The 281,124-nt window shown below is 41.3% G+C and overlaps 6 protein-coding genes and 172 non-coding genes across 185 annotated transcripts in view; 4 read left to right on the top strand and 174 right to left on the bottom strand.

Moving 5' to 3' along the window:
* The first annotated feature begins 9,401 nt into the window (after positions 1-9,401).
* LOC124123405 (placenta-specific protein 4-like) lies at positions 9,402-10,223 on the top strand. The gene is made up of 2 exons (XM_046486629.2): positions 9,402-9,414; positions 9,745-10,223. Exons 1-2 carry the CDS (start codon positions 9,402-9,404, stop codon positions 10,221-10,223), a joined length of 492 nt encoding a protein of 163 aa, XP_046342585.2.
* Positions 10,224-24,770: 14,547 nt separating this feature from the next.
* Positions 24,771-51,852, bottom strand: LOC124123411 (DNA-directed RNA polymerase III subunit RPC5-like). The gene is made up of 18 exons (XM_046486644.2): positions 51,704-51,852; positions 43,206-43,256; positions 41,635-41,712; positions 40,231-40,352; positions 36,615-36,697; positions 36,075-36,188; positions 35,240-35,406; positions 34,061-34,185; positions 33,534-33,625; positions 32,388-32,508; positions 31,338-31,419; positions 30,761-30,820; positions 30,201-30,304; positions 29,515-29,618; positions 28,748-29,280; positions 28,494-28,559; positions 27,561-27,686; positions 24,771-27,149 (listed from the first exon to the last, which is right to left on the bottom strand). The coding sequence occupies exons 1-18, from the start codon at positions 51,734-51,736 to the stop codon at positions 27,090-27,092; spliced, it is 2,121 nt and encodes a 706-aa protein (XP_046342600.1). The 5' UTR covers positions 51,737-51,852; the 3' UTR covers positions 24,771-27,089.
* A 447-nt stretch (positions 51,853-52,299) lies between these two features.
* On the top strand, positions 52,300-92,037 carry LOC124123410 (H(+)/Cl(-) exchange transporter 7-like). Of its 3 annotated transcripts, XM_048400769.1 has the most exons (25): positions 52,300-52,435; positions 55,137-55,181; positions 57,936-57,959; positions 62,037-62,171; positions 63,241-63,306; positions 64,017-64,149; positions 67,768-67,877; positions 68,457-68,600; positions 71,317-71,400; positions 71,947-72,105; positions 72,863-72,973; positions 73,610-73,664; positions 74,557-74,617; positions 76,082-76,220; positions 76,343-76,436; positions 80,094-80,263; positions 81,256-81,307; positions 82,097-82,224; positions 83,332-83,417; positions 83,861-83,990; positions 86,254-86,337; positions 86,767-86,859; positions 87,621-87,704; positions 87,875-87,955; positions 89,546-92,037. In XM_048400769.1, the coding sequence occupies exons 1-25, from the start codon at positions 52,346-52,348 to the stop codon at positions 89,642-89,644; spliced, it is 2,457 nt and encodes an 818-aa protein (XP_048256726.1). In that variant the 5' UTR covers positions 52,300-52,345; the 3' UTR covers positions 89,645-92,037. The 3 variants fall into 3 exon arrangements, with proteins under 3 accessions (XP_048256726.1, XP_048256727.1, XP_048256728.1); XM_048400770.1 differs by lacking the exon at positions 57,936-57,959; XM_048400771.1 differs by lacking the exons at positions 55,137-55,181; positions 57,936-57,959 and having other exon boundaries at positions 52,318-52,435.
* Positions 92,038-94,877: 2,840 nt separating this feature from the next.
* Trnas-uga lies at positions 94,878-94,959 on the bottom strand. Its single transcript has one exon. It is a non-coding gene; the product is annotated as a tRNA-Ser (tRNA).
* A 613-nt stretch (positions 94,960-95,572) lies between these two features.
* Trnas-uga lies at positions 95,573-95,654 on the bottom strand. The gene has a single exon. It is a non-coding gene; the product is annotated as a tRNA-Ser (tRNA).
* Positions 95,655-96,397: 743 nt separating this feature from the next.
* On the bottom strand, positions 96,398-96,479 carry Trnas-uga. Its single transcript has one exon. It is a non-coding gene; the product is annotated as a tRNA-Ser (tRNA).
* Positions 96,480-96,558: 79 nt separating this feature from the next.
* Positions 96,559-96,640, bottom strand: Trnas-cga. Its single transcript has one exon. It is a non-coding gene; the product is annotated as a tRNA-Ser (tRNA).
* Positions 96,641-97,383: 743 nt separating this feature from the next.
* Positions 97,384-97,465, bottom strand: Trnas-uga. Its single transcript has one exon. It is a non-coding gene; the product is annotated as a tRNA-Ser (tRNA).
* Positions 97,466-97,544: 79 nt separating this feature from the next.
* Trnas-cga lies at positions 97,545-97,626 on the bottom strand. Its single transcript has one exon. It is a non-coding gene; the product is annotated as a tRNA-Ser (tRNA).
* A 743-nt stretch (positions 97,627-98,369) lies between these two features.
* On the bottom strand, positions 98,370-98,451 carry Trnas-uga. Its single transcript has one exon. It is a non-coding gene; the product is annotated as a tRNA-Ser (tRNA).
* A 79-nt stretch (positions 98,452-98,530) lies between these two features.
* Trnas-cga lies at positions 98,531-98,612 on the bottom strand. Its single transcript has one exon. It is a non-coding gene; the product is annotated as a tRNA-Ser (tRNA).
* A 743-nt stretch (positions 98,613-99,355) lies between these two features.
* Positions 99,356-99,437, bottom strand: Trnas-uga. Its single transcript has one exon. It is a non-coding gene; the product is annotated as a tRNA-Ser (tRNA).
* Positions 99,438-99,516: 79 nt separating this feature from the next.
* Positions 99,517-99,598, bottom strand: Trnas-cga. Its single transcript has one exon. It is a non-coding gene; the product is annotated as a tRNA-Ser (tRNA).
* Positions 99,599-100,341: 743 nt separating this feature from the next.
* On the bottom strand, positions 100,342-100,423 carry Trnas-uga. Its single transcript has one exon. It is a non-coding gene; the product is annotated as a tRNA-Ser (tRNA).
* Positions 100,424-100,502: 79 nt separating this feature from the next.
* Trnas-cga lies at positions 100,503-100,584 on the bottom strand. The gene has a single exon. It is a non-coding gene; the product is annotated as a tRNA-Ser (tRNA).
* A 743-nt stretch (positions 100,585-101,327) lies between these two features.
* On the bottom strand, positions 101,328-101,409 carry Trnas-uga. Its single transcript has one exon. It is a non-coding gene; the product is annotated as a tRNA-Ser (tRNA).
* Positions 101,410-101,488: 79 nt separating this feature from the next.
* Trnas-cga lies at positions 101,489-101,570 on the bottom strand. The gene has a single exon. It is a non-coding gene; the product is annotated as a tRNA-Ser (tRNA).
* Positions 101,571-102,313: 743 nt separating this feature from the next.
* Trnas-uga lies at positions 102,314-102,395 on the bottom strand. Its single transcript has one exon. It is a non-coding gene; the product is annotated as a tRNA-Ser (tRNA).
* A 79-nt stretch (positions 102,396-102,474) lies between these two features.
* On the bottom strand, positions 102,475-102,556 carry Trnas-cga. The gene has a single exon. It is a non-coding gene; the product is annotated as a tRNA-Ser (tRNA).
* A 78-nt stretch (positions 102,557-102,634) lies between these two features.
* Positions 102,635-102,716, bottom strand: Trnas-cga. Its single transcript has one exon. It is a non-coding gene; the product is annotated as a tRNA-Ser (tRNA).
* Positions 102,717-103,125: 409 nt separating this feature from the next.
* On the bottom strand, positions 103,126-103,207 carry Trnas-uga. Its single transcript has one exon. It is a non-coding gene; the product is annotated as a tRNA-Ser (tRNA).
* A 613-nt stretch (positions 103,208-103,820) lies between these two features.
* On the bottom strand, positions 103,821-103,902 carry Trnas-uga. The gene has a single exon. It is a non-coding gene; the product is annotated as a tRNA-Ser (tRNA).
* A 79-nt stretch (positions 103,903-103,981) lies between these two features.
* Trnas-cga lies at positions 103,982-104,063 on the bottom strand. Its single transcript has one exon. It is a non-coding gene; the product is annotated as a tRNA-Ser (tRNA).
* Positions 104,064-104,806: 743 nt separating this feature from the next.
* On the bottom strand, positions 104,807-104,888 carry Trnas-uga. Its single transcript has one exon. It is a non-coding gene; the product is annotated as a tRNA-Ser (tRNA).
* A 79-nt stretch (positions 104,889-104,967) lies between these two features.
* Positions 104,968-105,049, bottom strand: Trnas-cga. The gene has a single exon. It is a non-coding gene; the product is annotated as a tRNA-Ser (tRNA).
* Positions 105,050-105,792: 743 nt separating this feature from the next.
* On the bottom strand, positions 105,793-105,874 carry Trnas-uga. The gene has a single exon. It is a non-coding gene; the product is annotated as a tRNA-Ser (tRNA).
* A 79-nt stretch (positions 105,875-105,953) lies between these two features.
* Trnas-cga lies at positions 105,954-106,035 on the bottom strand. Its single transcript has one exon. It is a non-coding gene; the product is annotated as a tRNA-Ser (tRNA).
* A 79-nt stretch (positions 106,036-106,114) lies between these two features.
* On the bottom strand, positions 106,115-106,196 carry Trnas-cga. The gene has a single exon. It is a non-coding gene; the product is annotated as a tRNA-Ser (tRNA).
* A 743-nt stretch (positions 106,197-106,939) lies between these two features.
* Trnas-uga lies at positions 106,940-107,021 on the bottom strand. The gene has a single exon. It is a non-coding gene; the product is annotated as a tRNA-Ser (tRNA).
* Positions 107,022-107,100: 79 nt separating this feature from the next.
* Trnas-cga lies at positions 107,101-107,182 on the bottom strand. Its single transcript has one exon. It is a non-coding gene; the product is annotated as a tRNA-Ser (tRNA).
* A 743-nt stretch (positions 107,183-107,925) lies between these two features.
* Trnas-uga lies at positions 107,926-108,007 on the bottom strand. Its single transcript has one exon. It is a non-coding gene; the product is annotated as a tRNA-Ser (tRNA).
* Positions 108,008-108,086: 79 nt separating this feature from the next.
* On the bottom strand, positions 108,087-108,168 carry Trnas-cga. Its single transcript has one exon. It is a non-coding gene; the product is annotated as a tRNA-Ser (tRNA).
* Positions 108,169-108,247: 79 nt separating this feature from the next.
* On the bottom strand, positions 108,248-108,329 carry Trnas-cga. Its single transcript has one exon. It is a non-coding gene; the product is annotated as a tRNA-Ser (tRNA).
* A 743-nt stretch (positions 108,330-109,072) lies between these two features.
* Trnas-uga lies at positions 109,073-109,154 on the bottom strand. The gene has a single exon. It is a non-coding gene; the product is annotated as a tRNA-Ser (tRNA).
* Positions 109,155-109,233: 79 nt separating this feature from the next.
* Positions 109,234-109,315, bottom strand: Trnas-cga. Its single transcript has one exon. It is a non-coding gene; the product is annotated as a tRNA-Ser (tRNA).
* Positions 109,316-109,394: 79 nt separating this feature from the next.
* Positions 109,395-109,476, bottom strand: Trnas-cga. The gene has a single exon. It is a non-coding gene; the product is annotated as a tRNA-Ser (tRNA).
* A 743-nt stretch (positions 109,477-110,219) lies between these two features.
* On the bottom strand, positions 110,220-110,301 carry Trnas-uga. Its single transcript has one exon. It is a non-coding gene; the product is annotated as a tRNA-Ser (tRNA).
* A 79-nt stretch (positions 110,302-110,380) lies between these two features.
* On the bottom strand, positions 110,381-110,462 carry Trnas-cga. Its single transcript has one exon. It is a non-coding gene; the product is annotated as a tRNA-Ser (tRNA).
* A 743-nt stretch (positions 110,463-111,205) lies between these two features.
* Positions 111,206-111,287, bottom strand: Trnas-uga. Its single transcript has one exon. It is a non-coding gene; the product is annotated as a tRNA-Ser (tRNA).
* Positions 111,288-112,029: 742 nt separating this feature from the next.
* Trnas-uga lies at positions 112,030-112,111 on the bottom strand. The gene has a single exon. It is a non-coding gene; the product is annotated as a tRNA-Ser (tRNA).
* Positions 112,112-112,190: 79 nt separating this feature from the next.
* Positions 112,191-112,272, bottom strand: Trnas-cga. The gene has a single exon. It is a non-coding gene; the product is annotated as a tRNA-Ser (tRNA).
* Positions 112,273-113,015: 743 nt separating this feature from the next.
* Trnas-uga lies at positions 113,016-113,097 on the bottom strand. The gene has a single exon. It is a non-coding gene; the product is annotated as a tRNA-Ser (tRNA).
* Positions 113,098-113,710: 613 nt separating this feature from the next.
* Positions 113,711-113,792, bottom strand: Trnas-uga. The gene has a single exon. It is a non-coding gene; the product is annotated as a tRNA-Ser (tRNA).
* A 79-nt stretch (positions 113,793-113,871) lies between these two features.
* Trnas-cga lies at positions 113,872-113,953 on the bottom strand. Its single transcript has one exon. It is a non-coding gene; the product is annotated as a tRNA-Ser (tRNA).
* Positions 113,954-114,032: 79 nt separating this feature from the next.
* Trnas-cga lies at positions 114,033-114,114 on the bottom strand. The gene has a single exon. It is a non-coding gene; the product is annotated as a tRNA-Ser (tRNA).
* A 79-nt stretch (positions 114,115-114,193) lies between these two features.
* On the bottom strand, positions 114,194-114,275 carry Trnas-cga. Its single transcript has one exon. It is a non-coding gene; the product is annotated as a tRNA-Ser (tRNA).
* Positions 114,276-115,018: 743 nt separating this feature from the next.
* On the bottom strand, positions 115,019-115,100 carry Trnas-uga. Its single transcript has one exon. It is a non-coding gene; the product is annotated as a tRNA-Ser (tRNA).
* A 79-nt stretch (positions 115,101-115,179) lies between these two features.
* Positions 115,180-115,261, bottom strand: Trnas-cga. Its single transcript has one exon. It is a non-coding gene; the product is annotated as a tRNA-Ser (tRNA).
* A 743-nt stretch (positions 115,262-116,004) lies between these two features.
* Positions 116,005-116,086, bottom strand: Trnas-uga. The gene has a single exon. It is a non-coding gene; the product is annotated as a tRNA-Ser (tRNA).
* A 79-nt stretch (positions 116,087-116,165) lies between these two features.
* On the bottom strand, positions 116,166-116,247 carry Trnas-cga. Its single transcript has one exon. It is a non-coding gene; the product is annotated as a tRNA-Ser (tRNA).
* Positions 116,248-116,326: 79 nt separating this feature from the next.
* On the bottom strand, positions 116,327-116,408 carry Trnas-cga. The gene has a single exon. It is a non-coding gene; the product is annotated as a tRNA-Ser (tRNA).
* Positions 116,409-117,151: 743 nt separating this feature from the next.
* Positions 117,152-117,233, bottom strand: Trnas-uga. Its single transcript has one exon. It is a non-coding gene; the product is annotated as a tRNA-Ser (tRNA).
* Positions 117,234-117,312: 79 nt separating this feature from the next.
* Trnas-cga lies at positions 117,313-117,394 on the bottom strand. Its single transcript has one exon. It is a non-coding gene; the product is annotated as a tRNA-Ser (tRNA).
* A 743-nt stretch (positions 117,395-118,137) lies between these two features.
* Trnas-uga lies at positions 118,138-118,219 on the bottom strand. Its single transcript has one exon. It is a non-coding gene; the product is annotated as a tRNA-Ser (tRNA).
* Positions 118,220-118,298: 79 nt separating this feature from the next.
* Positions 118,299-118,380, bottom strand: Trnas-cga. The gene has a single exon. It is a non-coding gene; the product is annotated as a tRNA-Ser (tRNA).
* A 79-nt stretch (positions 118,381-118,459) lies between these two features.
* Positions 118,460-118,541, bottom strand: Trnas-cga. Its single transcript has one exon. It is a non-coding gene; the product is annotated as a tRNA-Ser (tRNA).
* A 743-nt stretch (positions 118,542-119,284) lies between these two features.
* Trnas-uga lies at positions 119,285-119,366 on the bottom strand. The gene has a single exon. It is a non-coding gene; the product is annotated as a tRNA-Ser (tRNA).
* Positions 119,367-119,445: 79 nt separating this feature from the next.
* Trnas-cga lies at positions 119,446-119,527 on the bottom strand. Its single transcript has one exon. It is a non-coding gene; the product is annotated as a tRNA-Ser (tRNA).
* A 743-nt stretch (positions 119,528-120,270) lies between these two features.
* On the bottom strand, positions 120,271-120,352 carry Trnas-uga. The gene has a single exon. It is a non-coding gene; the product is annotated as a tRNA-Ser (tRNA).
* Positions 120,353-120,431: 79 nt separating this feature from the next.
* Positions 120,432-120,513, bottom strand: Trnas-cga. Its single transcript has one exon. It is a non-coding gene; the product is annotated as a tRNA-Ser (tRNA).
* A 743-nt stretch (positions 120,514-121,256) lies between these two features.
* Positions 121,257-121,338, bottom strand: Trnas-uga. Its single transcript has one exon. It is a non-coding gene; the product is annotated as a tRNA-Ser (tRNA).
* Positions 121,339-122,080: 742 nt separating this feature from the next.
* Trnas-uga lies at positions 122,081-122,162 on the bottom strand. Its single transcript has one exon. It is a non-coding gene; the product is annotated as a tRNA-Ser (tRNA).
* A 79-nt stretch (positions 122,163-122,241) lies between these two features.
* On the bottom strand, positions 122,242-122,323 carry Trnas-cga. The gene has a single exon. It is a non-coding gene; the product is annotated as a tRNA-Ser (tRNA).
* Positions 122,324-122,402: 79 nt separating this feature from the next.
* On the bottom strand, positions 122,403-122,484 carry Trnas-cga. The gene has a single exon. It is a non-coding gene; the product is annotated as a tRNA-Ser (tRNA).
* A 79-nt stretch (positions 122,485-122,563) lies between these two features.
* Positions 122,564-122,645, bottom strand: Trnas-cga. The gene has a single exon. It is a non-coding gene; the product is annotated as a tRNA-Ser (tRNA).
* Positions 122,646-122,724: 79 nt separating this feature from the next.
* On the bottom strand, positions 122,725-122,806 carry Trnas-cga. The gene has a single exon. It is a non-coding gene; the product is annotated as a tRNA-Ser (tRNA).
* Positions 122,807-122,885: 79 nt separating this feature from the next.
* On the bottom strand, positions 122,886-122,967 carry Trnas-cga. Its single transcript has one exon. It is a non-coding gene; the product is annotated as a tRNA-Ser (tRNA).
* Positions 122,968-123,580: 613 nt separating this feature from the next.
* Positions 123,581-123,662, bottom strand: Trnas-uga. Its single transcript has one exon. It is a non-coding gene; the product is annotated as a tRNA-Ser (tRNA).
* A 79-nt stretch (positions 123,663-123,741) lies between these two features.
* Positions 123,742-123,823, bottom strand: Trnas-cga. Its single transcript has one exon. It is a non-coding gene; the product is annotated as a tRNA-Ser (tRNA).
* A 743-nt stretch (positions 123,824-124,566) lies between these two features.
* Trnas-uga lies at positions 124,567-124,648 on the bottom strand. Its single transcript has one exon. It is a non-coding gene; the product is annotated as a tRNA-Ser (tRNA).
* A 79-nt stretch (positions 124,649-124,727) lies between these two features.
* Trnas-cga lies at positions 124,728-124,809 on the bottom strand. The gene has a single exon. It is a non-coding gene; the product is annotated as a tRNA-Ser (tRNA).
* Positions 124,810-125,552: 743 nt separating this feature from the next.
* Trnas-uga lies at positions 125,553-125,634 on the bottom strand. The gene has a single exon. It is a non-coding gene; the product is annotated as a tRNA-Ser (tRNA).
* A 742-nt stretch (positions 125,635-126,376) lies between these two features.
* Positions 126,377-126,458, bottom strand: Trnas-uga. The gene has a single exon. It is a non-coding gene; the product is annotated as a tRNA-Ser (tRNA).
* A 79-nt stretch (positions 126,459-126,537) lies between these two features.
* On the bottom strand, positions 126,538-126,619 carry Trnas-cga. Its single transcript has one exon. It is a non-coding gene; the product is annotated as a tRNA-Ser (tRNA).
* Positions 126,620-126,698: 79 nt separating this feature from the next.
* On the bottom strand, positions 126,699-126,780 carry Trnas-cga. Its single transcript has one exon. It is a non-coding gene; the product is annotated as a tRNA-Ser (tRNA).
* Positions 126,781-126,859: 79 nt separating this feature from the next.
* Positions 126,860-126,941, bottom strand: Trnas-cga. The gene has a single exon. It is a non-coding gene; the product is annotated as a tRNA-Ser (tRNA).
* A 613-nt stretch (positions 126,942-127,554) lies between these two features.
* Trnas-uga lies at positions 127,555-127,636 on the bottom strand. The gene has a single exon. It is a non-coding gene; the product is annotated as a tRNA-Ser (tRNA).
* Positions 127,637-127,715: 79 nt separating this feature from the next.
* Trnas-cga lies at positions 127,716-127,797 on the bottom strand. The gene has a single exon. It is a non-coding gene; the product is annotated as a tRNA-Ser (tRNA).
* Positions 127,798-128,410: 613 nt separating this feature from the next.
* Trnas-uga lies at positions 128,411-128,492 on the bottom strand. The gene has a single exon. It is a non-coding gene; the product is annotated as a tRNA-Ser (tRNA).
* A 79-nt stretch (positions 128,493-128,571) lies between these two features.
* Trnas-cga lies at positions 128,572-128,653 on the bottom strand. The gene has a single exon. It is a non-coding gene; the product is annotated as a tRNA-Ser (tRNA).
* An 872-nt stretch (positions 128,654-129,525) lies between these two features.
* Trnas-uga lies at positions 129,526-129,607 on the bottom strand. Its single transcript has one exon. It is a non-coding gene; the product is annotated as a tRNA-Ser (tRNA).
* A 79-nt stretch (positions 129,608-129,686) lies between these two features.
* Trnas-cga lies at positions 129,687-129,768 on the bottom strand. The gene has a single exon. It is a non-coding gene; the product is annotated as a tRNA-Ser (tRNA).
* A 743-nt stretch (positions 129,769-130,511) lies between these two features.
* On the bottom strand, positions 130,512-130,593 carry Trnas-uga. The gene has a single exon. It is a non-coding gene; the product is annotated as a tRNA-Ser (tRNA).
* Positions 130,594-130,672: 79 nt separating this feature from the next.
* Trnas-cga lies at positions 130,673-130,754 on the bottom strand. Its single transcript has one exon. It is a non-coding gene; the product is annotated as a tRNA-Ser (tRNA).
* A 79-nt stretch (positions 130,755-130,833) lies between these two features.
* Trnas-cga lies at positions 130,834-130,915 on the bottom strand. Its single transcript has one exon. It is a non-coding gene; the product is annotated as a tRNA-Ser (tRNA).
* Positions 130,916-130,994: 79 nt separating this feature from the next.
* Trnas-cga lies at positions 130,995-131,076 on the bottom strand. The gene has a single exon. It is a non-coding gene; the product is annotated as a tRNA-Ser (tRNA).
* Positions 131,077-131,689: 613 nt separating this feature from the next.
* Trnas-uga lies at positions 131,690-131,771 on the bottom strand. The gene has a single exon. It is a non-coding gene; the product is annotated as a tRNA-Ser (tRNA).
* Positions 131,772-131,850: 79 nt separating this feature from the next.
* On the bottom strand, positions 131,851-131,932 carry Trnas-cga. Its single transcript has one exon. It is a non-coding gene; the product is annotated as a tRNA-Ser (tRNA).
* Positions 131,933-132,675: 743 nt separating this feature from the next.
* On the bottom strand, positions 132,676-132,757 carry Trnas-uga. Its single transcript has one exon. It is a non-coding gene; the product is annotated as a tRNA-Ser (tRNA).
* Positions 132,758-132,836: 79 nt separating this feature from the next.
* On the bottom strand, positions 132,837-132,918 carry Trnas-cga. The gene has a single exon. It is a non-coding gene; the product is annotated as a tRNA-Ser (tRNA).
* An 872-nt stretch (positions 132,919-133,790) lies between these two features.
* Positions 133,791-133,872, bottom strand: Trnas-uga. The gene has a single exon. It is a non-coding gene; the product is annotated as a tRNA-Ser (tRNA).
* Positions 133,873-133,951: 79 nt separating this feature from the next.
* Trnas-cga lies at positions 133,952-134,033 on the bottom strand. The gene has a single exon. It is a non-coding gene; the product is annotated as a tRNA-Ser (tRNA).
* Positions 134,034-134,776: 743 nt separating this feature from the next.
* Trnas-uga lies at positions 134,777-134,858 on the bottom strand. The gene has a single exon. It is a non-coding gene; the product is annotated as a tRNA-Ser (tRNA).
* Positions 134,859-134,937: 79 nt separating this feature from the next.
* Positions 134,938-135,019, bottom strand: Trnas-cga. The gene has a single exon. It is a non-coding gene; the product is annotated as a tRNA-Ser (tRNA).
* A 742-nt stretch (positions 135,020-135,761) lies between these two features.
* On the bottom strand, positions 135,762-135,843 carry Trnas-uga. Its single transcript has one exon. It is a non-coding gene; the product is annotated as a tRNA-Ser (tRNA).
* A 79-nt stretch (positions 135,844-135,922) lies between these two features.
* On the bottom strand, positions 135,923-136,004 carry Trnas-cga. Its single transcript has one exon. It is a non-coding gene; the product is annotated as a tRNA-Ser (tRNA).
* Positions 136,005-136,083: 79 nt separating this feature from the next.
* Positions 136,084-136,165, bottom strand: Trnas-cga. The gene has a single exon. It is a non-coding gene; the product is annotated as a tRNA-Ser (tRNA).
* Positions 136,166-136,908: 743 nt separating this feature from the next.
* Positions 136,909-136,990, bottom strand: Trnas-uga. Its single transcript has one exon. It is a non-coding gene; the product is annotated as a tRNA-Ser (tRNA).
* Positions 136,991-137,069: 79 nt separating this feature from the next.
* Positions 137,070-137,151, bottom strand: Trnas-cga. The gene has a single exon. It is a non-coding gene; the product is annotated as a tRNA-Ser (tRNA).
* Positions 137,152-138,023: 872 nt separating this feature from the next.
* On the bottom strand, positions 138,024-138,105 carry Trnas-uga. The gene has a single exon. It is a non-coding gene; the product is annotated as a tRNA-Ser (tRNA).
* Positions 138,106-138,184: 79 nt separating this feature from the next.
* On the bottom strand, positions 138,185-138,266 carry Trnas-cga. The gene has a single exon. It is a non-coding gene; the product is annotated as a tRNA-Ser (tRNA).
* A 743-nt stretch (positions 138,267-139,009) lies between these two features.
* On the bottom strand, positions 139,010-139,091 carry Trnas-uga. Its single transcript has one exon. It is a non-coding gene; the product is annotated as a tRNA-Ser (tRNA).
* A 79-nt stretch (positions 139,092-139,170) lies between these two features.
* Trnas-cga lies at positions 139,171-139,252 on the bottom strand. The gene has a single exon. It is a non-coding gene; the product is annotated as a tRNA-Ser (tRNA).
* A 742-nt stretch (positions 139,253-139,994) lies between these two features.
* Positions 139,995-140,076, bottom strand: Trnas-uga. Its single transcript has one exon. It is a non-coding gene; the product is annotated as a tRNA-Ser (tRNA).
* A 79-nt stretch (positions 140,077-140,155) lies between these two features.
* On the bottom strand, positions 140,156-140,237 carry Trnas-cga. The gene has a single exon. It is a non-coding gene; the product is annotated as a tRNA-Ser (tRNA).
* A 79-nt stretch (positions 140,238-140,316) lies between these two features.
* On the bottom strand, positions 140,317-140,398 carry Trnas-cga. Its single transcript has one exon. It is a non-coding gene; the product is annotated as a tRNA-Ser (tRNA).
* Positions 140,399-141,141: 743 nt separating this feature from the next.
* On the bottom strand, positions 141,142-141,223 carry Trnas-uga. The gene has a single exon. It is a non-coding gene; the product is annotated as a tRNA-Ser (tRNA).
* Positions 141,224-141,302: 79 nt separating this feature from the next.
* On the bottom strand, positions 141,303-141,384 carry Trnas-cga. The gene has a single exon. It is a non-coding gene; the product is annotated as a tRNA-Ser (tRNA).
* Positions 141,385-142,256: 872 nt separating this feature from the next.
* Positions 142,257-142,338, bottom strand: Trnas-uga. The gene has a single exon. It is a non-coding gene; the product is annotated as a tRNA-Ser (tRNA).
* Positions 142,339-142,417: 79 nt separating this feature from the next.
* Positions 142,418-142,499, bottom strand: Trnas-cga. Its single transcript has one exon. It is a non-coding gene; the product is annotated as a tRNA-Ser (tRNA).
* Positions 142,500-143,242: 743 nt separating this feature from the next.
* Positions 143,243-143,324, bottom strand: Trnas-uga. The gene has a single exon. It is a non-coding gene; the product is annotated as a tRNA-Ser (tRNA).
* Positions 143,325-143,403: 79 nt separating this feature from the next.
* Trnas-cga lies at positions 143,404-143,485 on the bottom strand. The gene has a single exon. It is a non-coding gene; the product is annotated as a tRNA-Ser (tRNA).
* A 743-nt stretch (positions 143,486-144,228) lies between these two features.
* Positions 144,229-144,310, bottom strand: Trnas-uga. Its single transcript has one exon. It is a non-coding gene; the product is annotated as a tRNA-Ser (tRNA).
* A 79-nt stretch (positions 144,311-144,389) lies between these two features.
* Positions 144,390-144,471, bottom strand: Trnas-cga. Its single transcript has one exon. It is a non-coding gene; the product is annotated as a tRNA-Ser (tRNA).
* A 742-nt stretch (positions 144,472-145,213) lies between these two features.
* On the bottom strand, positions 145,214-145,295 carry Trnas-uga. The gene has a single exon. It is a non-coding gene; the product is annotated as a tRNA-Ser (tRNA).
* Positions 145,296-145,374: 79 nt separating this feature from the next.
* Trnas-cga lies at positions 145,375-145,456 on the bottom strand. Its single transcript has one exon. It is a non-coding gene; the product is annotated as a tRNA-Ser (tRNA).
* Positions 145,457-145,535: 79 nt separating this feature from the next.
* Trnas-cga lies at positions 145,536-145,617 on the bottom strand. The gene has a single exon. It is a non-coding gene; the product is annotated as a tRNA-Ser (tRNA).
* Positions 145,618-146,360: 743 nt separating this feature from the next.
* On the bottom strand, positions 146,361-146,442 carry Trnas-uga. Its single transcript has one exon. It is a non-coding gene; the product is annotated as a tRNA-Ser (tRNA).
* A 79-nt stretch (positions 146,443-146,521) lies between these two features.
* Trnas-cga lies at positions 146,522-146,603 on the bottom strand. The gene has a single exon. It is a non-coding gene; the product is annotated as a tRNA-Ser (tRNA).
* Positions 146,604-147,475: 872 nt separating this feature from the next.
* On the bottom strand, positions 147,476-147,557 carry Trnas-uga. Its single transcript has one exon. It is a non-coding gene; the product is annotated as a tRNA-Ser (tRNA).
* Positions 147,558-147,636: 79 nt separating this feature from the next.
* Positions 147,637-147,718, bottom strand: Trnas-cga. The gene has a single exon. It is a non-coding gene; the product is annotated as a tRNA-Ser (tRNA).
* Positions 147,719-148,461: 743 nt separating this feature from the next.
* Trnas-uga lies at positions 148,462-148,543 on the bottom strand. The gene has a single exon. It is a non-coding gene; the product is annotated as a tRNA-Ser (tRNA).
* A 79-nt stretch (positions 148,544-148,622) lies between these two features.
* Positions 148,623-148,704, bottom strand: Trnas-cga. Its single transcript has one exon. It is a non-coding gene; the product is annotated as a tRNA-Ser (tRNA).
* Positions 148,705-149,446: 742 nt separating this feature from the next.
* On the bottom strand, positions 149,447-149,528 carry Trnas-uga. Its single transcript has one exon. It is a non-coding gene; the product is annotated as a tRNA-Ser (tRNA).
* A 79-nt stretch (positions 149,529-149,607) lies between these two features.
* On the bottom strand, positions 149,608-149,689 carry Trnas-cga. The gene has a single exon. It is a non-coding gene; the product is annotated as a tRNA-Ser (tRNA).
* Positions 149,690-149,768: 79 nt separating this feature from the next.
* Positions 149,769-149,850, bottom strand: Trnas-cga. The gene has a single exon. It is a non-coding gene; the product is annotated as a tRNA-Ser (tRNA).
* A 743-nt stretch (positions 149,851-150,593) lies between these two features.
* Trnas-uga lies at positions 150,594-150,675 on the bottom strand. The gene has a single exon. It is a non-coding gene; the product is annotated as a tRNA-Ser (tRNA).
* Positions 150,676-150,754: 79 nt separating this feature from the next.
* Positions 150,755-150,836, bottom strand: Trnas-cga. Its single transcript has one exon. It is a non-coding gene; the product is annotated as a tRNA-Ser (tRNA).
* An 872-nt stretch (positions 150,837-151,708) lies between these two features.
* On the bottom strand, positions 151,709-151,790 carry Trnas-uga. Its single transcript has one exon. It is a non-coding gene; the product is annotated as a tRNA-Ser (tRNA).
* Positions 151,791-151,869: 79 nt separating this feature from the next.
* Positions 151,870-151,951, bottom strand: Trnas-cga. Its single transcript has one exon. It is a non-coding gene; the product is annotated as a tRNA-Ser (tRNA).
* Positions 151,952-152,824: 873 nt separating this feature from the next.
* Positions 152,825-152,906, bottom strand: Trnas-uga. Its single transcript has one exon. It is a non-coding gene; the product is annotated as a tRNA-Ser (tRNA).
* Positions 152,907-152,985: 79 nt separating this feature from the next.
* On the bottom strand, positions 152,986-153,067 carry Trnas-cga. The gene has a single exon. It is a non-coding gene; the product is annotated as a tRNA-Ser (tRNA).
* A 742-nt stretch (positions 153,068-153,809) lies between these two features.
* Trnas-uga lies at positions 153,810-153,891 on the bottom strand. Its single transcript has one exon. It is a non-coding gene; the product is annotated as a tRNA-Ser (tRNA).
* Positions 153,892-153,970: 79 nt separating this feature from the next.
* On the bottom strand, positions 153,971-154,052 carry Trnas-cga. The gene has a single exon. It is a non-coding gene; the product is annotated as a tRNA-Ser (tRNA).
* A 79-nt stretch (positions 154,053-154,131) lies between these two features.
* Trnas-cga lies at positions 154,132-154,213 on the bottom strand. The gene has a single exon. It is a non-coding gene; the product is annotated as a tRNA-Ser (tRNA).
* Positions 154,214-154,956: 743 nt separating this feature from the next.
* Positions 154,957-155,038, bottom strand: Trnas-uga. The gene has a single exon. It is a non-coding gene; the product is annotated as a tRNA-Ser (tRNA).
* A 79-nt stretch (positions 155,039-155,117) lies between these two features.
* Trnas-cga lies at positions 155,118-155,199 on the bottom strand. The gene has a single exon. It is a non-coding gene; the product is annotated as a tRNA-Ser (tRNA).
* Positions 155,200-155,941: 742 nt separating this feature from the next.
* Positions 155,942-156,023, bottom strand: Trnas-uga. The gene has a single exon. It is a non-coding gene; the product is annotated as a tRNA-Ser (tRNA).
* Positions 156,024-156,102: 79 nt separating this feature from the next.
* Trnas-cga lies at positions 156,103-156,184 on the bottom strand. Its single transcript has one exon. It is a non-coding gene; the product is annotated as a tRNA-Ser (tRNA).
* Positions 156,185-156,263: 79 nt separating this feature from the next.
* Trnas-cga lies at positions 156,264-156,345 on the bottom strand. Its single transcript has one exon. It is a non-coding gene; the product is annotated as a tRNA-Ser (tRNA).
* Positions 156,346-157,088: 743 nt separating this feature from the next.
* Trnas-uga lies at positions 157,089-157,170 on the bottom strand. The gene has a single exon. It is a non-coding gene; the product is annotated as a tRNA-Ser (tRNA).
* A 79-nt stretch (positions 157,171-157,249) lies between these two features.
* On the bottom strand, positions 157,250-157,331 carry Trnas-cga. Its single transcript has one exon. It is a non-coding gene; the product is annotated as a tRNA-Ser (tRNA).
* Positions 157,332-158,073: 742 nt separating this feature from the next.
* On the bottom strand, positions 158,074-158,155 carry Trnas-uga. Its single transcript has one exon. It is a non-coding gene; the product is annotated as a tRNA-Ser (tRNA).
* A 79-nt stretch (positions 158,156-158,234) lies between these two features.
* Trnas-cga lies at positions 158,235-158,316 on the bottom strand. Its single transcript has one exon. It is a non-coding gene; the product is annotated as a tRNA-Ser (tRNA).
* A 79-nt stretch (positions 158,317-158,395) lies between these two features.
* Trnas-cga lies at positions 158,396-158,477 on the bottom strand. Its single transcript has one exon. It is a non-coding gene; the product is annotated as a tRNA-Ser (tRNA).
* A 743-nt stretch (positions 158,478-159,220) lies between these two features.
* Positions 159,221-159,302, bottom strand: Trnas-uga. Its single transcript has one exon. It is a non-coding gene; the product is annotated as a tRNA-Ser (tRNA).
* Positions 159,303-159,381: 79 nt separating this feature from the next.
* On the bottom strand, positions 159,382-159,463 carry Trnas-cga. Its single transcript has one exon. It is a non-coding gene; the product is annotated as a tRNA-Ser (tRNA).
* A 743-nt stretch (positions 159,464-160,206) lies between these two features.
* Positions 160,207-160,288, bottom strand: Trnas-uga. Its single transcript has one exon. It is a non-coding gene; the product is annotated as a tRNA-Ser (tRNA).
* Positions 160,289-160,367: 79 nt separating this feature from the next.
* Trnas-cga lies at positions 160,368-160,449 on the bottom strand. The gene has a single exon. It is a non-coding gene; the product is annotated as a tRNA-Ser (tRNA).
* Positions 160,450-160,528: 79 nt separating this feature from the next.
* On the bottom strand, positions 160,529-160,610 carry Trnas-cga. Its single transcript has one exon. It is a non-coding gene; the product is annotated as a tRNA-Ser (tRNA).
* Positions 160,611-161,353: 743 nt separating this feature from the next.
* Trnas-uga lies at positions 161,354-161,435 on the bottom strand. Its single transcript has one exon. It is a non-coding gene; the product is annotated as a tRNA-Ser (tRNA).
* A 79-nt stretch (positions 161,436-161,514) lies between these two features.
* On the bottom strand, positions 161,515-161,596 carry Trnas-cga. The gene has a single exon. It is a non-coding gene; the product is annotated as a tRNA-Ser (tRNA).
* Positions 161,597-161,675: 79 nt separating this feature from the next.
* On the bottom strand, positions 161,676-161,757 carry Trnas-cga. The gene has a single exon. It is a non-coding gene; the product is annotated as a tRNA-Ser (tRNA).
* Positions 161,758-162,500: 743 nt separating this feature from the next.
* On the bottom strand, positions 162,501-162,582 carry Trnas-uga. Its single transcript has one exon. It is a non-coding gene; the product is annotated as a tRNA-Ser (tRNA).
* Positions 162,583-162,661: 79 nt separating this feature from the next.
* On the bottom strand, positions 162,662-162,743 carry Trnas-cga. Its single transcript has one exon. It is a non-coding gene; the product is annotated as a tRNA-Ser (tRNA).
* A 743-nt stretch (positions 162,744-163,486) lies between these two features.
* Trnas-uga lies at positions 163,487-163,568 on the bottom strand. Its single transcript has one exon. It is a non-coding gene; the product is annotated as a tRNA-Ser (tRNA).
* Positions 163,569-163,647: 79 nt separating this feature from the next.
* Trnas-cga lies at positions 163,648-163,729 on the bottom strand. The gene has a single exon. It is a non-coding gene; the product is annotated as a tRNA-Ser (tRNA).
* Positions 163,730-163,808: 79 nt separating this feature from the next.
* Positions 163,809-163,890, bottom strand: Trnas-cga. The gene has a single exon. It is a non-coding gene; the product is annotated as a tRNA-Ser (tRNA).
* Positions 163,891-164,633: 743 nt separating this feature from the next.
* Positions 164,634-164,715, bottom strand: Trnas-uga. Its single transcript has one exon. It is a non-coding gene; the product is annotated as a tRNA-Ser (tRNA).
* A 79-nt stretch (positions 164,716-164,794) lies between these two features.
* Trnas-cga lies at positions 164,795-164,876 on the bottom strand. The gene has a single exon. It is a non-coding gene; the product is annotated as a tRNA-Ser (tRNA).
* A 743-nt stretch (positions 164,877-165,619) lies between these two features.
* Positions 165,620-165,701, bottom strand: Trnas-uga. Its single transcript has one exon. It is a non-coding gene; the product is annotated as a tRNA-Ser (tRNA).
* Positions 165,702-166,444: 743 nt separating this feature from the next.
* Positions 166,445-166,526, bottom strand: Trnas-uga. The gene has a single exon. It is a non-coding gene; the product is annotated as a tRNA-Ser (tRNA).
* A 79-nt stretch (positions 166,527-166,605) lies between these two features.
* On the bottom strand, positions 166,606-166,687 carry Trnas-cga. Its single transcript has one exon. It is a non-coding gene; the product is annotated as a tRNA-Ser (tRNA).
* Positions 166,688-166,766: 79 nt separating this feature from the next.
* Positions 166,767-166,848, bottom strand: Trnas-cga. The gene has a single exon. It is a non-coding gene; the product is annotated as a tRNA-Ser (tRNA).
* Positions 166,849-167,591: 743 nt separating this feature from the next.
* Trnas-uga lies at positions 167,592-167,673 on the bottom strand. Its single transcript has one exon. It is a non-coding gene; the product is annotated as a tRNA-Ser (tRNA).
* A 738-nt stretch (positions 167,674-168,411) lies between these two features.
* Trnas-uga lies at positions 168,412-168,493 on the bottom strand. The gene has a single exon. It is a non-coding gene; the product is annotated as a tRNA-Ser (tRNA).
* A 738-nt stretch (positions 168,494-169,231) lies between these two features.
* Trnas-uga lies at positions 169,232-169,313 on the bottom strand. Its single transcript has one exon. It is a non-coding gene; the product is annotated as a tRNA-Ser (tRNA).
* A 74-nt stretch (positions 169,314-169,387) lies between these two features.
* On the bottom strand, positions 169,388-169,469 carry Trnas-cga. The gene has a single exon. It is a non-coding gene; the product is annotated as a tRNA-Ser (tRNA).
* Positions 169,470-169,548: 79 nt separating this feature from the next.
* On the bottom strand, positions 169,549-169,630 carry Trnas-cga. Its single transcript has one exon. It is a non-coding gene; the product is annotated as a tRNA-Ser (tRNA).
* A 79-nt stretch (positions 169,631-169,709) lies between these two features.
* Trnas-uga lies at positions 169,710-169,791 on the bottom strand. Its single transcript has one exon. It is a non-coding gene; the product is annotated as a tRNA-Ser (tRNA).
* Positions 169,792-170,534: 743 nt separating this feature from the next.
* Trnas-uga lies at positions 170,535-170,616 on the bottom strand. Its single transcript has one exon. It is a non-coding gene; the product is annotated as a tRNA-Ser (tRNA).
* Positions 170,617-170,695: 79 nt separating this feature from the next.
* Positions 170,696-170,777, bottom strand: Trnas-cga. Its single transcript has one exon. It is a non-coding gene; the product is annotated as a tRNA-Ser (tRNA).
* A 614-nt stretch (positions 170,778-171,391) lies between these two features.
* Positions 171,392-171,473, bottom strand: Trnas-uga. The gene has a single exon. It is a non-coding gene; the product is annotated as a tRNA-Ser (tRNA).
* Positions 171,474-171,553: 80 nt separating this feature from the next.
* Trnas-cga lies at positions 171,554-171,635 on the bottom strand. The gene has a single exon. It is a non-coding gene; the product is annotated as a tRNA-Ser (tRNA).
* Positions 171,636-185,994: 14,359 nt separating this feature from the next.
* Trnas-cga lies at positions 185,995-186,076 on the bottom strand. Its single transcript has one exon. It is a non-coding gene; the product is annotated as a tRNA-Ser (tRNA).
* Positions 186,077-192,542: 6,466 nt separating this feature from the next.
* LOC124150399 (cerebellar degeneration-related protein 2-like) lies at positions 192,543-213,027 on the top strand. Its single transcript, XM_046522396.2, has 4 exons — positions 192,543-192,735; positions 208,167-208,279; positions 209,054-209,202; positions 210,037-213,027. The coding sequence occupies exons 1-4, from the start codon at positions 192,675-192,677 to the stop codon at positions 211,058-211,060; spliced, it is 1,347 nt and encodes a 448-aa protein (XP_046378352.2). The 5' UTR covers positions 192,543-192,674; the 3' UTR covers positions 211,061-213,027.
* A 2,056-nt stretch (positions 213,028-215,083) lies between these two features.
* LOC124150378 lies at positions 215,084-272,460 on the bottom strand. 4 transcript variants are annotated; one of them, XM_048400772.1, is made up of 10 exons: positions 272,197-272,460; positions 248,331-248,484; positions 233,624-233,724; positions 232,848-232,976; positions 231,236-231,394; positions 230,032-230,147; positions 229,286-229,403; positions 225,644-225,790; positions 219,395-219,411; positions 215,084-217,800 (listed from the first exon to the last, which is right to left on the bottom strand). In XM_048400772.1, exons 1-10 carry the CDS (start codon positions 272,237-272,239, stop codon positions 217,726-217,728), a joined length of 1,059 nt encoding a protein of 352 aa, XP_048256729.1. In that variant the 5' UTR covers positions 272,240-272,460; the 3' UTR covers positions 215,084-217,725. The 4 variants fall into 4 exon arrangements, with proteins under 4 accessions (XP_048256729.1, XP_048256731.1, XP_048256730.1 ...); XM_048400774.1 differs by having other exon boundaries at positions 219,395-219,416; positions 225,742-225,790; positions 272,197-272,458; XM_048400773.1 differs by having other exon boundaries at positions 225,737-225,790; positions 272,197-272,456.
* A 3,841-nt stretch (positions 272,461-276,301) lies between these two features.
* LOC124150400 (clusterin-associated protein 1-like) overlaps positions 276,302-281,124 on the top strand; it is a 13,226-nt gene continuing 8,403 nt past the window's right edge. For 2 of the 3 annotated variants that reach the window (XR_007222515.1, XR_006863248.2), the window contains exons 1-4: positions 276,324-276,438; positions 279,320-279,431; positions 280,259-280,343; positions 280,656-280,835. Coding sequence is in view for 1 of the 3 variants with exons in the window: in XM_046522397.2 (XP_046378353.1) it covers positions 276,417-276,438; positions 279,320-279,431; positions 280,259-280,343; positions 280,656-280,835 (399 nt within the window). In the remaining 2 variants the exon portion in view is untranslated. Of the gene's footprint in view, positions 276,439-279,319; positions 279,432-280,258; positions 280,344-280,655; positions 280,836-281,124 lie in introns of all 3 variants that reach the window. The other variant, XM_046522397.2, reaches the window with a different exon arrangement.

Below are 281,124 nucleotides of genomic sequence, written 5' to 3' on the forward strand. Positions count from 1 at the left end.
CCTGCCCTACCACACACATACCCCGCACCGCCACACATATATACCACGCCCCACCATGTACCCCGCCCACCACACACATACCCCCCGCCCCATCTCACAGCCTGACCCACCCTACCACACACATACGCCGCCTCACCACACACATACCCCGCCCTACCAGAAACATACCCCGCCCTACCAGCCACACTTACCCAGATCATCTCACTACACCCCCACCCACCATCATTAAAGTGTCAAGGTCGACCTGCAAACTGTTTTGTGCTTATATTAATTTTCGAGAGACGTAAAAAATCATCTCTCATCTGAAATGGGTATAAAATTATAATGATTTATGTGCATATATAGCCTTCCTTTGAATGTCACAGGGTGACATGAACACTCACATATGGTTTTGAGTGTGATAAATAGCAGCATGCAGTGAATAAGCAGAAGGGTTGGATAACTGTATACCACATGCCAATACACATAATAATCACACTTGAAACAGTGGTATATGAACACATATAACCTATGATTTATGTCCCTCGTTATCGTTTCAGGTGCTGACGAGGCTATTCTGTGATCAGGTAGGTACACGTAAGCCCGTATCAGGATAGCTCCGGGCTTATGCCAAGTTGCAATGAAAGTGCCACACGCCGGTGAATATATAAATACAGTGTAGCGGTGCAAGTTCCAACAGTGTGGCGAGCTCAGCGTTGAATACAGTTTTCGGAGATTCGTGTTTACTTCCGATTAGAAGGAAAACAAAGGAAATGTAAACATGAGGATTGTTTCAATTTACAGTAAAAAAGTAAACAACGCATGTGGGAGTCCCCAGGCAAACGAACTGGATAGAGTTAACCACGCGGGCAGATGATTGACACTGGTCAATATATTTTTTTCGGCGGTGTTCGGATGTTCGACGAGTACTGTTCTCGGTATTTCCAAGGCAACCGGAAGCATCACGACAATTTGACCTTCAGAGTGAGTGAGTTGGGTTTAACGCCACTCTTAACAGTATTCTTGTTATATCGCGGCGTGTCAGCTTATGTGGGAGGAAAGCCCGAAGTGATGCATGACCTTCAGAAAGAAAGGGTAGTTGATGCAATATGAAGACGTTATGACTTCGCCACACTTGAAACCCATCAACACATCCTGGTGGTGACAAATTAAATATCCCACATGATTTAGGATTCGAACCCCATACCGATTTGTTCTGGCGGACAAGGGACTCTGCACAGCAGACAGTTGCAGCTCACTAAAGTTCCTAAATGTATCGGGGGGGCACGGGTGGCCAAGTCGTCTAAGGCGCCGCGATTCGCTGTGCAGAGTTGCGTCCCCTGGACACGCCAGAAACCTATGATTGTGGGTTCGAATCCCGGTTCACCCCGATTATGTTTCTAGGTTTGTCAGCACCATACCCGTGCTCGTGGGTTTCACCGAAGTGGTAAACGTCTAAGACCTGCATCACTTCGGGCTTTCCTCCCACATTAAGCTGACACGCCGTGATATAACTGGAATAATGTTAAAAGCGGCGTTAAACCCAACTCACTCACTCACTCCTAAATGCATCAAGAGGGCATTGCAATTCGCTGTACAAGGTCGTGTCATTTAGTTAAGCCAGGATCTGCTAAATGCGGGTTCGAATGCCAGATTTAACTGATCATGATCTGTGGTTTGTCAGTATTATACCCGTACCCGTGGGTTTCGCTACAATGGTATGAACGTCCTTGACCTTTTCTCACATTTAAAGCTGACATGGCATGACCTTACTGCAATACATCGGCATCAAACCAACTCACTCAGTCTATAAATTCGAGATTGTGTCACAACAGACTCCAGTGCAGTTTACGTTTTTAACGACGCTTATACATAGTGTATAAAAAATACAAAAAACAATGGAGTGTGTGCAGTGTATCCATTAGTTGTCATTATGTGCAGGCGTGCGTTTAGCTTGGTCACTGTATACCTGTAACGTTATCTCGCCTCGCTTGGTGTTCTTCAGTAAGGATGATAGCGCTGACCCAGCCGATTATCGCAGACTTATCATAGCCTTCTCTATATGTTTGACGCTACAGGGCACTGGACAATACGCATAAGCTTTTACAAACACTACACCGCCGTTGACCAAAGAGATTATGTTTTGTTTGTTTGTTCGTTTGTTTGTTGTTTAACGCCGCATGCACGCAGCAATATTCCGGCTATATGACGGCGGTCTGTAAATAATCGAGTCTGGACAAGACAATCCAGTGATTGACAATATGAGCATCGATCCACGCAATTGGTATCGATGACACGCATCAACCAAGTCAGCGAGCCTGACCACCCGATCCCGTTAGTCGCTTCTTACGACAAGCATAGTCGCCTTTTACGGCAAGAATGGGTTGCTGAAGACCCATTCAAACCCAATTGCGTGGATCGATGCTCATGATGTTACATTGATGGTTTAATATTTCAGTAGTGTGTTCATTAATTGTTTTGTCACGAAGACTTGACACATCATCAGTGTATTTTGTTTGTTTGTTTGTTGTTTTACGCCGCATGCACGCAGCAATATTCCGGCTATATGACGGCGGTCTGTAAATAATCGAGTCTGGACAAGACAATCCAGTGATTGACATTATGAGCATCGATCCACGCAATTGGTATCGATGACACGCATCAACCAAGTCAGCGAGCCTGACCACCCGATACTGTTAGTCGCTTCTTACGACAAGCATAGTCGCCTTTTACGGCAAACCGAATTGCGTGGATCGATGCTCATGATGTTAATCACTGAATTGTCTGGCCCAGATTCGATTATTTTCAGACCGCCGGAATATTGCTGAGTGCGGCGTTAAATAACAAACAAAGATGTCATGAATCCAGTTGGTCCATGTTGCACGTGTTTTCTCTCTTTAATCGAATTCCTTTTATACCGCGACACACTGTATTGTTTCGGTATAACGTATCTCGATGTTTTCATATCATTTATGTGATGAGTCGCTTTATTAATTGGACAAACAACTTCTCGGGATTACTTGAGATTGTTAACCCTGACATTCGGGAACATACCCTGTTCAATCGTGTCAAGGTTTACAATCTCAAGTAATCCCTAGAAGTGGCTTCTCCTTTACCTATATAAAATCGGCATTAATCCGGACTAGTACACGCACACTCACACACACACACACACACACACACACACACACACACACACACACACGTGTGGACCATCACCCATGATGTAAATCACTGGATTGTTTAGTTCAGACTCGATTATTTACAGAGCGCCGTCATATATATAGCTGGAATATTGCCGAGTGAGGCGTTTAACAACAAACAAACAGACAAACCAACAAACCAATCTTGGAACCTGCAGGAATGAAACTACACCATCAAGAACTACTCTATGTTATCCCGTCTTATGTTTGATAAGGTAACTGGTTGTTAAAGATATGAAAAAAGTGTGGCAGATAGAGCCATGCGTCTACTATGCTGCCGAACACGAGACCTATGAGGGAATGCTTGGCTGGGGGCAACCACGGCTGATTTAACATGTCGGTCAGGTTAACCCGAGATTGCCCTGGTCGTGACGTACACACCTCACATTGCCTACTTGGATACTCGGCCAGGTATACAGCCACGTGTACTATTTACCTTGATTAAATATGTCTGGGAAGGACTTGAGAAGCCAGCTGTAGGTTCCCGTGCATATCGTCACGCTGGGTACGTGTTGGCAATGGGTTTTTACGGGACTTTTACCTGCACTCGACAACGCGGTTGTGTGTCATTATGCTGTAAATCAGGCTGCATTTTGTTATGAATATAAATATGATTACGTGTGTATATATAATTATATATAATGAAAGCAAACGCGTTTTAGCTTGTAAAACATGATTTCAGCGACGATGTGTGATCTCGAATGGAGGAAGAAGCCTGGCTGTCTGTTGTTTGACATATAGACATTGCGTTAAAGGCAAAAATAAACCGCCAGATTAGCTGTTTAAAGCATGACAAAATGTTTCGTTTCTTTTTTGGAGTGGCGGTGGGGTAGCCTTGGGTTAAAGCAATAGCTCGATCGTCTTGACGAAAAGGCCGGGGTCGATTCCACACATGGGTACGATGTGTGAAGCCCATTTCTGGTGTGCCCCGCCGTGATATTGCTGGAATGTTGCTAAAAGGTCTCAGACGTTTACCACTTCGGTGAAACCCATAAGCACGGTATGACAAACCTAGAAACATAATCGGGGCGAACCGGGATTCGAACCCACAATCATAGGTTTCTGGCGTGCGCAAGGGACGCAACTCTGCACAGCGAATCGCGGCGCCTTAGACGACTGGGCCACCCGTGCCCCTCACTCTATTTGGAAGGTTGTGTGTTCTACTGTAGTAGGGTATTATTATCTCATCCCACGTTTGTGACATAAACACGCGAGGAAGTCCATTATGAATGGCTGGTTACTGGTAGCAGGGTGATTTGTACATATAATAGAACGGAATCTGATGTAATTGTCCATGACAAGCACCTCAGCATTCTGTACACTGACAGAGAATCCATAACTCATGCTTATAAAAAATATATTTCTTTATGCCATGATATTTGCATGTATTTGCGAACAATGGCAAACAGAAAATCCATATTTTATAACCTTAATGTCGTTATTGCCAGTTGAGAATAGCGCCATCGTTGATCAAAACCAAGTACAAGAACGTTATTGAGGGTGTGCGCGCACAGCAAACTCCCTACACCGCGCTTGTGCACCTCTGTGAGCGCACCCTCCAGGGGTAATCGGTAGATATCGCGTGTGGGGAGTTTATAGATCCGGTATTGACTTGTCCCTAGCTTCTGTGTACCGGCTTGGAAGACACACTGAAGGAAAATGTGAAGCAAATATTTGCCCACCTTATTAAACATGTACATTTAGTCTAACACAGATTTTGCTGAAGTCTAAGCGAGACGAATAACTGTTAAATTGTTTCAATATTCGTACAAAATTATCAAAATAAATATAAATAAAAAAAAACTTTCAATACCTTAACATTAATTAGTGATGTGGTTTTGGAAAAAGAAATTGTTTTTGTAAATCTTAAGATCTTACTAATTTAAGGGCGGATCCAGCATTTTTAAAAGGGAGGGGTCCAAAATATCAAAATACAGTAAACTACGGTTATAACGAACACGCTTATAACGAACTGTCGGATATAACGAACTTGCTTTTTAGTCCCGACTATTTGCTGTAGTTATGCTGTATATATGCTTATAACGAACTACGGTTATAACGAACTAAAATTAGTGGTCCCTTTGAGTTCGTTATAACCGTAGTTTACTGTACTCTCTCAGTAATATTTACTGCATACAACATATTAATACATTATATTCGAAAGGGGGGTGGGGATGAGGTGGGTATGGTGGGAAGGGGGTTGTGGGGGTCCGGACAACATGTGGACAAGAGCATAGACAGTAAAACCTTTCAGTGATTCCCATTAAGACAACCACGCCTGTGCCTCGGTCAACAGAGCATACATTGTGTAAAAACCCCAGGTGTAATTACTGTACGTGTCAAGTGTAGACGGGTTCTTCAAATTGAGCTGTTTGATGTCACGTATGTCAACTCGCAAATAACGCGGTCGCCATGGTTACTCTAAAGAGGTACAGCCAAGTCACAGCTGGCCACGCCCGACTGAACAAGCCCGCAACAACATGCCACGTCATCCACGTGGACAGGCGACATTGACAACCTCCACTTCCTCAATGCCCTACTTCTGACGCCCCGTGCTTGGTGACACGTCTCCGCGCACGTATCCGCCATTGCTGGCAAGGCGTAGTTTAGATTCGAAAACTTAAAGATAAGTACATGCACTTTTCTAAACTTGATACCTTACGCTATATGGTATTCATTATATCACACATCTTTAATCATGCGGTGTATCCTCTCTCCTTTCTCGTACTGATAATAAATAATGGATGAAAACTACCCTCGATAATCGGGGCCGATAAGAACGTCTTTATTTCAATTCACAACCCACTTGAAATCAATGAGTTGAAATTAACTGTCTGAAACTACACTACAACTTCAAAAACACAAGTGCACTTATCCGACAAATACACTATGACACATTTCGTTTGTTGAATATGCATGGATCATGTTCATATTGAATAACATTTAAAACGTTTTGGACGGTCGATATTCCGCACGTTTGTTCCTCACCCCCATAAAACGTCTCGTGTGGATTGACTATATGCGGTACGTGGATGTGCTGCCTGCTGAAGGGCGACAGATGTCGCCTCTCCTGCACAAGTGGTCCACGCTTGTATTGGTTCTACATTGTCACAAATAAGTGATCTATTGATATCCTGTGTTAGACAGGATTACAATAATGTACCATGCGTCTGCTTTCCAGCACGCCTATGCCTTTAATTGTAATGTATAGCCCACGGTAACCGATACATATGTCATATCGGCGGAACGTATTAATCTGAACATAGACCAACGTATATATGCATACGACTCTTAAAGGTCGTATGATGTAATTTATAGAAGATAGAAGATGTTCTGTTCGATATTGCTGAGAGGAGCCCTCGCGACTCTGTGACCTAACCATATACCACACACTAGGCAGCTGTGCAACCACAGTTAAAGGGAGTTAACGCACAGAAACAAACACTGAGCCTTGGAAGATATAATACAGATGGGGGAGCGAACTAGTGGACACAGATAGGCGATGGAATTAAGATGAGGAGCGAACTATAGGACACAGATGGAAGATCGAATTATGACGAGGAGCGAACTATAATACACAGATGGAAGGTGGAATTAAGATGGAGGAGCGAACTATAAGACACAGATGGAAGATGGAATTATGACGAGGAGCGAACTATAATACACAGATGGAAGATGGAATTATGACGAGGAGCGAACTATAAGACACAGATGGAAGATGGAATTAAGACGAGGAGCGAACTATAGGACACAGATGTAAGATCGAATTATGACGAGGAGCGAACTATATTACACAGATGGAAGATGGAATTATGACGAGGAGCGAACTATAATACACAGATGGAAGATGGAATTAAGATGGAGGAGCGAACTATAAGACACAGATGGAAGATGGAATTATGACGAGGAGCGAACTATAATACACAGATGGAAGATGGAATTATGACGAGGAGCGAACTATAATACACAGATGGAAGATGGAATTAAGATGGAGGAGCGAACTATAAGACACAGATGGAAGATGGAATTATGACGAGGAGCGAACTATAATACACAGATGGAAGATGGAATTAAGATGAGGAGCGAACTATAATACACAGATGGAAGATAAAATGAAGATGGAGGAGCGAACTATAAGACACAGATGGAAGATGGAATTATGACGAGGAGCGAACTATAATACACAGATGGAAGATGGAATTAAGATGAGGAGCGAACTATAATACACAGATGGAAGATAAAATGAAGATGGAGGAGCGAACTATAAGACACAGATGGAAGATGGAATTATGACGAGGAGCGAACTATAATACACAGATGGAAGATGGAATTAAGATGAGGAGCGAACTATAATACACAGATGGAAGATAAAATGAAGATGGAGGAGCGAACTATAAGACACAGATGGAAGATGGAATTATGACGAGGAGCGAACTATAATACACAGATGGAAGATGGAATTATGACGAGGAGCGAACTATAATACACAGATGGAAGATGGAATTAAGACGAGGAGCGAACTATAGGACACAGATGTAAGATCGAATTAGGACGAGGAGCGAACTATAATACACAGATGGAAGATGGAATTAAGATGGAGGAGCGAACTATAAGACACAGATGGAAGATGGAATTAAGATGGAGGAGCGAACTATAAGACACAGATGGAAGATGGAATTATGACGAGGAGCGAACTGTGGGACACAGATGGAAGATGGAATTAAGATGGAGGAGTGAGCTGTGGGACACAGATGGCAGATTGAGGAGCGTCCTTTAGAACACAAATGATGGAGCAGCGTCCTGTAGAACACAAATGAAGATAGAGGGGCGTCCTGTTCAACAAAGATGGACGAATATGTTTAACCCAGACATTAAATAAAACGATATAAACAGTAGAGGTTGAATATTTTAGATTCTTTATACGTATTACGCCCCTGTCTGTTCAGGTCGAGTGAAGCCCTTGTAGACTTGTAACCCATAGCACAACACCGTCAATACTCGGCTCACAGATGGAGCACACGTGGTCCGAACGGCCACAGACAGCCTCCTGTTCCTCGCATAGAGGCACAGCCACGCTGGGAGACATCGCCGACATGGAAGGGAGATAACCCGTACTCTCAATTCCGGTATTGATGTAATTCTTGCCCTCAGACAAATGCTGGCTTATCAACAGTCGCTTATGCCCTGTTTCACACAAAAAACGTCTTCAATGTGGGCAGCTGTTGTTCATTTACCAGAATTATTCCGCCTCTAAATTTAGGGTTCCCTGTCCCTTTAACAATGCATCTCACACTGTCCCCTGTCATCGTCAGCTGCCATGCACAGAGGCATACTGTCTATATACAATGAACCACCTGTTACTCTCTTTATTTACAATGAACAGAAAAAGGTTTTGATATTTTTTTAGGATATTGTTTGTAGTGAAGACCAAACCACAAAAACATAAAGTATCCCCCAAAATATACTTTTGTGTTTAATATACCGTATGAAGAATAGGAGTCCCATATTATATTTTTTATTGATATTTGGCCAGTAGACACCGAGATGCTACTAAAATTAAGAGAGCTAAACACGACAGCCATAGATGGGTTACATTGCGATAGCTTTCTATGACGTGTACAGGCTGTTTGCAGGGGGCACGGGTGGCCCAGCTGCCTAAGGCGCTGCGATTCGTTGTGCAGAGTTGCGTCCCTTGGGCACGCCAGAAACCTATGACTATGAGTTCGAATCCCGGTTCGCCCTGGTTATGTTTCTAGGTTTGTCAGCACCATACCCGTGCTCGTGGGTTTCACCGAAGTGGTAAACGTCTGAGACCTGCATCACTTCGGGGTTTCCTCCCACATTAAGCTGACACGCCGTGAAATAACTGGAATAATGTTTAAGGCGGCGTTAATCCCAACTCACTTACTCACAGGCAGTTTGCAATTGTCCTACCGTGTCCTGACAGTGTCACGTGACCGATACCATGATTGTCCGGCATCTCCAGCACTGTTTACTGATATACTAACTTTCAGCGTCGACAGTTTCAAAATACGGCCTTGAAAACAACGCGAAAGGGTCCCATATGAAGCATGATATGTGATATGACGTCATAACATGCGAGGGTCGAGTTGTGTGCATCAGCTACCCTGGACAACCTTGGTTCAGATTGCGATATGGCTGTATCGTGTATCTAGGCAGACATTAATCAATGACAAAATAACAATACGACTATTAATCATGATCGTCACTCGTACGTCCCAGCTATGAAGTCCATAAATTCTCCATACTTGAAGCATCCGTACTTGAAGAGAGAGAGGGAGAGAGAGAGAGAGAGGGGAGGAGGAGGGGGGGGGGGGGGGGGGGGGGGGGGGGGGGGGGGGGAGAGAGGTAGAGAGAGAGGTCCTTGATCACATTCTTTTCACTGATAAAATTCACTGAGTGTGAAAGTAATTTATAAAGATCCGTATCTAATATTGTCGCTGGTATTTTTCAATACAATATTTCGTTAATTCAAACAATCTGTTGTAATATTTCATAACGCATATAATTAACTTCTGTTTATTAATAATACCTATCCCAGGATGTGACACGGCACACAGAAACTCCCTCGCATCCCCACATCTCACCTGGCAACACCCTCGCATCCCCACATCTCACCTGTCAACACCCTCGCATCCCCACATCTCACCTGTCAACACCCTCGCATCCCCACATCTCATCCGTCAACACCCTCGCATCCCCACATCTCACCTGGCAACACCCTCGCATCCCCACATCTCACCTGGCAACACCCTCGCATCCCCACATCTCACCTGGCAACACCCTCGCATCCCCACATCTCACCTGTCAACACCCTCGCATCCCCACATCTCACCTGTCAACACCCTCGCATCCCCACATCTCACCTGGCAACACCCTCGCATCCCCACATCTCACCTGTCAACACCCTCGCATCCCCACATCTCACCTGGCAACACCCTCGCATCCCCACATCTCATCTGTCAACACACTCGCATCCCCACATCTCACCATTCGATCCTGTTCTGTCTGCATCCATAAAATAGGCATTAATATTTCTACTTTTGTTGAGTTTACAAGGGAGAAGGAAACTATGCTTGATAGGCGATGCACTTCAAGGAGGTCAATGGTGATTTTATTAGTTTGAAGCAGTTGGCTTTGCTGGAGGATTTTAAGTAGTATGTCAACGGACATTCGGACATATCTTGCTTGATGAGCAGAAAGTGGATCAGTTGCACAAGGCTCTTCTTTGACTGACGGGGTTAGTTTTAAGCAGTCAGGGTTTACAGACAGGAGCTCGCAGCGTTACAAATCAGGAAAGTTCATCCTCTCCTAGATCTAGTTGTAACAAGTCTGGTTTTGAGTTTGTTGACAAAAAGTTCTACTCCAGTTGTTTCGAAAGATACTTCTTGATTTCCGTCAGCCTACTTGTAGATATCGCCGCACGCCAGGGCATATCATGTCTGAGTGTAGAAAGCTATCTTTCAAGAACAGTCATTCTTCCGCCAATGCTAATGAGGAGTTAGCTGTCACCAGTCATCAAAGTCTGTTGTTGTGAGAGAGGAATACTTACCTTTTATTAGTGAAGTTCCAATGTTACGCCCATTACCGTTTTGAGAGGTACTGGTGCTCTTCAAACTCTAATTTTGGATCGTATTTTGCCACTTTCTGATGAGTCATCCGCGATCCCTGGGGCTTTGTTATAGGGTTTATGTGATTTTACCAGTGCACCTCTCCATTTTGTGAATTCGAAGACAGATTTTGTAGAAACTCTACCTGTTCAAGGTGCAGACTTGCCTTTTAGGAATGATTTGGCAGGGGGATGTTTGGCTGATCCTGTTCTTTGTCCAGAGCCTAGCACGAGCAATCTTGAAAAAGAAATTCCAGGTATTTTTCCTTGGTGTGTTGTTACTCGTGCTATGGCTGAACAAAAAAATTCTGAGAATAAGTCCAGCTGTGACTGGCACTGTTTTGGATCAGGCTCTTGACCTGTCTAAATTTTCGAGTGAGAGTACTCACAAGTCTGACAATTTGCCTGGTAAGAGACCAGTTCTGTGTAGGGAGACGTTAGTGAAGTTACATGGGGAAGTCCCAGTTCTTACCAAGAGGGCACTCTCGTTTGAAGAAGCTGTCAAGGTTCCAGTATGTTAGTATGTCAAGGATAGTGTGTTGATGAGGAAATGGAGGCCGCCGGATGTACCTGCTGATAATGAATGGAAGATTTTCCATCAAATTGTTCTTCAAAATTCATATAGAAATCATGTTTTGAGTTTGGCACATGAAACTGCTTCGACAGGCCATTTGGGTGTAAACAAAACTTGTGACAATATTCTGGCCCATTTTTGGGGGCCTAATTTGAGGCGCGATGTTCCTGAGTTTTGCAAAACATGCCATGTGTGTCAAATGGTTGGCAAAAATAATCAGAAAATCCCAGCCGAACCTTTGAAACCCATTCCAGCTTTCACAAGGTTTCCAGAGGCTATTCATTTAACGGAATATTACAGCTCAGGTTCTCAAGATAAAGTTCTTCACCATGGTTGGTTTGCCTAAGACTATTCAGTCAGAATGGTTGGTTGGTTTTTCTGTTTAACGCCGAACTCAGCAACATTCCAGCTATATGACGGCGGTGTGTAAATAATCGAGTCTGGACCAGACAATCCAGTGATTGATATCATGAGCATCGATCAAAGCAATTGGGATCGATGACATGCATCAACCAAGTCAGCGAGCCTGACCCACCGTTCCCATTAGTCGCCTTTTACGACAAGCATAGTCACCGTTTACGGCAAGCATGGGTTGCTGAAGACCTATTCTTCCTCGGATCTTCTTAATCAGATCAGGGCTCTACTTTCATGTCATGTTAGGCATACCTCAGATTAAGTCTAATGCATATCATTCTGAATCTCAAGGAGCTTTAGAGGGATTCCGTCAGACTCTTAAGAATATGATAAGGACTTACTGTTTTGAGACTGAGAAGGGTTGAGATGAAGGCATTCATTTGTTGTTGTTTGCTGTGATGGTGTCAGCTAAGGAGTCAAAAGATTTTAGTCATTCGGATCTCGTCTTTTGCCATAATGTTCGTGGACCTTTGAGGCACTTGAAGGAGCATTGGCTTAATGATAAGTCTGAAAAGAGTTTGTTGGAGAATGTCTCATCATTCTGGGCTCTGCTGAAGTTGTGAAGCCTGTGAAGTTGCTAAGGATAACTTGAAGGAATCCCAGAGCAAAATGAAAGTACATTAGGACAATATATCTCAGAGAGAAATTGCAATCCTGGCGATAAAGTCTTAGTGTATTTGCCAATCACTGTTCAGCCATTGCGTGCTACCACTGTCCGTATGTTATTGACAGACACGTCCGTGATACAGGCAATCTTGTACAAGCACCAGGCTGTCGTAAAACGACAGCTTTGTCATGGCAATATGATTAGAAAATAGCACGAAGGAAATGACAATGTACCTACTCAGTGTGTTGCCACTGTTTCTCCTGTGGACGTTGTGTCAGATTGTGATACTGATGAGAATTGTGACTTTGTCAAGTTTGATGGCGTGTCGTACTGCCATAGAATATGGTAGTACCACACTATTGCATATTATCGTCGCAATTGCTGAGTAGTGAATTGTATTGATTTGTAAACCTAGTTAATGTTGCAATACAACTGTTGATTGTATACCATTTGTTGGTTTCACACTAAATTGTTTCACTTTGGGAATCGACACGTAACAATTGCAAACATTCTGCTTCTGTCTACAATTCTAAAGAACTGTTAATGGACGGACAGACAGGTGTTGCTGATGCTGCAGAGACAACTACAATCGTCATCCATGAAGTCAAAGTCGTTACAGATGTTTCCGAATCGATGTGAATCTGTATTGAATAAAAGAATCAGTATCACAACTAATTCATTCATTATCGATGTGAAATGGCACGGTCTGTATAGAGTGATCCAGCCCAGCTGACGCAGCGCCGTATAGCTACAATGTGTCAATACACATATCGTGTTGCACTGTATAGCGTAGATATATATACTCGTAGGCTCACGGCGAGTTATGTTCATAAAGGTTGTTAATCATGTACAGTGTCTTAATTTATCTGTGTGATGAGATGTAGGGTAAACGAAATACAGTAAACTACGGTTATAACGAACCCAATGGGATCGCTAATATCAGTTCGTTATAACCGTAGTTCGTTATAAGCATATATACAACAAATGCCCGGAGCCAAAAAAATAAATTCGTTATATCCGTCTGTTCGTTTTAAATGTAGTTTACTGTACAACAATCTAATACCCCGGTCACATGCGCCTCTATACATATATGTCCATATGTGCATACGAGTGTAGAAATATATACGTGAGTATACTTGTCATGTGAACGCGTTTACTCATGTGTGTATATTTACACCAGGAGCAAATTTGCATCATGCTTGGAGCAGGTGCAAATGTAAATGTAAATTTGCAATGTGTGTATATGTTGCAATGTGAACGTTTATGTTAACGTAAGATGATGATCTGATTAATATCTGTTCTTTTGCCAACACCAAACAAATTGTCCACAGTTGCCAACTTTTATGGGTATATACAGAGTTGAGCGGACGGTGTTTTCTTTTGGTTTCAAGGAGTCAAAACAAATTAAATCAAACACGTTGCTTCATACGAAAATATTCGGTGAAGTAACTCTCCTCTCATTCAAATTTGATTGGAAAACAACCTGTTTTGTGTTGAAAGTCGTGAACAGACTGACGAGTATGTGTGCCTTAAACTGTTTACATACTTTATTTACATACCTAAGTTGGGTTTCATGTGAACGCATAGTAAATTTACATATACACACGTATGTATAGCTACACATGTGCAAAATTACTTACGTTAGTAAATGCTGTTCATGTGAACGGGGCATTACTTACTAAATGTTTAAGATTTAACGAACGCTTCCAGCAAATGCTGATTTCGCACTGAAATTGATGTTTTATCATAGTTGTATCTGATTAAAATGATAGTAAGTCAGAACGTGATTATAAGCACACACTTGCTTCTTGCATTCATGATTCCGGTTTTATTAAATGTATTTTCTTGCCACCAGTGTCGCCAGGCTCGAGGTAGCGATATTCCCGTGTGTCACCGTCGACGAAGTTGCCAGACACAATGATGCTGTGATGCAAACATGACATAAAGAAAGTCAAGTTAATTATAATCGAAATGCGCCTTTTGTTAATCTATCGGTTCCCCTATGAAGTATATTGTGTTTATGGGCTGTTTTACTGCCAGGTGTACTGCGTCAGTGTTAGAGGCGGTGACAAACTGGCGGCAGTGACAGTGACAACACATGTCAAGTTGGTAGCGATTGCAACGTGCGTGGCGAGTGAAAATATGCTCGAAAGCGACATCAACATTTCAGAGATACCTCATCACAGGTACAACGTTAGGTTTTAACAGTGCGTCAGTTGTCAGGTCAAAGTCAAAAGACTTTGATCAATGAACGAGTCAACATCTTTACATTCAAATCGACATGACGTCTACAGGCATATATAGTACAAAGTTGCTTGAAATGAACTTTGTGGTGCATTATTGCACTAGCGATGGGACACGTGCCGACACCAACGCACCGACACCGACATCGACGTCACAATCATGCAGACTCACAAACGACAAACAAAGTATTGTGTGGGTTGCCTTTTCGTCACTTGCAACCCGAGACTAGGGTCTATCTACCATTAGTGACAGGTCGGACGGATAGTCAGTCCAACATTTAGTCCCAGAAATACAGTTATCTTATTAAAAAATATATATCTACAAAATAAATTTTTTTAATCCAAATGGAGCACAGAACAATGCTTAATTTCAAGAACTGAGGCTTGCCAAATCATTGTAGACTTGAGTTGGATCCATGTTTTAAATTATTCCATTGGGTTTGATTTTAAACAGTTCGCTGGTTGCAACGAATATCCGGGCTCGATTCCCAACATGGTTACATAAGTCTGTCCTCGATGTCCCCAGATGTGATATAGCTGGAATAATGTTCATTCACTCACTCACTCACTCACTCACTCACTCACTCTGTAAGTCACTCACTCACTCTGTAAGTCACTCACTCACTCACTCTGTAAGTCACCCACTCACTCGGTAAGTCACTCACTCAGTAAGTCACTCACTCAATCACTCTGTAAGTCACTCACTCACTCTGTAAGTCACCCACTCACTCAGTAACTCATTCACTCACTCAGCAACTCACCCGCTCAGTAAGTCACTCACTCACTCTGTAAGTCACCCACTCACTCACTCACTCAGTACCTCACTCACTCAGTAAGTCATTCACTCACTCACTCTGTAAGTCACCCACTCACTCAGTAACTCATTCACTCACTCAGTAACTCACCCACTCAGTAAGTCACTCACTCACTCTGTAAGTCACCCACTCACTCACTCACTCAGTACCTCACTCACTCAGTAAGTCATTCACTCACTCACTCTGTAAGTCACCCACTCACTCAGTAACTCATTCACTAACTCAGTAACTCACCCACTCAGTAAGTCACTCACTCACTCTGTAAGTCACCCACTCACTCACTCACTCAGTACCTCACTCACTCAGTAAGTCATTCACTCACTCACTCTTTAAGTCACCCACTCACTCAGTAACTCATTCACTCACTCACTCTGTAAGTCACCAACTCACTCAGTAACTCATTCACTCACTCAGTAACTCACTAACTCACTCACTCTGTAAGTCACCAATTCACTCAGTAACTCACTCACTCTGTAAGTCACCCACTCACTCAGTAACTCACTCACTCTGTAAGTCACCCACTCACTCACTCACTCACTCTGTAAGTCACCCACTCACTCAGTAACTCACTCACTCTGTAAGTCACCCACTCACTCACTCACTCACTCTGTAAGTCACCCACTCACTCAGTAACTCACTCTGTAAGTCACCCACTCACTCAGTAACTCGTTCACTCACTCAGTAACTCACTCACTCAGTAAGTCACTCACTCACTCACTCACTCACTCACTCACTCACTCACTCTGTAAGTCACCCACTCATTCAGTAACTCACTCACTCACTCTGTAAGTCACCCACTCATTCAGTAACTCACTCACTCATCAGTGACCGGTTTTTCAAATATCTTGCAGTCATGTTAAGTATGGCTGTAGGGCCAGTCATATTCTTGATGTGTTTTCCATAATGACGACCATGTGCCCAAACACGTCGCATGTTGTTCCTGTGAACCAGTTCAAGGTTTCGTCGATTCCTCACATCAATAGAACACACGTGGAGCCTCGGAGACCATTTAGGTACGTCATTTCTCGCAGCTGACTGACGGCAATCTTGATGTCCGTGTTGGTTAACGCCTACATGTAGTTACATAAAAGAATATATAAAATAAAAATGCGTTGGGTTTTCTTCGCTTGTGCAACTACCGCATCACATCTATAACTCCATCTCCCGACACTCAGGGAAAACAGTAGCACCGACAAGGTGGTAACAACATGGACGGACAATTAACCCATGCTGTGTCAACTTAGTTAACGCGGGCCCCCTGGCGGGGCTTCGATCAGACAGCAACAGATCAGCAGAAGTCAGGGGAGATAATTAGTCATTGTGACAGAGAACGCCGATAAATACATCCTGTGACATTCAGCCACGTGCATACATTGTTTGCTAGACAGGGAGGGGTTAGTTTGAATGGGCGCGCCTGCCTGTTGTAGACTGGAGTCTGTATATAGTTCTTACAGTGGACGGAATCTGCAGACACTCCTTACAGTGGACTCAGCATGTAGACAGTCCTTACAGTGGACGGAGAATACAGACAGTCCTAATAGTGGACGCAGCATTTATATAGTCCTCACAGTGGACGGAGAATACAGACAGTCCTTACAGTGGACGGAGAATACAGACATTCCTTACAGTGGACGGAGAATACAGACAGTCCTTACAGTGGACGGAGAATACAGACATTCCTTACAGTGGACGGAGAATACAGACATTCCTTACAGTGGACGGAGAATACAGACAGTCCTTACAGTGGACGGAGAATACAGACAGTCCTTACAGTGGACGGAGAATACAGACAGTCCTTACAGTGGACGGAGAATACAGACAGTCCTTACAGTGGACGGAGAATACAGACATTCCTTACAGTGGACGAAGAATACAGACATTCCTTACAGTGGACGGAGAATACAGACATTCCTTACAGTGGACGGAGAATACAGACATTCCTTACAGTGGACGGAGAATACAGACATTCCTTACAGTGGACGGGGAATACAGACAGTCCTTACAGTGGACGGAGAATACAGACATTCCTTACAGTGGACGGAGAATACAGACAGTCCTTACAGTGGACGGAGAATACAGACAGTCCTTACAGTGGACGGAGAATACAGACATTCCTTACAGTGGACGGAGAATACAGACAGTCCTTACAGTGGACGGAGAATACAGACAGTCCTTACAGTGGACGGAGAATACAGACATTCCTTACAGTGGACGGAGAATACAGACAGTCCTTACAGTGGACGGAGAATACAGACATTCCTTACAGTGGACGGAGAATACAGACAGTCCTTACAGTGGACGGAGAATACAGACAGTCCTAACAGTGGACGGAGAATACAGACATTCCTTACAATGGACGGAGAATACAGACAGTCCTTACAGTGGACGGAGAATACAGACATTCCTTACAGTGGACGGAGAATACAGACAGTCCTTACAGTGGACGGAGAATACAGACAGTCCTTACAGTGGACGGAGAATACAGACATTCCTTACAGTGGACGGAGAATACAGACAGTCCTTACAGTGGACGGAGAATACAGACATTCCTTACAGTGGACGGAGAATACAGACATTCCTTAGAGTGGACGGAGAATACAGACATTCCTTACAGTGGACGGGGAATACAGACAGTTCTTACAGTGGACGGGGAATACAGACATTCCTTACAGTGGACGCAGCATTAAGACAGGCCTTACAATGGACGGAGTATGTAGACAGTCCTTACAGTGACGGAGTCTTCAGACAGACGCCACAGTAGACGAAGTTTTAAGATATACTCTAATTTTGCATGGTCGGTTTCACCAGCTACTTTTCAACTCATTCATCCACAACCACATCATATCCTATGCACGTCCAAACCGGGTTCAAACGTAATAACCGACAATAATGCATTAGGGGCTGGTCACGTGACACCTTTTGGAAACCATACCGAGTGAGTGAGCGAGTTAATGCTTTACGTCACATCGGCAATATTTCAGCCATATCGTGACGAGAAATGATACATTTTTCATACATATATTTTAACTAAGTAAAACCATACCATGTGTTATACATATGGAAAGCTCTTGGAAATGTGTAAATCAATCAACATCACCAAGATAATGACTTTATGTCCATTTGCCCCCTCGCATACATTTAAGCTGGCCAAAGTGCGCGCAGAACGTTTCCCCAAGTTCCATATACAGTTTTGAGATCCTTAGGGCATTATCTCTGTGACTGCATACCAGAAACTAGTTATTTGACCTTTTTCAAGCGATTGAACTAATACTCAAATTCCAAAGATATTTGTAGTAACCTTCGGCTGTCCAAAGGATATGAAAACTAACTTTTTTAAAGCGTCGTTTAATTCACACTGGACCCTCTGAATATGTAAATTATTATGAATTGTTTATCAAAGAATGGATATATTATCCCCACACACCTGTTACCACAAAATCACACGAGGACGTTTAACAACAACCTGTTGTACTGAAACAAGTAAAGATCTAAGCCCGATAAAATGCTGTCATGTGATAACGCGCACCTGCATACAGTTTTACCACGTCAGTATATTCACGCATCTACCATCCTATCTAAGGACAGTATCGGTGACAACACCTTCGCTTCGTCGACTGACACACTGACGGAGCGTCAGAACTTGACTCGCATATCAGACCAAACAAAGGCAACATCAGTATTAGATTTTCATATTTAATAATAATAATAATAATAATAATAATAATAATAATAATAATAATTGAAGTGGTAATAAAAATAATTCACGTCTTGTACGTTTTCAGTAGATTTTCTTATTTGATCGTATGGTAATGGTCCCTTGTTGTTGGATTTGTTCATAAAAACCATTCAGGTTATGATATTCTCATAACAGCTTGCGTCTGCGTCAGAAAAAAGCACGCTGTTATTATAAGAGTAATAATTGTGAAATACTATACCTACAGATACTTGTAACGATCAGGGGATATTACATGTCTGAAGAAAAATCAGTCGAGTTTACCAAAGCCTCGCCATGGCCTGGGAAAACATGATCATGTTCCCTGAAGAATTGAAGGTTTACCTTAGGTATTTTGTGGATACTCATGAATATACAATTGGAACTCTGAAAAGTGAAAACCTGAATGTTATTGTGGAATATTCCCGTGATGAATAGCTAGTTCAATCTGGTCGATGAAAGTCGCCTACAGCGATCAATACACTGAACAGAAGACGCGTGGGAAATAGATATAGTCTAAAATATCAGACCAGTTCAAAATGTAATTATCTGTCGTTGTCGCTTATGATATCGATGTGGTTTTAAAACATTGATAAATTGCATACCTTTTACGGGAAACATACTTCCTTTCGGAGAGTAAGGAATGCGTCACTATACTACTAGACTATAGCCCACACAGGTTGTTATATTACATGCTTGACAAAGGGGCAGAACCGCAGACCTTGACTATAATGCATAGTTCCTGCAGACCGATCTGCCGGGGCAATATACAGTGTAAGTCATGTTGTCCATATACAGACCAGGCTAAACTCCCTTTATGGTTACAATGTGTGAAGCCCATTTATGGTGTCTACTGTCGTCATATGGCGTGAATATTGCTTAAAAGCCACGTAACACCATACTCACCCATTCACGCGTTGTTTTTAACGCCGCTTTTAACACTATTCCAGTTATATCACGGCGTGTCAGCTTAATGTGGGAGGAAAGCCCGAAGTGATGCAGGTCTTAGACGTTTACCACTTCTGTGAAACCCACGAGCACGGGTATGGTGCTGACATACCTAGAAACATAATCGGGGCGAACAGGGATTCGAACCCACAATCATAGGTTTCTGGCGGGACCAAGGGACGCAACTCTGCACAGGGAATAGCGGCGCCTTAGACGACGACCCTTGCCCCCACTCGCAATGTACACGAGTAGCCACATAACGTGTAGAAGAGAATTCCCATTTTTTATGTACACACGTACCGAACAAAAAAAATCGGGATAATAGGAATATTGGGGATATTTTTTTATGAAAGTTGGTGCTTAGTCTTCACTACACAAAAATATCCCCCAAAATGTTTATGATCCCCAAGTTATTGTGTTCAGTAATATTATGAATGTTAGCGAAACATGACTCCTCATAACTAGAGCAATACCGTGACAGTATGAGAAGAGTCACTATTGGGAAACGTCGACAATCTTGATGTATTAGCAGACGTGCAATATTAAACCCTACAAGCTTCAAAGTCATGACCATATTTGCGCGACAGAAGGAAATCTTCACAAGACGTATTCCACCTGATATTCCCGACGGCTGGGAACCTGAAATAAAGCCTCCCTGTGGTGTCATCTCGTACATGAATATCCCCGTTAACGCCAGCACCGCCCAATCAGGACGGGTGGATGTCGTCAGTCATCTCGTACACGTATATCTCGACACTAGACCCGTTAACGCCAGCACCGTCCAATCAGGACGGGTGGATGTCGTTAGTCATCTCGTACACGTCTACCTCGACACTAGACCCGTTAACGCCAGCACAGCCCAATCAGGACGGGTGGATGTCGTTAGTCATCTCGTACAAGTCTATCTCGGCACTAGACCCGTGGATGTCGTCAGTCATCTCGTACACGTATGTCTCGACACTAGACCCGTTAACGCCAGCACCGCCCACCAGGACGGGTGGATGTCGTCAGCGATCTCGTGCACGTATATCTCTACACCAGACCCGTTAACGCCAGCACCGCCCACCAGGACGGGTGGATGTCGTCAGCCATCTCGTGCACGTATATCTCTACACCAGACCCGTTAACGCCAGCACCGCCCAACCAGGACGGGTAGATGTCGTTAGTCATCTCGTACACGTCTACCTCGACACTAGACCCGTTAACGCCAGCACAGCCCAATCAGGACGGGTGGATGTCGTTAGTCATCTCGTACAAGTCTATCTCGGCACTAGACCCGTTAACGCCAGCACCGCCCAATCAGGACGGGTGGATGTCGTTAGTCATCTCGTACACGTCTATCTCGACACTAGACCCGTGGATGTCGTCAGTCATCTCGTACACGTATATCTCGACACAAGACCCGTTAACGCCAGCACCGCCCAATCAGGACGGGTGGATGTCGTTAGTCATCTCGTACACGTCTATCTCGACACTAGACCCGTGGATGTCGTCAGTCATCTCGTACACGTATGTCTCGACACTAGACCCGTTAACGCCAGCACCGCCCACCAGGACGGGTGGATGTCGTCAGCCATCTCGTGCACGTATATCTCTACACCAGACCCGTTAACGCCAGCACCGCCCAACCAGGACGGGTAGATGTCGTCAGCCATCTCGTGCACGTATATCTCTACACCAGACCCGTTAACGCCAGCACCGCCCAACCAGGACGGGTAGATGTCGTCAGTCATCTCGTACACGTATATCTCGACACAAGACCCGTTAACGCCAGCACCGCCCAACCAGGACGGGTGGATGTCGTCAGCCATCTCGTACACGTATGTCTCGACACTAGACCCGTTAACGCCAGCACCGCCCAACCAGGACGGGTGGATGTCGTCAGTCATCTCGTTCACGTATATCTCTACACCAGACCCGTTAACGCCAGCACCGCCCAACCAGGACGGGTGGATGTCGTCAGCCATCTTGTACACGTATGTCTCGACACTAGACCCGTTAACGCCAGCACCGCCCAACCAGGACTGGTGGATGTCGTCAGTCATCTTGGAACACCTCCGTGGGCTAGTGGTACAGCGTCCGCCCGAAAGGTCCGGGGTTCGATCCCGGGCCGGGTCATACCAAAAAGCCCTTAAAAGATGGTATTTGTTGTTATCCTGTCTAGCGTCTCGACATTAAGGGGCTAAAAGGACTGGTGTCGTGTCTGAAAGCATGGGGCATGCATGTTAAACTGCGGCATGGTATCTCAGTGGCTAGCATTATTAATCGCCATCAGTCCGGACTAGTATAAGCAGACGCGACGTTAAACCCCATTTCACCTCACCTCAGTCATCTTGATACGGACTGGACCACTGGAAGCTGTATTTTATGGTGTAGTTGGATGTCGGTGTTTTCACTGCGTGCATGCACATTGACATACAATGTCGTAAACTCGTGGATGTCGTTTACTTGCTTGTTTTGTTTGTTTGTCTAACGCCACACTCAACTACATGACAGCGGTCTGTTAACAATCGAGTCTGGACCATACAATCCAGTGATTGACATCTTGAGCATCGATCAAGGCAATTGGGATACGATGATATGCATCAACCAAGTCAGCGAGCCTGACCACCCGATCCCGTTAGTCGCCTCTTACGACAAGCAAAGTCACCCTTTACGACAAGCATGGGTTGCTGAAGACCTATTCTTCCCCGGATCTTGCACCCTGTGGGTTACCGGATTAAGGATAGGTTCCCGTGACCTATGCTGGTCCAAATTTATTAGAAAATAAGAAATCATACTTTATAGATAACAACTTATGGTTAATTGCATTTAACGACGTTTCGATGTAGATTCCTACTCTGAAGGGGTCGTTGTCGGCTCAGGTATTACAGATATGCACCCTTTACTTTTCAGTACACACAAATGTACCCTGACCAAGAACGGAATACAGAACGATACCCTGGGACGAGTCCATTCCGCAGTGCGCTGAACTGGTTCCTGGTACGCTTGCGTGGAAAGACATCTTGCGTGCTTAGCCGCGGTAAAATCCAGCTCCACAGTACGCGTTCGTCTAAATGTCACTGAACATGGCGGGTTTTCTGTATCGGAAATGTCATACTGTTTGTTGTATGGGATGTTTTCCAGGGTGAGATATAAAAACGAGCATACTCAGTGCTGTATGTTCTGTAATTCCGCGATGCACATGGACTCGATATCAGCAATGCAACCGAAGTACAACACAAACCGGTTTCAGCTTGTGAAATATGGACTCGTCCGCCGTTTTGGTACCGTTCTGTATTCTGATATTGGTTAGGGTACACCGAAAAGTACCCTGGGAACATATCTATAGTAGCCGTGCCGACAACCCCCTGCCTAATTAACAAGAACCTGTACAAAGTCATGTTGAGACAAACCTGTGCCAGATAGCATGAGCACAATCCCATTGGCTGGACACGAGGACACAATCAGATCAGGCGCTCCACCCAAAACCTCACTGTAGAGGACAATCATGGTCCACCCCGTTTTCTGTAGGGAAGACTCCACGTTTGTATATACACTGAGGGACATATCTCCATAACCAATGTTTCGTCAATGCAGATTTTATTTACTTCCGACTATTTTTCACATGAAATGTTCTTCAGGGTTTGACCGAGTCTCACTTTTGACGACTGGCGATGAACGTTGTGCAAACACTGCATTGACTTGATTAGGAAACATGCCGGGGATGACAAGCGTAATTCAAACCTATGTTCCCTTTGTTTCAGCAGAACAAATGGGGAACAATCGACTTCATAAGGACATGTGTTGCCCATTAAGAGGTGTTGCTATGGCGATGTATTACTGGTCAAGAGGTGAGCGTCTATCAGTTTGGTGACGGCCAGACAGCAGCCACGAGTCCAGCATGCTTGGGCTAGCACTGCCGCTGACATTTATCAACTGCATTCAGTTGATCATAATCTCCATAAATTATTGGCCTTAACGTAATTGTCAGTCATTTAAGTAATGACACAATCATGCCATGGAATAGATAGCTATAATGAATAGCTTTACTAACGTTGGAATACTTTCATAATTCAGACAACCATTTAGCAAGTAGTTGGAGGTTTCTAATGTAACTTAAGCCACAACAAATACAAATATGTATTCCTCTAACGCTTCCTATTCATCACTGTTTATTACAGTAACTTTAAAGTTATAGTTCGCGAGAAGTGTGACGCAGTGACTTGCAATCAACCAAGTCACTGCGCATGACCACCCGATCCCCGTAGGGGTTGATGACAGGCTTGAAGCACGAGGTACTGGGGACCTGTTCTGACCTGGGATCTCCACAGGGAGACAAGCATGGGGTACTGGGGACCTGTTCTACGCTGAAATCTCCACAGGGAGACAAGCATTGGGTACTGGGGACCTGTTCTGACCCGGGATCTCCACAGGGAGACAAGCATGGGGTACTGGGGACCTGTTCTGACCTGGGATCTCCACAGGGAAGTGACCGAAAGAGCAAAAAAGAACCGAAACACTCCTAATGTTGTTTATTGCTTCTGCTTTACGATAATCTGGAACAAGAAAGATCAGACGCACACAAGTTTGTGTCTGCTGAGAAAGTTGTACCCAAAAGGCATTGCATCAATATCACCTACAATGATAAACACATGGACATACCAATACTTTCATTGTTTTATTTCTTTGAGTACAAAGGGTGTACAAAATATCTGTACATATAAGGTTGCTTGGGACATCCTTGCAGCCAACAGGAAACCAATAGGAATAACCAATACTCCCGAGACAATCTACCTATCTGACTGACAAGTCAAGTTTTTGTAAAATCCATACAAGCTGGCTGTCCAGCCTTTGTAATTATTATGACCTCATTATGTTTGATGTGACATGCTGGTCACGTCACAAATGACCATGGTCGTCCTTTGAGTTACCATGGAGAGTCTGATGGAAGTCACATCAAAAATTAAGTCTTGTAAGAACAAATCTGTAATGTGTCATGTTTGTTCTCATGGCGTATCAGCCTAGTCAGTTTGTAAAATCCTGCACACCTCACTTGTGACACATGTAAGGCTCATCCCGTTTCCATGGAAACAACATCTCATTGTTACACAACATATGTCACGACTCTCGTTCAAGGTTTGACAGATGCTGTGAATGTATTGTACATTGATTACAGCTTATCCGTACATCGACGTGCATGATGGGTTATTATGTCCTGCACCAGCAGTGAGAGAGAGGGACTTAACAATGATTGGACATTATTTCAGGTATGTCATGCAGTAGCCTAACGTGAGAGTACAGTGAGAAGTCATAAATATTGCAAACATGGTCATAACCACAAATACTAGCTCTCACTAACAAAGAATTCAGAGCCAATCACAACACAATATGGTTGTCAGATGCATTGAGTGAGTGAGTGAGTGAGTGAGTGAGTGAGTGAGTTGGGCTTTACGCCCCTTTTAGTAAAAGTCCAGCTATATCACGACGGGACAGCAGAAATGCACTTCACCCATTGTACCCATGATGGAAAACAAACCCAGGTATTTAGTGTCACGAGTCAACGTTTTAACCACAAGGCTCACTGACCGCCCTTGTCAGATAGTAAGTTTGGTTTAATGACTGGTATTTCAATCATATCCCGGCATGTCAGTTTCATGCGGAGGAAAGCCTCCCATGATGCAGGTATTCTTTGGTGAAAGCAGGAGTGTGGTGCTGACTTGAAACATAGGCAGGGGGTGTAGGTTTTAGGCACATCTAGAATACTCAACTCTGCACAGCGAATAGCAGCACCTTAAGACATCTGGCCTGATTGTAAAATAATGCAGCTGAGCGACTATGGTTTTATGCCGCTTTAAGCAATATTCCAGCAATGTCAAGGCGAGGGGACACCAGAAATTGGCTTCACACATCGTACCCATGTGGGGAATTGAACCCGAGCCTTCAATGTGACAGGCGAACACTTTAACCACTAGGCTACCCAACTGCCCCTAACGGAACTGAGGTGTCTATACTGAGGACAAGGCTGCTGGCAGAGCAGTGGATAGCAAATGGCTTGTGGATTTCAGCACTCCACTAGTCCTGCGTGCGGGTTCCCAATCTGTGACTAGTCTCGTTAGTCCTCAAATTAATATTGATTCACCAATCTGTGCTGTGTTGTATTTAGAGAGTACTTGTCACACGATCAGACAACTCTCAGTACCTGCTTCCACACAGCAACACCTTAAGCACGATTCTACGGCCATACGGGAAGCAGATACTGACTGCAGGCCTCATAATGAAGACTGAGGTTACAAACCTTCCATGTGATGGACAGATTGACCAGCACATTTGACACAAAATAACCTTGTCCCTTCAATACTGACTACCATCAGAGCTATGTATTGGGTGTGCATACCAAATTCACCTTGTATCGAGGAATGATGTACCAATGATACAACAAGACATTTCAGTGGGGAAAAAGATGATTTACAGATTTCAGTATTGGAGTATTTGTCCCTCATGCTAGCTTTACTGTCGTATGCATGTGAGGGCCCAGGTTTTGTTGTCATAAAAATTACTTGTTTATTCTTATACAATTCCGAGGGAGATACAGAACATAACATTTAATGCATGTAACAGACATCTATAGGGCTGAGTGTTAACTCAAGGCTTGTGTTGGAGATAAAGGCAGGTGGCTCCACGTGCTGAGAGTGGTGGCTCCACATGTTGAGAGTGGTGGCTCCACATGTTGAGAGTGGTGGCTCCACATTTTGAGAGTTGTGGCTCCACATTTTGAGAGTGGTGGCTCCACATGTTGAGAGTTGTGGCTCCACATGTTGAGAGTAGTGGCTCCACATGTTGAGAGCTGTGGCTCCACATGTTGAGAGTGGTGGCTCAACACGTTGAAGATGGTGACAGGTGGCTCCACAGTTGGCTGCAGGAATGTTTATGCTGACATCACAGGATTAGCTGACAATGCTCCCAGCAAAGGAGCTGCCCTTCATCATGAGTCTGGACACGCCCCCTTTAAGTACCACAGTGCTCCACGTGTCTCACAGTATTCCTGAAACCAGCATAGACACATCGTCACACACTTCACTCCGAGGAGGGGAGAGACTGAACAAAGTACATTGCCTTTAACCTAAAAACTGAAATATGCAAAATGTGTAACTACCCAAAAAAGAGTTCCCTAAGTGCTTCATGTCTCATTATGACAACTATCGAAGTATCAAGACTCTTTAGCAGATCACTTACGTTGTGCCACAGCTTACCCAGAGCAGTGTTTCATATCCCAGCTTACCCAGAGCAGTGTTCCATATCCCAGCTTACCCTTAGCAGTGTTTCATATCCCAGCCTACCCTGAGCAGTGTTTCATGTCCCAGCTTACCCTGAGCAGTGTTTCATATCCCAGCTTACCCTGAGCAGTGTTTCATGTCCCAGCTTACCCTGAGCAGTGTTTCATATCCCAGCTTACCCTGAGCAGTGTTCTACAGTTAATGTCAGACTGTTCACTCCCAGTGAATTCCAAAATCTTTTTCTTGAAAGCACTTGTCTTCACTCGGCAGCTTCCACGGAACATATCAAACAGGACCTTCCTTACCTGCAAGGAATACATCATCTTTGAGCAGAACATGGCGGCACACCATCAACAACAGAAGTTCTGTATGCATATACCAAATATACCAAGTATTCATAGGGCACTTGCAGGGACAGTTACACTAGAAGTCCTTGGTTACACACTTAGACAAAGTAAGGCTAGAAGTCCTTGGATACACAAAGAAAGGCTAGAGTGACGGAGTGAGTGAGTATGGTTTTACGCCGCTTTTAGCAATATTCCAGCAATAGCACGGCGGGGGACACCAGAAATGGGCTTCACACATTGTACCCATGTCGGGAATCGAACCCGGGTCTTCGGCGTGACGAGCGAACGCTTTAACCACTGAGCTACCCGACCGCCCCAAGTAAGGCTAGAAGTCCTTGGTTACACACTTAGACAAAGTAAGGCTAGAAGTCCTTGGTTACACACTTAGACAAAGTAAGGCTAGAAGTCCTTGGTTACACACTTAGACAAAGTAAGGAGTTAAAGGTCTTAGGCTGCATTGAAGTCATTGTAGGAAGCCACTGTTTGGATACTAGGACTCTTAGTAAGAGTGCATGAGTCAGGTTCTATGCTTTTAGCAATATTACTGCAACACAACGGTGGAGGACGCCAGAACAGGGCTAAACACATTGTACCAATGAGTGGAATTGAACTTGGGACTTGTGAATGACAAGCAAATGCTTTCACCAATAAGCCACCCCATCACCCTGTCTCAAATCACACAAGGTCTCCAACAAGGGGCAGTGTTTGAATCCCATGGCACCAACCATACAACAAGGCATTCCACCGAGTCACCGATGTACTTACCCCATCGCTTTCATCCCCCACTTTGACAAGAGCATAGATTGGCTCCGGCTTCGTGTTAGGAGGCCACTGGAACACAAGGTGAGGTGAAATTAGGTTTTAACGCTGCGTCCAAGGTTATTGCATTTATAAAGCGACGTGCATCCACGTGTTTGTGGGTGTGTGGCTGCTTGTACTAGTCTGGACTGATGTCGATTTTATATTGCTTGCCCCCTGGGATACCGTGCGGCAGTTTAACATGAAGGCCCCATTCTCACCTGGTTATCTATTGACATGCCTCCAGCCTCCACAACAACATCCTCCAGCAACTTCTCTGACACCCCCGACCCCAACACGTGCCCTGGTGGACACATCTGAAGTTTCAGGGCGAAGAGTCGTTTCATTTCACTATGTGTAAACACTTTTCTAGTCCGTAATAAATTAGCCATGAATGACAACAGTTCTTCTCGTAGTTCAGTACTAATACCATTGGTTAAATTATTAGTATCACTGGTATTTGTGTCATCACTGATTGGACCATTTTGTGTCACATGGTCGGATTCAGAGACTTCCATTTGTTCTGCAATGTTTGAAGCAGAGTCGTGGATCTCCTCGTGGATCACCAGTGGTTCTGTCATTACAGGAGTTACCTCCCTTGTAAGACTGCCAGGTTTGGATGCAGGTTCCATTTCAATATCACTCTGATCCGAGACAGACCGCCCACTTAGTGTCCGTTGGCGTGGAGATGATTTGGATGATGTTCTCCGGCGCCGTGGTTTTTCAATCTTGGTAGGCGATTCCATTTCCGTTCCTGTAGGAAACAATCAAACTCACTGTCAATAAGATGCACGGTGAAGTATAAGTAATTCATTTGTAATCCAAATGTCTTTTGCATATCAAAAGATCTCCATCATTAAATAATCTATCAAGATGGGCGAGTCAGTGAGAGTGATTGGTTTAACTCCACTTTGAATATTGATACATCTTTGCAATAAAAGAAGATGGTAGATTCTATGATAATAATATAAAGTTTTCCTTAGCACACCTTTGACTTTTTTGTCTTGATCTTTGGGAATCTTGAACTGCTTGGCGAGGGCCTGGTACTTAGCATCCCACAGCATCTTCTGCCGCTGCACAATGTCCGTGTACCTGCACAACACACACTCCACCATCAAGTGTAGTCCTCACATAGCTTACCCACAATGATTAACAAGCATGTCTGCATCAATAGTTAGGACTGAAAGCAAAGATGAAAAATGGTGCGTGTGGTGGCATCTGAGTGACATTATGTCCTGATATTCTCAAGCAAGTCTGTTTTTCATTGTTGTTTTAAGCTGCAGTCTGCACTATTCCTGTCATATCACAGTGGCCTGTAACTAACAGAGTATAGGTTGATGGCATGATCAATGACCACTGGAGTCTGTGTATGTTAACACACAATCACCCGAGTTACAAAGCCTGATTGTTCAATCTCCATTTCAGTCAACAATGAAGTACTGGGGACTGAATCTGACCATGAATCCCTGCCTTTGTTAATGTTTACTGGCCAGCTCCAATAATGAAAAAAGTTTTGTTGAGCGTGGTGTGCACACTGATAAGCTTGGTTGAGACCTTCAGTATTCCTTACTCACTAATCAGTGAGTATCAGTGACCAAGACTTCTGACAAAGGCGTCCCTGGCAGAACATTTTGCTTATCACATGAACCAGGTTGTAACACCATGACTTCTCACCTGTCTGTGAACTCCTTGTCAAACTCACACACAAACTCCCAGCCCTTATTGGCCTTGACCTTTGACATCTGCTCCAGAATGTCTTTGACATCCTCGGCTGGTAGCTGGAAAGAAATAGACACCCCATCACAAACAATGTGTCGCCTTCATTACCATGTGTGTTGGGAATAAAGCCCCCATGACAGATGACTTGCTTCTTGTAGATACTGCAGTCAAGTCCAAATATCAAACTGGATTCACATAAGCTTTGTGTAAAACAAGAAACTTCAGTCTTGATGCCAAGAAACATCTTTTGCAAAGATTTTTTTAATCAAGATGTACTTGAAACGACCTACCTTTATCACAGAGGACACATCTTTGACCAGTTGAGCTAACATGTTAACAGATCCATGACACAAGACATGACCTACCTTTATCACAGAGGACACATCTTTGACCAGTTGAGCTAACAGGTTAACAGATCCATGACACAATAAATGACCTACCTTTATCACAGAGGACACATCTTTGACCAGTTGAGCTAACAGGTTAACAGATCCATGACACAATAAATGACCTACCTTTATCACAGAGGACACATCTTTGCGGACAACATGCCTGGACTGGGTGAACTTCCACATCTGAAACAGGACGTCACACGCTAGTTACTTGGTTTGCTCTACGCCACACTCAACAATACTCCAGCTGCATGATGGCCAGGAAATAACTGAGGGTTCACATGCTAGTACTTCACAAAATTTTACCTCAGTGTGGATAAAGAAGTCGTCATCCATATTATTGTTTGTGATTGTTGATATTTTGTTTGTTTGCTTGTTATTTAACAACACAGTCAACAATATTCCAGCTATGTGATGGCAGTCTGTAAATGATCGAGTCTGGACCAGACAATCCTGTGATTGACATCATGAGCATCGATCCACGCAGTTGGGATATGATGACATGCATCAACCAAGTCAGCGAGCCTAAACACTCGTTCCCATTAGTCGCCTCTTACGACAAGCATAGTCGCCTTTTACGGCAAGCAAGCATGGGTTGCTGATGACCTATTCTACCCCGAATCTTCACGTGTCTGTTGATATTTATTTCCACAATGCAAATCAGAGACTTTACCACACAGTTGGCAACATGACTGCTCACCACGTAGTCCCTGCCGCGACACAGGATCTCGGAGGAGATGCCGCTGTGCGGACTGCAGGCTTCCTTCGGGTACAGCACCTCACTGCAACACATGGTCAAAGCATGGGATGACATGATCCACTTCACATCTAAATGTCTCAACACTAACTTTGGGTCATTCTGCCATGATAAAAGCCACAAACACTCTATATGTAGTGAAATGAAGATGTCGTCAAATTGATGTCATCAGAAGATTATTTCTTACAGGTTGAATGTTCAAAACCAAAATCAATGGTGGACAGCTTATACAAACACTCACATGATGAGTTTTATCACAATACTTCAGTCACTTCCATGTGAGGTAATAAGTTAAACACGGAGTCAACAGAACATGCCAGAGTGAGTGAATATGGTTTTACGCCGCTTTTAGCAATATTCCAGCAATATCACGGCGGGGGACACCAGAAATGGGCTTCACACATTGTACCCATGTCGGGAATCGAACCCGGGTCTTCGGCGTGACGAGCGAACGCTTTAACCACTAGGCTACCTGACCGCCCCAGAACATGCCAGAAACAAGGAAGTGACTTTCAAGGTGCTGTGCCACGGTCGCCATGGATAAAGATACAGAACTTTGAATGAGTATTTGATATTACCTTTCAGTCCACAATGAAGCAGATTTGTTTTCAGTTTCTATTGTTGTGAAGAGACATGATGCCATATTGAACTAACATCAGGATCTAACTCTAAAATTTGATAATGCTGATAATCAGATTTGGTGGTCCAATCAAAATGCAGATCTCAGAGATGTGAGATGTGAGATGTGAAACCAAGACTGTTATCTTGGCACAGATAAGGGACACAACTCTGCACCGCATATGATGCTACACATGACAATGGTCGATTCAGAATCTATGTATTGCTAGCTGTATTGTCGTATGCACGGCGTGTCTGAGATGTGTTTCAGGAGACTTGTGTATCGGTGTGATGAGATCTACCCCGGTATTTTGTATTTAATTAATTAACCGCAGCTCGTAAGTTAACAGAAGCTTCCTTAATCATAAAGCTTACCTCTTGACGACCCAGCACCCCTGGACCAGCACCGCCACCTGCTGGAGGGAGCGGAGCACGGCTGCAGGGTCCGTCCCCTGGGGGAGCAGTGCAAGCAGCTGGGCGAGGCGGAGGACTTTCACTGAAACCACACAAATCTAACTGCAGACAAAACACTGTAGGGGTGCAACAACTGACCAAACTACTGATGACTCACAACTGTCTCGGGTCCAATGGGATGCGTGACATGGTAAAGTAGCAGTGGTTCACATTGAGGCCATGCTTAAACATTGATAGTATAAAATGAAAATATCGGGTTGATCTTTTATAATCACAAAATGTTCATGAATCTTATGATACCTCCCTTATTGCCAAACAACTTCCCAAGCACTCTGCCGAACTAAAGACTTGGGATATATAAAGTAGGGGTGAAACGATACAGCAAGGTTACGATATGATACATATCATGATACATAGGTCACGATATGATACATATCACGATACATAGGTCACGATATGATACATATCACGATACATAGGTCACGATATGATACATATCACGATACATAGGTCACGATATGATACATATCACGATACATAGGTCACGATATGATACATATCACGATACATAGGTCACGATATGATACATATCACGATACAAAGGTCACGATATGATACATATCATGATACAAAGGTCACGATATGATACATATCACGACACACATATTTACGTCAGATCACTTCTTGCCTAGGAACATTTCACAATTTCAGATCAGGTTCAACACGTAAAGCTACCTGTAGATACATAAGCGGCTAATTACAACCCATTTTGTGACATTTGACTGACAAATCTGCTCGGTGTCATTTTATGAGTATCAAGTAATTTTCTTTTAGCAAGTGTATCATGTATCGTATCATGGCCTGAACAATCACGCTGCACCAATGTATCACTTCACCCCTAATATAAAGGTACTTACTGGTACCCGGCACTATACCACTGCCATATTGTTGTCATACTATTGCAATAGAAACTTTGTTTTGATGGTCATCCCTGTCATTTGTATAACCTTGTCAAAGCCTCAATCTAACATGTCATGGGTGTTTAAGACAAAAGCAATTGCAATTTATTTATAGCAATTTGCGTGGTATAACGATGTATAAACATACCATTTGTGAGGAGTGTGCGCACTTGGTCTGGGAGTGGTAGAGTCCTCAGCTGGGAAAGAGACAGCACATTGTTGGGCATGGCCGGCTGGTCCCTGGAACAGACAGGACGTATTGGACATCAAGGAACTACTGTAGTTATGTGTGGTATATTATACTGTCTGTGGTATGCTATACTGTCTGTGGTATGTAATGTCTGTGGTATATCATACTGTCTGTGGTATATCATACTGACTGTGGTATATTATACTGTCTGTGGTATATAATACTGTCTGTGGTATATTATACTCACTAGCTGTGGTATATTATACTCACTGTCTGTGATATATTATACTCAATAAATCAATGATATGTATTTGATCATCATTTGTTATTGCTATTTATTTCAGACACCTCCGTTACGGGTGGTGTAACCATATCATACTCACTGTCTGTGGTATATTATACTCAATAAATCAATGGGATGGATTTGATCATCATTAGTTATTGCTATACCTCCGTTACGGGTGGTGTAACCATATCCTACTCACTCTGTCTGCTCTGTGGCTGGGGGCATCAGACAATGCATGTAGTCTTTTCCTGCCATCTGGAACTCTGACATGTCATCGCCCTGCGTTGCTAAGAGCAACAACCGCTCCGACTCTGCCATATTATCCTGCAACAAGATCTTACAGTTATAGCCTGTTCCTCAAAACAGAGTAAGGGAGATAACAATGGAAGGGAGACGTCCATTCACTGCCAACTTATCTAATTAGTTTTGAGGTAAACCCTATCCTCAGACCTAAGGCAACTACGCATGCACAAGGCGGGAAAATGTCACTTCTTCCCAGTGTGTACAGGAGTAAACAAAGAGATGTTTCATCACTACTCAATTTGGACAGGTTTTACTGCTGTAAAGTTAAGATCAACTTACAAAGAAAATACAGACATCAGACACTAGCAGTAATGGAGGGTATTGAAGAACGCAGTCTAAAGTAAGTTAGTTCTTTATATTGTGGGAGATGGACTCTCTCTCATCCGGCATCTGCTCTGGGTGCGGATGCGACCAAGTTGTCTGTGTGCAAGAAAAATATGTGCACTCCGAAATCAAGGTGCACCTACTGCAGTCACCTCTCAAGGAAGAACTTTGAAAAATTGTGCTATGCCTGGGGTGAGGTGAGGTGAAATGGGGGTTAACGTCGCGTTCAAGATTATTGCACTTATATAGCGACGTGCATGCACGTGTGTGTGTGTGTGTGTGTGTGTGTGTGTGTGTGTGTGTGTGTGTGTGTGTGTGTGTGTGTGTGTGTGTGTCTGTGTGTGTCTGTGTGTGTGTCTGCTTGTACTAGTCTGGACTGATGCCGATTTATAGTGCTAGCTCACTGAGATACCATGCCGCAGTGAATACCCCACTCAGACACAATATACTGACTCTGAGCCGACCAGTCCTTGTTTTAGCCCCTTAATGCCGAGCGCCAGACAGGGTAACAACAAGTACCATCTTTTAACGTCTTTTGGTATGACACGGTCGGGGATCGAACCCCGGACCTTCCGCTCTCCAGGCGGACGCTCTACCACTAGACCACGGAGGCGGTCCCGCTATGCCTGGGGCTGCCCCAAAGCTAGGGTGGCGAGAAAGACAGGATCCTTTATTCATGGCAATGATGTACCAGAGGTAAGGTATTCAAAGGATTTGGCAGCTTTACACTTCCAGCACAAGGTTGTCTTACCTCAATCCCATGGCACTCTACTTGTACCCATGGCTCTTCATTCATCCGCTGTTTCAGATATTCATAGGACGCCATTCTCCTGGCCTTTGCCTCCTCGCTCTCATGGCGGGCAAACTTGACGGTCACCGGCTTAGCCTCTTCCTCCATCTCGTCCTGGGACGAATCTCCTGGAAACACAAGGTCATGATAGCGAATCCAAACATCCTCTACTTCTACTTTTAAACAACAGGGTCACGTCAAAACATGTGATTAAAATTTGCTTGAAATCATCTTGTATTAGTGTCAAAGACAATTTGTCATTTGATGCTAAAATGTATGAGGAATTCTGGGATATATTTATCTCAGTTATTTAAAGTGTGAAATATATGTGATGTAATAGGCATAACCAGCATATGTGAAACAGAATTTTCACTTTCAGAATGATCATTGTTGATTGGATAAATCACAAACACCTGTGGTCACTACTGTGCTATTTCTCCGAATATGTATCTGATATTTAGATTTCGAAACATACATGAAATAATGCTGTGAGTGGTGCTGCAGAAATATGTCAAAAATAGCTAGACTTTTTATAGATACCTAATATCAGAGGTTGTTTTCAGTAATTTTGCTTTGCCTGAAATGACTGCTCTTGTGTGATGTATCTTGGGTTTTATTCACCACAAAGTGAGGTTTGAAGAGGAGGGACAAATATGTCCCTGTGGCTAACGGGGTTAAGGCATCACATGACTAACTGTTTGATTGGTTTTCTAGAAGTTGGTGAGTAAGTAAGAAAACGTTCGATAATCCATAAAGTTGTACGTTTTCTTAATCAAATGACTAGCTCTGTACGTACCCACATCGCCAGCAGCTGTCAGGTCGGGTTTGGGCCTGGTGTCTGCATGGTCCAGGTAGGAGAAACCAGGTCGCAGTTGCACCAGCCCGTGCAGCGGCGTCAGGTGCAGCTCACCTGCAACGACGCAGACAACATCATCACCAACAATGTCAACTAATGTGCAGACAATCAACCAAATGGTTACATAAGCTACTCTAAAGAACTTTGAAAAAAAGAGAAATGTCAGTCCTCAATGGAAATAAATAGGGCTGACATGTTTGTCAGAGATGTACCTGTGTTCTAAGTCACACATGTATTCAAGAGTAATGGCAACGGTGTAGAAAAAAGAAGAAGCTGGCTTATTGCTCATTGCCGTGAATATGGACAGTGCTCCCCAGTGATTGGTCACTGTCAGTGCTTTGGTAGCTCTAGTGGTTTATCAACTAGGACGGCTAATTTGTCCTGGGTAATATTATACAAATTCTTGAGATGCCTGAAAAATGTATGATTTCTTGAACGTGAAACTTGAGTATCCTCAAGTACAGCAGGATGGGGACTCACCATCCTTGAGGACTCCTGCTGCGTAGCGGTTTGTGGACATGCTGCATGTGGAGGAGGTGAGGACCTGCTTGTCCATCAGGTCACTGCGGAACACAAGCAACAACATAGTACTGTAGCTCACCTGGCAGGAATGAGTGAGTATGGCTTTACCTCACTCTTAGCAATACTCCAGCAACAGCATGGCAGGGGACACCAGAAATGGGCTTTTTATATTGTACCCATGTGGGGATTTGAACCCAGGCCTTTGGCATGCTGAGCGAACACATAAACCACTAGGCTAACCCCACACCCCTCACAACCCCCTAAAAACAGAGAAGCAAAAGAAACTACACTTCTCAGTTGATTTTATCATGTTTGATTTTCAATAAAATATCTTAAGTTAGCAACATGAGTTCCATAAAATGAACTGTGTCCTGAGCTTAGTCATGGCATTAATGTTTTGAAATATAATTTGTTCTTAAACTGTAAAAAAAAAAAAAAATTTGTGTGCATAATACACTTCAACTGATGTTTAGAAATCTTATCTTTGACAAACAATAAATTTGGTTTTGGGGCACAAATTTACATATGGAAAATGTTAGGGTCATGTAGGTTGCAAGTTCATTTCTTACCCCAGTCTTCATTGAACCAATTTATTTTGACATAAAATTACCCAGCCACAGATCACTTTTTACAAACTGTCACAGGAACGAGTGATGGTGAAACAGACATAATCAAATTTAACAACAGTTCTTTCAATTTTCAATTACATAGAGGATTAGAGTTCTAATTGTGACAGATTAATCACGAGTGTGTAGATTTTTCGGTAACAACCGAACACAGTGGTTAATCCTTTTTCTCCCATTACAATACGCCATAAAAAGTCGAGCTCGTAGTTGAAGATTTCCCGTGTTTAGTAACCACTCGGGATTCCCCCCAGCCTCGTTTTCGAATATGCTCAGTAAGACAACTGTAACATAAACAGGTAAAAAGGTTCTAGCGAAGACAACTTACACAAAGTTTCCGTGACAGGCAAGCCACTTGTTAGCATTCGTGTTATGTTTTTTGTTAACTATTAAAAGCTGATGGGGGTAACGTTTTGAGAATTAGTAATGTGATTTGATATTTGTTAATGGTTTTGGATTTCTCGGCCCATAACTTTATTTGCATTCGTCTCGCCGTGACTATCATTTTCAATGCGCAACACTAAATAGGCCCACCTTTTTAGTGTATGTAAATACGTTATTCGTTTATTTGTTCGCTAGAAACAAATGTTATAAACCCAATTAAGAGGAAATTAAATATTGTCTTATATATTGTGAACTATTGTTAACGAAAAACAAGTGCCCAAAGGAACTGTCAGCAGGATTGATCAGGCAAGATTTTATAATATTACCAACTCAGGCAACTGATCAGCTGATTACATCTCAAATCCTTCAATGGATTGTAAATTTTTTGGACGAATTTACCTCTTTAAAACTAGTTTTACAGTGAATAATTTAATGTGTAAAATGATGAATACTGCATGTCATCTTTTTTACAATTTTTTTTGTTCCTGAACATTGTGAGCCCATGTGTTTTTATGATATAAAAAAACCCCTTTCAGTTGACAGTTTTTCTTTTGAACATAATATTTAACATCATGACACCAAATGTTACTAAATGAGTCATCTAATTTCCCCATATTTGTGAATGACAAGAAACAATGTGAATTTGACAAGCACAATAATTTTTTTTGTGTGAAACATAAATACATAGGATAGTATGTAAACAATAAATTATCAGTTCAGTAGTTCTACAAATATTTGCAATTTAATACCCTTGTAATTTTACATTGTAATCTTACTGCAACAGTTACCTCCAAACTTTATTCTTTTGTTATTTTATCAGATTAGAATTAAGACTTACTGATAAGGTAGTTTAAAATTAACATGATCTTAAACATTCTTTTTATCTTCATGAAAACAAGACATAATAATAAATATGTATTTGAGTGACCTGTTCATATGTGATTTTTTTTTGGCAAAAAGTATTTAAATTAAAATTAGACATTCCTAATGCATTTCTAAATAAGTGGGTTTTTTCAGTAATCATGGTAAATAATAAATCTTTGGTTTAAAGAATATACTTGAGACAAACCTAATTCTACATGTCTTAATACTCTGTATTGTCTGTAAATTCTGAAAATAATTGACTGTGATATTGAGTTTCTACCTAAAACTTATAATAAGAAATTAATTTTGAGATTATTTCATCCTATCTAAAATACACAATATATTTTAAGATGCATAAATGTACATCATTGTTGAAAAAAAAAGAATATTGCTTTTGAAAAAAATACCTAAAAAAGGTTGATTGGTGCCCACCATCTTTATCTTTATCATTTTGTCTGCTCCCTATAATAAATCAAAATAGTCAAGAAAAAATATAAATACATATATTACTTTCTGGAGTTTATTTGGATTTAGGTATGACTTAATATATTCAAGTTTTAACGGGGTAATGTTGGTTTTTCATAATGAGTTTCTTAATTGTCCTGAGATAGTATGTTTAAATAATTGAAGTCTTAATGTTTAAAAAATACCAAATAATTATAGGCCAAAATACATTAATTATATTGATCTTGGTAAACTCCACCTGTTGAAAGGGGAAACAACTGCTGTGATTGCAAAACATCTTGGTCGTGAGATGTACGGTCCGTCCAGCAAAGATTGATCGTTTCCTGCATTAAAATTGAGTATTGCTCTAGATCCAAATTATCTGAGTGTTTATTTTCTTAAAATATGAAATTTAAGTCTCGATTAATTTAATAGATCTATGAAATATGTTTTTGATCGATCGGCTCTAGATCAAAACTTTGTTGGAACGTGACATTTCTTAGGTGGTTGACAGTTGTTGTTTTTTAAAAATACCAAACAATATGGTTTGTTTCACTATTTCATCGGTATTTTTACATGAATTAATTAACTGTTTCATGAGCTTTGTTATTAGCCTTGAAAACGCCCAGTAAAGAATGTACCGGAGTTGCTCCCCTGGTCCCGTAATATTGATGCGGTATCTCGCTTCGGTTACCGTCTTCTCATTCTGCAACTGAATCTGGTACATTGGGAAGCCGAAATTCTCTGATATATCTCCATATATCATACCCCTTCTTCCCCCACGAACTTTCCTTCGGTCATCAACTTTCGGCAATGGAAACATTGTCACAACGGTAATGTTTTGCCTGCTGGGGATTTCCTGTACTAGACGACCTGGGGTATCCCCGATCCGAAAATAGTGCCGTCAATTATTTTTAGCCAGCCAATCAAAACACGATGACACAACCCTCCACTCTCAGGCAGCCAATCAGATTAGGTGAAAAAAAATAAACCACTGCGAATAAACCACTGCTGGCGATTGAAGATCAAGCCCTGCTATGGGAGAAACAGAAAATAAACTCAGTATACTTTCTTTTGCCCCTCAGTTTATACAGCTGATTAAAGTGATGCTTAATTTATTTTGCAAAAGGATGTTTTATGTATGTACAACCAAGCCGAACATGTCAGTGGTAATTGTAAACACACAACCCCAATCGGTGTCAGCTCTTGTGGCTTGCATAGAGTGTTGTGTTCCGAGCACTCTCCTGATTCTCACTCACCTGCCATAGAAGCGCTCGCCCTTCCTTGTTGCAGAGGTTCCGTCCACGTTGAGGGCGATCTGTTCCCCTTTACTCCGGGCGTAGTTGGGGCTCCGCGTGTTGATGTTCAGCTCAAGCTCAACCTGTTGTCATGGCGACAGTGTGACTATGATCATGATACACAGTTGTTGTGAACCTTCAGTTTAGTTTGTGGTGAATGGGTAGTGACTGATGAACAATTGCTGGTACCACCCTGTCTTCACTTGACCATGTTTACAAAATTTATTTCACCTTAAGAACAAACATAATTAATAGAACGGAGTAATTATTGTTGCTGACGTCAGCAATATTACAACAATACTAAACTTAAGCAGTTTCCAGTTTGTTATAATATTCCAGAATGGTTTTGTACTGAAATGAGTTATTTGCCCTTGTCATTGATATGAACAAGGCAGACTTGACTGTTTAAGATGATTCTGGAGGGGACAGTCTCTAATAGGCTGGCAACATCTATACAAGGGCGACAAGAGGACGATTCGAGGCCTTTTTTGGCTTGACTTGTTTCTAATCTACTTACATGTGCTGTTTGGAAACACAAGAATCCAAGACATCCTCAATCTCATTAAAAGATCTGAGGACATCCCATTACGGGTCATGTCAGAACGACCTTTCTTACCTGATCAGGGAAGTGACATTCGGAACAACATGGTTTCTAATCATGCAACCTCGGAAAGGTAAACGCGGTGTAATTCCAAACATCAGTTATGGCCTGTACGACTGATTCCATCATAATCATCGTCTATCTCTCGCTTCCATAGATGAACATTTGAACGGAGGAGGCGTTGCACCGTACATGGGAAGCACTGCCATACAATCGTTCATTTATTGGTTAGTAAAAGTTCATGAAAGGTCATTCTGGCGTGAACTACAATGGGATGTCCTCAGATCTTTGTTTAGCGGTAACGAGAACTAAGATCTGATTTTAATGAGATTGGGCCAGCTTCCAACACTATTCTGCATTTAAGCACTGAGACAGGCATTTCAAGACCTTCGAAAGTGTGTGACAAAACTCTCCATATTTGTGAGTTGCTTACATTAATTCTCGAGCCTGTTACTTATTGCAATCTGACCCATTGTATTGATGTTTTTATTGTAAACCTGAAACTGTGTCAGATACTGATTTGACACTTGAGTTCTGTGCATAATGATTTCTAAGTTAGACTGTGCGTTTCAGTTTGGAAATGACAATGTGCTAAAATGTGGAATAACTACTTTGGAAACTGTTGTTGATCTGTGTAATTCATGAAACTGCCTGTTTATAGATGTAATCAATTGCTTGCCACAAACACTTTGTTAAACATTCTAGATATATGCCGAACTATGCTAAATATATGTGTACCCTACTGACGTGATGATGTCTCTTACCTTCTTCTGAGTCGGCTTGACCCGAGCAGACAGGTGTGCGACTGAATCGTACGTCATGTGAGCTGGCCGCACCGGGTACTGCAACATGCCACATGCAACAACATCAGCCCATGTACACCTCTCCTGCAACACTTACACCTTCCTATACTCCCAACTACCACTGGGATAACACCATGCACAACCAGGGACTTATCCAGGACTTTGATAACTGCCCCTTGCAGGCAAATTTGGGCAAGAAATTGTTATAATGCTCAATATTGGAATCTAAAAAGTTCTTATTCTTTTACATTCAGAGATATTTCAACATTGTATTTTAACATTGTATTTTGAGACTGCATTCAATGAAATTATATAAAACTTAGCATTAAAACCTCTAGCTCTTTATTGGTCCTGTTATAAGTGAAATACATGTTACCTCTACAAAGCTATAAATTTAGTTATAAGTTTTTTACATAAATTAGAAAAAAATTTAATACCAGTTTTGGAATTGTTAATAACATTTGCTGCAGACTTGGAGCCCTGACAACCCTCAAATGCTAATCGTTTTGAATAATCTTAGAGGTGGTAAAAACTGTGGTAAATATATCTGTAGTAATTTAGTAAATGTCTATGGCAGCAACTTAACTGCTAGTAAACAAAATATCAAGTGCTGTCATGACCAGATTTGAACAGCAGTCAACAGCATTGAGCGAATCTTTCCAGAATAGTTTCATACGAGAATGACAGTTATCTACCCTTGTTGTGTACATGACAAGAGGGTGATAGAGGCCCTTTTTGGACCTGACTTGTTTCAAAATTTACTTGCCAAGTGCAGTTTTAATAACTCTTTGGAAACACTGAAATCCTGCCAGCTTCCACCAATATTCTGGAATCAGGAACCAAGACAGGCTTCCTTTAAGTCGATCAACAGTGACAATATTCTAAACATTTTGGCGTGTGCTAACTTTAATTCTAGGGCCTGTTACTTATTGCTGCTACTTATTAGACCCATTGTGTTGCCATTTTGCAAACTTCAGTTGCTAAACTACAGAGACCCTTACCAAGCTAACTTGTCATAAGAAACAACGAGGCAGTGAGAGCTCATATGTTAAAATAAGAAAAGTATTTTCTTCATACATATTTTTTATGTAGACTAGTGCTTGAACATGTTGAGGTTACTCACAGACAAAATAACCTGTTGTGTCTTAAAACTCCAAACCAAAGGCCAACTGTTTGAATCTAGTTATGAAATTTCTTTGCTTTATTGACAAGGGATCTTACCTACAATGTAAGACCTGTGAAGATCCAGGTTAGACTAGCTCTTCAGCAACAAAAGTTTGTCATAAGAAGTGACTAACAGGTTCGGGTAGTCAGGCTCTCTGACTTAGTTGATGCATGTCATCCAATCCTAATTACGTAGATCGATGCTCATGACATCAATCACTGAATTGTCTGGTCCAGAATCGATTATTTACAGACTGCCGTCATATAGCTGCAATTTTGCTAAGTGCAGCGTTAAACAAACAAACCTACAATGTTAGCATTTTGAACTAATCCAGAACACTGATCCAGTTCTTGTTCAATTTTCTTACCTGAAATAGGCATAAATTTTGTGCCAAGCTCTTTGAGAGGTACACGTTAATCTGGAAAAAAACAACAAAACAATTACTCAGTTGTAATCAATCATTTCAAATGGAATCATCAATGTGTCTACCATGTCTGAAAGGAAATTACAACTATGGTGCCAATCACATAAAATTCAGATCTCAGTTCTCGCTACTGCCAAACAAACATCTGACGACATCCCATTATGGGTCACATCAGAATGACCTTTCATCCAACCAATCAGAGCATCGCTTACCAAATCAGGAAAGTGACAGTTGGAGTGTGTTTTCTAATCATGCAACCTCGAAAAGCGTAACACAGGGTATTCTGAACGACAGTTCGACAGCATATAATGGTTCGGTGATGTATGACTGATTCCTTCAAAAGCATCATCTATCACTCACTTCAATGGCAAAAACATTTGAAATGAAAGTGACTTTCCAAAGCCTATAGGACGTCCTGCCATACAATCTTGGCCATCTATTAGACACTCTAGTCTCACAGCGAATATTCACCTGATGAAGGAGTAAGTATATACTCCCAAACGTTGTGTTCCTCATAATAAAGAAGTTGACATTCATAAATTCTCTTCCTTATTCGAATCTTTTGTTCAGTTTTCAATTTTTAAAAGCAGAGTCTGCAATAGAAGTTGCCAGTTTGAAACTAGTGCCATAATGCTCGAGAAAGCTGCTTTCTGATTGGCTAGAGTCCAGTTCTTGTAACCAGGTAGTCATATCACTGGTCAGTCAAAGTTCGCAAAAAATCGTTCTGATGTGACCTGTAAAAATGATGTCCTCATATCTTTCTTTAGCGGTAGAGGGCAATTGAACATGACGTTGCGAATCACAATAGTGAAATCAAGAAACTACGTGAGGAGCTATCAACCGAAAGAAGCCGTCTTTTTCAGCTAGAGAAACAGGTTACCCTTAAGGAAATCCATGACAGAAAACCAAACTTGCTCATCTATCGAATTCTGGAATCCCCGGAAAAAAATACAGAACGGATTGTTCGGGCATTCCTCGTCGATAAACTAAAATTCTCACAAGCCCGAGTAGATGACTATGGAGCAGGAAACTACTACGAGAAACCTGGATAAGTATCCAAACTGACTTGCCAGCCATTTTAAAGAAGAGACGAGCGATTCTGAGTAGGGAAGCTGCATCAATTCATGACACTGATAACAAGATCTGGACAAGGATAAGAGTTGTCGCAGCCAAAGTCATCCTGGAGACCAGGAGTCTTTTTTTTACGGCATATAGAAACTGTAGAATTTGTATTATTTTTGGGAGTAATTTATTTTCCATAGTCAACATTTTGACAGATTGTTACATGTCCAGTTTGGGTCGTAAGATAGGTTTCTACACACAGACAAAATGTTGGACACTCAATGTGTAGAGTTGTACTCGTCGACCTCCTGGCTATTTATAACATGCACCCGCAAGTCGAGAGAAGTAGGGAAAACGAGTGCAAACATGTGTTGCCCCGATGGATTCTCGCAGTTTTGTGGCAAGGACAAGACATTATTTTGTGGCGATTCTAATTTGTCAGTGTATATTCGTGAGGACATTTGGAACTGCTTATTCACAAGCACAATATGTAAGTAACAGCGTGAAACAATTTAACTATAGCCTGTTTGCTTTAACCCGTCTCTTCATATTGCTACTATATGCATGTGCTATATGTGCTGGCAGCCGTGTTTACGCATGTATAATGTATATATGTGTTTATTTACGGGTATATGTATATGTGTGTGTATGTCCATGTAGGTGTATATGGATAAATGTATGATTATGACTATCCTACTAATCCATGGGAAGGTAGTTGCCTTCTCCATCTCAAAAGCCAGAGCTCATGGCAACAAAGGATATTTCTTTGTTTTTATTCTCTTTATCATCTTCTATCGTTATGCAAAACAAAAACTCATTCCAGTTGGTACATGCCGATATTTCAAGAGAAAGATGAATTAGTAATACATGGGAGTAAATGATAAAATACATATAGTCTCAGTTAATTGTAGAGGCCTAGCTGCAAAGACCAAAAGAAAAGAAGTCATGAATTTATATAGAAAAAAGAAATTCTCTATCATTTGTTTGCAAGATGTTCATATTTCCAAAGATAATGAAAATCTTATGAAAAATGAATGGGGACTTGATAGTGTTATTGCACCGTACAAGTCAAATGCATGAGGTGTAGCAATCCTCTTCAACAACAATTTTGAATATAAAATACACAAGACTTGTGTTGACGATAATGGCAATTATATTATTTTAGACATTACGGTAGATGGTATAAAGTTTACGCTCACCACAGTGTATGGGCCAAACTCCAATCACCCTTCATTTTGAAAAACATTATTTGAAAAAATTTATGATATGGGTAATGACTCCTTAGTAATACCGTATTCAACGTAATAAGCGCCCAGGGCGCTCTCAAAATTATGAATAGGGGGCTCTTATTAGAATATAATTTTGATGGAAAAAACAGAGTTGAAAGATAAATTTCGTGGTTCATGCTGACAGCCTGAAATGTTTATATACGACAGATATATATATCCAGAATTTAATTGCCCATAATTAAGGGTGCATATAACATACAAGTGCGTATTATACGCGAATAAATAAGTCTTGTGTACATTGATCAATCGGAAGGGGTGCTAACTGGGATTGTTCACTAGCCAATATGTTAGCAATTATCGCCGTGGGCGCTAATTAGAGCGGGGTGCTTATTACGTCGAATACGGTATGTGGAGATTGGAACTTTGTCCTTGATCCTTCAATAGACTTACAAAACTATAAAAATATCAACAATCCTAATGCAAGGAAATTAGTCTTAGATCAAATTGAATCATTAAACCTAATAGATGCATGGAGAGAACTACATCCAAACAACAATACATTAACTGGGTGGAAAAACAACCCTCGTCAACAAGCTAGCCTAGACTTTTTTCTGGTGTCTGAAGATCTTTTTAATGTCACAGTTCATTCTTCAATCTCACCCGGCTACAAAACTGATCACTCCGCCATTACATTGTCGCTATCCAATCACCAAAATAAAGAAAGGGGGAGAGGATATTGGAAGTTTAATACATCATTACTACGAAAAGATGAATATGCAGCAATGGTAATACATATTTTAAACAAAACTAAATGTGAATACGCAGATCCTAAATATGATAATGAAGATATTAAAAATATCCCTGAAGAACCTTTGGATCTTACAATTAAAGAAGAAGAAATGAGAGGAATTCAGTGGTGAAGGGGAGAAACCAACTAATTACTTTTGCCAATTAGGAAACAGGAACTATACAAATAAACTTATCAATACTATTATTACTGATAAAGGTGAGGAAATAACAGATGGTTCTTTAATAATAACCGAACAGAAAAACTTTTACAAAAAAATCGATAGACAATATTGACGCTGAAAGTTTCGATTGTTTAAAAGACATAATCACTCCAACTTTAAATAAAAATCTTTCAGAAGAACTAGATGAAGAAATAAAAATTTAACGAGATAGCTGCTGCTATAAAGTCAATGAAAAATAATAAGAGCCCGGGACTGGATGGTTTTCCTATCAAATTTTTCAAATATTTTTGGAAAGACATCAACATTTGGATCTATCGCTATATCAAGGACACTTTCAAAAACAACTCTTTAAGTTTAACAATGAATAAAGGAGTTATAACATGCATTCCAAAACCAAATAAAGATAGACGTTTACTAAAAAATTGGAGGCCCATTTCTCTTTTAAATGCTTTATATAAGATTATTAGCACTTGTGTAACAAATAGGATAAAAAAGACACTGGATCTCCTTATCAACGATAACCAGACAGGATTTATCCCGGGTAGGTGTGTTAGCGAAAACATTAGACTCTTATATGACATCATCTCCGAAACAAAAATATTAAAGAAGAAGGCCTATTAATATTAATTGATTTTGAAAAAGCCTTTGACACAGTTTCTAAAAGATTCATTATGAAGGTTTTAAATAAATTTGGTTTTGGAACTTATATGCAAACATGGGTAAATATCCTGATCTCAAACTCTACTCCTTGTGTCATACAAAACGGTCACTTGTCATCATTTTTCGGCAACGAGAGAGGATGTAGACAAGGAGATCCGATTTCCCAATACTTGTTTCTTTTCGTCGCAGAAATACTAGGGATAATGATAAGTAAAAATACAAATATGAAAGGTACAGTCCTTGGAGAAAGAGAGCACGTAATAGGTAAATATGCCGATGACACCGAACTATTTTTAGATGGCTCAGCAACGTCTCTAAATGAAGCAGTAAATACACTGAGTAAGTTCTATAGAATGTCTGGCTTACAAATAAACACAGACAAAACTAAAGCTGTATGGATAGGCTCAATGGCAGGGAGTTCACTCACACTATGTCCTGATTTGACATTGGACTGGCACAACGCAGACTAGGATGTACTTGGAATTAAACTAAATGCTGATTTGATAAACCTTTGGGTTATCAACACTAGAAAAAGACTGGAAACAATTAAAAGAATTCTTTCAAACTGGCGGAAACGCAACTTGACATTAATAGGCAAAATAATCGTAATAAAAACCTTGGCTTTGTCAACTATAGTTCATATATTAACCACTTTTCCAAATCCCCCAAAAGAATTTATAAAAGAATTAAACAGCATTTTTTTCAATTCCATATGGAATGGAAAGAAAGACAAAATAAAAAGAGTAAACCTAGTTCGAAAATATGAAGATGGTGGCCTTAGAATGGTTGATATTACAATGTTTATTTACTCACTTAAGGTATCGTGTATCAAACGATATATTTCCAAACAAACAGCTACCCTCTTTTAGGCTTTCCCTTACAAGACATCTTTCGTTTGGGTGCTAATATTCATAACACTTCAATATCACAAAAACATTTTGGAAAGACACATTAGACGCTTGGACCAAATATATAAAAACTCACAAAATAAACAAAAAAATTGTTAATATAATTTTAATACAACCATTGTGGTACAATAATAAATGTAAATTTCCGGATTTCATTATCAGAAATTGGTATACAAGGGGTATTTGCCATGTACAGGATTTATGTGACTCGAACGGCTTTATTCCATTCCCTGAGCTGAAAGTAATGTATGGAATAAAAGGTACCTTATTAGACTATAACCGTTTGCTCTTAAACATCCCTAAGCCATGGAAAAATCTTGTTTATGATTCAAATAATCTAAACACGTGCAACTAAACATTTCTTCTCCATGGCTTGATTTACTTGAGACAAGCAAAGGTTCTAGGATATTTTATGACAACTTCGTTTCATCATCTAACTTTCCAGAAATTTGTGAGAAGTGGGAACAAGAATTTAACAATCAAATTAATTGGAAATATGTATTTTTACAATATAGAAAATCTACAATAGATACAAAACTATTAGAATTCAAATTCAAATTCCTACACAAAATTATATACCCCGGGTACACTAAAAAGGAATTGTTAATGATGAACTTGGTTGACAACAACCTATGTTCATTTTGAAATTCAGACAGTGAAAGGGCTCTCGGTTTTTTACCTCGTTTTGGGCTTTGCAAGCCAATCATTCTGTAAACTATCATTATATGGCTTGTGGCCCCCAAAGTATTTTCATTTTCACTCATACCCGCAAGGTATCACCCTTTCTACATATTTTCATTTTATCTTTTTAGATCTACCCGCAGGGTTCTAAATCATTTTCATATATATTTCAATTTACTTATGCAACCCGCAGGGCTATCTTTTTAGACTTCTTACCCGCAGCGTAAGTTACCTTTCCAACACCGAGTCAGCCCACGAATCTTATGCCAAGTATTGTATATAATAAACATTTGATTGTACTCAATTGTTTTGTTGTCACTGCACAAAATGTTAATTATATATTTTTGTTTGTGCAGTGATCAACATATCCTTTCACCTATTATTAACATTCATGTCTACAAAACAGATGTATATATTTGTCACCTACGTAAGGTTTTTCATTTTATTTCCAGTTGTCATTTATCATTCAGAATCGTCTGTGAACGATTACATTTCTTCTCTGTATCAAGTTACTATTTTCTAGCCCAGAATGCAAAATATTTTTCCCTGGGCATGCGCAGTACTACGGATGTGCAACATTTTGTTTTTCTATATTAACAACAAGAGCCTCAATGTCGTTCAGCTTGTTTCCATTGTTCTCTCAGCTGTCATTACGACCCTCCATCCATCCCCATCTCCACCAAGGGGCTGGCTCGGAAGGGGCTTTGCAAGCCAATCATTCTGTACACTATCATTATATGGCTTGTGGCCCCCAAAGTATTTTCATTTTCACTCATACCCGCAGGGTATCACCCTTTCTACATATTTTCATTTTATCTTTTTAGATCTACCCGCAGGGTTCTAAATCATTTTCATATATATTTCAATTTACTTATGCAACCCGCAGGGCTGCCTTTTTAGACTACTTACCCGCTGCGTAAGTTACCTTTCCAAAACCGAGTCAGCCCCCGAATCTTATGCCAAGTATTGTATATAATAAACATTTGATTGTACTCAATTGTTTTGTTGTCACTGCACAAAACCCCGGGTACACTAAAAAGGAATTGTTAACGATGAACTTGGTTGACAACAACCTATGTTCATTTTGCAATTCAGACAGTGAAAACATCGCTCATGTATATTTAGAATGTTCTTGTGTTAATGAATGCGGGGGTGAATTTTAATGCCTTCATTAATGTTACTTTCGGACATGTTTTCATTACAAAACAAGACATCTATTTTGGAGATACAAACATCTTATTAAATCACTTATTGATATTAGCAAAAAGACACATTTCGGTAACACATATTAAAGGAGTAAAACCATATTTTAAGTCATATAGAAATATACTGAAAGATATTAATCATGTTGAATTGTTCCTTGCAAAAAAGCACTAAAAAATGGAGTTTAATGGAGAAAACCATAATGCAGACGGACTAGCTTCCTTAATCTGTATCTCCTGCAATTATTACAATGTATCAACTTTATCATGTATCATGTATCACTTCCTGTACATTTTTCTCATTATAATTAACATGTAATTTGATGCCTCCTATGATATGATAACTATGTACCCTCTGGAATGAATAAAAACAATTTTAAAAAATAAAATAAAATGTTTGGAAATCGTTATCATAAAGAAATAAATGGAAAGATCTTGAATCAATTTGTAAAATAACTTAATATTTAGGCATTAATAAACTGTCTAAGTAAAAATGTTAGTTATTTTACACATTGAATAAAACATATACACACGATAAAATGAGCAATGCTCAGGTGAAATATTTAATTTGTGTTTTCAAGTCCAAATAGTGTAAACGAATATTACACAATACAAACAAGTGATTTCCTTATTATTTCAAAGACAAAACTGTACTTCATCTTGTTGATAAATGTGATGATACCCCCTCATACTATCAATAAAAGTGACAAATGCGCTTAGGGATGATGCAGCACAGGTTGATAACTATTCAAGATTTCTGGCATATCATCCAAGTATCCATGGGGGGAAAAATATCAAAGGCAACAACCAGTCATGGTGATTTGTGAGTGATCAGTGCCACTTTAAGGCATATTTGACTCCTTGTTTCCGAAACATTCATCTTTCAGGACATCAAATATTTTCATTGAAAATATAATTTGTCAAGAGCTATATATATATAGACACTATGACCCTGTAGACCTGTGAAGATTCCGGGGTAGAAAAGGTCTTCAGCAACCCATGCTTGCTGTAAAAGGTGACTATGCTTGTCGTAGGAGGCGACTGATGGGATCGAGAGGTCAGGCTCGCTGACTTGGTTGATGCATGTCATCGATCCCAATCGCATGGATCGATGCTCATGATATTAATCACTGGATCGTCTGGTCCAGACTCGATTATTTACATACCGCCGCCATATAGCTGTGTGCGGCGTTAAACCACAAACCAACCAACCATGACCCTGTAAACATGTATAACATAGTGACTAAAGCAGGATACTTATCCGGGTATTCCAGTTTCAGGTGACAAAATAAATAGTATACACAGTGTCGCTTATAACATTGTCAGATATAATCAAAAGCGTGTGTCTGCAAATGCAACATTCTCAACAAGTTGTGCAATTCTGATTGAACAAAATTACACAGCAACTGACAGATGAAAATGGAAAATACATTCTTACGGGATGTGCAGATGTCTTTCAGTGGCTTGAACCTTTTAAAAATGTATATAACTAGAATTATGGATTTACATACTGAGAGCTCGACCCCTCGATCGTGAAATATCTAAACTGAAGAACGGTCTAACGTTGTTGACTTGTAGGCCTACATCGAAAATTTGTGTCATGTCATGCATTACCCGGCATCAGCTGGACTCTTCAGATAACTTAGATAAAAGACAAGCTTCTTCTCTATTGGTCATTAATGTTTCTATGCCCTAGTTTCAAGAGCATGTTCATAACCTGTTACAAACCTCATGTTCGACGGGATCATCATCGTCCGCCATAGTGGTCGCGCACGCTTACTCAATCGGAATAGCCCAGTGTAAGTTTCAATGTCATTCGAATTTTCAAGCAAACGTAGCCGATCGTAATTCTCCGATATGATCCGAATGGTTTCAGCAGCCTTGACCTTGAGCGGTCTGGGTTCTGAAAGAGTTTGAAATGGAACTCTCTTACGAAAAGAAATCCATGTGCTTCCCTAATCCTCTATATCATACTCATTATGACTCCAGATGAAAAACCCGTACAGCCAAGGATTCTACATAACCGATAAACTATACTTTTAAACGACAATTAGAAGAGGTACTAATGAAGTGATGCAGGCTAAAAAGGCACCTCAGCCAAACGTCACAGTGAAAACAGAGTTGACTTTTTTTGCCAGTTAATATAGTCTTGAAGTTCCAAATCGCCACGTCCCTTCTATAGATCAAGGTGTGATGCCCATTATATAGTAGCTTAGATAAAATATAGTATATAATAATATCAAAGGATGCACTTTGCTTCGGAAACCTATAGGCTCATCGTTGAACTTTTTGTGTTGAATACTTTTTCGTTATATTTCCGAACCACATTTTATAACGTTGAGGAAAGCACGTGATCGATGTAAACATAGAATGGCGGAAGCGGAGGACAGAGAGTCTCTGCTGGGCTCTAACAGAGATCGCTCATCGTCAACAGACAGTAGGCGGCGACACAACCCTTTTGTAGGTGTCTATTGTAAATCAAAGGGGTGACAGATAACATCTTATTTATGAATCTCTTCATGTTCACCCGAATTTTCCTGTCAACTTTCACTTAAGGAAAATTATGACAGTGTTAGTCATCCTAGCATCAGCTGACAGGCCCGTTGTGGAAGCGGATATGTGGACAATGTTCAGTCAATATCTTGTATACATATATACGCCTGTATACGTCTGTAACGAAGATTATTGTTGTTGTTATTATTATATTTATTATCATTGTTATTTTCGGATCATAGGTTTTCAGACATACATTTTCGGACTGCAATGTTTATGGCGATTACTCTGGCTGTAACATGTATAAAGAGGGGTGTTGCGTCACACAGACATTGTAAATACTCAGATGATGACTTTGTTAAGATAAAGTCGTCATTTATAAGTGTGTGAGATGTTTTACAGTTATTCTTGTGATAAGTGAGGAAAATATGAATGTTTCGTAATCATCGGAAAACCCATAACACAGGGAGATTATTATTAAAGAATGTCTGTATTAATACTATAATGATCACCAACTTCTAAATCTCGTTCAGACATAATTTGAACATGGTTCTGAAAAATGTGAACTTTGTATGTCATCAAGTACCCAATTTGTTTCAAATGACACCCATTTTCGAACAGCCATATTGATAGTGATTTGACGCGTTATAACGAGAGGTTACGTCATCAAAGCTGCCGTCTTAATAGTGTAGACAGAATTTTGGTGGCTGTGTCATGATGAAAAGGAAGAGTAAACTAATATGAGCCCTATAATTTGACAAATATTCATCTTTTGTCAACAGGTTTCAAACTTTCAATTACAGTCAAGTCTCGTAATCCGACACTCGTTTATCAGACAATCGGCTTTATCCGACACAATTGATGGGAACCGATTTAATCAGTGCTTTTTAGACCCGTTAATCCGACAGTTTCGCACTCCTAATCCGACACACCTAATTTGCAATGAAATGCTGAAATCACTCATACACTCGCTCACTCATTAATCCGACACAGTGATCACCGTGTACACAGACCCGTGTTTTGATGCAAGACGAGTTGGCGAGTAGCTGCATATTTCAACGGCTGCAGAGATAAACTTGCTTAACAATAAACAATTAATGCTTTAAATAAACAAAACAGGATTAATCACATGCCTAGATTACCTCAATCTCATTAAAAACAGATACAAGTTCTCGCTACCGCTTAAGACATTCCATTACAGGTCACGTCAGAACGACCTTTCGCAAACTTTGACCAACCAATGAAATTACTGACAGGTGTCGACATTAGCCACTGAAAAAGCAGCTTTCTTAAGCATTGCGGCACTAGTTTCAAATTAGCGACTTCCATTCCAGACTATGCTTTAAAAAGTATTTTGAAAGTTGTCCAATTTTCGATCACGAATGTTGATACTACCTAATTTTGTTTATCCGACATACTTGTTAATTCGACATAATCATATGCAACCAACAATGTCGGATTAACGGGACTTGACTGTACTTTTTGAGTTTTAATGCTGATCTGTAAGAGTTATGTTAAGAGCTGTGCATAAAAAAAACCATGTCTGTTCATTCATGGAAATGCCGCTAAAGTACCAAACCAATCAGGTGTTCGAAAGTAGGTGACATCACAACAGTGCAGCGGAAGTTTACAGATGAGGCAATGGATGTCACACCTTTTATTGATGATTTTCTTTCGGAGTGTAGCTGAATTGTATTGCTGGAAACATCACCTTCTGGTATAAAGCAGAATTTGAATTTTGATTCACTGATCCATCGAAATATCAGCAATGCCATCTTAACTGATCGAAAATAGGGTAATTTATGAAACTCCATTAATGAAGGTCTTTGTGACTTCTGTTTGATGTAAAAGTGAGAGTATAACTGATGATTGATTGTTATACATGCCAAGATATAACAGTAAAGTTGATGTGTCTCATGGGCGGATACAGAGGGGGGGTGCGCACCCCTCCTTTTTATTACGAAAAAAATCTTTATTTCTGTATAAATTACCACCAAAGACAATAAATAGATCTTAATTGTGCACCCCCCTTTTCAAAAAAGCTGTATCCGCCCTTGTGTCTGTTTTGCAACTTACACAATTTATATAATGATCAGTGTCAAAAATATGTTCATAATATATACCGTATTCCATGTAATAAGCGCCCCGCTCTAATAGGCACCCACGGCGATATTTGTTAATATATTGGCTTGTGAACAATCCCAATTAGCACCCCTTACGATTGATCAATGTACACAAGACTTATTTATTGGTGTATAATACGCACTTGTGTTTTATATGCATTCTTAATTATTGGCAATTAAATTCAGAAAAAATATATCTTTTGTATATAAACATTTCGGGCTGTCAGCATAAACCACAAAATTTATCTTTCAACTGTTTTTTCTCTCACCAAAATACCATTCTAATAAGAGCCTCCTATTTCTAATTTTGAGAGTGCTCTGGGCTCTTATTCAACGAATACGGTAATAACAATTTTGACAAAACTCTCAGTAAGTATACTACTACTTATACTGAAGGTGATTATTCAATGATCAGTGGGAAAGTATTATCAGAGTAAAGTAACACGATATGTGACAAAAATAACAATTGAAATATGACAGCAGTGGTAGGCCAAAATGTTTGTTGCAAAAAGTAACATTGACATAACAAGCATGGTTGTCTTCAGATGTCATTCCGGAACAGAGAAAGATGGTCAAACTATCCTCCAACTGTGAGTTGTTCAGATTGCATGGGTCATGGACCACTGGTTGTGGGAACAGTCACTAACCACTGTCTTTCTTTTCTCTCTACTTGCATGCCTGTTTCATCCATACTGATCATTAATGACTGGAGTTTCAAGGTGTTGTGTAACAATTATGGCTGAAATGATTCATTGATGCTCTGGTCCCCAATAATGTCAATCTCAGCAATACACTAAAGGATACACTTCATACTGAATCAATATGTGGATCATTTCATAAAGTGTTTCATGTGGACATCAGATATTGTATAACCAGGGTATTTTGGGAAAAGGCTTTAATGTTAACTTAACATGTCGTTTATGAAATTCTATAAAGTTCTAGGTTGAAATATGAAATAGAAATGAGAAGGGGGATTGTACTGGGAGGAGGCGGCGACCTACAAGGTCAAAGATTATTGGTTCCGTTTTTTCTGGGTGATAACTTCTTATGAGTTTAAGGGAATATAGCAGGAACTGCCTTCACATTTTCGATTTGTCTAAGTCCGTGTTTCATAGTAATCATTATTTGGTGTTGTAAAATAACTGGAAACGAGTGTGACATCAAGAAGTGTCTTTGGAAATTGTTGGGTTTTGTTTTCCTCTATTATATCAAAAATGGAAAATACTCACATACATTTATTCTGAAACAGTGTATAACAGTACAAATGTTTTGCAGAGTGTTGGGACAAATGTTGTATAGTTACTTCATTGCATCCTTTCAGCCCTAGTAGCAATGTTATTAGAAATGCAGTGTTTGATGTGTGGAAATGTGCAGCATTTGTTTATTTACAAGGTCTAGACTATGTTTCACTTTGAAATACTATTTACAGCTTCTATACCATATCTCAGAATAGCATGCCGTTTATCACTTCAAGACTATATCACTGTTTTTTACATACTATGTGTCAGTTTAACACAGTTCGATTAACAATGTCTAGACCACACGACGGAAAAATAATGTATATTTTGAGATGAAAAAACAAGCAGTTCCTGTTTTGTGGCCTTGATGTTTAAGGCCATGGTGAGGCATTGTTTTTGTTACATGGCTTGTAGCTGCTTATCTACAATGAAGTATATTATATTTAATCTTTTAAGGAGTCATGCTTTACCTTCCTGTGGACAGATTTAAATAATTAGCTGTCTAGCATGTCCACAGTAGATAAATAATGGAAAGAAATTAAATCTTTGTTGTACAGTGTTATATTTCATCTTTTCATCCTTGCAACTGGGATTTATCTAGACATTGTCTGGGTATGGTGCAACATATATTAGTGAATTGGTCCTCAATAACATAAGCCACTGTATGCAATATGTTTCAATGTAAGCTCTGGGTTACAAGTTAGAATTGATCCTCAATAACATAAGCCACTGTATGCAATATGTTTCAATGTAAGCTCTGGGTTACACGTTAGAATTGATCCTCAATAACATAAGCCACTGTATGCAATATGTTTCATTGTAAGCTCTGGATTCTGTGTAAGAATTGGTCCTCAATAACATAAGCCACTGTATGCAATATGTTTCAATGTAAGCTCTGGGTTACACGTTAGAATTGATCCTCAATAACATAAGCCACTGTATGCAATATGTTTCAATGTAAGCTCTGGGTTACACGTTAGAATTGGTCCTCAATAACATAAGCCACTGTATGCATTATGTTTCAATGTAAGCTCTGGGTTACAAGTTAGAATTGATCCTCAATAACATAAGCCACTGTATGCAATATGTTTCAATGTAAGCTCTGGGTTACAAGTTTGAATTGGTCCTCAGCAACAGGTGCTTGTTGTGTGAGGTGAAATAATAGGTTGGGTGGTCAGGGTTGTTGACATTGTTGATAACGTGGAGAGTTGCTCATAATCCCTATCATTGTCTGGTCAAGACACTGTATGCAATATGTTTCAATGTAAGCTCTGGGTTACAAGTTAGAATTGGTCCTCAATAACATAAGCCACTGTATGCAATATGTTTCAATGTAAGCTCTGGGTTACACGTTAGAATTGATCCTCAATAACATAAGCCACTGTATGCAATATGTTTCAATGTAAGCTCTGGGTTACACGTTAGAATTGGTCCTCAATAACATAAGCCACTGTATGCATTATGTTTCAATGTAAGCTCTGGGTTACAAGTTTGAATTGGTCCTCAATAACATAAGCCACTGTATGCAATATGTTTCAATGTAAGCTCTGGGTTACAAGTTTGAATTGGTCCTAAGCAACAGGTGCTTGTTGTGTGAGGTGAAATAATAGGTTTGGTGGTCAGGGTTGTTGACATTGTTGATAACGTGGAGAGTTGCTCATAATCCCTATCATTGTCTGGTCAAGACTTGATAACATACAGGTCACAGTCGTATAGCTGGACATTGTCTGAGTAACAAGCAAAGAAACATGGTATCTTGTTAAAGATGTATACAAAGATGTACAGTTACGTGTTGGAAGGTCATACATTACAGCATCTAGGTCACGACGTCTTTATTTAGGCCGCAATGGATGGGAGAAATATAAGTACATTTGTGTAGCTGAATACTTTTTTATTTGGCAGAAAGTTGTTTTCGTAGCCAGTTAGGGAAAGAAATGTTCATTCTGTTTATAGGATAAATATCTTTACACAAACAAATCTACTTCTAGGATAGTTTTGTTCTAGGGGTTTTCACTGACACAAGAGACAACATACAATGCATATGATCAATTACTGCAATTACTTACAGTTACTTTAGTTTCGTAGTCGCATCATTTTATTTTTCAGATGTATCCCAGAACGAGAACTGAGGCAAATAAAAATAGTTCACACATTATATTTTATTTTATTTTGTTTCCGGCTTTTGGCTTCCTTCTTCAAATCTTTAAACCGAAGGAAAAAATTGTCGCCATGTCATGCATGAGAGACTAGTATCTATTTATGTAACAGGATTTTAAGAACAATACACCATGCCTTGGTCTTGTGATATCCTGACATCAGTCATCCAGATCTAGTTCCTTGTCATTTGACCTGTGTGTGCATCTGGCTGATAATGGGCACGCTGCTATCCCAGGCATGTATTATTGTGTGTGTCAGTGGAAGACACCACTGGTCATATCCAACTAGTCCGCAGCTTATTTCTGGCTTGTGTTTTTTTTGTAAACTAACTTGATGTTGGGATAAAACAACTTGTCTGTGAAGGTTTTCACCTGTCTCAGGTTCACAGTCTTGTGTCTGTCTCTGCTTCTATTATGTTGCCTATTACTGTCACTCACTGTCTATCCTTTCTTTCTTGTCAACATCTATTTTATTATTATTTGTTTTTTGTAACCTTTAACCAACAATTACTTGATAATGTAATAAGGTCAATTGAAATACACTTGTGTTGTTGAATATAGGGAAGTAGTATAGTGAAGTACATATAGCATTTAAATATAGGGAAGTAGTATAGTGAAGTACATATAGCATTTAAATATAGGGAAGTAGTATAGTGAAGTACATATAGCATTTAAATATAGGGAAGTAGTATAGTGAAGTACATATAGCATTTAAATATAGGGAAGTAGTATAGTGAAGTACATATAGCATTTAAATATAGGGAAGTAGTATAGTGAAGTACATATGGTATTTAACTATAGGGAAGTAGTATAGTGAAGTACGTGTAGTATTTAACTATAGGGAAGTAGTATAGTGAAGTACTTGTAGCGTTTAAGGATATTGCTACTTGATATTTTGTTGTTTGTTTTAAAGTGAAGGACACTGACAGAGAATGTTTCAAATGTGATAAAAACCTATTCTCATTTATCATGTTTATAATTGATCGTCATACAATCAACATTGTTTACAATACAATAATAAAAGTTGAATTTTAACCTCTTCCCATCACTAGATAGTAGCATATACATGATCCAGACCTCAATGTATGTATGGAAATATATTGATGTTTGTTTTGTTTTTAAAGGGGCACTTATCTAACGCAATTCCCCGGGACTGGTTGTTGGCTTTGTTATTGTTTTTTCCCAGTGAGTACCCGGATGTATAGCAGAAATCTAGACTAGTTCACGACCTCTGCTGCGCTATTCGTAAGCGCATTAGTCACTTTTATGGATACCGGTAGTAATAAGGGCGTATGGTCACACTGATCAACAAAATGATATACAGTTTTCGAGATAATAAGGAAATGTAGGTATCTTTGTGGGTAGCATTGGTAATGGTGACGAAGTTTTGATAAGTCACTTGCTTGGTAATTTTGCGATTTTCATTTACACTATTTTTACTTGCCACATAAAGTAAATATTTCACCTGAGCATTGCTTTTTTTATAGTGTGTATATTATTTTACTGTCAAAATGTGTAACATATTTATTAAACGTCTAAATATTCAGTTATTTTACAAATTGACATGAAAAACATTTCCATCTCTATTATTATGATAACGAATTCCAAACATTTTGATGTTTAATGTCATCACCAAGAGACTGAAAATGTTACGTTGAAAAGTACATTTCTATGTTGTTTGGCTTCTAATCCTACATGATAATCTGTTGTGATGTTTGTAGGCCCTTTTGATAGTCTTAATCAATCTGGACAGATTTTTTAGTCAAAATGACTGACTGACTGACTGATATAGAAGATTTAACGTGTCCTTTCTGACTGTAGCGTATTTCGCACACGGCCCTGGCCGGACCATTTAGTGTATTCCGAAAAGGGTGAAAGTGGTGTGTGCAACCCAAGAGGGGGCTTTTAGGGGTTGCTTGTATTGAATTTTTGGAATTTTTAAATTTGGAATAAAGGACTGAAATATTTACACATTTTATATATTGCCTGAGAGAATCACATTTTACAAATTGACGGTAATATATACACGCTTACAAAGGAAAAGACCTGTGAAAACAACGTCTATCGTGCATTGAAGAATTTCCCAACCAAGACGTAGAGAAACAAGAACAAATTATCGGTTCAAATGAAGGAAAACAAAATGCAAATACCATAATTACAACCTACCAAATTTATGTGTATAAATTTTAGGCAGCTTCCTTGTTCGAGGAATGTATCCGTGAATATCCACACAAAGGAACAATATCCCACTCGTCTGCAGCTGTACAAAGAAACTTATTCGATGTCACGTGCCTCTGTAACAATCAAATATTTTAAAAGATATATATCGTTTCGGGATATTACAACCCATGTTCGTTTCTCAACTGATCACTTGGATTGTTTCAGGTGTTTCACATAGGTGTCAAGTCTCAAGGGTCGGCTGAGAAAGCCCACGTGACAACTATTTTCATAACGTCCACGGTTCCTAAAACATCCATTGAGTGATAGATAACAATGATCAATCAATCAACGTATTATCAGTTAACCCCTTTGAACAAAGTATGTTGTTTTTACATGGGCACTTCATGCCATGATATGAGTGTATTCCCTTTGTTTTAGTAAACCTAGACATGTAAACACTCACTTTTGACATATCCACTGTGCAAGATAACAGTGATTAATCAATCAACGTATTTTCTGTTAATCCTTTGATGACTAGGAACAATCCGTTGATATACAAAAAAAAAGTAAATCAACTGATCATTCATCTCTTGCTGGGCTGCCACGTGCATATTACATAACACACATTTCACCTCACTTCAAACCTGGATTTAGATTGAATAATTACCCCAGACACAATAAATGCCAAATGGGAACCTTTGTCAGGTAATCTAAGTGATGCTACCACTAATTGTACCTGTAATAAATTCATTAACTGAGCATCAAGTGAATGACGACAAATACACAAGTGTAGGGGTTATACGAGAAAATGTGGATGACAAGGGAGTAGTAATCGTATTATCGACGCAATCCGAAATCCGAAAATGCTTTCACTGCATGGATACTTTTTTAGTATTAAACTATATCCATCTGGGGTATTTCCAAATGATGACATCCGATGAGCTCTGCCGTTCTTTTTGTCTGTTTGTTTGGGCTGAAGAAATTAATTAACATGCGCCCTTTGTCGAAATCTTTATAGATCACAGTTAACCAATCAGTGTTTATGCAAAAATGCGTAAAACAAATTTTGCCTCCAGCCTCCAAGTTTATTTAACTGTCCTTGCAGACGGTAGCCCAGTCTCTGGTCACGCTCAGTTGCGTTGCGTATCATCCGGGTACTCACGGGGGAAAAAACAATAACAAAGGCAACAACCAGTCCGGGGAATTGCGTTAGATCAGTGCCCCTTTAAGGTGTCTCCTGTTGCCTGAGAGCAAAATAATGTCTTGTTTAGCTTTGTAGCAGCATGTGAACTTTGTTTTCTCTACATTTCATGTACCATATGTTTTTGTGCACACATTGTTTTACCGAACGCCAAATATTGCATCCTGTATTTAGGAAAGATTAAGGGACACAAATGGTTTCAACTGCGAGTCCATTGGATGCAACATAGTATGGATGTTGGAATGATTTAACTAATTAAAACATGTACGGAAGATCTATGTTATGTTTATGTTCTAATTAGAAATACAACAATGTTTGGACAGTCACTACTTTGGACAAGGAAATCCCAATGTATAATAAGCTTTAGGCACCACACCTTGTTGTTCATGTCTGTTGGTGAACTGGTCCCGGGACTCCCATACTGACGCCTGGGATACCCACAATGCATCACTGAGAGTCCCAGTGACTCAGACATATATAGACAATGGTAAATCTCTGTGTGCATCCCATTAGAGATAAACCTACTGTGTTTTGAAATTTGATGTACCCCCACTGTAGAGTAGATGCTGCTTATTTTAATTTGGACACAAGCACTTTGGATGTTGAAATATAAGTTTGACATTGACATTCATTACCCTGAATTGATTTTAATTGAGGGCTTGTTGAATAATACTGTTACGCATCATGTAGGCTGTGAAGCGAGCCCACGGGGACGAGGGAAGCCTCACGCGTGATGTGGAGAATAGCAGGGACAACGATGAGAACGAGATCACCATTGACAACGAGCAGTCCATTCCAGAGAAACTGCTGTCTGCCAGGTTTGAGGTAAGCACGCCCTAGGTGTTAGGGCTGTAACCATGGTAACGACATCCATATTATTTGTGAGTGGGTTTGATTTTACGCCGCTTTTAGCAATATTCCAGCAATATCACGGCGGGGGGACACCAGAAATGGGCCTCACACATTGTACCCATGTCAGGAATCGAACCCGGGTCTTCTGTGTGATGAGCGAACACTTTAACCACTGGGCTACCCAGCCACCCCTCATATTATTTGTGTGTTTTTCAACTTCATACTCAGATTCAGATGGTGTGAGAAAATATAAGTGAAAAAGATTCCTTTTTTGAGAATACAACTGATCAGTATGCTAAATTGACAGTTGATTAAATATGTCGTTTTGCTCTCCATTTTTCCTCAACTCAGTACGATAATTTCTGGTGAAAACAATTGGAGGTTTTAAAGGTATAGGCTTTTCCATGCTTTTGCTCTTCAATCGCATGCCTGGTAGAAATACAATATGTGAGATAGTGACGTGATGCACTGCAGCTCTACAGCACATGACTAATAGGTCACAGCATGATATAGTTACTGAAAGGTGATATATGTCTTGATAGTCAAACGTGACTATAAAAAAAACCCAGATAACACAGATCATTTTGATGTCACAATGGATCCTTGTCATCATTGAGTGCTTGCACCCATGACAAAAGCAGCCTGGATTTCACAGAAGCATTGGCAGCAGTTGCTATTGTCTCAGATTTAAAATGTCTACTGAAATGTTTTATCTTGTACCAGTACACAACTAGTCAATCTTCAAAGGGGCAAAGTTACGCAAGTTACTGATGTCATAATCATGGATGGAGTATCAGCTTATTCGTTTAAAACTCTCGCAGGGTAAATGCATCCCTTCTCTAATCTATTTTTGTATCAGTCAGATGTCTCTAATCATGGAAACACCAGAGTTTGATTCCTGGCGTCTGCCAGGCTAATATCTGTGAAGATGTATTGCATACTCACTCACTCACTCACTCACTCACTCACTCACTCACTCACTCACTCACTCACTCACTCACTCACTCACTCACTCACTCACTCACTCCGTTGTTTGCTGCAGAGTCTTGACTACGACATCTGTGAGAATGTGCTGTACCAACGTGAGGAGAAGCAGAAAACTACCAAGGTGAAGGTCACAAACAGGAGAAAAGATTTAAGATTTAAACTTGATAGAGGTGATTTGGCGACCAGGTTTAAAATTAGGCGACCAATGAAGATGTAAGCTTGATAGAGGTGATTTGGTGACCAGGTTTAAAAATTAGGCGACCAATGAAGATCTGAGCTTGATAGAGGTGATTTGGCGACCAGGTTTAAAAATTAGGCGACCAATGAAGATGTAAGCTTGATAGAGGTGATTTGGCGACCAGGTTTAAAAATTAGGCGACCAATGAAGATGTAAGCTTGATAGAGGTGATTTGGTGACCAGGTTTAAGAATTAAGCGACCAATGAAGATGTAAGCTTGATAGAGGTGATTTGGCGACCAGGTTTAAAAATTAGGCGACCAATGAAGATGTAAGCTTGATAGAGGTGATTTGGTGACAATTACGCAACCAATGAAGATGAAAGCTTAATAGGGGTGATTTGGCAACCATGTTTAAAAATTAGGCGACCAATGAAGATGTAAGCTTGATAGAGGTGATTTGGTGACCAGGTTTAAAAATTAGGCGACCAATAAAGATGTAATCTTGATAGAGGTGATTTGGTGACAATTAGGCGACCAATGAAGATGTAAGCTTGATAGAGGTGATTTGGTGACAATTAGGCGACCAATGAAGATGTAAGCTTGATAGAGGTGATTTGGTGACAATATGGAGTCTCTGTCTGTGTGTGTGTAGGGCATCATCCGGATGGAGGTGGCGCGCTGGTTCGTGTCGCTGGTCATCGGGGTGTTGACGGGGCTGGTGGCCGCCTTCATTGATGTCATGGTGGAGAAGTGCTCCTCCCTCAAGTACAGCTATGTCAAAAACTGTATCCTTGCCTTTAGAGATGGTGAACTAGAATGAAAATATTTATATGCCAATCAAATCCAAATTCCACAGTAATTAATCATTGATTCTTATCCAACAGCGTTCTGTGCTTGATCCATAAAATAACTTTGTTTTTTATATGTTTGCTTTAAAGATATGTTAAACTGTTACTTCCCTCAAGTATTATACCAGGATATTACCACATTGTTTCCCTTAAGAATTACTGTTAGACCAGGATAGGACCACATCGTTTCGCTTAAATATTACTGTCAGCCCAGATAGGACCATATTGTTTTCCTCAAGTGTTACTATTAGACCAGGATAGGACCCTAAGTGTTACTGTTAGACCAGGATAGTGTTAGATCTGGATAGGACCTTAAGTGTTACTGTTAGACCAGGATAGGACCTTAAGTGTTACTGTTAGATATGGATAGGACCTTAAGTGTTACTGTTAGATAAGGGTGAAACGATACACAGATATTCCGATGCATCGCGATACTTGACCCACGATACCATATACGATAAACGTGGGCCAATTTATCGATACGCCACGATACGGAATGCAAATCTCAAGTAATGCGTTTCCTCGCTATTGTGCCTTTCAATAAACCGCAAACTTGGTTATACCGCTAGGTAACGCATGGCTCCAAAAACGTACTTACATTTTTAATAAGCTCAGGTTTTACACAGACAGATGTTATTCCCCATCTCAAAAAACATTATCAGCTGATCCCCGCAAGCACATAACCATGGAAATACCTGTCAGCAAATCCGAACTGAAGTACGCAATTCAATACCATTATTATAGTTACTATCTTGTTATTAAAACTCGTTCATTATATATCTGGACTTGTGTTTGTAATATATTTTATTAATTTTATTCAAAATTTCATTTAATATTGTTTTCATTAAGCTATGTGAAATCGTGTGTGAAGAGATACAGCAACCACAGTCAGATTACCGCTTTTGACACATTGAAACAAACTTTAGTTGCTAGAGAATGGATACATATATTACAAATGCCATACTTTGACTCATTAAAGGTCATATTTGTGGCAATTTCGCGAATATATGTCAACATAACGTTTTCGCAATCGAAATACATGTAGCACGGGAAGTCCCTAGGGTGACTGATCAAATTGTTCCATACGTAAAAATATCCTGCAACAGCAATCACCAGTACCAAAATGCTACACTTGTGGTTCTTATAATTTGAAATATATATATAGTAAAAGCTGCAACTAAGGTAACACGATATTGGAATATATTATTCCAGATAAAACAATAATTTCAGATAAAATTTCTTCGACCATTGCATCAAAATTCTTTGAAGTTGTATCACTGGTGGAGTACATTAATTATTTTCTGGTGTTTGAACTTTGAATTAGAGAAACTTCCAACTTCAGTAGTCTTGTTATTATAAAATAATTTTGACTTCCAAAATCATGAAAGGTTCAATCTTGACATGCTTTAAGTCTTGTTTTATTTATCATTGCGTATATTGAATACCAGAATACCAGAATATTGAGATGCGTATCGTATCGTGACCTTCCTGTATCGTTGCGGCCCTACTGTAAGACCAGGATAGGACCTTAAGTGTTACTGTTAGACCAGGATAGGACCTTAAGTATTACTGTTAGATCTTGATAGGACCTTAAGTGTTACTGTTAGACCAGGATAGGACCTTAAGTGTTACTGTTAGACCAGGATAGGACCTTAAGTATTACTGTTAGATCTTGATAGGACCTTAAGTATTACTGTTAGACCAGTATAGGACCTTAAGTGTTACTGTTAGACCATTATTGGACCTTGAGTGTTACTGTTAGACCATTATAGGACCTTAAGTGTTACTGTTAGACCAGGATAGGACCTTAAGTATTACTGTTAGATCTTGATAGGACCTTAAGTGTTACTGTTAGATCTGGATAGGACCTTAAGTGTTACTGTTACACCAGGATAGGACCTTAAGTGTTACTGTTACACCAGGATAGGACCTTAAGTGTTACTGTTACACCAGGATAGGACCTTAAGTGTTACTGTTAGACCAGGATAGGACCTTAAGTGTTACTGTTAGACCAGGATAGGACCTTAAGTGTTACTGTTAGATCTTGATAGGACCTTAAGTATTACTGTTAGACCAGTATAGGACCTTAAGTGTTACGGTTAGACCATTATAGGACCTTGAGTGTTACTGTTACACCAGGATAGGACCTTAAGTGTTACTGTTAGACCAGGATAGGACCTTAAGTATTACTGTTAGATCTTGATAGGACCTTAAGTGTTACTGTTAGATCTGGATAGGACCTTAAGTGTTACTGTTACACCAGGATAGGACCTTAAGTGTTACTGTTACACCAGGATAGGACCTTAAGTGTTACTGTTACACCAGGATAGGACCTTAAGTGTTACTGTTACACCAGGATAGGACCTTAAGTGTTACTGTTACACCAGGATAGCTCTTAAGTGTTACTGTTACACCAGGATAGGACCTTAAGTGTTACTGTTACACCAGGATAGGACCTTAAGTGTTACTGTTACACCAGGATAGGACCTTAAGTGTTACTGTTACACCAGGATAGGACCTTAAGCGTTACTGTTACACCAGGATAGGACCTTAAGTGTTACTGTTACACCAGGATAGGACCTTAAGTGTTACTGTTACACCAGGATAGGACCTTAAGTGTTACTGTTACACCAGGATAGGACCTTAAGCGTTACTGTTACACCAGGATAGGACCTTAAGCGTTACTGTTACACCAGGATAGGACCTTAAGTGTTACTGTTACACCAGGATAGGACCTTAAGTGTTACTGTTACACCAGGATAGGACCTTAAGTGTTACTGTTACACCAGGATAGGACCTTAAGCGTTACTGTTACACCAGGATAGGACCTTAAGCGTTACTGTTACACCAGGATAGGACCTTAAGCGTTACTGTTACACCAGGATAGGACCTTAAGTGTTACTGTTACACCAGGATAGGACCTTAAGTGTTACTGTTACACCAGGATAGGACCTTAAGCGTTACTGTTACACCAGGATAGGACCTTAAGCGTTACTGTTACACCAGGATAGGACCTTAAGTGTTACTGTTACACCAGGATAGGACCTTAAGTGTTACTGTTACACCAGGATAGGACCTTAAGTGTTACTGTTACACCAGGATAGGACCTTAAGTGTTACTGTTACACCAGGATAGGACCTTAAGTGTTACTGTTACACCAGGATAGGACCTTAAGTATTACTGTTACACCAGGATAGGACCTTAAGTATTACTGTTACACCAGGATAGGACCTTAAGTATTACTGTTACACCAGGATAGGACCTTAAGTATTACTGTTACACCAGGATAGGACCTTAAGTGTTACTGTTACACCAGGATAGGACCTTAAGTGTTACTGTTACACCAGGATAGGACCTTAAGTGTTACTGTTACACCAGGATAGGACCTTAAGCGTTACTGTTAGACCAGGATAGGACCTTAAGTGTTACTGTTAGACCAGGATAGGACCTTAAGTGTTACTGTTACACCAGGATAGGACCACACACTAGCCTTGTATGATGATATGCAGGTGTAAGGGAGGTGCTGCTTGTTGTGTTTTCCTGAGCTGTGTCTAGATGTGGACAGCTGCGTGGACAACCACTGTCTGTACGTGCCCTTCCTCATGTGGATCGGCTTCAATGCCGGCATCTGCATGGTCGGCGCCATCATCACTGCCTATGGCGAGGTACGTAGGTAAATAGAGGAAGTTTGTGTTCATCAATAATGTCACTTGGTGTGTTTAATTTACCGGAAAAAAAACTACATTACGAAACATGTTGGAGATATGCACATTTGTTATGTTGTCCAAGTGTGATCGTTGAATTGCCCTTGTGAGGGATTGTTGTATTGTCCAGGAGAGATTTGTGTATTGTCCTGGTGAGATTCCTCTATTGTTCTGGTGAGATTGTTGTATTGTCCTGGTGAGATTGCTGTATTGTCCTGGTGAGATTGTTGTATTGTCCAAGTGAGATTGTTGTATTGACCTGGTGAGATTGTTGTATTGTCCAAGTGAGATTGTTGTATTGTCCAAGTGAGATTGCTGTATTGTCCAAAGATTCCTCTATTGTTCTGGTGAGATTGTTGTATTGTCCTGTTGAGATTGTTGTATTGTCCTGGTGAGATTGTTGTATTGTCCTGGTGAGATTGTTGTATTGTCCAAGTGAGATTGTTGTATTGTCCAAGTGAGATTGCTCTATTGTCCAAGTGAAATTGCTGTATTGATATTTTGTCCTTGAGGTGTGAAACTCTTACATTGTGTTGGCAGCCGGTGGCAGCAGGGAGTGGAATTCCCCAGATCAAGTGCTACCTCAATGGCATTAAGATACCTCATGTCGTCCGCTTCAAAACCCTGGTCTGCAAGGTGGTTGGGGTCGTCTGTGCTGTAGCAGGAGGTCTGGCTGTAGGGAAGGTGGGTTCAGTTCTCATCTACAAGGTGGTGGGGTTGTCAGTGCTGTAGCAGGAGGTCTGGCTGTAGGGAAGGTGGGTTTATATGTATTGGAGAAAACACGCTCACGAGGTTTTGGTAGACAGAGCATGCCCTGGGGGTCGGGAAAAACCGCGGGGGCTTCGCCCCCTTGGTTTTTCCCTCTGAGGCAAACTGAGGGAAAGTGTTTTTCCATGCTTATAAACCGAAAAAAGAAACTTAAAACAACATTTATCAACATTTTTATGTTTCGAACATACTTTCCATGAACCTTAGGAAACGCGCGTAAAATATCTGTTGCTGGCGTACGGATCTTGAAAAGGACATTCTAAAAACCAGTGAGGCTTATCAACACGTCTGTAGTCTCGTGGTACACTCACTGGGCTACAGATATGAAGGTTGCGAGTTCGATCCTTGGGAATTTATAGAAAACATTTGTCATTTGATTTTACATTTCATTACATGTTACAATCTGAACGGAAGTTATATTAATAAAATACCCAGGACATTATATAAAATCCTTGGGATATTATATAATATCCCTGGGATATTATATAAAATCCCAGGGACATTACAACGTCCCTGTTTATGAGATTTAACCCGACTGGAACTTAAAACCTCACAATAGGATTTAATGCCTATAGAAAGAAGTCTCTTACTTAATAGCGATCCCAATGAATAGGTTTATAAAACATCTGCAAGGTGGTGGGGTCGTCTGTGCTGTAGCAGGAGGTCTGGCTGTAGGGAAGGTGGGTTCAGCTCTCATCTACAAGGTGGTGGGGTTGTCAGTGCTGTAGCAGGAGGTCTGGCTGTAGGGAAGGTGGGTTCAGCTCTCATCTACCAGGTGGTGGGGTCGTCTGTGCTGTAGCAGGAGGTCTGGCTGTAGGGAAGGTGGGTTTATCTAACATCTGCAAGGTGATGGGGTCGTCTGTGCTGTAGCAGGAGGTCTGGCTGTAGGGAAGGTGGGTTCAGCTCTCATCTACCAGGTGGTGGGGTTGTCTGTGCTGTAGCAGGAGGTCTGGCTGTAGGGAAGGTGGGTTCAGCTCTCATCTACCAGGTGGTGGGGTTGTCTGTGCTGTAGCAGGAGGTCTGGCTGTAGGGAAGGTGGGTTCAGCTCTCATCTACAAGGTGGTGGGGTTGTCTGTGCTGTAGCAGGAGGTCTGGCTGTAGGGAAGGTGGGTTCAGCTCTCATCTACCAGGTGGTGGGGTTGTCTGTGCTGTAGCAGGAGGTCTGGCTGTAGGGAAGGTGGGTTCAGCTCTCATCTACAAGGTGGTGGGGTTGTCTGTGCTGTAGCAGGAGGTCTGGCTGTAGGGAAGGTGGGTTTATCTAACATCTGCAAGGTGATGGGGTCGTCTGTGCTGTAGCAGGAGGTCTGGCTGTAGGGAAGGTGGGTTCAGCTCTCATCTACAAGGTGGTTGGGGTCGTCTGTGCTGTAGCAGGAGGTCTGGCTGTAGGGAAGGTGGGTTTATCTAACATCTGCAAGGTGGTGGGGTTGTCTGTGCTGTAGCAGGAGGTCTGGCTGTAGGGAAGGTGGGTTCAGCTCTCATCTACAAGGTGGTTGGGGTCGTCTGTGCTGTAGCAGGAGGTCTGACTGTAGGGAAGGTGGGTTTATCTAACATCTGCAAGGTGGTGGGGTCGTCTGTGCTGTAGCAGGAGGTCTGGCTGTAGGGAAGGTGGGTTTATCTAACATCTGCAAGGTGATGGGGTCGTCTGTGCTGTGGCAGGAGGTCTGGCTGTAGGAAGGTGGGTTCAGCTCTCATCTACAAGGTGGTGGGGTCGTCTGTGCTGTAGCAGGAGGTCTGACTGTAGGGAAGGTGGGTTCAGCTCTCATCTGCCAGGTGATGGGGTCGTCTGTGCTGTAGCAGGAGGTCTGACTGTAGGGAAGGTGGGTTCAGCTCTCATCTACAAGGTGGTTGGGGTCGTCTGTGCTGTAGCAGGAGGTCTGACTGTAGGGAAGGTGGGTTTATCTAACATCTGCAAGGTGGCGGGGTCGTCTGTGCTGTAGCAGGAGGTCTGGCTGTAGGGAAGGTGGGTTTATCTAACATCTGCAAGGTGATGGGGTCGTCTGTGCTGTAGCAGGAGGTCTGGCTGTAGGGAAGGTGGGTTCAGCTCTCATCTACAAGATGGTGGGGTCGTCTGTGCTGTAGCAGGAGGTCTGACTGTAGGGAAGGTGGGTTCAGCTCTCATCTGCCAGGTGATGGGGTCGTCTGTGCTGTAGCAGGAGGTCTGACTGTAGGGAAGGTGGGTTCAGCTCTCATTTGCCAGGTGATGGGGTCGTCTGTGCTGTAGCAGGAGGTCTGACTGTAGGGAAGGTGGGTTCAGCTCTCATCTACAAGGTGGTGGGGTTGTCAGTGCTGTAGCAGGAGGTCTGGCTGTAGGGAAGGTGGGTTCAGCTCTCATCTGCCAGGTGGTTGGGATTTCTTGAATAAATTTGCCCATTAGATATATGCGCCTATAATAGTAAGAATCTCAAGTTGAAATTTTGATTATGTAGTGAACATCTAACGTTCAGCTTTCTCCTACATTGTATGATATTCTGTGATACAATGGAATTAATTTCCAAGGTTGAGTGAGACCCAACTCACGTCAGGCTATGTTGAACATGGTCTGTTAGAGCTTCCATGTGTTAGTGCAGTAGACTGAACTGCGATACAGATGGTGTATTTGTTGATGAAGACTGACAGTGTGTTATGACTGCAGGAAGGCCCGATGATCCACTCTGGTGCCGTGATCGCAGCCGGGGTGTCTCAGGGGCGCTCAACATCATTCAACCTGGACTTCAAGGTAGGTCACTGAGTCTTGGTTCGTCCTTGTCAATAATGTCATACATCTTTAGTGCAGAGTTGTGTCCCTTACCTGTCCCAGAAACCGAGGATTGTGGGTTCAAATGCCAGAGTCACCCTGATTATGTTTCTAGGTTTGTCAGCACCATACCTGTGCCAGTGGGTTTTCACCAAGATGGTTAACATCTAAGATATGCATCATTTTCGGCTTTCCACCCACATCAATCTGACATGCTGTGATACTCTTCTGAGTGGCATGGAACTCCCCTGCTCGTATACATCGTTTACTGTTGGCTCAAGATTCATATTTTGATTGTTGCTTCCGGCTGACAAGAGACTTCTTGTCACAGAAACTGTGTGCAGGTGTTGATGCTACTGGACTTATCCGTCCATATCGGTATTTACCTCTTCACTAACTTAAACATGGAGAGAAAACATTCCTTACATCCTGAATACATTGCTACCGGGCTGTAGTGAGTCAAGTTTAACAAAGTAACATCAGGCTTTTCTGGAATGTTTATATATACATTTTTACTTGGTGTATCAGATATTTGAATACTTCCGCACGGACACGGAGAAGAGAGACTTTGTGTCGGGAGGGGCGGCAGCAGGCGTGGCAGCGGCCTTTGGAGCACCTGTGGGAGGGGTGTTGTTCGCCCTGGAGGAGGGGGCCAGCTTCTGGAACCAGGGTCTCACTTGGAGGATTGTAAGTTACCTCCCCCTGCCTTGACATAAGCCCCTAGCTGGGCTATAAGCCCATATCGGGTATATGCCCATATATGCAGTGTGAGACAATATCTAGTCAACAGCTTGTGTAGAGTGTAAGTCTGTATCTGGCGTATTAGTCTATATCTTGAGTGTAAGTTCATACCTTGCATATAAGCCATTATCATACCTCCATGTCATAATGATGAGATCTGATTGGTTCACATGATCTTGATAAAATACTATGTATCCCGACTTGGAGTGAAACAAATTTCTCAACGGGAAAATAAATCCCTAATACCCTGCCACGAACAAGACAGGCTGCACATAAATTTCTGAGAGGGAGAATAAATCCTTTATACCCTACTTCGAAGCAAAAAACTGCTTGCTTTTTCCGAGTCAGTGAAAGTCACGTGACATAGCACAAGTTAATCTGCACTCAATCGAACATCTGTTTTCTATCAATTTTGAATTTGTTTTCCTTCTTTTACAATGTCATATTAAAAGATGTCAGTAAGATAAATTTGTTGTAGCAGGATTACTCGAAGTGCCTGTGATTTTATGCGTCCTACAGAAGGGATTCATGCCACTCGGGACACATAAAACCCCAAGTACCCCTCGCGATTCTGCTACAACTTACAGTATTTTGTGTATAAAATCAACAGATATCAAACCCATGTCCATTAATGGGCAGCGATGTATGGTAGTCACATTTATCAACTGAGATCCTGTGTTATTTTCTTGAATGCCTGTTTCAGTTTTTTGCATCCATGACCTCCACCTTCACCTTGAATATTGTACAGAGCTATGTCAAAGGTCATGCGTGGGATCTTTCATCACCTGGTCTTATCAACTTTGGAAAATTTGATGTAAGCATATTTCATTGTTTGCCACATATCACATCCATCACAGAATAAATATCGTGATTCGTACAGGTATTATGTTTTTTATGCCATAAACACCTGTTTGAGTCATTAACTACCCATGTTTCAGTCATTAACACCAGTGTTTCAGTCATTAACGTCTGTGTTTCAGTCATTAACACCTGTGTTTTAGTCATTAACACCTGTGTTTCAGTCATTAACACCAGTGTTTCAGTCATTAACACCTGTGTTTCAGTCCTTAACACCTGTGTTTCAGTCCTTAACACCTGTGTTTCAGTCATTAACACCTGTGTTTCAGTCATTAACACCTGTGTCACAGTCATAAACACCTGTGGTTTAGTCATTAACACCTGAGTTTTAGTCATTAACACCTGTGTTTCAGTCATTAACAGCTGTTTTTTAGTCATTAACACCTGTGCATGCTCGTTGGTTTCACCAAAGCTGTAAAACGTCTAAAACTGCATCACTTAGGGTTTTCCTCCCACATCAAGCTGACATGCCATGATCTGACTGAAATACTGTTCAAAGCTGCGTTTAACCCACACCCTGTATATAAGTCATTTCTCCTCCCAGAATTCAAAATGAATGATATAAATGAACATATGTTTTCTCTGTTTTCAGAACACACAGTATTCTGGCTTTGAGATCCCTATATTCTTGATTATGGGAGTGATTGGTAAGTGGCGGTCTCAGGGCCGTAAGCAGTTAACAATGAATACGTCCTTACCTGATTAAACAAATATTTAGTCAATGTTCAATCTGGATGTTATAGGAATTCTACACTATGTTTTTGATAGTGTGAGCATGAAGATGGTTGATGTGATACAGGACCTGGTAATGATATTTCTTCCAATTTATGTGTTACATTGTATATAAAGACAATGGACTGTGAATTTTTGTTGTTGGAGACAGTGGTCCCTTCAAAATGCTTTCCGAGAATATTGGTTTAGCGTTTGGCAGACCGCCTATTTCCTGTCTTGGATTTTGTTCTTACAATCTTGGCCTATGCCTCGGACAGTATGGTACTGACTGACAGCACAGACTTGCCATGACACGTCCTACATGAGTTATTTTCTGTGTTGTTTAACAGCTAGAGCAAGAGGACAACAGTTTATTAAGATATATAATCCTGGTTCACTCCGATTATATTTCTGGGTTTGTCAGCACCATACCCCTGCTTGTGGGTTACGCGTGACCTGCATTTTTTCCTCCAATATCAAGCTTACACTGAGATGTAACTGGAATACTGTTCACAGCGGCGTTAGACCCAACTCACTCACTACTGAGATATACTACTCAAAAGAAGTTAAAGAACACTCAATGTTTCCATAGGAGTATAGTGAATGTGTCATGTCAAAACAGATTGACCTTAGTCGTATGAAAAAATATCGGGTGTTCCCTAACTTCTTTTGAGTAATATATCAGGGTATGTTTGCAAAACCAAAGCATGGGGGAAAGCAACAGTTTGTTTTTATGTGTGTTGGAGCACACACAGCACACTTGTGTATCTAGTGAACAGTTTATGCAAATGTCACTTTCACTTTCACTGACCAACTGGTTTCCTTCAGGTGGCTTGTTAGGAGCTCTGTTCAATCAGATCAACTACAAGCTGACTGTCTACAGGATGAGGTGAGGCTTTTTCTTAAATAATATAACTAGACAATGAAATGTTGTCATGCCTTGTCATGTTGTTACCATGGTTACAGTAACATACAAATCTAGCAATCTAAGCTGGTTGTAAGAGCTGACTAATGGATGTCAGTGACTTGGTTAATTTCGTGTCACCATATCCAGATGTGGTGGATCCTTGCTCATAATATCAATCACTGGTTTGTCCGGTCCAGATCCAGGCTAAAGTCATATTCAAGGATGTAAAATCTCCGCGGAAAAGCGGAAAATCACGTTTTTTCAAACAGTAGTCCTCGGAAAAAATCATCTTCCACATAAAAATATAATCAAAGATTTTTTTTAAAAATCGCCAAAATTATTATCGTGTTTCTGGACAACGGTTGCGGATTGTCCTGTTTTCGATCAGAGCTTTCAACATCATATATGCTTGTACTATTATTCATGACACATATGTTTTCTATCACGAATACTTGCACTATAGCATGGGATGTGGTGTCACACAGATAATTGTAAATACTCAGAAGATGGCTTGTTTTTAAGATAAAGTTGACTTTTAGCCTATAAGAGAAAAAAATGAGATGTTTTACAGTAGTTCATGTGATTAGCGAGAAAACTATTAATGTATTAATGTCTTATGGTTTGCAATGTTGTTTTGTGTTTTTTTCGAGGTAGGTACAAGGTAATTTTTTTTTTTCAATATGGCTTAACATGGGGGAAAGGGTTAAACATTGCACGCTTGTGACACTTGTCCTGGGGGATTGGGGGTGAAGTTTATGGCAATATTGCCCCCCAACCCAGCGGGTTGCCAGGTGCGCAGAAGCTATGCCCAATTTTTAAAAAGTACTGATTTAACTCTGACATTTTACTGCATCCGCCATCTTTGTTTATTTGACTAGACATTTGCCATTGGCTTATAACATTTCTTGGTTTGAATGTTGTCCAAACTGCACGAAATTGCTTAAAATGCAACCAAATGTTTAAAACATTTCTGGGGGGCAGGCCTCAGACCCCCCCTAGAGTTTTCCTCTCTTTTCGGCAAAACCTGCTCACATCCCAGCATATTGCTGAAGCATTGCTGAGTGTGATGTTAAACAATAAACTGGTGTTTCTTAGATTTGCACATTTTGTACATCATGCATCTGTTACGTTATCATCCTTTCATCATATCCAGTACATATTCGACTTTGTAAACAGAACCCAACAATTTGTTAATGCCCTTCCAGTGTTAGACATTTGCACCAGTCCTGTAGCCCTTTCCAGACAGCCCAGTAGTTCAGGTATCCTAAGGAGAGTAGAAATTGGCCACTTTTAAGGGTTTTCCTATGTTATCATTATGAGGACTAGTGGGCTAAAACTGTTAGTCTCTATCGCTGCCTTCCCATTGGAAAATGATGCTGAGGCTGATGTTGTTCTCAATGTCAACAGTGTATCATAGTGATGAACATCCTGTATATCCATCTGTAGGTTCATCCAGAAGAAGTGGAAGCAGGTGCTGGAAGCCATGATTGTGGCGGCCATGACAGGTCTGTTGGGCTACATTTCCATCTACTTCAACAACGACTGCGAGCCCATGAAGGGCAGCGGAGACGGAGAACCTGTACAGGTCGGTCAGCCCACTCACTCACTCACTCACTCACTCACTCACTCACTCTCCACATATCAATCACTCACTCCACATATCACTCACTCACTCACTCACTCACTCACTCCACATATCGGTTTCAGTTCTTCTGCCAAGACGGCTACTACAGCTCGACAGCCAGCATCTTCTTCCAGACTCCTGAGGCCAGTGTCAAGAACCTCTTCCATGAGGACATCGGTGAGTGATTGTCCCCTTCCTTGAGGACATCGGTGAGTGATTGTCCCCTTCAATAAGGGCATCGATGAGTGATTGTCACCTTCCTTGAGGACATTGGTGTTTAATTGTCCTCTCCTTGAGGACATCGTTGAGTGATTGTCCTCTTCCTTGAGAACATCGGTGAGTGATTGTCCCCTTCCTTGAGAACATCGGTGAGTTATTGTCCCCTCCCGTGAGGGTGTCAGTGAGTGATTGTCCCCTTCCTTGAGGACATCGGTGAGTGATTGTCCCCTTCCTTGAGGACATCGGTGAGTGATTGTCCCCTCCCGTGAGGGTGTCAGTGAGTGATTGTCCCCTGCCGTGAGGGTGTCAGTGAGTGATTGTCCCCTTCCTTGAGGACATCGGTGAGTGATTGTCCCCTTCCTTGAGGACATCGGTGAGTGATTGTCCCCTTCCTTGAGGACATCGGTGAGTGATTGTCCCCTTCCTTGAGGACATCGGTGAGTGATTGTCCCCTTCCTTGAGGACATCGGTGAGTGATTGTCCCCTTCCTTGAGGACATCGGTGAGTGATTGTCCCCTCCCGTGAGGACATCGGTGAGTGATTGTCCCCTCCCGTGAGGGTGTCAGTGAGTGATTGTCCCCTTCCTTGAGAACATCGGTGAGTTATTGTCCCCTCCCGTGAGGGTGTCAGTGAGTGATTGTCCCCTTCCTTGAGGACATCGGTGAGTGATTGTCCTCTTCCATGAGAACATCGGTGAGTTATTGTCCCCTCCCATGAGGGTGTCAGTGAGTGATTGTCCCCTTCCTTGAGGACATCGGTGAGTGATTGTTCCCTTCCTTGAGGACATCGTTGAGTGATTGTCCCCTTCCTTGAGAACATCGGTGAGTGATTGTCCCCTCCCGTGAGGGTGTCAGTGAGTGATTGTCCCCTTCCTTGAGAACATCGGTGAGTGATTGTCCCATCCCATGAGGGTGTCAGTGAGTGATTGTCCCCTTCCTTGAGGACATCGGTGAGTGATTGTCCCCTTCCTTGAGAACATCGGTGAGTTATTGTCCCCTCCCGTGAGGGTGTCAGTGAGTGATTGTCCCCTTCCTTGAGGACATCAGTGAGTGATTGTCCCCTCCCGTGAGGGTGTCAGTGAGTGATTGTCCCCTCCCGTGAGGGTGTCAGTGAGTGATTGTCCCCTTCCTTGAGGACATCGGTGAGTGATTGTCCCCTTCCTTGAGGACATCGGTGAGTGATTGTCCCCTCCCGTGAGGACATCGGTGAGTGATTGTCCCCTCCCGTGAGGGTGTCAGTGAGTGATTGTCCCCTTCCTTGAGGACATCGGTGAGTGATTGTCCCCTCCCGTGAGGGTGTCAGTGAGTGATTGTCCCCTTCCTTGAGGGTGTCAGTGAGTGATTGTCCCCTTCCTTGAGAACATCGGTGAGTGATTGTCCCATCCCATGAGGGTGTCAGTGAGTGATTGTCCCCTCCCGTGAGGGTGTCAGTGAGTGATTGTCCCCTCCCGTGAGGGTGTCAGTGAGTGATTGTCCCCTTCCTTGAGAACATCGGTGAGTGATTGTCCCATCCCATGAGGGTGTCAGTGAGTGATTGTCCCCTTCCTTGAGGACATCGGTGAGTGATTGTTCCCTTCCTTGAGGACATCGGTGAGTGATTGTCCCCTTCCTTGAGAACATCGGTGAGTGATTGTCCCCTCCCGTGAGGGTGTCAGTGAGTGATTGTCCCCTTCCTTGAGAACATCGGTGAGTGATTGTCCCATCCCATGAGGGTGTCAGTGAGTGATTGTCCCCTTCCTTGAGGACATCGGTGAGTGATTGTCCCCTTCCTTGAGAACATCGGTGAGTGATTGTTCCCTTCCTTGAGAACATCGGTGAGTGATTGTCCCCTTCCTTGAGAACATCGGTGAGTGATTGTCCCATCCCATGAGGGTGTCAGTGAGTGATTGTCCCCTTCCTTGAGGACATCGGTGAGTTATTGTCCCCTTCCTTGAGAACATCGGTGAGTGATTGTCCCCTTCCTTGAGAACATCGGTGAGTGATTGTTCCCTTCCTTGAGAACATCGGTGAGTTATTGTCCCCTCCCGTGAGGGTGTCAGTGAGTGATTGTCCCCTCCCGTGAGGGTGTCAGTGAGTAATTGTCCCCTCCCGTGAGGGTGTCAGTGAGTGATTGTCCCCTCCCATGAGGGTGTCAGTGAGTTATTGTCCCCTTCCTTGAGAACATCGGTGAGTTATTGTCCCCTCCCGTGAGGGTGTCAGTGAGTGATTGTCCCCTTCCTTGAGAACATCGGTGAGTGATTGTCCCCTCCCGTGAGGGTGTCAGTGAGTAATTGTCCCCTCCCGTGAGGGTGTCAGTGAGTGATTGTCCCCTCCCATGAGGGTGTCAGTGAGTGATTGTCCCATCCCATGAGGGTGTCAGTGAGTGATTGTCCCCTTCCTTGAGAACATCGGTGAGTGATTGTCCCATCCCATGAGGGTGTCAGTGAGTGATTGTCCCCTTCCTTGAGGACATCGGTGAGTGATTGTCCCCTTCCTTGAGAACATCGGTGAGTGATTGTTCCCTTCCTTGAGAACATCGGTGAGTTATTGTCCCCTCCCGTGAGGGTGTCAGTGAGTGATTGTCCCATCCCATGAGGGTGTCAGTGAGTGATTGTCCCCTTCCTTGAGGACATCGTTGAGTGATTGTCCCCTTCCTTGAGAACATCGGTGAGTTATTGTCCCCTTCCTTGAGAACATCGGTGAGTGATTGTCCCCTCCCGTGAGGGTGTCAGTGAGTGATTGTCCCCTCCCGTGAGGGTGTCAGTGAGTGATTGTCCCATCCCATGAGGGTGTCAGTGAGTGATTGTCCCATCCCATGAGGGTGTCAGTGAGTGATTGTCCCCTTCCTTGAGGACATCGTTGAGTGATTGTCCCCTTCCTTGAGAACATCGGTGAGTTATTGTCCCCTTCCTTGAGAACATCGGTGAGTGATTGTCCCCTCCCGTGAGGGTGTCAGTGAGTGATTGTCCCCTCCCGTGAGGGTGTCAGTGAGTGATTGTCCCATCCCATGAGGGTGTCAGTGAGTGATTGTCCCCTTCCTTGAGAACATCGGTGAGTGATTGTTCCCTTCCTTGAGAACATCGGTGAGTTATTGTCCCCTCCCGTGAGGGTGTCAGTGAGTGATTGTCTCCTTCCTTGAGGACATCGGTGAGTGATTGTCCCCTTCCTTGAGAACACCAGATTGTCCCCTCCTGTGAAGGTGTCGGTGAGTTATTGTCCCCTCCTGTGAGGGTGTTAATGAGAGATTTTCCCCTCCCGTGTGGATCTTGGTGAGTGATTGTACCTTTCCTTGAGGACATCGGTGAGTGATTGTCCCCTTCCTTGAGGACATCAGTGAGTGATTGTACCCTTCCTTGAGGACATCGGTGAGTGATTGTCCCCTTCCTTGAGGACATCGGTGAGTGATTGTCCCCTTCCTTGAGGACATTGGTGAGAGATTGTCCCCTTCCATGAGGACATCGGTGAGTGATTGTCCCCTTCCGTGAGGGCATCGATGAGTGTGTGATCATGTATCAGTTTATCACATGTATACACTATGTGGCAATTCCCTGCTGTTATTCGGCTGTATGATGATGGCAGTATACATCAGAAGAAAGGTTTACATTAGTCTTTACTTATATGTGTTTTTGTTCCCCAGGATCCTACAACATTGAGACGCTGGGATTCTACACCCTTGGCTACTTCTTGCTGGCATGCTGGACGTATGGTCTGAGCGTGCCCAGTGGGTTATTTATTCCAAGCCTTCTGATTGGTGCAGCCTGGGGCCGGATGTTCGGTATCCTGCTTCAGTTCCTGTTACCCCATGCGGTCAGTGCAAACGTTGATGTGTAGTAGCTGGATGTTGAGCAGGATGAGACTGATGCAAACGTTGATGTGTAGTAGCTGGATGTTGAGCAGGATGAGACTGATGCAAACCTTGATGTGTAGTAGCTGGATGTTGAGCAGGATGAGACTGATGCAAACATTGATGTGTAGTAGCTGGATGTTGAGCAGGATGAGACTGATGCAAACGTTGATGTGTAGTAGCTGGATGTTGAGCAGGATGAGACTGATGCAAACGTTGATGTGTAGTAGCTGGATGTTGAGCAGGATGAGACTGATGCAAACGTTGATGTGTAGTAGCTGGATGTTGAGCAGGATGAGACTGATGCAAAATTAGGTTTTTGTTGCCACCACAGTGTAATCCGCTTGGTGTTTATTTCACTGCAGAGCTCATGGATTGTTAGTCAGTTATTTAATCATTACATCACAACAACATATTCACAGTGTCACCACTGCTGTCATTGTCGGCAGATTTCGGAAATAACGGAAAGATATATTTCCTGGCCCCTTGAAATTTTACTTAAGCAGATTTCACTATTGGTTCTACATAAATGCTTCTACTTTGGAAGAGAGTAGGAAATCATCATTAAAGCCAGTGGCACCACTATTTTCTGTGCAGAGCTGTGTGCCTTGGCTACCAGAATCCGGGAGATATGTACTTGTGCCAGTCCCTTGGTAGGAGGTGATGAGGGGTAGGACACAGTACATGCCCTACCTGACTCTTGTAGATCCCTGTCATTAGACAAATGAAATGTAACAGATTGTCATGAATACATAGGGACTGACCAGTACATTCCACCCAAGGATCCGCTGGTCGCAGGGTCCAGATTCAAGAACAGTATTTCAGTTATGTTACAGAGTCTTCAGCAATGATGCAGGTCGAGACGGTTACTAGTTTGGTGAAACTTTGCATTTCAAAATAAGTTACTTTGATTGGTGTTGAAGTATGGCTTGATGTATCTTGTGTTGTTTTCCAGGACTGGGCAGACCCTGGCAAGTATGCTCTGATCGGAGCTGCTGCTCAACTGGGTGAGTCTTGAGGCAGATGGGTGGGGTATAACTGTCATAGTCCACATGTTGGGAGTATCAGATGGTGTTGGGGTGTTATTAGATGTTAATGCTGGGAATAAAGGTTGATTATTCTGTAGATTCCATCACAGTGCAATCTCATTAAAATCAGATCTTAGTTCTCGCTGCCGCTAAACAAAGATCAGACCGACCTTTCGCAAACTCTGACCAACCAATAGAATTACTGACAAGAAGTCGACATTAGCCAATCAGAAGGCAGCTTTCTCGTGCTTTACGGCACTCATTTCAAATTGGCGACTACGCTTCAAAACATATTTTGACAAATTCTCGCTTAAAAATTTGAAACCTGAACAAAAGAACATTCTAGAATGGCTAATATATGGTCTAGATTGTATAGATTCAGTCGTTAAGCCCGTAAGTATCGTTCGGAATACCCCGTTTTAACGTTTTCGAAGCTACATGATTAGAAATCACATTCCGACTGTCACTTTCATGATCTGGTAAGCAACGCTCTGATTGGTCAGATGAAAGGTCGTTCTGTTTAGCGGTAGCGAGAACTAAGATCTGATTTTAATGAGATTGATCACGGTGCTCCGGTCTCTCACTTGTGTGTCTTCATCACATGACGAAAGAGAACTAGGATGTAACTTGCTTCATATTTTATGTACCGGTAACACCTCATGATGGTATTGCGTTAAAGTTAAACTGATTTCCGTTCGTTGCTGCCCGTAGATGTTTCTAACGGTGTCACAGTCTATCTCTGATAATTACAAGCATGTGTTTTGACAGGTGGTATTGTCCGGATGACAATCAGTCTGACTGTCATTGTGGTGGAGGCAACCGGTAATGTGACGTTCGGTCTCCCCATCATGATCGTGTTGATGGTGGCCAAATGGGTCGGTGACTTCTTTAATGAGGTAGGACTTCACGGACTAAATATTGACTGCACAATTCAGAAAGTACAAAATTGATTTGAAAGGTTGTTTTAAAGCAAAAAAACCACCTCCATCGTTATACAATCAAACAAACACTACACAAGGCTTCAAGTCTTTAGTTATGATATTGACTGACTCGATGAAGTGAGATGTTGTAAATATGACCTTTGTCTTTGTTCAGCCAACTTTTATGCACTAAACATACTACAGGACAGGTGTTGTGACACTAAACATACTACAGCACAGGTGTTGTGACACTAAACATACTACAGAACAGGTGTTGTGACACTAAACATACTACAGCACAGGTATTGTGATGCTAAACATACTACAGGAGAGGTGTTGTGACACTAAACATACTACAGGACAGGTGTTGTGACACTAAAAATACTACAGAACAGCGTGTTGTGACACTAAACATACTACAGGACAGGTGTTGTGACACTAAACATACTACAGGACAGGTGTTGTGACACTAAACATACTACAGAACAGGTGTTGTGACACTAAACATACTACAGCACAGGTATTGTGACGCTAAACATACTACAGGACAGGTGTTGTGACACTAAACATACTACAGGACAGCGTGTTGTGACACTAAAAATACTACAGCACAGGTGTTGTGACACTAAAAATACTACAGAACAGCGTGTTGTGACACTAAACATACTACAGGGCAGGTGTTGTGACACTAAACATACTACAGGACAGGTGTTGTGACACTAAACATACTACAGCACAGGTATTGTGACGCTAAACATACTACAGGACAGGTGTTGTGATGCTAAACATACTACAGGACAGGTGTTGTGACACTAAACATACTACAGCACAGGTATTGTGACGCTAAACATACTACAGGACAGGTGTTGTGACACTAAGCATACTACAGGACAGGTGTTGTGACGCTAAACATACTACAGGACAGGTGTTGTGACACTAAACATACTACAGGACAGGTGTTGTGACACTAAACATACTACAGAACAGGTGTTGTGACACTAAACATACTACAGAAAAGGTGTTGTGACACTAAATGTACTACAGAACAGATGGCAGTATTTCATGTGTGACCGTCTGCTCCAGGGGATCTACGATATGCACGTGCACCTGCAGGGGGTCCCGATCCTGGGCTGGGAGCCGCCAGACATGAGCGCCAACATCAGCGCCACGTAAGACAATATTCACATAACCCAGGCTAAAGGTGTTTATTGAAAATGTTAGTCAAGAAGATTCTTCTTTGGCCAAAAAATCCTCGACCCCATTGGCCATTCTGTTTGTTAAATTTGTATCACATTTTTAACTCGTCATCGTATCACACCTGTAACTAGTCGTATCACATCTGTAACTAGACATAAACTATTAGTTCTTATGGTCTGTGCTCCCAATCAATTTTTGTTACCTCTTACACAAGTATTTGGTAGGAGTCTTGTGAAAAACAGTTTTATTCAAATTTCCATGGACGGATGTGCCGTTTGTCAGCTAATGATGTACCACTGTGTGATGTGTGTTAGTGAGGTGATGAATCGACCGGTCAGAGCTCTGATTTAAGGTGTCTGTGTACCAATGTGTTGTGTTTGAAGGTGTCTATGTACCAATGTGTTCTCTGTGGTAGTGAGGTGATGAGTCACCCTGTGACCGTGTTCCGGTCGGTGGAGTCGGTGGGGCGTATCATGGACCTGCTGAAGAAGGAGACTCACAATGGCTACCCCGTGGTGGACGACTACAGTCCGGACAGATGTATAGTACGTCCCTAAACACTCTTCTTCTTTTAAAATATTTTTTATTCCATTCAGTATATGATGTTACATATTTTCACATAAAGTAACATGACACGTAATATTATACTTATTAAGTGTAGGTTACATGCCAATACAGCAAGCAGCAAATTATAGCTGGCTAGTCAGGCTACAGGTGTACATCATGTTACCAAGTGGTGAAACTAGCAGGCTACGTTTGCCATGCTTATTGGATTAATCATTAACTTAGTGTGAAGCTATATCTTTACAGCATATTAGTGGAAATTGTTCATGTTAAAAAGAGAGACATATTTACTAAACAAGTAAACAATCAGCTCTTCTCACATTTTGGGGCAGCAGTCTCTACACCACACTGATTGTCACTCTTACACTATCTCTTACCTAAAAATTCTGTATCACCTGACAAAAATAATAGGGGCGCGTTGCAAGCCACGAATCGCTTTGAGAAAGCAAATTCATCGCTCAATCCGGGGTCTGCAACAGTTCGTAGCGCTTGCGCACTCTTCCAAAATGGCGGCACAACTACCGCTTGGTTGCCTTTACGTTTGTTTGATGTTTAAGGCCGCACTCAGCAATCTTCCAGCTATATGGCGGCGGTTTGTAAATAATCGAGTATGGACCAGACAATCCAGTGATTGACATCATGAGCATCTATCCACGTAATTGGGATACGATGACATGCATCAACCATGTCAGCGAGTCTGACCATCCGCGTAATGAAGAACGTAATATATGAGGCTCGATGACGAGCTGATGAAATTCCTTGTTCCGCTGTCAAAGTAAGCCGCCATTTTGGTTTGAGAACGAAGCGACCTCAGTCAGCGATTGTTTCGCTTGCCAGCGGCTGACAGTTAGCGCACTGTTGTAAGGCGAATCGCTGTACATCGCTTACAAGCGATTGGCGCTTTGCAACGCACCCTAGGTTTTCCCTATCCTCCTTGGGATTTGACCTGAAATGTGTGTACCTGTTGTAGATTGCCATTAGTTGATTTGACCTGAAATGTGTGTACCTGTTGTAGATTGCCATTAGTTGATTTGACCTGAAATGTGTGTACCTGTTGTAGATTGCCATTAGTTGATTTGACCTGAAATGTGTGTACCTGTTGTAGATTGCCATTAGTTGATTTGACCTGAAATGTGTGTACCTGTTGAGGATTGCCATTAGTTGATTTGACCTGAAATGTGTGTACCTGTTGTAGATTGCCATTAGTTGATTGGATTTCTGTCACAACTTGACAAACATTGGTGTTGATGCCATGTATGAGAGAGTGACAGGGGACAGTTTCCTCTAGACATGTTTCTGTCCAGTCGAATGGTGTGAAGTTGAGGTGAGGTGAGGTAAAATGGGGTTTAACGTCGCGTCCAAGATAATTGCACTTATACAGCGACGTGCATGCACGTGTGTGTGTGTGGCTGCTTGTGCTAGTCCGGACTGATGCCGATTTACAGTGCTAGCTCACTGAGATACCATGCCGCAGTTTAACATGAATACCCCACTCAGACACAGTATACTGACTCCGAGCCGACCAGTCCTTGTTTTAGCCCCTTAATGCCAAGCGCCAGACAGGGTAACAACAAGTACCATCTTTTAACGTCTTTTGGTATGACGCAGCTGGGGATCGAACCCTGGACCTTCCGCTCTCCAGGCGGAGGTGTGAAGTTGAAACCAGATCACAAGAAACAACTGAGAAGTAGATACTGTTGTTGGGCCCTGACTGTGTTTAACATTTGAAACTTAGAACTAAATCGTGTCAGCAACAAAATGAAATGAGTAGATTTAGGCGTGTAAACACTCTGTGGTGCATGTCAGGGCAAACATTTGTGACACATCACATGTGCCTCACTGACACAGATTGGAAGTTGCCATCTTTACTTGTCATGGCTGACAGGGAAACCAACGCAATCATTAGACAGCGAATGGGGAAATATGTTTGATAACTAGAAAGACAATGTCAAAGATGGCGGCCACCATTGATCACATGCGTAATGATATTTCACTAAGCAAGAAAAGGAATGTTTTGTGATTGCATGGAGTGTTTATGTTAAAAAGAAATTCCTCAACTGTGTTTAAAGATGTACAATTACTATGCCTCTGTTCACTTCATGACTATTGATGTCATATCAGAAATGTAGTAAGCAATAATAAAGTTAGAAAGAAACAGTTGTAAAAGTGACAAACAAGATTATAAAATACTGTTTGTTTCGTACCTTGATTTGCCATTTAACAAGAGCTCATTTTCTGTTACAGCGCAGGGGCTTGATGTATGAATCATTTGGGACCTTCGAGGGGATGATTCTTCGGTCTCAACTTATCATGCTTATCAAGTTCAAGGTCAGTTGCTAGATTCGTTCTGACGTAGTTAGGCAGAGCCTTCTCCACATCATGTAGTGGGGACACATGGGCTTCACACTTAGTACCCATGTAGGCAGTGGACCCTTGGGCTACGGCATGACGACCGAGGGCCTAAACCCCCTCGGCTGGCCCACTGCAGCTGACTTGATGTTGTTACACATGCTTACTGCTTCATCTGATAAGGTAGTAAGCATATACTCCGAAATTTTGTGTTCCTCATAATAAAGAAGTTGACATCCATATATTCTCTTCCTCATGTGTATCACTTCTAAATGCCTTTCAAAGACCTTCATGGTCCTTGTCTGCGATACACTATACATTGTCTTTGACTTCCATTGTGTCTCGTGCCATTTTTAGAAGCATGATGGAGGTGTTTGAAATGTCATTCTTTTACGCTTTGCTTTGCAGGTGTTCAATGAGAACCCTGACATCAACAGTCTTCAAACCACGTTAAAGTCGGTGGACTTTCGGGATGCCTACCCACGATACCCTCCGATACAGGTGCCCATAATGTTATCTTATTCCTCAGAGGGTCACAGGTGGCCAAGTTGGCTGAGGCGCAGAAATTTGCTGTGCAGAGTTGCCTCCCTTTGGTATGCCAGAAACAGATGATCATGGGTTTGAATCCCAGATTCCTCCTGCTTATGTTTCTTGGTTTGTCTGCACCAAACCATCTTCTGGGTTTCATCAAAGTTGTAAACGTCTGAGACCTGCATCACTTAAGCTTTCCTCCCACATCAAGCTGACGCCGTGGTTTGACTGAAATACTGTTCAAAGTGGCATGTTCAAACTCATTATTCCTCAGATGCCTTGACAGTTTACATTAAGCAAGATTTTCCTCACAACAATTGAAGGCCCATATGAAAGACATGCTCATCATCATATTTATGACTCTCTATTGTCTTAAGAGGCTACTAGATTCCACCTGGAGGTCATTGAAGGACGTGGATGATTGTACAATGTCAACCACTGGTTGATCTGCCCACTTATGTACAGTCCACTATAATATCACTGGGATATATCCTGACCCCTGTCTTCACCAACATTCACTCACTCATGCATATTGAATGTCAGTATTTATGTTTCCAGGTACATGTATAAGTGAATGCTTTATTAGTTTGTTATGATTGTGATGTCGTAATGGTAGAAGATTTGACTTATTAGAAGGTTGTGATCAGTGAGGATCTTGTAAGGAGAATTATGTTCGAGAATGGATCTACTGCCGATACTGATGACTCATAATTTGTATTGACTTGTTGCAGCTTATAAATGTGACACCTCAGGAACGAGAAATGACCATTGACCTGCGGCCATTCATGAATCCAGCTCCATACACAGTCACCAATGTAAGTTACAGAAATTACCTTCTTAGATCCATAGCATGAAAGTTGATTATTTACAGACAGCTGTCATATAGCTGGAATACATGTATTATGGGGTGCGGCGTTAAACAACACACAAACAAACATTTAAGATAATATATATTTTTTAATGACTTCGTTATTTCTACCTGCAGTCTGCCTCCCTGCCGAGAATATTTAAGTTGTTCCGAGCCTTGGGTCTGCGCCATGTCATCGTCATCAACAATGAACATCAGGTATGACTACCAGCTCAATAAAGTCACATGTTCACTCCGATATGACTATAAAAGTCCAGTTTCCACCCTTGCAGAACTTGGCTGGAATTCCACAGTTACATTTGGGCTGGACTAAGAGTCTATGCATAGTCCAATCAAAATCGTGCAACAAAATAGACATCCGTTTCGTAATCAACATGAAATACAACGTGCAGATTTCGATCGACTGCAAAATATGTGTTTCGTCAACTGGGCGTTGACAGATATTTTCCTAATCTTGTCATGTTTTTTTATCAAGGTGTTCAAATGATTTGATGCACTTCGAGAGGTAGGCCCGTTTTATTACAATGTAGATCTTGATTATCGATCCGATCGTCTTGACTGGGCGCCGCCATTTTGTTTGAAGCAAATTCAAGTGATATGAGAGGTGGAATCAGATTTGTCAATGGGAGAGACATTGAAGGAACATACCTTGTCATAGCCACTGGTGGTGCTACGATGAAGCCACAAAATCCCAGCCTAGTTCGGCAAGGGTGGAAACTGGACTTTTCAAGTCAGTTAACTCCCTTGCCTCGGGAAGATGGATGAAGATGTGTCAACCCCTCCGTAGAAGATCATATCAACAAGTGTCACTCTGGCCCAGATTGTTATACCAAAGCCTGTAGTTTCAGTGCACCAAGATATAGCTGAATTATTGGTGTCACTGGCGAAAAACAAGAAACTCCCTCTGTTATGTGAGATGTTGTAAAAGAATTAAAACAAATTGAAAAGTTATGTAAAATATTTTTTGAGCTGAGATTAACTTGTGCTGTGTCACATAATACACCTGAAGCTTTTTGCTTCTAGGCAGAGTAGAAGGGATTTCTTCTCCCACTCAGAAATCCATGTGCAGACTGTTTTTGTTTGTGGTGGGGTATAAGGGATTTCTTCTCCCACTCAGAAATCCATGTACAGCCTGTTTTTGTTTGTGGCGGAGTAGAAGGGATGTATTCTCCCACTCAGAAATCCATGTGCAGCCTGTTTTTGTTTGTGGCGGGGTATAAGGGATTTATTCTCCCACTCAGAAATCCGTGAGCAGCCTATTTTTGTTTGTGGCGGGGTATAAGGGATTTATTCTGCCGCGTAGAAATATATTTCCCTCCCAGGCGGGAAACACAATATTTTATCAATATCATGTGAACCAATCAGATCACAACATTCAAACATGGAGGTTAGATAATGAATCATATGCATGCAAAATGAGCCCCCAAACTTATATAAACAGGTACTTCATCATGGCCATGTTTGTGACATTCCATCTTCAATCAGTGAAGGTTCATAAAGTTATTGGGGCACAGGCGACTCAGTTTCCTAAAGTGCCGTAATTTGCTGTGCAGAGTCCCTTAGGCAAGCCAGACTTGTAGTGGACAAGTCTGATTAGTCTGATTAGGATTTTCAGTTTGTTAGCACCATGTATTGAGCCAAATTGGTACATGTCTAATACCTGTATCACTTTGGACTTTCTTCACAGATTAAACTATTATAACTCAGTTACTGTTTAAAGCAGTATTAAATCCAACTCACTCACTAATAATGCAGTGAACTCTCACAGTAATCGACTCCTGTTTCTAGGTGATTGGCATGGTTACCAGAAAAGACCTGGCTCGCTACAAGATCTGGCGCCACCGAGGACAGATCAGCATGGAAGAGCTTCTCATCTCTCACAGTTGATGAGGGCAGCGGCGTGATAGTGACACTGAATAATACTCCGTTACTGTTGTGTGAGACCGATGCTGTAAGAGGAAGATTCCATGTATGCAAGTCCCCATTGCTGGTATAACATTCCGCCATGACCAAACTGTCTGCAGAGTGCTGGATGGCACACTTATCAGGGTGGCGTGTTTGTGATACTTTGTTTGTTGATTATCGTGTTGGACAAGTTTTGGAGAATGTGAGCGAAAAGGGAGATAACCAGGAATGGGATTGAGGAGACCATGATGACCGCAGCCGATGTACATGTTACTTTATCACCAATGGAATCTCTCCTTTGTCTCAAGGCTCCTGTCTTGTGGTACCAATGCCAGACAGTGGGCATTATTTTGGCTACGATGTTTTGTAAATGTATCATTCCCTACATCGTAGTCACGTGTGCAATATGACGACCAAGTTCATGGAGTGAAGATACCTGGATGATATATTCCGTATCAACATGCCTGTAATATTATATTCCCATGTGGCATTGTAATATGTTGATGTAAATTTGAACAAGAGGAGGTAGCACTACAGCAAGGCAATAATATATCTAGCCAATAATCATTTTAGAAAACAAGACCATATCTATTTGAAAAACAAACACATGTGTGCGACACACTACAGAAATCTAGGTGATAACACATGCTAAATAAAACAGCTTAGGGGATGATAAAACACTGATAACAGCACACCTTGAGTACAGCAAGACCATCTGTACCAACACTCCTGCTGTGTGTGTCAGGACATTGCCCTTGTTACAGTCAGGGGAGATAACTGACACCAACGTACAATCTATGTGTTAATGGGATGGATGTGGGAGTGTTGAGAGGCGGGGCAGGTGGGTAACTGTTAGGCAGGGTATTGAATGGGGGTGAGTGGAAGCGGGGTTTATGATGTTTCGTTTCGGGCAGGTGTGATTGAAGGGTGGGATGGGTGAGCGAGTGTTGATGAGCTGTGTGGTGTCCAGGGTTTTACCTTTACATTCAAAAGTGGGGGTCCAGGGTCCCCCAATAACTACTTTAAAGGGTCCTTACAGGCAATATGATGCCTATGACTGCTCTTGCATGGCTGTAGGTACAATGAATACATGGATGTATAATAGTGAGTCCCTCAGGCTCGGGTATGTTTCTTTTTCGGCATCTATTCTACACATTTGTGTGTACTGGATGCTCATTTGTGCCAGTGTAACACCCTGGGTGTCAGAAAGTTTCTTAAGGATTAGGGATGGTGAGTGTTGTTGTTGAATGGTGGAGCAGGTGTCGTTGAGTAGATGTTGGGTGGAGTGGATGTGGTTGAGGGGTTGGTGTTGTTGGGGGGTTTGTTTTGTTAAGAGATGGAATGGATGTGGTTGTGGGAGGGAGTAGATGTTGTTGAGGACTAGGTGTTGTTGAGGGATGGTTGTTGTTAAGAGATGAAATGGATGTGGTTATGGGTAGAGCGGATGTGTTTGTGGGAGGGAGTGGGTGTTTTTTTCATAGGTGAGTGTTCTTTAGGGGTGCAGTGGGTGTTGTTGAGGGATGGGTGTAATTGAAGGTTGGAGCAGATGTGGTTAATGGGTGAGTTGTGGAGTGGGTGTTGTTGAGGAGTGGGTGTTGTTGAGGGGTGGAGTGGGTGTTGTTGAGGGATGGGTGTTGTTGAGGGATGGGTGTTGTTGAGGGATGGGTGTTGTTGAGGAATGGATGTTGTTGAAGGATGGGTGTTGTTGATGAATGGATGTTGTTGAAGGATGGGTGTTGTTGAGGGATGGAGTGGGTGTTGTTGAGGGATGGGTGTTGTTGAAGGATGGATGTTGTTGAAGGATGGGTGTTGTTGAGGGATGGGTGTTGTTGACGGATGGATGTTGTTGAAGGATGGGTGTTGTTGGAGGATGGGTGTTGTTGAGGGATGGAGTGGGTGTTGTTGAGGGATGGGTGTTGTTGAGGAATGGATGTTGTTGAAGGATGGGTGTTGTTGATGAATGGATGTTGTTGAAGGATGGGTGTTGTTGAGGGATGGAGTGGGTGTTGTTGAGGGATGGGTGTTGTTGGAGGATGGATGTTGTTGAAGGATGGGTGTTGTTGAGGGATGGGTGTTGTTGACGGATGGATGTTGTTGAAGGATGGGTGTTGTTGGAGGATGGGTGTTGTTGAGGGATGGAGTGGGTGTTGAGGGATGGGTGTTGTTGATGAATGGATGTTGTTGAAGGATGGGTGTTGTTGAGGGATGGAATGTGTGTTTTCGAGGGGTAGTTGTTGTTGAGGGGTTGAGTAGGTGTGGTTGAGGGTTAGGTTCTGTTAAAGGATTGAAGGGGTTGAGGAGTGGGTGTTGTTGATGGGTGGAGTTGGTGTTGTTGGGGGTGGTTGGATGTGGAATGGTGTCAGGGTATTGCTTATCGTGGGGGTGTTGGGGAGGGGTGGGTGGGTATGGGAGGGTGTCGGGGTATTGCTGGGTGTTGGGTGTTGGGGAGAGACTGGGAAAGCAGTGCGGACATGATGGCTTATGTGTGAATATGAATATAGGCGGCACCGAATGTCTCACAGAGCACAACTACAAATTCTCCACAGAAATATGTTGAACTTGTTAATTGTTGAATATGGGTGATTTGAAACAGATGCGACTATCCACATTTTGGAGAAGTTGATCTGTAGTGAAATGTCGTCATTTTCAGCTAGTATCGTTATATATAGATGACCAAGGCCGACTAGGTTTTTAGAGAAGTTTGTGTATAAAAATGGGCTTGTTGACCATCTGGATCCCTCACTTGAAGGTCTATCGTATCTATATCCGCCCCCATATATGACGGTTGTGGATACTGGTTCATATCGTACCTATTTCCCGGCCCTTCATGTCGGTTGTGGATACTGGTTCATATCGTACCTATAATTACGCCCATGTATGACGGTTGTGGATACTGGATGATATTGTACCCATATCCCTGGCCAAACATGTCGGTCCTGGAAACTGGTTGACAATGTACCTATATTCTCGCCCATACATGTTGGTTGTGTATACTGGTAGATATAGTACCTATATTCCCACCAATGTATGTTGGTGTGGATACTGGTTGACAATGTACCTATATTCTCGCCCATACATGTCGGTTGTGGATACTGGTAGATATAGTACCTATATTCCCACCAATGTATGTCGGTTGTGGATACTGGTTGACAATGTACCTATATTCTCGCCCATATATGACGATTGTGGATACTGGTTGATATCATACCAGTATTCCGGCCCATAGTATGTCTCAGTAGTCGATACTAGCTTAAGTATGACTATCACCACTACCAATGTGACCTCTGTCTACAGCAAAGTTCACTATTTCAAACAATACACTTTAGACATATTGATATCTATTTCATGTCTGTTAATATTTCAGTTTACACCTGTCTTTCATTCTGTTCAGAATTGTATGACTGTGGCAATTTTATTTGTCCACAGTATGTTAATGTTTATGTATAATTACCATAATTTTCTTGGATATTTTTGTACTTAACGTTACCCCTCACTCTCATTTAGATAAGATATCAAATCGTTTCTACATTTGTGATGACATGTTGATTACAAACATGCTACAGGGTAGCGCGATATGGTGCTTACATTGTGGGTGGATACCAACCTGAGCCGTGCTGGTGCTCACGCAATAGGCTGTGACCAGGCACTGATGGTGCTCACGCAATAGGCTGTGACCAGGCACTGATGGTGCCCACGCAAAAGGCAGTCAGCAGGCACTGATGGTGCCCACGCAATAGGCTGTCCAATTTCTATTTTTACAGTAAAGAAATAGTCTCATTGTTTTGTGTACAAGATGCTTTATATGATGTGTACGATCAATGTCTTTTTGTGCACATTTTCTGCAAAACTTAGGCTTAAAAAAATAATAGTCTTGGTTCTAAGGCATCATCATAAAGTTTGCCGCAAGTTTCTTTTTTTTCCATTTTTGAAAAATTCAACAAAATCCTTAAATATTTCAAGTCCAAGGGTAGTCAAATACTGTATTCCAGTATTTTACTCATCAAGGAATACTTTTATGTAGGACTTTCCCAAGTTGGCTGTAAACAACAAAAGACACCGCCCACCCGCCTGCACTATATTTTCAAAAGCCATTGCCTGAGAACCAGTTCTTTTATTTTTTTAAGCCTTAAACTTCAAATTGTCAGTAATATTGAAATGTCATTGCTCACGTGACCATCTTAGTCATTAAGTTTTGTTTAGTAACTTTTTTTGTTTAGGAAGATGCATGTTTTATTATCATTACTACTGGTACGCTACTGTACACAAGCCAGTTACAAAGGGATAGATATCAACTGTATTTACTATGCAGCTACATTCGACTTGATGTGACTACTTGCCCTGATGTATGGCTTCACGGATTCGTTTCATGTATCATGTATCATGTGGTACATGTATCCAGCTGCTACATGTGACTCATTTAGAGATGCCAAACGATTACCATTTTGGCAAAATCATTACCATAACTTGAACCAAATTGTGTCAGTAGAATTCAGTGAAAAATGATGTGAATTATGTCCAAAATACATTGCCAGTAATTAAGCCTTGATATTTAGCTTTTGATAGGCATAGACAATTTGTCACATATACAACCTGTTAATAATCAGTTGGCTCAGCTTGTGATGGGAAGGTATACAGATTTTCAGTTTTCAGACATAGTTTTCAAAAATCAAAAATGATAAATCGCTGTGAACAGGAATCGAACCTGCGCTGGAATATCCCACAGCTGTGATAGCACGAGCTTAAAACAAATTCATGGAACTAGTCTTGACGTGGAAGCAATTCACTGGCTCAGAATAACATGTTTTTACTTTTTGAAATGTAGGATAAGAAACCCAGTAAACATCACACTCACCAGTTCACGTGCCACAATCATTAGGGAATGAAATGGATAACATTTCATCTGCCTTTCAAACTTTTATCTAGGATTTCTTTCATTCAGCTTTATACAATTGTGTACAGTGTTTTCTTATATTTTGTACTGGCAAGCATCTTTTTTCTTATAATGTGAACCACGAGTTTGCAACAGTGACCTTCCAAACGAAATGACACAATAAATTCATTGTTCAACAAATCTGCAATTGTGTACAGTGTTTTCTTCTATTTTGTACTGGCAAGCATCTTTTGTTCTTATCATGTGAACAACGAGTTTGCAACAGTGACCTTCCAAACGAAATGACACAATAAATTCATTATTCAATAAATCTGCAAAATGATCCGCTGTGAACAGGATTCGAACCTGCGCGGGAATAACCCATTGGATTTCAAGTCCAACGCCTTAACCACTCGGCCATCACAGCTCTGCCATGGAGCGTCAATAGCAAAGGAGCTATCCCGTAGCACATGTGACATAGTTTTCAAAAAGCAAAAATGATAAATCGCTGTGAACAGGAATCGAACCTGCGCTGGAATATCCCACAGCTGTGATAGCACGAGCTTAAAACAAATTCATGGAACTAGTCTTGACGTGGAAGCAATTCACTGGCTCAGAATAACATGTTTTTACTTTTTGAAATGTAGGATAAGAAACCCAGTAAACATCACACTCACCAATTCACGTGCCACAATCATTAGGGAATAAAATGGATAACATTTAATCTGCCTTTCAAACTTTTATCTAGGATTTCTTTCATTCAGCTTTATACAATTGTGTACAGTGTTTTCTTCTATTTTGTACCGGCAAGCATCTTTTTTCTTATAATGTGAACCACGAGTTTGCAACAGTGACCGTCCAAACGAGATTACACAATAAATTCATTATTCAACAAATCTGCAATTGTGTACAGTGTTTTCTTCTATTTCGTACTGGCAAGCATCTTTTGTTCTTATCATGTGAACCACGAGTTTGCAACAGTGACCTTCCAAACGAAATGACACAAGAAATTCATTATTCAATAAATCTGCAAAATGATACGCTGTGAACAGGATTCGAACCTGCGCGGGAATAACCCATTGGATTTCAAGTCCAACGCCTTAACCACTCGGCCATCACAGCTCTGCCATGGAGCGTCAATAGCAAAGGAGCTATCCCGTAGCACATGTGACATAGTTTTCAAAAAGCAAAAATGATAAATCGCTGTGAACAGGAATCGAACCTGCGCTGGAATATCCCACAGCTGTGATAGCACGAGCTTAAAACAAATTCATGGAACTAGTCTTGACGTGGAAGCAATTCACTGGCTCAGAATAACATGTTTTTACTTTTTGAAATGTAGGATAAGAAACCCAGTAAACATCACACTCACCAATTCACGTGCCACAATCATTAGGGAATAAAATGGATAACATTTAATCTGCCTTTCAAACTTTTATCTAGGATTTCTTTCATTCAGCTTTATACAATTGTGTACAGTGTTTTCTTCTATTTTGTACCGGCAAGCATCTTTTTTCTTATAATGTGAACCACGAGTTTGCAACAGTGACCGTCCAAACGAGATTACACAATAAATTCATTGTTCAACAAATCTGCAATTGTGTACAGTGTTTTCTTCTATTTTGTACTGGCAAGCATCTTTTGTTCTTATCATGTGAACAACGAGTTTGCAACAGTGACCTTCCAAACGAAATGACACAATAAATTCATTATTCAACAAATCTGCAATTGTGTACAGTGTTTTCTTCTATTTCGTACTGGCAAGCATCTTTTGTTCTTATCATGTGAACCACGAGTTTGCAACAGTGACCTTCCAAACGAAATGACACAAGAAATTCATTATTCAATAAATCTGCAAAATGATACGCTGTGAACAGGATTCGAACCTGCGCGGGAATAACCCATTGGATTTCAAGTCCAACGCCTTAACCACTCGGCCATCACAGCTCTGCCATGGAGCGTCAATAGCAAAGGAGCTATCCCGTAGCACATGTGACATAGTTTTCAAAAAGCAAAAATGATAAATCGCTGTGAACAGGATTCGAACCTGCGCGGGAATTTCCCATTGGATTTCGAGTCCAACGCCTTAACCACTCGGCCATCACAGCTCTGCCATGGAGCGTCAATAGCAAAGGAGCTATCCCGTAGCACATGTGACATAGTTTTCAAAAAGCAAAAATGATAAATCGCTGTGAACAGGAATCGAACCTGCGCTGGAATATCCCACAGCTGTGATAGCACGAGCTTAAAACAAATTCATGGAACTAGTCTTGACGTGGAAGCAATTCACTGGCTCAGAATAACATGTTTTTACTTTTTGAAATGTAGGATAAGAAACCCAGTAAACATCACACTCACCAATTCACGTGCCACAATCATTAGGGAATAAAATGGATAACATTTAACCTGCCTTTCAAACTTTTATCTAGGATTTCTTTCATTCAGCTTTATACAATTGTGTACAGTGTTTTCTTCTATTTTGTACCGGCAAGCATCTTTTTTCTTATAATGTGAACCACGAGTTTGCAACAGTGACCGTCCAAACGAGATTACACAATAAATTCATTGTTCAACAAATCTGCAATTGTGTACAGTGTTTTCTTCTATTTTGTACTGGCAAGCATCTTTTGTTCTTATCATGTGAACAACGAGTTTGCAACAGTGACCTTCCAAACGAAATGACACAATAAATTCATTATTCAACAAATCTGCAATTGTGTACAGTGTTTTCTTCTATTTCGTACTGGCAAGCATCTTTTGTTCTTATCATGTGAACCACGAGTTTGCAACAGTGACCTTCCAAACGAAATGACACAAGAAATTCATTATTCAATAAATCTGCAAAATGATACGCTGTGAACAGGATTCGAACCTGCGCGGGAATAACCCATTGGATTTCAAGTCCAACGCCTTAACCACTCGGCCATCACAGCTCTGCCATGGAGCGTCAATAGCAAAGGAGCTATCCCGTAGCACATGTGACATAGTTTTCAAAAAGCAAAAATGATAAATCGCTGTGAACAGGATTCGAACCTGCGCGGGAATTTCCCATTGGATTTCGAGTCCAACGCCTTAACCACTCGGCCATCACAGCTCTGCCATGGAGCGTCAATAGCAAAGGAGCTATCCCGTAGCACATGTGACATAGTTTTCAAAAAGCAAAAATGATAAATCGCTGTGAACAGGAATCGAACCTGCGCTGGAATATCCCACAGCTGTGATAGCACGAGCTTAAAACAAATTCATGGAACTAGTCTTGACGTGGAAGCAATTCACTGGCTCAGAATAACATGTTTTTACTTTTTGAAATGTAGGATAAGAAACCCAGTAAACATCACACTCACCAATTCACGTGCCACAATCATTAGGGAATAAAATGGATAACATTTAACCTGCCTTTCAAACTTTTATCTAGGATTTCTTTCATTCAGCTTTATACAATTGTGTACAGTGTTTTCTTCTATTTTGTACCGGCAAGCATCTTTTTTCTTATAATGTGAACCACGAGTTTGCAACAGTGACCGTCCAAACGAGATTACACAATAAATTCATTGTTCAACAAATCTGCAATTGTGTACAGTGTTTTCTTCTATTTTGTACTGGCAAGCATCTTTTGTTCTTATCATGTGAACAACGAGTTTGCAACAGTGACCTTCCAAACGAAATGACACAATAAATTCATTATTCAACAAATCTGCAATTGTGTACAGTGTTTTCTTCTATTTCGTACTGGCAAGCATCTTTTGTTCTTATCATGTGAACCACGAGTTTGCAACAGTGACCTTCCAAACGAAATGACACAAGAAATTCATTATTCAATAAATCTGCAAAATGATACGCTGTGAACAGGATTCGAACCTGCGCGGGAATAACCCATTGGATTTCAAGTCCAACGCCTTAACCACTCGGCCATCACAGCTCTGCCATGGAGCGTCAATAGCAAAGGAGCTATCCCGTAGCACATGTGACATAGTTTTCAAAAAGCAAAAATGATAAATCGCTGTGAACAGGATTCGAACCTGCGCGGGAATTTCCCATTGGATTTCGAGTCCAACGCCTTAACCACTCGGCCATCACAGCTCTGCCATGGAGCGTCAATAGCAAAGGAGCTATCCCGTAGCACATGTGACATAGTTTTCAAAAAGCAAAAATGATAAATCGCTGTGAACAGGAATCGAACCTGCGCTGGAATATCCCACAGCTGTGATAGCACGAGCTTAAAACAAATTCATGGAACTAGTCTTGACGTGGAAGCAATTCACTGGCTCAGAATAACATGTTTTTACTTTTTGAAATGTAGGATAAGAAACCCAGTAAACATCACACTCACCAATTCACGTGCCACAATCATTAGGGAATAAAATGGATAACATTTAACCTGCCTTTCAAACTTTTATCTAGGATTTCTTTCATTCAGCTTTATACAATTGTGTACAGTGTTTTCTTCTATTTTGTACCGGCAAGCATCTTTTTTCTTATAATGTGAACCACGAGTTTGCAACAGTGACCGTCCAAACGAGATTACACAATAAATTCATTGTTCAACAAATCTGCAATTGTGTACAGTGTTTTCTTCTATTTTGTACTGGCAAGCATCTTTTGTTCTTATCATGTGAACAACGAGTTTGCAACAGTGACCTTCCAAACGAAATGACACAATAAATTCATTATTCAACAAATCTGCAATTGTGTACAGTGTTTTCTTCTATTTCGTACTGGCAAGCATCTTTTGTTCTTATCATGTGAACCACGAGTTTGCAACAGTGACCTTCCAAACGAAATGACACAAGAAATTCATTATTCAATAAATCTGCAAAATGATACGCTGTGAACAGGATTCGAACCTGCGCGGGAATAACCCATTGGATTTCAAGTCCAACGCCTTAACCACTCGGCCATCACAGCTCTGCCATGGAGCGTCAATAGCAAAGGAGCTATCCCGTAGCACATGTGACATAGTTTTCAAAAAGCAAAAATGATAAATCGCTGTGAACAGGATTCGAACCTGCGCTGGAATTTCCCATTGGATTTCGAGTCCAACGCCTTAACCACTCGGCCATCACAGCTCTGCCATGGAGTGTCAATAGCAAAGGAGCTATCCCGTAGCACATGTGACATAGTTTTCAAAAAGCAAAAATGATAAATCGCTGTGAACAGGAATCGAACCTGCGCTGGAATATCCCACAGCTGTGATAGCACGAGCTTAAAACAAATTCATGGAACTAGTCTTGACGTGGAAGCAATTCACTGGCTCAGAATAACATGTTTTTACTTTTTGAAATGTAGGATAAGAAACCCAGTAAACATCACACTCACCAATTCACGTGCCACAATCATTAGGGAATAAAATGGATAACATTTAACCTGCCTTTCAAACTTTTATCTAGGATTTCTTTCATTCAGCTTTATACAATTGTGTACAGTGTTTTCTTCTATTTTGTACCGGCAAGCATCTTTTTTCTTATAATGTGAACCACGAGTTTGCAACAGTGACCGTCCAAACGAGATTACACAATAAATTCATTGTTCAACAAATCTGCAATTGTGTACAGTGTTTTCTTCTATTTTGTACTGGCAAGCATCTTTTGTTCTTATCATGTGAACAACGAGTTTGCAACAGTGACCTTCCAAACGAAATGACACAATAAATTCATTATTCAACAAATCTGCAATTGTGTACAGTGTTTTCTTCTATTTCGTACTGGCAAGCATCTTTTGTTCTTATCATGTGAACCACGAGTTTGCAACAGTGACCTTCCAAACGAAATGACACAAGAAATTCATTATTCAATAAATCTGCAAAATGATACGCTGTGAACAGGATTCGAACCTGCGCGGGAATAACCCATTGGATTTCAAGTCCAACGCCTTAACCACTCGGCCATCACAGCTCTGCCATGGAGCGTCAATAGCAAAGGAGCTATCCCGTAGCACATGTGACATAGTTTTCAAAAAGCAAAAATGATAAATCGCTGTGAACAGGATTCGAACCTGCGCGGGAATTTCCCATTGGATTTCGAGTCCAACGCCTTAACCACTCGGCCATCACAGCTCTGCCATGGAGCGTCAATAGCAAAGGAGCTATCCCGTAGCACATGTGACATAGTTTTCAAAAAGCAAAAATGATAAATCGCTGTGAACAGGAATCGAACCTGCGCTGGAATATCCCACAGCTGTGATAGCACGAGCTTAAAACAAATTCATGGAACTAGTCTTGACGTGGAAGCAATTCACTGGCTCAGAATAACATGTTTTTACTTTTTGAAATGTAGGATAAGAAACCCAGTAAACATCACACTCACCAATTCACGTGCCACAATCATTAGGGAATAAAATGGATAACATTTAACCTGCCTTTCAAACTTTTATCTAGGATTTCTTTCATTCAGCTTTATACAATTGTGTACAGTGTTTTCTTCTATTTTGTACCGGCAAGCATCTTTTTTCTTATAATGTGAACCACGAGTTTGCAACAGTGACCGTCCAAACGAGATTACACAATAAATTCATTGTTCAACAAATCTGCAATTGTGTACAGTGTTTTCTTCTATTTTGTACTGGCAAGCATCTTTTGTTCTTATCATGTGAACAACGAGTTTGCAACAGTGACCTTCCAAACGAAATGACACAATAAATTCATTATTCAACAAATCTGCAATTGTGTACAGTGTTTTCTTCTATTTCGTACTGGCAAGCATCTTTTGTTCTTATCATGTGAACCACGAGTTTGCAACAGTGACCTTCCAAACGAAATGACACAAGAAATTCATTATTCAATAAATCTGCAAAATGATACGCTGTGAACAGGATTCGAACCTGCGCGGGAATAACCCATTGGATTTCAAGTCCAACGCCTTAACCACTCGGCCATCACAGCTCTGCCATGGAGCGTCAATAGCAAAGGAGCTATCCCGTAGCACATGTGACATAGTTTTCAAAAAGCAAAAATGATAAATCGCTGTGAACAGGATTCGAACCTGCGCGGGAATTTCCCATTGGATTTCGAGTCCAACGCCTTAACCACTCGGCCATCACAGCTCTGCCATGGAGTGTCAATAGCAAAGGAGCTATCCCGTAGCACATGTGACATAGTTTTCAAAAAGCAAAAATGATAAATCGCTGTGAACAGGAATCGAACCTGCGCTGGAATATCCCACAGCTGTGATAGCACGAGCTTAAAACAAATTCATGGAACTAGTCTTGACGTGGAAGCAATTCACTGGCTCAGAATAACATGTTTTTACTTTTTGAAATGTAGGATAAGAAACCCAGTAAACATCACACTCACCAATTCACGTGCCACAATCATTAGGGAATAAAATGGATAACATTTAACCTGCCTTTCAAACTTTTATCTAGGATTTCTTTCATTCAGCTTTATACAATTGTGTACAGTGTTTTCTTCTATTTTGTACCGGCAAGCATCTTTTTTCTTATAATGTGAACCACGAGTTTGCAACAGTGACCGTCCAAACGAGATTACACAATAAATTCATTGTTCAACAAATCTGCAATTGTGTACAGTGTTTTCTTCTATTTTGTACTGGCAAGCATCTTTTGTTCTTATCATGTGAACAACGAGTTTGCAACAGTGACCTTCCAAACGAAATGACACAATAAATTCATTATTCAACAAATCTGCAATTGTGTACAGTGTTTTCTTCTATTTCGTACTGGCAAGCATCTTTTGTTCTTATCATGTGAACCACGAGTTTGCAACAGTGACCTTCCAAACGAAATGACACAAGAAATTCATTATTCAATAAATCTGCAAAATGATACGCTGTGAACAGGATTCGAACCTGCGCGGGAATAACCCATTGGATTTCAAGTCCAACGCCTTAACCACTCGGCCATCACAGCTCTGCCATGGAGCGTCAATAGCAAAGTAGCTATCCCGTAGCACATGTGACATAGTTTGCAAAAAGCAAAAATGATAAATCGCTGTGAACAGGATTCGAACCTGCGCGGGAATTTCCCATTGGATTTCGAGTCCAACGCCTTAACCACTCGGCCATCACAGCCTGCTATGGAGCGTCAATAGCAAAGGAGCTATCCCGTAGCACATGTGACATAGTTTTCAAAAAGCAAAAATGATAAATCGCTGTGAACAGGATTCGAACCTGCGCGGGAATTTCCCATTGGATTTCGAGTCCAACGCCTTAACCACTCGGCCATCACAGCTCTGCCATGGAGCGTCAATAGCAAAGGAGCTATCCCGTAGCTCATGTGACATAGTTTTCAAAAAGCAAAAATGATAAATCGCTGTGAACAGGAATCGAACCTGCGCTGGAATATCCCACAGCTGTGATAGCACGAGCTTAAAACAAATTCATGGAACTAGTCTTGACGTGGAAGCAATTCACTGGCTCAGAATAACATGTTTTTACTTTTTGAAATGCAGGATAAGAAACCCAGTAATGACACAATAAATTCATTATTCAACAAATCTGCAATTGTGTACAGTGTTTTCTTCTATTTCGTACTGGCAAGCATCTTTTGTTCTTATCATGTGAACCACGAGTTTGCAACAGTGACCTACCAAACGAAATGACACAAGAAATTCATTATTCAATAAATCTGCAAAATGATCCGCTGTGAACAGGATTCGAACCTGCGCGGGAATAACCCATTGGATTTCAAGTCCAACGCCTTAACCACTCGGCCATCACAGCTCTGCCATGGAGCGTCAATAGCAAAGGAGCTATCCCGTAGCACATGTGACATAGTTTTCAAAAAGCAAAAATGATAAATCGCCGTGAAGAGGAATCGAACCTGCGCTGGAATATCCCACAGCTGTGATAGCACGAGCTTAAAACAAATTCATGGAACTAGTCTTGACGTGGAAGCAATTCACTGGCTCAGAATAACATGTTTTTACTTTTTGAAATGTAGGATAAGAAACCCAGTAAACATCACACTCACCAATTCACGTGCCACAATCATTAGGGAATAAAATGGATAACATTTAACCTGCCTTTCAAACTTTTATCTAGGATTTCTTTCATTCAGCTTTATACAATTGTGTACAGTGTTTTCTTCTATTTTGTACCGGCAAGCATCTTTTTTCTTATAATGTGAACCACGAGTTTGCAACAGTGACCTTCCAAACGAAATGACACAATAAATTCATTATTCAACAAATCTGCAATTGTGTACAGTGTTTTCTTCTATTTCGTACTGGCAAGCATCTTTTGTTCTTATCATGTGAACCACGAGTTTGCAACAGTGACCTTCCAAACGAAATGACACAAGAAATTCATTATTCAATAAATCTGCAAAATGATACGCTGTGAACAGGATTCGAACCTGCGCGGGAATAACCCATTGGATTTCAAGTCCAACGCCTTAACCACTCGGCCATCACAGCTCTGCCATGGAGCGTCAATAGCAAAGGAGCTATCCCGTAGCACATGTGACATAGTTTTCAAAAAGCAAAAATGATAAATCGCTGTGAACAGGTTTCGAACCTGCGTGGGAATTTCCCATTGGATTTCGAGTCCAACGCCTTAACCACTCGGCCATCACAGCTCTGCCATGGAGCGTCAATAGCAAAGGAGCTATCCCGTAGCACATGTGACATAGTTTTCAAAAAGCAAAAATGATAAATCGCTGTGAACAGGAATCGAACCTGCGCTGGAATATCCCACAGCTGTGATAGCACGAGCTTAAAACAAATTCATGGAACTAGTCTTGACGTGGAAGCAATTCACTGGCTCAGAATAACGTGTTTTTACTTTTTGAAATGTAGGATAAGAAACCCAGTAAACATCACACTCACCAATTCACGTGCCACAATCATTAGGGAATAAAATGGATAACATTTAACCTGCCTTTCAAACTTTTATCTAGGATTTCTTTCATTCAGCTTTATACAATTGTGTACAGTGTTTTCTTCTATTTTGTACCGGCAAGCATCTTTTTTCTTATAATGTGAACCACGAGTTTGCAACAGTGACCGTCCAAACGAGATTACACAATAAATTCATTGTTCAACAAATCTGCAATTGTGTACAGTGTTTTCTTCTATTTTGTACTGGCAAGCATCTTTTGTTCTTATCATGTGAACAACGAGTTTGCAACAGTGACCTTCCAAACGAAATGACACAATAAATTCATTATTCAACAAATCTGCAATTGTGTACAGTGTTTTCTTCTATTTCGTACTGGCAAGCATCTTTTGTTCTTATCATGTGAACCACGAGTTTGCAACAGTGACCTTCCAAACGAAATGACACAAGAAATTCATTATTCAATAAATCTGCAAAATGATACGCTGTGAACAGGATTCGAACCTGCGCGGGAATAACCCATTGGATTTCAAGTCCAACGCCTTAACCACTCGGCCATCACAGCTCTGCCATGGAGCGTCAATAGCAAAGTAGCTATCCCGTAGCACATGTGACATAGTTTTCAAAAAGCAAAAATGATAAATCGCTGTGAACAGGTTTCGAACCTGCGTGGGAATTTCCCATTGGATTTCGAGTCCAACGCCTTAACCACTCGGCCATCACAGCTCTTCCATGGAGCGTCAATAGCAAAGGAGCTATCGCGTAGCACATGTGACATAGTTTTCAAAAAGCAAAAATGATAAATCGCTGTGAACAGGAATCGAACCTGCGCTGGAATATCCCACAGCTGTGATAGCACGAGCTTAAAACAAATTCATGGAACTAGTCTTGACGTGGAAGCAATTCACTGGCTCAGAATAACATGTTTTTACTTTTTGAAATGTAGGATAAGAAACCCAGTAAACATCACACTCACCAATTCACGTGCCACAATCATTAGGGAATAAAATGGATAACATTTAACCTGCCTTTCAAACTTTTATCTAGGATTTCTTTCATTCAGCTTTATACAATTGTGTACAGTGTTTTCTTCTATTTTGTACCGGCAAGCATCTTTTTTCTTATAATGTGAACCACGAGTTTGCAACAGTGACCGTCCAAACGAGATTACACAATAAATTCATTGTTCAACAAATCTGCAATTGTGTACAGTGTTTTCTTCTATTTTGTACTGGCAAGCATCTTTTGTTCTTATCATGTGAACAACGAGTTTGCAACAGTGACCTTCCAAACGAAATGACACAATAAATTCATTATTCAACAAATCTGCAATTGTGTACAGTGTTTTCTTCTATTTCGTACTGGCAAGCATCTTTTGTTCTTATCATGTGAACCACGAGTTTGCAACAGTGACCTTCCAAACGAAATGACACAAGAAATTCATTATTCAATAAATCTGCAAAATGATACGCTGTGAACAGGATTCGAACCTGCGCGGGAATAACCCATTGGATTTCAAGTCCAACGCCTTAACCACTCGGCCATCACAGCTCTGCCATGGAGCGTCAATAGCAAAGGAGCTATCCCGTAGCACATGTGAAATAGTTTGCAAAAAGCAAAAATGATAAATCGCTGTGAACAGGATTCGAACCTGCGCGGGAATTTCCCATTGGATTTCGAGTCCAACGCCTTAACCACTCGGCCATCACAGCTCTGCCATGGAGCGTCAATAGCAAAGGAGCTATCGCGTAGCACATGTGACATAGTTTTCAAAAAGCAAAAATGATAAATCGCTGTGAACAGGATTCGAACCTGCGCGGGAATTTCCCATTGGATTTCGAGTCCAACGCCTTAACCACTCGGCCATCACAGCTCTGCCATGGAGCGTCAATAGCAAAGGAGCTATCCCGTAGCACATGTGACATAGTTTTCAAAAAGCAAAAATGATAAATCGCTGTGAACAGGATTCGAACCTGCGCGGGAATATCCCACGGCTGTGATAGCACGAGCTTAAAACAAATTCATGGAACTAGTCTTGACGTGGAAGCAATTCACTGGCTCAGAATAACATGTTTTTACTTTTTGAAATGTAGGATAAGAAACCCAGTAAACATCACACTCACCAATTCACGTGCCACAATCATTAGGGAATAAAATGGATAACATTTAACCTGCCTTTCAAACTTTTATCTAGGATTTCTTTCATTCAGCTTTATACAATTGTGTACAGTGTTTTCTTCTATTTTGTACCGGCAAGCATCTTTTTTCTTATAATGTGAACCACGAGTTTGCAACAGTGACCGTCCAAACGAGATTACACAATAAATTCATTGTTCAACAAATCTGCAATTGTGTACAGTGTTTTCTTCTATTTTGTACTGGCAAGCATCTTTTGTTCTTATCATGTGAACAACGAGTTTGCAACAGTGACCTTCCAAACGAAATGACACAATAAATTCATTATTCAACAAATCTGCAATTGTGTACAGTGTTTTCTTCTATTTCGTACTGGCAAGCATCTTTTGTTCTTATCATGTGAACAACGAGTTTGCAACAGTGACCTTCCAAACGAAATGACACAAGAAATTCATTATTCAATAAATCTGCAAAATGATACGCTGTGAACAGGATTCGAACCTGCGCGGGAATAACCCATTGGATTTCAAGTCCAACGCCTTAACCACTCGGCCATCACAGCTCTGCCATGGAGCGTCAATAGCAAAGGAGCTATCCCGTAGCACATGTGACATAGTTTTCAAAAAGCAAAAATGATAAATCGCTGTGAACAGGATTCGAACCTGCGTGGGAATTTCCCATTGGATTTCGAGTCCAACGCCTTAACCACTCGGCCATCACAGCTCTGCCATGGAGCGTCAATAGCAAAGGAGCTATCCCGTAGCACATGTGACATAGTTTTCAAAAAGCAAAAATGATAAATCGCTGTGAACAGGAATCGAACCTGCGCTGGAATATCCCACAGCTGTGATAGCACGAGCTTAAAACAAATTCATGGAACTAGTCTTGACGTGGAAGCAATTCACTGGCTCAGAATAACATGTTTTTACTTTTTGAAATGTAGGATAAGAAACCCAGTAAACATCACACTCACCAATTCACGTGCCACAATCATTAGGGAATAAAATGGATAACATTTAACCTGCCTTTCAAACTTTTATCTAGGATTTCTTTCATTCAGCTTTATACAATTGTGTACAGTGTTTTCTTCTATTTTGTACCGGCAAGCATCTTTTTTCTTATAATGTGAACCACGAGTTTGCAACAGTGACCGTCCAAACGAGATTACACAATAAATTCATTGTTCAACAAATCTGCAATTGTGTACAGTGTTTTCTTCTATTTTGTACTGGCAAGCATCTTTTGTTCTTATCATGTGAACAACGAGTTTGCAACAGTGACCTTCCAAACGAAATGACACAATAAATTCATTATTCAACAAATCTGCAATTGTGTACAGTGTTTTCTTCTATTTCGTACTGGCAAGCATCTTTTGTTCTTATCATGTGAACCACGAGTTTGCAACAGTGACCTTCCAAACGAAATGACACAAGAAATTCATTATTCAATAAATCTGCAAAATGATACGCTGTGAACAGGATTCGAACCTGCGCGGGAATAACCCATTGGATTTCAAGTCCAACGCCTTAACCACTCGGCCATCACAGCTCTGCCATGGAGCGTCAATAGCAAAGGAGCTATCCCGTAGCACATGTGAAATAGTTTGCAAAAAGCAAAAATGATAAATCGCTGTGAACAGGATTCGAACCTGCGCGGGAATTTCCCATTGGATTTCGAGTCCAACGCCTTAACCACTCGGCCATCACAGCTCTGCCATGGAGCGTCAATAGCAAAGGAGCTATCCCGTAGCACATGTGACATAGTTTTCAAAAAGCAAAAATGATAAATCGCTGTGAACAGGATTCGAACCTGCGCGGGAATTTCCCATTGGATTTCGAGTCCAACGCCTTAACCACTCGGCCATCACAGCTCTGCCATGGAGCGTCAATAGCAAAGGAGCTATCCCGTAGCACATGTGACATAGTTTTCAAAAAGCAAAAATGATAAATCGCTGTGAACAGGATTCGAACCTGCGCGGGAATATCCCACAGCTGTGATAGCACGAGCTTAAAACAAATTCATGGAACTAGTCTTGACGTGGAAGCAATTCACTGGCTCAGAATAACATGTTTTTACTTTTTGAAATGTAGGATAAGAAACCCAGTAAACATCACACTCACCAATTCACGTGCCACAATCATTAGGGAATAAAATGGATAACATTTAACCTGCCTTTCAAACTTTTATCTAGGATTTCTTTCATTCAGCTTTATACAATTCTGTACAGTGTTTTCTTCTATTTTGTACCGGCAAGCATCTTTTTTCTTATAATGTGAACCACGAGTTTGCAACAGTGACCGTCCAAACGAGATTACACAATAAATTCATTGTTCAACAAATCTGCAATTGTGTACAGTGTTTTCTTCTATTTTGTACTGGCAAGCATCTTTTGTTCTTATCATGTGAACAACGAGTTTGCAACAGTGACCTTCCAAACGAAATGACACAATAAATTCATTATTCAACAAATCTGCAATTGTGTACAGTGTTTTCTTCTATTTCGTACTGGCAAGCATCTTTTGTTCTTATCATGTGAACAACGAGTTTGCAACAGTGACCTTCCAAACGAAATGACACAAGAAATTCATTATTCAATAAATCTGCAAAATGATACGCTGTGAACAGGATTCGAACCTGCGCGGGAATAACCCATTGGATTTCAAGTCCAACGCCTTAACCACTCGGCCATCACAGCTCTGCCATGGAGCGTCAATAGCAAAGGAGCTATCCCGTAGCACATGTGACATAGTTTGCAAAAAGCAAAAATGATAAATCGCTGTGAACAGGATTCGAACCTGCGCGGGAATTTCCCATTGGATTTCGAGTCCAACGCCTTAACCACTCGGCCATCACAGCTCTGCCATGGAGCGTCAATAGCAAAGGAGCTATCCCGTAGCACATGTGACATAGTTTTCAAAAAGCAAAAATGATAAATCGCTGTGAACAGGATTCGAACCTGCGCGGGAATTTCCCATTGGATTTCGAGTCCAACGCCTTAACCACTCGGCCATCACAGCTCTGCCATGGAGCGTCAATAGCAAAGGAGCTATCCCGTAGCACATGTGACATAGTTTTCAAAAAGCAAAAATGATAAATCGCTGTGAACAGGATTCGAACCTGCGCGGGAATATCCCACAGCTGTGATAGCACGAGCTTAAAACAAATTCATGGAACTAGTCTTGACGTGGAAGCAATTCACTGGCTCAGAATAACATGTTTTTACTTTTTGAAATGTAGGATAAGAAACCCAGTAAACATCACACTCACCAATTCACGTGCCACAATCATTAGGGAATAAAATGGATAACATTTAACCTGCCTTTCAAACTTTTATCTAGGATTTCTTTCATTCAGCTTTATACAATTCTGTACAGTGTTTTCTTCTATTTTGTACCGGCAAGCATCTTTTTTCTTATAATGTGAACCACGAGTTTGCAACAGTGACCGTCCAAACGAGATTACACAATAAATTCATTGTTCAACAAATCTGCAATTGTGTACAGTGTTTTCTTCTATTTTGTACTGGCAAGCATCTTTTGTTCTTATCATGTGAACAACGAGTTTGCAACAGTGACCTTCCAAACGAAATGACACAATAAATTCATTATTCAACAAATCTGCAATTGTGTACAGTGTTTTCTTCTATTTCGTACTGGCAAGCATCTTTTGTTCTTATCATGTGAACAACGAGTTTGCAACAGTGACCTTCCAAACGAAATGACACAAGAAATTCATTATTCAATAAATCTGCAAAATGATACGCTGTGAACAGGATTCGAACCTGCGCGGGAATAACCCATTGGATTTCAAGTCCAACGCCTTAACCACTCGGCCATCACAGCTCTGCCATGGAGCGTCAATAGCAAAGGAGCTATCCCGTAGCACATGTGACATAGTTTTCAAAAAGCAAAAATGATAAATCGCTGTGAACAGGATTCGAACCTGCGCGGGAATTTCCCATTGGATTTCGAGTCCAACGCCTTAACCACTCGGCCATCACAGCTCTGCCATGGAGCGTCAATAGCAAAGGAGCTATCCCGTAGCACATGTGACATAGTTTTCAAAAAGCAAAAATGATAAATCGCTGTGAACAGGAATCGAACCTGCGCTGGAATATCCCACAGCTGTGATAGCACGAGCTTAAAACAAATTCATGGAACTAGTCTTGACGTGGAAGCAATTCACTGGCTCAGAATAACATGTTTTTACTTTTTGAAATGTAGGATAAGAAACCCAGTAAACATCACACTCACCAATTCACGTGCCACAATCATTAGGGAATAAAATGGATAACATTTAACCTGCCTTTCAAACTTTTATCTAGGATTTCTTTCATTCAGCTTTATACAATTGTGTACAGTGTTTTCTTCTATTTTGTACCGGCAAGCATCTTTTTTCTTATAATGTGAACCACGAGTTTGCAACAGTGACCGTCCAAACGAGATTACACAATAAATTCATTGTTCAACAAATCTGCAATTGTGTACAGTGTTTTCTTCTATTTTGTACTGGCAAGCATCTTTTGTTCTTATCATGTGAACAACGAGTTTGCAACAGTGACCTTCCAAACGAAATGACACAATAAATTCATTATTCAACAAATCTGCAATTGTGTACAGTGTTTTCTTCTATTTCGTACTGGCAAGCATCTTTTGTTCTTATCATGTGAACAACGAGTTTGCAACAGTGACCTTCCAAACGAAATGACATAAGAAATTCATTATTCAATAAATCTGCAAAATGATACGCTTTGAACAGGATTCGAACCTTCGCGGGAATAATCCAATGGATTTCAAGTCCAACGCCTTAACCACTCGGCCATCACAGCTCTGCCATGGAGCGTCAATAGCAAAGGAGCTATCCCGTAGCACATGTGACATAGTTTTCAAAAAGCAAAAATGATAAATCGCTGTGAACAGGAATCGAACCTGCGCTGGAATATCCCACAGCTGTGATAGCACGAGCTTAAAACAAATTCATGGAACTAGTCTTGACGTGGAAGCAATTCACTGGCTCAGAATAACATGTTTTTACTTTTTGAAATGTAGGATAAGAAACCCAGTAAACATCACACTCACCAATTCACGTGCCACAATCATTAGGGAATAAAATGGATAACATTTAACCTGCCTTTCAAACTTTTATCTAGGATTTCTTTCATTCAGCTTTATACAATTGTGTACAGTGTTTTCTTCTATTTTGTACCGGCAAGCATCTTTTTTCTTATAATGTGAACCACGAGTTTGCAACAGTGACCGTCCAAACGAGATTACACAATAAATTCATTGTTCAACAAATCTGCAATTGTGTACAGTGTTTTCTTCTATTTTGTACTGGCAAGCATCTTTTGTTCTTATCATGTGAACAACAGTTTGCAACAGTGACCTTCCAAACGAAATGACACAATAAATTCATTATTCAACAAATCTGCAATTGTGTACAGTGTTTTCTTCTATTTCGTACTGGCAAGCATCTTTTGTTCTTATCATGTGAACCACGAGTTTGCAACAGTGACCTTCCAAACGAAATGACACAAGAAATTCATTATTCAATAAATCTGCAAAATGATACGCTGTGAACAGGATTCGAACCTGCGCGGGAATAACCCCTTGGATTTCAAGTCCAACGCCTTAACCACTCGGCCATCACAGCTCTGCCATGGAGCGTCAATAGCAAAGGAGCTATCCCGTAGCACATGTGACATAGTTTTCAAAAAGCAAAAATGATAAATCGCTGTGAACAGGATTCGAACCTGCGCGGGAATTTCCCATTGGATTTCGAGTCCAACGCCTTAACCACTCGGCCATCACAGCTCTGCCATGGAGCGTCAATAGCAAAGGAGCTATCCCGTAGCACATGTGACATAGTTTACAAAAAGCAAAAATGATAAATCGCTGTGAACAGGAATCGAACCTGCGCTGGAATATCCCACAGCTGTGATAGCACGAGCTTAAAACAAATTCATGGAACTAGTCTTGACGTGGAAGCAATTCACTGGCTCAGAATAACATGTTTTTACTTTTTGAAATGTAGGATAAGAAACCCAGTAAACATCACACTCACCAATTCACGTGCCACAATCATTAGGGAATAAAATGGATAACATTTAACCTGCCTTTCAAACTTTTATCTAGGATTTCTTTCATTCAGCTTAATACAATTGTGTACAGTGTTTTCTTCTATTTTGTACCGGCAAGCATCTTTTTTCTTATAATGTGAACCACGAGTTTGCAACAGTGACTGTCCAAACGAGATTACACAATAAATTCATTGTTCAACAAATCTGCAATTGTGTACAGTGTTTTCTTCTATTTTGTACTGGCAAGCATCTTTTGTTCTTATCATGTGAACAACGAGTTTGCAACAGTGACCTTCCAAACGAAATGACACAATAAATTCATTATTCAACAAATCTGCAATTGTGTACAGTGTTTTCTTCTATTTCGTACTGGCAAGCATCTTTTGTTCTTATCATGTGAACAACGAGTTTGCAACAGTGACCTTCCAAACGAAATGACATAAGAAATTCATTATTCAATAAATCTGCAAAATGATACGCTGTGAACAGGATTCGAACCTTCGCGGGAATAATCCATTGGATTTCAAGTCCAACGCCTTAACCACTCGGCCATCACAGCTCTGCCATGGAGCGTCAATAGCAAAGGAGCTATCCCGTAGCACATGTGACATAGTTTTCAAAAAGCAAAAATGATAAATCGCTGTGAACAGGAATCGAACCTGCGCTGGAATATCCCACAGCTGTGATAGCACGAGCTTAAAACAAATTCATGGAACTAGTCTTGACGTGGAAGCAATTCACTGGCTCAGAATAACATGTTTTTACTTTTTGAAATGTAGGATAAGAAACCCAGTAAACATCACACTCACCAATTCACGTGCCACAATCATTAGGGAATAAAATGGATAACATTTAACCTGCCTTTCAAACTTTTATCTAGGATTTCTTTCATTCAGCTTTATACAATTGTGTACAGTGTTTTCTTCTATTTTGTACCGGCAAGCATCTTTTTTCTTATAATGTGAACCACGAGTTTGCAACAGTGACCGTCCAAACGAGATTACACAATAAATTCATTGTTCAACAAATCTGCAATTGTGTACAGTGTTTTCTTCTATTTCGTACTGGCAAGCATCTTTTGTTCTTATCATGTGAACCACGAGTTTGCAACAGTGACCTTCCAAACGAAATGACACAAGAAATTCATTATTCAATAAATCTGCAAAATGATACGCTGTGAACAGGATTCGAACCTGCGCGGGAATAACCCATTGGATTTCAAGTCCAACGCCTTAACCACTCGGCCATCACAGCTCTGCCATGGAGCGTCAATAGCAAAGGAGCTATCCCGTAGCACATGTGACATAGTTTTCAAAAAGCAAAAATGATAAATCGCTGTGAACAGGATTCGAACCTGCGCGGGAATTTCCAATTGGATTTCGAGTCCAACGCCTTAACCACTCGGCCATCACAGCTCTGCCATGGAGCGTCAATAGCAAAGGAGCTATCCCGTAGCACATGTGACATAGTTTGCAAAAAGCAAAAATGATAAATCGCTGTGAACAGGATTCGAACCTGCGCTGGAATTTCCCATTGGATTTCGAGTCCAACGCCTTAACCACTCGGCCATCACAGCTCTGCCATGGAGCGTCAATAGCAAAGGAGCTATCCCGTAGCACATGTGACATAGTTTTCAAAAAGCAAAAATGATAAATCGCTGTGAACAGGATTCGAACCTGCGTGGGAATTTCCCATTGCATTTCGAGTCCAACGCCTTAACCACTCGGCCATCACAGCTCTGCCATGGAGCGTCAATAGCAAAGGAGCTATCCCGTAGCACATGTGACATAGTTTTCAAAAAGCAAAAATGATAAATCGCTGTGAACAGGAATCGAACCTGCGCTGGAATATCCCACAGCTGTGATAGCACGAGCTTAAAACAAATTCATGGAACTAGTCTTGACGTGGAAGCAATTCACTGGCTCAGAATAACATGTTTTTACTTTTTGAAATGTAGGATAAGAAACCCAGTAAACATCACACTCACCAATTCACGTGCCACAATCATTAGGGAATAAAATGGATAACATTTAACCTGCCTTTCAAACATTTATCTAGGATTTCTTTCATTCAGCTTTATACAATTGTGTACAGTGTTTTCTTCTATTTTGTACCGGCAAGCATCTTTTTTCTTATAATGTGAACCACGAGTTTGCAACAGTGACCGTCCAAACGAGATTACACAATAAATTCATTGTTCAACAAATCTGCAATTGTGTACAGTGTTTTCTTCTATTTTGTACTGGCAAGCATCTTTTGTTCTTATCATGTGAACAACGAGTTTGCAACAGTGACCTTCCAAACGAAATGACACAATAAATTCATTATTCAACAAATCTGCAATTGTGTACAGTGTTTTCTTCTATTTCGTACTGGCAAGCATCTTTTGTTCTTATCATGTGAACCACGAGTTTGCAACAGTGACCTTCCAAACGAAATGACACAAGAAATTCATTATTCAATAAATCTGCAAAATGATACGCTGTGAACAGGATTCGAACCTGCGCGGGAATAACCCATTGGATTTCAAGTCCAACGCCTTAACCACTCGGCCATCACAGCTCTGCCACGGAGCGTCAATAGCAAAGGAGCTATCCCGTAGCACATGTGACATAGTTTTCAAAAAGCAAAAATGATAAATCGCTGTGAACAGGATTCGAACCTGCGCGGGAATTTCCCATTGGATTTCGAGTCCAACGCCTTAACCACTCGGCCATCACAGCTCTGCCATGGAGCGTCAATAGCAAAGGAGCTATCCCGTAGCACATGTGACATAGTTTTCAAAAAGCAAAAATGATAAATCGCTGTGAACAGGAATCGAACCTGCGCTGGAATATCCCACAGCTGTGATAGCACGAGCTTAAAACAAATTCATGGAACTAGTCTTGACGTGGAAGCAATTCACTGGCTCAGAATAACATGTTTTTACTTTTTGAAATGTAGGATAAGAAACCCAGTAAACATCACACTCACCAATTCACGTGCCACAATCATTAGGGAATAAAATGGATAACATTTAACCTGCCTTTCAAACTTTTATCTAGGATTTCTTTCATTCAGCTTTATACAATTGTGTACAGTGTTTTCTTCTATTTTGTACCGGCAAGCATCTTTTTTCTTATAATGTGAACCACGAGTTTGCAACAGTGACCGTCCAAACGAGATTACACAATAAATTCATTGTTCAACAAATCTGCAATTGTGTACAGTGTTTTCTTCTATTTTGTACTGGCAAGCATCTTTTGTTCTTATCATGTGAACAACGAGTTTGCAACAGTGACCTTCCAAACGAAATGACACAATAAATTCATTATTCAACAAATCTGCAATTGTGTACAGTGTTTTCTTCTATTTCGTACTGGCAAGCATCTTTTGTTCTTATCATGTGAACCACGAGTTTGCAACAGTGACCTTCCAAACGAAATGACACAAGAAATTCATTATTCAATAAATCTGCAAAATGATACGCTGTGAACAGGATTCGAACCTGCGCGGGAATAACCCATTGGATTTCAAGTCCAACGCCTTAACCACTCGGCCATCACAGCTCTGCCATGGAGCGTCAATAGCAAAGGAGCTATCCCGTAGCACATGTGACATAGTTTTCAAAAAGCAAAAATGATAAATCGCTGTGAACAGGATTCGAACCTGCGCGGGAATTTCCCATTGGATTTCGAGTCCAACGCCTTAACCACTCGGCCATCACAGCTCTGCCATGGAGCGTCAATAGCAAAGGAGCTATCCCGTAGCACATGTGACATAGTTTTCAAAAAGCAAAAATGATAAATCGCTGTGAACAGGATTCGAACCTGCGCGGGAATTTCCCATTGGATTTCGAGTCCAACGCCTTAACCACTCGGCCATCACAGCTCTGCCATGGAGCGTCAATAGCAAAGGAGCTATCCCGTAGCACATGTGACATAGTTTTCAAAAAGCAAAAATGATAAATCGCTGTGAACAGGAATCGAACCTGCGCTGGAATATCCCACAGCTGTGATAGCACGAGCTTAAAACAAATTCATGGAACTAGTCTTGACGTGGAAGCAATTCACTGGCTCAGAATAACATGTTTTTACTTTTTGAAATGTAGGATAAGAAACCCAGTAAACATCACACTCACCAATTCACGTGCCACAATCATTAGGGAATAAAATGGATAACATTTAACCTGCCTTTCAAACTTTTATCTAGGATTTCTTTCATTCAGCTTTATACAATTGTGTACAGTGTTTTCTTCTATTTTGTACCGGCAAGCATCTTTTTTCTTATAATGTGAACCACGAGTTTGCAACAGTGACCGTCCAAACGAGATTACACAATAAATTCATTGTTCAACAAATCTGCAATTGTGTACAGTGTTTTCTTCTATTTTGTACTGGCAAGCATCTTTTGTTCTTATCATGTGAACAACGAGTTTGCAACAGTGACCTTCCAAACGAAATGACACAATAAATTCATTATTCAACAAATCTGCAATTGTGTACAGTGTTTTCTTCTATTTCGTACTGGCAAGCATCTTTTGTTCTTATCATGTGAACCACGAGTTTGCAACAGTGACCTTCCAAACGAAATGACACAAGAAATTCATTATTCAATAAATCTGCAAAATGATACGCTGTGAACAGGATTCGAACCTGCGCGGGAATAACCCATTGGATTTCAAGTCCAACGCCTTAACCACTCGGCCATCACAGCTCTGCCATGGAGCGTCAATAGCAAAGGAGCTATCCCGTAGCACATGTGACATAGTTTTCAAAAAGCAAAAATGATAAATCGCTGTGAACAGGTTTGGAACCTGCGTGGGAATTTCCCATTGGATTTCGAGTCCAACGCCTTAACCACTCAGCCATCACAGCTCTGCCATGGAGCGTCAATAGCAAAGGAGCTATCCCGTAGCACATGTGACATAGTTTTCAAAAAGCAAAAATGATAAATCGCTGTGAACAGGAATCGAACCTGCGCTGGAATATCCCACAGCTGTGATAGCACGAGCTTAAAACAAATTCATGGAACTAGTCTTGACGTGGAAGCAATTCACTGGCTCAGAATAACATGTTTTTACTTTTTGAAATGTAGGATAAGAAACCCAGTAAACATCACACTCACCAATTCACGTGCCACAATCATTAGGGAATAAAATGGATAACATTTAACCTGCCTTTCAAACTTTTATCTAGGATTTCTTTCATTCAGCTTTATACAATTCTGTACAGTGTTTTCTTCTATTTTGTACCGGCAAGCATCTTTTTTCTTATAATGTGAACCACGAGTTTGCAACAGTGACCGTCCAAACGAGATTACACAATAAATTCATTGTTCAACAAATCTGCAATTGTGTACAGTGTTTTCTTCTATTTTGTACTGGCAAGCATCTTTTGTTCTTATCATGTGAACAACGAGTTTGCAACAGTGACCTTCCAAACGAAATGACACAATAAATTCATTGTTCAACAAATCTGCAATTGTGTACAGTGTTTTCTTCTATTTCGTACTGGCAAGCATCTTTTGTTCTTATCATGTGAACCACGAGTTTGCAACAGTGACCTTCCAAACGAAATGACACAAGAAATTCATTATTCAATAAATCTGCAAAATGATACGCTGTGAACAGGATTCGAACCTGCGCGGGAATAACCCATTGGATTTCAAGTCCAACGCCTTAACCACTCGGCCATCACAGCTCTGCCATGGAGCGTCAATAGCAAAGGAGCTATCCCGTAGCACATGTGAAATAGTTTGCAAAAAGCAAAAATGATAAATCGCTGTGAACAGGATTCGAACCTGCGCGGGAATTTCCCATTGGATTTCGAGTCCAACGCCTTAACCACTCGGCCATCACAGCTCTGCCATGGAGCGTCAATAGCAAAGGAGCTATCCCGTAGCACATGTGACATAGTTTTCAAAGAGCAAAAATGATAAATCGCTGTGAACAGGATTCGAACCTGCGCGGGAATTTCCCATTGGATTTCGAGTCCAACGCCTTAACCACTCGGCCATCACAGCTCTGCCATGGAGCGTCAATAGCAAAGGAGCTATCCCTTAGCACATGTGACATAGTTTTCAAAAAGCAAAAATGATAAATCGCTGTGAACAGGAATCGAACCTGCGCTGGAATATCCCACAGCTGTGATAGCACGAGCTTAAAACAAATTCATGGAACTAGTCTTGACGTGGAAGCAATTCACTGGCTCAGAATAACATGTTTTTACTTTTTGAAATGTAGGATAAGAAACCCAGTAAACATCACACTCACCAATTCACGTGCCACAATCATTAGGGAATAAAATGGATAACATTTAACCTGCCTTTCAAACTTTTATCTAGGATTTCTTTCATTCAGCTTTATACAATTGTGTACAGTGTTTTCTTCTATTTTGTACCGGCAAGCATCTTTTTTCTTATAATGTGAACCACGAGTTTGCAACAGTGACCGTCCAAACGAGATTACACAATAAATTCATTGTTCAACAAATCTGCAATTGTGTACAGTGTTTTCTTCTATTTTGTACTGGCAAGCATCTTTTGTTCTTATCATGTGAACAACGAGTTTGCAACAGTGACCTTCCAAACGAAATGACACAATAAATTCATTATTCAACAAATCTGCAATTGTGTACAGTGTTTTCTTCTATTTCGTACTGGCAAGCATCTTTTGTTCTTATCATGTGAACCACGAGTTTGCAACAGTGACCTTCCAAACGAAATGACACAAGAAATTCATTATTCAATAAATCTGCAAAATGATACGCTGTGAACAGGATTCGAACCTGCGCGGGAATAACCCATTGGATTTCAAGTCCAACGCCTTAACCACTCGGCCATCACAGCTCTGCCATGGAGCGTCAATAGCAAAGGAGCTATCCCGTAGCACATGTGACATAGTTTTCAAAAAGCAAAAATGATAAATCGCTGTGAACAGGATTCGAACCTGCGCGGGAATTTCCCATTGGATTTCGAGTCCAACGCCTTAACCACTCGGCCATCACAGCTCTGCCATGGAGCGTCAATAGCAAAGGAGCTATCCCGTAGCACATGTGACATAGTTTTCAAAAAGCAAAAATGATAAATCGCTGTGAACAGGAATCGAACCTGCGCTGGAATATCCCACAGCTGTGATAGCACGAGCTTAAAACAAATTCATGGAACTAGTCTTGACGTGGAAGCAATTCACTGGCTCAGAATAACATGTTTTTACTTTTTGAAATGTAGGATAAGAAACCCAGTAAACATCACACTCACCAATTCACGTGCCACAATCATTAGGGAATAAAATGGATAACATTTAACCTGCCTTTCAAACTTTTATCTAGGATTTCTTCCATTCAGCTTTATACAATTGTGTACAGTGTTTTCTTCTATTTTGTACCGGCAAGCATCTTTTTTCTTATAATGTGAACCACGAGTTTGCAACAGTGACCGTCCAAACGAGATTACACAATAAATTCATTGTTCAACAAATCTGCAATTGTGTACAGTGTTTTCTTCTATTTTGTACTGGCAAGCATCTTTTGTTCTTATCATGTGAACAACGAGTTTGCAACAGTGACCTTCCAAACGAAATGACACAATAAATTCATTATTCAACAAATCTGCAATTGTGTACAGTGTTTTCTTCTATTTCGTACTGGCAAGCATCTTTTGTTCTTATCATGTGAACCACGAGTTTGCAACAGTGACCTTCCAAACGAAATGACACAAGAAATTCATTATTCAATAAATCTGCAAAATGATACGCTGTGAACAGGATTCGAACCTGCGCGGGAATAACCCATTGGATTTCAAGTCCAACGCCTTAACCACTCGGCCATCACAGCTCTGCCATGGAGCGTCAATAGCAAAGGAGCTATCCCGTAGCACATGTGACATAGTTTTCAAAAAGCAAAAATGATAAATCGCTGTGAACAGGATTCGAACCTGCGCGGGAATTTCCCATTGGATTTCGAGTCCAACGCCTTAACCACTCGGCCATCACAGCTCTGCCATGGAGCGTCAATAGCAAAGGAGCTATCCCGTAGCACATGTGACATAGTTTTCAAAAAGCAAAAATGATAAATCGCTGTGAACAGGAATCGAACCTGCGCTGGAATATCCCACAGCTGTGATAGCACGAGCTTAAAACAAATTCATGGAACTAGTCTTGACGTGGAAGCAATTCACTGGCTCAGAATAACATGTTTTTACTTTTTGAAATGTAGGATAAGAAACCCAGTAAACATCACACTCACCAATTCACGTGCCACAATCATTAGGGAATAAAATGGATAACATTTAACCTGCCTTTCAAACTTTTATCTAGGATTTCTTTCATTCAGCTTTATACAATTGTGTACAGTGTTTTCTTCTATTTTGTACCGGCAAGCATCTTTTTTCTTATAATGTGAACCACGAGTTTGCAACAGTGACCGTCCAAACGAGATTACACAATAAATTCATTGTTCAACAAATCTGCAATTGTGTACAGTGTTTTCTTCTATTTTGTACTGGCAAGCATCTTTTGTTCTTATCATGTGAACAACGAGTTTGCAACAGTGACCTTCCAAACGAAATGACACAATAAATTCATTATTCAACAAATCTGCAATTGTGTACAGTGTTTTCTTCTATTTCGTACTGGCAAGCATCTTTTGTTCTTATCATGTGAACAACGAGTTTGCAACAGTGACCTTCCAAACGAAATGACACAAGAAATTCATTATTCAATAAATCTGCAAAATGATACGCTGTGAACAGGATTCGAACCTTCGCGGGAATAATCCATTGGATTTCAAGTCCAACGCCTTAACCACTCGGCCATCACAGCTCTGCCATGGAGCGTCAATAGCAAAGGAGCTATCCCGTAGCACATGTGACATAGTTTTCAAAAAGCAAAAATGATAAATCGCTGTGAACAGGAATCGAACCTGCGCTGGAATATCCCACAGCTGTGATAGCACGAGCTTAAAACAAATTCATGGAACTAGTCTTGACGTGGAAGCAATTCACTGGCTCAGAATAACATGTTTTTACTTTTTGAAATGTAGGATAAGAAACCCAGTAAACATCACACTCACCAATTCACGTGCCACAATCATTAGGGAATAAAATGGATAACATTTAACCTGCCTTTCAAACTTTTATCTAGGATTTCTTTCATTCAGCTTTATACAATTGTGTACAGTGTTTTCTTCTATTTTGTACCGGCAAGCATCTTTTTTCTTATAATGTGAACCACGAGTTTGCAACAGTGACCGTCCAAACGAGATTACACAATAAATTCATTGTTCAACAAATCTGCAATTGTGTACAGTGTTTTCTTCTATTTTGGACTGGCAAGCATCTTTTGTTCTTATCATGTGAACAACAGTTTGCAACAGTGACCTTCCAAACGAAATGACACAATAAATTCATTATTCAACAAATCTGCAATTGTGTACAGTGTTTTCTTCTATTTCGTACTGGCAAGCATCTTTTGTTCTTATCATGTGAACCACGAGTTTGCAACAGTGACCTTCCAAACGAAATGACACAAGAAATTCATTATTCAATAAATCTGCAAAATGATACGCTGTGAACAGGATTCGAACCTGCGCGGGAATAACCCATTGGATTTCAAGTCCAACGCCTTAACCACTCGGCCATCACAGCTCTGCCATGGAGCGTCAATAGCAAAGGAGCTATCCCGTAGCACATGTGACATAGTTTTCAAAAAGCAAAAATGATAAATCGCTGTGAACAGGATTCGAACCTGCGCGGGAATTTCCCATTGGATTTCGAGTCCAACGCCTTAACCACTCGGCCATCACAGCTCTGCCATGGAGCGTCAATAGCAAAGGAGCTATCCCGTAGCACATGTGACATAGTTTGCAAAAAGCAAAAATGATAAATCGCTGTGAACAGGATTCGAACCTGCGCTGGAATTTCCCATTGCATTTCGAGTCCAACGCCTTAACCACTCGGCCATCACAGCTCTGCCATGGAGCGTCAATAGCAAAGGAGCTATCCCGTAGCACATGTGACATAGTTTTCAAAAAGCAAAAATGATAAATCGCTGTGAACAGGATTCGAACCTGCGCTGGAATTTCCCATTGCATTTCGAGTCCAACGCCTTAACCACTCGGCCATCACAGCTCTGCCATGGAGCGTCAATAGCAAAGGAGCTATCCCGTAGCACATGTGACATAGTTTTCAAAAAGCAAAAATGATAAATCGCTGTGAACAGGATTCGAACCTGCGCTGGAATTTCCCATTGGATTTCGAGTCCAACGCCTTAACCACTCGGCCATCACAGCTCTGCCATGGAGCGTCAATAGCAAAGGAGCTATCCCGTAGCACATGTGACATAGTTTTCAAAAAGCAAAAATGATAAATCGCTGTGAACAGGATTCGAACCTGCGCTGGAATTTCCCATTGCATTTCGAGTCCAACGCCTTAACCACTCGGCCATCACAGCTCTGCCATGGAGCGTCAATAGCAAAGGAGCTATCCCGTAGCACATGTGACATAGTTTTCAAAAAGCAAAAATGATAAATCGCTGTGAACAGGAATCGAACCTGCGCTGGAATATCCCACAGCTGTGATAGCACGAGCTTAAAACAAATTCATGGAACTAGTCTTGACGTGGAAGCAATTCACTGGCTCAGAATAACATGTTTTTACTTTTTGAAATGTAGGATAAGAAACCCAGTAAACATCACACTCACCAATTCACGTGCCACAATCATTAGGGAATAAAATGGATAACATTTAACCTGCCTTTCAAACTTTTATCTAGGATTTCTTTCATTCAGCTTTATACAATTCTGTACAGTGTTTTCTTCTATTTTGTACCGGCAAGCATCTTTTTTCTTATAATGTGAACCACGAGTTTGCAACAGTGACCGTCCAAACGAGATTACACTATAAATTCATTGTTCAACAAATCTGCAATTGTGTACAGTGTTTTCTTCTATTTCGTACTGGCAAGCATCTTTTGTTCTTATCATGTGAACCACGAGTTTGCAACAGTGACCTTCAAAACGAAATGACACAAGAAATTCATTATTCAATAAATCTGCAAAATGATACGCTGTGAACAGGATTCGAACCTGCGCGGGAATAACCCATTGGATTTCAAGTCCAACGCCTTAACCACTCGGCCATCACAGCTCTGCCATGGAGCGTCAATAGCAAAGGAGCTATCCCGTAGCACATGTGACATAGTTTTCAAAAAGCAAAAATGATAAATCGCTGTGAACAGGATTCGAACCTGCGCGGGAATTTCCCATTGGATTTCGAGTCCAACGCCTTAACCACTCGGCCATCACAGCTCTGCCATGGAGCGTCAATAGCAAAGGAGCTATCCCGTAGCACATGTGACATAGTTTTCAAAAAGCAAAAATGATAAATCGCTGTGAACAGGAATCGAACCTGCGCTGGAATATCCCACAGCTGTGATAGCACGAGCTTAAAACAAATTCATGGAACTAGTCTTGACGTGGAAGCAATTCACTGGCTCAGAATAACATGTTTTTACTTTTTGAAATGTAGGATAAGAAACCCAGTAAACATCACACTCACCAATTCACGTGCCACAATCATTAGGGAATAAAATGGATAACATTTAATCTGCCTTTCAAACTTTTATCTAGGATTTCTTTCATTCAGCTTTATACAATTGTGTACAGTGTTTTCTTCTATTTTGTACCGGCAAGCATCTTTTTTCTTATAATGTGAACCACGAGTTTGCAACAGTGACCGTCCAAACGAGATTACACAATAAATTCATTGTTCAACAAATCTGCAATTGTGTACAGTGTTTTCTTCTATTTTGTACTGGCAAGCATCTTTTGTTCTTATCATGTGAACAACGAGTTTGCAACAGTGACCTTCCAAACGAAATGACACAAGAAATTCATTATTCAACAAATCTGCAATTGTGTACAGTGTTTTCTTCTATTTCGTACTGGCAAGCATCTTTTGTTCTTATCATGTGAACCACGAGTTTGCAACAGTGACCTTCCAAACGAAATGACACAAGAAATTCATTATTCAATAAATCTGCAAAATGATACGCTGTGAACAGGATTCGAACCTGCGCGGGAATAACCCATTGGATTTCAAGTCCAACGCCTTAACCACTCGGCCATCACAGCTCTGCCATGGAGCGTCAATAGCAAAGGAGCTATCCCGTAGCACATGTGACATAGTTTTCAAAAAGCAAAAATGATAAATCGCTGTGAACAGGATTCGAACCTGCGCGGGAATTTCCCATTGGATTTCGAGTCCAACGCCTTAACCACTCGGCCATCACAGCTCTGCCATGGAGCGTCAATAGCAAAGGAGCTATCCCGTAGCACATGTGACATAGTTTTCAAAAAGCAAAAATGATAAATCGCTGTGAACAGGAATCGAACCTGCGCTGGAATATCCCACAGCTGTGATAGCACGAGCTTAAAACAAATTCATGGAACTAGTCTTGACGTGGAAGCAATTCACTGGCTCAGAATAACATGTTTTTACTTTTTGAAATGTAGGATAAGAAACCCAGTAAACATCACACTCACCAATTCACGTGCCACAATCATTAGGGAATAAAATGGATAACATTTAACCTGCCTTTCAAACTTTTATCTAGGATTTCTTTCATTCAGCTTTATACAATTGTGTACAGTGTTTTCTTCTATTTTGTACCGGCAAGCATCTTTTTTCTTATAATGTGAACCACGAGTTTGCAACAGTGACCGTCCAAACGAGATTACACAATAAATTCATTGTTCAACAAATCTGCAATTGTGTACAGTGTTTTCTTCTATTTTGTACTGGCAAGCATCTTTTGTTCTTATCATGTGAACAACGAGTTTGCAACAGTGACCTTCCAAACGAAATGACACAAGAAATTCATTATTCAACAAATCTGCAATTGTGTACAGTGTTTTCTTCTATTTCGTACTGGCAAGCATCTTTTGTTCTTATCATGTGAACAACGAGTTTGCAACAGTGACCTTCCAAACGAAATGACATAAGAAATTCATTATTCAATAAATCTGCAAAATGATACGCTGTGAACAGGATTCGAACCTTCGCGGGAATAATCCATTGGATTTCAAGTCCAACGCCTTAACCACTCGGCCATCACAGCTCTGCCATGGAGCGTCAATAGCAAAGGAGCTATCCCGTAGCACATGTGACATAGTTTTCAAAAAGCAAAAATGATAAATCGCTGTGAACAGGAATCGAACCTGCGCTGGAATATCCCACAGCTGTGATAGCACGAGCTTAAAACAAATTCATGGAACTAGTCTTGACGTGGAAGCAATTCACTGGCTCAGAATAACATGTTTTTACTTTTTGAAATGTAGGATAAGAAACCCAGTAAACATCACACTCACCAATTCACGTGCCACAATCATTAGGGAATAAAATGGATAACATTTAACCTGCCTTTCAAACTTTTATCTAGGATTTCTTTCATTCAGCTTTATACAATTGTGTACAGTGTTTTCTTCTATTTTGTACCGGCAAGCATCTTTTTTCTTATAATGTGAACCACGAGTTTGCAACAGTGACCGTCCAAACGAGATTACACAATAAATTCATTGTTCAACAAATCTGCAATTGTGTACAGTGTTTTCTTCTATTTTGGACTGGCAAGCATCTTTTGTTCTTATCATGTGAACAACAGTTTGCAACAGTGACCTTCCAAACGAAATGACACAATAAATTCATTATTCAACAAATCTGCAATTGTGTACAGTGTTTTCTTCTATTTCGTACTGGCAAGCATCTTTTGTTCTTATCATGTGAACCACGAGTTTGCAACAGTGACCTTCCAAACGAAATGACACAAGAAATTCATTATTCAATAAATCTGCAAAATGATACGCTGTGAACAGGATTCGAACCTGCGCGGGAATAACCCATTGGATTTCAAGTCCAACGCCTTAACCACTCGGCCATCACAGCTCTGCCATGGAGCGTCAATAGCAAAGGAGCTATCCCGTAGCACATGTGACATAGTTTTCAAAAAGCAAAAATGATAAATCGCTGTGAACAGGATTCGAACCTGCGCGGGAATTTCCCATTGGATTTCGAGTCCAACGCCTTAACCACTCGGCCATCACAGCTCTGCCATGGAGCGTCAATAGCAAAGGAGCTATCCCGTAGCACATGTGACATAGTTTGCAAAAAGCAAAAATGATAAATCGCTGTGAACAGGATTCGAACCTGTGCGGGAATTTCCCATTGGATTTCGAGTCCAACGCCTTAACCACTCGGCCATCACAGCTCTGCCATGGAGCGTCAATAGCAAAGGAGCTATCCCGTAGCACATGTGACATAGTTTTCAAAAAGCAAAAATGATAAATCGCTGTGAACAGGATTCGAACCTGCGCTGGAATTTCCCATTGCATTTCGAGTCCAACGCCTTAACCACTCGGCCATCACAGCTCTGCCATGGAGCGTCAATAGCAAAGGAGCTATCCCGTAGCACATGTGACATAGTTTTCAAAAAGCAAAAATGATAAATCGCTGTGAACAGGAATCGAACCTGCGCTGGAATATCCCACAGCTGTGATAGCACGAGCTTAAAACAAATTCATGGAACTAGTCTTGACGTGGAAGCAATTCACTGGCTCAGAATAACATGTTTTTACTTTTTGAAATGTAGGATAAGAAACCCAGTAAACATCACACTCACCAATTCACGTGCCACAATCATTAGGGAATAAAATGGATAACATTTAACCTGCCTTTCAAACTTTTATCTAGGATTTCTTTCATTCAGCTTTATACAATTGTGTACAGTGTTTTCTTCTATTTTGTACTGGCAAGCATCTTTTTTCTTATAATGTGAACCACGAGTTTGCAACAGTGACCGTCCAAACGAGATTACACAATAAATTCATTGTTCAACAAATCTGCAATTGTGTACAGTGTTTTCTTCTATTTCGTACTGGCAAGCATCTTTTGTTCTTATCATGTGAACCACGAGTTTGCAACAGTGACCTTCCAAACGAAATGACACAAGAAATTCATTATTCAATAAATCTGCAAAATGATACGCTGTGAACAGGATTCGAACCTGCGCGGGAATAACCCATTGGATTTCAAGTCCAACGCCTTAACCACTCGGCCATCACAGCTCTGCCATGGAGCGTCAATAGCAAAGGAGCTATCCCGTAGCACATGTGACATAGTTTTCAAAAAGCAAAAATGATAAATCGCTGTGAACAGGATTCGAACCTGCGCGGGAATTTCCCATTGGATTTCGAGTCCAACGCCTTAACCACTCGGCCATCACAGCTCTGCCATGGAGCGTCAATAGCAAAGGAGCTATCCCGTAGCACATGTGACATAGTTTTCAAAAAGCAAAAATGATAAATCGCTGTGAACAGGAATCGAACCTGCGCTGGAATATCCCACAGCTGTGATAGCACGAGCTTAAAACAAATTCATGGAACTAGTCTTGACGTGGGAGCAATTCACTGGCTCAGAATAACATGTTTTTACTTTTTGAAATGTAGGATAAGAAACCCAGTAAACATCACACTCACCAATTCACGTGCCACAATCATTAGGGAATAAAATGGATAACATTTAATCTGCCTTTCAAACTTTTATCTAGGATTTCTTTCATTCAGCTTTATACAATTGTGTACAGTGTTTTCTTCTATTTTGTACCGGCAAGCATCTTTTTTCTTATAATGTGAACCACGAGTTTGCAACAGTGACCGTCCAAACGAGATTACACAATAAATTCATTGTTCAACAAATCTGCAATTGTGTACAGTGTTTTCTTCTATTTTGTACTGGCAAGCATCTTTTGTTCTTATCATGTGAACAACGAGTTTGCAACAGTGACCTTCCAAACGAAATGACACAATAAATTCATTATTCAACAAATCTGCAAAATGATACGCTGTGAACAGGATTCGAACCTGCGCGGGAATAACCCATTGGATTTCAAGTCCAACGCCTTAACCACTCGGCCATCACAGCTCTGCCATGGAGCGTCAATAGCAAAGGAGCTATCCCGTAGCACATGTGACATAGTTTTCAAAAAGCAAAAATGATAAATCGCTGTGAACAGGATTCGAACCTGCGCGGGAATTTCCCATTGGATTTCGAGTCCAACGCCTTAACCACTCGGCCATCACAGCTCTGCCATGGAGCGTCAATAGCAAAGGAGCTATCCCGTAGCACATGTGACATAGTTTTCAAAAAGCAAAAATGATAAATCGCTGTGAACAGGAATCGAACCTGCGCTGGAATATCCCACAGCTGTGATAGCACGAGCTTAAAACAAATTCATGGAACTAGTCTTGACGTGGAAGCAATTCACTGGCTCAGAATAACATGTTTTTACTTTTTGAAATGTAGGATAAGAAACCCAGTAAACATCACACTCACCAATTCACGTGCCACAATGATTAGGGAATAAAATGGGTAACATTTAACCTGCCTTTCAAACTTTTATCTAGGATTTCTTTCATTCAGCTTTATACAATTGTGTACAGTGTTTTCTTCTATTTTGTACTGGCAAGCATCTTTTTTCTTATAATGTGAACCACGAGTTTGCAACAGTGACCGTCCAAACGAGATTACACAATAAATTCATTGTTCAACAAATCTGCAATTGTGTACAGTGTTTTCTTCTATTTTGTACTGGCAAGCATCTTTTGTTCTTATCATGTGAACAACAGTTTGCAACAGTGACCTTCCAAACGAAATGACACAATAAATTCATTATTCAACAAATCTGCAATTGTGTACAGTGTTTTCTTCTATTTCGTACTGGCAAGCATCTTTTGTTCTTATCATGTGAACCACGAGTTTGCAACAGTGACCTTCCAAACGAAATGACACAATAAATTCATTATTCAACAAATCTGCAATTGTGTACAGTGTTTTCTTCTATTTCGTACTGGCAAGCATCTTTTGTTCTTATCATGTGAACCACGAGTTTGCAACAGTGACCTTCCAAACGAAATGACACAAAAAATTCATTATTCAATAAATCTGCAAAATGATACGCTGTGAACAGGATTCGAACCTGCGCGGGAATAACCCATTGGATTTCAAGTCCAACGCCTTAACCACTCGGCCATCACAGCTCTGCCATGGAGCGTCAATAGCAAAGGAGCTATCCCGTAGCACATGTGACATAGTTTTCAAAAAGCAAAAATGATAAATCGCTGTGAACAGGAATCGAACCTGCGCGGGAATTTCCCATTGGATTTCGAGTCCAACGCCTTAACCACTCGGCCATCACAGCTCTGCCATGGAGCGTCAATAGCAAAGGAGCTATCCCGTAGCACATGTGACATAGTTTGCAAAAAGCAAAAATGATAAATCGCTGTGAACAGGAATCGAACCTGCGCTGGAATATCCCACAGCTGTGATAGCACGAGCTTAAAACAAATTCATGGAACTAGTCTTGACGTGGAAGCAATTCACTGGCTCAGAATAACATGTTTTTACTTTTTGAAATGTAGGATAAGAAACCCAGTAAACATCACACTCACCAATTCACGTGCCACAATCATTAGGGAATAAAATGGATAACATTTAACCTGCCTTTCAAACTTTTATCTAGGATTTCTTTCATTCAGCTTTATACAATTGTGTACAGTGTTTTCTTCTATTTTGTACCGGCAAGCATCTTTTTTCTTATAATGTGAACCACGAGTTTGCAACAGTGACCGTCCAAACGAGATTACACAATAAATTCATTGTTCAACAAATCTGCAATTGTGTACAGTGTTTTCTTCTATTTTGTACTGGCAAGCATCTTTTGTTCTTATCATGTGAACAACGAGTTTGCAACAGTGACCTTCCAAACGAAATGACACAATAAATTCATTATTCAACAAATCTGCAATTGTGTACAGTGTTTTCTTCTATTTCGTACTGGCAAGCATCTTTTGTTCTTATCATGTGAACCACGAGTTTGCAACAGTGACCTTCCAAACGAAATGACACAAGAAATTCATTATTCAATAAATCTGCAAAATGATACGCTGTGAACAGGATTCGAACCTGCGCGGGAATAACCCATTGGATTTCAAGTCCAACGCCTTAACCACTCGGCCATCACAGCTCTGCCATGGAGCGTCAATAGCAAAGGAGCTATCCCGTAGCACATGTGACATAGTTTTCAAAAAGCAAAAATGATAAATCGCTGTGAACAGGATTCGAACCTGCGCGGGAATTTCCCATTGGATTTCGAGTCCAACGCCTTAACCACTCGGCCATCACAGCTCTGCCATGGAGCGTCAATAGCAAAGGAGCTATCCCGTAGCACATGTGACATAGTTTGCAAAAAGCAAAAATGATAAATCGCTGTGAACAGGATTCGAACCTGTGCGGGAATTTCCCATTGGATTTCGAGTCCAACGCCTTAACCACTCGGCCATCACAGCTCTGCCATGGAGCGTCAATAGCAAAGGAGCTATCCCGTAGCACATGTGACATAGTTTTCAAAAAGCAAAAATGATAAATCGCTGTGAACAGGATTCGAACCTGCGCTGGAATTTCCCATTGCATTTCGAGTCCAACGCCTTAACCACTCGGCCATCACAGCTCTGCCATGGAGCGTCAATAGCAAAGGAGCTATCCCGTAGCACATGTGACATAGTTTTCAAAAAGCAAAAATGATAAATCGCTGTGAACAGGAATCGAACCTGCGCTGGAATATCCCACAGCTGTGATAGCACGAGCTTAAAACAAATTCATGGAACTAGTCTTGACGTGGAAGCAATTCACTGGCTCAGAATAACATGTTTTTACTTTTTGAAATGTAGGATAAGAAACCCAGTAAACATCACACTCACCAATTCACGTGCCACAATCATTAGGGAATAAAATGGATAACATTTAACCTGCCTTTCAAACTTTTATCTAGGATTTCTTTCATTCAGCTTTATACAATTCTGTACAGTGTTTTCTTCTATTTTGTACCGGCAAGCATCTTTTTTCTTATAATGTGAACCACGAGTTTGCAACAGTGACCGTCCAAACGAGATTACACAATAAATTCATTGTTCAACAAATCTGCAATTGTGTACAGTGTTTTCTTCTATTTCGTACTGGCAAGCATCTTTTGTTCTTATCATGTGAACCACGAGTTTGCAACAGTGACCTTCCAAACGAAATGACACAAGAAATTCATTATTCAATAAATCTGCAAAATGATACGCTGTGAACAGGATTCGAACCTGCGCGGGAATAACCCATTGGATTTCAAGTCCAACGCCTTAACCACTCGGCCATCACAGCTCTGCCATGGAGCGTCAATAGCAAAGGAGCTATCCCGTAGCACATGTGACATAGTTTTCAAAAAGCAAAAATGATAAATCGCTGTGAACAGGATTCGAACCTGCGCGGGAATTTCCCATTGGATTTCGAGTCCAACGCCTTAACCACTCGGCCATCACAGCTCTGCCATGGAGCGTCAATAGCAAAGGAGCTATCCCGTAGCACATGTGACATAGTTTTCAAAAAGCAAAAATGATAAATCCCTGTGAACAGGAATCGAACCTGCGCTGGAATATCCCACAGCTGTGATAGCACGAGCTTAAAACAAATTCATGGAACTAGTCTTGACGTGGGAGCAATTCACTGGCTCAGAATAACATGTTTTTACTTTTTGAAATGTAGGATAAGAAACCCAGTAAACATCACACTCACCAATTCACGTGCCACAATCATTAGGGAATAAAATGGATAACATTTAATCTGCCTTTCAAACTTTTATCTAGGATTTCTTTCATTCAGCTTTATACAATTGTGTACAGTGTTTTCTTCTATTTTGTACCGGCAAGCATCTTTTTTCTTATAATGTGAACCACGAGTTTGCAACAGTGACCGTCCAAACGAGATTACACAATAAATTCATTGTTCAACAAATCTGCAATTGTGTACAGTGTTTTCTTCTATTTTGTACTGGCAAGCATCTTTTGTTCTTATCATGTGAACAACGAGTTTGCAACAGTGACCTTCCAAACGAAATGACACAATAAATTCATTATTCAACAAATCTGCAATTGTGTACAGTGTTTTCTTCTATTTCGTACTGGCAAGCATCTTTTGTTCTTATCATGTGAACCACGAGTTTGCAACAGTGACCTTCCAAACGAAATGACACAAGAAATTCATTATTCAATAAATCTGCAAAATGATACGCTGTGAACAGGATTCGAACCTGCGCGGGAATAACCCATTGGATTTCAAGTCCAACGCCTTAACCACTCGGCCATCACAGCTCTGCCATGGAGCGTCAATAGCAAAGGAGCTATCCCGTAGCACATGTGACATAGTTTTCAAAAAGCAAAAATGATAAATCGCTGTGAACAGGATTCGAACCTGCGCGGGAATTTCCCATTGGATTTCGAGTCCAACGCCTTAACCACTCGGCCATCACAGCTCTGCCATGGAGCGTCAATAGCAAAGGAGCTATCCCGTAGCACATGTGACATAGTTTGCAAAAAGCAAAAATGATAAATCGCTGTGAACAGGAATCGAACCTGCGCTGGAATATCCCACAGCTGTGATAGCACGAGCTTAAAACAAATTCATGGAACTAGTCTTGACGTGGAAGCAATTCACTGGCTCAGAATAACATGTTTTTACTTTTTGAAATGTAGGATAAGAAACCCAGTAAACATCACACTCACCAATTCACGTGCCACAATCATTAGGGAATAAAATGGGTAACATTTAACCTGCCTTTCAAACTTTTATCTAGGATTTCTTTCATTCAGCTTTATACAATTGTGTACAGTGTTTTCTTCTATTTTGTACTGGCAAGCATCTTTTTTCTTATAATGTGAACCACGAGTTTGCAACAGTGACCGTCCAAACGAGATTACACAATAAATTCATTGTTCAACAAATCTGCAATTGTGTACAGTGTTTTCTTCTATTTTGTACTGGCAAGCATCTTTTGTTCTTATCATGTGAACAACAGTTTGCAACAGTGACCTTCCAAACGAAATGACACAATAAATTCATTATTCAACAAATCTGCAATTGTGTACAGTGTTTTCTTCTATTTCGTACTGGCAAGCATCTTTTGTTCTTATCATGTGAACCACGAGTTTGCAACAGTGACCTTCCAAACGAAATGACACAATAAATTCATTATTCAACAAATCTGCAATTGTGTACAGTGTTTTCTTCTATTTCGTACTGGCAAGCATCTTTTGTTCTTATCATGTGAACCACGAGTTTGCAACAGTGACCTTCCAAACGAAATGACACAAAAAATTCATTATTCAATAAATCTGCAAAATGATACGCTGTGAACAGGATTCGAACCTGCGCGGGAATAACCCATTGGATTTCAAGTCCAACGCCTTAACCACTCGGCCATCACAGCTCTGCCATGGAGCGTCAATAGCAAAGGAGCTATCCCGTAGCACATGTGACATAGTTTTCAAAAAGCAAAAATGATAAATCGCTGTGAACAGGAATCGAACCTGCGCGGGAATTTCCCATTGGATTTCGAGTCCAACGCCTTAACCACTCGGCCATCACAGCTCTGCCATGGAGCGTCAATAGCAAAGGAGCTATCCCGTAGCACATGTGACATAGTTTGCAAAAAGCAAAAATGATAAATCGCTGTGAACAGGAATCGAACCTGCGCTGGAATATCCCACAGCTGTGATAGCACGAGCTTAAAACAAATTCATGGAACTAGTCTTGACGTGGAAGCAATTCACTGGCTCAGAATAACATGTTTTTACTTTTTGAAATGTAGGATAAGAAACCCAGTAAACATCACACTCACCAATTCACGTGCCACAATCATTAGGGAATAAAATGGATAACATTTAACCTGCCTTTCAAACTTTTATCTAGGATTTCTTTCATTCAGCTTTATACAATTGTGTACAGTGTTTTCTTCTATTTTGTACCGGCAAGCATCTTTTTTCTTATAATGTGAACCACGAGTTTGCAACAGTGACCGTCCAAACGAGATTACACAATAAATTCATTGTTCAACAAATCTGCAATTGTGTACAGTGTTTTCTTCTATTTTGTACTGGCAAGCATCTTTTGTTCTTATCATGTGAACAACGAGTTTGCAACAGTGACCTTCCAAACGAAATGACACAATAAATTCATTATTCAACAAATCTGCAATTGTGTACAGTGTTTTCTTCTATTTCGTACTGGCAAGCATCTTTTGTTCTTATCATGTGAACCACGAGTTTGCAACAGTGACCTTCCAAACGAAATGACACAAGAAATTCATTATTCAATAAATCTGCAAAATGATACGCTGTGAACAGGATTCGAACCTGCGCGGGAATAACCCATTGGATTTCAAGTCCAACGCCTTAACCACTCGGCCATCACAGCTCTGCCATGGAGCGTCAATAGCAAAGGAGCTATCCCGTAGCACATGTGACATAGTTTTCAAAAAGCAAAAATGATAAATCGCTGTGAACAGGATTCGAACCTGCGCGGGAATTTCCCATTGGATTTCGAGTCCAACGCCTTAACCACTCGGCCATCACAGCTCTGCCATGGAGCGTCAATAGCAAAGGAGCTATCCCGTAGCACATGTGACATAGTTTTCAAAAAGCAAAAATGATAAATCGCTGTGAACAGGAATCGAACCTGCGCTGGAATATCCCACAGCTGTGATAGCACGAGCTTAAAACAAATTCATGGAACTAGTCTTGACGTGGAAGCAATTCACTGGCTCAGAATAACATGTTTTTACTTTTTGAAATGTAGGATAAGAAACCAAGTAAACATCACACTCACCAATTCACGTGCCACAATCATTAGGGAATAAAATGGGTAACATTTAACCTGCCTTTCAAACTTTTATCTAGGATTTCTTTCATTCAGCTTTATACAATTGTGTACAGTGTTTTCTTCTATTTTGTACTGGCAAGCATCTTTTTTCTTATAATGTGAACCACGAGTTTGCAACAGTGACCGTCCAAACGAGATTACACAATAAATTCATTGTTCAACAAATCTGCAATTGTGTACAGTGTTTTCTTCTATTTTGTACTGGCAAGCATCTTTTGTTCTTATCATGTGAACAACAGTTTGCAACAGTGACATTCCAAACGAAATGACACAATAAATTCATTATTCAACAAATCTGCAATTGTGTACAGTGTTTTCTTCTATTTCGTACTGGCAAGCATCTTTTGTTCTTATCATGTGAACCACGAGTTTGCAACAGTGACCTTCCAAACGAAATGACACAAGAAATTCATTATTCAATAAATCTGCAAAATGATACGCTGTGAACAGGATTCGAACCTGCGCGGGAATAACCCATTGGATTTCAAGTCCAACGCCTTAACCACTCGGCCATCACAGCTCTGCCATGGAGCGTCAATAGCAAAGGAGCTATCCCGTAGCACATGTGACATAGTTTGCAAAAAGCAAAAATGATAAATCGCTGTGAACAGGATTCGAACCTGCGCGGGAATTTCCCATTGGATTTCGAGTCCAACGCCTTAACCACTCGGCCATCACAGCTCTGCCATGGAGCGTCAATAGCAAAGGAGCTATCCCGTAGCACATGTGACATAGTTTTCAAAAAGCAAAAATGATAAATCGCTGTGAACAGGATTCGAACCTGCGCGGGAATTTCCCATTGGATTTCGAGTCCAACGCCTTAACCACTCGGCCATCACAGCTCTGCCATGGAGCGTCAATAGCAAAGGAGCTATCCCGTAGCACATGTGACATAGTTTTCAAAAAGCAAAAATGATAAATCGCTGTGAACAGGAATCGAACCTGCGCTGGAATATCCCACAGCTGTGATAGCACGAGCTTAAAACAAATTCATGGAACTAGTCTTGACGTGGAAGCAATTCACTGGCTCAGAATAACATGTTTTTACTTTTTGAAATGTAGGATAAGAAACCCAGTAAACATCACACTCACCAATTCACGTGCCACAATCATTAGGGAATAAAATGGATAACATTTAACCTGCCTTTCAAACTTTTATCTAGGATTTCTTTCATTCAGCTTTATACAATTGTGTACAGTGTTTTCTTCTATTTTGTACCGGCAAGCATCTTTTTTCTTATAATGTGAACCACGAGTTTGCAACAGTGACCGTCCAAACGAGATTACACAATAAATTCATTGTTCAACAAATCTGCAATTGTGTACAGTGTTTTATTCTATTTTGTACTGGCAAGCATCTTTTGTTCTTATCATGTGAACAACGAGTTTGCAACAGTGACCTTCCAAACGAAATGACACAAGAAATTCATTATTCAACAAATCTGCAATTGTGTACAGTGTTTTCTTCTATTTCGTACTGGCAAGCATCTTTTGTTCTTATCATGTGAACCACGAGTTTGCAACAGTGACCTTCCAAACGAAATGACACAAGAAATTCATTATTCAATAAATCTGCAAAATGATACGCTGTGAACAGGATTCGAACCTGCGCGGGAATAACCCATTGGATTTCAAGTCCAACGCCTTAACCACTCGGCCATCACAGCTCTGCCATGGAGCGTCAATAGCAAAGGAGCTATCCCGTAGCACATGTGACATAGTTTTCAAAAAGCAAAAATGATAAATCGCTGTGAACAGGATTCGAACCTGCGCGGGAATTTCCCATTGGATTTCGAGTCCAACGCCTTAACCACTCGGCCATCACAGCTCTGCCATGGAGCGTCAATAGCAAAGGAGCTATCCCGTAGCACATGTGACATAGTTTGCAAAAAGCAAAAATGATAAATCGCTGTGAACAGGAATCGAACCTGCGCTGGAATATCCCACAGCTGTGATAGCACGAGCTTAAAACAAATTCATGGAACTAGTCTTGACGTGGAAGCAATTCACTGGCTCAGAATAACATGTTTTTACTTTTTGAAATGTAGGATAAGAAACCCAGTAAACATCACACTCACCAATTCACGTGCCACAATCATTAGGGAATAAAATGGGTAACATTTAACCTGCCTTTCAAACTTTTATCTAGGATTTCTTTCATTCAGCTTTATACAGTTGTGTACAGTGTTTTCTTCTATTTTGTACTGGCAAGCATCTTTTTTCTTATAATGTGAACCACGAGTTTGCAACAGTGACCGTCCAAACGAGATTACACAATAAATTCATTGTTCAACAAATCTGCAATTGTGTACAGTGTTTTCTTCTATTTTGTACTGGCAAGCATCTTTTGTTCTTATCATGTGAACAACAGTTTGCAACAGTGACCTTCCAAACGAAATGACACAATAAATTCATTATTCAACAAATCTGCAATTGTGTACAGTGTTTTCTTCTATTTCGTACTGGCAAGCATCTTTTGTTCTTATCATGTGAACCACGAGTTTGCAACAGTGACCTTCCAAACGAAATGACACAATAAATTCATTATTCAACAAATCTGCAATTGTGTACAGTGTTTTCTTCTATTTCGTACTGGCAAGCATCTTTTGTTCTTATCATGTGAACCACGAGTTTGCAACAGTGACCTTCCAAACGAAATGACACAAGAAATTCATTATTCAATAAATCTGCAAAATGATACGCTGTGAACAGGATTCGAACCTGCGCGGGAATAACCCATTGGATTTCAAGTCCAACGCCTTAACCACTCGGCCATCACAGCTCTGCCATGGAGCGTCAATAGCAAAGGAGCTATCCCGTAGCACATGTGACATAGTTTTCAAAAAGCAAAAATGATAAATCGCTGTGAACAGGAATCGAACCTGCGCGGGAATTTCCCATTGGATTTCGAGTCCAACGCCTTAACCACTCGGCCATCACAGCTCTGCCATGGACCGTCAATAGCAAAGGAGCTATCCCGTAGCACATGTGACATAGTTTGCAAAAAGCAAAAATGATAAATCGCTGTGAACAGGAATCGAACCTGCGCTGGAATATCCCACAGCTGTGATAGCACGAGCTTAAAACAAATTCATGGAACTAGTCTTGACGTGGAAGCAATTCACTGGCTCAGAATAACATGTTTTTACTTTTTGAAATGTAGGATAAGAAACCCAGTAAACATCACACTCACCAATTCACGTGCCACAATCATTAGGGAATAAAATGGATAACATTTAACCTGCCTTTCAAACTTTTATCTAGGATTTCTTTCATTCAGCTTTATACAATTGTGTACAGTGTTTTCTTCTATTTTGTACCGGCAAGCATCTTTTTTCTTATAATGTGAACCACGAGTTTGCAACAGTGACCGTCCAAACGAGATTACACAATAAATTCATTGTTCAACAAATCTGCAATTGTGTACAGTGTTTTCTTCTATTTTGTACTGGCAAGCATCTTTTGTTCTTATCATGTGAACAACGAGTTTGCAACAGTGACCTTCCAAACGAAATGACACAAGAAATTCATTATTCAACAAATCTGCAATTGTGTACAGTGTTTTCTTCTATTTCGTACTGGCAAGCATCTTTTGTTCTTATCATGTGAACCACGAGTTTGCAACAGTGACCTTCCAAACGAAATGACACAAGAAATTCATTATTCAATAAATCTGCAAAATGATACGCTGTGAACAGGATTCGAACCTGCGCGGGAATAACCCATTGGATTTCAAGTCCAACGCCTTAACCACTCGGCCATCACAGCTCTGCCATGGAGCGTCAATAGCAAAGGAGCTATCCCGTAGCACATGTGACATAGTTTTCAAAAAGCAAAAATGATAAATCGCTGTGAACAGGATTCGAACCTGCGCGGGAATTTCCCATTGGATTTCGAGTCCAACGCCTTAACCACTCGGCCATCACAGCTCTGCCATGGAGCGTCAATAGCAAAGGAGCTATCCCGTAGCACATGTGACATAGTTTGCAAAAAGCAAAAATGATAAATCGCTGTGAACAGGAATCGAACCTGCGCTGGAATATCCCACAGCTGTGATAGCACGAGCTTAAAACAAATTCATGGAACTAGTCTTGACGTGGAAGCAATTCACTGGCTCAGAATAACATGTTTTTACTTTTTGAAATGTAGGATAAGAAACCAAGTAAACATCACACTCACCAATTCACGTGCCACAATCATTAGGGAATAAAATGGGTAACATTTAACCTGCCTTTCAAACTTTTATCTAGGATTTCTTTCATTCAGCTTTATACAATTGTGTACAGTGTTTTCTTCTATTTTGTACTGGCAAGCATCTTTTTTCTTATAATGTGAACCACGAGTTTGCAACAGTGACCGTCCAAACGAGATTACACAATAAATTCATTGTTCAACAAATCTGCAATTGTGTACAGTGTTTTCTTCTATTTTGTACTGGCAAGCATCTTTTGTTCTTATCATGTGAACAACAGTTTGCAACAGTGACATTCCAAACGAAATGACACAATAAATTCATTATTCAACAAATCTGCAATTGTGTACAGTGTTTTCTTCTATTTCGTACTGGCAAGCATCTTTTGTTCTTATCATGTGAACCACGAGTTTGCAACAGTGACCTTCCAAACGAAATGACACAAGAAATTCATTATTCAATAAATCTGCAAAATGATACGCTGTGAACAGGATTCGAACCTGCGCGGGAATAACCCATTGGATTTCAAGTCCAACGCCTTAACCACTCGGCCATCACAGCTCTGCCATGGAGCGTCAATAGCAAAGGAGCTATCCCGTAGCAAATGTGACATAGTTTGCAAAAAGCAAAAATGATAAATCGCTGTGAACAGGATTCCAACCTGCGCTGGAATTTCCCATTGGATTTCGAGTCCAACGCCTTAACCACTCGGCCATCACAGCTCTGCCATGGAGCGTCAATAGCAAAGGAGCTATCCCGTAGCACATGTGACATAGTTTTCAAAAAGCAAAAATGATAAATCGCTGTGAACAGGATTCGAACCTGCGCGGGAATTTCCCATTGGATTTCGAGTCCAACGCCTTAACCACTCGGCCATCACAGCTCTGCCATGGAGCGTCAATAGCAAAGGAGCTATCCCGTAGCACATGTGACATAGTTTTCAAAAAGCAAAAATGATAAATCGCTGTGAACAGGAATCGAACCTGCGCTGGAATATCCCACAGCTGTGATAGCACGAGCTTAAAACAAATTCATGGAACTAGTCTTGACGTGGAAGCAATTCACTGGCTCAGAATAACATGTTTTTACTTTCTGAAATGTAGGATAAGAAACCCAGTAAACATCACACTCACCAATTCACGTGCCACAATCATTAGGGAATAAAATGGGTAACATTTAACCTGCCTTTCAAACTTTTATCTAGGATTTCTTTCATTCAGCTTTATACAATTGTGTACAGTGTTTTCTTCTATTTTGTACTGGCAAGCATCTTTTTTCTTATAATGTGAACCACGAGTTTGCAACAGTGACCGTCCAAACGAGATTACACAATAAATTCATTGTTCAACAAATCTGCAATTGTGTACAGTGTTTTCTTCTATTTTGTACTGGCAAGCATCTTTTGTTCTTATCATGTGAACAACGAGTTTGCAACAGTGACCTTCCAAACGAAATGACACAAGAAATTCATTATTCAACAAATCTGCAATTGTGTACAGTGTTTTCTTCTATTTCGTACTGGCAAGCATCTTTTGTTCTTATCATGTGAACCACGAGTTTGCAACAGTGACCTTCCAAACGAAATGACACAAGAAATTCATTATTCAATAAATCTGCAAAATGATACGCTGTGAACAGGATTCGAACCTGCGCGGGAATAACCCATTGGATTTCAAGTCCAACGCCTTAACCACTCGGCCATCACAGCTCTGCCATGGAGCGTCAATAGCAAAGGAGCTATCCCGTAGCACATGTGACATAGTTTTCAAAAAGCAAAAATGATAAATCGCTGTGAACAGGATTCGAACCTGCGCGGGAATCTCCCATTGGATTTCGAGTCCAACGCCTTAACCACTCGGCCATCACAGCTCTGCCATGGAGCGTCAATAGCAAAGGAGCTATCCCGTAGCACATGTGACATAGTTTTCAAAAAGCAAAAATGATAAATCGCTGTGAACAGGAATCGAACCTGCGCTGGAATATCCCACAGCTGTGATAGCACGAGCTTAAAACAAATTCATGGAACTAGTCTTGACGTGGAAGCAATTCACTGGCTCAGAATAACATGTTTTTACTTTTTGAAATGTAGGATAAGAAACCCAGTAAACATCACACTCACCAATTCACGTGCCACAATCATTAGGGAATAAAATGGGTAACATTTAACCTGCCTTTCAAACTTTTATCTAGGATTTCTTTCATTCAGCTTTATACAATTGTGTACAGTGTTTTCTTCTATTTTGTACTGGCAAGCATCTTTTTTCTTATAATGTGAACCACGAGTTTGCAACAGTGACCGTCCAAACGAGATTACACAATAAATTCATTGTTCAACAAATCTGCAATTGTGTACAGTGTTTTCTTCTATTTTGTACTGGCAAGCATCTTTTGTTCTTATCATGTGAACAACAGTTTGCAACAGTGACCTTCCAAACGAAATGACACAATAAATTCATTATTCAACAAATCTGCAATTGTGTACAGTGTTTTCTTCTATTTCGTACTGGCAAGCATCTTTTGTTCTTATCATGTGAACCACGAGTTTGCAACAGTGACCTTCCAAACGAAATGACACAATAAATTCATTATTCAACAAATCTGCAATTGTGTACAGTGTTTTCTTCTATTTCGTACTGGCAAGCATCTTTTGTTCTTATCATGTGAACCACGAGTTTGCAACAGTGACCTTCCAAACGAAATGACACAAGAAATTCATTATTCAATAAATCTGCAAAATGATACGCTGTGAACAGGATTCGAACCTGCGCGGGAATAACCCATTGGATTTCAAGTCCAACGCCTTAACCACTCGGCCATCACAGCTCTGCCATGGAGCGTCAATAGCAAAGGAGCTATCCCGTAGCACATGTGACATAGTTTGCAAAAAGCAAAAATGATAAATCGCTGTGAACAGGAATCGAACCTGCGCGGGAATTTCCCATTGGATTTCGAGTCCAACGCCTTAACCACTCGGCCATCACAGCTCTGCCATGGACCGTCAATAGCAAAGGAGCTATCCCGTAGCACATGTGACATAGTTTTCAAAAAGCAAAAATGATAAATCGCTGTGAACAGGAATCGAACCTGCGCTGGAATATCCCACAGCTGTGATAGCACGAGCTTAAAACAAATTCATGGAACTAGTCTTGACGTGGAAGCAATTCACTGGCTCAGAATAACATGTTTTTACTTTTTGAAATGTAGGATAAGAAACCCAGTAAACATCACACTCACCAATTCACGTGCCACAATCATTAGGGAATAAAATGGATAACATTTAACCTGCCTTTCAAACTTTTATCTAGGATTTCTTTCATTCAGCTTTATACAATTGTGTACAGTGTTTTCTTCTATTTTGTACCGGCAAGCATCTTTTTTCTTATAATGTGAACCACGAGTTTGCAACAGTGACCGTCCAAACGAGATTACACAATAAATTCATTGTTCAACAAATCTGCAATTGTGTACAGTGTTTTCTTCTATTTTGTACTGGCAAGCATCTTTTGTTCTTATCATGTGAACAACGAGTTTGCAACAGTGACCTTCCAAACGAAATGACACAATAAATTCATTATTCAACAAATCTGCAATTGTGTACAGTGTTTTCTTCTATTTCGTACTGGCAAGCATCTTTTGTTCTTATCATGTGAACCACGAGTTTGCAACAGTGACCTTCCAAACGAAATGACACAAGAAATTCATTATTCAATAAATCTGCAAAATGATACGCTGTGAACAGGATTCGAACCTGCGCGGGAATAACCCATTGGATTTCAAGTCCAACGCCTTAACCACTCGGCCATCACAGCTCTGCCATGGAGCGTCAATAGCAAAGGAGCTATCCCGTAGCACATGTGACATAGTTTTCAAAAAGCAAAAATGATAAATCGCTGTGAACAGGATTCGAACCTGCGCGGGAATTTCCCATTGGATTTCGAGTCCAACGCCTTAACCACTCGGCCATCACAGCTCTGCCATGGAGCGTCAATAGCAAAGGAGCTATCCCGTAGCACATGTGACATAGTTTTCAAAAAGCAAAAATGATAAATCGCTGTGAACAGGAATCGAACCTGCGCTGGAATATCCCACAGCTGTGATAGCACGAGCTTAAAACAAATTCATGGAACTAGTCTTGACGTGGAAGCAATTCACTGGCTCAGAATAACATGTTTTTACTTTTTGAAATGTAGGATAAGAAACCAAGTAAACATCACACTCACCAATTCACGTGCCACAATCATTAGGGAATAAAATGGGTAACATTTAACCTGCCTTTCAAACTTTTATCTAGGATTTCTTTCATTCAGCTTTATACAATTGTGTACAGTGTTTTCTTCTATTTTGTACTGGCAAGCATCTTTTTTCTTATAATGTGAACCACGAGTTTGCAACAGTGACCGTCCAAACGAGATTACACAATAAATTCATTGTTCAACAAATCTGCAATTGTGTACAGTGTTTTCTTCTATTTTGTACTGGCAAGCATCTTTTGTTCTTATCATGTGAACAACGAGTTTGCAACAGTGACCTTCCAAACGAAATGACACAAGAAATTCATTATTCAACAAATCTGCAATTGTGTACAGTGTTTTCTTCTATTTCGTACTGGCAAGCATCTTTTGTTCTTATCATGTGAACCACGAGTTTGCAACAGTGACCTTCCAAACGAAATGACACAAGAAATTCATTATTCAATAAATCTGCAAAATGATACGCTGTGAACAGGATTCGAACCTGCGCGGGAATAACCCATTGGATTTCAAGTCCAACGCCTTAACCACTCGGCCATCACAGCTCTGCCATGGAGCGTCAATAGCAAAGGAGCTATCCCGTAGCACATGTGACATAGTTTTCAAAAAGCAAAAATGATAAATCGCTGTGAACAGGATTCGAACCTGCGCGGGAATTTCCCATTGGATTTCGAGTCCAACGCCTTAACCACTCGGCCATCACAGCTCTGCCATGGAGCGTCAATAGCAAAGGAGCTATCCCGTAGCACATGTGACATAGTTTTCAAAAAGCAAAAATGATAAATCGCTGTGAACAGGAATCGAACCTGCGCTGGAATATCCCACAGCTGTGATAGCACGAGCTTAAAACAAATTCATGGAACTAGTCTTGACGTGGAAGCAATTCACTGGCTCAGAATAACATGTTTTTACTTTTTGAAATGTAGGATAAGAAACCAAGTAAACATCACACTCACCAATTCACGTGCCACAATCATTAGGGAATAAAATGGGTAACATTTAACCTGCCTTTCAAACTTTTATCTAGGATTTCTTTCATTCAGCTTTATACAATTGTGTACAGTGTTTTCTTCTATTTTGTACTGGCAAGCATCTTTTTTCTTATAATGTGAACCACGAGTTTGCAACAGTGACCGTCCAAACGAGATTACACAATAAATTCATTGTTCAACAAATCTGCAATTGTGTACAGTGTTTTCTTCTATTTTGTACTGGCAAGCATCTTTTGTTCTTATCATGTGAACAACAGTTTGCAACAGTGACATTCCAAACGAAATGACACAATAAATTCATTATTCAACAAATCTGCAATTGTGTACAGTGTTTTCTTCTATTTCGTACTGGCAAGCATCTTTTGTTCTTATCATGTGAACCACGAGTTTGCAACAGTGACCTTCCAAACGAAATGACACAAGAAATTTATTATTCAATAAATCTGCAAAATGATACGCTGTGAACAGGATTCGAACCTGCGCGGGAATAACCCATTGGATTTCAAGTCCAACGCCTTAACCACTCGGCCATCACAGCTCTGCCATGGAGCGTCAATAGCAAAGGAGCTATCCCGTAGCAAATGTGACATAGTTTGCAAAAAGCAAAAATGATAAATCGCTGTGAACAGGATTCGAACCTGCGCGGGAATTTCCCATTGGATTTCGAGTCCAACGCCTTAACCACTCGGCCATCACAGCTCTGCCATGGAGCGTCAATAGCAAAGGAGCTATCCCGTAGCACATGTGACATAGTTTTCAAAAAGCAAAAATGATAAATCGCTGTGAACAGGATTCGAACCTGCGCGGGAATTTCCCATTGGATTTCGAGTCCAACGCCTTAACCACTCGGCCATCACAGCTCTGCCATGGAGCGTCAATAGCAAAGGAGCTATCCCGTAGCACATGTGACATAGTTTTCAAAAAGCAAAAATGATAAATCGCTGTGAACAGGAATCGAACCTGCGCTGGAATATCCCACAGCTGTGATAGCACGAGCTTAAAACAAATTCATGGAACTAGTCTTGACGTGGAAGCAATTCACTGGCTCAGAATAACATGTTTTTACTTTCTGAAATGTAGGATAAGAAACCCAGTAAACATCACACTCACCAATTCACGTGCCACAATCATTAGGGAATAAAATGGGTAACATTTAACCTGCCTTTCAAACTTTTATCTAGGATTTCTTTCATTCAGCTTTATACAATTGTGTACAGTGTTTTCTTCTATTTTGTACTGGCAAGCATCTTTTTTCTTATAATGTGAACCACGAGTTTGCAACAGTGACCGTCCAAACGAGATTACACAATAAATTCATTGTTCAACAAATCTGCAATTGTGTACAGTGTTTTCTTCTATTTTGTACTGGCAAGCATCTTTTGTTCTTATCATGTGAACAACGAGTTTGCAACAGTGACCTTCCAAACGAAATGACACAAGAAATTCATTATTCAACAAATCTGCAATTGTGTACAGTGTTTTCTTCTATTTCGTACTGGCAAGCATCTTTTGTTCTTATCATGTGAACCACGAGTTTGCAACAGTGACCTTCCAAACGAAATGACACAAGAAATTCATTATTCAATAAATCTGCAAAATGATACGCTGTGAACAGGATTCGAACCTGCGCGGGAATAACCCATTGGATTTCAAGTCCAACGCCTTAACCACTCGGCCATCACAGCTCTGCCATGGAGCGTCAATAGCAAAGGAGCTATCCCGTAGCACATGTGACATAGTTTTCAAAAAGCAAAAATGATAAATCGCTGTGAACAGGATTCGAACCTGCGCGGGAATTTCCCATTGGATTTCGAGTCCAACGCCTTAACCACTCGGCCATCACAGCTCTGCCATGGAGCGTCAATAGCAAAGGAGCTATCCCGTAGCACATGTGACATAGTTTTCAAAAAGCAAAAATGATAAATCGCTGTGAACAGGAATCGAACCTGCGCTGGAATATCCCACAGCTGTGATAGCACGAGCTTAAAACAAATTCATGGAACTAGTCTTGACGTGGAAGCAATTCACTGGCTCAGAATAACATGTTTTTACTTTTTGAAATGTAGGATAAGAAACCCAGTAAACATCACACTCACCAATTCACGTGCCACAATCATTAGGGAATAAAATGGGTAACATTTAACCTGCCTTTCAAACTTTTATCTAGGATTTCTTTCATTCAGCTTTATACAATTGTGTACAGTGTTTTCTTCTATTTTGTACTGGCAAGCATCTTTTTTCTTATAATGTGAACCACGAGTTTGCAACAGTGACCGTCCAAACGAGATTACACAATAAATTCATTGTTCAACAAATCTGCAATTGTGTACAGTGTTTTCTTCTATTTTGTACTGGCAAGCATCTTTTGTTCTTATCATGTGAACAACAGTTTGCAACAGTGACCTTCCAAACGAAATGACACAATAAATTCATTATTCAACAAATCTGCAATTGTGTACAGTGTTTTCTTCTATTTCGTACTGGCAAGCATCTTTTGTTCTTATCATGTGAACCACGAGTTTGCAACAGTGACCTTCCAAACGAAATGACACAATAAATTCATTATTCAACAAATCTGCAATTGTGTACAGTGTTTTCTTCTATTTCGTACTGGCAAGCATCTTTTGTTCTTATCATGTGAACCACGAGTTTGCAACAGTGACCTTCCAAACGAAATGACACAAGAAATTCATTATTCAATAAATCTGCAAAATGATACGCTGTGAACAGGATTCGAACCTGCGCGGGAATAACCCATTGGATTTCAAGTCCAACGCCTTAACCACTCGGCCATCACAGCTCTGCCATGGAGCGTCAATAGCAAAGGAGCTATCCCGTAGCACATGTGACATAGTTTGCAAAAAGCAAAAATGATAAATCGCTGTGAACAGGAATCGAACCTGCGCGGGAATTTCCCATTGGATTTCGAGTCCAACGCCTTAACCACTCGGCCATCACAGCTCTGCCATGGACCGTCAATAGCAAAGGAGCTATCCCGTAGCACATGTGACATAGTTTTCAAAAAGCAAAAATGATAAATCGCTGTGAACAGGAATCGAACCTGCGCTGGAATATCCCACAGCTGTGATAGCACGAGCTTAAAACAAATTCATGGAACTAGTCTTGACGTGGAAGCAATTCACTGGCTCAGAATAACATGTTTTTACTTTTTGAAATGTAGGATAAGAAACCCAGTAAACATCACACTCACCAATTCACGTGCCACAATCATTAGGGAATAAAATGGATAACATTTAACCTGCCTTTCAAACTTTTATCTAGGATTTCTTTCATTCAGCTTTATACAATTGTGTACAGTGTTTTCTTCTATTTTGTACTGGCAAGCATCTTTTTTCTTATAATGTGAACCACGAGTTTGCAACAGTGACCGTCCAAACGAGATTACACAATAAATTCATTGTTCAACAAATCTGCAATTGTGTACAGTGTTTTCTTCTATTTTGTACTGGCAAGCATCTTTTGTTCTTATCATGTGAACAACGAGTTTGCAACAGTGACCTTCCAAACGAAATGACACAATAAATTCATTATTCAACAAATCTGCAATTGTGTACAGTGTTTTCTTCTATTTCGTACTGGCAAGCATCTTTTGTTCTTATCATGTGAACCACGAGTTTGCAACAGTGACCTTCCAAACGAAATGACACAAGAAATTCATTATTCAATAAATCTGCAAAATGATACGCTGTGAACAGGATTCGAACCTGCGCGGGAATAACCCATTGGATTTCAAGTCCAACGCCTTAACCACTCGGCCATCACAGCTCTGCCATGGAGCGTCAATAGCAAAGGAGCTATCCCGTAGCACATGTGACATAGTTTTCAAAAAGCAAAAATGATAAATCGCTGTGAACAGGATTCGAACCTGCGCGGGAATTTCCCATTGGATTTCGAGTCCAACGCCTTAACCACTCGGCCATCACAGCTCTGCCATGGAGCGTCAATAGCAAAGGAGCTATCCCGTAGCACATGTGACATAGTTTTCAAAAAGCAAAAATGATAAATCGCTGTGAACAGGAATCGAACCTGCGCTGGAATATCCCACAGCTGTGATAGCACGAGCTTAAAACAAATTCATGGAACTAGTCTTGACGTGGAAGCAATTCACTGGCTCAGAATAACATGTTTTTACTTTTTGAAATGTAGGATAAGAAACCAAGTAAACATCACACTCACCAATTCACGTGCCACAATCATTAGGGAATAAAATGGGTAACATTTAACCTGCCTTTCAAACTTTTATCTAGGATTTCTTTCATTCAGCTTTATACAATTGTGTACAGTGTTTTCTTCTATTTTGTACTGGCAAGCATCTTTTTTCTTATAATGTGAACCACGAGTTTGCAACAGTGACCGTCCAAACGAGATTACACAATAAATTCATTGTTCAACAAATCTGCAATTGTGTACAGTGTTTTCTTCTATTTTGTACTGGCAAGCATCTTTTGTTCTTATCATGTGAACAACAGTTTGCAACAGTGACATTCCAAACGAAATGACACAATAAATTCATTATTCAACAAATCTGCAATTGTGTACAGTGTTTTCTTCTATTTCGTACTGGCAAGCATCTTTTGTTCTTATCATGTGAACCACGAGTTTGCAACAGTGACCTTCCAAACGAAATGACACAAGAAATTCATTATTCAATAAATCTGCAAAATGATACGCTGTGAACAGGATTCGAACCTGCGCGGGAATAACCCATTGGATTTCAAGTCCAACGCCTTAACCACTCGGCCATCACAGCTCTGCCATGGAGCGTCAATAGCAAAGGAGCTATCCCGTAGCACATGTGACATAGTTTTCAAAAAGCAAAAATGATAAATCGCTGTGAACAGGATTCGAACCTGCGCGGGAATTTCCCATTGGATTTCGAGTCCAACGCCTTAACCACTCGGCCATCACAGCTCTGCCATGGAGCGTCAATAGCAAAGGAGCTATCCCGTAGCACATGTGACATAGTTTTCAAAAAGCAAAAATGATAAATCGCTGTGAACAGGATTCGAACCTGCGCGGGAATTTCCCATTGGATTTCGAGTCCAACGCCTTAACCACTCGGCCATCACAGCTCTGCCATGGAGCGTCAATAGCAAAGGAGCTATCCCGTAGCACATGTGACATAGTTTTCAAAAAGCAAAAATGATAAATCGCTGTGAACAGGAATCGAACCTGCGCTGGAATATCCCACAGCTGTGATAGCACGAGCTTAAAACAAATTCATGGAACTAGTCTTGACGTGGAAGCAATTCACTGGCTCAGAATAACATGTTTTTACTTTCTGAAATGTAGGATAAGAAACCCAGTAAACATCACACTCACCAATTCACGTGCCACAATCATTAGGGAATAAAATGGGTAACATTTAACCTGCCTTTCAAACTTTTATCTAGGATTTCTTTCATTCAGCTTTATACAATTGTGTACAGTGTTTTCTTCTATTTTGTACTGGCAAGCATCTTTTTTCTTATAATGTGAACCACGAGTTTGCAACAGTGACCGTCCAAACGAGATTACACAATAAATTCATTGTTCAACAAATCTGCAATTGTGTACAGTGTTTTCTTCTATTTTGTACTGGCAAGCATCTTTTGTTCTTATCATGTGAACAACGAGTTTGCAACAGTGACCTTCCAAACGAAATGACACAAGAAATTCATTATTCAACAAATCTGCAATTGTGTACAGTGTTTTCTTCTATTTCGTACTGGCAAGCATCTTTTGTTCTTATCATGTGAACCACGAGTTTGCAACAGTGACCTTCCAAACGAAATGACACAAGAAATTCATTATTCAATAAATCTGCAAAATGATACGCTGTGAACAGGATTCGAACCTGCGCGGGAATAACCCATTGGATTTCAAGTCCAACGCCTTAACCACTCGGCCATCACAGCTCTGCCATGGAGCGTCAATAGCAAAGGAGCTATCCCGTAGCACATGTGACATAGTTTTCAAAAAGCAAAAATGATAAATCGCTGTGAACAGGATTCGAACCTGCGCGGGAATTTCCCATTGGATTTCGAGTCCAACGCCTTAACCACTCGGCCATCACAGCTCTGCCATGGAGCGTCAATAGCAAAGGAGCTATCCCGTAGCACATGTGACATAGTTTTCAAAAAGCAAAAATGATAAATCGCTGTGAACAGGAATCGAACCTGCGCTGGAATATCCCACAGCTGTGATAGCACGAGCTTAAAACAAATTCATGGAACTAGTCTTGACGTGGAAGCAATTCACTGGCTCAGAATAACATGTTTTTACTTTTTGAAATGTAGGATAAGAAACCCAGTAAACATCACACTCACCAATTCACGTGCCACAATCATTAGGGAATAAAATGGGTAACATTTAACCTGCCTTTCAAACTTTTATCTAGGATTTCTTTCATTCAGCTTTATACAATTGTGTACAGTGTTTTCTTCTATTTTGTACTGGCAAGCATCTTTTTTCTTATAATGTGAACCACGAGTTTGCAACAGTGACCGTCCAAACGAGATTACACAATAAATTCATTGTTCAACAAATCTGCAATTGTGTACAGTGTTTTCTTCTATTTTGTACTGGCAAGCATCTTTTGTTCTTATCATGTGAACAACAGTTTGCAACAGTGACCTTCCAAACGAAATGACACAATAAATTCATTATTCAACAAATCTGCAATTGTGTACAGTGTTTTCTTCTATTTCGTACTGGCAAGCATCTTTTGTTCTTATCATGTGAACCACGAGTTTGCAACAGTGACCTTCCAAACGAAATGACACAATAAATTCATTATTCAACAAATCTGCAATTGTGTACAGTGTTTTCTTCTATTTCGTACTGGCAAGCATCTTTTGTTCTTATCATGTGAACCACGAGTTTGCAACAGTGACCTTCCAAACGAAATGACACAAGAAATTCATTATTCAATAAATCTGCAAAATGATACGCTGTGAACAGGATTCGAACCTGCGCGGGAATAACCCATTGGATTTCAAGTCCAACGCCTTAACCACTCGGCCATCACAGCTCTGCCATGGAGCGTCAATAGCAAAGGAGCTATCCCGTAGCACATGTGACATAGTTTGCAAAAAGCAAAAATGATAAATCGCTGTGAACAGGAATCGAACCTGCGCGGGAATTTCCCATTGGATTTCGAGTCCAACGCCTTAACCACTCGGCCATCACAGCTCTGCCATGGACCGTCAATAGCAAAGGAGCTATCCCGTAGCACATGTGACATAGTTTTCAAAAAGCAAAAATGATAAATCGCTGTGAACAGGAATCGAACCTGCGCTGGAATATCCCACAGCTGTGATAGCACGAGCTTAAAACAAATTCATGGAACTAGTCTTGACGTGGAAGCAATTCACTGGCTCAGAATAACATGTTTTTACTTTTTGAAATGTAGGATAAGAAACCCAGTAAACATCACACTCACCAATTCACGTGCCACAATCATTAGGGAATAAAATGGATAACATTTAACCTGCCTTTCAAACTTTTATCTAGGATTTCTTTCATTCAGCTTTATACAATTGTGTACAGTGTTTTCTTCTATTTTGTACCGGCAAGCATCTTTTTTCTTATAATGTGAACCACGAGTTTGCAACAGTGACCGTCCAAACGAGATTACACAATAAATTCATTGTTCAACAAATCTGCAATTGTGTACAGTGTTTTCTTCTATTTTGTACTGGCAAGCATCTTTTGTTCTTATCATGTGAACAACGAGTTTGCAACAGTGACCGTCCAAACGAAATGACACAATAAATTCATTATTCAACAAATCTGCAATAGTGTACAGTGTTTTCTTCTATTTCGTACTGGCAAGCATCTTTTGTTCTTATCATGTGAACCACGAGTTTGCAACAGTGACCTTCCAAACGAAATGACACAATAAATTCATTATTCAACAAATCTGCAATTGTGTACAGTGTTTTCTTCTATTTCGTACTGGCAAGCATCTTTTGTTCTTATCATGTGAACAACGAGTTTGCAACAGTGACCTTCCAAACGAAATGACACAAGAAATTCATTATTCAATAAATCTGCAAAATGATACGCTGTGAACAGGATTCGAACCTGCGCGGGAATAACCCATTGGATTTCAAGTCCAACGCCTTAACCACTCGGCCATCACAGCTCTGCCATGGAGCGTCAATAGCAAAGGAGCTATCCCGTAGCACATGTGACATAGTTTTCAAAAAGCAAAAATGATAAATCGCTGTGAACAGGATTCGAACCTGCGCGGGAATTTCCCATTGGATTTCGAGTCCAACGCCTTAACCACTCGGCCATCACAGCTCTGCCATGGAGCGTCAATAGCAAAGGAGCTATCCCGTAGCACATGTGACATAGTTTTCAAAAAGCAAAAATGATAAATCGCTGTGAACAGGAATCGAACCTGCGCTGGAATATCCCACAGCTGTGATAGCACGAGCTTAAAATAAATTCATGGAACTAGTCTTGACGTGGAAGCAATTCACTGGCTCAGAATAACATGTTTTTACTTTTTGAAATGTAGGATAAGAAACCAAGTAAACATCACACTCACCAATTCACGTGCCACAATCATTAGGGAATAAAATGGGTAACATTTAACCTGCCTTTCAAACTTTTATCTAGGATTTCTTTCATTCAGCTTTATACAATTGTGTACAGTGTTTTCTTCTATTTTGTACTGGCAAGCATCTTTTTTCTTATAATGTGAACCACGAGTTTGCAACAGTGACCGTCCAAACGAGATTACACAATAAATTCATTGTTCAACAAATCTGCAATTGTGTACAGTGTTTTCTTCTATTTTGTACTGGCAAGCATCTTTTGTTCTTATCATGTGAACAACAGTTTGCAACAGTGACATTCCAAACGAAATGACACAATAAATTCATTATTCAACAAATCTGCAATTGTGTACAGTGTTTTCTTCTATTTCGTACTGGCAAGCATCTTTTGTTCTTATCATGTGAACCACGAGTTTGCAACAGTGACCTTCCAAACGAAATGACACAAGAAATTCATTATTCAATAAATCTGCAAAATGATACGCTGTGAACAGGATTCGAACCTGCGCGGGAATAACCCATTGGATTTCAAGTCCAACGCCTTAACCACTCGGCCATCACAGCTCTGCCATGGAGCGTCAATAGCAAAGGAGCTATCCCGTAGCACATGTGACATAGTTTGCAAAAAGCAAAAATGATAAATCGCTGTGAACAGGATTCGAACCTGCGCGGCAATTTCCCATTGGATTTCGAGTCCAACGCCTTAACCACTCGGCCATCACAGCTCTGCCATGGAGCGTCAATAGCAAAGGAGCTATCCCGTAGCACATGTGACATAGTTTTCAAAAAGCAAAAATGATAAATCGCTGTGAACAGGATTCGAACCTGCGCGGGAATTTCCCATTGGATTTCGAGTCCAACGCCTTAACCACTCGGCCATCACAGCTCTGCCATGGAGCGTCAATAGCAAAGGAGCTATCCCGTAGCACATGTGACATAGTTTTCAAAAAGCAAAAATGATAAATCGCTGTGAACAGGAATCGAACCTGCGCTGGAATATCCCACAGCTGTGATAGCACGAGCTTAAAACAAATTCATGGAACTAGTCTTGACGTGGAAGCAATTCACTGGCTCAGAATAACATGTTTTTACTTTCTGAAATGTAGGATAAGAAACCCAGTAAACATCACACTCACCAATTCACGTGCCACAATCATTAGGGAATAAAATGGGTAACATTTAACCTGCCTTTCAAACTTTTATCTAGGATTTCTTTCATTCAGCTTTATACAATTGTGTACAGTGTTTTCTTCTATTTTGTACTGGCAAGCATCTTTTTTCTTATAATGTGAACCACGAGTTTGCAACAGTGACCGTCCAAACGAGATTACACAATAAATTCATTGTTCAACAAATCTGCAATTGTGTACAGTGTTTTCTTCTATTTTGTACTGGCAAGCATCTTTTGTTCTTATCATGTGAACAACGAGTTTGCAACAGTGACCTTCCAAACGAAATGACACAATAAATTCATTATTCAACAAATCTGCAATTGTGTACAGTGTTTTCTTCTATTTCGTACTGGCAAGCATCTTTTGTTCTTATCATGTGAACCACGAGTTTGCAACAGTGACCTTCCAAACGAAATGACACAAGAAATTCATTATTCAATAAATCTGCAAAATGATACGCTGTGAACAGGATTCGAACCTGCGCGGGAATAACCCATTGGATTTCAAGTCCAACGCCTTAACCACTCGGCCATCACAGCTCTGCCATGGAGCGTCAATAGCAAAGGAGCTATCCCGTAGCACATGTGACATAGTTTTCAAAAAGCAAAAATGATAAATCGCTGTGAACAGGATTCGAACCTGCGCTGGAATTTCCCATTGGATTTCGAGTCCAACGCCTTAACCACTCGGCCATCACAGCTCTGCCATGGAGCGTCAATAGCAAAGGAGCTATCCCGTAGCACATGTGACATAGTTTTCAAAAAGCAAAAATGATAAATCGCTGTGAACAGGAATCGAACCTGCGCTGGAATATCCCACAGCTGTGATAGCACGAGCTTAAAACAAATTCATGGAACTAGTCTTGACGTGGAAGCAATTCACTGGCTCAGAATAACATGTTTTTACTTTTTGAAATGTAGGATAAGAAACCAAGTAAACATCACACTCACCAATTCACGTGCCACAATCATTAGGGAATAAAATGGGTAACATTTAACCTGCCTTTCAAACTTTTATCTAGGATTTCTTTCATTCAGCTTTATACAATTGTGTACAGTGTTTTCTTCTATTTTGTACTGGCAAGCATCTTTTTTCTTATAATGTGAACCACGAGTTTGCAACAGTGACCGTCCAAACGAGATTACACAATAAATTCATTGTTCAACAAATCTGCAATTGTGTACAGTGTTTTCTTCTATTTTGTACTGGCAAGCATCTTTTGTTCTTATCATGTGAACAACAGTTTGCAACAGTGACCTTCCAAACGAAATGACACAATAAATTCATTATTCAACAAATCTGCAATTGTGTACAGTGTTTTCTTCTATTTCGTACTGGCAAGCATCTTTTGTTCTTATCATGTGAACCACGAGTTTGCAACAGTGACCTTCCAAACGAAATGACACAATAAATTCATTATTCAATAAATCTGCAAAATGATACGCTGTGAACAGGATTCGAACCTGCGCGGGAATAACCCATTGGATTTCAAGTCCAACGCCTTAACCACTCGGCCATCACAGCTCTGCCATGGAGCGTCAATAGCAAAGGAGCTATCCCGTAGCACATGTGACATAGTTTGCAAAAAGCAAAAATGATAAATCGCTGTGAACAGGATTCGAACCTGCGCGGCAATTTCCCATTGGATTTCGAGTCCAACGCCTTAACCACTCGGCCATCACAGCTCTGCCATGGAGCGTCAATAGCAAAGGAGCTATCCCGTAGCACATGTGACATAGTTTGCAAAAAGCAAAAATGATAAATCGCTGTGAACAGGATTCGAACCTGCGCGGGAATTTCCCATTGGATTTCGAGTCCAACGCCTTAACTACTCGGCCATCACAGCTCTGCCATGGAGCGTCAATAGCAAAGGAGCTATCCCGTAGCACATGTGACATAGTTTTCAAAAAGCAAAAATGATAAATCGCTGTGAACAGGAATCGAACCTGCGCTGGAATATCCCACAGCTGTGATAGCACGAGCTTAAAACAAATTCATGGAACTAGTCTTGACGTGGAAGCAATTCACTGGCTCAGAATAACATGTTTTTACTTTTTGAAATGTAGGATAAGAAACCCAGTAAACATCACACTCACCAATTCACGTGCCACAATCATTAGGGAATAAAATGGGTAACATTTAACCTGCCTTTCAAACTTTTATCTAGGATTTCTTTCATTCAGCTTTATACAATTGTGTACAGTGTTTTCTTCTATTTTGTACTGGCAAGCATCTTTTTTCTTATAATGTGAACCACGAGTTTGCAACAGTGACCGTCCAAACGAGATTACACAATAAATTCATTGTTCAACAAATCTGCAATTGTGTACAGTGTTTTCTTCTATTTTGTACTGGCAAGCATCTTTTGTTCTTATCATGTGAACAACGAGTTTGCAACAGTGACCTTCCAAACGAAATGACACAATAAATTCATTATTCAACAAATCTGCAATTGTGTACAGTGTTTTCTTCTATTTCGTACTGGCAAGCATCTTTTGTTCTTATCATGTGAACCACGAGTTTGCAACAGTGACCTTCCAAACGAAATGACACAAGAAATTCATTATTCAATAAATCTGCAAAATGATACGCTGTGAACAGGATTCGAACCTGCGCGGGAATAACCCATTGGATTTCAAGTCCAACGCCTTAACCACTCGGCCATCACAGCTCTGCCATGGAGCGTCAATAGCAAAGGAGCTATCCCGTAGCACATGTGACATAGTTTTCAAAAAGCAAAAATGATAAATCGCTGTGAACAGGATTCGAACCTGCGCGGGAATTTCCCATTGGATTTCGAGTCCAACGCCTTAACCACTCGGCCATCACAGCTCTGCCATGGAGCGTCAATAGCAAAGGAGCTATCCCGTAGCACATGTGACATAGTTTTCAAAAAGCAAAAATGATAAATCGCTGTGAACAGGAATCGAACCTGCGCTGGAATATCCCACAGCTGTGATAGCACGAGCTTAAAACAAATTCATGGAACTAGTCTTGACGTGGAAGCAATTCACTGGCTCAGAATAACATGTTTTTACTTTTTGAAATGTAGGATAAGAAACCCAGTAAACATCACACTCACCAATTCACGTGCCACAATCATTAGGGAATAAAATGGGTAACATTTAACCTGCCTTTCAAACTTTTATCTAGGATTTCTTTCATTCAGCTTTATACAATTGTGTACAGTGTTTTCTTCTATTTTGTACTGGCAAGCATCTTTTTTCTTATAATGTGAACCACGAGTTTGCAACAGTGACCGTCCAAACGAGATTACACAATAAATTCATTGTTCAACAAATCTGCAATTGTGTACAGTGTTTTCTTCTATTTTGTACTGGCAAGCATCTTTTGTTCTTATCATGTGAACAACAGTTTGCAACAGTGACCTTCCAAACGAAATGACACAATAAATTCATTATTCAACAAATCTGCAATTGTGTACAGTGTTTTCTTCTATTTCGTACTGGCAAGCATCTTTTGTTCTTATCATGTGAACCACGAGTTTGCAACAGTGACCTTCCAAACGAAATGACACAAGAAATTCATTATTCAATAAATCTGCAAAATGATACGCTGTGAACAGGATTCGAACCTGCGCGGGAATAACCCATTGGATTTCAAGTCCAACGCCTTAACCACTCGGCCATCACAGCTCTGCCATGGAGCGTCAATAGCAAAGGAGCTATCCCGTAGCACATGTGACATAGTTTTCAAAAAGCAAAAATGATAAATCGCTGTGAACAGGATTCGAACCTGCGCGGGAATTTCCCATTGGATTTCGAGTCCAACGCCTTAACCACTCGGCCATCACAGCTCTGCCATGGAGCGTCAATAGCAAAGGAGCTATCCCGTAGCACATGTGACATAGTTTTCAAAAAGCAAAAATGATAAATCGCTGTGAACAGGATTCGAACCTGCGCGGGAATTTCCCATTGGATTTCGAGTCCAACGCCTTAACCACTCGGCCATCACAGATCTGCCATGGAGCGTCAATAGCAAAGGAGCTATCCCGTAGCACATGTGACATAGTTTGCAAAAAGCAAAAATGATAAATCGCTGTGAACAGGAATCGAACCTGCGCTGGAATATCCCACAGCTGTGATAGCACGAGCTTAAAACAAATTCATGGAACTAGTCTTGACGTGGAAGCAATTCACTGGCTCAGAATAACATGTTTTTACTTTTTGAAATGTAGGATAAGAAACCCAGTAAACATCACACTCACCAATTCACGTGCCACAATCATTAGGGAATAAAATGGATAACATTTAACCTGCCTTTCAAACTTTTATCTAGGATTTCTTTCATTCAGCTTTATACAATTGTGTACAGTGTTTTCTTCTATTTTGTACCGGCAAGCATCTTTTTTCTTATAATGTGAACCACGAGTTTGCAACAGTGACCGTCCAAACGAGATTACACAATAAATTCATTGTTCAACAAATCTGCAATTGTGTACAGTGTTTTCTTCTATTTTGTACTGGCAAGCATCTTTTGTTCTTATCATGTGAACAACGAGTTTGCAACAGTGACCTTCCAAACGAAATGACACAATAAATTCATTATTCAACAAATCTGCAATTGTGTACAGTGTTTTCTTCTATTTCGTACTGGCAAGCATCTTTTGTTCTTATCATGTGAACCACGAGTTTGCAACAGTGACCTTCCAAACGAAATGACACAAGAAATTCATTATTCAATAAATCTGCAAAATGATACGCTGTGAACAGGATTCGAACCTGCGCGGGAATAACCCATTGGATTTCAAGTCCAACGCCTTAACCACTCGGCCATCACAGCTCTGCCATGGAGCGTCAATAGCAAAGGAGCTATCCCGTAGCACATGTGACATAGTTTGCAAAAAGCAAAAATGATAAATCGCTGTGAACAGGATTCGAACCTGCGCGGGAATTTCCCATTGGATTTCGAGTCCAACGCCTTAACCACTCGGCCATCACAGCTCTGCCATGGAGCGTCAATAGCAAAGGAGCTATCCCGTAGCACATGTGACATAGTTTTCAAAAAGCAAAAATGATAGATCGCTGTGAACAGGAATCGAACCTGCGCTGGAATATCCCACAGCTGTGATAGCACGAGCTTAAAACAAATTCATGGAACTAGTCTTGACGTGGAAGCAATTCACTGGCTCAGAATAACATGTTTTTACTTTTTGAAATGTAGGATAAGAAACCCAGTAAACATCACACTCACCAATTCACGTGCCACAGTCATTAGGGAATAAAATGGATAACATTTAACCTGCCTTTCAAACTTTTATCTAGGATTTCTTTCATTCAGCTTTATACAATTGTGTACAGTGTTTTCTTCTACTTTGTACTGGCAAGCATCTTTTTTCTTATAATGTGAACCACGAGTTTGCAACAGTGACCGTCCAAACGAGATTACACAATAAATTCATTGTTCAACAAATCTGCAATTGTGTACAGTGTTTTCTTCTATTTTGTACTGGCAAGCATCTTTTGTTCTTATCATTTGAACAACGAGTTTGCAACAGTGACCTTCCAAACGAAATGACACAATAAATTCATTATTCAACAAATCTGCAATTGTGTACAGTGTTTTCTTCTATTTCGTACTGGCAAGCATCTTTTGTTCTTATCATGTGAACCACGAGTTTGCAACAGTGACCTTCCAAACGAAATGACACAAGAAATTCATTATTCAATAAATCTGCAAAATGATACGCTGTGAACAGGATTCGAACCTGCGCGGGAATAACCCATTGGATTTCAAGTCCAACGCCTTAACCACTCGGCCATCACAGCTTTGCCATGGAGCGTCAATAGCAAAGGAGCTATCCTGTAGCACATGTGACATAGTTTTCAAAAAGCAAAAGTGATAAATCGCTGTGAACAGGATTCGAACCTGCGCGGGAATTTCCCATTGGATTTCGAGTCCAACGCCTTAACCACTCGGCCATCACAGCTCTGCCATGGAGCGTCAATAGCAAAGGAGCTATCCCGTAGCACATGTGACATAGTTTTCAAAAAGCAAAAGTGATAAATCGCTGTGAACAGGATTCGAACCTGCGCGGGAATTTCCCATTGGATTTCGAGTCCAACGCCTTAACCACTCGGCCATCACAGCTCTGCCATGGAGCGTCAATAGCAAAGGAGCTATCCCGTAGCACATGTGACATAGTTTTCAAAAAGCAAAAATGATAAATCGCTGTGAACAGGATTCGAACCTGCGCGGGAATATCCCACAGCTGTGATAGCACGAGCTTAAAACTAATTCATGGAACTAGTCTTGACGTGGAAACAATTCACTGGCTCAGAATAACATGTTTTTACTTTTTGAAATGTAGGATAAGAAACCCAGTAAACATCACACTCACCAATTCACGTGCCACAATCATTAGGGAATAAAATGGATAACATTTAATCTGCCTTTCAAACTTTTATCTAGGATTTCTTTCATTCAGCTTTATACAATTGTGTACAGTGTTTTCTTCTATTTTGTACTGGCAAGCATCTTTTTTCTTATAATGTGAACAACGAGTTTGCAACAGTGACCGTCCAAACGAGATTACACAATAAATTCATTGTTCAACAAATCTGCAATTGTGTACAGTGTTTTCTTCTATTTTGTACTGGCAAGCATCTTTTGTTCTTATCATGTGAACAACGAGTTTGCAACAGTGACCTTCCAAACGAAATGACACAATAAATTCATTATTCAACAAATCTGCAATTGTGTACAGTGTTTTCTTCTATTTCGTACTGGCAAGCATCTTTTGTTCTTATCATGTGAACCACGAGTTTGCAACAGTGACCTTCCAAACGAAATGACACAAGAAATTCATTATTCAATAAATCTGCAAAATGATACGCTGTGAACAGGATTCGAACCTGCGCGGGAATAACCCATTGGATTTCAAGTCCAACGCCTTAACCACTCGGCCATCACAGCTCTGCCATGGAGCGTCAATAGCAAAGGAGCTATCCCGTAGCACATGTGACATAGTTTGCAAAAAGCAAAAATGATAAATCGCTGTGAACAGGATTCGAACCTGCGCGGGAATTTCCCATTGGATTTCGAGTCCAACGCCTTAACCACTCGGCCATCACAGCTCTGCCATGGAGCGTCAATAGCAAAGGAGCTATCCCGTAGCACATGTGACATAGTTTTCAAAAAGCAAAAATGATAAATCGCTGTGAACAGGATTCGAACCTGCGCGGGAATTTCCCATTGGATTTCGAGTCCAACGCCTTAACCACTCGGCCATCACAGCTCTGCCATGGAGCGTCAATAGCAAAGGAGCTATCCCGTAGCACATGTGACATAGTTTTCAAAAAGCAAAAATGATAAATCGCTGTGAACAGGAATCGAACCTGCGCTGGAATATCCCACAGCTGTGATAGCACGAGCTTAAAACAAATTCATGGAACTAGTCTTGACGTGGAAGCAATTCACTGGCTCAGAATAACATGTTTTTACTTTTTGAAATGTAGGATAAGAAACCCAGTAAACATCACACTCACCAATTCACGTGCCACAATCATTAGGGAATAAAATGGATAACATTTAACCTGCCTTTCAAACTTTTATCTAGGATTTCTTCCATTCAGCTTTATACAATTGTGTACAGTGTTTTCTTCTATTTTGTACCGGCAAGCATCTTTTTTCTTATAATGTGAACCACGAGTTTGCAACAGTGACCGTCCAAACGAGATTACACAATAAATTCATTGTTCAACAAATCTGCAATTGTGTACAGTGTTTTCTTCTATTTTGTACTGGCAAGCATCTTTTGTTCTTATCATGTGAACAACGAGTTTGCAACAGTGACCTTCCAAACGAAATGACACAATAAATTCATTATTCAACAAATCTGCAATTGTGTACAGTGTTTTCTTCTATTTCGTACTGGCAAGCATCTTTTGTTCTTATCATGTGAACCACGAGTTTGCAACAGTGACCTTCCAAACGAAATGACACAAGAAATTCATTATTCAATAAATCTGCAAAATGATACGCTGTGAACAGGATTCGAACCTGCGCGGGAATAACCCATTGGATTTCAAGTCCAACGCCTTAACCACTCGGCCATCACAGCTCTGCCATGGAGCGTCAATAGCAAAGGAGCTATCCCGTAGCACATGTGACATAGTTTTCAAAAAGCAAAAATGATAAATCGCTGTGAACAGGATTCGAACCTGCGCGGGAATTTCCCATTGGATTTCGAGTCCAACGCCTTAACCACTCGGCCATCACAGCTCTGCCATGGAGCGTCAATAGCAAAGGAGCTATCCCGTAGCACATGTGACATAGTTTTCAAAAAGCAAAAGTGATAAATCGCTGTGAACAGGATTCGAACCTGCGCTGGAATATCCCACAGCTGTGATAGCACGAGCTTAAAACAAATTCATGGAACTAGTCTTGACGTGGAAGCAATTCACTGGCTCAGAATAACATGTTTTTACTTTTTGAAATGTAGGATAAGAAACCCAGTAAACATCACACTCACCAATTCACGTGCCACAATCATTAGGGAATAAAATGGATAACATTTAATCTGCCTTTCAAACTTTTATCTAGGATTTCTTTCATTCAGCTTTATACAATTGTGTACAGTGTTTTCTTCTATTTTGTACTGGCAAGCATCTTTTTTCTTATAATGTGAACAACGAGTTTGCAACAGTGACCGTCCAAACGAGATTACACAATAAATTCATTGTTCAACAAATCTGCAATTGTGTACAGTGTTTTCTTCTATTTTGTACTGGCAAGCATCTTTTGTTCTTATCATGTGAACAACGAGTTTGCAACAGTGACCTTCCAAACGAAATGACACAATAAATTCATTATTCAACAAATCTGCAATTGTGTACAGTGTTTTCTTCTATTTCGTACTGGCAAGCATCTTTTGTTCTTATCATGTGAACCACGAGTTTGCAACAGTGACCTTCCAAACGAAATGACACAAGAAATTCATTATTCAATAAATCTGCAAAATGATACGCTGTGAACAGGATTCGAACCTGCGCGGGAATAACCCATTGGATTTCAAGTCCAACGCCTTAACCACTCGGCCATCACAGCTCTGCCATGGAGCGTCAATAGCAAAGGAGCTATCCCGTAGCACATGTGACATAGTTTGCAAAAAGCAAAAATGATAAATCGCTGTGAACAGGATTCGAACCTGCGCGGGAATTTCCCATTGGATTTCGAGTCCAACGCCTTAACCACTCGGCCATCACAGCTCTGCCATGGAGCGTCAATAGCAAAGGAGCTATCCCGTAGCACATGTGACATAGTTTTCAAAAAGCAAAAATGATAAATCGCTGTGAACAGGATTCGAACCTGCGCGGGAATTTCCCATTGGATTTCGAGTCCAACGCCTTAACCACTCGGCCATCACAGCTCTGCCATGGAGCGTCAATAGCAAAGGAGCTATCCCGTAGCACATGTGACATAGTTTTCAAAAAGCAAAAATGATAAATCGCTGTGAACAGGAATCGAACCTGCGCTGGAATATCCCACAGCTGTGATAGCACGAGCTTAAAACAAATTCATGGAACTAGTCTTGACGTGGAAGCAATTCACTGGCTCAGAATAACATGTTTTTACTTTTTGAAATGTAGGATAAGAAACCCAGTAAACATCACACTCACCAATTCACGTGCCACAATCATTAGGGAATAAAATGGATAACATTTAACCTGCCTTTCAAACTTTTATCTAGGATTTCTTCCATTCAGCTTTATACAATTGTGTACAGTGTTTTCTTCTATTTTGTACCGGCAAGCATCTTTTTTCTTATAATGTGAACCACGAGTTTGCAACAGTGACCGTCCAAACGAGATTACACAATAAATTCATTGTTCAACAAATCTGCAATTGTGTACAGTGTTTTCTTCTATTTTGTACTGGCAAGCATCTTTTGTTCTTATCATGTGAACAACGAGTTTGCAACAGTGACCTTCCAAACGAAATGACACAATAAATTCATTATTCAACAAATCTGCAATTGTGTACAGTGTTTTCTTCTATTTCGTACTGGCAAGCATCTTTTGTTCTTATCATGTGAACCACGAGTTTGCAACAGTGACCTTCCAAACGAAATGACACAAGAAATTCATTATTCAATAAATCTGCAAAATGATACGCTGTGAACAGGATTCGAACCTGCGCGGGAATAACCCATTGGATTTCAAGTCCAACGCCTTAACCACTCGGCCATCACAGCTCTGCCATGGAGCGTCAATAGCAAAGGAGCTATCCCGTAGCACATGTGACATAGTTTGCAAAAAGCAAAAATGATAAATCGCTGTGAACAGGATTCGAACCTGCGCGGGAATTTCCCATTGGATTTCGAGTCCAACGCCTTAACCACTCGGCCATCACAGCTCTGCCATGGAGCGTCAATAGCAAAGGAGCTATCCCGTAGCACATGTGACATAGTTTTCAAAAAGCAAAAGTGATAAATCGCTGTGAACAGGATTCGAACCTGCGCTGGAATATCCCACAGCTGTGATAGCACGAGCTTAAAACAAATTCATGGAACTAGTCTTGACGTGGAAGCAATTCACTGGCTCAGAATAACATGTTTTTACTTTTTGAAATGTAGGATAAGAAACCCAGTAAACATCACACTCACCAATTCACGTGCCACAATCATTAGGGAATAAAATGGATAACATTTAACCTGCCTTTCAAACTTTTATCTAGGATTTCTTTCATTCAGCTTTATACAATTGTGTACAGTGTTTTCTTTTATTTTGTACCGGCAAGCATCTTTTTTCTTATAATGTGAACCACGAGTTTGCAACAGTGACCGTCCAAACGAGATTACACAATAAATTCATTGTTCAACAAATCTGCAATTGTGTACAGTGTTTTCTTCTATTTTGTACTGGCAAGCATCTTTTGTTCTTATCATGTGAACAACGAGTTTGCAACAGTGACCTTCCAAACGAAATGACACAATAAATTCATTATTCAACAAATCTGCAATTGTGTACAGTGTTTTCTTCTATTTCGTACTGGCAAGCATCTTTTGTTCTTATCATGTGAACCACGAGTTTGCAACAGTGACCTTCCAAACGAAATGACACAAGAAATTCATTATTCAATAAATCTGCAAAATGATACGCTGTGAACAGGATTCGAACCTGCGCGGGAATAACCCATTGGATTTCAAGTCCAACGCCTTAACCACTCGGCCATCACAGCTCTGCCATGGAGCGTCAATAGCAAAGGAGCTATCCCGTAGCACATGTGACATAGTTTTCAAAAAGCAAAAATGATAAATCGCTGTGAACAGGATTCGAACCTGCGCTGGAATATCCCACAGCTGTGATAGCACGAGCTTAAAACAAATTCATGGAACTAGTCTTGACGTGGAAGCAATTCACTGGCTCAGAATAACATGTTTTTACTTTTTGAAATGTAGGATAAGAAACCCAGTAAACATCACACTCACCAATTCACGTGCCACAATCATTAGGGAATAAAATGGGTAACATTTAACCTGCCTTTCAAACTTTTATCTAGGATTTCTTTCATTCAGCTGTATACAATTGTGTACAGTGTTTTCTTCTATTTTGTACCGGCAAGCATCTTTTTTCTTATAATGTGAACCACGAGTTTGCAACAGTGACCGTCCAAACGAGATTACACAATAAATTCATTGTTCAACAAATCTGCAATTGTGTACAGTGTTTTCTTCTATTTTGTACTGGCAAGCATCTTTTGTTCTTATCATGTGAACAACGAGTTTGCAACAGTGACCTTCCAAACGAAATGACACAATAAATTCATTATTCAACAAATCTGCAATTGTGTACAGTGTTTTCTTCTATTTCGTACTGGCAAGCATCTTTTGTTCTTATCATGTGAACCACGAGTTTGCAACAGTGACCTTCCAAACGAAATGACACAAGAAATTCATTATTCAATAAATCTGCAAAATGATACGCTGTGAACAGGATTCGAATCTGCGCGGGAATAACCCATTGGATTTCAAGTCCAACGCCTTAACCACTCGGCCATCACAGCTCTGCCATGGAGCGTCAATAGCAAAGGAGCTATCCCGTAGCACATGTGACATAGTTTTCAAAAAGCAAAAATGATAAATCGCTGTGAACAGGATTCGAACCTGCGCGGGAATTTCCCATTGGATTTCGAGTCCAACGCCTTAACCACTCGGCCATCACAGCTCTGCCATGGAGCGTCAATAGCAAAGGAGCTATCCCGTAGCACATGTGACATAGTTTTCAAAAAGCAAAAATGATAAATCGCTGTGAACAGGATTCGAACCTGCGCGGGAATTTCCCATTGGATTTCGAGTCCAACGCCTTAACCACTCGGCCATCACAGCTCTGCCATGGAGCGTCAATAGCAAAGGAGCTATCCCGTAGCACATGTGACATAGTTTTCAAAAAGCAAAAATGATAAATCGCTGTGAACAGGAATCGAACCTGCGCTGGAATATCCCACAGCTGTGATAGCACGAGCTTAAAACAAATTCATGGAACTAGTCTTGACGTGGAAGCAATTCACTGGCTCAGAATAACATGTTTTTACTTTTTGAAATGTAGGATAAGAAACCCAGTAAACATCACACTCACCAATTCACGTGCCACAGTCATTAGGGAATAAAATGGATAACATTTAACCTGCCTTTCAAACTTTTATCTAGGATTTCTTTCATTCAGCTTTATACAATTGTGTACAGTGTTTTCTTCTATTTTGTACTGGCAAGCATCTTTTTTCTTATAATGTGAACCACGAGTTTGCAACAGTGACCGTCCAAACGAGATTACACAATAAATTCATTGTTCAACAAATCTGCAATTGTGTACAGTGTTTTCTTCTATTTTGTACTGGCAAGCATCTTTTGTTCTTATCATTTGAACAACGAGTTTGCAACAGTGACCTTCCAAACGAAATGACACAATAAATTCATTATTCAACAAATCTGCAATTGTGTACAGTGTTTTCTTCTATTTCGTACTGGCAAGCATCTTTTGTTCTTATCATGTGAACCACGAGTTTGCAACAGTGACCTTCCAAACGAAATGACACAAGAAATTCATTATTCAATAAATCTGCAAAATGATACGCTGTGAACAGGATTCGAACCTGCGCGGGAATAACCCATTGGATTTCAAGTCCAACGCCTTAACCACTCGGCCATCACAGCTCTGTCATGTCAATAGCAAAGGAGCTATCCCGTAGCACATGTGACATAGTTTTCAAAAAGCAAAAATGATAAATCGCTGTGAACAGGAATCGAACCTGCGCTGGAATATCCCACAGCTGTGATAGCACGAGCTTAAAACAAATTCATGGAACTAGTCTTGACGTGGAAGCAATTCACTGGCTCAGAATAACATGTTTTTACTTTTTGAATTGTAGGATAAGAAACCCAGTAAACATCACACTCACCAATTCACGTGCCACAATCATTAGGGAATAAAATGGATAACATTTAACCTGCCTTTCAAACTTTTATCTAGGATTTCTTTCATTCAGCTTTATACAATTGTGTACAGTGTTTTCTTCTATTTTGTACCGGCAAGCATCTTTTTTCTTATAATGTGAACCACGAGTTTGCAACAGTGACCGTCCAAACGAGATTACACAATAAATTCATTGTTCAACAAATCTGCAATTGTGTACAGTGTTTTCTTCTATTTTGTACTGGCAAGCATCTTTTGTTCTTATCATGTGAACAACGAGTTTGCAACAGTGGCCTTCCAAACGAAATGACACAATAAATTCATTATTCAACAAATCTGCAATTGTGTACAGTGTTTTCTTCTATTTCGTACTGGCAAGCATCTTTTGTTCTTATCATGTGAACAACGAGTTTGCAACAGTGACCTTCCAAACGAAATGACACAAGAAATTCATTATTCAATAAATCTGCAAAATGATACGCTGTGAACAGGATTCGAACCTGCGCGGGAATAACCCATTGGATTTCAAGTCCAACGCCTTAACCACTCGGCCATCACAGCTCTGTCATGTCAATAGCAAAGGAGCTATCCCGTAGCACATGTGACATAGTTTTCAAAAAGCAAAAATGATAAATCGCTGTGAACAGGAATCGAACCTGCGCTGGAATATCCCACAGCTGTGATAGCACGAGCTTAAAACAAATTCATTGGACTAGTCTTGACGTGGAAGCAATTCACTGGCTCAGAATAACATGTTTTTACTTTTTGAATTGTAGGATAAGAAACCCAGTAAACATCACACTCACCAATTCACGTGCCACAATCATTAGGGAATAAAATGGATAACATTTAACCTGCCTTTCAAACTTTTATCTAGGATTTCTTTCATTCAGCTTTATACAATTGTGTACAGTGTTTTCTTCTATTTTGTACTGGCAAGCATCTTTTTTCTTATAATGTGAACCACGAGTTTGCAACAGTGACCTTCCAAACGAGATTACACAATAAATTCATTGTTCAACAAATCTGCAATTGTGTACAGTGTTTTCTTCTATTTTATACTGGCAAGCATCTTTTGTTCTTATCATGTGAACAACGAGTTTGCAACAGTGACCTTCCAAACGAAATGACACAATAAATTCATTATTCAACAAATCTGCAATTGTGTACAGTGTTTTCTTCTATTTCGTACTGGCAAGCATCTTTTGTTCTTATCATGTGAACCACGAGTTTGCAACAGTGACCTTCCAAACGAAATGACACAAGAAATTCATTATTCAATAAATCTGCAAAATGATACGCTGTGAACAGGATTCGAACCTGCGCGGGAATAACCCATTGGATTTCAAGTCCAACGCCTTAACCACTCGGCCATCACAGCTCTGTCATGTCAATAGCAAAGGAGCTATCCCGTAGCACATGTGACATAGTTTTCAAAAAGCAAAAGTGATAAATCGCTGTGAACAGGATTCGAACCTGCGCGGGAATTTCCCATTGGATTTCGAGTCCAACGCCTTAACCACTCGGCCATCACAGCTCTGCCATGGAGCGTCAATAGCAAAGGAGCTATCCCGTAGCACATGTGACATAGTTTTCAAAAAGCAAAAATGATAAATCGCTGTGAACAGGATTCGAACCTGCGCGGGAATTTCCCATTGGATTTCGAGTCCAACGCCTTAACCACTCGGCCATCACAGCTCTGCCATGGAGCGTCAATAGCAAAGGAGCTATCCCGTAGCACATGTGACATAGTTTTCAAAAAGCAAAAGTGATAAATCGCTGTGAACAGGATTCGAACCTGCGCGGGAATTTCCCATTGGATTTCGAGTCCAACGCCTTAACCACGAGGCCATCACAGCTCTGCCATGGAGCGTCAATAGCAAAGGAGCTATCCCGTAGCACATGTGACATAGTTTTCAAAAAGCAAAAATGATAAATCGCTGTGAACAGGATTCGAACCTGCGCGGGAATATCCCACAGCTGTGATAGCACGAGCTTAAAACTAATTCATGGAACTAGTCTTGACGTGGAAACAATTCACTGGCTCAGAATAACATGTTTTTACTTTTTGAAATGTAGGATAAGAAACCCAGTAAACATCACACTCACCAATTCACGTGCCACAATCATTAGGGAATAAAATGGATAACATTTAATCTGCCTTTCAAACTTTTATCTAGGATTTCTTTCATTCAGCTTTATACAATTGTGTACAGTGTTTTCTTCTATTTTGTACCGGCAAGCATCTTTTTTCTTATAATGTGAACCACGAGTTTGCAACAGTGACCGTCCAAACGAGATTACACAATAAATTCATTGTTCAACAAATCTGCAATTGTGTACAGTGTTTTCTTCTATTTTGTACTGGCAAGCATCTTTTGTTCTTATCATGTGAACAACGAGTTTGCAACAGTGACCTTCCAAACGAAATGACACAATAAATTCATTATTCAACAAATCTGCAATTGTGTACAGTGTTTTCTTCTATTTCGTACTGGCAAGCATCTTTTGTTCTTATCATGTGAACCATGAGTTTGCAACAGTGACCTTCCAAACGAAATGACACAAGAAATTCATTATTCAATAAATCTGCAAAATGATACGCTGTGAACAGGATTCGAATCTGCGCGGGAATAACCCATTGGATTTCAAGTCCAACGCCTTAACCACTCGGCCATCACAGCTCTGCCATGGACCGTCAATAGCAAAGGAGCTATCCCGTAGCACATGTGACATAGTTTGCAAAAAGCAAAAATGATAAATCGCTGTGAACAGGATTCGAACCTGCGCGGGAATTTCCCATTGGATTTCGAGTCCAACGCCTTAACCACTCGGCCATCACAGCTCTGCCATGGAGCGTCAATAGCAAAGGAGCTATCCCGTAGCACATGTGACATAGTTTTCAAAAAGCAAAAATGATAAATCGCTGTGAACAGGAATCGAACCTGCGCTGGAATATCCCACAGCTGTGATAGCACGAGCTTAAAACAAATTCATGGAACTAGTCTTGACGTGGAAGCAATTCACTGGCTCAGAATAACATGTTTTTACTTTTTGAATTGTAGGATAAGAAACCCAGTAAACATCACACTCACCAATTCACGTGCCACAATCATTAGGGAATAAAATGGATAACATTTAATCTGCCTTTCAAACTTTTATCTAGGATTTCTTTCATTCTGCTTTATACAATTGTGTACAGCGTTTTCTTCTATTTCGTACTGGCAAGCATCTTTTGTTCTTATAATGTGAACCACAAGTTTGCAACAGTGACCGTCCAAACGAGATTACACAATAAATTCATTGTTCAACAAATCTGCAATTGTGTACAGTGTTTTCTTCTATTTTGTACTGGCAAGCATCTTTTGTTCTTATCATGTGAACAACGAGTTTGCAACAGTGACCTTCCAAACGAAATGACACAAGGAATTTATTATTCAATAAATCTGCAAAATGATACGCTGTGAACAGGATTCAAATCTGCGCGGGAATAACCCATTGGATTTCGAGTCCAACGCCTTAACCACTCGGCCATCACAGCTCTGCCATGGAGCGTCAATAGCAAAGGAGCTATCCCGTAGCACATGTGACATAGTTTGCAAAAAGCAAAAATGATAAAATCGCTGTGAACAGGATTCGAACCTGCGCGGGAATTTCCCTTTGGATTTCGAGTCCAACGCCTTAACCACTCGGCCATCACAGCTCTGCCATGGAGCGTCAATAGCAAAGGAGCTATCGCGTAGCACATGTGACATAGTTTTCAAAAAGCAAAAATGATAAATCGCTGTGAACAGGATTCGAACCTGCGCGGGAATATCCCACAGCTGTGATAGCACGAGCTTAAAACAAATTCATGGAACTAGTCTTGACGTGGAAGCAATTCACTGGCTCAGAATAACATGTTTTTACATTTTGAAATGTAGGATAAGAAACCCAGTAAACATCACACTCACCAATTCACGTGCCACAATCATTAGGGAATAAAATGGATAACATTTAATCTGCCTTTCAAACTTTTATCTAGGATTTCTTTCATTCTGCTTTATACAATTGTGTACAGCGTTTTCTTCTATTTTGTACTGGCAAGCATCTTTTTTCTTATAATGTGAACCACGAGTTTGCAACAGTGGCCTTCCAAACGAGATTACACAATAAATTCATTGTTCAACAAATCTGCAATTGTGTACAGTGTTTTCTTCTATTTCGTACTGGCAAGCATCTTTTGTTCTTATTATGTGAACCATGAGTTTGCAACAGTGACCTTCCAAACGAGATGACACAATAAATTCATTGTTCAACAAATCTGCAATTGTGTACAGTGTTTTCTTCTATTTAGTACTGGCAAGCATCTTTTGTTCTTATCATGTGAACCACGAGTTTGCAACAGTGGCCTTCCAAACGAAATGACACAAGAAATTCATTATTCAATAAATCTGCAAAATGATACGCTTGGAACAGGATTCGAACCTGCGCGGGAATAACCCATTGGATTTCAAGTCCAACGCCTTTTTTTCTCTTTAATAAAATGTTTATTCATAGAAATATGTACAATAAAATGTTACAATGCATATGAAATATGATCACAGATTTACATAAAAATGGCTAAACATTATATCTAGTTATCAAAAGGGTGTTTAAATATTAAACTGCCTACATCAACCTGTAGAAATGAGACTGGGAGAACATACCGTTCAAAAAATTTATATGGTTGCTTGTCACGTTTATATTTCGCCCATAATAACTTGAAATGCCGTCGAGTATAACTTTTGAAAAGCTTTACTAAACTATTCTTGTATTTTGAAGTGTCATAATAGTTCTTCTCTTGAATACAGAGATTCTATAAATCGAAAGAAGAATATTGAAAGTTGCTTCACAGGATTTAGCTTCCTTTGAATGAAATCCAAAGAGAAGCCAACTTGCAAGTTGATTTAAAGTATATCCGGTGTTTTTAAAGACATCAGTGAACAAATCTCTGAAAATATTGATAGTATCCTTCAATTCATCACAAAAAATAAACATATGGAAAATGTCTTCAACAGCATGCTTACATACAATACATTTATTTGAATCTACTCTTTCATACCTGTATAGTTTGTCATAAGTATATATTATGTTATGACACACTTTAAAATCAAGATTAATTTGTTCTGCAGATTTATCAGTTAGAAACACCCATTTCCATGTATTTTCCCAATCCACATTGACTGCAAATTTATCCCAGTAAGCTTCAGACGTTGGCTTTCTTTTCTGAAGTAAACTATAACTAAACTTTACAGAGAAATCTTTTGACGAAAGTACCCCATCATTTGTGGCAATATATGTGTCATGATTATCCTCTTTATTAAGATCCCGAGTATTGGTGATAATACTCCTGCGCCACTCCTTAGGCAGAGCTGATATAATAACGTTGTAGGCATTTTCGATAATTGAACATTGTACATCATTCTGTTTTTCCTGAATTAATTCTACAACAGCAGAACATGGTAAAAACCCAGGGATTAATTCGTAAGAAATGTCCTTAACTTTAACTACTCCAGCTGCAATAAACGAGTGAAAGAGCAGCTTTCCCCCTTGGAAACGCACGTGCGGATTTTGAAATAATGGCTGGTTCATGATCTCCACGTGCTCACTTGGAAAATGTCTCTTGCTGCACGTGATTGCATCCCAGGCTGACAACACTTCAGCATAAAACGGGTGTATCTGGGTCAGCGATACCTGGTTGTAAACAATGCTGAAAATACTACTTTTTAGACCCATGTTTAGATACCTGGAAAAGAACAACCAACATGTATTTTTCCATAATGAGTGAAACTGTGGATTGAATAGTTTTTGGATGATTTTTGTTCTGAAGGCAAAAATTTTGAACTTGAAGCTTGGGAGTGCTAATCCACCTTGATAAAAGTGACCGATACATGTTGATTGTTTTACAAGCGGATTTTTATTATTCCAGACAAAGTTAGAAATACACATTTTAATTTCTCTGATTGCCCCCATTGGTACTGGTTGTACACATACAGTGTACCACCATTTAGATAGAATAAATGTGTTTACAACAATTGATTTACCTTGGAAGGTTAAATTTCGTTGTGACCACAATCGAAACAATGATTTCATTTTAGCAATTTTAGTTTGCCAATTACCCTTGTCACAAAGGTTTTTATCCGGGCCAAGGAAAATTCCAAGTGTTTTAACACAGTCGTTTTTTACTGCAACAGGAATGTTTAAAGAAACATGATTTAAGCGGTTTGTACCAATACGCAAAACTTCTGACTTGGAAAGATTAACTTTGGCTCCAGTAGCTGAACAAAACTCATTCACTGTATTAAAGGTATTGTAAACAGATTGGACATCAGATACTGTGACAGTAGTATCATCAGCATGTTGATATAAGAGTGATGTACAATTGTCAGATAATTTAATGCCATGAATATGCACATTATTCTTAATAAGCAAATTAAGAGGTTCACTGATGATGACATTCAGTAAACTGCTAAGTGGATCTACTTGTCGTACAAACTGACTTAAGGAGAAATATGGTGTTAGATGACCATTAACTTTGATACTACTTTTCAGGTGAGTGTATAAAATCTTTATCCATGATATAAAATTATCACCAACGTTCAATTTTTCAAGTGTTTTCAACAAAAATGAATGTGAAACTCTATCAAAAGCCTTCTCCTGGTCAATAGTGACAATATAAGCATGATCTTCATTCCCATCTGCAAAATCAATAACATCTCTCATGGAGTGAATATTATCAGATATGTCTCTCCCTGGAATACAACGTATTTATTCAGGGGAGATAATTTTAGACACAACAGTTTTTAATCTTAAGGACAATGTACGGGAGATAAGTTTTGAATCAACATTCAAAAGTGAGATAGGCCTGTAATTACGAATATCTCTTTTGCTACCTTTCTTCTTAAAGAACAAACTTATTACGCCCTTTTTCATTGTTCTGGACATGTTTCTCCTGAAATATACAATTCACAATGTTTACGAAAATAGGTTTCAACACATCCCAAAATGTAACATAAAACTCAACAGTAAGCCCATCATTACCAGGTGATTTACGGCCCTTCATTCCCTTTAAGGCTGTTGTTATTTCTTCACCAGTGATACCCACACCCAGTTTGTTTCTGTCTTCATCTGATATACAATCAGTTACTAACCCTTGAACTTCATCCTGCTTATCTGCGTCAGTTTCTACTGCTGAATATAGGTGAGAATAAAACCTGTATGCATGATCCAATATGTCCTCAGTGGACTGAACTAGCCCATTGTCTGTTTCAAGTTACTTTATACAGTTAGCTTCTTGTTTACTTTTTTCCAGGTTTAGAAAAAATGAAGTATTTTTATCTGAGTCTAGAGACCGATGAACCTTGGATCGAAGAATCGCTGCTTGGCAGTTACTATGCTCAAAACGCTCTTAATCTTTTTCAAGATCTTGAATATGGGAGATATCATGATTTGGAAATTTAGAAAGTTTTTCATATTCAATACGTAACGACTTTTGAAGTTTTAAGTATTCACTTTTTTCTCTCTTAGCTTTTTTGCATGAATAATAGATAGCACCTTTTGAATTTGTATTTTAAACAATCCCACCATACCAATGGTTTTGATAGATAGGTTTGGCACACAACATTTTCATTAATACTATTTTGAACTGCGTTTACGAATTCTGCATCTTCTAATAGTTTATTGTTAAGAATCCATAAACCTGGTCCCCTCTCAACTTTACTGAAATTGATATAAAGACAGTTGATGTTATGGTCACTAATACTTGAATATTTTATGTAGCTATTTATAACAAAAGAAATAAGTGATCTGGATATGAGAATTAAATCTATACGTGACTCCTTGATGACACCATCAACAATTTGTTGTCTTGTATATTCCCGTTTGTTGGGATTCCTGTATCTCCATATATCACACATATTTTTGTTATTCAATAACGTTTGTAAACGATTGCTACTTTTCATATTAAATGTTTTCATATTAACACCTCTGTCATAGTACACATCTAAAATTTCATTATAATCCCCTCCAGCAATTACATTATCATTGCAAAAATAATTGGTTATTTCATCAAAGAAGGCTATTCTCTGACCAGGTTGATTCGGAGCATAAACATTGATACATGTGTATTCCGTATCTTCTATTTTAAACACAACCTTCAGGATTCTACCATCAATATCTGAATAGATTTGTTTAACGTCATATGGAAATTTGGAATGAAATAAAATGGCAACCCCTTTTCTTTTTTCTGTAGTACAATTACTGTAAAATAGTTTTCCATGCCACATATGTTTATAATGTTCAATAAAGTCGTTATCCCAGAAGGTCTCTTGTAAAAAAACATATGTCACTGTGAGATTCCTGAAGAGTTGAAAAAACAGTTTCTAATTTTCCAATATTTCTGAGGCCATTAACATTCCATGATGAAAGAACATTGGGCGTTCTGCCCCAGGGACGTTTTGCACCCATTGACCCCAAGCACGGAGGTATAAGAATGACGTCACGCTAAAAATAGCTTACCAGCGTAGTACATTACAGGTTGTGTTGCAATCTGGGAAAACCCTGGCTTAAGATAGACCAACGGTTATACATTCAAACATAGCCTAATCAGTATAATTAAAACTATACAATAGTATGTATGAAATTCCTTTAAAATAGAAAGGGTGCAATGTTGTCAGTTCTTCTATGTTTACATTAGTTGCATAGGTAAAAGAAGAATTGTTTTGTTACTGTAAACACGAGGACGAACTAGGTCACATAACAGTCTTCTCCACTGAAGGCAAATAGTTGTGTAAACAAACCTACGAGGAAGGCAGTCCTCTGTATCCACGGGTTAACATAAACACACAAGCACGTTTGTTATTGAAGGTAACCTAGGCCCGTCTCTGTAGTTTTGATAGGCTATGAAGTGGATAAACATATAAGCTCTATTTACATCGTGTGGGCTTCATTTCACGTGTAACCATGCCTGCTGACGGATGGAAAGCATATTTGTCTAGTATTTATTTGAATCCCAAACACCCAGCCTCCTTTTCTGGGCCTGCTAAGTTGTATCACATTGTGAAAAAGGAGGGGAAATTTGATATTAGTTTGCATCACATAAAGAAGTGGTTGACATCCCAAGATGCCTTTTCGCTTCAGCGACCTTTAAGATACAAGTTCAAGCGGAACAGAGTGGTGGCTTCAGGCCTCAATGCTCGATGGGATATTGACTTGGCTGATGTATCTAATATAGCCTCGGACAATGACGGTGTGAAATACTTACTCATAGCTATAAATGTATTTACACGTTTTCTGTGGCTTGAGCCCCTTAAAAATAAAACACCGGATGCGGTCATTAAGGCCTTGAAGAAGATATTTTCCCGCGCTACCCTGCCACAAATTATACGATCAGACAAAGGTCGAGAATTTGAAAATAAGAAAATGAGGTCTTATTTAAGAAACAAGGGCATCACTTACTATGCCACACAGAATGAAACCAAGGCTTCTTATGCCGAGAGAGTGATACGGACCCTCAAGACCACGATGTACAGATATTTCACCTACAAACAAACGCATCATTATTTGGATATTTTACAAGACCTCGTCCGGGATTATAACCACAGACCTCACAGATCATTGAATGAAAGATCACCCTCAAATATTAATCAAACGAATGAAGCTCTGGTATGGAAAGAACAATACATTGACACTTTGACGAGACCAGTCAAATCGAAAGCTGAAATCAAAAAGAAGTCCATGAAGAAACCCTTTAAATTTAAAGTGGGCGATCAAGTGAGACTCTCTCATTTGAGACATACATTTCAAAGAGACTATCAAGAAAAATGGACTGAGGAAATCTTTATTATCAGAAGAAGGTTCTATCGTGATGGTATGCCTATCTATCTGTTGAAAGATATGGCTGATAATCCGGTTCAAGGCAGTTTCTATGCAAATGAACTACAGAGAGTAGACAAGCCCGCAGACACAGTGTGGAGAGTGGAGAAAGTTTTGAAGAAAAGGAAGCGAGCTGGCGTAAAAGAGGTGTTTGTGAAATGGATGGGTTATCCCAAAAAGTTTAACAGTTGGATCCCAGAAACTGATCTTCAGAGTATATAAGGGTCTTCCTCTTATTCCAGTGTCAGTTGCATTTCTATCGTCATGGAGTCCACATCGTGTCCTGATTGTGGGAGACAGTTCTCTAGAAATGATAATATGCATAGACATAGGAGACAGATGCATGCATATCCTCCTCCTCCTCCGGGAACCTCACCTCCTCCTCCTCCTCCTCCTCCTCCTCCCACGTCTCCCCCTCCTCCACCTCCTCCAGCACTAAAAGAACAGTTCTACTTTACCATTCCATCCAATACTGTGGTGGTGGGTCCAAGTGGAAGTGGCAAGACTATGTTTGTGTACAACATTTTACTACAGAATCGCATCCAACCTGTACCCAATAACATTATCTGGTGTTATATGGAGTGGCAGCCTCTGTATCAGATAATCAGTGAACAGTTACCCTATGTGACGTTTGTGAAGGGGATTCCTTACAACCTGCACGAGGATAACTATCTGGATGCACGGAATAACAACATGATTGTACTGGATGACCTCATGTCAGAGGCTAAAGATGATAAACGCATCTCCCAACTGTTCACCCGAACCTCTCACCATAAGAATGTCATTATTTTCTTACTGTTACAAAATCTGTTTCCCAGAGGTAAGGAGTCACGTGACATTGCTTTGAATTCTCATTACGTGACACTGTTAAATTCCCCTGTGGACAGACATCAAGTCAACTTGTTTGCCAGGCGCATCTATCCAAACAGTGCTGTTCAGTTTATGTCTGTGTATAAAGAAGCTGTTGAAAAACCCTATGGCAATCTGACAATCGACTTGCGTCCTACTACCTTGGAATCAGGAAGACTACAACCTAATGTACTTGAAACAGTCATCACCCCACGGCCAATAAAAGAGGAGCAGGCTGTCAATCAGTATCATTTGATGCCAGACACCAGAAGAAATCACATCTCAGAAGTAGCCGCTCCAGTGGACAGTGAATCAGAGGACGACACTAGTGATACAACTATGCCTTCCTGTGACGAGTGTGGTATTGTGTTTGAAAATAATCATGACCTTCAGCGTCATGTCAGATCATGGTGCCCTGAGAATGGAGGGGGACCCCTAAGGAAACGAGTTAAAATGGAGACAGCTGATGAAAGCGATGTTCTACAGCCTACAATGACCTCTAAATTCAGTGATGCTGATAAAGAGTGGGAGGTGAAAGGCTTAGAATACATGTGGAAACACACTCTAAAGCACTGTCAAGATGATGTCTTTAAGAAGAAAGAGGAGTATGAAGATCAGGGGAAAAGTGAGAGATGGATTGAAAACAAGCTCAAGAAATGCTGGGAAGCTACCTTTCTAGATCGAATGTCAACAGCTATCCGATATGTGAGTTACTTTGGATATGGACCCCTCTTCAAGCCTATCCTGGAGAAAGTGAGAGCTATGGATCCCGATATTGATTCCAAAGGATTGTCTGCTAAAATCAACAAGTGGATGAAACCTGTTGTCAAAGACATTCTGTCTCATGTAGATCTTTCTGAGGCTGAAGATCTAGAGCGTGAACAGTCAGATGTTGATGATGATGATGACACAGACACTGAATAATCACTCCATGTACATTTTTACTGTTATTGTCTTAATGTTTGATTTTTGTGTTTTAATGAAATAAACCGTGTGTTAACAGTTTTACATTTCTGTCTGTTTTTCATTGGTAATTACATCAATCCTTGTGGTGAAACTGATACAGAATAGCTGTAGGATTATCATTGCAGTAAGAAATTCCCTCAGCAAGTGTTCAACAACAACAAAAATAACAGAGCATCGACGTTTAATGTGTGTATTTATTCACATATAAGTCATTCAAAGGTGATACAACTGTACAACAAGCAACATAATGTTTTAATCACATAAAGTCCATAGACCCTCAGTACAGTAAACGTTACCTTCCCCAGTTGCAATAAAACTATGTACTGTGTCAACATTGCTGTGAATGCTGTTACTGGGGGAAATGGTTCAGGTATTTACACTCGGTATTTACAACTGTGAGGTGACTGAATAATACTTCATAACAAATACATATGAAAGTTTAATTACATATGACATGCATACAGATGTAGATAAAATATAGGAAACATTTTACCAGGGATCGTTATATACAAACATACAATACAAGAACACTGAAGGCATGAAATGGTTCTTATGTAGTTAAAACACTTTACACATTGGTAGAAGGAATTTTATAGTGTCCATGAGCTAACGTATGAATCTTATCTTTCAAAACAAATCTTTTATCATCATAGGGGCTTAAACTGATTTTGTTTATACTGACAGTGTGGAGTTGATGGTTTTGACTCTGAATTTGATTCATGTTGTGTCTAAATTGTTTTTGATCAAACAAACAGTCTTTGTACAGGCTGTGCCTTAATTGTTTCTTGATCACTGTTCACAAAACAATTAAGGCACAGCCTGTACAAAGACTGTTTGTTTGATCAAAAACAATTTAGACACAACATGAATCAAATTCAGAGTCAAAACCATCAACTCCACACTGTCAGTATAAACAAAATCAGTTTAAGCCCCTATGATGATAAAAGATTTGTTTTGAAAGATAAGATTCATACGTTAGCTCATGGACACTATAAAATTCCTTCTACCAATGTGTAAAGTGTTTTAACTACATAAGAACCATTTCATGCCTTCAGTGTTCTTGTATTGTATGTTTGTATATAACGATCCCTGGTAAAATGTTTCCTATATTTTATCTACATCTGTATGCATGTCATATGTAATTAAACTTTCATATGTATTTGTTATGAAGTATTATTCAGTCACCTCACAGTTGTAAATACCGAGTGTAAATACCTGAACCATTTCCCCCAGTAACAGCATTCACAGCAATGTTGACACAGTACATAGTTTTATTGCAACTGGGGAAGGTAACGTTTACTGTACTGAGGGTCTATGGACTTTATGTGATTAAAACATTATGTTGCTTGTTGTACAGTTGTATCACCTTTGAATGACTTATATGTGAATAAATACACACATTAAACGTCGATGCTCTGTTATTTTTGTTGTTGTTGAACACTTGCTGAGGGAATTTCTTACTGCAATGATAATCCTACAGCTATTCTGTATCAGTTTCACCACAAGGATTGATGTAATTACCAATGAAAAACAGACAGAAATGTAAAACTGTTAACACACGGTTTATTTCATTAAAACACAAAAATCAAACATTAAGACAATAACAGTAAAAATGTACATGGAGTGATTATTCAGTGTCTGTGTCATCATCATCATCAACATCTGACTGTTCACGCTCTAGATCTTCAGCCTCAGAAAGATCTACATGAGACAGAATGTCTTTGACAACAGGTTTCATCCACTTGTTGATTTTAGCAGACAATCCTTTGGAATCAATATCGGGATCCATAGCTCTCACTTTCTCCAGGATAGGCTTGAAGAGGGGTCCATATCCAAAGTAACTCACATATCGGATAGCTGTTGACATTCGATCTAGAAAGGTAGCTTCCCAGCATTTCTTGAGCTTGTTTTCAATCCATCTCTCACTTTTCCCCTGATCTTCATACTCCTCTTTCTTCTTAAAGACATCATCTTGACAGTGCTTTAGAGTGTGTTTCCACATGTATTCTAAGCCTTTCACCTCCCACTCTTTATCAGCATCACTGAATTTAGAGGTCATTGTAGGCTGTAGAACATCGCTTTCATCAGCTGTCTCCATTTTAACTCGTTTCCTTAGGGGTCCCCCTCCATTCTCAGGGCACCATGATCTGACATGACGCTGAAGGTCATGATTATTTTCAAACACAATACCACACTCGTCACAGGAAGGCATAGTTGTATCACTAGTGTCGTCCTCTGATTCACTGTCCACTGGAGCGGCTACTTCTGAGATGTGATTTCTTCTGGTGTCTGGCATCAAATGATACTGATTGACAGCCTGCTCCTCTTTTATTGGCCGTGGGGTGATGACTGTTTCAAGTACATTAGGTTGTAGTCTTCCTGATTCCAAGGTAGTAGGACGCAAGTCGATTGTCAGATTGCCATAGGGTTTTTCAACAGCTTCTTTATACACAGACATAAACTGAACAGCACTGTTTGGATAGATGCGCCTGGCAAACAAGTTGACTTGATGTCTGTCCACAGGGGAATTTAACAGTGTCACGTAATGAGAATTCAAAGCAATGTCACGTGACTCCTTACCTCTGGGAAACAGATTTTGTAACAGTAAGAAAATAATGACATTCTTATGGTGAGAGGTTCGGGTGAACAGTTGGGAGATGCGTTTATCATCTTTAGCCTCTGACATGAGGTCATCCAGTACAATCATGTTGTTATTCCGTGCATCCAGATAGTTATCCTCGTGCAGGTTGTAAGGAATCCCCTTCACAAACGTCACATAGGGTAACTGTTCACTGATTATCTGATACAGAGGCTGCCACTCCATATAACACCAGATAATGTTATTGGGTACAGGTTGGATGCGATTCTGTAGTAAAATGTTGTACACAAACATAGTCTTGCCACTTCCACTTGGACCCACCACCACAGTATTGGATGGAATGGTAAAGTAGAACTGTTCTTTTAGTGCTGGAGGAGGTGGAGGAGGGGGAGACGTGGGAGGAGGAGGAGGAGGAGGAGGAGGAGGTGAGGTTCCCGGAGGAGGAGGAGGATATGCATGCATCTGTCTCCTATGTCTATGCATATTATCATTTCTAGAGAACTGTCTCCCACAATCAGGACACGATGTGGACTCCATGACGATAGAAATGCAACTGACACTGGAATAAGAGGAAGACCCTTATATACTCTGAAGATCAGTTTCTGGGATCCAACTGTTAAACTTTTTGGGATAACCCATCCATTTCACAAACACCTCTTTTACGCCAGCTCGCTTCCTTTTCTTCAAAACTTTCTCCACTCTCCACACTGTGTCTGCGGGCTTGTCTACTCTCTGTAGTTCATTTGCATAGAAACTGCCTTGAACCGGATCATCAGCCATATCTTTCAACAGATAGATAGGCATACCATCACGATAGAACCTTCTTCTGATAATAAAGATTTCCTCAGTCCATTTTTCTTGATAGTCTCTTTGAAATGTATGTCTCAAATGAGAGAGTCTCACTTGATCGCCCACTTTAAATTTAAAGGGTTTCTTCATGGACTTCTTTTTGATTTCAGCTTTCGATTTGACTGGTCTCGTCAAAGTGTCAATGTATTGTTCTTTCCATACCAGAGCTTCATTCGTTTGATTAATATTTGAGGGTGATCTTTCATTCAATGATCTGTGAGGTCTGTGTTTATAATTCCGGACGAGGTCTTGTAAAATATCCAAATAATGATGCGTTTGTTTGTAGGTGAAATATCTGTACATCGTGGTCTTGAGGGTCCGTATCACTCTCTCGGCATAAGAAGCCTTGGTTTCATTCTGTGTGGCATAGTAAGTGATGCCCTTGTTTCTTAAATAAGACCTCATTTTCTTATTTTCAAATTCTCGACCTTTGTCTGATCGTATAATTTGTGGCAGGGTAGCGCGGGAAAATATCTTCTTCAAGGCCTTAATGACCGCATCCGGTGTTTTATTTTTAAGGGGCTCAAGCCACAGAAAACGTGTAAATACATTTATAGCTATGAGTAAGTATTTCACACCGTCATTGTCCGAGGCTATATTAGATACATCAGCCAAGTCAATATCCCATCGAGCATTGAGGCCTGAAGCCACCACTCTGTTCCGCTTGAACTTGTATCTTAAAGGTCGCTGAAGCGAAAAGGCATCTTGGGATGTCAACCACTTCTTTATGTGATGCAAACTAATATCAAATTTCCCCTCCTTTTTCACAATGTGATACAACTTAGCAGGCCCAGAAAAGGAGGCTGGGTGTTTGGGATTCAAATAAATACTAGACAAATATGCTTTCCATCCGTCAGCAGGCATGGTTACACGTGAAATGAAGCCCACACGATGTAAATAGAGCTTATATGTTTATCCACTTCATAGCCTATCAAAACTACAGAGACGGGCCTAGGTTACCTTCAATAACAAACGTGCTTGTGTGTTTATGTTAACCCGTGGATACAGAGGACTGCCTTCCTCGTAGGTTTGTTTACACAACTATTTGCCTTCAGTGGAGAAGACTGTTATGTGACCTAGTTCGTCCTCGTGTTTACAGTAACAAAACAATTCTTCTTTTACCTATGCAACTAATGTAAACATAGAAGAACTGACAACATTGCACCCTTTCTATTTTGAAGGAATTTCATACATACTATTGTATAGTTTTAATTATACTGATTAGGCTATGTTTGAATGTATAACCGTTGGTCTATCTTAAGCCAGGGTTTTCCCAGATTGCAACACAACCTGTAATGTACTACGCTGGTAAGCTATTTTTAGCGTGACGTCATTCTTATACCTCCGTGCTTGGGGTCAATGGGTGCAAAACGTCCCTGGGGCAGAACGCCCAATGTTCTTTCATCAATTCCATGATGAAATAATCATGACAAAGAGTCCTGTTGTAAGTAGAGATGGGTATTTCATGTTAGTTGTCTGAATCAGTTCCAGGGCGTCCTTTTCTTCTATTTTTTATTTGAATTTGTCTCAGAGTTCTTGTTTTCCTTTTACCAGTAACTGTTTGGTAGGCATCACTTGTGGATACCGGTTGACTCGTTTCAGGAGTTGCCACGTCCGACATTTGAGGTTTGTCAGTGTTTGGATCATCGGTCTCCTGCATTTTAGCCACATCATCATTATCTCTGTTCATCACATTCAAAACTGTGATGTGATTGCCGAACCTAGCAGGTTTGGGAACAGGTTCATGGCTGTCAGTGTCTGTGTTATCATCACTCAACTCTGTATCATCCAGAGCAAGATCTGAGGGCTCAATGAAGCAGTCACAGCTGTCAGAATGGAGGCCACATATCGTGCATCTCTTAGATGTATCACTAAGTGAGGCGTGATCTTCATGGGTGTTGTGAATGTCTGAGGTGTACATTCTTTGGCTATGTGCCCAAGTGTTTTACAATTATAACACCTTACCTCAGGACAGTTCCTCATGACATGGTCAGGAGAGTCACAATTGTAGCACACCCTGATCTGATTACTGTGCAGAACTCGGAAGTATTTGGGGCCGTGCACTGTGTCGAAACTCATCGAGTATTGAAGTGATTTAACCTCTGGGGGAAATCTTACTTTCACATATCTCGTTCCATCGACAATATCAGTGCCCTTGTATTTTCGCCTTCTAATTGGTGATAGAAGTTCTATATTTCCGTTAACAAGCTTGCCTCTTATATCTGAATCCTTGATGTAAACAGGTAGGTGCATGAAAGAAACCATTACTGTGGGGTTGTAAAGGAAGCTACATTGATAAATGTCCCCATCAATTTCTAGTCCTTCATCTACTAGTAGCTTTGCATCGACAACGTCTTTCAGAGATAATTCAAAACAATCCCCACGTCTCGACACAACTCCGGTCACATGTCCCACCATCTCCAGCGCTCCTCTGATAACGGCCTCCGCACGAATCTTAGATGTATCTCCCACATCAACAATAATTGTTGTATCCTTCGAGAACACATCTTCAACATCAGTTTCTGTTCCAACATCAACACTTCAATTTTTTCTCGGGACTTCAGCCGCCATTTTAACACGTGCAGTGCAAACAATGCACACACAAAGTCTCAAACAACCTCAAAATCCGAGATAATGAATGTCCAATAAGGTATGATCTGTCCAGAACAAATGTAGAACACGGGTACAAAATATATCGGTATGGATATCATACTCTGTACATGTAAATTTACCATCAGTCACGAGAGGCGAGGTAAACACGTCCACCCTCTTTCAAACCAAGGGAGGCAACCAAGTCCAACGCCTTAACCACTCGGCCATCACAGCTCTGCCATGGAGCGTCAATAGCAAAGGAGCTATCCCGTAGAACATGTGATATAATTTTCAAAAACCAAAAATGATAAATCGCTGTGAACAGGATTCGAACCTGCGCGGGAATATCCCATTGGATTTCGAGTCCAACGCCTTAACCACTCGGCCATCACAGCTCTGTCATGGAGCGTCAATAGCAAAGGAGCTATCCCGTAGAACATGTGATATAGTTTTCAAAAAGCAAAAATGATAAACCGCTGTGAACAGGATTCGAACCTGCGCGGGAATATCCCATTGGATTTCGAGTCCAACGCCTCAACGAATCGGCGATCATAGCAGTGATAGCAATTAAAACAAATTCATGGATTTTTTTGACGTGGAAGCAATGCACGGGCTCAGAATAACATGTTTTTACTCTTTGAAATGTGGGATAAGAAACCAAGTAAACATCACACTCACCAATTCACGTTGCCTATGCATTCAGGAATGAAAGGATAAGATTGAATCTGCCTTAAAAACCTTTATCTAGGATTTCTTTCATTCTGCTTAATACAATTGTGTGCAGTGTTTTCTTCTATTTTGTACTGTACGCATCTTTTTTCTTATTATGTTTAATGAATAACCCATTGGATTTCAAGTCCAACGCCTTAACCACTCGGCCATCACAACTTTGCCATGGAGCGTCAATAGGAAATGAGTTATCCCGTAGCACGTTATTTACCTTTATTTTGTACTGTACGCATCTTTTTTCTTTTCATATAACCCACAAGTATGCATCAGTGACCTTCTAAACGAGGTGACACAAGAAATTCATTATTCAACACATCTGCAATTGTGAACAGTGTTTTCTTCTATTTTGTACAGTACGCATCTTTTTTTTATTATATGAACCACAAGTATGCATCAGTGACCTTCCAAACGAAATGCCACAAGAAATTCATTATTCAACAAATCTGCAATTGTGTACTGTGTTTTCTTCTATTTTGTACTGGTTCGCATTTTTTTTTACTTATTATGTGAATCACGAGTTTTCATCAGTGACCTTTTTTTCTCTTTAATATAATGTTTATTCATGATAGAATAGGTTGGTTGGTTTGATGTTTAACACCGCACCCGGCAATATCCCAGCTATATGACGGCGGTCTGTAAATAATCGAGTCTGGACCAGACAATCCAGTGATTAATATCATGAGCATCGATCCACGCAATTGGGATCGATGACATGCATCAACCAAGTCAGCGAGCCTGACCACCCGATCCCGTTAGTCGCCTTTTTCGACAAGCATAGTCACCTGTTACGACAAGCATGGGTTGCTGAAGACCTATTCTACCCCGGAATCTTCACGGCTATCCTTTGAATGAAATCCAAAGAAAATAATCGAGTCTGGACCAGACAATCCAATGATTGACATCATAAGCATCGATCCACGCAATTAAGATCGATGACGTGCATCAACCAAGTCAGCGAGCCTGACCACCCGATCCCATTAGTCGCCTCTACGACAAGCATTGTCGCCTTTTACGGCAAGCATGGGTTGCTGAAGACCTGTTCTACCCCGGACCTACACGGATCCCATCACACCATGAACACCCACATAGTCACTAATGTCACTATGATCAACTTGCTGTACAATATCAAACAGTGTACCTGTGACATCTACGACATCAACACTACGAGGAACACTACAAGATGTTTTTTGACATCATATCTGCACTTGACAACATGTAAACTCAGGTCAGCTGTTTCTAGTAATATGCCATTGGCAAGACTGTGTGTTTGTTTGTCCAAGTCTCACACAAAATTTCTTACACGTGAATCTTCAGTGATTTTCTCATTTTGCTCCACGTGGATCGCCACAGTCATAAATCCTCCTTCCTCTTCTTTGTCATCTTCAGGCGAAATGTCAGGGAGGCATTGGCCACTTGGCTAGAGGTGAGTCGGTCTGTGTCCATGGTCCCCATGCCAACACCATTTTTCTCATCCTCATCCTCATCAATTCATCACAATATCTTCATATCAAAAGCAGGTGCAGTTTTCAAGTGAAGGTTACACCTGTGGCATTTGGGAACGCGCCAATTATACTGAACATGTCCTCCGTTCCCACAGTTCCTTGCTTACAAGGGGTGGTCGGGTAGCCTAGTGGTTAAAGCGTTCGCTCGTCACGCCGAAGACCCGGGTTCGATTCGCGACATGGGTACAAATGTGTGAAGCCCATTTCTGGTGTCCCCCGCCGTGATATTGCTGGAATATTGCTAAACGCGGCGTAAAACATCACTCACTCCTGCGTACAATGTTTGAGCAGTTCCTTTCTCATGCTGTTCAGAAAGGCAGTGGTGACATACTTTCATTTGCTGATTATGAAGGACTCTGAAGAAGTCAAATCCTTCATGTGTTTAGAATTTGGTGCCCTACGGAACGCAACGAATTCCAGAGGGAAACTTAACCTGTGTATACCTGGTTCCATCTTGGAAGTTGGTGCTATGAATTTTTTTTTTATGTATGGTTTGGTTGGTTTGTTGTTTTGCGCCGCACTCAGCAATATTCCAGCTATATGACGGCGGTCTGTAAATAATCGAGTCTGGACCAGACAATCCAGTCATTGACATCATGAACATCGATCCACGCAATTGGGATCGATGACATGCATCAACCCGATCCCGTTAGTCGCCTCTTACGACAAGCATAGTCGCCTTTTACGGCAAGCATGGGTTGCTGAAAACCGATTCTACCCCGGACCTTCACGGGTCTTCTATGTATGGTATGGACTTCGCTTGTAATACATCTCTGGTTTCTTCATCTGCTGTGTAGCTGGGTCAGTTCATAAAAGAAAGATAAGCTCAGTCCTTCACTGAAGGCGCGACTTTGTACACTTCATTATCGACAATAATTATCGAGTCTGACAGAGATATTACGAGCGCGTTTTTCGCGAGAGTAATTTCATAGTAACTGTTGTTCCTTGGTGTACAGCAATAAACAGGATTGTCTACAAGTTCACTTTCCAGCACTTTGCACAGATCAAATGCATCTGATTCACATAGTGAACACGAACACTGTTTTGTCTTTGATGGGAGGGGGGGGGGGGGGGGGGGGGGGGGGGGGCACGAGTGGCCCAGTCGTCTAAGGCGCCGCGATTCGCTGTGCGTCCCTTGGGCACGCCAGAAACCTATGATTGTGGGTTCGAATCCCGGTTCGCCCCGATTATGTTTCTAGGTTTGTCAGCACCATACCCGTGCTCGTGGGTTTCATCACTTTGGGCTTGCCTCCCACATTAAGCTGACACGCCGTGATATAACTGGAATACTGTTAAAATCGGCGTTAAACCCAACTCACTCACTCTTTGATGGACACGGTGGCGGCCATTGGCGTTGTCCACCTGACCAGGTGGCCTTTGCGTCACTCCTGTTTCGTAATAGTCTCATTATGTGTTTTCATGTATCGCAGTTTGAGAGACACGCTCGTGCAATGTCATGACATAAGCGACACTCAAAAGATGGCCATAAGTTTGACCTTTCCATTGCGTATGACACCAAAAGGCTAAGGACCATCGCAAGTGTCAATAATTCTGTTTCGCAAGACGTCAATGGTTCCGTTTATTTCCAGTTTCGTCAGAGCCACTTTGTGCGAGGGTGCGAAAACCATGGCCGCGTCAACTGCTCTCGTGGGGCAATATCTAACTTCATGAAAGGGAAAAACCCGCAGGTTATAAATAACTGTTGTCGTGTCCTTATACGGAGCCGGGCATAATGAACGACTGTACAAATAACCTGCACGAACGTGGAGCTTAATAAATATGTATGGTGAGTCATGGAAACGATAACGTTACATGGTAGAAAACGTTATTAATTTTCATGGAAGGCCTCAAGATGATATTTATGATGTGGTATGTTGTGCTCTTCTTGAGGATGTTTTGAAAGTTATACTTTTATATTAAGTTTAGGTTTCAAAAGCCTAAAGAACATCTGTTCTTGTTCCATTCGTACATGTTTATTATAATATGTCTGCACTATATCCCAACATATAGACACTATATAGATACAATATCCCAACATATAGACATTACATTCCAACATATAAACACTACATCCCAACATATAGACACTATATAGATACAATATCCCAACAAATAGACATTACATTCCAACATATAAACACTATATCCCAACATATAGACACTATATAGATACAATATCCCAACATATAGACATTACATTCCAACATATAAACACTACATCCCAACATATAGACACTATATAGATACAATATCCCAACATATAGACATTACATTCCAACATATAAACACTACATCCCAACATATAGACACTATATAGATACAATATCCCAACATATAGACATTACATTCCAACATATAAACACTATATTCCAACATATAGACACTATATCCCAACATATAGATACTCTATCCCAACATATAGACACTATATCCCAACATATAGACACTATATCCCAACATATAGACACTATATAGATACAATATCCCAACATATAGACATTACATTCCAACATATAAACACTATATTCCAACATATAGACACTATATCCCAACATATAGATACTCTATCTCAACATATAGACACTATATCCCAACATATAGACACTATATCCCAACATATAGATACTATATCCCAACATATAGACATTATATTCCAACATATAAACACTATATTCCAACATATAAACACTATATCCCAACATATAGATACTCTATCCCAACACATAGACACTGTATCACAACATATAGACTCTATATGCCAACATATGGACACGTGTAGATACTATATCCCAACATATAGACACTATATTCCATCAGATAGACACTAATCCAACATATAGACACTATATCCCAACATATAAACACTATATCTCAACATATAAACACTATATCCTAACATATAGACAATATATCCCAACATATAGACACTATATCCCAACATATAAACACTATATCCCAACATAATGACACTATATCCCAACATATAGACACTATATAGACACTATATCCCAACATAATGACACTATATCCCAACATATAGACACTATATCCCAACATATAGACACTATATAGACACTATATCCCAACATAATGACACTATATCCCAACATATAAACACTATATCCCAACATATAAACACTATATCCCAACATATATATATCCCAACATATAGACACTATATCCCAACATATAGACACTATATAGACACTATATCCCAACATAAAGACACTATATCCCAATAACAGAGGACAAGGGCTGTCGACAAGGTGGCCACTGAAGCGTGTAAAGATATTTTCTTCAACCCTGTGGCTTATTGGGACATCCGTTTGAGACAGGAATTAAGCATTCAGACCTCACCACATACACGTGGAACATGTACATGTATACCAGCAATCAGTCTCCTGAGAGTCGGGTGAAAAGACATGTCACAAAAATAATAAATGTGCATCAAGTGAAAAGATGACTTAAAATAACATATTTTTATCATGGCCAAATGTATACATTTCTGACAATGTGCATTGTTTTGTTTGTTTTTGCTTGTTGTTGTTTTTGTTTTTTTAATTGGGTTTTTGAGTTGTTGTTTTTTGGTGTGTGTTTTTTATATGTTTGTTTTGTTGTTGTTATGTTTGTTTGGGTTTTTTTAGGGTTTTTTTAGAGCGGGGAGGAGGGGGGGGGGGGGGGGGGTCACCTAACATTATGTGTGTCGTGTATATACATATATGACTACGACGTCGACGGTGATGAAGCTGTTGTGTCATATCTGTCGCTGACAGGTACGAAGCTCGAGTGGTGACACACTGATATTGGTGTTATCTGTCGGGTATGCATACCTACATGCCTACATCACACAGGTGAGTGTACCTGATGCACGGCATCGGGGTCTGTCCGGTCGTATCGGCCATTTCACTCAACAATCGGAAATCATGTAATTCATAAACAAGGAAATGATATGAAATTACAAAAACGTGTATGACTTATTACGTACACAAGTATGAACATGGTGATACAGCTTACATTTTCGATTAAAACATGACGAAAGAAGCAATTGAAATCGTGGGATTTTTATTGCATAACATCCCAATGGTTGTGATATTCATATCAAAACCAGGAATAAAAAACTATTTCTTAAAATAATATGGAAACGTGTTCTTTTTACTTCCGTGGTTTGACAAATTGTTTGACAGTAAGTTTGTTTGTTGGAAGATATTGATATATTGATACTTCGCTTGATATTGATATTGTACAGAAAGAATGAGAAATTACAAACTCCAGTTAGGGTAAGGCATATATCAGTTCTTACAGTAACGAGAATATGACATGTGACATAAAATCATTCGTTTATGTCTTTGGTAAGTTAATTGCAATTAACAGGTTTTGAGGGATTTTAATACTTAAACATATTTCTTGGGAACTAGCACTTATTGTTTACAGTGCTATCTGACACTTCTCAAGTGCCAGTATCCAATTGCTCTTGTGGAAAGTAAAGATGTAAACATCGTTCGTATTAAGTTTTGTGTTAAATGAAAACACATCAACCCTTTACAGCGCTGCCCGCGACAGATTCTAACGAGCAACAAACAAGCCTTGAGCGAGCCGACTGTGATCACGTGACTGTAATGTGACTTGCTTGGCTGTCAGTCAGTCGGAAGTTGAATCTGCCACGTCGAAGACAGAACGAGGTTCGGTTGGAGTTAGACAGCGGAGTGTAACGGAGGATCGCGAGGGGTCGACATGGCCGTATCTGGCTAATTACAACATCAAAATGGAAGCTTGTGAGACGTTTGAAACGGACGACATACTTGAGGATGAGTGGTACGAAAATGGTGAGTTGTTGAATATGTCGGGGATACAAGCCGTGCCACACTGACCGGCAGCTCGGGGAATGAACACACGAGCTTCTCGCGCTGCAGCATACATGCGTGGAAGTACACTCAGCTGATCAGACTTCGGCATCGTTCTTGACAGATGTTATCAGTTTTTATTGATTATTAGAGGGTGTTGAAGAAAATAGACGACAGAAGACTGACCACTGACAGAAATATTCAGCTGTCAGCTGTGGTCACGTCCCGTGGCTTGTATGAAGCAGCTAAATGTGCTATGTGCTGTGCGCTGCCTAGCCTCTCTGCTGTTTGTGCAGGGAATTCCAAATACACGACATGCATTCCCCGAATAGCGCTAAATGTACACAACGGCATATAAAACGTTGTCTGGCAGCCAGGCTTGTTTTTGTATCGTTAGGATTTTATGTATGTGTATATTGTACGGTGAGGTTCCTTCAGTTCAGTTTGTTTACGAACGATTGATATTTACTTTTTAGGTAATTCGGAGTGATATCATGTTAGCGTGTACCAAATACCTTATTTGTTGTAAGTGTCAGCACGACAAGAGTTACCCCTGTGGTATATGCTTGAAGACTTAACTTGGTTTTACACCGAGTGGTACTGTACGTTTTCTGTGAATGACGCAATGTGGGCTTAGAGGCAACACACCCACGTCGGCAGTATAATTCATTTATGTCCAAGTATGTTTATCGTCATTAGTTTGCTATAATTATTATCAGCACAACATCCCACACGAACAGTAAAACATTCCACACAGACAGTAAAACATTCCACACAGACAGTAACACATTCCACACAGACAGTACAACATTCCACACAGACAGTAAAACATTCCACACAGACAGTAAAACATTCCACACAGACAGTAAAACATTCCACACAGACAGTAACACATTCCACACAGACAGTACAACATTCCACACAGACAGTAAAACATTCCACACAGACAGTAACACATTCCACACAGACAGTAACACATTCCACACAGACAGTAACACATTCCACACAGACAGTAACACATTCCACACAGACAGTAAAACATTCCACACAGACAGTAACACATTCCACACAGACAGTAACACATTCCACACAGACAGTACAACATTCTACGCAAACACAATCTCATTAAAATCAGATCTTAGTTCTCGCTACCGCTATCTGATTTTAATGAGATTGACACAAACAATAAAACATCACACAGACAGTACAACAATGGCAGGATACACTATATGGTGAGCCCTCTTTATATATGGTGTCATTAGATATATACTACTCAAAACAAGGTAGGGACCACCCGATTCTTTTACATTTATATTTAGTTGGTTGCTTCGTTGTTTTATCATTTAACTAAAGCATTTATCCATGACATAAGCTTATGACATAAAAAACATGTATGTCATACCCCAATGACAAAAGTATGCAAATTATATATGCAAAATAGCTAACCGGAAAGGAAGGGGGTTGGTTTGAAACTATATATTATAAGTGAAGTTACACCAGAGATATAATCAGATTACACAGAATCGTTGTTGTTACCGTTATTAAAGTTTCAATTATTCTGCCAAAGTCTGTTCAAGTATTTTGTTTAAAATAATCCGAGGAACTTTTTTTCTCAGCGAATTGTTTATTTTGGTTTACTCGGCTATGGAAAACATGTATCACTACGCACGAGCGAGAATACGCACGAAAGATTTCGACAAGTTGCTGATGTTAATGTTTTATGCAATTATTCCTTAATTTGGAAGCAAAAATGTGAAAATGATAAATAGAATTCATCACGAGTGTTTTTTAATATGGGAAATATCAACCTCGTCCCGTTAATCGGTATTTGCCTCGCCAAAGGCTCGGCAAATACCGATTAACTAAGACTCGGTTGATATTTCCCATATTAAAAAACACTCGTGATGAATCCTCTATTTACGTCGCACCCAGCAATATCCCAGCTGACGGCGGTCTGTAAATAATCGACCAGACAATCCAGTGGTTGATATCATGAGCATCGATCCACGCAATTGGGATTGATTACATCCTTCAACCAAGTCAGCGAGCCTGACCACCCGATCCGGTCAGTCGCCTCTTACGACAAGCATGGCTAAAGACCTATTCTACCCCGGATCTTCGCGGGTCACATTTATATTTAGTTAATCTGTCATGTCTACAGATTAACTATGGTAATATGAAAGAATCGAGTTATCCTTAACGTATTTGAGTAGTATAGGTATTGTCGATGTGCATAGGCCGTATACAACATTAGTGACTGACCTGCATCAAGTCATGAAATGTTCACAGAACCACAAGCCTCAACAACAATATAAAACTGATACGCGATATATATACACACAGATTATATTTCAACATAAAAGCATCGGCCTCAAATACAATGCATTTTAATTGTAGTTCCATCCGCCTGGCACTGTATAATGTATGTACAGTAAATTACGTTCATAACGAACACGCTTATAACGAACTGACGGATATAACGAGCTTGTTTTTTGTCACGACCACTTGTATATATGCTGCATATATGCTTATAACGAACTGCGGTTATAACGAACTAACATTAATGATCCCTTTGAGTTCGTAATAACCGTAGTTTACTGTATGATAAAGTGAGATTGGTCCCTTAGCATGACCCTGCTAATACAACACAGTTGCAGGGGGTGTTAAACAATACTACAACTTCAACATAGTCTGTTGGTCAATAAATCTAACACTGCTGTCACACCGAAATTCATTTGAACAATATGAATGTAATTGCAGCGGTAGAAAACTAACAGTTTCAGTCCACTAGTCCTTAAAATGATATCATATAGCAAAACCTTTAAATATGTCAAAATTCTACTAGTCCTTAGGATACCTTTACTATTGGGCAGTTTCGCAAGGACTATAGGACTAGTGCCAATTTCTAACCCTGAATTAGAGGTTAGCGTTTGTTTCTTTCAACAATTATTGACTCGTTTCGATGTAATGTTTTGTTCGCGTCAATGGGAACTTGTTAGTACAGAGTGATGGATCCCTCCGTCATCTGATACTGTGATCATGTCCCGGTTACAGCTGCCGTTTGCGTCGCTGCTAATGGTGATAGTCCATGGGTGGGGCGGTGCTAATTGCTTACAGATTAAACGTGTGTGTTTAAGTATATATACAGTATTACGTCAGCTGACCTCCACGTCAGTCGCTGCCCACTCAGGGCCCACAGATGGTCATTATGCTGTATACAATAGCTGGCTATGATGTACGACCTATTTCCACACCCATTCAGTGGAAACATAGAAACAAGGAAATGTCTCGGTGTTCGAGATGTCAGCGCATCACGTCCAGACGCGAGTCGCAGGTTACACACAAAACGCCAGTCTGAAGTCAGACTCGGTTATCCAGTCTATATCGCCATCCTACTACATGTAAATTTGATAATTATAATTGATAATGCCCTGAAGAAGAAACACGTTTAAACAGACGCGGCTATTTTCAGATAAAAATCTTAAAAAGTGAACACGCTCCGCATTTGGTGACGAGTTTCTTTACCTATTCAGATGTGAAGCACTTCTCCAGTGGCGGTCTATGTACATACCTAAAGATATCTCTGAATGGCCCAATATGTATAAATTGAAAAAAAGAAGTTTATCCAGCACTAGAGTAAAGGATATAAGAGACATGTCCAAATTCATCAATACCATCCTTAGAAATGTTGAAGCTGTTAAAAGAACGTGTATGAGATTCTTGTCACTTTAATCTGACATATTTCATTGTAATCTTTCATCTCTCTATGTATTTCCTCACTATTCCTGTCATCTTGATATTATTATTATTATTATATTAAGAATTAATATTATAATTGTTGTCATGTACCACCGTTGGTGGGTCTTTCTGAGAAAACCGCCTCCGTAGTCTAGTGGTAGAGCGTCCGCCCGGAGAGCGGAAGGTCCGGGGTTCGATCCCCGGCCGCGTCATACCAAAAGACGTTAAAAGATGGTACTTGTTGTTACCCTGTCTGGCGCTCGGCATCAAGGGGCTAAAACAAGGACTGGTCGGCTCGGAGTCAGTATATTGTGTCTGAGTGGGATATTCATGTTAAACTGCGGCATGGTATCTCAATGAGCTAGCACTATAAATCGGCATCAGTCCGGACTAGTACAAGCAGCCACACAAACACACACACGTACATGCACGTCGCTATATAAGTGCAATAATCTTGGACGCGACGTTAAACCCCATTTCACCTCACATCTTTCTGAGAAAACTTGAACTTGAACTATAACCTGACATCCATGTAATGTAGCAGGCATTTCAACAGACAAAAACGTCGTAAAATAAATTTCCATAAACTAAACTGGTAACATAAGTTTTCTGCGCTGGCGTTGTTCAAGTGGCAGTAGCAGTATTTAAAATCCACACGGCTGTGGATATGAATGATTCATTGCAGACACATATTCATGATGCCACTAATATGGTTTAATGTTCACCAACGTGATTTGTAAAGGTCTGACCACATCGGCCCCCTTTGTTCTTTGAAGTCATTGGCATGCTAGAATCACAACGCTGCGTGAAATATTAATGAAGCGAGAAGTAGGCCTTACTTCCACCATGGAAGTGCTGTATCCAGTAGTCAATATGGCCAGTCTGTCAACACCACAAGGAATGGTGTCATGGATACAGCTGTCTGTGTTTTGGCGTGTTCCTTGTCGGAGACAAACTGCCTATTTTACAATCTGTGTGGTGTGCATTACATAACAGAAAACAGTGTAGTGCGTAAGTGTGTCGCCGACTGTTCTAGATCAAGCTCTAGCCGTAGAACTATTCCAGCATTCACTCTCTTGATCATTTTTTATAGTAATATTGTCTTTTAATATATGTTTTTTGTTTGTATGGGTTTTTTTGCTTTTTGTTATTGTTTTGTTTTTGCTTTTTTAAACCTACCTAGACCGTGTACCTACGTCAACATATAACACAGGTTTCATTTCTTGATACGCATCCGTATCACATGATCATAATAGTCATGATCATAATAGTGATGTTATTCTTTCATCTTTGAGACAAGCCTCCCGAACCTTATTCTGCACACAAACCTGGTGTTTGAATATCCCACGCAGTGTTAATGACCACCACAGACAAGATGGAGTAGGACTCTGTTTGTTCTGAGTCAATAAGGCGACAATCGGAAGGTTAGAACAGACCCATCTCTCAAGATACAAGCGGGATATGCGGGGTGTGGGGAGCCCGACCTATCGAGTATATGCGGTATATATAGACCGCCCGATCTCTCCCGGTATACTGCCGTGTTCGGTGCTCGGAAATACAGGTTTATAAGCACAAGCCTTTTTTTCTTTTTTCTCTTTTTTAGGGGGGTGGCGGTTTCTACAAAAAATGCTTTCCTCTAAACTGAAATCGATAAAGCAGTTTAATTTCTCACACTGAGTGCATGTGTATTGCGGATAGGAAGCTACACCCAACCCGCTACAATCAGAGGCTGGCTGTGCAGTGAATGCCACAGTGGGCATAACGAGTTCACTAAATGAGATGTCGCGCAATTTACTCTCTTCAGGCACAAACTAGGTTCCTTATTGGTATCTCCGTGCGTCGATGGATACTTGAGTTGTTGAATCTCTTCAGGTATCTTCAAATGGCAGGATATTGGATTTGTTGAATAACGGCCGTCAATTTAACTCTAATGTAATACTGTATTGCTAGGTATTCTATTACGCAAGGGCAATTGTGGACAATTGTCTGTAAGATTGCGTATTAAATGGCTTAACATCATCAGGCGCGCGATGGATCGTATAGCTTGCTAGATGGAATTGACCACCCGTCAATCACCGAGACTTGCCCAAATAGACGTGGAAATCTGACAGGATATCTTGGTTGGGAATGTCTTACTGTGGTTCGACAGATGCTTACGATCGTATTCTTACGTATTCTTGTTAAATACTTGAGTAGACACGCAAGTAGTATTTATCCGAGATCAGTAGGTAGACGGGGTGAGTAGGCGGACATGTAAAATGAAGACGAGATTAGTTGACAGCCAAGTAGTATGTAGATGGGATAAGACATTCAAGTATCATGTAGACAGGCAAATAACATGTAGACGATATGTGTAGACGGCCAAATAGCATATAGACAGAACGAGTAGACAGGCAAATAGCATGTAGACGGAATGAGTAGACAGGCAAATAGCATGTAGACGGAATGAGTCGACAGGCAAATAGCATGTAGACGGAAGGAGTAGACAGGCAAATAACATTTAGGCTAAATGAGAAGACAGGCAAATAGCATGCAGATAGTATGTAGACGGAATAAGTAGACCGTCAAATATCATGTAGACGGAATGAGTAGACAGCATGTAGATGGATGAGTAGACAGCATGTAGATAGATGAGTAGACGTGCATGTAGATAAGAGTATATGGACGGTAATGCACCAAGTACCTTGAGGGCAGGTTCAATGGTGTGATCGTAAGGCAGGTGTAACGATGTCTCGGAGCTGGGGCCAATAGAGCTAACTCAGTGTGTACTTAACACTGATTGGTAAATGGTCTGCAGGAAATGCTTCAATTTCCTTCAAATGCTTAGGTTCCAACTGCATTAGAAACGTCTGTCTTGGTATACAGTTGTTGCTGCTAGTGAAGATCTACCAGAGACACGCTTGGGCCAGTCGTCTTGGACAGAGTTGCGTCGCTTTGTCCTGCCAGAATCCTATCATCGTGTTTTCGAAGCCGAGATTGGTGTGTAAGCGCAATTTTATGAGAACTGCGTCCCTTCGTTGTCAGGGTCCTCTAATCAAGGGCTCGAACGTCGCCCTTATGCAGATAGGTGGTCTGTCAGCACCAGTCTCATGCTTGTTGGATTCACCGAAACGTCTACGACCTGCGTCACTTGAGATTTTTGTAACACGCAAAATCTGACAGGTGTGATCTAAGTGAAATACCTGTCAAACCTGCGCTAAGCCTACCCCCACCCAGCCACCCAGACAAGGCCTGGCAGGACAATGTAGCCTAGTTTTGTTTTGTTTTGTTTGTTAGTTTCATTGTTGTTTAACGCCGCACTCAGTAGTATTCCATCTATATGACGGCAGTCTGTAAATAATCGAGTCTGGACCTGACAATCCAGTGATTAATATCATGAGCATCGATCTACGCAATTGGGATACGATGTCATACGTCAACCAAGTCAGCGAGCCTGACCACCCGATCCCGTTAGTCGCTTCTTACGCAAAGCATAGTCGCCTTTTACGGCACGAATGGGTTGCTGAGACCTATTCTACCCCGGCTCTTCACACGTCACCTAGGTCTTATTAAGGCCGAACTTTTTACTCGATTATTTGTGTGTAGCAAACGTTTAGTAGTATAACAGAAAGCGAACGTTCAGGTAAGACTGGAAAGTCCCACCTCAGCAGGAGCACATTGTCTGTCGTATCTGACCTTGTCCAGTCCCCGTCATTAAAATAACTTGGTCAGCGGGGAACTACTATTTACGCCGATGTATCCGACTATTCCAAGTATGTTTGTATAGATTGACTGTGAACACCTTATGTCTACGCGCTTCTGATGGAACTACTTTGTTTCTCCGAATGACACTTCAACGCCGCGTCTGGCATGTCCGGGGGGATTAAACCCCTGTTGACCCTGACCAGGGGTCAATGGGCCAGTATTACATAGCACACATAGAGGAAATAGCGTCGATGTTGTCATGTAGTTTGTTCTGACGTCACATGTACCGAGCAGTCACGTGACCCATAGTCACGAAGCACATGTGTATATATAGCTGTTATCGTCCAGCCTTGATGCAGAGACAAATCTTGAACACAAAATAATGATCTGCTCATGTGCAAAGCCAAGAAAATATTAAATGACTCAAAGGAACAAATCCTTCTGTTGGCCCAAGACAACTCCATTGCTCTATTGGGGGCACGGGTGGCCCAGTCGTCTAAGGCGCCGCGATTCGCTGTGCAGAGTTGCGTCCCTTGGCCACGCCAGAAACCTATGATTGTGGGTTCGAATCCCGGTTCGCCCCGATTGTTTTCTAGACACCATACCCGTGCTCGTGGGTTTCACCGAAGTGGTAAACGTCTGAGACCTGCATCACTTCGGGCTTTCCTCCCACATTAAGCTGACACGCCGTGATATAACTGGAATACTGTTAAAAGCGGCGTTAAACCCAACTCAATCACCCATTGCTCTATGACCCAGTTTTATCCTCCAAAAGCTGGCCACAGAGAAATAATGTGGCATTAACTGCTTAAGTCATATACCCTTTACATTCTTTACATTTTGAACTGGCAAACCAAGGAAATAATGCTAAAGGACTTGAATCAAATTTACCGAAGCTGTCAATTAGCGCATCGTATTCCCCCTTTCCTTTACAGGTTTTTATTCTCCAAATATCAATTATTCTGATCAGTTGCGAACAAACGTGATTTTGTTGATATACTTAGAAAGTGCTCCGGTGGTGTCGGTGGATATGCCCCATAGACTCGGTCTGCTCACACTCTTCGTGCCTTGACTGCCTTGACTGCCGTGACTTATGGCCCATTGTCCACCGGCCTGGTGTATATATAGCCACGCGTGCAGCACGGAGCGGACAATGTTATTACGTCATAGCGGGCAGAGCTGGTGAATATAGCAAACAGTGGTGTATATATAGCAAGTAATGTGGTATTTATAGCGAACAGGAATGTATATATAGCAGAACAATACTTAATTACCTTGAGTGAACAATGCGCGGACGGTCTTGGTTGTGTAGTTGTATGGTCATGAGTTTCCTTGCGTGTACATACTGCTGCAGGATGTGATTGCCCATGTGGTATGCGTTTACTCCTACATCCTACAAGAGGATTCGGTGGTTGTCTTTTCCAATGTTTCCCGTGGTGTTCCATTCTGTTCCTTGTATATGTTGGGCATCCTTGAAGCAGCTGAACGTGGAGATGAATTACATGTTTCATTTCTCCGGACCCATGAAGATCCGGGGTAGAATAGGTCTTCAGAAACCATACTTGCCGTAAAAGCCGACTATGCTTGTCGTAAGAGGCGACCAACGGGATCGGGTGTTCAGGCTTGCTGACTTGGTTAATACAGAGCATCGCGTCCCATTTACGTGGATCGATGCTTATGATGTCAATCACTGGATTGTCTGGTCCAGACTCGATTATTTACAGACCGCCGTAATATATCTGGAATATTGCTAAGTGTGGCGTCAGTTCTCCGAAGGAAACATTAAGAACATATCCGATGAAAGAAGGGTACTGAATCCCTCGCGTGTTTATGCTGCATTCGAATCGTCACTGTTCTACTCTGTAAGGTGTCATTCATAGTCATCGCTTTGTGTGGCTTACCCCATGGAATACCACCCGTTGTTACTGATGTATTCCTTCTGTTTAATTACCGTATCAAGTGCTTTGCCTGGTCGGAGAATGCAGGCCGCCGTGATACAGTTGGAATATTTCTGTCAGTGACGTAAAACAACATTGACTCACTGGAGAAATACTGTAAAACCAAATTCGCTCACTGGAAATCTGGTCTGTTCATATGATGACGTAGATTGATATTTAGTCCCAGAAATAAGTTATCTTATTCAAAAGTATATATCTACAAAATATAAAAGTAATAATATCCAAATGGAGGCCAGAACAATCCTTAATTCCAGGCCTAGAGCAGAGACAATCTAGACTTGAATTGGACTCATTTTTTTAATTTACTCTCTGGGGTTTGGGAGACAGATTAATGGTGTGTGTGTGTGTGAGGGGTTTATGTTGGGTTGTGTGTGTGTGTGTGTGTGTGTGGGGGGGGGGGGGGGGTGCTGAAATACTGCCGATATGAGTGTGTGAGGGGGTTATGTTGGGGTGTGTGTGTGGGGGGGGGGGGGGGGGGGGGAGGTGCTGAAATACTGCCGATGTGATTTTAAATCAATCACTCCAAAGGTATATGCATATACTTATTTGACAGTATGACGCTATGATGTCCTATCTAGAATTTCCCACGGTCCCACACCGCACACCTCGCATGTCGTTCCCTCGGCGACTGGCGGCTCCCGTCAAAATGTTGCCGGCCTGGGTAATGACGGGTGATTGGTAAGGCACTCGCCTTTCTGATTATGGTAATTAGCCTGTCAAATAAACTTCAAGGCAAGATTATTATTTGGAATATGATCGTTCAGTGAGATCGGCCATGAGATATCCCCTATCGCGAGTAAAGATGAAGACGTTGTTGTAGAATACAACGTCGCTTGCTCAGTAATACGCGAGTTGCCCCCGCGGGAGCCCGGGCTAGAATTGGTCCCCAGCAACCTATGCTTGTTGTACGAGGCGACTTCATGGATCGCGTGGTCGGGATCGGTGACTTGGTTCCACTGCGTGACAGACCGTCTCGTGGTAGAGCGTCTGCCCGGAGAGCGGAAGGTCAGGGATTCGATCCCCGGCCGCTTCATACCAAAAGACGGATAGTCTGGCGCTCGGCATTAAGTGGCTCAAACAAGCCTGGTCGGCTCGTAGTCAGTATTCTGTGTCTGAGTGGGGTATTTATGATTTGTTAAACTGCGGCATGGTATCTCAGTTGGCTAGCACTATAAATCAGCATCAGTCCGGACAAGTACAAGACACACACACACACACACACACACACACACACACACACACACACACACACACGTCGCTATATAAGTGCAATAATCTTGGACGCGACGTTAAACCCCATTTCACTTCACCTCGCCTGGTGGGACCTATGTTCTGCTTAAAATATTGCGCGGTTCTCCCCGATTATGTTTCTAGGTTTGTCAGCACCATACCCGTGCTCGTGGGTTTCACCGAAGTGGTAAACGTCTGAGACCTGCATCACTTCGGGCTTTCCTCCCACATTAAGCTGACACGCTGCGATATAACTGGAATACTGTTAAAAGCGGCGTTAAACCCAACTCACTCACTCACTCTCTCACTTGCGTGACATCGTACCCCGACAGCGTGGACCGTCGCTCATGGCATCTTTCAGTCAATGGATTATTTACAGACCACCTCAATACAGCTGGAATTATTCTTAGTGCGGCGTTAAACAACAACAAAGGCACCCTAAATAATCTTCATTGAAGCTGGTTGAATGCTTCCTCTTGCGATAACATAATACGCTGACAATTATTTTATTTCAACGGCAATGACTTTGAATTGATTTTTTTGATAAGAAAAGGTCCGTAGTCATTCTGCTAGGTGGGTCTGATCAGAACCAAACACGTCAACACAACAATAAGAACTATTTCCGCATATGTGTCCTTGAAAGAACATCACATTTTCGGTATTTTGTTCCGCAAAACGTTTACCTTATCACTCATTCATTACCAACTCGTGTTATTCCGGGACAAGCCGAATTGCGACTCGTGCCCCTCTCGTGGCCATTTTTGCGACCGGGTTCCGTCTTAGCGCAAACAGGCATACCAAAAATAATTGTCAACTCGTCGCGTTATGGTTCACATATATTTCCCCATATATTATATATATTTCAGATGCAATTTAAAGCACATCTGGGCATGCGGAATTATACAGTATGATTGAACACATTTAACTGTGCCTTGGGTATATTTTTAGATGCAAGACATATGTAAAATCAAAAATTATTTCTGAGGGATTCTTTGACGAAGAACCTGAAATCATGCGCGCATTCTGATTGGTTTGTCTTATTTCCGCACATAACATTCATCGATAGGGGGACGAGTCTTCTTGCAGGTTACAGAAAGAGGCGAGTGGTGACGAATGCCTTATCACTGTGACAATACAAAACGTACCAATTGGTGGAGTGTTACAATCGTGACAACACGTGTACAAACATGTCAGAACAACATGTTGTACAATACCTTTCCTTAAACTTAAATAATATTTTCCAAATGGATGTCAGTTCTGAAAATAGTCTTGTACAAACATAAAGACTTGTCTCCTAGCAACGCTGTTTTCTGGCAGGGTGACCTTGTCCCGAAAGAGCGCTGCAGCCGAGTTGATTACACGATCTTGTGTTGAAACATCAGGTGAAAGATGCCATTATGTCCTTGTATCACCAGTGTCACAGCCAGGCCGGGAACCGCTGGTGGTGGGTTTGAATCCCAGTTTCAACCCGATTAAGATCCTTGGTTTGTCTAAAAGTCTGGTAAGGGTTGGATCTGGGTAAGATCTGGGTAAGATCATGCTTGTCGTAAGAGGCAACTATCGGGATCGGGTGGTCAGGCTCGTATACCAATTGCGTAGATCGATGCTCATGATGTCAATCACTTGATTGTCTTGTCCGGACACAATTATTTAATTATGACCACCGTCAATTGCTGAGTGTGTCGATTAACAAGAAACAATCCATGCTGTACCATTTTGCCCTTATTAAGATGACACGTGACATTGCGGAAACACTGCTACATCCAACTAATTCATTATACCACGGAGAGGACAGTGCGGTAATTTTCTTGCAATGGTCATTTAGTCATGGCAACAAATATGAACAAGCAGATGTGTAATATATACCCTGTATATGACATCACATTAATTAGTGATTTTTTTTTCTCAACTTTATGATTTTATTAACCCTAAGTCTTTATATACTTCTTTGTGTTCTACAGAGCAGGAAACTAGCGCTTCTCAGCCGATCTTATTTCAATTAGCAACCAGTTGTGTATGCCCATCAATCTGTGTGAGATGTCTGGAGCCCAGAGCGAATCGTCTCATGAGCAGAATCACATGTCAAATGAAACGGTCTGTGCAATACGGTCACCAAGTCAGGAGACACGTCATACGACATGCGTGATAAACGTATGACAGTTGTTCGCATGCGCGTACTGTATGTCCGAAGTGAACCACTCAGATGCACCCTAACCTGATGCTACATCCAGGCACACGTATGACCACCACGAATGGAATGTCCGTTGTTCATGGTCAATAGCCTTGTCACAATGTGTGGTATCGACCGTCTGTAATGATAGTCATATCGAAATTAATTAACCTGGGCCATCTGTCGCTGCGACACGTGCGCGACTGACCCACTTTGACAGTGACTATGCATACAGGTGTGTAATTGTTCACCGATCGACGAGACCATGCCTATCTCACGTAATGTGTACTTTCTCTGAAAATCTTATAACATGCACTGTCAACTTTGTCACTGAAGTTCATTCACATTTTGTCGTCACTCGTGTAGCTGGCTTGAGATGACGTGACCCCTTGTGTACAGTGTAACCGCTACCTCCTGCCTAAATACCACAGCGTGGTGTCATCTCCCGCCCAGCTGTCATGGCTGCTGCTGCTACAGCTGCAGAGCGAGACCAACGGTAGCTCCTTTGCCATCATGTGTACGACTCAGAGGGGCGGTCGGGTAGCCCAGTGGTTAAAGCGTTCGCTCGTCACGCCGAAGACCCGGGTTCGATTCCCGACATGGGTACAATGTGTGAAGCCCATTTCTGGTGCCCCCCGCCGTGATATCGCTGGAATATTGCTAAAAGCGGAGTAAAACCATACTCACTCACTCACTGTACGAAGGTTCAATCATTGCATCCGTGTTCGCCTCAGAGACAGGACCAATCATTGCATCCGTGTTCGCCTCAGACACAAACGTGCCTATACAGATACAGTCAGTGGCTTAAAAAACACCAGGCACTGTTGCAATCAGAAACTCAACACCAGTAACTTGATAGCTAAGTCGCAGCTCAAATATATGTTTCCCTGAGATTGTCACAAAGGATGATGTAGGGTGCAGACGCAAACATCTTCGATGGCAACTGATGTTACGGTGTGGATAGTGTGGTCACGGTGTGGATAGTTGGGACACGGTCTGGATAGTGGGAGCACGGTCTGGATAGTAGGGACACGGTCTGGATAGTGGGGACACGGTGTGGATAGTTGGGACACGGTGTGGATAGTTGGGACACGGTCTGGATAGTGGGGTAACGGTCTGGATAGTGGGGACACGGTCTGGATAGTGGGGGCACGGTCTGGATAGTGGGGGCACGGTCTGGATAGTAGGGACACGGTCTGGATAGTGGGGGCACGGTCTGAATAGTTTGACACGGTCTGAATAGTTGGGACACGGTCTGGATAGTGGGGACACGGTCTTGATAGTGGGGATATGGCAGCTCTGATATGCTTGAGTCATGTTCGCCAAAAAAAGTCATGTTAACTCTGCCAACTGACATTTTATGATGTATATCCAGCTACCATTTATTATAACCCTAATTATGCAGAGACAATGTCGCAATTACAAACAGGGCAGTAAATTCTACATTTAGACCTTGACTGAGAAGGTTTCGCTGGGAATGGAATGGACACCAGCTAGTCTCTTTCTGCGCTTGAATTCTCCCTTCCCCCAAACGTACTTGTGGCTTATTCACAATTTTAGTGGAAATGTATACCCACATGTCCACAGGTCATACTGAAATTTTAAGAGATCCATTTCCACAATCTACAACAACATAATACACCTGATGCAACGTAAGTACTGACGCGGAGTTGGTAGCGGCCGTGAGGTAGCCTGGTGGTTTACGCGTTGGCTCGTTACGCCGAAGGCCTAGGTTCGATTCCCATTGGTACAATGTGTGAAACTAAACGTACAGTGTACATATCTGTGACGTGCTACGTCCGAACTGCGGGCATGACGTTATGAAGCAAAGAACGATGAAGTCGTTAACGTCATTGTTGTTACGGAATTATTTCTGGAGTTGATATCGATCGTGACAAAGCTGATTTATACGAGCTGTGTACAAATGCTGAGCCCTGGGACAGCAGATTTATGGCTGTTGTTGCAATAAATGGTCGTGTTCTTCTACAATGGATTTGTTTACTCGCAGACATGCTTAATTATTCCACGCCTTTTATACCTTTTATACCTGGTTACATTTGTCTCCAGTCACTTCAGCATATATCAATAACCAGGATTATGTTCCCACCTCTGCGCGGCGTCAGCCAAGACTTCGGAGTACTTCAAAGGGACACAGTGATTAAAGCGTTCGCCCTTCACGCGGAAGGCCCACGGCATTATCTGTGAAGCCCATTGCTGGTATCGCCGTGATATTGGTGGAATATTTGTAAAAGCGGATTTAAACCACTTTCACGCTCTACATTTGCAATAAGCTGTGAACATAGATATTATATTCTATTTTCAATGTTTTTTCAGTAATATTCATGTAAAATGTGTTTTCAGGACTTCTTGTTTGATGTGTCAAAAACCAACTGCGGTGCAGAGTTACGTCCCTTAGGCGTACCAGAAACGTATGATCTTATGAATCCCAAATTATCCCTGATTGTTTCTAGATTTGTCCGCACCGTACCCGTGCTCGTGGGTTTCGCAAATGTTTTCACAAACGTCTCAGACTTGCATCGCTTTGGGTTTTCCTCCTACGTCAAGCTGACCGGCCGTATTATGACTGAAATACTCTTTATGTTGGACATAAGACGATGTTGCTGCTGTTGTAGATCTGCAGTTGGCGGCGGAGTTGGGTAAGGCGTTGCTGGAGAGAAACCGAGAGTTGGAGTCCCAGGTGGTCGCCCTGCATCAGACCAACCATGAACAAGCACTGGAAGTACAGGTCCGACGTGTAGCACTCCTCTACTGCATGCTAGTTAATACTAATGCAAAAATTAACAAATGAAACACCATTTAAATCATCTCTCCAATTTTCAGTGAATTCGTGCCCAACCGACTCAAACCATAACAAAGAATAAGACCGCCTCCGTGGTCTAGTGTTATTTCACCTTATAACAAAGAGTAGAAATTGCTACCATCTTGCTTACTTCCTCAATCATCTCTTATCTTTTATTGGTAATGGCATCGCTAAGCTGTGATAGCGTCTGCCCGGATAGCGCAAGGTCCGGGGTTCGATCCCTGGCTGCGTCATAGAAAAAGACGTTAAAAGATGGTTCTTGTTGTTTCCCTGTCTGGCGCTTACCATTAAGGGGCTAAAACAAGGACTGGTCGGCTCGGAGTCAGTATACTGCTGACTGGGGTATTCATGTTAAATTGCGGCATGGTATCTCAGTGGGCTAGCACTATAAAATTGGTATTTGTCCGGACTAGTGCAAGCACGCACGCACGTGACGTTTCGTTAAACCCCATTTCACCTCACCTATTCGTGTGGGATTCCGAGTCGGAATAGTTGTCAGACCCAAGTAAAGTAGGGGTATGGATGCATGTCATCGTTCCCCGACAGTGTGGATCGTTGATCATGCTGTCTGTCCCTGGTGTGCCTGACCAAACAGCTTGTCTTGGGACATAGCTGGAGTGGTCTGTGATCTACTTTGAATATTATTGACTGCGGCGGTAAACAGCATTCCATCGCTTACTGTTCTCTGTTTGTTGTCAGTTCTATGCCAAGCAGCTTGAGACTGTGCGGCTGACGAACGAGTCCCGGATGAGAGTGTACGAGGACCTCGACAGGTCGTCACAGGAGCTGGAGAAGACGAATCAAAAGCTATTGTCCCAGTCCAAGTCCGACAAGGAGAAGATCGACAGGTAGGAGCAGGCGAATGTGTCGCGGACAGGTTTGTGCTGGAGACATGACAGCGAAAGAAACTAACAGTTTTAGTCCACTAGTCCATATAATGATAACATATAGCAAAACCCTTGAAGTGTGCAAATCTCTACTTGTCCTTAAGATACCATAACTATTGGGCAGTTCATCAATAACTATAGGACTAGTGCCAAGTTCTAACCTGCATGACCACTTCACTTAGTTTCTTAGATCCCACCTATGGTATTGTGTGACCTTACTTGATTCTGGTACATGCCAGAAGGCCTTGAGGTGTTCATGTCTCCAGAATAGTGTACTTACATTCAGACAGATGTAGATGTAGATATATATTCTTTTATTGCTCCATAGGAGAGTTACAAGGTATAATATTAAAGATAATTACATGAAAAAATTACATTGTAATGCTTGCCGTAAGAGGCGACAAATTGGATCCCGTGATCAGGCCTGCATGTCATCATATCCCAGTTGTGTGGAGCGATGCTCATGATTTCGATCACTGGATTGACAGGTCCAGACTCCAGACAGCACTCGTATAGCTGGAATATTGCTGAGTGCGGCATAACTTTGGACATATCCAACATGGTACACAATTTCAACCACTACTCCAGATTAATTTTGCTGACGTCTTAGCTTAGATCTGACAAACTCTCTCGATGGTTGTGTATTTTGCCTCGCTCCTTGCGAGCGTTACGATCTACTTACTGTGGGTACAGTTTCTGTGAGTTGATAATTCCAAAGCACCTTTCCCTCAGTGATATTGCTGCTATGTAATGTGGTGTAAAGCATTCACTCACTCATCTAATGTGTTGTTCCAGATTGAGCAACACTGTGGAGCTTTTGGACTTCAGGGTGGAGGAACTCCTCAAGAAGATTGACGAGATGAAAGCTGTAGAAAGACTCACAAAGAAACAGGAATCACGCCGTGCCCTGAGTTTAGCCAGCCTCAATGAAACAACCGAGACCAAGAAGGGGTATTACCTGGAGAACTTGTCCTGGACTTACAATGAAAAACTCAAGAATCTACCCATGAATCCCTATGAACAAGAGATACGGCGACTTCAAGAAACTGTCCAGCATGTGAAAAGTTTGAAATCTATAGAGAAGCACAAGAGGGAGGATGTGGAACTAGAGAACTCTATTGTCATTCAGGAAAATCAAATCTTGGAGAGAAGAATAGCATCGCTCGAAGAACGTGTGTCACAAATCAAAAGTTTAGAGGCTGAACTGTTGGAAGCCAATGACCGTTGTGCTAAGATCCTTTGCTGGAGCTGTGACCGCAGTGTGGAGGATGTGGAGTCTCAGTATCACATTCTGAAGGAGATTGAACACGACCACCCAGAGCTGAAGACGCCTGGCAAGGCTGTGAAGCTGGGTGGTGGAGGCAGCCTTTATGGCAGCTCCGAGTCAATCAGCAAAGTGGCTGTGGATGCTACAGAGATTCTGGAGAGAGACGCAGATGACTCGGGACTGTCTATTCTGGATGAACTGGAGACACAGTACAAGAACCTATTTCAGAAATATGAGGCAGTGATCAAAGCGAAAAGACAGACCGGCGAGTCTGAGGAGACTGCGGAGGAGAGGATGCGGAAGAGGCTAGCCAATAAGGAGGTTCAGACTCTCCTAAACCTCACCTTCACGAAGGATTATACCCAGGACACAGGACAACCTGCACCCTACAAGGTGTTGTTCAAGGAACTGTTCGCAACTCTCAGGAAATCGAGAATAGAAGAAGCAGCGGAGAAGCTTTCACCCGGATCCACTCCCACCTCCACGCCCGCCTCCACGCCCGCCTCCACGCCGGATGGCACGGATGATAAGAACACTCAGACTTTCATGTAGATCTGATCGTGAAATGAAGCCTTCACACAACGTCTACCGTTACTGACACACTGCAATAATAGTCTATACAGTACCCTGTCGTTTACATGGACACCCTTATAGTGGTGTTGAGGTTGGACCTGACACAGCCAATCAGGATTAAGAGTATTCCACTTCTCTGATTGGTGGTGTTGAGGTTGGACCTGACACAGCCAATCAGGATTAAGAGTATTCCACTTCTCTGATTGGTCAGTGACCGCATTCAGGGTCGCTGATTGGTCAGACTGGTGGCAATCTCGGATTAGTGTGATGTCGTTCCTGTTCTCAGATTAGTCATTCTGTTTCGCTGATTGTCAGAGTCAGGGTATTTCACGTCAATGATTGGTCAGTGTGAGGGTAATCCTCATCGCTGATTGGTCGGTGAATATATGCAGCATCGCTGATTGGTCAGAGTGGGAGAATCCACTTCACTGTTTCCACAGTGTCAGAGGATCCCGCACGCCCGTCCTGTGGTCGATGAGTGTGAGCGGTGGGTACAAGTCACTTAATATATGCATGTTCACTCTACTTCTTTATTGGTAGAACGCAAGCCATGGTAGCTTGCTAACTATGGAGACGATGGCCAGATCTACAACCCAATGAGATTTATATTTTAGTACCCAGTATGCACTGCAATGTCAACCCCATGAGACCTCGCATAACACAACCATACTTCCATTCATTTCAATCGAAACGTATTTCAAAGTTGACTGACTTTTCGTCCATGTCTGCATTATCAAAGAATCTTTCAAAATTGTGTCTCCTAAGTTAATAGACAAGGATTTGTGACAGTTCAGATTATTCTGTTTTGTGTTATGGGTTTTTTCGATTTGTATTCGAATGTATTACCATTTTAATCTTTGATGGCATTTTTTTCAAATACTCTCAAATCACACACTAGGCATGTCACACGTGTCAGAAACGAAGAACATTTATCGTGCATGGTAAGGGAGGCAACTCATTCTCATTACAATGTCTCCCTCAACAACGTACTTCACCACAATGTTAGACGGGGTGTCCTTCACCTCGAGCCAGACACACGATTTCTTACCTCACTGCCACACACGGTGACAAATCCACGGTCACATATACCTTGAGGCTAGTCTTCCCATGAAAAGCCAAATATTGAGATTCCTATCTCCTAGTATTGCCTCTAGATACTATTTACCTATTTATTCTTATTTTATCACCTTGACTGACGCAGCTTACGCCAGCTGTGGTAACCTCAGCCCTGTGCGGCTCCCAATAAACGAGTCACAAGTCAATATGAAAATCGTTTATGGGCATCAGCACAGGGATGCAGTTACCGCAGCTAAGCTATGTTAATGCTTAATGCTTAGCAGTGTAACCTGTCATTGCTTCACCATCGTCTCATTTCCATTATCAAAACACGTGGGGTAACAGTATCTATTTAGACTCGACTCTGTTGACAATTTTGTTGGTTAAAAGGCGCTTGCCGTTCTTTCAAAGGGAGATAATCCGGTCACCAATTGTAAGGTTCTCAGTGATGGTGTTGGCGGTAATATGTGTCGCACCTGTACCGGCTGTCGTTGTTATACTTGTGTACAGCAGTAATTGTGAATAATATTTCATGTAAAATATGTAACAATGTTAACAATGTTAAAAAATTACCAGGACCATGATAATATATACTTCCAATAATTATAAATTAAGTATAGCTTGTTTGTCACAAATTACCTCCTTCGTGAGATTGTATATTTTGTTAAATTGAAACTTTGTCTCTGACTTCCAACTGTGTTTAATGTGATAATATTCCGAACGTTGTAGTAATTGTTGTATTTATTTACCAGCATTATCTACTAATTCAAACACTTCCCTTGACAGGCCAAAGAGGAATCCCACTCACAAAGGTCACATCCGAATGCCTTCTTCGTGTGCATCTAAATTGAAAATCAAATATATTTGTGATTAAATCAAATCAAAACTGATGTCTTATATTAACATGTATGTTGTTTGGGATCTAAGCAAAGACGACATCCGACATGTGAGCTTTGTGATTGCCCGTGTGACGACATCCACCCGAGGCAAGAGAGTTAACTGACTTTAAAAGTCCAGTTTCCACCCTTGCCGAACTAGGCTGGAATTCCTGGGTTCGATCGTAGCGCCACCAGTGGCTATTACGAGTAATGTCCTTTCTATGCCTCTCCTATTGACCAATCAGATTCAACCTCTCGTATCACTAACATTTGCTTCAAACAAAACGGTGGCGCCCAGTCAAGACGATCTGATCGATAATCGAGATCTATATTGTGATCAAACGAGTCTTACATCGCGAAGTGCATCAGATCACGTGAGCACCTTGATCAAAAACATGAAAAGATATAGAAAATATTTGTTGACAACGAGTTAGCGGTGCACATGCTTTGCAAATCCTGCAGTCGACGGAACTATGCATGACACTTTACGAACCGGATTTCGATTTCAGTGCGCGACTATGCATAGACTCGTTAGTCCAGCCAAAATGTAACTCCATAATACCAGCCTAGTTCGTCAAGGGTGGAAACAGGACTTTTACAGTCAGTTAACTCACTTGCCTCGGGAAGATGCTGTGACGACGACGACGACATTGTAAGATATGTATGTATACTACCCTCGTCTTCCGTGTCCCCCGCTGTTGTTTGTGATAATGTTGAGTGATGTTCGCAAGCTATATTCCTACATTTTATTTATATGCTTTATTTACCTCAGTGAGGTTTACTGTTCATGAAATAAAATCAAATTTATTATTACCGTTTGTGGTCTGGTCAATTCTGTTCGACATCATATCGGTGTATGCTTGCTCTCTGTCCTTGTTTACTTTATGATAGCGGACAATGTAACTGCACAACTCATAATTGTCACATTGACTTTTTGTTGTACATTAAAACATTTGATATGTCAAATCAAGAGGACTTATGTCGTCCCCTACTTGTCAGGCATCGACGTCTGTAAACATCTTCTTCGAAACGACTTCACCAATGAAGCTAAAACTTCACATGCTTGTGGGAATTGCACCCGAATTTCTTGAAGAGGTTCGAATCCAATTTTCAATATGGGCACCATGGCAGCCATATTGATAACGCTATTCATTGCCATTACAGGGTCAACGTTGTTCAGAATGTAATCATGACATTTGCTAGAGTCCCAGTTGTGTGTGTGTGTGCGTGCGTGCGTGCGTGCCGATTCAAGTGCCAGCCCACTGAGATACCATGTCGGAGTTTAACATGAATACCCCACTCAAACACAGTATACTGACTCCGAGCTCTACCACTAGACCACGGAGGCGGCCCAGGATACAAAGGGATTACATATGACAGAAACAGTGTTTGGGGTAGACATGGTTTATTAGACAATAGGAAGGAACATGATATAAGCGGATGTACAAGTCACAGTCATGTTATCACCAAAACCCACGTAGATGGGGTGATCCTCGTCAGTTTCTGGAAATTCGCATAATATACTGGTGGCAACAAATTACGGAACACGCGGCAGTTCACATAATGAATCTACTAGTGGACCCCTCTGATATCGGGGCTGGCATTTTATCGAAAAAATAAAAAGTCGAATATTCTTGATATTCTAATTAGTCTTTAGGCTTTAAACTGTTGACATAAAGAGAAAATGTCTGCCACACATCTTGGCAAAATAATTGATTGAGGGAGTTTTGTTTAACGCCGATTCTAGCGGTATTCCAGTTATATCACGGCGTGTAAGCCTAATGTGGAAGGAAAGCCCGAAGTGATTCAAGTATCAGACATTTACCCCACTTTGGTGAAACCCACAAGCACGGGTATGGTGCTGACAAACTAATAAACATAATCGGGGAGAACCGGGATTCGAACCCACTATCACTGGGTTCTGGCATGCCAAGGGACGCAACTCTGTCCAGCGAATTGCGGCGCCTCAGACTCGTGCCCCAAAGACAAATAAGAATTCCAGTGCTAAGTAAATTCAATCCCCTGTTTTAACACAGCTATATATTTTTTATATACAACAGATAGATGGTTTAACAAAACTTTTTATTCATTGTTACATAAGGAATAGTAATAGTGTATCAATACATCAGTAAAGGATAACTGAAATAAGCTATTCATATGGTCACGTGATATTGATAATAGGATCCGGAAGTGTGATCTTTGTCATATTTGTGCAAATCAAATCATCAAGTCTTTGAAAGGCATTTAGAAGAGATAGACACAAGGAAGAGAATATATGGATGTCAACTTCTTTATTATGAGGAACAAAACGTTTCGGAGTATATGCTTACTCCTTCATCAGGTAAATGGATGTCTATTGCTAAACACCTATCAGCGCCAATCATCTGTTGGCTTCCCTTGTTAATTTCTACCCTTTGTTATTTTCCGCCTTTTGTTATCTTATTAATTTTGTTGTCCTTACATGCACATATATATGCTCTCTTCCTCATGGCATTCATTCACCCGACGAAGGAGTAAGCATACACTACGAAACGTTGTGTTTCCCATAAAAAAGAAGCTGACATCCATATATTCTCTTCCTTAAATCAAATCATGTTATTACCTTTTTAACTACTATCTCCTGGCAATTGCACGTGAAAACTGTGACTAACTCAAGTGGACGTAGCCAAGGCAACTGGTATCTGTGTGATTGAATAAGGGAATCCCGTAAATTGGACTTAAAATACATGTGTCTCGACCTATGCTGACGGCATATTTGGCTGCTGTGTTCTATTTGTAATAGTTCTGTTAAAAGAATGGGGGGTTATGGGTAATAATATAGGAAATGCATGGCTTCTAATTTTGTCTACAATTGTCTGTGACGATGTATTTTTGGTATATGTGTTAAACACATTATTCTGATGTTGTTAGTTGTCAGTTTTATTTTTAACGAAACCCATTAATTCATAAAAGGTGTTAGCAAATTTGTCACAATAATGAGTAGTCTACAGCGCTTATTCCACGGGGTTTCAACGATGTTTATTAACTCAGTAGGGGAGGTAACCGCATTTGAGGCAAAAACAGCAGTGAACCATATAAAAGTGTACATACACTAATTAATGAATACTGCATTCGAACGAGTATTTTGTTTCTCTTCTGAATGTGTCTGTGTTAATATAACATTCTGAGTAACATTTTTTCATTGTAATTTGTTCAAATTTAAATTTGAATTAATGATATACTTTTTAAGATATTATATTCTTTTACCATTTTCTCTCCTAATTATTAACAAGATAAAATTGTCTTGAACAATTCATAAAACTGTATGTAAGAAAATATGAACATTTGAAAGAAACATTATTGCAAGATGTTGTTAAAACATATTCAGGCTCATAATAATAATCAAAAATATTTGGTTTTGCATCTGAAGCTGAAAATATATCGAGCATAGATATCCATAGAAATCCCAGCCCTTTTCCCGAACATCAAAAAGGCAGACCCAAATGCACATTTGTGGCCAGATAGGTTAATTCGGTTTTCTAAATGCATATACATCTGTCCGTAATAAATAAGGATATAATATTTTACAACTCCCATAACTATGTCCTGTAATTTGTAAAATATGTGTTTGTTTATTTCAAACATTTCCCTGTAATAGCTATTGAAAAGAGAGTATAATCTTGTTAACATTGCACGGTACATTTAAGCTGGTTGATTAAGCACACACACATGTATTAGATATAGTGAGGTAATGTGACAGGTTTAGCAGGTATATACGGATCACGATAATATACTGAGCGTCACACTGAACATAATGTCTGAAGGTAATATCGAATATCATTCATAAATATCCTATTGAAAACCAGATTGAACGTCTTATTGAATATCATTCCGATCGTCATACTGAATATCACTCGTGACACGGAACGTCAGAGTGAACGTCATATATTGAACACTACCTTGGATATCATTCTTAACATCCCAATGAACACATCACATCACATGTTTAACAAAGATCTAACTTACACTTTGAGCGAGTTCATCAGAGTATGAACAGTCGTACAGTGACAGCCAAACTAGGGATGTCAGAGTTTGGACATCATGTTGTATGACCGGCCATCGTCCAATAGAAAAGCCGTTATGGCGCGTAAACTTCATATTAAAAGACAATATCCACAAATATCCTGCGTATATTTTCTTTCAGAACGCTTAATTCGTTTAACATCGACATGAATACATAATTTTATTCCGTTTGCTTTGCATGCATACAGACGCACATATAATAATAATAATCATAATCATAATCATCACATAATCATAACTTGTATCAATGATAAAAACAAGGCTACGAAAAGAAGTTTTCACACAGAATGCATACTGTCGGACCAGGTATTAACCCTGGCATAATGGTTTTCGTGGCCCGGATGTACCCTATCTATGACCTTGAACCAAGGCAACTTAACTCTGGATGGAGTTTGGCCCAATGGGTGCGGATGGATAACTACGACTAGATATTACAGTTTCATAAAGTTATCAGGAAAATGTTTATTTTGAAATATTTTAACACAATCCAAATACAACAAATACTGAAAACAATAACTGTAAATAAACAAAAGTAAAGCGGACTGATAAGATTGCACTGTGTCGTAGGGGCTGATATTACACAATACTTCGACGCTCCTTTAAAGGCGAACCACGTTCTAGCACCATGGTTACGCTGACCTTGCCCTTTTACAGTGTCCAGCCAATCAGAGTAAGGGTAACCAGGAGGGTCCATGCTTCCATAAAACGTGTTGTTGCCGAATTCTGGAAATAAGGGAAACAGACAATCTGAAACACTGCCATATTGAGATACGTAGTGAACGTTCATCACAAGGTACTTGTATTCGTTGAACAGTATGGTGTGTTTGACAGGAGATTATCTGAAAATCCGGGCCGAGCATCTTTTGAAGATACCCAACAGATGTTCGCTGACCCTGACTTTGCCGCCTGGCGGACATTTTTTTTCTTTCAGTACAGGCTGGCACAGACGGACAATTTAATCAAGTGTGACAAGAATTTCGGCGACAATACAAATACTATTTATGTGTTAATTGTGACAATTAAGAGGTGGACCTTGACATATTAGTTACATGTGTTATTTGTAACCGATGAATATGTCTGAATAAAGTATATTATGATAAGTCGTTATATATGTGCGGCTTCCGCTAGACCTTCCGTAGCGTTCTCGCCGAAACAATGCTGTTTTGCTGAGTTGCCGTTTCAGCCTTCAACCGTTTAACAGGCATTGTGCTTGAGTTAGTAGTCTTGCAAGAACCAAGGTATGAAGGTATTGCGTGGAACATAGTATTTCTGCTAATCGAACATCTTCTTGATGATGGGCGGTGGGGTAGCCTAGTGGTTAAAGCGTTTATCGTCACGCCGAATGCCCTGGTTCGATTCCCCACATGGGTAAAATTTCTGGTGTGCCCCGTCGTGATATGGCTGGAACATTGCTAAAAGCGGCATAACACCATATTCACTCACTCACACTTCTTTTTGAACATCCGGGTAACCTATTACCATATATATCCATCAGTATTCACATGATTATGATGAGGTTTACCATACTCGTTTGTTAGCTTTAATTGTAATAAATAATATAATACGAAAGGTCCTTAAAATGTTATTCTTTTCAACAAAAAACACACATAAATAAAAGCGAGAGAAAACATTTTCATAATCATAAGTAATCTCCATTGTACGCGAAAAGGTGGGCGTATCCTGCCCTGTCGGTGGCACCCGTCACAAACACATGCAAGTGATAGTTACTTGTTCACCTTAAACAACACGGGAACATATGGTTCAACACGAACCATACAGTCCCACCTGACACAAGCTCGGTCACTGATGCGTCAAACCTTGAAATGTTCATAAGTCTACCATAAAACCATTTCAAGGCCCTACTGATGCCTCGAGATGCGAAAAGAAAATATGCGTAGATTGAATTCATTGTCTTAAAAGAGACCAACAGCGCAATATTGGGTCAAGCAAGAAACCATGAATGCCGATATGACGTCTTTTTCCTACGACGATTCAGGGCTACTGCATCCTCAGGAGAAAAGTGATACACCCCCGAAATATCGTACAGCAAAAGGGCGTTGACACCCATAGCATGTCACGTCTTCCCATGCTACCCATGCCTGTGAGGGTGGCCTGCCTGTGAGAGCGGCCTGCCTGTGAGAGTGGCCTGCCTGTGAGAGTGGCCTGTCTGTGAGGGTGGCCTGTCTGTGAGAGTGGCCTGCCTGTGAGAGTGGCCTGCCTGTGAGAGCGGCCTGCCTGTGTACTGACGTGTATGGGAACACAAGGTCATCAGATACTATCACTGACGTATCTGTGGAGATGCTGGGTCAACACTTACCTTCTCGGTGGTCGTAGCTGGAACAGAGTGAGAAACAGCGTTAGTGATACCATCCACACATAACTTCACACCCTACTGGGTTTCTGTGTCAAACTGTTCACACCCAACTGGGGTTCTGTGTCAAACTGTTCACATCCTACAGTTGTACCATGTCTAACTGTTCACATCCTACTGGTGTTCTATGTCAAACTGTTCACATCCTACAGTTGTACCATGTCTTACTGTTCATATCCTACAGTAGTACCATGTCTTACTGTTCACACACTACTGGTGTTCTGTGTCAAACTGTTCACATCCTACAGTTGTACCATGTCTAACTGTTCATATCCTACAGTTGTACCATGTCTTACTGTTCACACACTACTGGTGTTCTGTGTCAAACTGTTCACATCCTACAGTTGTACCATGTCTTACTGTTCACACCCTACTGGTGTTCTGTGTCAAACTGTTCACATCCTACTGGTGTTCTGTGTCAAACTGTTCACATCCTACAGTTGTACCATGTCTAACTGTTCACATCCTACTGGTGTTCTATGTCAAACTGTTCACATCCTACAGTTGTACCATGTCTTACTGTTCATATCCTACAGTAGTACCATGTCTTACTGTTCACACACTACTGGTGTTCTGTGTCAAACTGTTCACATCCTACAGTTGTACCATGTCTAACTGTTCATATCCTACAGTTGTACCATGTCTTACTGTTCACACACTACTGGTGTTCTGTGTCAAACTGTTCACATCCTACAGTTGTACCATGTCTTACTGTTCACATCCTACTGGTGTTCTGTGTCAAACCGTTCACATCCTACAGTTGTACCATGTCTTACTGTTCACATGCTACAGTTGTACCATGTCTTACTGTTCACATCCTACTGGTGTTCTGTGTCAAACTGTTCACATCCTACAGTTGTACCATGTCTAACTGTTCACATCCTACAGTTGTACCATGTCTTACTGTTCACATCCTACTGCTGTTCTGTGTCAAACTGTTTACATCCTACAGTTGTACCATGTCTAACTGTTCACATTCTTCTGGTGTTCTGTGTCAAACCGTTCACATCCTACAGTTGTACCATGTCTTACTGTTCACACCCTACTGGTGTTCTGTGTCAAACTGTTTACATCCTACAGTTCCACCATGTCTAACTGTTCACATCCTACAGTTGTACCATGTCTTACTGTTCACACCCTACTGGTGTTCTGTGTCAAACTGTTTACATCCTACAGTTCTACCATGTCTAACTGTTCACATCCTACAGTTGTACCATGTCTAACGGTTCACATCCTACAGTTGTACCATCTCTAACTGTTCACATCCTACAGTTTTACAGTGTCAAACTGTTTACATCCTACAGTTGTACCATGTCAAACTGTTTACATCCTACAGTTGTACCATGTCTAACTGTTCACATCCTACTGGTTTTCTGTGTCTAACTGTTCACATCCTACAGTTGTACTGTGTCTAACTGTTCACATCCTACTGGTGTACCATATCAAACTATTCACATCCTACAGTTGTACCATGACTAACTGTTCACATCCTACTGGTGTTTTGTATCAAACTGTTTACATCCTACAGTTGTACCGTGTCTTACTGTTCACATCCTACAGTTGTACCATGTCTAACTGTTCACATCCTACTGGTGTTCTATTTCAAACTGTTCACATCCTACAGTTGTACCATCTCTAACTGTTCACATCCTACAGTTGTACCATGACTAACTGTTCACATCCTACTGGTGTTCTGTGTCAAACTGTTCACAACCTACAGTTGTACCACGACTAACAGTTCACATTCTACTGGTGTTCTGTGTCAAACTGTTCACATCCTACTGGTGTTCTGTGTCAAACTGTTCACATCCTACTGGTGTTCTGTGTCAAACTGTTCACATCCTACAGTTATATTGTGTCTAACTGTTCACATCATACAGTTGTACCATGTCTAACTGTTCACATCCTACAGTTGTACCATGTCTAACTGTTCACATCCTACTGGTTTTCTTTGTCAAACTGTTTACATCCTACAGTTGTACCGTGTCTAACTGTTCACATCCTACTGGTGTTCTGTGTCAAACTGTTCACATCCTACAGTTGAACCATGTCTAACTGTTCCCATCCTACTGGTGTTCTATGTCAAACTGTTTACATCCGACAGTTGTACCGTGTCAAACTATTCACACCCTACAGCTGTACCATATCAAACTATTCACATCATACATTTGTACCATATCAAACTGTTCACATCCTACAGTTGTACCATATCAAACTATTCACATCCTACGGCTGTACCATATCAAACTATTCACATCCTATACACACGGGTCAGTAACAGGGGAGAGCACTGTACTCACACGAGTCAGTAACAGGGGAGAGCACTGGACACACACGGGTCAGTAACAGGGGAGAGCACTGTACACACACGGGTCAGTAACAGGGGAGAGCACTGGACACACACGGGTCAGTAACAGGGGAGAGCACTGGACACACACGGGTCAGTAACAGGGGAGAGCACTGTACTCACACGAGTCAGTAACAGGGGAGAGCACTGGACACACACGGGTCAGTAACAGGGGAGAGCACTGTACTCACACGAGTCAGTAACAGGGGAGAGCACTGTACTCACACGGGTCAGTAACAGGGGAGAGCACTGGACACACACGGGTCAGTAACAGGGGAGAGCACTGGACACACACGAGTCAGTAACAGGGGAGAGCACTGGACATACACGGGTCAGTAACAGGGGAGAGCACTGGACACACACGGGTCAGTAACAGGGGAGAGCACTGGACACACACGAGTCAGTAACAGAGGAGGGCACTGTACACACACGAATCAGTAACAGGGAGAGCACTGGACACACACGAGTCGGTAACAGGGGAGAGCACTGGACACACACGAGTCAGTAACAGGGGAGGGCACTGTACACACACGCGTCAGTAACAGGGGAGAGCACTGTACACATACGAGTCACAAGCTCCTCACAGCGATAGCCCGTTCGCGGAGCTCTCTATACTATCGCTGCCACCAGTCAAAACTCCCCACTGTAAATAGGTGGCCACAACCATGCTTGGAGTTGAACTCGTAACCGAATGACCGTTATGTTTACAAACAAGCGACGACTGTCGTGACGCCGAATACACTTATCGCTGCTAAATTACTTTCTTCGTTTGTCAATTTGAATTTCTGTTTCATTAAAACTATCGTGTTATTGATATAGTAAGAATGTAAGGGAGAAGTTGGTTGGTTTTCCGTTAGTCTGCAATCTCGAATCAATCTGATTATTAAAACAACAAAGTAAATTCATCTGGAAAACATGGTCAGTCGTAAACCTTTTTAAAATGAACTATGATGGCAGTCACAAACACATAAACAAAAGTATGAACGTGACTGCATTTGGGGTTAGAGGGCAAATTTCAAGATTCTTGTAATGGCCGCGCCCACACTGGTGGCAGCGATGTTACCGAGAGTGTAACGAATGTCTCACGCGCTTGGAAGGAGCTTGATACGAGTCAGTAACAGGGGAGAGCACTGTACACACACAAGTCAGTAACAGGGGAGAGCACTGTACACACACGAGTCAGTAACAGGGGAGAGCACTGTACACACACAAGTCAGTAACAGGGGAGAGCACTGTACACACACGAGTCAGTAACAGGGGAGAGCACTGTACACACACGAGTCAGTAACAGGGGAGAGCACTGTACACACACGAGTCAGTAACAGGGGAGAGCACTGTACACACACGAGTCAGTAACAGGGGAGAGCACTGTACACACACGAGTCAGTAACAGGGGAGAGCACTGCACACACACGAGTCAGTAACAGGGGAGAGCACTGGACACACACGAGTCAGTAACAGGGGAGAGCACTGGACACACACGAGTCAGTAACGGGGGAGAGCACTGGACACACACGATTCAGTAACAGGGGAGAGCACTGGACACACACGAGTCAGTAACAGGGGAGAGCACTGGACACACACGAGTCAGTAACGGGGGAGAGCACTGTACACACACGAGTCAGTAACGGGGGAGAGCACTGTACACACACGAGTCAGTAACAGGGGAGAGCACTGGACACACACGAGTCAGTAACAGGGGAGAGCACTGGACACACACGAGTCAGTAACAGGGGAAAGCACTGGACACACACGAGTCAGTAACAGGGGAGAGCACTGGACACACACGAGTCAGTAACAGGGGAGAGCACTGTACACACACGAGTCAGTAACAGGGGAGAGCACTGTACACACACGAGTCAGTAACAGGGGAGAGCACTGTACACACACAAGTCAGTAACAGGGGAGAGCACTGTACACACACGAGTCAGTAACAGGGGAGAGCACTGTACACACACGAGTCAGTAACAGGGGAGAGCACTGTACACACACGAGTCAGTAACAGGGGAGAGCACTGGACACACACGAGTCAGTAACAGGGGAGAGCACTGTACACACACAAGTCAGTAACAGGGGAGAGCACTGTACACACACGAGTCAGTAACAGGGGAGAGCACTGGACACACACGAGTCAGTAACAGGGGAGAGCACTGGACACACACGAGTCAGTAACAGGGGAGAGCACTGTACACACACGAGTCAGTAACGGGGGAGAGCACTGGACACACACGAGTCAGTAACAGGGGAGAGCACTGGACACACACGAGTCAGTAACAGGGGAGAGCACTGTACACACACGAGTCAGTAACAGGGGAGAGCACTGTACACACACGAGTCAGTAACAGGGGAGAGCACTGGACACACACGAGTCAGTAACAGGGGAGAGCACTGTACACACACGAGTCAGTAACAGGGGAGAGCACTGTACTCACACGAGTCAGTAACAGGGGAGAGCACTGGACACACACGAGTCAGTAACAGGGGAGAGCACTGTACACAAACGAGTCAGTAACAGGGGAGAGCACTGGACACACACGAGTCAGTAACAGGGGAGAGCACTGGACACACACGAGTCAGTAACAGGGGAGGAGAGATATCACAGATCTGTCAGTTAGTCAGCCACGGCAGTTTCTTTCCAGAAGGTAGCGTGAAGGTACAGTTGTGTGATTGTCGGAGATGTAAAAGGAACACAGACATTTAACGAAACAGCTGGTGTAGAAAATACAGGTATTGGGTATGGGTATTGGTATCAATAGCATCTGTGGAGGGTAAGACCCTCGTCAGAGAGAATATTGGTTGCAACAGGAAGTAGGGGGGGTCCCCATAGAGACCTTCTGTGGCCCAAATTAACCCTTGATATCTGAAGTTACTACTACTACTAATACTACTAATACCACTAATACTGATACTAATACTACTTCTGCTGCTGCTGCTGTACTGGTGTACCTGAAATACTGCTGAGTGCGGCGTTAAACAAAAGACAAAACTACTACTACTACTACTACTACTACTACTACTACTACTACTACTAATACTACTACTAATAATACGTCATCCTCGATTTTCCAGTGTGTAATATCTCCATCATATTATGATAAATACCCTGGATTCACCCGTTGCCTTAGCTTTAAGTTGACCCTGATTTGTAAAACTAAACAATGCTCGTCCAATCAGATTACTTACATGAGACAGACATTCTGTGCTGAGATTCAAGAGATTGACGTAGTGACGACCGTTCCGAAAGGAACCTATGGTAGCGACGAATCCTACTAGAATTGAGATATAATACCCTGGATAGCCGAGGATGCTACAGCTATTTAGCTCACATCTTCTCAAGGCAAGGGAGTTAACTGACGGACTGTAAAAGTCCAGTTTCAACCCTTGCCGAACTAGGCTGCAATTATGGATTTATATTATGGCTCGACTAACAAGGCCAATAGTCCAATCAAAATCGCGAAATGAATTATACATCCGGTTCCTAAACAACATGAATTTCAACGTGCACTTATCGGTCGACTGCAGGATTTGCAAATTATGTGTACCGTCAACTCGGCGTCCACAGATATTTTCCAAATCTTTTCATGTTTTTAATCAAGGTCCTCTCTTGATTTGCTGCACTTCGCGAGGTATGGCCCGTCTAATTTCAGATCGTCTTCACTGGGCGACGTCATTTTGTTTCAAGCAAATGCAAGTGATATGAGAGGTTGAATCTGACTGGTCAATAGGAGGGGCATAGAAGGGACATAACTCGTAATAGCCACTGGACCTTTAGGGTAAGATGTTTAGTACCGGGGAGGGTGTGAGGAGCACAGAGAGAGAGTGAGTGCGGCGTAGAGAGCCAGACTTACATCCATCAACTACAGTAGAAGAAGAGGTTGCAGTAGAGCCGGAAGGAGTATTAGAAGCTGCGGTGGTCGAGCCACTCACAGTCGGCACCGTACCTGGAGCCGGCGTCGGCGTCGGCGCAGCAGTCGTCGTGGGCGCTTCACAGCTACCTATAACAGAATCGTGTCACTTTTACGACACCGAACACGGTGCAGTGATGTGGAACCCCAACACAACCACATCCCCAACCCTTCCTTTCAGCATACATTGTTTGTTGTTTAACACCGCACTCAGCACTCAGCACTATTCCAGCTATATAAAGGGTGTCTGTAAATAATCGAGTCTAGACCAGACAATCCAATGATATATGTCATGAGCATAGATCAACGCAGCTGGGATAGGATGACATGCATCAACCAAGTCAGGAAGCAGGACCACCCGATCCCGTTAGTCGCCTCTTACGACGGGTCCCTTTAAGCATACTTAACATTTCTACATTGGAATGTTATAGGTGATCGGGTAAACATACAGCAACACTATGACCAAATTGTCAGCTGGTGACATATTTTCAACAAAAATACTAAAACATACATCCAACCTTGTCCAAAGAGCTGTGTCAGCGCCCAGACATTGGCGTGGATTCATGGGGATGTAAGTTTACTGTAAACATATTATTGATATTTCAGGACCGGGCACTTATTCCGTCGTCTTTTGTTTGATCCTTTTAGAGTTCACAAAAAAATAATAAAATAATAATCATTAGGGGAACACCTGTCGAGGAGGTGTCATGGGCACCCAACGAATCTGAAGCGCCGCTGTGTCGAGCAACATTATGAACCTTGGCTTGTCAGCACCACACAAACTAACGGGAATATTGTTAAAAGTTGCGCTAAACACATCTGACATCTTTGAGTCTGACTCTGCCGGAGGGTTAATGAACAAATCAGTCATTTATCTTATAAAAGGTAAACACTAAAACAAAATGTGTCTTTCATTACAATGGAGAACACGGCAGATCCAGTCGTCTGAGCGCAGCAAGTCAGTGTGCGGAGTGTTGGGAACCTATGACCGTTGGTTCGAATCTGATTATGTTTCTAGGTTTGTGTGCACCATACCTATCGTCGTGGGTTTCACCAAAGTGGTGAAAGCCCTGCACCACGTCGGGCCTTCCCTCTACATTGAGCTACGGAGTGGAATAGGTCTCCAGCAGCCCATTCTTGCAGTAAAAGGTAACTATGCTTGTCGTAAGAGGCGTCTAACAGGATCCGGTGGTCAGGCTCGCTAACTTGGTTGATGCATGTCATCCTACCCCAATTGCGCGGATCGATGCACATGATATCAATCACTGGAATGTCTGGTCCAGACTCGATTATTTACAGACCGCCGTCATATAGCTTGAATATTGCAGTGTGGGGCGATACAAGGTCTAACCATGTAGACCCTACTCTGACTGCACCACCACACAGGTTTGATACCAGGTCTAACCATGTAGACCCTACTCTGACTGCACCACCACACAGGTTTCATACCAGGTCTAACCATGTAGGCCCTACTCTGACTGCACCACAACACACAGGTTTGATACCAGGTCTAACCATGTAGACCCTACTCTGACTGCACCACAACACACAGGTTTGATACCAGGTCTAACCATGTAGACCCTACTCTGACTGCACCACCACACAGGGGTTTCATACCAGGTCTAACCATGTAGACCCTACTCTGACTGCACCACCACACAGGTTTCATACCAGGTCTAACCATGTAGACCCTACTCTGACTGCACCACCACACAGGGGTTTCATACCAGGTCTAACCATGTAGACCCTACTCTGACTGCACCACCACACAGGTTTGATACCAGGTCTAACCATGTAGACCCTACTCTGACTGCACCACCACACAGGTTTCATACCAGGTCTAACCATGTAGACTCTACTCTGACTGCACCACCACACAGGGGTTTGATACCAGGTCTAACCATGTAGACCCTACTCTGACTGCACCAGCACACAGGGGTTTGATACCAGGTCTAACCATGTAGACCCTACTCTGACTGCACCAGCACACACAGGGGTTTGATACCAGGTCTTACCATGTAGACCCTGCTCTGACTGCACCACCACACAGGTTTCATACCAGGTCTAACCATGTAGACCCTACTCTGACTGCACCACCACACAGGTTTGATACCACGTCTTACCATGTAGACCCTACTCTGACTGCACCACCACACAGGGGTTTGATACCAGGTCTAACCATGTAGACCCTACTCTGACTGCACCACAACACAGGTTTCATACCAGGTCTAACCATGTAGACCCTACTCTGACTGCACCACCACACCAAGGTTTGATACCAGGTCTAACCATGTAGACCCTACTCTGACTGCAGCACCACACAGGTTTGATACCAGGTCTAACCATGTAGACCCTACTCTGACTGCACCACCACACAGGGGTTTGATACCAGGTCTAACCATGTAGACCCTACTCTGACTGCACCACCACACAGGGGTTTGATACCAGGTCTAACCATGTAGACCCTTCTCTGACTGCACCACCACACAGGGGTTTCATACCAGGTCTAACCATGTAGACCCTACTCTGACTGCACCACCACACGGGGGATTGATACCAGGTCTAACCATGTAGACCCTACTCTGACTGCACCATCACACAGGGGTTTCATACCAGGTCTAACCATGTAGGCCCTACTGTGACTGCACTACCACACCAAGGTTTGATATCAGGTCTAACCATGTAGACCCTACTCTGACTGCAGCACCACACAGGGGTTTGATACCAGGGCTAACCATGTAGGCCCTACTCTGACTGCACCACCACACACAGGTTTGATACCAGGTCTGACCATGTAGACCCTACTCTGACTGCACCACCACACCAAGGTTTGATACCAGGTCTAACCATGTAGGCCGTACTCTGACTGCACCACCACACACAGGTTTGATACCAGGTCTAACCATGTAGACCCTACTCTGACTGCACCATCACACCAAGGTTTGATACCAGGTCTTACCATGTAGACCCTACTCTGACTGCACCACCACACACAGGTTTGATACCAGGTCTAACCATATAGGCCCTACTCTGACTGCCCCACCACACAGGGGTTTGATACCAGGTCTAACCATGTAGATCTACTCTGACTGCCCCACCACACAGGGGTTTCATACCAGGTCTAACCATGTAGACCCTACTCTGACTGCACCACCACACAGGGGTTTGATACCACGTCTAACCATGTAGGCCCTACTCTGACTGCACCACCACACCAAGGTTTGATACCAGGTCTGACCATGCAGGCCCTACTCTGACTGCACCACCACACAGGGTTTGATACCAGGTCTAACCATGTAGACCCTACTCTGACTGCACCACCACACAGGGGTTTGATACCACGTCTAACCATGTAGACCCTACTCTGACTGCACCACCACACAGGGTTTGATACCAGGTCTGACCATGCAGGCCCTACTCTGACTGCACCACCACACAGGGTTTGATACCAGGTCTAACCATGTAGACCCTACTCTGACTGCACCACCACACAGGGTTTGATACCAGGTCTAACCATGCAGGCCCTACTCTGACTGCACCACCACAGAGGAATTTGATACCAGGTCTAACAATTACTCTACTTACTGACGAGCGTGAGTTGTTTGGACACTCCTGGGTCGGTCACCTCGGTTGATGTCTGGCCGCTCTGGCAGTCTCCAGGCGCATGCGTCAAACTCACTCCGTTACTTGACGTCGCCATCACCTTAAAATGAAAGAACAGGTGAGACGTATGAACCTGTTGTAACATTGATTCAGTCAGTTTTCATGATTTGAAAACTAAAATACTGTGAATAGAATGGTGTTTTCCCTTCCTAGGCAGGGAAGACCAAATACATAGGATATGTTATCAAAGGCAACAGGGTACCCTACAGGTGTGGGCTGTGTTGAGTCCCAAGTTCGAATCCCTACATGGATGCAATGTGTGAAGCCTATTCCTTTTAACCATCTCAACCCGAATACTGCTAACAGCGACGTAAAATCCTACTCACTCACTCACTCACTCACTCACTCACCTAAACTCAATCATATCAGATGAGTTGATCAGTTTGTACAAGAAAACTGGTCCAACGTCTTCCCAAAGATCATGTTAACGTGACTTTACTCCCAAGGGAGTTGAGGAGGAAGGTCAATCCGTTGACCCGGCCTCACTGATCAAGACGACTGTAGAGCTGCAACGATTATCATGTTCTAACATCGCACTGTCGATAGTCATAGTGCTACGATCGCTTTGTGACCCGATCAAGGTCAAAACATCGTACCTTTGACCATTCTTGTAATGTGATGATGATTATGATGTCTATGAGAAGAAGTCGTAGTATTGTTGGACTTACCACGCAGGAGAAGGGGATGAAGGGGTTGCTGCTCTCGTCTTGGGCGTCGTTGTAGAGAGTGAGGTACGTCATGTCGCCACTGACGGAGTCATACAGGCAGTTATACACCATCTCCCCTGGAAGCAAAAATGTGTTATAACAACATGTTATACAGGCAGTTATAAACCATCTCCCCTGGAAACAGAAGATGTGTTATAGCAACTTGTTATGCAGGTAGTTATATACATTCTCCCAGGGAAACAGAACATGTGTTATAGCCACTCGTTTAACAGGTAGTTATAAACCATCTCCCCTGGAAACAGAAGATGTGTTATAGCAACTTGTTATACAGGCAGTTATATACATTCTCCCAGGGAAACAGATCATGTGTTATAACAACATGTTATACAGGCAGATTATATACCATCTCTCCTGGAAACAGATCATGTGTTATAACAACTTGTTATACAGACAGTTATATACATTCTCCCAGGGAAACAGATCATGTGTTATACCAACATGTTATACAGGCAGTTATATACCATCTCTCCTGGAAACAGATCATGTGTTATAACAACTTATTATACAGATAGTTATATACCATCTACTCTGGAAACAGAACATGTGTTATAGTTGATATTTGGTGTATGGATCCGCCCAAATACAATTTTATCAATTTTGTTTTATCTTCCTGACGAATCTGTTAACAATTCCAGTAAAAAACAAACATCCTCATCGCTTCTGCTTTTTTTCAAAGAAACTCTTACCGGCATTTCAAATGCTTTTTAATTCTGGCAATTGATGGTTTAGAAAAGATCTCATTTTAAACTATGAGTCGCACAAGTTGTGCATTTGTCTCTCCAGTTAATATTTCTCGGCAAGGACTGGGGTAGTCTAGTGGGTAAAGCGTTGGCTTGCCCGGCCCGGGATCGATTCCCAACATTATGTAAAGCCTATTTCTCGTGTCCAAGGCGGCGCAAAACCATACTCACTCAGTCCTTGATAAATATCCACACCAAGCTGCCACGCCGTTCAAAGCGGCATTAAACTACATTCACTCTTGACAAAAGGTGTAACGCCCAGATCAGGGATACCATTGCTGGATACAAAGCTGGTTTTGTTAACGTCATTTTAAATCAGACCTCGCATCCTTGGTTGCCGCCTTGATATGAGACCACAGCCTGACTGTAATACTCAGTACTCCCCCGCAGTGCTGCACACCCACCTGAGTACTGACCGCTCCCACATTGGGTGTAGTTGAAGTCGAGGCGTTTCTTGTCGGTGCAGACGTCGAGTTCCGCACCCCCCGGGCATGCCACCAGGGTGACGTTGTACTGCCCCAGGATGACATCCGGGCACCGTCTGGCAGACTCGTTCAGGGAGCCTGGGGACACAGCATACTCTCATACAACTCATTGTCATTCTCGTTTATTATATTTTCACTCAGTAATGATAAATACCCTGGACTGATTCGCCACCATAGCTTCGTTTGTGACGTCACCACCTTCATCCCTCCTATCACTAACTTACCACGTAATTTTTCTCACTCATTTGAGTAATTTCACTGGGCGGTTATTCTTAGCGTCGTGTCATTCGAATTTGGGACAAACTGAAGCCATTATGACAAGGGGGCACGGGTGGCCCAGTCGTCTGAGGCGCCGCGATTCACTGCGCTCCCTTGACTGTCTGTTCGAATCCCGGTTCGCCCCGATTATGTTTCTAGGTTTGTCAGCACGATACCCGTGCCCGTGGGTTTCACCGAAGTGGTAAATGTCTGAGACCTGCATCACTTTGGGCTTTCCTCTCACATTACGCTGGCATGCCGTGATATAACTGGAATACTGTAAAAAGCGGCTTTAAACCCAACTAACTCACTCACTCACCCATGATGATGAATAGGTCCATGGTATTGACTGGAGATATAATACCGTGATAATCGAGGATGGGACTTTGTAGTTAGTGCCCTATTCCTGTGTGAACTTGAGTGATTGCCTCTGTGTCCCCATTAACAGTTATAGATTTATATACATCATAAACGTTTGGTCAGTAGATCACAAGAGAGGCCTTTGAATGTAGTACTTGCTAGGACTGATAATCCGAGCCGAATGTCCCGTCAACTTTCAGCAGCCTATCACAAATAATTGCATGAAGCTGTCGTACAATCCCACATTCTGCCTAAAACGGTAATATTAGAAATTGATTAACGCCATAGTGATATTCTAGTTGTATATAGAGCTTGGAGCTTGGTAAGCCAGCGTAAGACCAAAGCCCCGTCGGGTTAGAAGAGGTATACTGTTGTGTCACCCTACAACAGGCATTCTTGCAAATCCTAATTATAACGGCTTTCACTCAAGCTATGAAATTATTGCTGCATATTCCACCGTGAAAATACATTCGGGGAAACTGATGACGCAATTCGCCGAGTTGCGTCCCTTAAGCGTGACAGATCCGTGCCGGTTATGGCCCTTGATTGTTAGTACCACACCCGTCCACATGAGTTTCAGGCGATTTGTAAGAGGCGACTACGCTTGTCGTAAGAGGCGACTAACAGGATCGGGTAGTCAGGCTCACTGAGTTGGTTGATGCATGTCATCCTATTCGAATTACGTGGATCGATGCTCATGTTGTTAATCACTGGATTGTCTGGTCCAGACTTGATTATTTACAACCCGCAGTCATATAGCTGGAATATTGCCGAGTGCGGCGTTAAACAACAAACAAACATGGTAAACATCGAGGCATGCCTCGCGTTCAGCCTTTCCTCTCTCGTTACGCCGACACGTGAGGCATAACTGAAATCTGTTCCAAGCTGTGTCACAGCCATTGCAGCGACTCACCTTCTAACATCATGAAGGAGTAGGTCCCTGGGTCGGGGGAGGCGGCGACGTTACAGACGTCGTCCAAGGTGGGGGCGGTGTTGTTGTAGAACGTGACCAATCTATCATTGTTGGAGTCAACGTTTTTAGCTGAAATGTAATGGCGACCTTTAATTATTACCGTGTTGGTTTAAGGAGGATGAAGTAAAATAAGTTTGATATCTTTGTTTTTTTCAGGAATGCCAAACAATATTATGTTCCTTCATACGGCTACAAAAAAGTGGCTAAAGATCGAGTCCACTACTGATAGCGTGGCACGGAGTAAACACGTGACATGATGTAGGCACGTGACAAGACGTTAACACGCTACAAGATGTAGACACGTGACAAGACGTTTACATATCACATAGAGGATAGGTATGACAATGTCGACGAGAAGTGACAATGAATGCTGATATGACAACGACAAATAGTAAAGGCGTGACACACATAATGTAGGCGACAACGGGTAAACAGAAAAGACGTGACAGTGAGTATAGTGAGTGAGTATGGTTTTACGCCGCTTTTAGCAATATTCCAGCAATATCACGGCGGGGGACACCAGAAATGGGCTTCACACATTGTACCTATGTGGGGAATCGACCCCGGGTCTTCGGCGTGACGAGCGACCGCTTTAACCACTAGGCTTCCCCACCGCCCCTGACAACGCGTATAGAGTAATGACCTGACAAAGTGTGTAGGCCGGACAGTGAGTATACACACACATATATATATATATATATGGTCATGAATGGTACCTGTTGGCTGGTAGTAAAAGAGGGTGGTGGTAGAGACGTCATGGAAGTCGAGGCAGGTGTAGTCCACGAAGACGGCGGGGCCGAACCTGTAGGGCTCCGATCTGTAGGTTACGGTAAGAGGTAAGTTACGTTTTACGCCGCAAATCACGGAAGAAGAGGGTGATCCCAACTAATCCAACAGAGTACTATCTCACACAGTGGCATATAAGGGATATACAGTGTTATAATGCTTTTTTCTGTAGGACGAACATTAGTCATCATGTGCGCATCATTGAAATCGTATATCGTGGGAGGACCTAGTCATATAACAATAATTTTACACTTCTATTCATAACCCATGCTAAATAATTAGCTATAGTTATAATTAATGAAAAGGTAGAAACTTGTATAGCCTTAGGAAGAATCTGTGTCAGCATGACGTCAATGATGTCATTATTATTGTGACGTCATTAACATTATATCAACAGTTACGCCTGAATCAGGTCAACATACACTTGCATACCGTCAGCAATGGCGCCTGAATCAGGTCAACATACACCTGCATACCGTCAGCAATAGCACCTGAATCAGGTCAACATACACCTGCATACCGTCAGCAATAGCACATGCATATGGTCAACATACACCTGCATACCGTCAGCAATAGCACCTGAATCAGGTCAACATACACCTGCATACCGTCAGAAATGGCGCCTGAATCAGGTCAACATACACCTGCATTGCCGTCAGCAATAGCACCTGAATATGGTCAACATACACCTGCATACCGTCAGCAATAGCACCTGAATCAGGTCAACATACACTTGCATACCGTCAGAAATGGCGCCTGAATTAGGTTAACGTACACTTGCATTCCGTCAACAATGGCGCCTGAATCGTGTCAACATACACCTGCATATCGTCAGCAATGGCGCCTGAATCAGGTTAACGTACACCTGTATACCGTCAGCAAAGGCGTAGAATCAGGTCAACATACACTTGCATACCGTCTGAAATGGCGCCTGAATCAGGTCAACATATACCTGCATATCATCAACAGTGGAGCCTGAATCAGGTCAACGTACAGCTTTATACCCTCAACAATGGCGCCTGAATCAGGTCAACATACACCTGCATATCGTCAGCAATAGCGCCTGAATCAGGTCAATGTACAGCTTTATACCCTCAACAATGGCGCCTGAATCAGGCCAACGATACAGCACTGCAATGAAGCATAGCACCTGAAATCAGAATTATTTGCATGCTTCGTATGTTTGTTTATTAACTTGCGTATTTTGAACCCTGTTGGAAACAGCCCTATTTAGTCTCTATTTATTGGATATTTGTGACAGTTGCCTATACATGTGACAATACAATATGACCAACGTTTGTCGCATTCACAGGTGAGTAACTTTTGATACCGTTTAATATATTTTATCAGGAAAGTTCACCAGATTTCAGGGGTAAATAAGAGCAGATGTTTTATTTGTGTATGGGATATCGCAAATAACAGACAAGTTTTATTTGCAATTTCTGTTTATTAAATATTGCTCCCATTGCACCCATTGAGTTTACCTCCACACCCTGACTGAAATCAAAAGTGGAATATCTTCATTGTAGACAGACAGTGTCACATCAGTATGTGCTGAATTTATAACTGGCGCTTCCTCATGACACTATCCCTTATGATGTAAGCTTAATGTATTTTAGAACTGGCTTCAATATAATTTGCGTTTATGAATTTACAGAGGTTTTTACGTCTATAACTTCATAAACGAAAGAAAACTTATTGAAATCAATTCTTATGAATAAATACACGAAAAATAATAACTTCTCGGATTGTTTTTGAAATCATCAACACACACAAAAAAAGTCAGTGTCAGTGTCAGTGACATCCGTTCAGCGCAATAATGCACACAAGCCCCACCCATTCCATTGTCAGCCAATCAGTAGTCCGTCAGTGGGCGTGGCCTTATATGTTTTTCGGCAAAACAAATGGCTTAGTTAGCCAATCAAATGCCACGGAATCACTTGCAATTTATTTATCTACGAGCTATCAAGATATCCCTCATGGTGGTGTATTAACACACAAGATGTATGATGTTGTATTAACACGTGACACAATGCATGATGGTGTATTAACACGTGACACAATGTATGATGGTGAATTAATACGTGACACAATGCATGATGGTGTATTAACACGTGACACAATGTATGATGGTAAATTAATACGTGACACAATGCATGATGGTGTATTACCACGTGACACAATGTATGATTGTGTATTACCACGTGACACAATGCATGATGGTGTATCAACACGTGACACAATGTATGACGATGGTGAGTTAACACGTGACACAATGTATGATGATGTATCAACACATGACACAATGTATGACGATGGTGTATTAACAAATAACACTGTACACCATCACGACACTGGTATAGAGCTATTCACGCCTGGCCGATCCCGCTTCCTACATTGCACCGTCAAGGTCACCTCTCTGGGTTGGTTCAGTAACTACACAGGCTTATTGCTGTATCGATCAAGTGTACAAGTCTTCCAGCTGTCAGGAAAACCAAGTGCTCACATATGTCGGATTAAATTCGATATCTGCAGTCACGGGACTGATGCAATGATTTAATGTTGAATCATGGATCGTTGTGTCGTGTATGGCCGAGGAACACACCCTACTTCAAGAGCCTGACATTGGTCATATCTAGGTGGTGTGCTCCCCGCTGTTATGCGCCGTATTGTACCTGTCACTTCAAAGCACAACCCAGGCGGTTGGTACAGGAATATGTGTTTTGTTCGATAAAAAGTATTGTCTCAATACTACAATTCAATTTAACGATTTTCAATGAAAATACAACCGTTTTACATTTATTATACTGGCATGACTCTTGGGTGAGAAGACGACCTCAGATTGTACATTGGAGGAATTAATACAATTATTCTAATGCTGGTAGAAACGGCATGACGTCATCAATACCTCTGTTTATGTTTCGGTTGGGTAGCCTCCCATGTGCTCAGGTTATTTGGCGCTATATCATTTTACAGGGTAATCGACTTGCCTATATTCCCCCGTGACGAGGAGCGCCCCCTAGCACCGCATGTAAGATGTAATATCATGAACAACCTAAACCATCATCAGTTAACTACGGCGATGTTGTAACCGCCCTAACATGCCAGCGTTTGAGTGAGTGAGTTTAGTTTGATGCCGCTTTTAGCAATATTCCACCAGTGTTACAGTGGGTAACAGAAATGAGCTTCACACACTGTACCTATGTGGTGGAAGCGAACCCGAACCTTGACCGTAGGGAGTGAACGCTTTAACCACAAGGCTACCCCACCTCCCAGACGAACTGATTTAGCTGTTAGCTATCTGACTTATTATATTTTTTGTGATAAAAATGAATTCGGACACACTGTTCCCGGCCGAATATTTGGTTATCAAACAGAGCCATCTTTGTGTGACGGGATAACGCACCTCCCTTCGTCCGATCATATTCGGTAACCTAATGTATTGTATTATATCTCTATTCTATTCTATTCTATTTTCATAAATACCCTCGATCAAAGACGTGTCTATTGGAATCCAGAAAATTCCTAGGAATCCATTCGCCAACCACTGCTTAGTTTCGGAAGTGACGTCACCACCTCCATCGCTGATCATCGCTCGTATGTCTAAGCACAGAATGTCTCTCGCTCAGAAGAAGAATTTGATTGGACGGCTATTTTTAGCTCAAAACAAAGCTATAGTCACGAAAGGATCCAGGTTATTTATCGGAATATAACAACCTGGATGTCGTCCAATCTGTCACAGTGGTTTTGTTTGATGATAAAAAACTAACATTTACACCTATCTAGTACAAAGTAATCACGTGGACCAATCAGATCTCATCATTCTGACATGGATGTATGATAAAATACAATGTATCCCGCCTTGGAGCGAAATACATTTCTCAGTGGGGGAATAAAACCCTTGTACCCCGTCACGAGCAGGTCAGGCTGCACGTGGATTTCTGAGATTTAGATTAAATCCCTTATACCCCACTTCGAAACTGAAAGCCTCACGCTTTTTTCGAGCCAATGGAAGTCACGAGACCTAGCACAAGCTAACCTTATATCAATCAAACAGCTGTTTTCTACCAATTGTGTATTTATTTTAATTCTTTTAGATGTCATGTTAAAATATTTGGGTAAGATAAATTCGTTGAAGCAGGATCACTCGGGGTACATGGGGTTAAGCCGTTCGTTCCTCCAGTTCGTTGTAGCATTATTACATGGAGTTTAAACCCCTATGTACCCTGAGTGATCCTGGTACAAAAACGTTGTTGCCTCCAGCTCGTGGTATAAAACCTAACGCGAGACGCATAAAACCCCATGTTTAATTATGCTTACAATTAACCGACAACTAACTATATAAACATTTGTCGCAATACGTTAACCCCCTAACGGTGCACATTGATATGAACTATACAAGAATGAATTTATTTTTCTAATTAAAATATTTACCACCTTTACAACAGCTTGTAACCGTGGATGACCTCTAACGCCTTCTACGCGTTATAATGAGGACATGTGTTATTTAGACATACCTAGCTACTTCATCTGCACAGCTGCTGTGAAAGTGAAAGTTTTGTGCGCATGCGCTGTTATGCCGCCACAGACTGAGTAAGAACAAAATATGCGGCAGGTGAACGGTCAACCATGTGTCTGTAAGTCAACGTTCGAGGTATATCATAAGGGCGCACGGGAAATGTCCTATTATTAAGTTATGTAATATGTGTGTGGAAATAATGGGACATTAAACTTAATAACAACATCCGTTTTTACTTTCTTCGACTTGGATGTGACATATTCAAGAATATGAATTGAGGGACATCATTTTCTTTATATAGCTTTCAGGATAGAAATATAAAAAATCTTATCTCTGTGGCAGAATCAAGTAAGCTTCCTCAACATCAAATCAAATGTCAGGTAGAGAGAGAGGGGGAGAGAGAGGGGGGGGGAGAGGGGGAGAGAGAGGGGGGGTCACGTGACTCGTACACTCGACGCATCTTGTATCTGTGACAATAAACCATAAACCCATCCATTCTACAGGTAACTCAAACATCAGCTCTTTCAAGGAAGGATGCCCCTGATTAGGGAGCGTCACTGTGTCCCGCCCGGGGAAACATCACTGAAGATATAGGTACTGCGGTACTGCCATGATATATGGGTTTCCAGCCCTCTACATTGAGGGTTTCATTTTAGTTCCAGTGCGAGGGTGCGTTACTCTTGAGTTGGGTTAGAGCGCTATGTTTGACCGCCAGATCCGAACATGCTTCTCTGATTGTAACAAAGGTACAGATTTCTGAGAACTGACATATTGAAACATTGCAGGCAACAGAAACAAATCTCAGTATTTCACTGAAGAAGATGAATCAAATTAATGAATATAAAAATGCTTCAAACATCAACATTATACCTATGCTAACTGACAACAATATAATGTTGGAAATTAATTGATTGACCCGTTTATGTATCGGAAGCTACATTGATAGTTAATCACTTCAGCACAGGATATAATCGCCCATTAATCTTCATGTCGACTTCTACAGCCGCAGAACTCTTTTCTAACCATAAGGCTGTAACTGTGTCATGTGTTAGTTCACCACCAAATACAGTACAATATTATTATCACGTAGCTATAGCTGAGCTATATATAACTTTACCCTCAAATACAATGCATTAATATTACATACAAACTACGTTTTCTATACATGTTATTTATCCCAACTAACAACACATCGCTATAATTATCTAGTTCAGAACTGTTTTCCCCTTTTGCTAAAACCAGCTAGCTATGTCTATGTATATCGTTTTACCCCAGCAAACAAGTTTCAAAACCAGTAATCAGCCGTGTTGAAGGATGTATTCTTGATGCATTTATATATTTGATGGCCGTATGTGTCATGTATTGTTATATTTGATGGACGTATGTTGGATATAATTATATATTTGATGGATGGATGTTTGATGTATTTATATATTTGATAGACGTATGTTTGATGTATTCATGTATTTTATGGACGTATGCTTGATGTATTTATTTATAAGTTTGCTTGGTGTATTCGTATATTTGATACACGTATGAGTCATTTATATATATATATATATATATATATATACACACACACACACACACACACACACAAATATATATATATATATATAATATATACATATACAAATATATATATTTGATAGACGTTTGCTTGATGTATGTATTTGATAAACGTATTTATCATATATTTTATATATTTGATGGACGTTTGCTTGATATATTGATATACTTGATAGACGTATGCTTGGAGCATTCATATATTTGATGTAAGTTCGCTTGGAGTATGTACATATGTGATGAACGGTTGCGTTATGTATCTACATATTTTATGCACATTTTGCACCACCCACAACTTTGTTTCATCTTCTTCAATTGCCCAATAAATGAAGATTGGCGTTTCAGGGATGCTATGTTTTAGTCAGTTTCTGCGTGGTGTTATTGTACTCGAACAAGGCCACCCGATGCTACACAAACAAGTGCCACTCTTGTTTCACATCGACCTTCGTCAAAGTCCCATTGAGACCCTTCTGTCTGACCATGGGGACGCATCTAGCCACACATCAAGGCCGACCGACACCGAGTGCTGACAGCTGGAGAAATACTGGCGTTATGGAAGTTATAGATTTCGTTCAGTGGATAATCTGGATACACAGATATCTCGTGTGTTGGTACGCCCAACAAATAAACATATTACACGACGGAGTATATGTGCCTCTCCCGCACATGTGTACACCTAGCCAACTCCCAACACGTGCATATCTAGCCAAATCTACGCGTGTTCATCTAGCCAACTCCCTACAAGTGTACATCTAGCCAACTACCTTCACGTATATATCTAGCAACTCCCTACACGTGCATGTCTAACCGACTCCCTACAAATGTACATCTAGCCAACTCCCCACACATGTAATATAGGAACTCCCTACACGTGCATATCTAACCAACTCCCTTCACGTGCACATCTAGCAACTACCTAAACGTCAACATATAGCAACTCCCTACATTTGTACATCTAGCCAACTCACCACATGTGTACATCTAGCTGACTCACCACATGTGTACATCTAGCTGACTCACCACATGTGTACATCTAGCCAACTCACCACATGTGTACATCTAGCAAATACCTACACGTGTATATCTAGCTAACTCCCTACATGTGTATATCTAGCCAACTCCCTACATGTGTTTATCTAGCCAACTCCCTAAATGTGTATATCTAGCCAACTCCCTTCACGTGCACATCTAGCAACTACCTAAACGTCAACATCTAGCAACTCCCTACATGTGTACATCTAGCCAACTCACCACATGTGTACATCTAGCTGACTCACCACATGTGTACATCTAGCTGACTCACCACATGTGTACATCTAGCCAACTCACCACCTGTGTAAATCTAGCAACTACCTACACGTGTATATCTAGCCAACTCCCTACATGTGTACATCTAGCTGACTCACCACATGTGTACATCTAGCCAACTCACCACATGTGTACATCTAGCCAACTCACTACATGTGTACATCTAGCAACTACCTACATGTGTATATCTAGCTAACTCCCTACATGTGTATATCTAGCCAACTCCCTAAATGTGTTTATCTAGCCAACTCCCTAAATGTGTATATCAAGCCAACTCCCTAAATGTGTTTATCTAGCCAACTCCCTACATGTATATATCTAGCCAACTCCCTACATGTGTTTATCTAGCCAACTCACCACATGTGTATAACTAGCCAACTCCCTACATGTGTATAACTAGCCAACTCACCATATGTGTATCTATAGCCAACTCCCTACATGTGTATAACTAGCCAACTCACCATATGTGTATAACTAGCCAACTCACCACATGTGTATATCTAGCCAACTCACCATATGTGTATCTATAGCCAACTCACCATATGTGTATAACTAGCCAACTCACCATATGTGTATCTATAGCCAACTCACCATATGTGTATAACTAGCCAACTCACCATATGTGTATCTATAGCCAACTCACCATATGTGTATAACTAGCCAACTCCCTACATGTGTATAACTTGCCAACTCCCTACATGTGTATAACTAGCCAACTCCCTACATGTGTATAACTAGCCAACTCCCTACATGTGTATAACTTGCCAACTCCCTACATGTGTATAACTAGCCAACTCACCATATGTGTATCTATAGCCAACTCCCTACATGTGTATAACTAGCCAACTCACCATATGTGTATCTATAGCCAACTCCCTACATGTGTATAACTAGCCAACTCACCATATGTGTATAACTAGCCAACTCACCATATGTGTATCTATAGCCAACTCACCATATGTGTATAACTAGCCAACTCACCACATGTGTATAACTAGCAAACTCCCTACATGTGTATAACTAGCCAACTCCCTACATGTGTATCTATAGCCAACTCACCATATGTGTATAACTAGCCAACTCACCACATGTGTATAACTAGCAAACTCCCTACATGTGTATAACTAGCCAACTCCCTACATGTGTATAACTAGCCAACTCCCTACATGTGTATAACTTGCCAACTCCCTACATGTGTATAACTAGCCAACTCACCATATGTGTATCTATAGCCAACTCACCATATGTGTATAACTAGCCAACTCCCTACATGTGTATAACTAGCCAACTCCCTACATGTGTATCTATAGCCAACTCACCATATGTGTATAACTAGCCAACTCACCACATGTGTATAACTAGCAAACTCCCTACATGTGTATAACTAGCCAACTCACTACATGTATATATCTAGCCAACTCCCTACATGTGTATAACTAGCCAACTCACCACATGTGTATAACTAGCAAACTCCCTACATGTGTATAACTAGCCAACTCCCTACATGTGTATCTATAGCCAACTCACCATATGTGTATAACTAGCCAACTCACCACATGTGTATAACTAGCAAACTCCCTACATGTGTATAACTAGCCAACTCCCTACATGTGTATAACTAGCCAACTCCCTACATGTGTATAACTTGCCAACTCCCTACATGTGTATAACTAGCCAACTCACCATATGTGTATCTATAGCCAACTCACCATATGTGTATAACTAGCCAACTCCCTACATGTGTATAACTAGCCAACTCCCTACATGTGTATCTATAGCCAACTCACCATATGTGTATAACTAGCCAACTCACCACATGTGTATAACTAGCAAACTCCCTACATGTGTATAACTAGCCAACTCCCTACATGTATATATCTAGCCAACTCCCTACATGTGTATAACTAGCCAACTCACCACATGTGTATAACTAGCAAACTCCCTACATGTGTATAACTAGCCAACTCACTACATGTGTATCTATAGCCAACTCACCATATGTGTATCTATAGCCAACTCCCTACATGTGTATAACTAGCCAACTCCCTACATGTGTATCTATAGCCAACTCACCATATGTGTATCTATAGCCAACTCCCTACATGTGTATAACTAGCCAACTCCCTACATGTGTATCTATAGCCAACTCACCATATGTGTATCTATAGCCAACTCACCACATGTGTATAACTAGCCAACTCCCTACATGTGTACATCTAGCCAACTCACTACATGTGTATCTATAGCCAACTCACCATATGTGTATCTATAGCCAACTCCCTACATGTGTATAACTAGCCAACTCCCTACATGTGTATCTATAGCCAACTCACCATATGTGTATCTATAGCCAACTCCCTACATGTGTATAACTAGCCAACTCCCTACATGTGTATCTATAGCCAACTCACCATATGTGTATCTATAGCCAACTCACCACATGTGTATAACTAGCCAACTCCCTACATGTGTACATCTAGCCAACTCACTACATGTGTATCTATAGCCAACTCACCATATGTGTATCTATAGCCAACTCCCTACATGTGTATAACTAGCCAACTCCCTACATGTGTATCTATAGCCAACTCACCATATGTGTATCTATAGCCAACTCCCTACATGTGTATAACTAGCCAACTCCCTACATGTGTATCTATAGCCAACTCACCATATGTGTATCTATAGCCAACTCACCATATGTGTATAACTAGCCAACTCACCACATGTGTATAACTAGCAAACTCCCTACATGTGTATAACTAGCCAACTCCCTACATGTGTATAACTTGCCAACTCCCTACATGTGTATAACTAGCCAACTCACCATATGTGTATAACTAGCCAACTCCCTACATGTGTATAACTAGCCAACTCCCTACATGTGTATAACTAGCCAACTCCCTACATGTGTATCTATAGCCAACTCACCATATGTGTATAACTAGCCAACTCACCACATGTGTATAACTAGCAAACTCCCTACATGTGTATAACTAGCCAACTCACTACATGTGTATCTATAGCCAACTCACCATATGTGTATCTATAGCCAACTCCCTACATGTGTATAACTAGCCAACTCCCTACATGTGTATCTATAGCCAACTCACCATATGTGTATCTATAGCCAACTCCCTACATGTGTATAACTAGCCAACTCCCTACATGTGTATCTATAGCCAACTCACCATATGTGTATCTATAGCCAACTCACCACATGTGTATAACTAGCCAACTCCCTACATGTGTATCTATAGCCAACTCACCATATGTGTATCTATAGCCAACTCACCACATGTGTATAACTAGCCAACTCCCTACATGTGTACATCTAGCCAACTCACTACATGTGTATCTATAGCCAACTCACCATATGTGTATCTATAGCCAACTCCCTACATGTGTATAACTAGCCAACTCCCTACATGTGTATCTATAGCCAACTCACCATATGTGTATCTATAGCCAACTCCCTACATGTGTATAACTAGCCAACTCCCTACATGTGTATCTATAGCCAACTCACCATATGTGTATCTATAGCCAACTCACCATATGTGTATAACTAGCCAACTCACCACATGTGTATAACTAGCAAACTCCCTACATGTGTATAACTAGCCAACTCCCTACATGTGTATAACTTGCCAACTCCCTACATGTGTATAACTAGCCAACTCACCATATGTGTATCTATAGCCAACTCACCATATGTGTATAACTAGCCAACTCCCTACATGTGTATCTATAGCCAACTCACCATATGTGTATCTATAGCCAACTCCCTACATGTGTATAACTAGCCAACTCCCTACATGTGTATCTATAGCCAACTCACCATATGTGTATCTATAGCCAACTCACCATATGTGTATAACTAGCCAACTCCCTACATGTGTATCTATAGCCAACTCACCATATGTGTATCTATAGCCAACTCCCTACATGTGTATAACTAGCCAACTCCCTACATGTGTATCTATAGCCAACTCACCATATGTGTATCTATAGCCAACTCCCTACATGTGTATAACTAGCCAACTCCCTACATGTGTATCTATAGCCAACTCACCATATGTGTATCTATAGCCAACTCACCATATGTGTATAACTAGCCAACTCACCACATGTGTATAACTAGCAAACTCCCTACATGTGTATAACTAGCCAACTCCCTACATGTGTATAACTTGCCAACTCCCTACATGTGTATAACTAGCCAACTCACCATATGTGTATCTATAGCCAACTCACCATATGTGTATAACTAGCCAACTCCCTACATGTGTATAACTTGCCAACTCCCTACATGTGTATAACTAGCCAACTCCCTACATGTGTATAACTAGCCAACTCCCTACATGTGTATAACTTGCCAACTCCCTACATGTGTATAACTAGCCAACTCACCATATGTGTATCTATAGCCAACTCCCTACATGTGTATAACTAGCCAACTCACCACATGTGTACAAATAGCCAACTCACCATATGTGTATCTATAGCCAACTCCCTACATGTGTATAACTAGCCAACTCACCATATGTGTATAACTAGCCAACTCACCACATGTGTATAACTAGCCAACTCCCTACATGTGTATAACTAGCCAACTCACCATATGTGTATAACTAGCCAACTCCCTACATGTGTATAACTAGCAAACTCCCTACATGTGTATAACTAGCCAACTCCCTACATGTGTATAACTAGCCAACTCACCATATGTGTATCTATAGCCAACTCCCTACATGTGTATAACTAGCAAACTCCCTACATGTGTATAACTAGCCAACTCCCTACATGTGTATCTATAGCCAACTCACCATATGTGTATAACTAGCCAACTCACCACATGTGTATAACTAGCAAACTCCCTACATGTGTATAACTAGCCAACTCCCTACATGTGTATAACTTGCCAACTCCCTACATGTGTATAACTAGCCAACTCCCTACATGTGTATAACTAGCCAACTCACCACATGTGTACAAATAGCCAACTCACCATATGTGTATCTATAGCCAACTCCCTACATGTGTATAACTAGCCAACTCACCATATGTGTATAACTAGCCAACTCACCACATGTGTATAACTAGCCAACTCCCTACATGTGTATAACTAGCCAACTCACCATATGTGTATAACTAGCCAACTCCCTACATGTGTATAACTAGCAAACTCCCTACATGTGTATAACTAGCCAACTCCCTACATGTGTATAACTAGCCAACTCCCTACATGTGTATCTATAGCCAACTCACCATATGTGTATAACTAGCCAACTCACCACATGTGTATAACTAGCAAACTCCCTACATGTGTATAACTAGCCAACTCCCTACATGTGTATAACTAGCCAACTCCCTACATGTGTATAACTAGCCAACTCCCTACATGTGTATAACTAGCCAACTCCCTACATGTGTATAACTAGCCAACTCACCACATGTGTATAACTAGCAAACTCCCTACATGTGTATAACTAGCCAACTCCCTACATGTGTATAACTAGCCAACTCCCTACATGTGTATAACTTGCCAACTCCCTACATGTGTATAACTTGCCAACTCCCTACATGTGTATAACTAGCCAACTCCCTACATGTGTATAACTAGCCAACTCACCACATGTGTATAACTAGCCAACTCACCACATGTGTATAACTAGCAAACTCCCTACATGTGTATAACTAGCCAACTCCCTACATGTGTATAACTAGCCAACTCCCTACATGTGTATAACTAGCCAACTCACCACATGTGTATAACTAGCAAACTCCCTACATGTGTATAACTAGCCAACTCCCTACATGTGTATAACTAGCCAACTCCCTACATGTGTATAACTAGCCAACTCACCATATGTGTATAACTAGCCAACTCACCATATGTGTATCTATAGCCAACTCCCTACATGTGTATAACTAGCCAACTCCCTACATGTGTATAACTAGCCAACTCACCACATGTGTATAACTAGCCAACTCACCACATGTGTATAACTAGCAAACTCCCTACATGTGTATAACTAGCCAACTCCCTACATGTGTATAACTAGCCAACTCCCTACATGTGTATAACTAGCCAACTCACCACATGTGTATAACTAGCAAACTCCCTACATGTGTATAACTAGCCAACTCCCTACATGTGTATAACTAGCCAACTCCCTACATGTGTATAACTTGCCAACTCCCTACATGTATATATCTAGCCAACTCCCTACATGTGTATAACTAGCCAACTCACCACATGTGTATAACTAGCCAACTCCCTACATGTGTATAACTAGCCAACTCACCATATGTGTATAACTAGCCAACTCACCACATGTGTATAACTAGCCAACTCCCTACATGTGTATAACTAGCCAACTCCCTACATGTGTATAACTTGCCAACTCCCTACATGTGTATAACTAGCCAACTCCCTACATGTGTATAACTAGCCAACTCCCTACATGTGTATAACTTGCCAACTCCCTACATGTGTATAACTAGCCAACTCCCTACATGTGTATAACTAGCCAACTCCCTACATGTGTATAACTTGCCAACTCACCACATGTGTATAACTAGCCAACTCCCTACATGTGTATAACTAGCCAACTCACCACATGTGTATAACTTGCCAACTCCCTACATGTGTATAACTTGCCAACTCCCTACATGTGTATAACTAGCCAACTCACCATATGTGTATAACTAGCCAACTCACCATATGTGTATCTATAGCCAACTCACCATATGTGTATAACTAGCCAACTCCCTACATGTGTATAACTAGCCAACTCACCATATGTGTATCTATAGCCAACTCACCACATGTGTATAACTAGCCAACTCCCAACATGTGTATAACTAGCCAACTCCCTACATGTGTATAACTAGCCAACTCACCATATGTGTATAACTAGCCAACTCACCACATGTGTATCTATAGCCAACTTCCTACATGTGTATAACTAGCCAACTCCCTACATGTGTATAACTAGCCAACTCACCACATGTGTACATCTAGTAAGCTTCCTACATGTGTATATCTAGCTGACTATCAGCAATAAATCGTTCACACCACCTATCAACAACATGTTGGGATTCGACCATGTCGTGTGAGGTAAGTGAAGACAGTAACCGCCGTGCCACCAAATAGTACAGTTGCAACTTTTGTGACCACTTGATAACAGCAACCCAAATCCAATACAGTTTATACCTTACTGCACGAGGTGTCTCACCTGACGACATATTTAGTCGCGCTGTGAAGGAAACAGGACATCGTCTTGTCAGAAGACAGCAGTGGCGTCACTGTGGTGTTGGTGAAGGTCAAGGTCGACAGACTGCTCGTCTTCCAGACGCCCCGGAGTTCAGGGGGGAAGGTGCACTGTGCCGCTGAAGCAGACGACAGAAAATCATAACTGAATCATTTAAGTGAGTGAGTGAGTGAGTGAGTGAGTGAGGGAGGGAGCAGGGGAGGAAGGAATCGAGTGAGTTTGGTTTCACGACGCTTTGATTTCTTTGTTTGTTGTTTAACGCCGCACTCAGAAATATTCAAGCTATATGACGGTGGTCTGGAAATATTTGGGTCTGGACCAGACAATCCAGTGATTAATATCATGAGCATCGTCTTCCCGAGGCAAGGGAGGTAACTGACTGTGAAAGTCCAGTTTCCACCCTTGACGAACTAGGCTGAAATTATGGAGTTTGGCTCGACTATCCGGGGTAGAATAGGTCTTCAGCAGTCCATGTTTGCCGTAAAAGGTGACGATGCTAACGGGTGTTCAGACCCGCTGTCTTGGTTGATGCATGTCATCGTATCCAAATTGTGTGGATCGATGCTCATGATGTCAGTCACTGGATTGTCTGGTCAAGACTCAATTATTTACAGACCTGCGTCATTTAGCTGGAATATATAGCGCGGCGCAAACAACAAACAAACAATCTTACATGGTCTAAATCCATACACATTATGCAAAGTTTGTGCAGTTGTCTGTTTGACAGATGCAAGCTGTTAAAACACATTGCAGGACAGTACATGTGTGTAGCTACGTGATGTTTGTGTTGGTACCCCTGTGCAAACATTGTCATTGATCGTCGTTGTTATGGCCATATCAAACTACGCCATTCTTAACGCTGATATAACATAGGTGTCTTGTTACGGATGTCGATATGAACTGTACTACACGATTTCCTTTGCAAAATAACATATAAGCAAAGTCCTTTTATTAAACAAATCAGTCCTCATATGGTGGAAAAGGCGCAACAAAACCTTTTCCCTAACCATAAGAAATCTCCCTTATCCATTCCGAAAAACATGTGTTTATGATTCACTCCCAAATACTGATAATACCAGGTGTTCGCGAATAGGTGGGCGTATCCTGCCCCACAGGTGGCAACCGTAACAAACACATGCAGTGATAACAACTGTTTACCTGAAGAAACACAGGAACGTAAAGTACAAGTCAAAATAGGGAATTTTGATTTGTACTCTACATGTCTGCAAAGTCTGCAATGTCTGCAATGTCTGCAATGTCTGCAAAGTCTTCTATGTCTGCAATGTCTGCAGTGTCTGCAAAGTCTGCAAAGTCTGCATTGTCTACAATGTCTGCAATGTCTGCAAAGTCTGCAATGTCTGCAATGTCTGCAATGTCTGCAAAGTCTTTAATGTCTGCAATGTCTGCAATGTCTGCAAAGTCTGCAAAGTCTGCATTGTCTGCAATGTCTGCAATGTCTGCAAAGTCTGCAAAGTCTGCAATGTCTGCAAAGTCTGCAATGTCTGCAATGCTACAACTGCAAAACCAGATATTTTTTTATTAAAACTAAAAGCCAAGTTATTTTTAAAAAAATAAAACACATTGCAACAATGTAATTTTCGTTGCAGACACTTGCTTGTTTTCCCAACAATATATAGCATAGACCCTTTTTTAATATAGTGGTGTCATATAGTACGATTGTTTATACTCATTAAACCACAGACCCTATCTGTGAGTCAGCTGTGTCATATAAAACAATTCTTTATCCTCATTAAACCACAGACCCTATCTGTGAGTCAACTGTGTCATTTAGAACAATTGTTTATACTCATTAAACCACAGACCCTATCTATGAGACAGTTGTGTCATATAGAACAATTGTTTATACTCATAAAACCACAGACCCTATCTATGAGACAGTTGTGTCATATAGAACAGTTGTTTATACTCATAAAACCACAGACCCTATCTGTGAGTCAGATGTGTCATATAGAACAATTGTTTATACTCATTAAACCACAGACCCTATCTATGCGACAGTTGTGTCATATAGAACAGTTGTTTATACTCATAAAACCACATACCCTATCTGTGAGTCAGCTGTGTCATATAGAACAATTGTTTATACTCATTAAACCACAGACCCTATCTATGAGACAGTTGTGTCATATAGAACAGGTGTTTATACTCATACAACCACAGACCCTATCTATGAGACAGTTGTGTCATATAGAACAGTTGTTTATACTCATAAAACCACAGACCCTATCTATGAGACAGTTGTGTCATATAGAACAGGTGTTTATACTCATAAAACCACTGACCCTATCTATGAGTCAACTGTGTCATATAGAACAATTGTTTATTCTCATTAAACCACAGACCCTATCTATGAGTCAACTGTGTCATATAGAACAATTGTTTATACTCATTAAACCACAGACCCTATCTATGAGACAGTTGTGTCATATAGAACAGTTGTTTTTACTCATAAAACCACTGACCCTATCTATGAGTCAACTGCGTCATATAGAACAATTATTTATACTCATAAAACCACAGACCCTATTTATGAGACAGTTTTGTCATATAAAACAGTTTTTATACTCATAAAACCACAGACCCTATCTATGAGACAGGTGTGTCATATAGAATAGTTGTTTATACTCATAAAACCACAGACCCTATCTACGAGACAGTTATGTCATATAGAACAATCGTTTATACTCATAAAACCACAGACCCTATCTACGAGACAGTTAGGTCATATAGAACAAGCGTTTATACTCATAAAACCACAGACCCTATCTACGAGACAGTTGTGTCATATAGAATAGTTGTTTATACTCATAAAACCACAGACCCTATCTATCAGACAGTTATGTCATATAGAACAATCGTTTATACACATTAAACCACAGAGCCTATCTACGAGACAGTTGTGTCATATAGAATAGTTGTTTATACTCATAAAACCACAGAGCTTATCTATCAGACAGTTATGTCATATAGAACAATCGTTTATACTCATAAAACCACAGACCCTATCTACGAGACAGTTATGTCATATAGAACAATTGTTTATACTCATAAAACCACAGACCCTATCTACGAGACAGTTATGTCATATAGAACAATTGTTTATACTCATAAAACCACAGACCCTATCTACGAGACAGTTGTGTCATATAGAATAGTTTTTTATACTCATTAAACCACAGAGCCTATCTATCAGACAGTTATGTCATATAGAACAGGTGTTTATACTCATAAAACCACAGAGCCTATCTACGAGACAGTTGTGTCATGTAGAATAGTTGTTTATACTCATAAAACCACAGAGCCTATCTATCAGACAGTTATGTCATATAGAACAATCGTTTATACACATTAAACCACAGAGCCTATCTACGAGACAGTTGTGTCATATAGAATAGTTGTTTATACTCATAAAACCACAGACCCTATCTACGAGACAGTTATGTCATATAGAACAAGCGTTTATACTCATAAAACCACAGACCCTATCTACGAGACAGTAATGTCATATAGAACAATTGTTTATACTCATAAAACCACAGACCCTATCTACGAGACAGTTGTGTCATATAGAATAGTTGTTTATACTCATAAAACCACAGACCCTATCTACGAGACAGTTATGTCATATAGAACAATCATTTATACTCATAAAACCACAGACCCTATCTACGAGACAGTTAGGTCATATAGAACAATTGTTTATACTCATAAAACCACAGACCCTATCTATCAGACAGTTATGTATTGAAACATACTTTGATGCTGGGCCTTAAAGGTTTAAGGTTCACTTTATAAACAGTTTGTTAGCAGTATTATCATTAGTTTTTATATCTGTCTATCTTTAAAACATTATTCCGAGGGAAAGCGTTCTCTTGCCGCTTCAATGGCACCACCAGCTGGTGCCATCTCGTGTTTCATGTTTTAATAGAATGGGTCTGATGTCAGCTGTTTGGTATTCATAAATGCGGACATATGTTCATGTGAATAATATTCAATCTTCTCCGTTGAACACAGACATCTGTATTAGCATGGGCCGTGAATGACAACTGTCACGTGGTTATCAAAGCGTTAGACAATATAGGCGATGGGTAACCCTATGGGCATATACCCTGTCATATATATACTGTTACAGAAGTGTTTTCTATGAAGGTGATAGATCTTTAGCCCTATATACTGTTACAGAAGTGTTTTCTATGAAGGTGAAAGCTCTTTAGCCCTATATACTATCATAGAAGAGTTTTCTATGAAGGTGAAAGCTCTTTAGCCCTATATACTATCATAGAAGAGTTTTCTATGAAGGTGAAAGCTCTTTAGCCCTATATACTATCATAGAAGAGTTTTCTATGAAGGTGAAAGCTCTTTAGCCCTATATACTATCATAGAAGAGTTTTCTATGAAGGTGAAAGCTCTTTAGCCCTATATACTATCATAGAAGAGTTTTCTATGAAGGTGAAAGCTCTTTAGCCCTATATACTATCATAGAAGAGTTTTCTATGCAGGTGAAAGCTCTTTAGCCCTATATACTATCATAGAAGAGTTTTCTATGAAGGTGATAGATCTTTAGCCCTATATACTATCATAGAAGAGTTTTCTATGAAAGTGATAGATCTTTAGCCCTATATACTATCATAGATGTGTTTTCAATGACGGTGATAGCTCTTTAGCCTTATATACTGTTATGGAAGTGTTGGCTATGAAGGTGATGGAACTTTAACCCTATATACTGTTATAGAAGCATTGACTGTGAAGGTCCCACAGTGATGCACCTGATCGCCAGCACGCGAAGTCAGCGATCTAACCAACTCAGCCACCGAGGTTTCCACAAAAATGAGACTTTATATACTGTTATAGAAGTGTTAGCTGCGTATGTGGTGAGACTTTAACCCTATATACTGTTTAAGAAGTGTTAGCTGCAAATGTGGTGAAACTTTAACCCTATATACTGTTATAGAAGTGTTAGCTGCAAATGTGGTGAAACTTTAACCCTATATACTGTTTAAGAAGAGACTCCAGTCCCCTGGGCTGACGTGGTTCCTCTTCATTTAAAAGAAAACACGACATGTACATTATGTGGAAAGGCGCCGTCAATGAATCGCGTATACAGGGTGGTCCAGGGTACGTCATGTACATTATGTGGAAAGGCGCCGTCAATGAATCGCGTATACAGGGTGGTCCAGGGCACGACATGTACATTATGTGGAAAGGCGCCGTCAATGAATCGCGTATACAGGGTGGTCCAGGGCACGACATGTACATTATGTGGAAAGGCGCCGTCAATGAATCGCGTATACAGGGTGGTCCAGGGCACGACATGTACATTATGTGGAAAGGCGCCGTCAATGAATCGCGTATACAGGGTGGTCTAGGGCACGACATGTACATTATGTGGAAAGGCGCCGTCAATGAATCGCGTATACAGGGTGGTCCAGGGCACGACATGTACATTATGTGGAAAGGCGCCGTCAATGAATCGCGTATACAGGGTGGTCCAGGGCACGACATGTACATTATGTGGAAAGGCGCCGTCAATGAATCGCGTATACAGGGTGGTCCAGGGCACGTCATGTACATTATGTGGAAAGGCGCCGTCAATGAATCGCGTATACAGGGTGGTCCAGGGCACGACATGTACATTATGTGGAAAGGCGCCGTCAATGAATCGCGTATACAGGGTGGTCCAGGGCACGACATGTACATTATGTGGAAAGGCGCCGTCAATGAATCGCGTATACAGGGTGGTCCAGGGCACGACATGTACATTATGTGGAAAGGCGCCGTCAATGAATCGCGTATACAGGGTGGTCCAGGGTACGTCATGTACATTATGTTGAAAGGCGCCGTCAATGAATCGCGTATACAGGGTGGTCCAGGGCACGACATGTACATTATGTGGAAAGGCGCCGTCAATGAATCGCGTATACAGGGTGGTCCAGGGCACGACATGTACATTATGTGGAAAGGCGCCGTCAATGAATCGCGTATACAGGGTGGTCCAGGGTACGTCATGTACATTATGTGGAAAGGCGCCGTCAATGAATCGCGTATACAGGGTGGTCCAGGGCACGACATGTACATTATGAGGAAAGGCGCCGTCAATGAATCGCGTATACAGGGTGGTCCAGGGCACGACATGTACATTATGTGGAAAGGCGCCGTCAATGAATCGCGTATACAGGGTGGTCCAGAGCACGTCATGTACATTATGTGGAAAGGCGCCGTCAATGAATCGCGTATACAGGGTGGTCCAGGGCACGACATGTACGTTATGTGGAAAGGCGCCGTCAATGAATCGCGTATACAGGGTGGTCCAGGGCACGACATGTACATTATGTGGAAAGGCGCCGTCTATGAATCGCGTATACAGGGTGGTCCAGGGCACGACATGTACATTATGTGGAAAGGCGCCGTCAATGAATCGCGTATACAGGGTGGTCCAGGGCACGACATGTACATTATGTGGAAAGGCGCCGTCAATGAATCGCGTATACAGGGTGGTCCAGGGCACGACATGTACATTATGTGGAAAGGCGCCGTCAATGAATCGCGTATACAGGGTGGTCCAGGGCACGACATGTACATTATGTGGAAAGGCGCCGTCAATGAATCGCGTATACAGGGTGGTCCAGGGCACGACATGTACATTATGTGGAAAGGCGCCGTCAATGAATCGCGTATACAGGGTGGTCCAGGGCACGACATGTACATTATGTGGAAAGGCGCCGTCAATGAATCGCGTATACAGGGTGGTCCAGGGCACGACATGTACATTATGTGGAAAGGCGCCGTCAATGAATCGCGTATACAGGGTGGTCCAGGGTACGTCATGTACATTATGTGGAAAGGCGCCGTCAATGAATCGCGTATACAGGGTGGTCCAGGGCACGACATGTACATTATGAGGAAAGGCGCCGTCAATGAATCGCGTATACAGGGTGGTCCAGGGCACGACATGTACATTATGTGGAAAGGCGCCGTCAATGAATCGCGTATACAGGGTGGTCCAGGGCACGACATGTACATTATGTGGAAAGGCGCCGTCAATGAATCGCGTATACAGGGTGGTCCAGGGCACGACATGTACATTATGAGGAAAGGCGCCGTCAATGAATCGCGTATACAGGGTGGTCCAGGGCACGACATGTACATTATGTGGAAAGGCGCCGTCAATGAATCGCGTATACAGGGTGGTCCAGGGCACGACATGTACATTATGTGGAAAGGCGCCGTCAATGAATCGCGTATACAGGGTGGTCCAGGGCACGACATGTACATTATGTGGAAAGGCGCCGTCAATGAATCGCGTATACAGGGTGGTCCAGGGCACGACATGTACATTATGAGGAAAGGCGCCGTCAATGAATCGCGTATACAGGGTGGTCCAGGGCACGACATGTACATTATGTGGAAAGGCGCCGTCAATGAATCGCGTATACAGGGTGGTCCAGGGCACGACATGTACATTATGTGGAAAGGCGCCGTCAATGAATCGCGTATACAGGGTGGTCCAGGGCACGACATGTACATTATGAGGAAAGGCGCCGTCAATGAATCGCGTATACAGGGTGGTCCAGGGCACGACATGTACATTATGTGGAAAGGCGCCGTCAATGAATCGCGTATACAGGGTGGTCCAGGGCACGACATGTACATTATGTGGAAAGGCGCCGTCAATGAATCGCGTATACAGGGTGGTCCAGGGCACGACATGTACATTATGTGGAAAGGCCCCGTCAATGAATCGCGTATACAGGGTGGTCCAGGGCACGACATGTACATTATGTGGAAAGGCGCCGTCAATGAATCGCGTATACAGGGTGGTCCAGGGCACGACATGTACATTATGAGGAAAGGCGCCGTCAATGAATCGCGTATACAGGGTGGTCCAGGGCACGACATGTACATTATGTGGAAAGGCGCCGTCAATGAATCGCGTATACAGGGTGGTCCAGGGCACGACATGTACATTATGTGGAAAGGCGCCGTCAATGAATCGCGTATACAGGGTGGTCCAGGGCACGACATGTACATTATGAGGAAAGGCGCCGTCAATGAATCGCGTATACAGGGTGGTCCAGGGCACGACATGTACATTATGTGGAAAGGCGCCGTCAATGAATCGCGTATACAGGGTGGTCCAGGGCACGACATGTACATTATGTGGAAAGGCGCCGTCAATGAATCGCGTATACAGGGTGGTCCAGGGCACGACATGTACATTATGTGGAAAGGCGCCGTCAATGAATCGCGTATACAGGGTGGTCCAGGGCACGACATGTACATTATGTTGAAAGGCGCCGTCAATGAATCGCGTATACAGGGTGGTCCAGGGCACGACATGTACATTATGTGGAAAGGCGCCGTCAATGAATCGCGTATACAGGGTGGTCCAGGGCACGACATGTACATTATGTGGAAAGGCGCCGTCAATGAATCGCGTATACAGGGTGGTCCAGAGCACGTCATGTACATTATGAGGAAAGGCGCCGTCAATGAATCGCGTATACAGGGTGGTCCAGGGCACGACATGTACATTATGTGGAAAGGCGCCGTCAATGAATCGCGTATACAGGGTGGTCCAGGGCACGACATGTACATTATGTGGAAAGGCGCCGTCAATGAATCGCGTATACAGGGTGGTCCAGGGTACGTCATTGCCACTGCTTGTAAATCGTGGACGGGAAAGTCCCAACCCCCATGTCACGTGACCTGATCCATGCTGAATGGATGATGACCGTCACGGCAGCTGACGTTAACGGCTACACCATTACCAAACCTAAAGTAGAGTACAGCAATGTCTCGTACCTTCTAAGATGTCCCTTCAATTTCCCTTCAATCAGGCCCCCCTTCCACAAAGAGATCGTAGCGCTAAGGCTATCGTAACTCCCATACTTTAGCATAGACTTACGGCAGACGTAGAGCTACGATCGCCTTGTGGAACGGGGCCCACATTAGCAATGGATATTCAGTCTATAGTTGTGTGATTGAACATGATTGAATAGTTTAGGCTTGCTGTACGTAAGTCTTTTCAAATACCCCCTGTAAGCTCCACAACGACGCTTACATAAAATGCCGTGAAAGAAGATTGGTTGGTTGGTTTGTTGTTTTACCCCTCACTCAGCAATATTCCAGCTATATGACGGCGGTCTGTAAATAATCGAGCCTGGACCAGACAATCCAGTGATTGACATCATGAGCATCGATCAACACAATTGGGATCGATGACATGCATCAACCAAGTCGGCGAGCCTGATCACCCGATCCCGTTAGTCGCATCTTACGACAAGCATAGTCGCCTTTTATTGGCAAGCACGGGTTGCTGAAGACCTAATCTATCCCGGATCTTCACGGATCGAGGGTTGCTGAAGACCTAATCTACCCCGGATCATCACGGGTAGATTTCGGACATGACATAAACTGACGGGGAAAAGAAACCATCCATGTTTGATGGCGGCTTGATATGAAACAAACTAGAAATGGTACTGATGGTGATGAATTTGATACGGGTATCATAGCTGTGTTTTGGACCTTAAGTTTGCAGTGTTTCAGTGAATGTTTTCAGCCCAGTAGCGTTTTGGTAAGGTTTGTAATATTTTGGCCAAATCCATTTTTTTCAAGCGATCAGCGTTGTAACAGAATCCTGAACAGACAAATATTTCTTTCCTGGAGTTGAAATCATGAGGTTAATACGTGTAGGCACGTGGTCTATTATTCTATCTGGGTTTCTGAAGCTGTTCTGTGATATTTCATATGTAGAATACAGTTACAAAAGACAGAAAATACACACAATATGCTGGAGATTGGTATGGTGTGATGTTGAACGTTCCAGCACCTGCTAGGCCAACAGCTGGCCCAAGTGTTCGTGTTGGAGGCTTTACGTCGGTTTCAACGATACTTCGGTCGGTTTAATGTGGTTTTGGTACAGTGATTGCTATGGCGTAAATAAATCACTCGTTTTGTATCATTTTATTATTTTATTATTCTATAATTATACATGTGTTTAAATACTAATAAACCAGCATGGATGCGATGTGGGACAACAAACACACTTCAGCGTACTTGCTGGTCGAATATGCATTTACATAATATTAGGTCCTTCTATCTATCTGAGTAGAGCGTTGAATGGTTTTAAAATGAAGGCGTATTGGTAGCACAGCTTCCGTATCGAAGTGAGTGAGTTGGGTTTAACGCCGCTTTTAACAGAATTACAATTATATCGCGGCGTGTCAGCTTTATGTGGGAGGAAAGCCCGAAGTGATGCAGGTCTCAGACGTTTACCACTTCGGTGAAACCCACGAGCATGGGACGCAACTCTGCACAGCGAATCGCGGCGCCTTAGACGACTGGGACACCCGTGCCGCTTCCGTATTGGAACCGAATGCATTTATTATACGAACGAAAAGAAATACAATCGGATTTGGTAGCGGTCTTTAGCAGAATACGTGCACAACCGCTATGGCATTTGTGACCAACTGGTGTTATTCCGGGACAAACCAAATTGCGACTCGTGCCCCTCTCGTGGCCGTTTTTGCGACCGGGTTCCGTCTAAGTGCAAAGGGGCATAGCTAAAAGAATTGTCAACTCGTTGCGTAATTATTCACGTATATTTATATATATATATATAAAACATCGGGACATGCAGTATTATGATTGTATGATTGAACACATTTAACTGAATCTTGTACTGCCACATGTGGTTGATTGTTTTGAACAATGTACTCTGTTACTACCAGATAATATAGATGGTGCTATTAACTCATTCACGGACGCCATTTGTACAGCTGCTCAGTGCATGAAAAGGACTTGTAAGTCTCGCGACAGTCACACACAACCCTGGTTTGATAGCGTGTGTCGGTACTACAGGTGGGAGAGAGAGAGGTGTCTCAGAATATATAGACATCTTAAAAGTGATAGCACCTTAGTTAGTTTTTTAAAATCAAGAAATACTTATACAAGTTTATTACGTGATAAAAAGAAAAGTTATAATGAATATATGCGTAATAAGGTTTTATCTAGTCTTCCAAATAGTAAATGTTTCTGGTCTACCATAAGAGGATTATCTCAGAGTACGGCAACTCGTGTACCTAACATATCACTAGAACAATGGGTCGATCATTTTAAAGATGTGTTTGACAATCCGAGAGCTGAAGATATGGTTAACACCGACACGACTATTAATGATAGTCATGATGATATGAGTTGCTATATTCTGGACTCCCCCATTTCACAAGAGGAGGTGCTTTGTGCTATCAACTCTTTGAAAATTGATAAATCCGGAGGAAATGACCACCTCATTTCAGAATTTTTTAAATATGCGAATGATATTTTTGTCCCTTATCTTACAGTGTTGTTTAATAATTTGTTTGATAATGCATACTTTCCTGAATCTTGGTCTTTGGGAATTATTGTTCCGATACATAAGCGAGGAGACATCCATTCCCCATCCAACTATAGGGGTATATCAGTCCTTAGTGCACTGAGTAAGTTGTATGTTTCTATTTTGAACAGAAGGGTCACGTCTTGGTGTGAGGTCTATGGTAAAATTGCAGAGTCTCAAGCTGGTTTTCGTCATGATTACTCCACCATAGATAATATCTTTATACTACAGTGTATTATCCAGAGATATATTAGTAAGCGTAAGGGTAGGGTATATGGTTTGTTTGTCGATTTTGCAAAAGCCTTCGACAGTGTAAACCGGATGAAATTATGGTCAGTACTAGCTAATAAAGGTGTCGCTGGCAAAATGATAAAAGCTATACGGTCTATTTATACAGCTGTTAAGGCCAGTGTTAAATTTAAACATACATTTTCTGAAATGTTTCAGTGTCCAAGAGGAGTACGTCAGGGTTGTGTGTTAAGCCCCCTTTTATTCTCGATGTTTATTAACGAACTAGCTGCTGAAGTTGAACAGAATTCTGGACCAGGAATACAACTTCATCCTGATATTACAGAGATATTCCTGTTATTATTTGCAGACGATATTATTTTAATCGCAGATACTATAGGTGGACTTCAGAAGCGTATTGATGTTCTAGAAAAATATTGTAATGATTATGATCTAGATGTTAATTTGGATAAAACCAAGGTGGTTGTTTTTAAGAAAGGCGGAGTGTTGTCAAGAAAAGAGATTTGGTACTATAAAGGTCTAAAGTTGGAGTGTGTGTCCTCCTATAAATATTTGGGCGTTACTTTTACGAGAAGCCTGTCCTGGTCAAGTCATTTTTCTAATGCTGGTCTACAGGGGAAAAAAGCAATGTTTGGAATTTTAAAGTCATTGATAAAAATACATCCTCTTCGATATGACTTATATTTTAAAATATTTGATATGAAAATAGTCCCAATTTTGCTCTATGGTTCCGAAGTCTGGGGTCTACACCAGAATGATGAAATGGAAACTATACATACATTGGCATGCAAGCGCTTTCTAGGTGTCAAATCGTCAACACCCAACAACATGGCTCGAGGTGAATGTGGGCGGTATCCATTATATATTTATGCATACAAAAGAGTTATTGGTTATTGGATAAGGTTATTGAGTATGTCCGATTGTCGCTTTCCAAAGAAATGTTATTATATGATGCTTCAGGCAGAAAGTAATGGTAAAATTAATTGGGTATCAAAATGTAAATCTTTATTGTTCCGTTTGGGTTTTGGCTCTGTATGGGAAAACCAGTGTATAAGTCATCCTCATTCGTTTTTGACAGAATTTATGTCGCGTCTGAAATGTAGTTACGAACAGGATTGGCATAGTCTTCTGGTAAAGGGTAGTAAATCTTTCTCGTATTCTCTATTCAAGGTATCGTTTGGTACAGAGTTGTATCTTAGCTGTATGACCGTCAGTAAATTGAGAGTGGCGCTAGCTCGGTTTAGATGTTTTTCGCATCAGCTGTGTGTTGAAACTGGGAGATATGCTGATATCCCACGTAACAGAAGACTATGTTGTGTTTGTAATGCTGGGTATGTGGAGGACGAGTTTCATTTTTTGTTAGTTTGCTCCGGTTATAACAAGATACGCATGGATCACTTACCACAGACATTTTATGAATATCCGACCATACAAAAATTTAATATCATTATGTCTACAACTGATTGTAAATTAATTGAACGTCTAGCTATCTATATCTATCAAGCGATGTCACTTCGTAGTACATTATTGTCACAACAATAACAGCTGTGTACATCACGTTCATTGTAATACAAATGTAACTATGGGCCGATGGCCTACACTTACGAAATAAACCGAATTGAACTGTATCTTGGGTATATTTTTAGATGCAAGACATATGTAAAATCAAAACATTTAAGTCATACGCGCATTCTGATTGGTTTGTCGTATTTTCGCACATAACATTCATGGAAAGGGGGAACGAATCTTCTTGCAGGTTACGGAAAGGGCCGAGTGGTGACGAATGGCGCTATGGTAAACTCGGTAAAATGCAGGGCAATAACGTCGCCTGTACCTGACAAAAGCGGATCGTTGTTAATTGACAACGCCTTCTCCGGAAAAAAACAGCGTCCGAGAAATGACGACGATAAACAAACAAGCGACGAGCGAAGTAATTTCATTTGGTTAGTCTGACTTGATGTCTTGACTGAAAAACAAAAAATCCATGGGACTGAGCAACAAGTGTTCATATGCATCAGAATTTGTTATCTCAAGTGGGAGGCTTTAATTCTGGTAGAAGTTATCGCAAAAATGGGCAGAACACGCAGAAGATGTCTGACATCTCGCCCCTCCGCCCATCACATCCCAGCAGTCTCGGTAACTGTGCGAGTATAATTCAGCGGGTTCACGTGCCGTGCTTAAAACTGGATAAAGCAATTAGACCAAGTTGTGTAATTAGGTATTTTGTTGGTACAATCTAACTAAGACTTACGAAGCGGTTTGACGTTAATATCGATGAATTTATTGCTGGACGACAACATCGCCCGCATGTTTTGGGCTCCTCCATGTAAATATTACCCTTTTATAAAAATAATTCAGATAATAATTGTATAACTATAAAAAAGATATAACATCTAAGTAAGACTTATGATTATAATGCCACCCTTGTCCTCAGAAAATCTTCAACGAGTTTTCACAGAACATTAAATTAATTGAAGATTATGAGTAGATGCATACTCTTGAGTTTGGTTTAAACATACGTGTTTTTATTCACAAGACGTGAACGGGATTGGGGACAAGTTCTTTCAACTTAGATTACCCTCTCCCTTTATAATTAAGTTGTTAGTCCCGTGATGACCCAGGTTAGAATAGGTCTTCAGCAATCCATGCTTGTCGTAACAGGCGACTATGCTTGTCGTAAGAGGGGACTAACGGGATCTGGTTGGCTGACTTGGTTGATGCATGTCATCGCATCCCAATTGCGTAGCTCGATGCTCATGATATCAATCACTGGATTGTGTGGTCCAGGCTCGATTATTAACCGACGGCCGTCATACAGCTGGAATATTGCTGAGTGTGGCGTTAAACAACAAACAAATAGTTGTTGTTATTTGCGTAGGGAGGCAACGACACAGTACATTGTGAATACATTTGTAAAGGCGACCACGTGGTTCATGAAGGGTTCCACAGGTATGGTAACTGTATACGCAGTTTCAGCGTTTAATGGACAAGACAAGGTAAGCGTGCAATCAGTCGTCATGACGCCGCCTACCATTATCCCCCGTGTCGCCTAATCCGGGAGTGGTTGGGATCAACGAAAACACCCGACAGATGCCGATGATTTATGACCGTTTCGCAGGTGGTATAGAACCGATCTGATGGGGTGATATACTGATGTATGTCACACCACACAGCCAGTACACGACCAGAACGTAACAGTTGAACAAGATGTCAACTGATTTGTGATGTTCAAATTTCATAAACTTACTAAATGATGCAAGATCCTCGCAAAACAATATCTGAGCAATTGTGAAGCCTCGCCTGTGCAGAATTCCATCATTTTATTCGAAACTTTAAACCGTGTGCATCGATCTTTATTGAGCACTATATCCAAAGATTATGGGAGAACGTACAATACCACATCGTTGTTGACTGTAATTGCCGGAATCGATGCCACCATCCACTACCCGTTTTGCTTGCTTCTAAAATTGTCAAACAGCAATGTGTATTTAACTGTTTTTCAGTATGCTGTGTCATTCAATATCTGTTGAAGAGGGGTAATTAAACAAACAAAAAAACATTGTTTCGGTTCACGTAACATGAACAATTCGTATAAACGCCACATGCTTCGCTGAAAACGGATCGGGGCTTTCGTTGCACGTGCAGCTACTGGATTCTACACTAAATGCCTTAAAATAGTCAGTGTAGGTTTTTCGTTCGATGGAACAAGACCCACTTACCTTTCTTGGACCTTATAGATATAACGTGGACCAATATTCGTGGTCCTCATAGACATGACGTGGACCAATATTCGTGGTCCTCATAGATATAACAAGGACCAATATTCGTGGTCCTCGTAGATATAACAAGGACCAATATTTCCTAGTCCTCATAGATATAACATGGACCAATATTCGTGGTCCTCGTAGATGTAACATGGACCAATATTCGTGGTTCTCATAGATATAACAAGGACCAATATTCGTGGTCCTCGTAGATATAACATGGACCAATATTCGTGGTCCTCATAGATATAACATGGACCAATATTCGTGGTCCTCGTAGATATAACAAGGACCAATATTTCCTGGTCCTCATAGATATAACATGGACCAATATTCGTGGTCCTCATAGACATGACGTGGACCAATATTCGTGGTCCTCGTAGATATAACAAGGACCAATATTCGTGGTCCTCATAGATATAACATGGACCAATATTCGTGGTCCTCATAGATATAACATGGATCAAAATTCTTGGTCCTCATAGACATGACGTGGACCGATATTCGTGGTCCTACATTCGTGGTAATATACCTACCATACTTTCTTAATTTTCATCTGTCCCATCACGTTTAGTTCCCCGTATATGTCATCATCAACAGAATCATGTTTAGATTTAGTTTAGTACGTTTAGATACGTGATCGTCGCCTTCAACTGCGTAACAGTATCTGTGTCATTCAGTTTGCTGTGTCATTCAGTATGCGTGTCATAAGTGGTTTGTCATTTAATGGGATCCTTTTTTTACTATCAATGAAGACAGGGTTGGCTTGAAGAAAGAGGACGTTGAAATAAATATTTAAGTAATTACCGATAGATGTGCAAATCACGATATACAGTACAATAAAACAATAAAACCCGTAACTGCATGTAACGTATATCATAACGGTAAATTACCGAGCATGCCAAACTGCAATCACATTTTTACCCAAATTATACGGTCTTTTGTCAAACACGTTTTGCACTTGTCAGAAGGTACCCTAGTACCCTGTATGGAACTCTTGTTATTCAGAGATGCACGTGCCCATGGACTGCTTGCACTGTGAACACTTCCTATTTGCATTTATACTGGAGTATTCGTGTAGGAATGGTGAAATTCGTTGGAACTAAACTCGATGTATACCTACAGACACCCTTTGAATCACTCACCAGACACCCACCCCACCCTGTGACCCACCAACCAGACACCCATCCCACCTTATGACCCACTTGACCCCCCTCTGACCGACCCACCAGACATCCACCCCACCCTGTGACCAACGCACCCAACCCTGTGACCCACCTACCAGACATACACCCCACCCTGTGACCCACGCACCCCACCCTGTAACCCACCCACCAGACACCAACCCCATCCTGTGAGCAATCCATCACCCCCCCACCCCCCCACCCCACCCCCACCCCCCTGTGACCCACCCTCCAGGCCTCTCTCCTATCATAATGTGTCCTCTCGCGTGCTACAAACCCGACAGGCCCTTCCATTTGCCTCTTTCTCACACCCTCTCACACCCTTGCCACGACCTTATACTGATGCCATCTACTCTCTCCAACCCTTGCCATGACCTTATACTGATGCCCTCTACTCTCTCCAACCCTTGCCATGACCTCATACTGATGCCCTCTATTCTCTCCAACTCTTGCAATGACCTTATACTGATGCCATCTACTCTCTCCAACCCTTGCCATGACCTTATACTGATGCCATCTACTCTCTCCAACCCTTGCCATGACCTTATACTGATGCCCTCTACTCTCTCCAACCCTTGCCATGACCTCATACTGATCCCCTCTATTCTCTCCAACTCTTGCAATGACCTTATACTGATGCCATCTACTCTCTCCAACCCTTGCCATGACCTTATACTGATGCCATCTACTCTCTCCAACCCTTGCCATGAGCTTATACTGATGCCCTCTACTCTCTCCAACCCTTGCCATGACCTCATACTGATCCCCTCTATTCTCTCCAACTCTTGCAATGACCTTATACTGATGCCATCTACTCTCTCCAACCCTTGCCATGACCTTATACTGATGCCATCTACTCTCTCCAACCCTTGCCATGACCTTATACTGATGCCCTCTACTCTCTCCAACCCTTGCCATGACCTTATACTGATGCCCTCTATTCTCTCCAACTCTTGCAATGACCTTATACTGATGCCCTCTACTCTCTCCAACCCTTGCAATGACCTTATACTGATGCCCTCTACTATCCCCAACCCTTGCCATGACCTTATACTGATGCCATCTACTATCCCCAACCCTTGCCATGACCTTATACTGATGCTCTATTCTCTATTCTCTCCAGACTCTCGTAATGACCTTTTTCTGATACCCGTTCACTCGTCCTTGTGTTATATGCCCATGTCCTCTGATGGACGAAGCACGTTGTGACGTATTTATATGTATTAGCCATAATCGAGTTTGATTTATTGCAGCATGTCAACTGACCGTGAGAAATTATGTTGAAATTTGCAGAAGTGGTCATAAACTAACCACTGGACAACGGGAGTACTTCAGTTCGACCTGGGCCCAGCACGACAAGGGCATGCGGAGGTCCGGCACCACACTGTGACGTACACAATAACACTGCAGGTAGACGTTTGATATAATAAATAAATATATCATAAAGATGAAAATGACTGCACACCCTACACGCGGGCCATCTGGCCGCAGTTTCAAACATGCACACTTACCCATGCACGGTGACTTAGTGAATATTCATGTGACATTTGTAGCTAGCCATTAGGCTATTTATTGCTTGCTTTTGTCACAGTTCGTGATGCTCAATGTCCGTGGTATGCACGTGCCTTTAGGTCCGCAGCAAAAATGTATTTCGTGGTCCGTGGCATACAGATGTTTGTAGATCCGTGGTGTATGGGTGATTGATTCTAGGTCCGTCGTATACAGATGAGTCTAGGTCCGTGGTGTTTAGGTGATTTAAGGTCCGTGGTATACATGTGCTTCTAGCTTCGTGATATATAGGCACTTCTAGGTATGAGGTATGTATGTGCTTCTAGGTTCGTGATATATAAGTGCTTCTAGGTATGAGGTATGTATGTGCTTCTCGGTTCGTGATATATATGTGCTTCTAGGTATGTGGTATTTTGGTGCTTCTAGGTTCGTGATATATGTGTGCTTCTAGGTATGTGGTATTTTGGTGCTTCTAGGTTCGTGATATATGTGTGCTTCTAGGTTCGTGATATATAGGCACTTCTAGGTATGAGGTATGTATGTGCTTCTAGGTTCGTGATATATATGTGCTTCTAGGTATGTGGTATTTTGGTGCTTCTAAGTTCGTGATATATGTGTGCTTCTAGGTTCGTGATATATGTGTGCTTCTAGGTTCGAAGTATATGTGTGCTTCTAGGTTCGTAGTATATAGGCACTTCTAGGTATGTGGTATATATGTGCTTCTGGGTTCGTGATATATATGTGCCCCTAGGTTCGTGATATATTGGCTCTTCTAGGTATGTAGTATATATGTGCTTCTACCTTCGTGGTAGTGGTATATGTGTGCTTCTAGGTTCGTAATATATGTGCTTCTAGGTTCGTAGTATATAGGCACTTCTAGGTATGTGGTATATATCTGCTTCTGGGTTCGTGGTAAATAGCCACTTCTAGGTATGTGGTATATAGGTGCTTTTAGGTCCGTTGAATTTAGGTGTTTCTAGGTCCCTGGTATAAAGGTTCTTTTAGGTCCGTGGTATATAGTTACTTCTAAGTCCGTGGTATGCAGGTTCTTCTAAACTAATGTCCAAAAGAAACTTTACACCATGTTTGAAGAGTTACTAAATAACAACAAACGCATGTTGAAAATCAATATGTATGTAATTCATTAGAGTAATCATTGACCATTAGGTACAGAAGATTTCATTTCATTCAATGATAAACTTCCGGTCTGACTCAAAGAAACGTGGGATCAAAAATTACAAATTTCACATTACGACAGTTGTGAGAAAAAGCCTAAAAAGCAATAAAAGCGTGTCTAATGTCTAATTAACAACGTGTGTGTCCACGTTGGGCATTAATACACGCCATAACACGTCGATGAATTGATGACGTTAGACGTCGGATGAAAGGCGGGATTCTCTGGCAGTCGTCAATGAGACATTGTTCCAACCCTTGGACGGTGGTTGGTGCCACGATTCGTGTTCTCAACTGCCGGTCAAGATGGCCCCATACGTGTTCAATCGGATTCATGTCTGGGGAACATGCGGACCAGGGTAATACATGAATGTTGACGTTATTCAGAAAGGTTGTTAGCCTTGCAGTATGAGGCGTAGCGGTATCAAACCACCCTGTCGTCTGTATACACGAGCCCTACCATCATTTCTGTACAGACAAAATCTGCTTTCATCAGAAAACATCACTCGACTCCAGTCACGCACTTGCCAACGTCGAACTCGGCGGGTCCATATCAGCCGGTTTTCTCGATGTTGATGCGTTGGCATTACGCTGAGGTACGGTCGACCAGCTCGAATACTGTATGTCCTTAATCGTCGGGATACAGCCTGTCGACTGACCCGGTGTCCCCATGCCGTCGCTGCCGTTGACGTCGCTGTGGTGAACCCCTGTCACAAATGCGTTGCCCAGATGTGACTGTCTTCAGCGGGCGTTGTCACGGGTGGTCGACCGCTTCGTGGCCTGTCCGATGTCCGAGCAGTCTGTCGTAAACGTTGCATTAAATTGCTGACGGTAACACGGCAACAGCGGGGTCTTCTGGCAATGACGACGTTTGAGGCGCCTTGTTCAGACATTCCCATGGCCCTCTCTCTCTATGCTTGATAAACGGGGCATAATTTTGTTCGTAACGAGTCGCGTAAGCCGTTTTAGGGCTCAGTCACACGTTCAGGGTTTTTACTGCTGTCCTTGATAGGACCATTCCCGATTAAAATTTGTCAAAAGTCTGATCAAGATCCTATGATTCGTGGCGGGAAATTCACAAATAATCATATATTGTTCAGGAAGCGTCCCGATTCAGCTGTTTCCAGCCGAATTCGTCCCGATTCTCCCGTTCTCAATCCGATTCTGATCCGATTTGTATCTTCCGCATGGTAAAAATCGACCAAATCTGTCCCGACAGCGTCCCAAATCTCCCGAATGCGATCGGCAAAGACGGTTCGCATTCGGCGAGATCTGGACGCAATCTGGACTCAATCTACAAGAAATGGCTATGAACAATTCATGCCCGTTCATCAGGCGTACGTCCAGATCCATGGGACACCGTCCAGACCACACAGGATATGTTACGATTTTGATCCGATACAGCAGCTGCTCACGACAATCGGCTGAGTTTCCCGAAGGTTACGGGACGCACCACACTGTCGGGAGTTCTTGGCCGACCTCTCTGTACCTTTCCTGATCCCTAGGACTCTGTTACAAATGTATACAACTGCGTTCAGACAATGATAGGACATTCCAGATCATTGAGGATAGTAATCCGACTTTTTTACTTTTCGTGTCGTAGAGCTGTCTGATCTCAAACGGGAGCTATAATCGGCACTGTGTGAACCCGGCCTTATACGGACAGTTTGCACGTGCATTCCGTGGTACATCACCAAACCTCATTTCTTGCCAATTCAAGTTTATTTTAAAAATTGAGATAAAAAATCCATTTTATCCTCCGAATACGTTTGGTTTGGCAGTAGGGATATGTTTAAGTAATGACATGAACAGTAGCAATCACCATGGAAGGAGAGACAGTGAACAGTAGCAATAGCCATAGAAGGAGAGACAGTGACCAGTAACAATCGCCATGGAAGGAGAGACAGTGACCAGTAACAATCGCCATGGAAGGAGAGACAGTGACCAGTAACAATCGCCATAGAAGGAGAGACAGTGACCAGTAACAATCGCCATGGAAGGAGAGACAGTGACCAGTAACAATCGCCATGGAAGGAGAGCCTGTGACCAGTAACAATCGTCATGGAAGGAGAGACAGTGACCAGTAACAATCGTCATGGAAGGAGAGACAGTGAACAGTAACAATCGCCATGGAAGGAGAGACAGTGACCAGTAACAATCGCCATGGAAGGAGAGACAGTGACCAGTAACAATCGCCATGGAAGGAGAGACAGTGACCAGTAACAATCGCCATGGAAGGAGAGACAGTGACCAGTAACAATCGCCATGGAAGGAGAGACAGTGACCAGTAACAATCGCCATGGAAGGAGAGACAGTGAACAGTAACAATCGCCATGGAAGGAGAGACAGTGACCAGTAACAGTCGCCATGGAAGGAGAGACAGTGACCAGTAACAATCGTCATGGAAGGAGAGACAGTGACCAGTAACAATCGCCATGGAAGGAGAGACAGTGACCAGTAACAATCGCCATGGAAGGAGAGACAGTGTCCAGTAACAATCGCCATGGAAGGATAGACAGTGAACAGTAACAATCGCCATGGAAGGAGAGACAGTGACCAGTAACAATCGCCATGGAAGGAGAGACAGTGACCAGTAACAATCGCCATGGAAGGAGAGACAGTGAACAGTAGCAATAGCCATAGAAGGAGAGACAGTGACCAGTAACAATCGCCATGGATGGAGAGAGAGTGACCAGTAACAATCGCCATGGAAGGAGAGACAGTGACCAGTAACAATCGCCATAGAAGGAGAGACAGTGTCCAGTAACAATCGCCATGGAAGGAGAGACAGTGTCCAGTAACAATCGCCATAGAAGGAGAGACAGTGTCCAGTAACAATCGCCATGGAAGGAGAGACAGTGTCCAGTAACAATCGCCATAGAAGGAGAGACAGTGTCCAGTAACAATCGCCATAGAAGGAGAGACAGTGACCAGTAACAATCGCCATAGAAGGAGAGACAGTGTCCAGTAACAATCGCCATGGAAGGAGAGACAGTGTCCAGTAACAATCGCCATAGAAGGAGAGACAGTGTCCAGTAACAATCGCCATAGAAGGAGAGACAGTGTCCAGTAACAATCGCCATAGAAGGAGAGACAGTGTCCAGTAACAACCGCCATAGAAGGAGAGACAGTGTCCAGTAACAACCGCCATAGAAGGAGAGACAGTGTCCAGTAACAATCGCCATGGAAGGAGAGACAGTGTCCAGTAACAACCGCCATAGAAGGAGAGACAGTGTCCAGTAACAACCGCCATGGAAGGAGAGACAGTGTCCAGTAATAACCGCCATGGAAGGAGAGACAGTATCCAGTAACAACCGCCATGGAAGGAGAGACAGTGTCCAGTAACAAACGCCACAGAGATCAAGTAAGACCCGGCCCTTGTTTGAAGTCTGGCTCTTTCGAGTATTTCAAGATTTAACCCTAGACCCGGCTCTTGATAGAGATCGGTTCTTAAAATACTACTTCAAACCGTGTTGTATTTTTTTATAGAGATTAGCCAGTAGGTTTGGTTTCGGGTCTGTGAATTTATTGAGATGTCAAGTTGTTAGTTGTCCCTTAAATGCTAGAAGAAGAATTCTACTGCGCAAATGACACGTCACTGGCCACCAATGACCGACTTAGATCTGCTCTGCTCCCATCCACCTGTTGTAAAGTATGTATATTGAATATACAAAATATACAAGTACTTATTTGGACGGTTTTAACGTTTTTAATGTCGTAAGTAAAATTGATTAAACCGTTCATCATGCAGTTCACCCAGAGCGCCCGCTGCCCAAACCACGTTGGGAGTTGACTATACCAGGACGTGCATGTGAGCAGTATCTGCCTAGACACTACCAGTAAAGGGACACAAAAGGAACAATGGCTTCAATATATTACCGACGTTACCTCGGGTCATATACCTGGTTACGTATCGAATAAAATCTTGTCCGCATCGCACTAATGAACAGTCTTATTCGTACATTTCAATAACTGGTTATATAGTGTAGACAAATATGTATGAAAGTTAAATATAATATAATGTATAGTTAATGTAAAGGTCTGGATTCATATACGGCGATGTGGAGTCTATCAAATACCTATGAGCGTGTATATCTATAAAGTGTGTGTTGTCCGACACACGTTCAAGATCGGGTAAACATATACTAGTATCTGTTCTGGACTTCTGTGAATAAACTAAGTAAATTGTAAATAAAATATGATTTTATCTTAAGGACAATAGCCGTAAATCAGACACGTAAATGTACGTGCCGCCTGTTCGCCATGTACGGAGATTTTACATAAACGTGTCTACTCTGTGTCCCGGTATGTAAGTTTCACAGATGCTACACGCTCACTAAAAAGTCAACTTGTGAAATTTGGTCACTGCCAAAAATGTAGTAAACCATAAAACAATTAAAAAAATATCAACGTTGGAATACACCTCAGAAATAAAGACAATACCTACATACGTAGTATATCATTAGTATGGAAATTATCACCTATTCCGGCTTAAAATACAATATTAAAATATATTTTTGGTATTTCTAAAATTTTAATTTCTGGCAATCACCTACCTACGAATGGTAGAGCAGCTAAAATCCACAATGCGTAAATCATGATGAAGTCCGTGATCGAGATGTTGTGGTAGCGCGCTATACACAAGTAATGACAACTAGAGAGTCCGCGCTCGTCAATGTTGAGCCAGGTTGTCGCGGGGCGGGACTGGGGGTACTAACACCTGACACAATCCACCTGTGGTGTTACTATGGTGATAATTTATATGGGGGCGTGGATAGCCACACAGATGAACTTACAGATACGAGGACAGGTGGCTATGTTGAAGACATGCTCGTGTATGACTTATATGTACAACATTGTGTACAGGATTTATTGCAATAACAGTACGGAAGCTATTACGTCCTACCAGGGGATCGATATTAGAGCAAGCGTACTAATTGGATTTTCTGTTTTAAGGGTTATTTGGATATAAACCATCTACAGGATACAATTAACTTTTTTATTGGGGTGTTCGAATCGGAAGTCTAAATACAAGCTCTGTTTGTTTAAATGTCCACTTTGACATTCCAAATACGTTTTGTTTGTTTGTTTGTTGTTTACCGTCGCACTCAGCAATATTACAGTTATATGACGGCGGTCTGTAAATAATCGAGTCTGGACCAGACAATCCAGTGATTGCCATCACGAGCATCTATCCACGCAATTGGAATACGATGCCATGCATCAACCAAGTTAAGTCAGTAAGCCTGACAACCCGATGCCGTTAGTCGCGTCTTACGACAAGCATAGTCGTCGGTTACGGAAAGCATGGGTTGCTGAAGACCAATTCTGACCTAGATCTTCGCTGGTCGAGAAGTACGTAAGTGTTACTCCTGCTCCTGGGACATCGACTCACGTGGGATACTCAAGTAGAGTTGGTCCCGGGTACCCATGCTTGGCGTGAGGTGAGACTAAAATGAATCGGGTAGTCAAGCTCGTAACTTGGTAGATTGCTTGTCATCCATATGACGGGAGTTGTTGTTCACAATATCAACCTCGGGTTTGTCAGACGCCATGATATAGATGGGATATTAGTGAGCGCCTGTCATTAACATTAACTTGGACGCCGAGAATCGAAACGGTGATCGCTACAGTAGACGCCAACTGTTTTCGGGAGGAAACAGTCGTGTCTAGACATATTTACATTGTTCGTTTTTTAATTCCCTCTTGGAAAGGGATCGAAAGTTATATTTGATTAGGTTTGTGCAAGGGACAATCTTTGTCACTATTGGACATCTGGGGTCAAGGGTGGCCCCGTCATGTATAAAGACAGAGTTGTGCCCCTAAGGCGTCCCACTCGTCAGAATCCAATGGACAAGGGTTCGAATCCCAGGTTAGTCCTGATCATGTTTCTTTGTGTGGGAGCGCAATACCCGTGATCATGGTAATCGTATTTCAACCAGTTCTAAAACGTATGTGAGACTGTTGGTAGAAACCTCTGTTAGTGTGCCAAAATTCGTGATGGTGGGTTCGAATCAAAGATTCCCGTGATTATGACTTGGGTAGCTTCGGGGTGTTCCTCCTCCCACATGAAGCTGAAACTACATACTCAAAACACCGCACAAGGCAGCGTCAAACTAAACTCTACCACTGACGTGACGTTAACGCTGGATGTAATGTACGTCAGTGTGACAAATGCATTCTATCATGAACAATAAACTATTAGATGTTAACATGACAATCGTGATTACCCTTGCCAATACCAGGGTTGCTTGATGTTTCTTGTTATGTATGTACCAAATGGAGCATCTTCGATAATATGCCCGTGATGACATTTGATGTCGTTATTACCTGTAAGCGGTTTTACATAACACATATTTCTGATGACGCAGTAAACATATTATCAGGCCTGTTGATGAGAGTTGTCGGCCCTTCGTCGTTGAGGCGATCTTCCTCCATGTTATAGGCCACTACACGTCGTCCTAATTCAGTCGTCACACCTCAGTGGTTTCTAATTAATGTGATTGCCAACTCACTCATCCAGATAAAGTTGCAGCTGACTAACAGAAGCGGCGGGGTGTAATGTATACAGACATTGACCGTACACGCAGGTGAGGTGAGGTGAAATGGGGTTTAATGTCGCGTCCAAGATTATTGCACTTATAATAGCGATGTGTGTGTGTGTGTGTGCGTGCGTGCGTGCGTGTGCGTGCGCGTGCGCGTGTGCGTGCGGGAAATCGGAAATAACTTGAAAGATATTAAAACTATGACCGCCAACGATCTTGAGTGAGTGAGTGAGTTTGAGTATACGCCGCTTTTAGCAATATTCCAGCTTTACCACTCCTCTTGCAGCGCCTGGCCAAGTTCAGCCAACGTCACACACGTCTCCCTGTCGTGTCCCAGACGTGTTCAATGGGGAAAGAAAGGTGTGGGCTCACCGCTGACCATGACATTCAATGGATGTTGTGCTGCTGGAGGTGAGCGTTGACGATTCCTGCACGGGGAGCACGGGCGTTGTCGTCCTAAAAGACACAACGTCGACCCACACGCCTTGCAAACGGGACAACAAAGGGTGTCAGTATGTTGTCCCGATAGTACTATCTAAGTGACCCGTCCTTGCTCAATATGGGGTGGGGTTCCCTCAGTCATAGTGATGCCACCCCACTCCATAACCGATCCAAACTGTCATGAGGTCTCAGGTTGACATTGGCTTGACGTTCATTTCGACGTCGCCAGACTCTTGGATAACACGATAGGCACGTGTGTGGCGCTACTGAATAAGGCACGTTTAAAATATAGGATGTAGCTAGTGGCATTAACATTTTTCTTTCATGATCCCCTACTTTTTTTTATGAGTATATAGGAAACACAGCCATCCGTAACACAGCTACACACAGAGAGCCATCAGACACACAGCTACACACAGAAAACCATCAGCCACACAGCTACACACCGACCACTGTCACACAGCTACAGACAGCCATCACCCACATAGCTACACACAGACAACCATCAGCGACACAGCTCCACATCGACCACTCTCACACAGCTACAGACAGCCATCACCCACATAGTTACCCTAAGAAAACCACCAGCGACACAACTACACACAGACAACCATCAATCACACAGCAACACACAGGCAACCATCAGTCACACAGCTACACACAGACAACCGTCAGTCACACACAGACAACCATCAGTCACACAGCTACACGCAGACAACCATCAGCCACACGGCTACACACAGATAACCATCTGCCACATAGCTACACACAGGCAACCATCAGCCACACAGCTACACACAGATAACCATCAGCCACACAGCTACACACAGGCAACCATCAGCTACATAGCTACGCACAGACAGCCATCAGCTACATAGCTACACACAGGTAACCATCAGCCACACAGCTACACACAGATAACCATCAGCCACACAGCTACACACAGGCAACCATCAGCTACATAGCTACGCACAGACAGCCATCAGCTACATAGCTACACACAGGCAACCATCAGCCTAACAGCTACACTCAGACAACCATCAGCTACATAGCTACACACAGACAACCATCAGTCACACAGCTACACACAGATAACCATCAGCTATATAGCTACACACAGGCAACCATCAGCCTAACAGCTACACTCAGACAACCATCAGTCACATAGCTACACACAGACAACCATCAGCCACACAGCTACACACAGATAACAATCAGCCACACTGCTACACACAGACAACCATCAGCTACATAGCTACACACAGACAACCATCACCCACATAGCTACACACAGACAACCATCAGCCACATAGCTACACACAGACAACCATCAGCCTAACAGCTACACACAGACAACCATCAGTCACACAGCTACACACAGACAACCATCAGCCTAACAGCTACACTCAGACAACCATCAGCCACATAGCTACACACAGACAACCATCAGCCACACAGCTACACACAGACAACAATCGGTCACACAACTACACACAGCTGGACATTTGCCGGACATGCTTCAGCTGCTACACCAAGAAAACCTTCGTTCACGCTTTTGCTTGTTTGTGTGAATTATCGTCGTTTCGGGGAGGATTTTATTGACGGTTCGATCTCACTTCAAAACATTCATCGCTGCGACACAGGAGTAGCCTCCCCTTTCTCCATGGTGCAAAACTGTTTATAGAGGACGCTGTACAGGAAACGAGTTTACGCATGTCAAAATATTTCAGAAGCGATGAACATGAGAATGATCCTGAAGTAACATTTAAGAATATTTAGCTATCATCAAAATGTCTTACAGGGATTTAAGAAGTGAGTATTCTTCTTACGATGAGCTATTATTTAAACGTGCTTGGATACTGAGCGAAGGTAACAATATATTTAATTTTCTACAGAAGATCTGACAGAACTTCTGTAGGTCTACTGTTGTTCAACTTTACTCATTGTCATAGTAACAGTATTTTCATTTTTACAAGCATTAGTGAAAATACATGCGAAAATGAACATCCAGAGATATGGTCGCATGATGGTTTTGTGCGTCAGGATAGTTTGTTAAAACAGGTGTAAAGGATCACAATCGAAATATTTCATGATCATGATGAATTTTTAGCAGTTGCGAGTAAATCTGTTTTGTGAGTTAAAGGAACAGTAGATATTATACTAAACCTTATAGTTCCTCTTTGCAATGATATCCCATTCTGGACAAACAACTGACTATTGTCTCTAAACGAAAGGATCATCAGTATTGGGTAGGCTTATCATTTCTTCATTTGTTATAAATATGGACTCTTCAAAATTCTTGCCAATGTAGGGTGATTCTGATGGGAGCGGTTCTGGCCTGGACAGTTTGGTTTTGGGCTTGATTGTGGTACAGATGGTACTCATCATTAATTAGTTTTATTCATGTCTGTGTCAAGTTGGAAGCTAGGACCAATACATGAAGTACATACAGGACTTAATGTCGGGTACAGATGTACCTCACCAAAGTCTGTGCTGTTTACAAGACATTTCTGTTAACACTTGTTCAGCATTGTTTACATACAAATAACTGTGTTTTAATCTATAATAACTCTCCAAATTTTATGCTTCATCGCAACAGAGGTATGTATGTAATTCACAAGTAACTTTAAATTATTTGAGAGAACAGTCTGGAAAATATGATGTCTTTTGTAGCAGTCATATCTAATTTTAGTCAGTGTCACAAGTCAGCACGCTGAATGAAGAAGAATGACAAAATCTCTGTTAAGTCATCTTTAAACTATATGAGCAACTGAATAATACAGTTACCATGCATAAGCAGTACCAATTGATTAATACAATAAATTCCTACCTATTTGTAAATAAATTTAGGACTCAAAATTTATTTCCAAATGTATTTCACTACAAGTGACACAGCCATTGTAAATGACATGCTGGTCATGTTTGTTATGCTTCAAGCCACCATCTTAAAGAGTCAGTATGTTGACCGTTATGAGGCTTTGTTTGTCAACATAAGCCAATAACCCCCGAGCTAACTTGGCTCTGCTTGCCTTTTTCCCGTGAGAGGAGTTTCTGCTCCAGTGACACCTTGGTCACATGACCAGACTTTTCTCGTTTTTAAACAAACACACTTATTCTGAAATAAGAAGACAGACCCAATGCAAGCCTTCAAGGTGCTGTATATATTGTTTTGTGTAATTATGTAGATCTACTACAACTGTGACAGTGACATGCATCACAATACACATCAAAGTGACCATATCGTAAGCTCTCTCCGCAGGGCTTCAATAATTACTCTTGGAGCTGTACAAAGGAAAAAAACACATTGGAAATAGTTTTTCACAATTCAGGATATTTTTTCAATGAAAGTTAAATATTTTATGACATATAGTTATCTCAATGTGTCGATGAAAAACATGCAATATCTTGAATGGACTGTGTAGGATTGTGATGATGTGACAGAGGTACTAGGCTAGCCTCAACAAAACTCAGTGGTGGTTCCATGGCTTCATACGACCAAGGCATTTATAATTTTAATAAACACTGGCTTCTAATCCAATAATTAGTATTCTGTAACTTTTACGCTTTTAGTTTGCCCCTATTGAAAACATCCCAAAAGCGAGATATTCTGCAAGCGCATGGGTTGTCAGCTTCACTGTGCGGATCTTTATTGTTTTGGTGTGAGAATTGAATCATACATGAACTGAAGGTGTGACAATTATTTCATGGATGATTTAAAAGCACAGAACCGTCAACGTACTGTCCCTGTAGGATGGTAGGACCATGTTTGTTGAGTCCTGGTCATTATGTATATCATTTGAAACATTGTAGATATCCTACAGTTGGCAAGTTTGTTTTGTGAATTAAACTGATGGAAGGAGCATTACGTTAATGACTGTTTAGACTAAAGTGTGACCACACAGGTCTGTGAAGTCAGGTAGGTGGGAAGCAAAAGGCTATTTACAAAAATGACACTAAATATTTTAGATTAAAATTACTTTTAGGTACCATGTATACATATGTCAAGATATCTTTCTGATATAGATGTTATTTTTGATGTTTTTAGTGCTGTTACTGATCAGCCATTAGGGCTGGGACGAGTCCAAATTTACTACCTGGGTACCCGACCCCCTATTACCCGACCCTACCTGGGTACCCGCAGTAGGTCCCAGGAGATGTCTCAAAATGTCCGACTGGGAACATTTTTAGCATAGCCCTTGCAAAAGGTATTTAGATACATGTATTAAGCCATCTGGTCATTCATACACTGAACTTGAATTAAGTTATATCTTTATTCAACCATATGAAAAATCAGAAGGAATGGGTGCATAACCAAAAAGAAATGCGAACATTAGTGACTTTTAGTGTAACCATAGAGTTCTAGATAATTTTGGTCATTAAACAATATATCTCACGTGACTAACCATGGGTCCGGGTAGTCCTGTGGGTACCCGGGTCCTACTCAGTACCCACCCAACCCGGGTTACCGAGTTACCTGTCCCAGCCCTATCAGCCATGCACAAAAAATGCTAAGGTGAGCAGACCATGATTTCAGCAGTGTATGCTAGATTTATTGCTCTACTCTGAAGGTGATTGTGGCCTTAAAACTCAAGTGATACTAAACTCAGTGTTAGAATATTTGTATGAAAATGTAGCCAAATCAGAGAAGAACTTTATATAATGTTTGTATCCTTCTTTTATTCATCTGTTGCAGATTTCACAGAGATGATGCGGGCCCTTGGCTATCATCGTCTCATCTCAATGGAAAATTTTCGCAATCCCAACTTTCCACTTGTAGCAGAAGTCCTCACATGGCTAGTGAAAAGGTTAGCCCTGTGTGTTTTATTGCCGATGGTATTTCACACCTATGGGGTTCAAGAACATGTGCAATACTTTGTATATTTTCTCATTCTCATTAAGGTAAACAGCTGACTGCTCAAAAGTCATGCCATGTTCATATGCTAGAGCATTTATTGAGTTTACACTGTTCACAATGTTAAGGGGGTTCTATGGTCCTTGAGGTTTGCTGCTATAGTATATGAATCTTGTGATTTAATCATTTATTTTCCTCTAACAGGGATAGAAACTTAACAGTTTTAGTCCTCTTTTCCTCATTATGATAACATATAGCAAACCCCTTAAAAAGGGCAAATGTCTACTAGTTATTATGAAACCTTAAGTATTGGACAATTTGACAAGGACTATAGGACTTGTGCCAATTTCTAACGCTGTTCTAGCCATGCTAACAGTTACTTTGGGGTTCTGACAAGGAAGCCTTTTCTTTTAGTCTTAGTTTTGTCCACAGTTCCTTATGCCCATGATACTTATAAATACATACACGTTATAACAATTAACTGCATGATTGTGGCTCTGTCCATATCATCAGAAGTTTAAAACTGACAACCAGTTTCAATTTTGGATTGCGATTGAGAGCTGCTAGAGGTGGGGACTATGCTATAATATTGAAAGTAAACATTTGTAAACTATAGCTTTGTTTTCTGTAAAGAGCTGGTGATGTGTAAAACATTTAGAGCTATTAAGAGAGTTATGGAAAAATTGGATTGGACTATACAAGACGTGCTGATGTGCTGTGAATGGTGTGTTGTATTCTTGTTCCATGTATCATCAATCATGTGCTGTGTTTCTGCTCCAGGTTTGATCCCAATGCTGATGTGCACCCAGATATCGACACAGAACAGGACAGAGTCATATTCATTAAGTTAGCAGCAGAGTTTATGGTAAAACTAATAGTTTGCTAAACTTCTTCTCATGCTTATTTCATTCACCTGATGAAGGAGTAAGCATATGCTCCGAAATGTTGTGTTCCTCATAATAAAGAAGTTGACATCCTTAAATTCTCTTCCTTATGTGTATCACTTCTAAATGCCTTTCAAAGACTTGATTCTGGACATGACTCCAAAGCATCCAGTTCAGCTGCATAAAGATTTGAATATCCAGAATAGACTTTGCATCAGTTAGATTCTACAGTCGTATTCACAGTTTGGGATGGATTTCCTGTCTCCTGGATATTACATGTTGTTTGTCTGCAGGCAACCAAGGCCCACATCAAGCTGAACACGAAGAAACTGTATGGTGCTGACGGCTATGCTGTAAAGGAACTCCTCAAAGCAACCTCGGTCCTGTACAATGCCACGAAGACTAACGTGGCACAGTCCTTGGAGAATCCAGATGAGGATTCTTCCCACATTTCATTTGATGTCTCATCCAAGGTAACAGTTATGTTGCATTAACCCAGCCCATGTGTTAAATATGTGCCTGTAGGGTTAGAGTCAATCATTCCTAACCTTTCTGTATCAACATGATCAATAGGTTTACAGTTTGTTATTACATTTTGGCCAATTGTAGGACCTGTCTAATGTTTTTGAATTTGATAGCTAAAATTGTTTTGGTGGAATCATTTTCTGTAAATTAAAACTGAACATGTGGACTATTAACACCTTCGTGTACTCAGCTTTCACTTGACTGGACTCAAGTTGCTGGCTGTGTTGGTTGAATTTT

The sequence above is a fragment of the Haliotis rufescens genome, unplaced genomic scaffold (assembly GCF_023055435.1).
Source record: "Haliotis rufescens isolate VD_foot unplaced genomic scaffold, xgHalRufe1.0.p SCAF_20, whole genome shotgun sequence".
Taxonomy (NCBI): domain Eukaryota; kingdom Metazoa; phylum Mollusca; class Gastropoda; order Lepetellida; family Haliotidae; genus Haliotis; species Haliotis rufescens.

Excerpts from the sequence above, each read along its gene's own strand:
- LOC124123411 (XM_046486644.2), bottom strand. The coding sequence starts at position 51,736 with ATGGCGGACGATGATGATCCCGTCGAACATGAG. Across the intron at positions 36,189-36,614 it reads AGCAGGAGTCCTCAAGGATG|GTGAGCTGCACCTGACGCCG; the intron begins GTGAGTCCCCAT and ends GCGTCGTTGCAG. Across the intron at positions 29,281-29,514 it reads TCAAGACAAAAAAGTCAAAG|GAACGGAAATGGAATCGCCT; the intron begins GTGTGCTAAGGA and ends TGTTTCCTACAG.
- LOC124123410 (XM_048400769.1), top strand. The coding sequence starts at position 52,346 with ATGGCGGAAGCGGAGGACAGAGAGTCTCTGCTGGGCTCTAACAGAGAT. Across the intron at positions 76,437-80,093 it reads CCTCTTCCATGAGGACATCG|GATCCTACAACATTGAGACG; the intron begins GTGAGTGATTGT and ends TTTGTTCCCCAG. Across the intron at positions 80,264-81,255 it reads AGTTCCTGTTACCCCATGCG|GACTGGGCAGACCCTGGCAA; the intron begins GTCAGTGCAAAC and ends GTTGTTTTCCAG.
- LOC124150399 (XM_046522396.2), top strand. The coding sequence starts at position 192,675 with ATGGAAGCTTGTGAGACGTTTGAAACGGACGACATACTTGAGGATGAG. Across the intron at positions 208,280-209,053 it reads AACAAGCACTGGAAGTACAG|TTCTATGCCAAGCAGCTTGA; the intron begins GTCCGACGTGTA and ends GTTTGTTGTCAG. Across the intron at positions 209,203-210,036 it reads GACAAGGAGAAGATCGACAG|ATTGAGCAACACTGTGGAGC; the intron begins GTAGGAGCAGGC and ends GTGTTGTTCCAG.
- LOC124150378 (XM_048400772.1), bottom strand. The coding sequence starts at position 272,239 with ATGATTTACGCATTGTGGATTTTAGCTGCTCTACCATTCGTAG. Across the intron at positions 248,485-272,196 it reads AGCTGCTCTACCATTCGTAG|CGGCACAGTGCACCTTCCCC; the intron begins GTAGGTGATTGC and ends CGTCTGCTTCAG. Across the intron at positions 230,148-231,235 it reads TGGGAGCGGTCAGTACTCAG|GGGAGATGGTGTATAACTGC; the intron begins GTGGGTGTGCAG and ends TTTTGCTTCCAG.